Source organism: Canis lupus, chromosome 7 (assembly GCF_011100685.1).
Source record: "Canis lupus familiaris isolate Mischka breed German Shepherd chromosome 7, alternate assembly UU_Cfam_GSD_1.0, whole genome shotgun sequence".
Classification (NCBI taxonomy): Eukaryota; Metazoa; Chordata; class Mammalia; order Carnivora; family Canidae; genus Canis; species Canis lupus.
In genome coordinates this window covers 56,052,673-56,341,030 of record NC_049228.1, presented here as the reverse complement: position 1 = coordinate 56,341,030, position 288,358 = coordinate 56,052,673, and the positions used below count along the sequence as shown (strand labels likewise).

Below are 288,358 nucleotides of genomic sequence, written 5' to 3'. Positions count from 1 at the left end.
ACACCCTGCTTGGGAAGGCACCAATGAGCCTAGTTTGTGGAAACTTCTACTTTCTCAAATAGCATTAATCAATAAATCAAGCATATAAAAATAGCACTGCAAAGGCTCTGATATTAAACTTCCTTTGGGACCACACCCAAGAAATTAGGCCAAGACATGCATATAAACAGGATGACTCTCTGCCATTATACAAAAAACTTAACAAAATCACAACTTGAATGAGGAAATACAACAAACTAATGCCAATATTCAGATAAATCAGATGTTGGGATTTATGAGAAGGATTTTAGAGTGGCCATCATGAAAAGGTTTCAATAAGCAATTACAAACTATCTTGAAACAAATAAAAAATTGGAAACATCAACAAAGAAATAGAAATTATGTTAAAAATTATAGAACTGAAAAATACAACAAAAATCAACTAGCTAGATGGGCCAATAGTAGAGTGACAATGACAGGATAAGATCAGTGAACTTGGAGGAAGATCAATAGAATTTACTCTTTCTGAACAACAGAGAGAAAATCACCAGAACCTGAAGGACAATAGCAAAAAATACAGCATTAACATCATTGCAGTTCCAAAACGGAGGAGAAAGTGAGTGGAGATAAAAAAGATTTTAAAAGTACAAATGGCTGAAAACTTCCCAGATTGGCCAATAGATCTTTACATTAAAAAAGCTGAGTAAAACCAAATAAGAGAACCAAAAGAAATCCATATGAAGACACCATGTAAATAAACTTTGAAACATTAAATCAGAGGAAAAAAAATATTGCAAGTATGCAGATCAAATTGACACATTAACTTCAGAACACCCATTGGAATCCAAACAGTGGATTTCCCGCCTGAAACTGTGAAGGCCAGAAGATAGGAGCATAACTATTAACTGTGAATTCCATATGCAGCTAAATTACCCTTCAGGGGAAGGGAAATTAAAGACATTCTCAACAAAGAAAGACTAAAGAATTTGTCACAAGCAAACCTATCCTTAAGGAATAGCAAAAGGAAAGTCTTTAAAATGAAAAGAAATGATCAAAGGAATCTTGGGGCAATAGGAAGATAACAAATGAAGAAAGAACAATGGAAAGTGCAGCAATATAGGCACAGACTATCTTCCTCATGAGTTTTATAAACCATATCTGATGACTGAAACAAAGATTACGCTAGCTGATAGTCAAGATAATGATATTTAAGAGTGGAGAACGTACATACTGATGGTTGCAGAAGGGAGTGGGGGGATGGGGATATGGGCAGAATGGGTGAAGGGGAGTTAGAGGTACAGGCTTCCAGTTATGAAATGGATAAGTTACAGGGAGAAAAGATCCAGCATAGGGAATACAGTCGATGATATTAATACAGTAATAGTGTTGTATGGTGACAGATGGTGGCTACACTTGTGGTGAGCAAGCATAACAAATACTTGTGGAATTACTATGGTGTACACCTGAAACTACTGTAACACTGTGTGTCAACTATACTTCAATAAAAAATAAAATAATTTTTAAAAAGTGGGGAAGGTAAAGGGACCCAGATGGAATTAAGGTTTTCACATTTTACTCAAAGTGTGGTAAGGTGGTGTGGTAAGGTGGTGTGGTGGTAAGGAGGCATTAGGTGGTGATAAAAAGGAAACAGGAAGGATCCTTGTGGTATTGTAGCTGTTCTATACTTGATTGTGATGGTGGATACATGAACCTACACATATGATAAAACTGCACACACAAACACACAAAGGAGTACAAGTGAAACTGCAGATATCTGCAGAATAAGATTTGTGAATTGCATCAATGCCACCATTCTGATTATGATTTTATACTATAGTTTTGTAAGATATTACCATTGGGGTAAGGGATACATGAGATCTTTGTAGTATTTCTTACAAGTATATGTTTATCTATGATTATCTGAAAATAAAAAGTTAAAAATAAAAACATTACCCTGTCATGGCCCCGAAAATCTTATAAATACCATTCCATAGTTTCCTCCTTTTTAAACACCACTAAAACTGACAAGACAGTGTTCTTGCTGTATTAAATTTAATAAACTCAGTTTTGCTTAATTAAAAAGAAAAGAGGGAATCACTGATGTGTATACATGCCCAAGTTTCCAGAATTGCTCAAATTTTTATTAAATTATTTCATATTTTCTACTAGTCACCAGCCACAAAGTTTACATGTTTAACTAAGTGAACAGTCCTGTAGAATAGTTGTGTCACAAACATCTTGGAACCTCAGCTGAGTCTTAGGGCTTTTAAGTAAATAGTTTTAACTGCTCTTCTTAAAAGTGGGAGTTTTCTTGATCATCAAAGCAATGCTTTCTTGAACCTCCTCACATAATAAAGTGTTTGGCTCTGTATCTCCACACTCAATCACAAGAACTATTCTTCATAATGCAAAGGATATGGTAGTTAATAAAAAATATATATAGCTTTCATGGTTAGGCCAACAGTCCACAATATCTACAAAACATTCTTTTTTATCCAATTTTGCTTTATTTTCCAAACTAAATGCAATCTGTGAGGTGGGAAAAGGATGCAGAGAACTTGAAATTTCCCTTTTGATCTTTCAAACTGATAATCCAGTTTCTTAACAGGTTCTTTAGTATAAGTTTATGTACCAAGAGGCCATCTCTGTCATTGGAGTTACTGGAGAGAGTCATTGGAACCCTATTCCCTTTTCATCCAGTGGTCTCTACATTCCTTTACCACCTTTGTTCCTCTGTGTTTGGAAACCCAATTTTTATAGTCGGCCACCATCTTGAGGGAGATTTTGACTTCTATGAGTAATCAATCTATTATACAGATATTTTATACCTGCGAAAGGCGGTGGGCTTCTCCTTCTCTTTCATGCTGAATACATCTAATGCCTCATTTATCTTCACAAGGATAAGAAGTTACCGTTGTCTTGGGATGTGCCTTCCTTAAGAAGGGAGTAGGAAACAGAAAAAAAAAATATCATTCCCTAATTACACATATTGGTTTATCCTTTAAATAGTCAACATTTGTCTGAAGAATGTTTCATGATCAACTAAAACATCAGTTAGTTACGTCTCACACACTTAACTAGAAATTTAAATGACTATGACTTTTTAAGCAAAACATAAAATGTGGGTTTTACAACCACAACAGCAAAATAATTAAGCAATGATAAGTTTACAAGGCTATTTATAACTTTGAGTTTTGGCACCAAATAGAAATATAACTCCATAGGCAGCTTGGGTGGCCCAGCCGTTTAGTGCCACCTTCAGCCCAGGGCACGATCCTGGAGTCTCCGGATCGAGTCCCATGTTGAGCTCCCTACGTGGAGCCTGCTTCTCCCTCTGTCTGTGTCTCTGCCTCTCTCTCTCTCTCTCTCTCTCTCTCTGCCTCTCATGAATAAGTAAATAAAATCTTTAAAAAATATATAACTCCATGAATTTCATGTTACAAATATAGTAGAGAAGAGGCAGGATCAAATATGTTTGTATTGATTTTACATACTTAAAGCAATTTATGTAATCCAAGTTAAGAGTAAAACCTTGTGAATCTACAGGAACTAGAATTGAGTGTTGCTCTGAAACGAGATGTGAAATTAATTAAATAAGGAGGCTTTAGGTTGAAGTGGCTTCAATGTCTTGGTAGCCTACATAAACAAACCAAAACCTGAGATTCTAATGCATCAAGGTTAAGAAATCAAACGCTAAGGACAACCCATCACAAAAAGCCAAATAGGCTTTCCCAAATAACATTTGGGGATCTCCCAAATGATTTCTTTGCTTTACTTCTACTACTTCTGTAAAACTTTTTCCCCTAGCTCCTCCCAGTGGAGTGCTCCTAAACATTTCTGATTTGGAATTTGATTCCAATAGATTTTTGCAAAGATAAACTCTTAAAAATTTTAATATGCCTCAGTTTATCTTTTAACAGAATTGTTTGTAATTCTTAAAGTCCCCAGAAGTGTTACTTTGGGCTTATCTAATGGCAGCAATGGTAACTGCCACATAGTAAATAGTAAAATAAAATAATAAAGATAGAATGAGCTCCAGTTATACTCAAAGTCAAAGCAAGTTCTGTTCAACAGGAGACAAGGGAAGAGCTTGGTTTAAGAGTTAGGCAGGCCTGAGTTTGAATCTAATTTGGCCAAAGCTTCCATGACCTTTGCCAAATTATGTAATTTCTCCAGGTTCCTAATCTATAAAATGTGGCAATTACAGTATCCCTCTTGTATGGTTATGAGTAATAAGTTATTTAACACATGCAGAGCACCTAAGACATTCCTAGCAGATAGTGTTTCATAAGTGTTAGCTCATATTTTGTTATAATTCTTATTTCTATTTCCCTCCTCCTATTTCTCCCCTTCCCTTCTAATAGAGTTACTAAGACTTAATGTATGGCTCTCCTCTTCCTTACTATTGCCTTTCTAAACCCTAACCTTCTACCACAAGGTAGCTGGAGGCTGTCATCCCCAAATGGGTTTACTGCCCATCAGCTCAGTGTTTACACAGCTGGCAAACCTAGTTCTGCAGCCAATCCGTATCACTCAGAGGTCTCCCTTTCTTAATATGGGGCAGATACGGTTCATGGCATTTTGCCTTTAAGATCCTATTCCATTCTCCCACGCTGAACTTCACGCCAACAGCCTACCAAGACTCTGCTGGATTGAATTCCTTGGTTAGCAGGAAAATTTTTCACTCAATGCTCAATGTTTAGTCTCTAATCATTTTCATTTTTTTCTGTAACAGTTTGTGTAGTAAATCATATTCTTAGTGTATTTCATTTATTTTTCTCCTTGGAAGCTGTATTAGATTGGTATTGCTACTATAACAAATTTTCACAAATTTGGTAGTTTAAAATGACACAAATTTATATGCTCACAGTTCTGGAGGTCATAAGTCTGAAATTAATTTCACTGGTCAAGGTGTTGGCAACACTAGTTCTTTTGGGAAGCTCTGAGGGAAGAATAAATTTCCTTGCCTCTTTCAGCTTCTAGTAACTGCCTGTATTTCTTGTCTTGTGGTCCTTTCTTCCATGGTCAAAGTGTGTTTCTCTGTTTCCATCATCACAGTCTTCTCCCCTAGTTTGAACTACTGCATGCCTCTTACATGGACCGTTATAATCATAAGGAACCAGGCTGGATAATCCAGGATTATCTCTGTATTTCAAGAATCTTAATTCAGTCACATCTGTAATGTCCCTTTTGCCATATAAGGTAATATTAACAGGTTCTAGGGATTATGAAATAGACATATTTAGGTGGCTATTATTCAGCCTACCATAAAAGTGGTTCACCTAATAGAATAAAAGGAAAAAAAATGGGAGGAAGCAAGGTGGAAGGGAAGGTGGAGGGAGGGAAAATTGAGAAAGAGAAGGAGAAGAAGGGAACAATAAGGGAGATTTTTCATTAAAGAATAAAGTCAAGTTGTACACAGCTCTTCTTTGGTGAAGCATATCCTCATAGCCAGATGTATATCCTGTTTAAAAAAGAGATGTGATTTGCAGATAAACTTTTGGGACTACATCAAAATACAAAGTTTCTACACAGCAAAGGAAACCATCAACAAAACTGAAAGGCAACTTACAGAATGAGGGAAAGTTTGCAAATTACATATCTGATAAAGAGTTAGTATCCAAAATAAATAAAGAATTTATAAAACTCAACACCTCAAAAACAAATAATCCAGTTTAAAAAATAGGCAGAAGACATAAACATCCATTTCTCCAAGGTACACAGATAGCCAACAATACATAAAGAGATGCTCATCATCACTTAACCATCAGGAAAATGCAAATCAATCTATAATAAGCTATCACCCTCATTTCCATTAGAATGGCTAAAATCAATAACACAGGAAACAAGAGTTATAGGCAAGGATGTGAAGAAAAAGGAATATTCATGCTCTGTTGATGGGAATGCAAACTGGTGCAGCCACTCTAGAAAACAGTATGGAGGTTCAAAAAGTTAAAAATAGAGAGGCGCCTGGGTAGCTCAGTCAGTTAAGCATCCTACTCCTGATTTCAACTCCGGTCATGATCTATGGGTTGTGAGATCAAGCCCCACATCAGGCTTCATGCTGGGCATAGAGCCTGCTTGAGATTCTCTCTTTCACTCTCTCTGCTCCTACCCACCCCTTCTCTCTCCCTCTAAAAAAAAAAAAAAAAAAAAGAAAAGAAAAAAGAAAAAACAAAACTACCTAATGATCCAGCAATCACACTACTGAGTACTTATGCAAAGAATACAAAAAAACACTAATTTGAATGGATACATGCACTTTTATGTTTATAGCAGCACTATCTACAATAGCCAAGATATGGAAGCAGACGAAGTATCCATTGATTGATAAATGGATAAAGATATGGTGTATATATATATATATATATATATATATATATAATATTCAAACATAAAAAAGAATGAATCTTGCCATTTGCAATCACATGGATCAAGCTGGAGAGTATAATACTAAATGAAATAAGTCAGAGAAAGACAAATACATGATTTTATTTGTATGTGGAATTTTAGAATGAAAACAAATGAGCAGAGGGGAAAAAAGAAAAATAGACAAGTCAAGAAACAGACTTTCAGTTGTAGAGAACAAACTGATGGTTACCAGAGGGGAGGTAGCTGGGGGATGGGTAAAATAGACGATGAGGATTAAGGAGTGCACTTGTGATGAGCACAAGGTGATGTATGGAAATGTTAAATAACTATACTGTATACGTGAAACTATTGTAATATATAACTGTATGTTAACTAACTGGAATTAAAATAAAAATGTGGGACACCTGGGTGGCTCAGCGGTTGAGCACTTCTCTTTGGCCCAGGGAATGATCTGGAGTCCTGGGATTGAGTCCCACATCAGGCTGCTGGCATGCAGCCTGCTTCTCCCTCTGCCTGTGTCTCTGCCTCAATCTGTGTCTTTCATGAATAAATAAATAATAAAATCTTCTTTAAAAATGTAAAAAGCCAGGGAGAGAGAGAGAGAGAGAGAGAGAGAGAGAGAATGTAATTTGCTGACATAAAGGAAGAAACGGGAGAATGGTAACACAACACAAAATCTTTAAGTTTAAGAACCACAATCAAGAAGAGTGTGAGTTACTTAGGAAAGAATTTTGCAATGACCCCACTTCAGAATGAAGGGGAAAATAACAAGTCCATTTTGTTATGGCTGAAGTGAAAACCTGAATGCAATAGCCCATCATGTAATTCTTTTCCTATCTGTTCCTGCAGCTCACAAACAGCCATCTGGAATAAGCCTGATTGATCATATTGAGAGAGTTTAGTGGAGGAGAGTGCCACCCTCTGCTTGGTTTCAGCAATAACAAATCCAACGGGATGCTACAGGGAAGTATTGTTATATTGTGTTCCAGCTATGTCAACACTGGGTTGTTTGATAACAACCAATATTAAGAGATATAAAGGGGTATAAAAGCAGTGGGTAGATTCACATTCTGGGTATAATTTTCTTATAAAATATTAATTCCTTTTTAAATGGTCAGGCAGAGAAAAACTTAAAGTTCAACAAAAGTAATTACAGTATATTAATTTACTTACTGTAAATCGTGGCTAGAAATTATTTTTAAGCTGGTATTTTTAATAGAGTAACTGTTAATTATTCATAATACATAGGTATCTGATTTGGACTATCTTGTCATGTCATTAAATTAATCATGAATATGTATTTGTGAAGCATTTTCATATCAAATGATTTACAGATGCTTCTGCAAATGCCTGTAATGGAGTCTTTCACTAACATTGCTGAGCTAAATGCATTTTCAAGAAAGAAATCTTTAAAATAACATAGGATGTAAGCAAAATAAACCAAATTTTAACATGGAAACTTATTTAATAAGGATTATGAGAAAAATATTCATGAAGCACAAAATGAAAAGACTATTATTCAAATAAAACAGAAACAGCTTCTATTTCTGTATACAGACAAATGCCATGAAAGGAAAAACAAAACATTTGAAAGGGAAATAAAACAGCTTCAGGTTTTCCCTCTTATATTTCCCTCAATATAAACAATAGTATAACTTCTAGAAAGTTAGGAGAGTTATTACTATTTAATGCAACCAATAGTCACATCTATTAATAGAATGGAAATAGGAATTGGGTAGTTGGAAATCACACACACAGTGTTACAAATTTCAGTTAATTTAATACTATTTGAGAAATGGACAGAATAAATAATTAGAATCTGTACTAAACTAACTCTCTCTAATTTAAAGCATTTAAATTATATTCATTGTAAATCAATTTATTTCCAGGAGCCAAAAATAAAGGAGAGGATAAAATAGAGATAACATCTTTCAGAAAATGTAACAAAATCCCCAAAATGTGTAAGCTCTATACCTTTATTTCCTTCATTCCTCAGTCAAGTATTTATCGAGAACCTATTCTATGAATAATTACAAGATGAGATATCTTGTTAAATCCTGCTCAGTGCAATCATACAGTGCACCACGAGGTAGCTATCTCCCCTGGATTACCTTTAGTCAAAATCATAAAATATATTGAACTGAAATATTGCGAGTACTATCTCTCACTATCCAGAGACCAAAATCCTGAGGTTTCTTGGTACCTTCCTCCACTCAGGTCAGGACACAGGCTCAGGAAGTTTCCTGAAGGCCCTTCCCAAATCCAGCATTTGTAAATTTGTCCCCCTTTTATTCAAGGTCTTTCTATGTCACTGACTAGTTAACTGGGAAGATTAATTCCAGCTGTGAGGTGGTAAAGACAGATAATACTATGCTTGTTAAATTGCAGTCTGGACTGGGAGGGCAGCCAAAGCCACAGGACAAATATGGAGCATTAGCATTGATTTTAAGCACTCTCCAAATACTTCCATATACATAATCTTGATTTTGCCCTAGAAAAATCTTGTTAAAGACAATGATTTATTTTTTTTGAATACCTGATTTCAAATTGTATTACCTTAAATATAATGCATTGATATTTCTCTTTGTAATATTCATGTATTGCAAGCTGAGAACCAAAATTGTTTCAAGAAATTGTAGGATTATTATTTAGCATAAAGTTTCTATTATTTTAAAAAATCGGAGGTTGTGTAATGGTGGTAACTATGAATTATGAGAAGAAGGTTTTGTTCCAAGAATATCAGGAATGACTGCTGAATTGTATCCTATATTAAGCCAACAGTCAGGAGGTTAATAAAGTCTTAATGAGAAAAAAAATACTAAAAGACAATGTTCAATGAAGAGTGATAATGTAAAGTAGAATAATTTATATTTCTTTTTTTTTTAATTTATTTTTTATTGGTGTTCAATTTACTAACATACAGAATAACCCCCAGTGCCCGTCACCCATTCACTCCCACCCCCCGCCCTCCTCCCCTTCTACCACCCCTAGTTCGTTTCCCAGAGTTAGCAGTCTTTACGTTCTGTCTCCCTTTCTAATATTGCCCACACATTTCTTCTCCCTTCCCTTATATTCCCTTTCACTATTATTTATATTCCCCAAATGAATGAGAACATATAATGTTTGTCCTTCTCCGACTGACTTCACTCAGCATAATACCCTCCAGTTCCATCCACGTTGAAGCAAATGGTGGGTATTTGTCATTTCTAATAGCTGAGTAATATTCCATTGTATACATAAACCACATCTTCTTTATCCATTCATCTTTCATTGGACACCGAGGCTCCTTCCACAGTGTGGCTATCGTGGCCATTGCTGCTATAAACACCGGGGTGCAGGTGTCCCGGCGTTTCACTGCATCTGTATCTTTGGGGTAAATCCCCAACAGGGCAATTGCTGGGTCGTAGGGCAGGTCTATTTTTAACTCTTTGAGGAACCTCCACACAGTTTTCCAGAGTGGCTGCAACAGTTCACATTCCCACCAACAGTGCAAGAGGGTTCCCTTTTCTCCACATCCCCTCCAACATTTGTTTCCTGCCTTGTTAAGTTGCCCCATTCTCACCGGTGTGAGGTGGTATCTCATTGTGGTTTTGATTTGTATTTCCCTGATGGCAAGTGATGAAGAGCATTTTCTCATATGCATGTTGGCCATGTCTATGTCTTCCTCTGTGAGATTTCTGTTCATGTCTTTTGCCCATTTCATGATTGGATTGTTTGTTTCTTTGGTGTTGAGTTTAAGAAGTTCTTTATAGATCCTGGAAACTAGCCCTTTATCTGATATGACATTTGCAAATATCTTCTCCCATTCTGTAGGTTGTCTTTGAGTTTTGTTGACTGTATCCTTTGCTGTGCAAAAGCTTCTTATCTTGATGAAGTCCCAATAGTTCATTTTTGCTTTTGTTTCTTTTGCCTTCGTGGATGTATCTTGCAAGAAGTTACTGTGGCTGAGTTCAAAAAGGGTGTTGCCTGTGTTCTCCTCTAGGATTTTGTTGGAATCTTGTCTCGCATTTAGATCTTTCATCCATTTTGAGTTTATCTTTGTGTATGGTGAAAGAGAGTGGTCTAGTTTCATTCTTCTGCATGTGGATGTCCAATTTTCCCAGCACCATTTATTGAAGAGGCTGTCTTTCTTCCAATGGATAGTCTTTCCTCCTTTATCGAATATTAGTTGACCATAAAGTTCAGGGTCCACTTCTGGGTTCTCTATTCTGTTCCACTGATCTATGTGTCTGTTTTTGTGCCAGTACCACACTGTCTTGATGACCACAGCTTTGTAGTACAACCTGAAATCTGGCATTGTGATGCCCCCAGATATGGTTTTCTTTTTTAAAATTCCCCTGGCTATTCGGGGTCTTTTCTGATTCCAGACAAATCTTAAAATAATTTGTTCTAACTCTCTGAAGAAAGTCCATGGTATTTTGATAGGGATTGCATTAAACGTGTATATTGCCCTGGGTAACATTGACATTTTCACAATATTAATTCTGCCAATCCATGAGCATGGAATATTTTTCCATCTCTTTGTGTCTTCCTCAATTTCTTTCAGCAGTGTTCTATAGTTTTTAGGGTATAGATCCTTTACCTCTTTGGTGAGGTTTATTCCTAGGTATCTTATGCTTTTGGGTGCAATTGTAAATGGGATTGACTCCTTAATTTCTCTTTCTTCAGTCTCATTGTTAGTGTATAGAAATGCCACTGATTTCTGGGCATTGATTTTGTATCCTGCCACGCTACCGAATTGCTGTATGAGTTCTAGCAATCTTGGGGTGGAGACTTTTGGGTTTTCTATGTAGAGTATCATGTCATCGGCGAAGAGAGAGAGTTTGACTTCTTCTTTGCCAATTTGAATGCCTTTAATGTCTTTTTGTTGTCTGATTGCTGAGGCTAGGACTTCCAGTACTATGTTGAATAGCAGTGGTGAGAGTGGACATCCCTGTCTTGTTCCTGATCTTAGGGGAAAGGCTCCCAGTGCTTCCCCATTGAGAATGATATTTGCTGTGGGCTTTTCATAGATGGCTTTTAAGATGTCGAGGAATGTTCCCTCTATCCCTACACTCTGAAGAGTTTTGATCAGGAATGGATGCTGTATTTTGTCAAATGCTTTCTCTGCATCTAATGAGAGGATCATATGGTTCTTGGTTTTTCTCTTGCTGATATGATGAATCACATTGATTGTTTTACGGGTGTTGAACCAGCCTTGTGTCCCAGGGATAAATCCTACTTGGTCATGGTGAATAATTTTCTTAATGTACTGTTGGATCCTATTGGCCAGTATCTTGTTGAGAATTTTTGCATCCATGTTCATCAGGGATATTGGTCTGTAATTCTCCTTTTTGGTGGGGTCTTTGTCTGGTTTTGGAATTAAGGTGATGCTGGCCTCATAGAACAAATTTGGAAGTACTCCATCTCTTTCTATCTTTCCAAACAGCTTTAGGAGAATAGGTATGGTTTCTTCTTTAAACGTTTGATAGAATTCCCCTGGGAAGCCATCTGGCCCTGGACTCTTGTGTCTTGGGAGGTTTTGGATGACTGCTTCAATTTCCTCCCTGGTTATTGGCCTGTTCAGGTTTTCTATTTCTTCCTGTTCCAGTTTTGGTAGTTTGTGGCTTTCCAGGAATGCGTCCATTTCTTCTAGATTGCCTAATTTATTGGCGTATAGCTGTTCATAATATGTTTTTAAAATCGTTTGTATTTCCTTGGTGTTGGTAGTGATCTCTCCTTTCTCATTCATGATTTTCTTAATTTGAGTCTTCTCTCTCTTCTTTTTAATAAGGCTGGCTAATGGTTTATCTATCTTATTAATTCTTTCAAAGAACCAACTCCTGGTTCTGTTGATCTGTTCCACAGTTCTTCTGGTCTCGATTTCGTTGAGTTCTGCTCGAATCTTTATTAACTCCCTTCTTCTCTTGGGTGTAGGATCTATTTGCTGTTTTTTCTCTAGCTCCTTTATGTGTAAGGTTAGCTTTTGTATTTGAGTTCTTTCCAGTTTTTGAATGGATGCTTGTATTGCAATGTATTTCCCCCTTAGGACTGCTTTTGCTGCATCCCAAAGATTTTGAACGGTTGTATCTTCATTCTCATTAGTTTCCATGAATCTTTTTAATTCTTCCTTAATTTCCTGGTTGACCCTTTCATCTTTTAGCAGGATGGTCCTTAACCTCCACGTGTTTGAGGTCCTTCCAAACTTCTTGTTGTGATTTAGCTCTAATTTCAAGGCATTATGGTCTGAGAATATGCAGGGGACAATCCCAATCTTTTGGTATCGGTTCAGACCCGATTTGTGACCCAATATGTGGTCTATTCTGGAGAAAGTTCCATGTGCACTTGAGAAGAATGTGTATTCAGTTGAGTTTGGATGTAAAGTTCTGTAGATATCTGTGAAATCCATCTGGTCCAGTGTATCATTTAAAGCTCTCGTTTCTTTGGAGATGTTGTGCTTAGAAGACCTATCGAGTATAGAAAGAGCTAGATTGAAGTCATCAAGTATAAGTGTATTATTATCCAAGTATTTCTTCACTTTGGTTAATAACTGATTTATATATTTGGCAGCTCCCACATTCGGGGCATATATATTGAGGATTGTTAAGTCCTCTTGTTGAATAGATCCTTTAAGTATGATATAGTGTCCCTCTTCATCTCTCACTACAGTCTTTGGGGTAAATTTTAGTTTATCTGATATAAGGATGGCTACCCCTGCTTTCTTTTGAGGACCATTCGAATGGTAAATGGTTCTCCAACCTTTTATTTTCAGGCTGTAGGTGTCCTTCTGTCTAAAATGAGTCTCTTGTAGACAGCAAATAGATGGGTCCTGCTTTTTTATCGAGTCTGAAACCCTGCGCCTTTTGATGGGGTCATTAAGCCCGTTCACATTCAGAGTTACTATTGAGAGATATGAGTTTAGTGTCATCATGATATCTATTCAGTCCTTGTTTTTGTGGAATGTTCCACTGAACTTCTTAAAGGGGAATTTTAAGAGTCCCCCTTAAAATTTCTTGCAGAGCTGGTTTGGAGGTCACATATTCTTTTAGTTGCTGCCTGTCTTGGAAGCTCTTTATCTCTCCTTCCATTTTGAATGAGAGCCTTGCTGGATAAAGTATTCTTGGTTGCATGTTCTTCTCATTTAGGACCCTGAATATATCCTGCCAGACCTTTCTGGCCAGCCAGGTCTCTGTGGAGAGGTCTGCTGTTACCCTAATACTCCTCCCCATAAAAGTCAAGGATTTCTTGTCTCTTGCTGCTTTAAGGATCTTCTCTTTATCTTTGGAATTTGCAAGCTTCACTATTAAATGTCGAGGTGTTGAACGGTTTTTATTGATTTTAGGGGGGGATCTCTCTATTTCCTGGATCTGAATGCCTGTTTCCCTTCCCAGATTAGGAAAGTTTTCAGCTAGAATTTGTTCAAATACATATTCTGGCCCTCTGTCCCTTTCGGCGCCCTCGGGAACACCAATTAAACGTAGGTTTTTCTTCCTCAGGCTGTCGTTTATTTCCCTTAATCTATCTTCATGGTCTTTTAATTGTTTGTCTCTTTTTTCCTCAGTTTCCCTCTTTGCTATCAACTTGTCTTCTATGTCACTCACTCGTTCTTCCACCTCGTTAACCCTCGTCGTTAGGACTTCTCGTTTGGATTGCATCTCATTCAATTGATTTTTAATTTCTGCCTGATTAGCTCTAAATTCTGCAGTCATGAAGTCTCTTGAGTCCTTTATGCTTTTTTCTAGAGCCACCAGTAGCTGTATAATAGTGCTTCTGAATTGGCTTTCTGACATTGAATTGTAATCCAGATTTTGTAACTCTGTGGGAGAGAGGACTGTTTCTGATTTCTTTCTTTTGAGGTGAGGTTTTCCTTCTAGTCATTTTGCTCAGTGCAGAGTGGCCAAAAGCAAGTTGTATTGGGAAAAGGAGAAAAAGAGAGGAGAGAAAGAAGGAAAGAAAAGAGAAAGAGAAAAAAAAGGAAGAAAAAAAAACGAAAAAAAAAAAAAAGAAGAAGAAGAAAAAGAGAAAGAAAAAGAAAGGAGAAAAAAAAAGGGGGTGGGGGAAGGAAACAAATCAAAAAGCAAAACAAAAAAAAAAAAGAACCACGAGGGAGTATCTTCTGATTCTGTGTACTTTAAGTCCCTTGGCTTCTCCTGGAAGTTGTCTGTCTAGCTGGTCTTCTGGGGGAGGGGCCTGTTGTGCTGATTTTCAGGTGTGAGCACTTGGGGGAGCTGCTGTGCCCCTGCCTGGTGCAGGGCTCAGTGGGGGTTGTTTACCCCGTGAGGCCCCAGGAGGAACAGCCCCAGTGGCGGGGCCAGCTCTGGAAACCTGGATTCAGCTCCGGCAGGAACTCCGCCTGCAGGGCCTGGAGGCTCCGGGGCGGGGCCGCTGATCTGCTCAGCTCGGGGCAGGAGCGTCCTTGCTGTCCTGGGCCCTCCCGGCCTCTGCCTGTCCTGGGGGAGGCCGGATCCTGGGCTGTGTCCCGGCGCCCTGTGCTCCGGAGCCTGCGCTGTTGGATTCGCGCTCCCGGGCCGCGCAACCCCCTCCGCGGAGCCGCCGCCCGAGCCCTCCGAGCTCCTCCTGGAACCGCGCAGCCCCCTCCGCGGAGCCGCCGCCTCCGCCTCCGCTCCACGGAGCCTCTTCCTCTGCCCGAGCCCCTCCGAGCTGCTCCCGGGGCCGCGCAGCCCCCTCCGCGGAGCCGCCGCCCGAGCCCCTCCGAGCTGCTCCGAGTCCCGCCGTGCGCGCTGCAGCCCTTAGGGAGCTCGGCGCACTCTCCTGGGCGCGCAGTTGCTCTGTTACTGTCCCGGGGAGCCCGAGGGCATCCCCGCCCTCCTGGGTCCTGCTCCACCTCCCTGCGGGTCCCTTTCCGCCCGGGAAGGTTGGTGCAGCTCCTGCTCCTCCGGGACGGGGCTCTCCTGTCCTGGGGACACTCGCCTCGGCCTCAGCCCGGCTCCTCGCGGGGCCCCTCCCCCTCGGAGGCCTTTGTTTCTTTATTTCTTTTTCCCCGTCTTCCTACCTTGATAGAAGCGCGAACTCTTCTCACTGTAGCATTCCAGCTGGTCTCTCTTTAAATCTCAGGCCGAATTTATAGATTTTCAGGATAATTTGAAGGTTTTCTAGGTAATTTGGTGGAGACAGGTGATTTGGGGACCCTACTCTTCCACCATCTTGCCCCTCCCCCCAATAATTTATATTTCATTATGATATTTGATAGAATTGTTGCGCTCCAAAAGTATCTATACTTTAAAGTTCTGTAGGAAAAATATAGACAACTAACTTTTCCTCACATTCCAATGAGAAAGACCTAAGATCCAAATTCGGAGAGTTTGGGGCTGTCTTAACGGTCCATTCAATCACAGTAAGGGTCATTAAGTACATTATGCCATGTTAAGATGGACTTAGAAGCTAAATCAACTGAAAAACAGCTGATTTGTTTGGTATAACCAGGCATTTAGAAGGTTTAGTAATTTCCCCAGATTTTTATGGCATTATTTCACTAAATAGAACTGCGCTAGTCCAAATATATAAAAGTTTTACTAAAACTCAGATTGTGTATTATTCACGAGGAAAGGACAGGCTAAGCAAATTCACAGGTAAAGAAGATCATAGGAATGTTTAATCACTGTTTTCAAGTACTGTAGTGCTCACTATTTGTACTAAAGCAATTAAGGTGCTGATTACAGATAGATGTGCCCTTATTCTATTTCTTAGGGTCAGCAAGGCTTCTCTTTGGCAGGGCTTTTCACTTAGTTTGAAGAACTGAACGTTCTTAGAAATAAGATTGCATTTTTTAAACAAATAACAAAAGCTCCAATTTCATATGGCTGATTATTCCCCAGATTTGGGTATCTCACTCATCAAATTCACCCTGTGAAACATAACAGCTGCCCCGCATAAAGCCCTGTTGCAATATAATTAATTTTTATTGCAGGTGTAACTCCTATTTCTTCCATTCCTCAGTCTCACTGTCAAAAAAAGAGTATCTAGTACATGGTCTATAATTCAAACATTCTGCCAATTCTCTAAGTGGTTAAAATTAACCAAGCTTTACTAGATGAGGGGGAAATTGGCCTAAGGAATATTTGGAAGTGATAAATTATTGATTTTTAATGTTAAACACATCCCAAAGCAGCATAGAAGAAAGAAGAATCCAGGAGGGACCTTTTTTTTTTTTTTTTTTTTAATACTGCCTGTAATTTCTCTGTTTACTGTTTTTGTCAGTCTACAATGGTTTTCTTCCAGTATATGATATTTTATTCTAAAATTCATATATGCAATGCCAAGTTCCATAGAACCAGATACTTCGTAGTAATGGATTTAGAAGAGCAACCAGCATTACCGTAATAGTGGTAAAACTTTGCAGTACTTTTCCTCTACTGTAATAGTTCTTTACTTCATACCTATTCTTCGTTATATTTGTCCAAATATATTAAAGCTAATGAAATAAAGCATATGATGAATTCATACTAGCCAAGAATAAAGGAAGTAAGACAGGGAGAGGAGGGAAGGAGAAAAAAGGAGGTGAGAGGGAAGGAGGGGGGAAAAAGAGAGAGATGAAAAAAAGAAAATAGAATTTGATATTGTTGGGTTCCGGAGAGGCATCTGCAGGTAATCTAAATGTGAAAACCTATATTAGATTGGGGGAGAGTGGGGAAGGGAATACAAGAGGGCTTCTGGGACACTGGTAATGTGCTGTTTCTTGATCTTCTTACTGGTTACATTTATAATACATGAAACTGTACACAGATATGTGCTTTTGAGCTTGTATATTTCACTAAAATATATTTTTATAATTCACTAAAATATTTTAAAATAAAACGTGTGCTATAGGGAAACATGTGTTCTTTTTCTTCTGTTTTAAGTTTACCTGGATGAAGTGATCTCAAAAGTGACTTAAGGCCATCTATCAACTTCATAGTTAAATATGACCTTTTCTTATCAAAGATAACATTGAACTGCTAAACTTAGCTTTCAATTATGGCTACAGGTCTTTAATCACTTAGTGGTCGTAGACAAGTAGCCTTACTGCTCTCATTTAAGTTTTCTATTTGAGAAATGTTATAGGATCACTTGAGAGATATTAATTCCCTTCTTGTTTTTCCTGAGGTAGGATGGACAGCCAATCTGCTGTTTTCTGGGCTGCTTACTCCAGAAGTAACTACCTTCTTTTGGTTTCAAGATCCATCTTTAAGAAAATCTCAAACTAGTCTTTGTAGGAACCAAACTGGTATTTGTTTGGAAGGAACCTGCAATTTCAGCAGAGTTGGGAGGAGGAAGGGAAGCTAATGCATTTTGAAGAAGAAGAAAGAGATAGTTGGAACCCTATCTGAAGCAGGTGGAAGCTCAGGAGATTCTGGGATAAGTTGAGTTCTGGTCACACTTCTTGGTTCTCAACAAACAGAAGCATTCCCATGAGTCTGTCTACAGAATCAGTGGTACTTGAGCACAGTTTCTCAACTTTGGCTCTATTGATATATGGGGCAGCATTATTCTTTGTTGTTAGGAACTGTCCTGGGCATTGTAATACGTTTAGCAACATCCTGATTTCTATGCACTAGATGCCATTAACACCTCCCCTCCGAGTTGTGACAACCTAAAATCTCTTTCAGCATTGCCAAATGTGTCCTGGAAGGCCACATTCCCCTCACCAGCATTGAGAACTACAGGCTTATAGCAAAGGGCTAGATGCTTATTTGGTATGGAAATAATAGAGGGAATAAATACCAAGAACTGCAAAGCCACCTGCCTTTATTTATTTATTTATTTATTTATTTATTTATTTATTTATTTATTTATTGAATTTTGTTAGTTACCATACTGTGCAACATTGGTTTCAGGAGTAAAATTCAGTGATTTATCACTTACATACAATACCCAGTGCTCATCACAAGTGCCCTCTGTAATACCCATCACTCATCCAGCACATCCCCCATCTACCTCCCTCTATCAACCCTCAGTTTATTCTCTATTTTAAGAGTCACTTAGGCTTGTTTACTTCTCTCCTTTTTTTCTTTCCCTCCTTCCCATATGTTCATCTGTTTTCTTTCCTAAATTCCACATATGAATGTGGACCGAAGTCATTCGGTACTTGCCTTTCTCTGACTGATTTGTTTAATTTAGCATAATCCACATCAAGCTCCATCCACATCATTCTTTTTGATGGCTGAATAATATTCCACTATATATACATATATGTCCCCTGCATCTTCTTTATCCATTCATTAGTTGAATGAGCTCTCTCCATAGTTTGACTATTGTTGATAATGCTGCTATAAACATTGGAGTGCATGTACCCTTTTGAATCTGTATTTTTGTATCCTTCTTAAATACCTAGTAGTGCAATTGCTGTATGATAGGATAAGTCTATTTTTAACTTTTTGAGGAACCTCCAAACTGCTCTTCACAGTGGCTGCACCAGTTTGCATTCCCAGAAACAGTACAGAAGTGTTCCTCTTATCTATATCCTCACCAACACCTGTTGTTTCCTGTGTTGTTAATTTTAGCCATTCTGACAGGTGTGAGGTGGTATCTCATCATGGTTTGATTTGTATTCCCCTGATGATGAGTAATGTTGAGCATCTTTTCATGTGTCTGTTAGCCATCTAAATGGATGAAAGACATACATGTGAAATGGGAAACCATCAAAATACTAGAGAAGAATGCCACTTGGCTTTAAATGGATCTCTAAAATTGATTAATAAGTACATAAAATGATGCACATGTAGAATAAGTAAAGTCCAACTTCTCTGTATTGTGTAAACCTAAAGTTCATATCAATCGCACAACTGGGGGGTAGAGAACTATTCAGAATGTTTTTTCATAAACCCTGGTAGGTGGGAATTAAGTTAGATTTGATTTGATTTTTTTAAAAAACTAAAGAAATGTAACAATTATTTTATGCATCATGATGCCAATTTGTACCTGCTATGTGTTTAAAAAAATTTTAGCAATGTTCCTAGCATACAGCAAACAGCCAACAAAATTAAGTGTGTTATCACCCCTACATTATAGATGATAAAAATGAGTCACTAGAAGGTAAACAACCTTCCCAAGAACAGAGCTAAGTAATAAACAGAATGGATGTTAAAGTACTTGTACCCTTACTCCTTATAAGACTGTTGCCAGTAATAATTGGTTAATTTTGTTGGAGCACCTAGAAAGTACCACTTCATCTCAATTTAACTTAGAAAACACAGGAATCCATTATGTTCCAACACCCATTTTAGTCATTTCAGGGTGCAAGAAAATTATATAACCCAATTTAATTTCTCTTTCCTTTTTTTGGAGGGAGGGATAGTCAAGACACCTGAAACAATATAAGAGCCTGCCAGAATGAAGGTGCTTAAATATCAAAATGATGGATAGACTATAAGCACTAAAATATTTTGGAAAATAAAATTCAAAATGGGTTGAGGTAGATGAGGAAGGCATCATGGGATCTGAACTAGAAATTTGAGAATGGTTAGAAAAAGTAAAAAATGTTGGGAAAAGCTTCAATATCAGGAAAACAGCATAGGTCTTTCCGCTGCAGGAAGGCCCCACAGTCTGGCACCAATTTTTAATCTCTAGCTTCTGTTCTCTTTACAGCCCCTACGGCCTTTTCCTCTACGTATAAGCTTAAGCCTTCAATCATACTATTCTTTAAATACGTCAGACCCTCTTGGGATTCACATCCTCAGTACAGACTATTTCCCTTGCCTGCAATCACTCTGCTCACTCTGGCCCATTTCACTTAAAATTCTTATTTTCCCTTCAAAATCAGAACTCATATTTCCTAAGAGAAAACCAGCAACTTACTCTTTTCTATTCCCAATACTTTCAAAACACTTACTACGTTATTTGGTAACTTACTCCAATAGGTAACCCCCATCATGTGTCAAATGCAAATCTCTAAGTCTACCAGTATTAATTCAGCATGGTATGAAGTTTTGTTCTACCCTTTAATTGAGCAGCATCAAAATCCACTTATACAAATATCTCCAGACTCTTTGATTTCAATCACACAACTAATGCAGCATTCTGATTTCTGTTTACATTTTCAAAAAAATTAGACTAAATTTAAAATCCCCTTGACCTATATCCTCAATTCCAGTATGCTTTCTCATTTCCCTGAAGTAATCAATATTATATCTTTGGTACACATTTCCAATTTGTTTTTTTTCCTTTAGTTAGTGTATATAATTGTTTACTGTATGTTTTTATTTAGGTTGTATGATATTCTATGTATTATATAATATGTAACTTTAAGAGTAACTCTGTGTTGATACCTGTAGACTGTGTATTTCAATTCACAGGCAGTATTCCAATAAAATATATGTTCCATGTTTGATTTAAACTTCCTTAGCAAAGACACTAAATTTGTTTGCAATGTCTTGATAATTCAAATAATGCTGCAGTGAACATTCTTTTGCCCTCAGGCACAGATACCTAGAAATAGAATTGCAAGGTCACAAGCTCAGAAAATTTAGTTTTAATTGTACTTTCAAATTTCTGCCTAAGTGAGTAAATCAGTCTATTCAAACCCTAAAAAATATCTTTGGTAGGGAACTATTTTCTACATTTTTACAAGACTTTTTTTTAATTTGGCAGAAAATAATCTCATTTTGTTTTTATATACATTTCTCTGATTAGACTAATGGAGGGGCTAATATTTTCCTAATATTGAATATTACCATTTATGAACATAACATAGTTCTGTTCATTTAGATCTATCTTTTATTGAATAAACTTTTATTATTTTCTCTATAAAAATCTTCCATTTTTTAGTCCTTTTAAAACCAGCTATTTTATATTTTTGATATTGTTACAGATAGTTCCTTATTCTCTATTTTTAATTCTTATTCATGGAAACTAGGTAAAGTTTATTTTTGCATAGGGAATTTTATCCAACCAAATTGCTAAGTTATTTAATTAGTTCTACTGTTTTATAGTTGATTCTCCTAATTGTTCCGGGAGGAATACCATCTTTCCAATATTTGAACTGTTTTTTTCTCTATTTGAGCTTCAGTGTCTAACAATTATCAATAATACTAATGATAATATTCTGTTCTGACATTACTGAGCATGTATCTAATATTTCACTGTTAAGTATGTTTGCTTAGGTTTTTATTAGATAGCTCTTAATGAATTAAGAAAGTATATTCCTACTTGTCATTTTTGAAGAATTGTTATCATGAGTGTATATTAGATTTTATAAAATTCTTAATCAGCATCCATTAAAATATATGATTTTCTCCTTTAGTCTCTAAGCAAAAAAGAAAAGAATTTCTCATGTTGTCCTGTCTTTGTAATACATGGATAAACCTTGATTATTGTATCAGTTGGGGATTGCATTCAACTGCTAGTAAGAGAGACTTGACTATAGTGGATTAAACACACAAGGACTTCCATTTCTGAAAATATCAAGGCTGAAGGAAAGCAGCTCCTGGCATTGGTTGAGCAACCTAAGGATATAAAAGAGCATGTCTGTCTTCTTTTTTTTTCTTTCTTATAGACCCAAGATTACCACTAGAGATGTAGGCATCATGTCCTCAGTAGATGCAAGAAAGATGAGAAAAAAAAAAGAGAGAGAGAGAGAGAGAGAGAGAGAGAGAGAAGTAAGGTAACAATTTCTCAGGAGTTATCTAAGTTGTCTAAGTCCTAACCCACAGTTTCTTCTTGCATTTCATTAGCATTCCAAGCTCCAGAAGATTGAGAGGAATATACTTTTTAAGCTGGTCATATTAGTGACTAGAGAAGAAAGAGTCTGACTATTCAATAGATAACTAATTATCCTCCTATCGTCATAATACATTTTTTCTTTTAATATATTGCTTGATACAAATGGCTAATATTTAATTTGTAGTTCTGCTTCATCACTGGCATAAACCATGGAGCTTTCTCATATTTCACCAGTTATATATGCACTCATTTGTGTGTGGGGTAGTGGTGGTGAGAGGGTATAGCTCTATGCAGTTCTACCACATGCATAGCTTTAAGTAACCACTACCACAGTGAAGATGCTTAATTGTACCATCACCGCAAGACTTCTCCATGCTACTTCTTTATAGGCACACTAACTCTTGCTCCCCACCCTAACCCTCAGCAATTGATAACTTGCTTTCCATCTCTGTAATGGTGTTATTTCACAAATGTTATATGAATGGAACCATGCAGTATATGTCCTTTGGATATTAGCTTTTTTTCCTCTTCACCAACTGAAGGATGTTTGTATAGTTTGGAGTTTGGGGCTACTATAATAAAGCTGGGAAGAATATTCATGTACAAGGTTCTGCATGAAAATACATTTTCACTAATTTGGTAAGTATACCAATTGTACAAAAGTACAATTTCTGGGTCATATGGTAAGTTCATTTTTAATTTTAAAAAGAACTACCAAACTATTTTCCAGAGTCCCTGTAACATTATATTACCATATGTGATGGAGAGATCTGGTTCTCTACATCCTTACCAACTTTTGTTATTATCACTATTTTTAATTTGGCTATTCTAATAGTTGTGTAGTGATATCCCACTATGGTTTTCATTTGATTTTATCTAGTGGCTAATGATGTTGAACATATTTTTATGTACTTATTTTCGACTGTATGTTCTCTAAAATTTCAGTTCAAGTCTTTTGCCCGCTTTCTAATTGTAATGTTTTTGATATTGAAGTTTGAAAGTTCTTTATATATTCTAGATACAAGTCCTTTGTCACATATGTGATTTGCAGAAACTTCTCTCACTGTGTGAGTGGTATTGTTATTCTCTTAAACAGAGTCTTTTAAAGAGAAAGTATTTAATGTCAACAAAGTCCAGTGTATTAACTTTTTTTCACTATATGGATCATGCTTTTTGATGTCAAATGTAAGAATTTTTTGCTTGATGTCCATTAGAAATGGTACAATAGGATATCCAACAATCCTCTCCTTCATAAAGGCAGTGATAAAACACAAAATTGTCAAAGTCAACATTTCCAGAACTATAAAAATTAACCAAAGGTATTCAACAATGTGTAGAGTATTTACTCAAGAAAGTTGATTGAATCTCCAGCTGTAGAATTTGCCACAGCTCTAAGCTCACCTGCAAGTGGCTATTGCTGTTGGTGATACTATGGAAGCAAAATTGTATTACAACCATCCTGCATGCTAATCAGAAGCAAAATCTCAATTTACCTTATTGTTTATCTTTTTGTTTTCTAATAAATACAATTAAGTTCTACATTCTTTCTGAGGTAAGGTCCCATACACATTTTTATATATAGGTAGCTAGCTGTCATTTATTCTAAATCTAAATATTAGCAATTTCCAATTTGATGTTTTCTTTGACCCATGACTTCTTTTCTTCCAAGTTCACTGGACAACTTTGCCATCAGGTAAGATGTTGGCTTTCATTTTGTTGTCTACTTTTATATTTATTGCATATAGGTCAAGATATATAATACATAGGTTATCCCTCAATATTTTTGTAATTTGTTCAAGATTATTATGACTCTAATATGCAGTTACTTTTGTCTTTTAAAATTCTTGAGTGTTTACAAAACTATAATATCCATTTTGTATGAAAATAATTCTATAAATATCAATTAGATCAAACTCATTTATGATATCTAAAACTTTTAGAGTTTTATTTACTTCATGTATGTTAATAAAAGAATTGTTTTAAAATCTCCAATATGACTGAATTTGTCATATTTTTTACTGAAATGTCTAAGTTTAGTCATTCTGTAAGAATCATGACTATTACATTATTTTGAGGAGGAGAGTTCCTTTTATCAAAAAAAATAAAAATAAACCTCTCTTTGACCCTTTTAATGCTTTGTGCCTTGGATTCTGAATGCTGTTGATAAAGGTAAACTATTTTCTTTTGTTAGTATTTGCTAAACTATTCTTCCCATTTCTTTATGTTCCATCAGCCTGTGGTGCTTTGTTTTAGACATGTCCAGTAAATAAAATATAGTTATATTTTTAATATGAAGAACTGACATACTTTAACCAAATTCTATTTATTGTTATTCCTACCATCTTAAATTTTCTTTTTTATGATACTCTCTTTTTCCTTTGTTTTTTTTTTAACATTTTTATTATTGGCCTGATTACATTTTTGTTCCACTTACTTCTCTATAAGTCTTGAAGTTTTGCAGTCTATTTCTAGAATAGTGGTTTGCTTTAAATTTTTAATACACATGCAGGATCAGATTTTTTAATAACCTCAAGATTTAATCTGTACTCAGTCTCCTTCATTTAGTTAGCCTACCATCTTGAAGCCAGATGTCTTTCCCAGATATGTGAGGTAATACTTAGCTGAACTTTTTGGGGGAGATACATTTTATTCATATGTCAGCAATCATTTTTGCCTTTAAATTTTCTCTTCTCCAAATTTGCATTTCAGTTCCCAATGCTTTGCTGAGTTCATACTTTGGTTCCTGACTTAGTAGAAATAGCAATCAAATAAGAGGGAAATTTCCCACCAACCTTGTGAGATAGATACTCAGAGCCAAAAATCATGGCATTAATAAAAATAAATAAGTAGTTCTGCACACAAGTTTTTGCGCTAAGATAATTACTTGCTACATACTTCAAATTCAGTATGAAAATGTTTCAAGGAAAAATAAATCTTGCCTGTAGGTTGTATATAAGGGTAGCAGTGCAATACCTCTAAAATTCTAAAACATAACCCAAACTTCAGAGATAACAAGATATATTTACTGAGTACCTATAATGGTCTAAGGATTGTTAAATTGCTGGTTGTAGAGGGGAACAGGATGGGTGTGCTCTGAAGACTTTAAGCAAAAAAACACACAAATACATTTGTATCAGGTTGCCTCACCAGAGATGAAATGTTTACATTTTTTACCTTTTTGCACAGACAAGTGTCAAAAACCACAATAGAATCAGGGAAGAATTCCTTCACCTCCTAAGGAATAAGTTTAGGGACTTTGAAAGCAGTGAGCTATTCAATTCATTTTTCTAGGGAAAGTTAAAATAATTAGGCTTTTTGGGACCCTGGGTGGCTCAGCATTGAGCATCTGCCTTCAGCTCAGGGCGGGATCCTGGGGTTCCAGGATAGAGTCCTGCATCGGGCTCCCTGCGGGGAGCCTGCTTCTCCCTCTGCCTATGTCTCTGCCTTCTCTCTGTGTCTCTCATGAATAAATAAATAAAATCTAAAAAAAAAAATAATAATAATTAGGCTTTTTTTTGTTCTAAGGGTTGAAAAAAATAGTTTTTGCTTCTGAGGAGAGGATTCCTTCCTTATTTCCTTATGAATAACATAGCAATATATATAACTTCACATTCTCTGCCTCCTCTCATAACAAATGTGTGTTCATCTGAGTTACTAAATGTGTTCATTTTCACAGTGGAGTCAATGCTTGTGAATACTTAGCCAAACATAGATACGAATCCTTCAAATGTGTTTAGACTGAGAAACTTCCAAATAAAAAGCTGAAAACAGAAATGAATATAGCACTATTCAGATAGTATCAAATTAGCAAATCAGTGCAATAGAAAATGATGACAGGTGGACCATGCCTTTCGTTGATAAAAGATCTGCTTTCCGGATGGGATTATGAAAAGCTGTGAAAACAGGAATCATATATTTGTCGACATGAATAATTAATTAAACTAGTGTCATTAGCAAATAATTAAACCAGGAAAACTAAAGCCATGTTCATTAATCATTTTAAATTAATTATGACAATGATGTTAATAACAATTTGGCATTTGCATTTGTATGAACATTTTAGAAAAGAAATATGTTTATATTGGGAATTTAGGATTAGTGGCTCTTAAGATGTAATATGAATCAGAATCTCCTTGGGAGAGGAGACTTGTTAAAAATGTAAATGTTGGGGTCCCATCCCCCAGAAATTTAAATTCATTAGATGTGAAAAGGGCCCATGAACCTGAATTTAACAACCTACCCCTTCTTGCACACATACACATGTATACACACATAGACATACATACACCCAAAAATGGCCTGATACAGGTGATTGTGTAGATAACCCTTAAAAAACATCCCTTAGATGACTAAAACATTGATGAAAATAAGAATCGTTACATTATCTATTGTGAGTTAGCATTTGTTTGAATATTTCCTTGTATATATTTTATTTTAAAATGGTTATTTCATTTTTAGTGACGTATAATTATTATAGATATGATATAGATATGAGTAAGTCTATAAATTTATAACATTACTACAAAAAATAGACTAAATTAATTAACTTAAGAGGAATTCTAAATCCCTTTTCTAATAAGATGTTAAAATGGTATAGTGGAGTATATCATATCATCCCCTCCTCCAAGACTAACCACAGACAGACTGGATAGGGAAAATACCAAGAAAAGAGAAGCATAAAAGCCCTCTGTGTGGTAGAGGGATTGCTTTGCAATTGTGTATTTAGGGGGAGTTGATTCTGGACTTTAGCCAGGACAGGGTTGGCAGCTTGGGATTACTGTGGAAGAAAAAAGTAAGAACAGTATAGCTAGAGTTCTGCTTTTGCTTCTTTTCCATCATTAACCACCCCCCTCCCCTATTGTCATAGCAGGTGTGATACAGAGTTCTGGTACAGGTGTCTGCAGGAAGCAGTTTGCACTAGGGACATAATAGAACTTTGGTCATTAACTTAGTTGAAATAGTAATGGAGAAAAATGGAGTCTCAGAACATGACACATTTGCTAAGTTTTGAAGTTATGTGAGATGGGAAGCAAACAAGCTGTAATAGAAACCAGAACTGAATCGTATGCAATCTCCGGAAACAAAGAATGTTCAGGGAAGTGGCTCCAGTCTATATGCCAGGAACAGTGAGCTGATGATCTGAAGCCAGTTTTACCGAGGGAGGATTTTACCAACGTGGGGGAGTTAGTGCTATAGGCTGAGACTCCTGGCTTGGCAGGACAGAGAGCCTTTGCAGCAAAAGATGAGATTTCAGCAAGCACACAAGATTGGACAAAGGTAAAAAAAAACTGTGAGATCTTGATGTAGATGTTGTTTCTTTTTAAACACATAATTCTGAAGCCCTTCAGTACAGAACACTAAAAAGTTAAGCCAAAAATCTCTCAAAGGGATTCAGAATTTTATGTCATCTTGCAGTGCTGAGAGGACAAAGACTAACCAGCAAGAGGAGTCCTGACAAATAAGTGTACTCTCATTAAAAAGCTCCAGAAGGCTAGGTAGCCTGAAGCTTATTTATAAAATGGCCACCAAGCAGCCAACTTATTCTGCCAAACATTAAAAAATGGAAAATACTCTGGATAATATCATCAGAAAGATTCAATAAAAATTATTAGCTATGCCAAAAGGTAAGACAATATGACCAAGCCAAAGAGGAATGAATATACAAAAGAATCAAATGTAGTCCAGATATTGTAGTTAGCAGACAAAGACCTTAAGATAATTATAATTAACCTACTCTGGAGAATAGAGGAAAAGGTTATAGAAAATACATGAAAATGTTAAGAGTTTCACCAGACACTTGAACTAAATAAGAAAAAATATATATAACTAAGATTCTAGAACTTAAAGTATGATACCTGAAACTAGAAATTTATCTAATAGATTTAATGGCAGATTAAAATAGAAGACAGGATTAGTAATCTGAAGGACAGATCAATGGAAACCCAAACTAAAGCATAAGAAAAGCCTATCAAATGTGTAATAAGAATCTTGGAAGAAAAGAAGAGGGGATCCCCGGGTGGCTCAGCAGTTTAGCGCCTGCCTTTGGCCCAGGGCGTGATCTTGGAGTCCCGGGATCGAGTCCCAAATCAGGCTCCCTGCATGGAGCCTGCTTCTCCCTCTGCCTGTGTCTCTGCCTCTCTCTCTCTCTCTCTCTAATAAATAAATAAATAAATAAATAAATAAATAAATAAAATCTTAAAAAAAAGGAAGAGACTAGACCAGAAGCAATACTCAAAAAAGTCATAAATAAGCATCCTCAAAAATTTCTAGGAATCCCTAAAAGCATAAATGAAAAGATAACCTATCCTAGATATATCAGAGTAAAACTGATGGACAGCAATAATAAGGAGAAAAATCCTAAAAGTAGTAGTTTCCTAAAAGGAAAGAAAAGCATATTACTTTCAGAAGAGGAATAGTAAGACAGATGAGGGGCACTGAAACACAATGCAGCGGCACAATTAAATAACTGAGAAGAAAAACTGCCAACCTAGAATTTGTTACCCAGTAAGAATATTTTTCTGTATATACTTATGAAGGTGAAAGAAAGAGACAAATAGAAACTGCAATAACACGTTGCCTGAAAACCTTCAAATACAAGTATAAAACAAACTTATAGATCTCAGCTGTGTAAAGAGCTTAGAAGTTATCAATCTTGTCCTTAAAACAAGACAAAAGCTGAGTATTCCTGAAAACCAATTATTTTTCTTAGACTCATCAGAGAAATGGTGACCCTGGGCAAACCACCACACGGAAAACTAAGGAGAAATGAATAGAGAGAGTCACAGTTCAGAACTGCATACTTGGAGCAGAAGCTGCTAGAGCCACGATCTGGTAGGAACACTGAAAGTGCAATTTTAATGAATTGTTGGAGGCTGAGGTTGCACTGGTTTTACGGTGAGAAATTCCTAAGGAGTCCCACAGTCTCATGGGTTTTCCCAATAAGAAGGAACCCTGCCAGATTCAAATAGAAAAGACCTAAGAAAAAATACCACCTGTTTCTGTCAGGGAGAGAGGGAGAGTATGCATTTTGAATTATATCTAAGTCATTCTCCATAAAAAAGACCTACACTCTGAAAGAATATATTGTATCAGGGCCTTATCTGATCCAATGGAATGGCAATTAACTAAACCCAACTCCTTCTAACCTTCCTGTCTCACCTCCAGGGGGCTAGAAGCTGAAAAATATTTTTTAAAGTCATAGCCCAGAGACTCAGACTCACTTAAAGATCAATTTTACAAAAGATGATAGAAGGCTTCCCCTCCTCCTCACCTTACTACTACATCAACAGGCTTACAGTATAAGAACAGTGAATTGCAGTAAAATTGCTGCAAGACCCAGAGTCTGTTCAAGAGTTCTTAGAGAATTCAAAGACAACTGGGAAGAAAACACAAAGACACTAGAGAAAGCTGAAGCCTCTGCATATGCAGCTAACAAGCAGCATTAAACACAGCCCAACTTTGAGCTAGATTAATATGAATCCTCATACTGAAGACTTATTTACCTCAGACCCTATTACCCAATATACCATATTCAACTTTTAACAAAAAGAGTTACAAGATATGCTGAAGAGCAAGAGAAAATAATCTGAAGATATAAAGCAAGTGCCAGAACCATAGATATGACAGAGATTTTGGAAATATTAGGGAACTTAAAATATCTATGATTAATATGTTAAAGCCTTCAATGGGAAAGGAAATAACATGTCTAATAGATGAATAATTTAAGCAGAAAGATGGAAACTCTAAGAGTCAAAAGGATATTCTAGATCAATACTGTAAAGGAATGAAGAATGCCTTTGTCAGGTTCATCAGTAGGCTGCACAAGAAGGAAATCCGCAGTTTGAAGATAAAGCAATGGAAAGTGATTTCCCAAAGTGAAATGCAAAGATAAAATAATAATAATAATTAATAATAATAAAGAATATCTAAGAATTATGAGATTATGGAGCATTTATAAAAGTTATAATATACATGTAATTGGAATACCAGAAGGAAATAGAAAACAAAACAGGATTAGTAAGAAGTATTGTAACAGAAGTATTGTTTTGAAGTAATATTTGAAGTAATAGTATACGTTAAATTTCCAAAATTAATGTCAGACACCAAACTAAAAAAGATCCAGGAATCCCAAAGAACACCAACAGGATAACTATCATAATATATAAAACCTAGGCATATCATCTGCAAACTTCCAGAAATTAAAGGCAAAGAAAATATTGAAAAATGCTGGGAGAGAAGAGGGCATACCAGACCTATTGGAAAAAAGAATAATCACATCAGATTTTTCACCAGGAACAATGCAAAGAGGAAGAGAGTAGCATGGTATATTTAAAATGTTGGGAGAAAAAAAGAAATGCCAACTGAAAATTCTATATCCAGCAAACTTATCCTTCAAAAATGAAAAGAAGAAATGACTTTCTCAGATAAACAAAAATGAGTGAATTCATTGCCAGCAGAGATTCCCTATAAGAAAGAAGTTCTTCCAAGAGAAGGGAAATGATGTAGGTCAGAAACCCAGAGAAACCCAAATCTATAAAGAAAGAAAAAGTGTCACAGAAGGAATAAGTCAAAGTAAAATAAAAGCTTTTTATTTCTCTTATTCTTACCTATTAGATAAGTGTTCAAAGTAGTGATAGTAGCAATGTATTGGGTGATTATAGTTAATGGATAAATGAGATGAATGGCAGAAACGTTATAAAGGGTGAGAAAGAGGGATTGAGACTACTCCATTATAGTAGAGTAGATATGTATAGTATTATAGTATTCAGGTGTTCTAGATCTATTGTAAGACACTTGCACTACCCGTGAAGTAAGACAGTGTTATTTGAAAGTGGACTTAGATTAGTTAAAAATGTATATTGCAGACTCTAGTGCAGCAACAAATTTTTTTGAAGTATAGTCAAAATGCTAAGAGAAGATAGAAAATGGAAACAAAATACTCAGTTAAAGCCAAAGAAGGAAGAAAATGGGATTTTTAAAGGAAAGGAAAAATATTATAGTGACTAGGGAATATAAATTGGTACATATTGGGACACCTGGGTGGCTCAGTGGTTCAGTGTCTGCCTTTGGCTCAGACAGGGATCCTGGGGTCAAGTCCCACATTAGGCTCCCCACAGGGAGTCTGCTTCTCCCTTTGCCTATGTCTCTGCCTCTCTCTCTGTGTCTCCCATGAATAAATAAATAAAATCTTTTAAAAATCGTACATATTAATCCAACTAAATCCATGATAACTTTAAATGTAAGTGGCCTAATTATGCCAATTTTAAAGACAAAGACTATCAGAAGGGAAAGGGAAAAGAAACAAGCTCCAACTACCTGTTATTCACAAAAAGTTCTTTAATATAAAATCACAGACAGGTTAAAAGTAAAGGAATGGGGAAAAATAAAGATACTCCATGCCAACACTAACCAAAAGAAAATGGGAGTGGCTATATGAATTTCACACAAAACCTACTTCAGAACAAGGACAATTAACGAGGGCAATGAGAGGCATTACACAATGATGAAATGGTCAATTTTCGAAGAAGACATGATAATCTTTAACATGTATGCACCTCATAATAGAATGCCAAAATACGCAATACAAAAACTGATAGAAATGCAAGGAGAAATAAACAAATCCACTGTTACAGTTGGAGACTTCAATATCCCTTTATCAGTAATTCCAACAGTGAAAGAAATCAGTAAGTATATGGTTGAATTGAATAGCATCATTAATCAAATTGGTCTATAAATCAACATTTATAGAATGCTATATACAATGATAGCAGAATACACATTCTTCTCAAGCTCATATGAAATAGTCAACAAATAAACCACATTCTAGGCCACAAAACACAGCTTCACAAATTTAATATAATAGTAATCATTCAAATTATATCCTTAGACCACAGTGAAATTAAGCTAGAAATCAAGAACAGAGAAATAACCACAAAGCAGAATAATACATAATGAATATTAAATAATACTGTCCTAATAACATGGGGATTAAAGAAGTCTCAAGAAAAATTTTTAGATATTTTGAATTAATTGAAAGATTGAAGATACAGCTTAAGATTTGTAGGATGCAGCAAACATGATGCTTAGAGGGAAATGTAGCATTGAATGCATATACTGGAGAAAAAAATACCTGAAATAGAAAATCTGAGCTTCTACCTTAAGGAATTACAGAAAGGTAAGCAATTTAATCCAAAAGCAAGCAGAAGAAAAGAAAAAAATAAAGCAGAAATCAGTGAAATTGAAAACAAGGAAATCAATAGAATTAATGAAACCAAAAGCTGGTTCTTCAAAAGTATCAATTAAATGTATAAACTTCTGGCCAGACATACCAAGAAAAAAAATTTTCAGCAGAGGAAAGATGATTCTAAACAGCCACTTGGAAATGGAGGAAGATGAAGAGCAATGACACGGTAAATAAGTGGGTGGATACTTGCAAAAGTATGCTGATTGTACAGAATGATAATAGTAATGTGTTGTAGAATCTAAAATATATGCAGAATTAACATCCATGACAATATTAAGACAAATGATGAGAGGTAGGTAAATAGATTTCAAGAGGCCTAGGATCTAGCATTATCAGGGAAATTATAAAATTAATAATGTTATTACCTTCATTACATCACATTTCTATTCTCTAAGAAAGAGATCGCTAAAAGAATAATAAAAGAATGCATAACCAGTTATGGATAGAAAAATAAAGTAAAAAAAAGAAAAATAAAGTAATTTAAAATATTTTATTAATTCAGAGAAAGATAAGTAAGAATAGAAAAGTGCACACAAAGAGATGGGTCACATGTAAAGCAAGTTGCAAGATGGTAGGTATTGTTCCATGTATACCAATAATTATATTTAAATGAAACAAGTATTTCAATGAAAGAGTAAGAATATTAGATTCCACTTTTAAAAATAACATGGTAATTATAAGGGATACATCATAGATCCTGTGACACAGAATATTTGAAAGTAAAGGAATGAGAATAACCAAAGTTACTTGGGGACATTTAATAATGATAAGAAGACAATCCAACAGACAGACATAAAAATCCTAAGTCCATATGTACACAATTGTGTATTTGAAAGTATATCAAACAAAACCTGACAAAACTAAATGGTGATGCAAACACATTCCAGTGCACGTTCTTTAATAAATAATAGAACAACATAAGGAGTCATTCCTCTCAATTTGACTTCTACCCAAAAGACAAAGCTTGAAAGTCTAATAAGAAAAATTTTCACAAATAAAAAGTGATTATTTGTGATTTTCTGGTGTTTGGAACTCTGTAATCACAGACCATATCCATTTTACTCCCTTGGAGCTTACAAAGTTTTATAACCCGGGATCTGACCTTTTTTACTCATTATCAGACAGGATAACTGATACCTCCCAGAGGAAATGTCCATACAAAATGAAACAAGATATTTGATGAGAACAACTAATGGCAAGACAAAAGAATGCACTGCACGAAAGTCTTTCAGAAATAAAAGCTTAGAACGAACAAAGCAAAAATTTAGAATAAAATAAAGTATATTAAAAGATATTTCAATGAGATACCACTCACACCACTCAGAATGGCTAAAATTAACAAGTCAGGAAATGACAGATGTTGGCAAGGATTCAGAAAAAGGGGAACCCTCTTACATAGTTGGTGGCGGGAATGCAAGCTGGTGTGGCCACTCTGGAAAAACAGTATGGAGGCTCCTCAAGAAGTTGAAAATACAATTGTACTACTGGGCATTTGTCCCAAATAAACAAATGTAGTGATCCAAATGGGGACCTGCACCCCAATGTTTATAGCAATAATGTCCACAATAGCCAAACTATGGGAAGAACCTAGATGTCCATTGACAGATGAAAGGATAAAGATGTGGTGGACTATTACTACTCAACCGAAAAAAAAAAAAAAGAAGAAAGAAAGAAGAAAGAAAGAAAGAGAAAGAAAGAAAGAAAGAAAGAAAGAAAGAAAGAAAGAAAGAAAGAAAGAAAGAAAGAAAGAAAGAAAGAAAAGAAATCTTGCCATTTGCGAACTCCATGAAGGGAACTAGAGGATATTAGTCTAAGTGATATAAGTCAATCAGAGAAAGACAATTATCATATGATCTCACTCGTATGTGGAATTTAAGAAACAGGATCATAGGGGAAGAGGAAAAAATAAAACAAGATGAAATCAGAGAGAGATGAACCATAATCATAGGAACTTGATAAGACAAACTTAATCATAGGAAACAAACTGAGGGTTGCTGGAGGGGAGAAGGGTTGGAGGGATGGGGTAACTGGGAAATGGACATTCAGGAGAGCACATGATGTCACGAGCACTGGATATTATATAAGACTGATGAATCACTGACCTCTACCTCTGAAACCAATAATACAGTATATGTTAATTAATTGAATTTAAATTAAATTTAAAAATAAGATAAAATAAAATAGACCTAGAAAACATGGAATAAGGTAATGAACCAAAATATTAGATAAAATATCTTAAGAATGAAAGTACAGTACATTTCCTAATCTCACTATTAAAGACATTTTCATATTGGATTATGAAGAAAACAAAATCAAATATATGGTGTTTATAAGAGAAAGATCTAAAGAATAAAAACATTTAGAGACAAACTTTTTAAAAAGGGAAAAGCATTCCATTGAATAACAAAACTACATCTGAAACTAATGATGTAACATATGTTGCAAATTGAATTTACATAGAAAAAAATAAATCTGGTTTAGGTAAACCTACTACTAGAAAACTGTACATAAAACCAGTATTGCGGCACCTGGGTGGCTCAGTGGTTGCGCATCTGCCTTTGGCTCAGGTCATGGTCCTGGGGTCTTGGGATTGAGTCCCGCATCAGGCTACCAACAGGGAGCCAGCTTTTCCCTCTGCCTATGTCTCTGCCTCTCTGTGTCTCTCATGAATGAATAAATAAAATCTCAAAAAAAAAATCAGTACTGTTTATACACACAAGGTATAACCTATTTTGGTAGGTAATACTATCTTTATGCCTGGAGGCATTTCCGATCTGTGAATGGACAAGGGGAATCAAAACAGTGGCAGGCAGTATTACTGAATGGAGGAGAGACAGATCAGAGTTCTAGGAGGCAAAGGCCTGTGGAAATTGCCAAGGCATAGTAACGAAGAGGAGGGAACCATGCAGAACATGGGCAACAAATATCCAGTCTGTCCACAGAATGACCCAGGTGTAGGCTGAATATTTCACAGAGCTCACCCAGAGCTAGACACATACATGTTTGAGTCAGTCAGAAAACAGAATCTGTGAACACACAAGGCATTCAGAAAGAGACTCTTGAAGGGGTATGTCTTAGTAGAGGGCTAAATTTTAGTGAAAAGGCACTATAAATGCATCATAAAACTCTTTAAAACAAGCTTCCAGTAAAAAATAAATAAAATAAAAAAGAAAAGAAAAAAAAGAAAAAATCTAAATAGCCCTATGTCTCTTTTAAAAAATTATTTTTTTAAAAGATTTTATTTATTTATTTATGAGAGACACAGAGAGAGAGGCAGAGACACAGGCAGAAGAAGCAGGCTCCATGCAAGGAGCCCAATGTGGGACTCGATCCCAGGACTCAGGGATCACACTCTGAGCCAAAGGCAGATGCTCAACTGCTAAGCCACCCAGGCATCCCGAAAAATTGAATTTATAAGTAAAAAGAAGAAAGTCACAGATGGCTTCAATAGTAAATTCTGTGAAACATTTCATAAGAACCAATACCATTCCTATACAAAAATCCTCAGACCATAGAGGAAAAGAGAAATGTGCCTACTCACTTCATGAGAAAGCCTTGCCCTGATATCAAAACCAGAAAACTATATTACAAAAAAGGAAGGAATGAAAGAAAAGAAGAAAGAAAGAAAGAAAGAAAGAAAGAAAGAAAGAAAGAAGGAAAGAAAGAAAAGAAAGGAAAGAAGAAAGAAAGAAGAAAGAAAGAAAGAAAGAAAGAAAGAAAGAAAGAAAGAAAGAAAGAAAGAAAGAAAGAAAAAGAAAGAAAGTTACAGGCCAATTGCCTTGATTGATATTAAAAGGACACTTTCTAAAACGATATTATATACTGTCCTTCTGCTAAATATTCAAATTTGATGTTCTCAGGGCAATGTACCAAAGTAAGATTCTGGATGGATAAAGAGCAAGTAAGAAGGAAGAATCAATATGATATTTGGAAAGGGTTTATATGGAAGTTCATGATTAGGAAACTGATATATTTAAAATTCTTGTTACCTCTGATGTATTAATTTTGTAATCAAACTGAATTGCTGGCAATATTGTACAAATATCTGCCCTGTTGCCTCAGCATGTTTTAAAGATTTCTTCAGAAAGGAGATCCAGTCTCCTACGACTCTGTCCTACTCTGCCTTTTACTTGGCTTACAATTGTGTTTTATTTACATTTCTTTCAACTATATTTTTGCTCCCCAACATAATAAGCACAGAGATCATTTTATTTAAAAATCTCTATTATAATGTTATCTTGAAATATTTATTATAGTTGTTATTGCTAGTTCATTTAGGCATGAGAATACTGTACCCAACTGACTAGATGATTATCTGCTCGTGGTGTTAGAATATTGTAGCATCTGCCTCCAATAAAAGTTTCATGCAAAGTTCTTATCATAATTCCTTAAGGAGAGAGAGGTGTACAATTTACCAAGTCGAAAAGAAGGGTTGTTGAGTATTTTTATACTTGTCTGCTAATAAATATTTAATTGTGGCAGAATTTGTCTGAGAATTGCTTTTATTATAACATACAACCTAGTAGAAAATTGTTGAGGATGCCTCTAAAGCTCTCACCTATCTAAGATTGTTGAGGAATGTCACAGTTCTAGATGGACAAACTGGTTTGGGTCAGATCAAATGACAACAATACCTCTTTTAAATCAGGAATAAAAAAATCTGATTTCTTCTTATTCCCTTTCTTTCTTCACCCTTATATTCCTTCTCCTCTCTTCCCATAGGACAAGATTCCACCATATGCATATAGATATTTCAATGTATTTAATCCTCATTGAATAGGTTCTTAATGATTTTTCCAATTCTAAACAATCTTCTAAAAAATACACTATTTTGATAATTCATAGCTAGCGCACCTCTTACTAAAATGCTACAATGGCCTAAAAATGTACTGATAATTTTAAATAATGTAATTTAAATGTTAAAATATTTAAGGACTAGTAAAATCAATTTTTAAATGTTGATTAATTGCATTGACTTATCAGTACCTGCTGCATAGGTGATTCTACTTCAAATAGAGATCCAGAACATTTTTCTATGTAAAAACACATACCTCATCTATTTCATCTTTGAAACTGCAACCTTAGCTGCCAGCACAAGTTCCTTGGGGGTTTCAAAAACATCAATCAGTTTCACAGCTAGAGAAAAAGTACTTTTTCTCTGAGAACAACCTTAGCTAAAAAAAGAATAGGCTTCATCATTTTCAAAGACATACAATGGGTTAACTTTAAGAAATTGCAAGACACAGTTTTTTTACTGACAGCTGACTTTATTTGAGAGAAAATAAATAGAGTAGGCAAATTGACTAAATACTTTATATCCTAGTTACATCTTACAACTACAGTGAACTGTGGTGATGATCACTGGGCAGGCTGGGCATGGACCCATTGTCACTTCAATCCTACAGAAAAGCCTTGATGTAACAGTGCAAAAGACAACACCACTTCTTTGTATTTATAATTCTGTTTCTGCTTTTGTTTGTTTATTCATTTGTTTTGCTCTATAGATTCCACAGTTATAGAATGAATAAGTCATGAGAATAAAAGATACAGTATAGGGAAATATAGTCAGTGTATTATCATAAAGTGACAGATGGTAGCTATACTTGTGGTGAGCACAGCACAGCATAAGAGTTGTTGAATCACTGTGTTGAACACCTGAAACTAATGTAACATTCTGTGCTAACTATACTCAGAAAGAAAGAGAAAGAAAGAAAGAAAGAAAGAAAGAAAGAAAGAAAGAAAGAAAGAAAGAAAGAAAGAAAGAAAGAGGAAAGGCAAGAGTACTTTATGATTCCTACTTCTCCCTGAGATGAGATTTGAATCTTGACAGAAAAAGAAATCTAAAATACCAAATGAAAACATTGCCCTTTACTTAGTTTACAACTTGTGTTTTATTTACCTTTCACTTGAACTACTTTGTTTTTACTCACAAATAAACACATAAAAATAATTTCACAGAAATCTCCATTATAATTTAATCTTCCCATATTTATCATAGTACTATTAGTTCATTTAGGCAGAATGTGGTAGTGAATTCATTGTACCTTCTTGGCATTTTAAAGGAAAATATAGTTTTTTTTTAAAAAAAAAAAGGATAATTATTTGACATATCCAATAAAGCTTGGTTCAGAGTAACTATGTTTTTACCAGTATTTTAAATAGGATAATTTCCTTCTCTGTGTCATTGTCACAATATTTTGATCAATATGCAGAAGAATCAATGGGATACTTTTAGTCAATTAAGATAAATGTAAAAAGGTACTATTGAATAAAGCTTGTTCATTTTTTATTGGTTCATACATATGAAAGACAACTATCATGTTATATAACAATTGAGCTATTACTCTGTTAAAAGTTTATAAATCTGTGTCAAAAATGTATTCATCTATGTGGCTAAAATATGAACTAGTCATTTGGTGATTAACATTTAATTTCACCCAAAGAATTGTTTTAAATAAACTGCAGAGATTTCCCTTAGAAAATCTATCAAACTTAGAAGCAAAGAAGAATGCTTTATTTCTTTTGTAATTTAACTAGCTTTTATGTCTGAAAGTGGAAAAAATAGCTTCAATTGTGAAGATGGATTAATGTTAATAAAATCATTTGAAATTCTCATTTTTATATTTATTATGTAAATATAAATTTATGACTAATAAGAACTCGAGTGTACTTTGAAAGAACAACTTGAGACTTTCAATTCTTTATTACAGATTTTTGCTCATATTATTTGTCTTCTGTTATTTGTTCTGACTGGCTCCGCTCTTTGAAATTATACATTTTATCTGGCACTTATTTATCAGAATTCTCTTTAAAATTCAAATATGCTATTATTGCTATCATTTATTTAAACAGTTAGCTTTTTCCATTAACAAAGAAAATATGGTCGGAGTTGGAAATGAAATAGCCTGAGGAGGAGCGGGGAATCAGTGGGGAACAGCAGGAGGAACAGTGAGCATTGTAAGGAAGGAAAAAACAGTAGTTGAGCATTTATATGGAATGATTCTGGGCACTTCATTTTTAACCCTCACAGATATGTTGTCAGGTAATTATCATTTTCCATTTTTTTACAAAGAAAGGAGGTAGGGATCAAGAAAATGAAGTAATTTGCCCCAGATCAGTTAATAAAAGTGGAGCTATGGCATGCAAAGCCAGGTCTGGCTGACTCCAAGGCCTATTAAGATGTCTAAATACAGTGTTTTGATCCTTCTGCAAAGTTCTGTAGAAGTGAGCATGGACCATGTCCAATAAAAACTATGAAGTGGACAAGACTTTGGTTTATTATTTCAAGGTTCCTTAATGCTTCATTTCCTATAACCTGCCCCAAATAAAAACAATTTTGCATTCACCCCAAGAGCCATCAGTGATGCCTTCCCAGTCCCTCCTGTTTCTTCCTGCCCTGCCTTTCACTAGTCAATCTTCTAAATGTCTGTTCATTCATGCATGGCATTCACTCATTAAATATTGTTTATCATTTGCTAGGCACTTTTTGGCACCAAGGCTACGTACATGAAAGAAATGGACCCTATCCCTGACTTCGTGGAATTACCGTATAATAGTATTTGAGAATAACCTAATGGAGGTATTCTAATTACACAAATAATAAACATTTAAATTACAATCACTTCATTCTACCTATCTCTGCCATCAACCCCAGCCAGTGTTATTCCTCAGGAACCAATCTGAAAACTCAAGTATAATGCAAATCTGTGCATTTTATCCTGCCACATTCTTTTTTTTTTTTAAGATTTTAGTTATTTATCTATGAGAGACACAGAGAGATGCAGAGTGAGAGGCAGAGACACTGTATCCTGCCACATTCTTATAAGAGTCCCAACTACTAACTGAAAAGTGCCAAGGGGAAGGGGACACATACAAAAGGAGCCTCTAGGGTAGGACAATAAAGGCAGTACTAATCAAAAAAGTAAAAAGAGATGGAAAAGGCATAAATGATTGGTCAGGGCTCAATGAAAAAGGCAGAAATAGAGATAGCCTAGAGAAAATGATTAAGGAGAGTCCTGATTGGCAAAATGAGCTGTGTACCATCTCTCTTTCTGCAAGACTCTAAGCACCTTGAGAGAGGGACTGGGCCTTACTGTTTACTTATGCATCCTTGCCATGTCACCTAGCATTCTATCTTGTACATTATATGTCTACTATAATATCCGTTGAATGAAAGAAGAAAGGAGAGGAGAAATTTAATGTATTAGCCTAATCTCACTTGTTAATATTAAATGCTAGTGATAATTGATAGGCAAGTTGTTAAATGCATACGCCATGCCTTCTGACTCCCAGAGCAATGATGACTTGAGGGATCTGCTTTTGGCTTCCAACTCTTTGGTCTGTTTTCTGTGATAATCACAAAATCTATGAATTAGCCAGTACTAAAGATTTTTTTAGCTGTGGATTTAGCAGAGGAACATGAATATCTATAGTGTGTAAATTTCCTAAAGACTGTGACTGACATGATAGTCTCTCAGCTCTTTATCCTGATACTTCAAACCTTTTGAATGTCCAGCTGGATACTGTACATTTAAATTAGGCTCACCCACCCAAACGCTCACTAGCCTTGTTGGAAGTGATGCTATGGGTATGCTGTTCTTTGTAACAGTCTCTACTTCTCTACACCAATCTGATTTCTGACCTTTTGTTTTGGTCTCTTGGATTTAGCCCCATGCTCAAGAGAGAATTCAGTTCTCATCCTTATATCTCAATACTCTCTAGGTCAGAGCTTGAGCTCACACTTTAGCTCATCCTGCTGTTTCTTAGTTACTTTAGATAATTGTAACATGTAACCTAACTCCTGTTACTCGAACGGCATTTCAGCCAGTGTGACCTGATATCTTGCTCAGGCCTTCTCCTCAGAAAGAGGAATTAAACTCTCATATGCCTAGGTCTCTTTTTGAATTTCCTGCTTATGAGGATGAACAATTTGAATCTTGAGTTTAGCTTGATATCACTCTTGGATTCTTTCACCATAGATTACATTCATCCCTGCCTGTGTACTCCTATGCGGACTTTCTTATCTTGCCTCCTTTGTCTTTTCAGGTTTTGGCTTAACTATAGGTCAGCTTGGGCACAGGCGTCCAGCTTTTCTTAGCCAGTTTTTTTATGACTGTGGCGTCCTTCTGTTTCTTAAACTCTAGGTCTTAACTTCCTATGAAAATATCTGGAAAACATGGGGGATGCCTGGGTAGCTCAGTGGTTTAGCGCCTGCCTTCAGCCCAGGGAGTGATCCTGGAGACTCGGGATTGAGTCCCACCTCAGGCTCCCTGCATAGAGCCTGCTTCTCCCTCTGCCTGTGTCTCTGCCTCTCTCTCTCTCTCTCTCTCTCTGTGTCTTTCATGAATAAATCAATAGAATCTTTAAAAAAAATAAAAAAGATAAAATATTTGGAAAACCAATTGGCTCTCAAATCGGGTAGACTATAGTTGGCCAAAAAAGATTTCCTATACCCAAGAATTTCAGATTGCCCTCATGTTTCCAGAACTTTCCAAGAAAACTCCAAACCATCCAGAGCAGTACCATCTTTAGAATATCTCTTACATCTTGACTACTCAACCTAATCCTCCCAAGAAAAATCTAGCAAAAGATATGGAGTAGGTTCTACAGTTTTAGAAGAATATGATGTGAGACTTTAGCCCTAGAAAAGTACCTGACTACTAGAGGGAATAATAGAAGCCCTATGGTGTCTCTTCTCTCAGATGGTATCCTATCATTCTCAAATTTAAAAAAGGATATAGAAGAAATACATGAAAAAATCTCTTTCATGCCTCTCAGTATTAGTGAATCAAATGTTGGCCTGAATGTCTCTATGCATCTTTGTTATCATTTTTTCTCTCTCCAGAGGTACAGGAAATAAGAAAGAATTGACTCAAAAAAAAAAAAAAGAAAAAGAAAGAATTGACTCAGTTCAACTGCTACTTATTTCAATGAGGCTAGTAAAGATTTATCAAGTTACGAAAAGGTTTTCTAGTTCCACCTGGCACCCAAATTAAAATTTCTGAATATTTACCTAAAAGACTTTATCAATTAACACATATTTGCTTAAAAGAAAAAAAAATCATCTAAATTTACCCATGGGAATCTTCCATTTAGAATTCCAGAATATTGTGCCAAGTGCACAAATTACCATTTCTTCGATAAATTTATAAATATATGTTTCTCTTTATTGCCTAAGGGGAATGTTATGTCTCTTTTTCCATTGAATAAATGCATATTTAGTTGTGTTTATAGAAGAAGAGAAGAACATTTGGGTAGAAAAAAGGAAAGCACTCAAGGGCAAATGTGACTTTCTGACCTGAGATTTATGGTCTCTCCTTGATGTGGAGACAGTTATGCACGTAAATCTTTGTGCACTAAGAAGTGAATCTATTCCCTATGCTCTGTGTTAGGTGGGGGAAAAGAGAACTCAGCAAGAACAGATGTGGCCATTCGCTCAGTTACCCAATGAAAACAAGTAATTGCCATGGAAACTAGAGAATAATATCATGTGAGACACAAACTGACCTCTAAGACTCAGAGTGCTTTATGGCATAGAGATTGCATATGCATACTTGATTGTGATGTAGATTTCCTTCCTAAACAAGAGTACTACAATGTTGACAATTATTATTTTTTCTTTCTCTTCCCAATACCCTTCAGTTTTATTTTGATCCAAAACTGAAACAAACTGGAAAGGATGTATAATCCTTGATGTCAGAACTATGAAACATACTATTAAAAGATGTAAATAAATGGTGAACTAGCATAAAAAGATGAAAGGACTCTTACTTACAAACAGCTTGGGAAATAAAAAGCTCAGGTTATGTTTGAAAACATTTCAACTGTCCTTCAAAATGGCTTCACACCAACCCAGAGCTGCATTCTTAGTCATATTTTAATCCCTATACCAACTACAGGTTCTTTCACCTGGAGGGTAACAACAAAACTGAATGGATAAATTGATTCCTGTAATAAATGGGTGTGTGTGCATAATGTGGATACTCTAAAGGTAACGGTAAGTAGTTAAAACAGCACAGTTACATTGTAATTCTCCCTATTATGAACAATATCCCAAACTTAACTTTTGCATGTGGAAACCTGAATTGATTCAGCCTTTACTAGAGAATTTCTCTAAATGTGAAAACGGTTTTCTAGGGGCTGAATTTGGTAAAACTTTTTCAAGTTAAATTCATTTCTGTTCCTTGCCACCTGCTGAGTGGAGTAGCTGGGAAGAGCAGTGTGTATGGTAATTGTGCATACTCGCCCTTCTCTTTAAAGGGCCTAATATTAATCATGCTCTTATCTTCCCTCATTACAAAGAAAATTGGTGTTATCTAAAATCAGAATACCAAAAAATAAAAAATAAAATAAAATAAAATAATAAATTAAATTAAATTAAAATAAAATCAGAGTACCAACTGTCCAATGTCACTCATTTCTCAAAGGAAAGGAAACATACTAGTTAGAAATACCATGTACTTTAATTCTGAAAAGCAAACTATATCTTTTGGCTGTTGGGGCTACTTTGGTTGTGATTTAATGAGACCTGAACTGAACTGGGAATAAATAGACATTGATTCTGCCTATACACCTCCTATGGATACTGGCTCTTTGGCCACAACATTCTCTGGACTTTAGCTCTATTATGTGCAAAGGGAGAAAGATTATCTTTAAGGGTCCTTTCAGTGCCAAAATGCAAGTTTGTGAAACTAATCTTTAAAGTTCCATATCTTTTTTTTTTTTTTTTAGATTTTATTTGTTTATTTGAAAGAGAGAGAGGGCACGAGGAAGGGGGTGACAACAGGAGAGGGAGAGGGAGAAGCAGATTCTCTCTGAGCAGGGACCCCCAACAAGAGGCTCAGTCTGAGGACCCTGAGATCATGACCTAAGTCAAGGGCATATGTTTACCAAACTGAGCCACCTAGGCACCCCTAATTTCCGTATCTTTTAAGAATTCAAAGCTCACTGATGTCATTAATTATAGAAGCATAATAATTATAGTATATTCCCAATAAGGTCATTCTTTCAAATACATTTTTCTGGAAGGAAAATGTATTTGAATATTAAGTTGGAATTATGAGTTAAGAAGAAGTGGAACAAGAGTTATTGATAATTATACTTCCATGATGAATCAGAAGAGACATTATAGTCTACAGTTTTAATAATTATAAACAAGTCATGTATATTACTCAGCCCATAAAAAAGAAAGAAATCTTGCCATTTGCAACAACATGGATGGATCTAGAGAGTATAATGCTAAGTGAAATAAGTCAGAGAAAAACAAATGCCATATGATTTCACTCATATGTGCAATTTAAGAAACAAAACAAAGAAGAGACAAACTGAAAAAAAAAAAACATACTCTTAACTGAAGAGAATAATCTGACAATCACCAGAAAGGGCGGGGGTGGGGGTGGATGGGTGAAATAGTTTAAGGATTAAGAGTACTCTCATTGAGGGATGCCTGGGTGGCTCAGCAGTTAAGCATCTTCCTTTGGCTCTGGGTGTGATCCTGGAGTCCCGGAATCAAGTCCCACATTGGGCTCCCTGCGTGGAGCCTGCTTCTCCCTCTGCCTGTGTCTCTGCCTCTGTGTGTGTGTCTCTCATGAATAAATAAATAAAGTTTTTTTTTAAAGAGTACTCTTATCAAGATGAGCACTGAGTAATGTACAGAATTGTTGTATCACTATATTGTACACTTAAAACTAATATAACACTATATGTTATACTAGAATTAAACTTTTCAAAAGTCCTGTATATACAACACCATAATCAAATTTAAAAAATAAGCAACATACTAGAAGATATCTGCAACATAGTAAACAAAGATACTATATCTAGGATATATAAAGACTTCCAGTAGATAATTAAAAATATTAAAAATACAATGAAACATAAAGTATTTGAATAGAAATTCAGAAAAGAGAAAGTCTAAGTATCAGAAAAAGTGACTAATATCATAATGAAATTTCTTACTCAGTTTTGACATGTGTTAAATTTCTGACACCATTATGTATTGGCCAATAAGTAAGGAAACTGGAACTATTCACACCTGGAACAAGTATACATTGGTACTTCATTCAACACACCTTGTTAAGCTTTGTATTCTGTCTCTATATTACCATGTGGGAAGTATTTTTCCATTAGGATAGGTATCCTGAAAATTGCTCAGTCATAGAGTAATACAGATATAGAATTGTTCACTGCAAAATTGTGTATAACAGCAAAAACTTGTCTGTCAATAAGGAAATAGGTTCAAAAATGTAGATGAGTAGATGATCAGCAAAATGGAATTGTATGTAGGAATAAATTAAATGAGGTAGTTCTTTTTTTAATAGCTTTTTTTTTTTTTTTTTGCAAAATACCTTTATGGAAGGAGAATGTGTATAGCTATCTTCCTATTTCTAAATGAATCTATACATCACTTATAATGATGGGGTTTGATTAGAACTGAAGAAATGAGGGATTTACCTATAGCCAATAGGCTAATCTTTACCAGGTTAGGAAATAAATTTGACCACTTATAACAAATTGCAAGTTTAGTGAACAAACATAGTTTTATACCACAAACCTTTTTTGGAGTAATATTTAGTTATTGTTTGTTTGTTTGTATTTTTTCTACATTAAGCCTGCAGTTCTATTTTTTTTTTTTTCCAAATTTTTACTTAAATTCTAGTTAGCTCATAGGTCAATATGGTTGCAGGAGTAGAATTCAGTGATTCATTACTTACGTACAGCATCCAGTGCTCATCATAACAAGTGCCCTCTTTAATACTCATCTAGCCCATCCCCACCCATCTCTCTCCATTAACCCTCAGTTGGCTCTCTACTGTTAAGAGTCTCTTATGGTTTGTTTCCCTCTCTTTCTCTCTTTTTTTTCTCCTTTCCATATGTTTGCATGTTTTGGTTCTTAAATTCCACATATGAATGAAATCACATGGTATTTGTCTTTCTCTATCTGAATTATTTTGCTTAGCATAAAACATTCTGGCTCCATCTATGTCATTGCAAATGGCAGGATTTCATATCACTTGTTTCTCCATTCATCAGTTGTTGGATATTTGGGTTTTCTCCATAAATTGCTGATAATGCTGCTATAAACACTGGGGTGCATGTATCCCTTTGAATCTATATTTTTGTATCTTTTGGGTAAATACCTAGTAGTGCTATTGCTGGGTAGTAGAGTACTTCTATATTTGACTTTTTGAGGGACTCCATAGTGTTCTCCAGAATGGCTGCACCAGTTTGCATTTCTACCAACAGTGTAAGAAGTGGGAATCTTTTCTCCACATCTTTACCAACACCTGTCGTTTCTTGTATTGTAAATTTTATGCATTCTGGCAGGGGTGAGGGGGGTGACTCATTGTAGTTTTGATTTATATTTCCTTGATTATGAGTGATATGGAGCATCTTTTCATATGTCTATAATCCATCTGGATGTCTTCTTTGGAAAAGTGTCTATTCATGTCTTCTGCCCATTTCTTAATATGAGGATTTTTTTTGGGGGGGGTGTTGAGTTTGATAAGTTCTTTATATATTTTGGATACTAACCCTTTATCAGACATGTCATTGCAAATATCTTCTCCCATTCTGTAGGCTGACTTTTAGTTTTGTTGATTGTTTCCTTCAAGTTTCTTTCAAAGCTGTACAGAAGCTTTCTTTCTTGATGAAGGCCGCATAATTCATTTTTGCTTTTGTTGCCTCTGGTGATGTGTCTAGTAAGAAGTTGCTATTGCCAAGGCCAAAGAGGTTGCTGCCTCTGTTCTCTAGAATTTTGATAGTTCCCTGTTTTACATTTAGGTCTTTCGTCCACTTTGAGCTTATTTTTGTCTGTGGTGGGAGAAAGTGGTCTAGTTTCCTTTTTCTGCATGTTGCTGTCCAGTTTCCCAACACCATTTGATGAAGAAACTATGTCTTTTGCATTGGATATTCTTTCCTGTTTTGTTGAAGATTAGTTGATCATAAAGTTGTGGGTCCATTTCTAGGTTTTCTATTCTGTTACATTGATCTACGTACCTGTTTTCTTGCCAGTACCTTACTGTCATTAATGACATTCAGCTTTTGTAATATAGCTTGAAGTCCGGAACTGTGGTCCCTCCAGTGTGTGTGTGTGTGTGTGTGTGTGTGTGTGTGTGTGCGTGTGTGTGTGTTTCTTTTCAGGATTGCTTTGGCTATTCGGGGTCTTTTGTATTTCCATACAAATTTTAGAATTCTAGCTCTGTGGAAAATTCTGGTTGTATTTTGATAGGGATTGCATTTAATGTGTAGATTACTTTGGGTAGTATAGACATTTTAACAGTATTTTTTCTTCCAATCCATGAGCATAGAATACTTTTCCATTTCTTTTTGTCTTCTTCAATTTCTTTCATAAGTGTTCTATCGGTTTCAGAATATAGATCTTTGAGGTTTATTTCTAGGTATCTTATTGGTTTTGGTTCTGTTGCAAATGGGATCAACTCCTTGATTTCTTTTTCTGCTGCATAATTATTGGTGTATAGAAATGCAACAGATTTCTGTACATTGATTTTATATCCTGCAACTTTGCTGAATTCAAGTATTAGTTTTCCCAATTTTTTGGTGGAGTCTTTCAGGTTTTCTACATAGAGTATCATGTTGTCTGCAAATAATGAAAGTTTTGATGTTTTCCTTGCTGATTTAGATGCCTTTTATTTCTTTTTGTTTGATTGCTGTGGCTAGAATTTCCAGTGCTATATTAAATATTAATGGTCAAAGTGAATATCTTTGTCTTGTTCTTGACCTAGAGGAATGTTTTTCCCAATTGAGGATATTACCTGTGAGTCTTTCATATATGGCATTTATGATGTTAAAGTATTGTTCCATCTATCCCTACTTTGGTGAGGATTTTTATCAAGATGGATGCTGAACTTTGTCAAACACGCTTTTTCTGCATCTGTTGAGAGGATCATATGGTTCTTATTCTTTCTTTTGTTAGTGTGGTGTATCACATTGATTGATTTGCAAATACTGAACAGCTTACTGTTTCCTTGTTGATTTTCTACATAGGTGATCTGTTCATCACTCTAAATGGGGTCTCCTACTATTATTATATTGTTATCAATGAATTTCTTTACGTTTGTTATTAATTGGTTTACATATTTTGATGCTCCCAAGTTGGGGGCATAAATATTTACAATTGTTAGATATTCCTGATGGATAGACTCCTTAATTATGATATAATGCCCATCTTCATCTCTTGTTACATACTTTAAAATCTAGATTGTCTAATAAATGTATGGCTACTCTGGCTTTCTTTTGATGTCCTTTAGCACAATAGATGGTTCTCCATCCCCTCAGTTTCTATCTGCAGGTGTCCTTAGGTCTAAAATGAGTGTCTTATAGGCAGCATATAGATAGATCTTGTGGAGTTTTTTTTTTTTCCTATTTTGATACCCTATATCTTGATTAGAACATTTAGTCCATTTACATTCAGAGTGATTATTGAAAGGCATGAATTTAGTGTCATTATGTTACCTGAAAAGTTGTTTCTGGTGATACTCTCTGTTCCTTTATAGTCTTTGTTGCTTTTGGTCTTCTTCTCCCATTCAAAGAGACCCCCTTAATAGTTATTGCAGGTCTGGTTTAGTGGTTATGAACTCCTTTAGTTTTTGTTTGCCTAGGAAACTCTTTATTTCTTCTTCTATTCTAAATGACAGCCTTACTGGATAAAGTATTCTTGGCTGCATATTTTTTCATTCAACATGTCGGATATATCCTGCCACTTTCTTCTGACCTGTCAAGTTTCTGTGGATAAGTCTATGCAAACCTGATCTGTCTTCCCTTGTAGGGTAAGATTTTTTTCCCTGTTGCTTTCAAGATTCTTTCCTTGTCTGTGTATTTTGTGAACTTGACTATGAAGTACCTTGGCAATGGCTGGCTTGTGTTGAATTTATGGGAATTCTCTGTGCTTCGTTGATTTGGATGTCTTTATCTTTCCCCAGGTTAGGGATGTTTTCAGCTATAGTTTCCTCCTATAAAGCTTCTGCCCCTTTTTCTCTCTCTTCATCTTCTGAGACTCCTATGGTATGAATGTTTTCCTGTTTTATTAAGTCACTGAGTTCCCTAATCCACCTTCATGATCCATTACCTTTGTTTCCCTCTTCTTTTAGCTTCATTATTTTCTATAATTTTATCTTCCATATCATGGATTCATTCCTCTGCTTCATTCATCCACATTGTTATCACATCCATTCAGGATTGAATTTCAGTTATAGCATTTTTAATTTCAGCCTGACCAGATTTTAGTTCATTTATCTCTGCAGCAACGGATTGTCTAGTGTCTTCTGTGCTTTTTCATGCCCAACTAGTATCCCTATTATTGTTTTAACTTCTAGTTCAGACATCTTATTTATATCTGTATTGATTAAATCCCTGGCTGTGAGTTCTACTTCCTGTTCTTTGTTTTTACTGAATTATTTCATCTTGTCATTTTGGAGGAAAAGGGGAAAAAAGGTAAATAAAATAAATATTAATTTTAAAAAGTAAATGAAGGTAGATCCTACATGTATTTTGGTCTGTTTATTAGAAGAAGCTTGATAGAAGAAAAAAGATAATTTTTAAAAGAAATTAATAATAAAATATAAAGTCAATGCTCTTTCTGTATCAAAAAAGAAAGAAAGAAAGAAAGAAAGAAAGAAAGAGGAAAGGAAAAAGGAAAGGAAAAAAAGAAAGGAAAAAGGAAAGGAAAAAGGAAAGGAAAGGAAAGGAAAGGAAAGGAAAGGAAAGGAAAGGAAAAAAAAATAAAATGAAAGGAAGCTAGATCCTGTTTGCCCAAGAGCTGAAGCTTTGCAGCACTCTATGATCAGTAGTCTTAGTGTAGGGGAGAGGTTTGTGCTGGTCTTCTAGGGGAGAGGCCTGCTGCTTTGATTCTCAGGTGGACTTACCCTAGTGGATATGTGCCTTCAGGGCTCAGGGGAGCTGGGCTTGATGTAGCGGTTTCTTCTCCACTTGGTGGTGCTGTTCAACTCACTGGGGTCCATCAATCAATGCTGGTAGGTGAGGAATGAAGATGACTGCACCCTGTTCCTGTCTCTTAGGAGCTGGAGGTTCACTCCCACCATTCTTCAGGTTGTTCTGACATACATGCAATGACCCCTCCTGTGTTACCAGTGTCTATCAGATCCCTGCCTTCACCCTGTGTCGGAAATGTCCACCCACCAAATGGCGCAGCTCTCAAATGCCTTATCTCAGGCACAGCTGTGTTTCAAAGCCGCACACTTCAGAGCACACCCCCCTCATGCCAACTGATCCTCTGGGAGAGGTTCTAGCCTGTACCAGCTTATCCCAGAAAATTATGGGACCCTGCAGCAGTTCAGAGTTTATGGTAAATTGTAACATACAGCAGGTGCCAGGTTCCCTTATCTAGTGTCTTTGTTCCTATACTGATGAGTGGGGTAGCTCAATGGTACCTGAGGGATTTCAGACCTCTGGAATTTCAGACTCTGTGCTCCGCTATTTATAAAAACAAAAATTAAAAACACAAACAAAATCTGATGGTATTCAGACCCTCTCCTTTTTTATTCCCAATCAGTGGGTTTGGGGAACAGTTTTCTTGTGCAGTATCCTGTGTGTGTTTTTACTCTTTTGTTTCCCCACACTTTCTCCATCTTGTTCTCTCTTGCTACTGTCTCACCAATAGGACTACTTCTGGCTCCACCATACCCAGGGCTCTTTTCTCCCACAAGTCAATTCTTCATAGTTCCTATATTCCATGAGTTGTTTTTTTCTGTTTGTAGACATATAGCTTTGTTTTCTTGGATGTTCAGAATGATTTCATATTTATCTGACTGTATTTGAGGGAGGAGGCAAGCTTAGGGTTGCTTCACTCCTCTTCCATCTGAACCTCTCTTCTATGCCACAAATATTCTTAATAAATGTGTTTCCCATAACAAATATTCAGAGACTTACATTTAAAAATGTATCTGCCTTAGATTTTTAAACAGATTATTTCAATATAGAGTATATTTTGGCTTATAGACCTTCACAGAAACTCAACTTCATGATGACCTCATAGAGAATAAATATACATTTTACTTCATACTTGGAGCTTTCGTGTAATTCTTTCCTGTTAGAGACCCATACAGAGTAAGTATCCTGTGAACATTAGGTGAATTTCTTTTTTTACATTTCCTATTGATTCTAAAGTTATGTTACTTTTAAGATGTTGAGGAATGCTCCCTCTATCCCTACATTCTGAAGAGTTTTGATCAGAAATGGATGCTGTATTTTGTCAAATGCTTTCTCTGCATCTATTGAGAGGATCATATGGTTCTTGTTTTTTCTCTTGCTGATATGATGAATCACATTGATTGTTTTACAAGTGTTGAACCAGCCTTGCATCCCAGGGATAAATCCCACTTGGTCATGGTGAATAATCTTCTTAATGTATTGTTGTATCCTATTGGTAGTATCTTGTTGAGAATTTTTGAATCCATGTTCATCAGGGATATTGGTCTATAATTCTCTTTTTTGGTGGAGTCTTTGTCTGGTTTTGGAATTAAGGTGATGCTGGCCTCATAGAACGAGTTTGGAAGTACTCCATCTCTTTCTATCTTTCCAAACAGCTTTAGTAGAATAGGTATGATTTCTTTTTAAACGCTTGATAGAATTCCCCAGGGAAGCCATCTGGCCCTGGACTTTTGTGTCTTGGGAGGTTTTGGATGACTGCTTCAATTTCCTCCCTGGTTATTGGCCTGTTCAGGTTTTCTATTTCTTCCTGTTCCAGTTTTGGTAGTTTGTGGTTTTCCAGAAATACGTCCATTTCTTCTAGATTTCCTAATTTATTGGCGTATAGCTGCTTATAATATGTTTTTAAAATCGTTTTTATTTCCTTGGTGTTGGTAGTGATCTCTCCTTTCTCATTCATGATTTTATTAATTTGAGTCTTTTCTCTCTTCTTTTTAATAAGGCTGGCTAATGGCTTATCTATCTTATTAATTCCATCTACGAAAAGCCCACAGCAAATATCATTCTCAATGGGGAAACACTGGGATCCTTTCCCCTAAGATCAGAAACAAGACAGGGATGTCCACTCTCACCACTGCTATTCAACATAGTACTACAAGTCCTAGCCTCAGCAATCAGACAACAAAAAGAAATAAAAGGCATTCAAATTGGCAAAGAAGAAGTCAAACTCTCCCTCTTTGCCGATGACATGATACTCTACATAGAAAACCCAAAAGCCTCCACCCCAAGATTGCTAGAACTCATACAGCAATTTGGCAGTGTGGCAGGATACAAAATCAATGCCCAGAAGTCAGTGGCATTTCTATACACTAACAATGAGACTGAAGAAAGAGAAATTAAGGAGTCAATCCCATTTACAATTTCACCCAAAAGCATAAGATACCTAGGAATAAACCTAACCAAAGGGGTAAAGGATCTATACCCTAAAAACTACAGAACACTTCTGAAAGAAATTGAGGAAGACACAAAGAGATGGAAAAATATTCCATGCTCATGGATTGGCAGAATTAATACTGTGAAAATGTCAATGTTACCCAGGGCAATTTACACGTTTAATGCAATCCCAATCAAAATACAATGGACTTTCTTCAGAGAGTTGGAACAAATTATTTTAAGATCTGTGTGGAATCAGAAAAGACCCCGAATAGCCAGGGGAATTTTAAAAAAGAAACCATAGCCGGGGGCATCACAATGCCAGATTTTAGGTTGTATTACAAAGCTGTTGTCATCAAGACAGTGTGGTACTGACACAAAAACAGACACGTAGATCAATGGAACAGAATAGAGAATCCAGAAGTGGACCCTCAAATTTATGGTCAACTAATATTCGACAAAGGAGGAAAGACTATCCACTGGAAAAAAGACAGTCTCTTCAATAAATGGTGCTGGGAAAATTGGACATCCACATGCAGAAGAATGAAACCACTCTCTTGCACCATACGCAAAGATAAACTCAAATGGATGAAAGATCTAAATGTGAGACAAGATTCCATCAAAATCCTAGAGAAGAACACAGGCAACACCCTTTTTGAACTCGGCCATAGTAACTTCTTGCAAGATACATCCACGAAGGCAAAAGAAACAAAAGCAAAAATGAACTATTTGGACTTCATCAAGATAAGAAGCTTTTGCACAGCAAAGGATGCAGTCAACAAAACTCAAAGACAACCTACAGAATGGGAGAAGATATTTGCAAATGACATATCAGATAAAGGGCTAGTTTCCAAGATCTATAAAGAACTTCTTAAACTCAACAGCAAAGAAACAAACAATCCAATCATGAAATGGGCAAAAGACATGAAGAGAAATCTCACAGAGGAAGATATAGACATGGCCAACATGCATATGAGAAAATGCTCTGCATCACTTGCCATCAGGGAAATACAAATCAAAACCACAATGAGATACCACCTCACACCAATGAGAATGGGGAAAATTAACAAGGCAGGAAACAACAAATGTTGGAGAAGATGCGGAGAAAAGGAAACCCTCATACACTGTTGGTGGGAATGTGAACTGGTGCAGCCACTCTGGAAAACTGTGTGGAGGTTCCTCAAACAGTTAAAAATATACCTGCCCTACGACCCAGCAATTGCACTGTTGGGGATTTACCCCAAAGATACAAATGCAATGAAACGCCGGGACACCTGCACCCCGATGTTTATAGCAGCAATGGCCACGATAGCCAAACTGTGGAAGGAGCCTCGGTGTCCAACGAAAGATGAATGGATAAAGAAGATGTGGTTTATGTATACAATGGAATATTACTCAGCCATTAGAAATGACAAATACCCACCATTTGCTTCAACGTGGATGGAACTGGAGGGTATTATGCTGAGTGAAGTAAGTCAGTCAGAGAAGGACAAACATTATATGTTCTCATTCATTTGGGGAATATAAATAATAGTGAAAGGGAATATAAGGGAAGGGAGAAGAAATGTGTGGGAAATATCAGAAAGGGAGACAGAACGTAAAGACTGCTAACTCTGGGAAACGAACTAGGGGTGGTAGAAGGGGAGGAGGGCGGGGGGTGGGAGTGAATGGGTGACGGGCACTGGGGGTTATTCTGTATGTTAGTAAATTGAACACCAATAAAAAATAAATTAAGAAAAAAAATCCTAGAGGAGAACACAGGCGACACCCTTTTTGAACTCGGCCACAGTAACTTCTTGCAAGATACATCCATGAAGGCAAGTGAAAAAAAAGCAAAAATGAACTATTTGGACTTCATCAAGATAAGAAGGTTTTGCACAGCAAAAGAAACAGTCAACAAAACTAAAAGACAACCTACAGAATGGGAGAAGATATTTGCAAATGACGTATCAGATAAAGGGCTAGTTTCCAAGATCTATAAAGAACTTCTTAAACTCAACAGCAAAGAAACAAACAATCCAATCATGAAATGGGCAAAAGACATGAAGAGAAATCTCACAGAGGAAGACATAGACATGGCCAACATGCACATGAGAAAATGCTCTGCATCACTGGCCATCAGGGAAATACAAATCAAAACCACAATGAGATACCACCTCACACCAGTGAGAATGGGGCAAATTAACAAGGCAGGAAACAACAAATGTTGGAGAGGATGTGGAGAAAGGGGAACCGTCTTACACTGTTGGTGGGAATGTGAACTGGTGCAGCCACTCTGGAAAACTGTGTGGAGGTTCCTCAAAGAGTTAAAAATAGATCTGCCCTACGACCCAGCAATTACACTGCTGGGGATTTACTCCAAAGATACAGATGCAGTGAAACGCCAGGACACCTGCACCTTGATGTTTATAGCAGCAATGGCCACGATAGCCAAACTGTGGAAGGAGCTTCGGTGTCCAACGAAAGATGAATGGATAAAGAAGATGTGGTTTATGTATACAATGGAATATTACTCAGCCATTAGAAACGACAAATACCCACCATTTGCTTCGACAAGGATGAAACTGGTGGGTATTATGCTGAGTGAAATAAGTCAATCGGAGAAGGACAAACATTATATGGTCTCATTCATTTGGGGAATATAAAAAATAGTGAAAAGGAATAAAGGGGAAAGGAGAAAAAATGAGTGGGAAATATCAGAAAGGGAGACAGAACATGAGACTCCTAACTCTGGGAAACGAACTAGGGGGTAGAAAGGGAGGTGGGTAGGGGGGTGGGGGTGACTGGGTGATGGGCACTGAGGGGGGCACTTGATGGGATGAGCACTGGGTGTTATTCTATATGTTGGCAAATTGAACACCAATAAAAAATAAATTTATAAAAATAAAAACATAAAAACATAAAAAATAAAGTTATGTTACTTATAAGGAAGTTTCAGATTTTATTATCCAGGTCCTGCTTCCTGTGGGGCTGTCTGCCTAATTAGGAAAGGGAAATAAAGTAGTTCTATACATTGGCAAAGATGAAGTTTTTAAAAGCCAATTGCAGAATGACTGAATAATATGGTATATATATTTAAAAAGTTAATACCTACAAATGATACCATATTCATAGATGCACATGAACATGTGAAAATATAAAATAACTGATAGAACTTAGGTCAAATTCATAATAATGAAGAATGGAAGGGATGGGAATGGTGGACAATAGAGACTTTTTTGTTCTTGTTTTGTTTTTTGACAATAGAAATTTTAACTATATGTAAAATTTTGTTTTGTTAAAATTTGTGAAGCAAATAACACTGAATGATGTGTTTACTAATTTCAGTATATGCTCATGGTTTAGATATTTTTGTGTACTTTCCTCTATTTTTAACTTTTTCCAAAATAATTGTAGAAATATGTGATTTATGAGTATACTTTACATATGTTCTTGAAAATGACTTAAATATTTAGAAGGCTGAAACTCTTTAATTGGATCAGTCATAGAATCTATAACTAAATTCATATGTATTTGACACCATTATTTTCTGATCCCTACATATGATATTAACTAAAATTGACACACTGCTTCTTTCCTTAATGTAGGATAAAAATGACTTTATTCAACAAAATTGATAAAAATTAAGCATAATCAGGAGGTACAAAATCTGAAAGTGACAATAAAGTGTCTTAGAATTCTCAACTCCACTGATAAAGGAGGGAAGCTGTAGGAATCTTCCACATATTTGCATATTAGAAGAGCACTTGCAAACTAAAGGACTAAGGAATTAGTGGTCTGATAAATGAGTATTTCATATTTTTATAGTATCTCAAGCTTAAAGAACTAATACCTGAGGATACTGGCTTCCTTAACATAACTGAAAGACTAAATTAAGCACATCTGAAAGCATTATATATGTCACAAATGAATAAGATTGCAGATTTTATTGGTAAAGTGGAATATATATCAGTCCCGTCCTTGATTGTAGTAACTCAGCTAAATGAAGAATAAAGCTAGTTTCTATGAACTTCAGGTATAGTGCAAAAGAATCTTCAGGGATATGTAACATTTACATTGTCTAAGAAAATGCAGAGCAAAATATTATGATCTTATGTAGGATATTCAGATATTAAAACAGCAAGTTAAAATGTTTTAATTCATATATTAAAACACTGCAAATTACAGCATTTCCTGGATGCTGTGCTCCAACTAGAGGATAGTATTAAAGCTTTCCACCTTTGAGAAAACTTACCCTCAAAATGTTATAAACAAGGTTGCTTGGGTGGCTCCGTCCGTTAAGTGTCTGCCTTCAGCTCAGGTCCTGATTCCAGGACCCTGGGATCTGTAGCCCTGCATCAGGCTTCCTACTCAGCAGGAGTCTGCTTCTCCCTCTTCTCTTTACCCTGCTTGTGCTCTCTCTCTCTCTCTCTCTCTCAAATGAATAAATAAAATATTTTTTAAAAAGTTATAAACCATTTAAGCACACAAAGAGGAAAAAAGTTCAGCAAATCTAGTTCCCAGTAGGGCAACATTTTCCTGTCCTGTTTATCTTAAACCAGAACCAATAGTCTCATTACTTTTAAAGTCAGCATTTCTCTGAATAAGATGAGTTTAGTTACAAAAAGTGTACTTATCTGTGAAAGAGCCTGTCTTTATGGATCTCAAAAGAGTAAATATAAGGTTTCCATAATTGGAGCCAGTCAGCACATGCCAAAGAAACCAGAATAAAACCTAGACAGTGAAAAGTAGAGTCAGAACAAGAGAAAAGGAATAAATAAAAATTGAGTTGGGATTAACTAGAGAGAAGTGGTTTGGGAAAGAATCCAAGCAGGGAAGAGAGAAGCAAAAAATATCTGGGAAAAGTGGAGAAAAAGGCTTAGTATCTCTGGATTTTGTTGACTTTTTTTTTTTTAAGATTTTATTTACTTATTCATGAGAGACAGAGAGAGAGAGGCACAGACACAGGCAGAGGGAGAAGCAGGCTCCATGCAGGGAGCCTGATGTGGGACTTGATCCCAGGTCTCCAGGATCAGGCCCTGGGTTGAAGGTGGCGCTAAACCACTGAGCCACCTGGCTGCTCCTAGATTTGGTGACTTTTTAAGTAATTTTGGAAACTGACTTCTCTCAAATACGTGCAGCTAACAATATTAGGAAGGAGCCAGATTTTCAAGTAAACACACATGGAGCAAAGCATGTTCTTCTAAAATAATTTCCAAATACCTGGAGCCAGCAAGTTAAACCACATTCTGAAGATTAGAGAAGAGAAGAATTCACTATACATTTTAGGACTCTTAAACTTAGCCTAAAGAGACCCCTCATATAAAAGTGTTAAACCAGAGACTTACGTAGAAATTTCTGGAAGGATTCCCCTTACCCCTTATTAGCTGCAAAATAAACCCGTCCCTAAAACTTGTATAATTGAAATCCACTTGTGCTTGTTTAAAGTGGTAGTAAATCTAGTTGAAGTGGTTCAGAAGTTTTAGAGGATTCAGGTAAATTTCTCTCCATAATATGAGTTTATCCTGGAAGTACTCATAGAAGTTAATAGCTAATAGGTAGATAGTGTTTGAAGATTTTCATTAATATAGGAGGGAAAAAAAAAAGAAAAAATGCATCCAGATAAGGAAAGACCATCATGAAAAAAATTACCTATATCTTTTTCTAAAATTGGACTCAATAAATCAATGGAGAAGAAAACTTATAGGCAGAAAAAGAAGACCTTCCATGTTAAAGATCATTATTCTAAAACAGTGATTTTTCAAGCCTGAGCCTACATCAGCAACACCTGGAGAATTTTTTTTAACATTTTATTTATTTATTCATGAGAGACACAGAGAAAGAGGCAGAGACATAGGCTAAGGGAGAAGCAGGCTCCCTGAAGGGAGCCCGACGTGGGACTTGATTTCAGATCCTGGGATCACGCCCTGGGCCAAAGGAAGAGCCTCAACCGCTGAGCCACCCAGGCATCCCAGTGGAGAATTTCTTATAACAGATTTCTGGATCCCACCTCTAGAATTTCTAATTCAGTAGATTTAAGATGAGGCTGAGAATCTGTTCCCCTGTGCTGTTGCTTCTGTACTGAGGCCTCCACTTTGAAAATCATATGATGCGCATAGTTAGGAATTTACAATATTATGATGGAAATCCTGAGTTTCACCTATTATAACAGAATTTTGCTTGTCTGTTTTCAGCCTCCCACTTTTTTTTGAGAATCAGGATGCCACCCAGACAAAAGAGAAGGATAATTTCTTCTTGCTGAAGGATTATTTCCCACTATTTTGACAAAGCCCTCAAAGGTCAAGACACATTTTCTTAGAGCAATTTATTCACTGGACCTTCCAAGAAGATCTTGAAAAAACCACTCAGAATTGCCATGGATTATTATCACACAAGACCATCCAGGGAACAGCAAGATTAGTTTTTTAGGAGAATTCATTGGGTTTAAGGAAGATACTTCCAGTTCACACAGATAGAGTTATAATTTAGAAACAATGTGCCAAATTGCTCCAATGTTAGTGTTAGTGTAACTTGTTGAACATATCTATCCATAGGAAAATCTAAATTAATCTGTATTCTAACCACCACAATTTATTGATCTGTATGAAGAGAAAGGACAAGAAACATGAGATCTCAAAAACTGATGTCAAGTGGGTAAGCACTTAGACATTTATTACATCAAAGATTAACTTCGAATGCCTCCTCTTAAGATATGCATTATTGTTACCTTGTGTTTGAGTCCTTCTTTCAGCTATATTGTGGACCCCGGTAGAACAGAGCATACCCAACTTGCCTAATATTTTATGACCATAACTAAGCTATGAATTTTTGAGAGGGAAATCCCATTTGTGTAATGCAAGGAAGATCTCTTTTACTCAAGCTCAGAAAGTATACATTACCTTGGAGTTCTGTGGGCTGTCATATTTTATGTGGCACAGGGCAGACTAAATTCTTAGTGGATTCGTTACTCCAGAGCTCTACCTTTGAAAGTTTTCTGGTGAAATGGGGGTAGGAAGTATTCATCTTTGTATTTTTACCTTTCTCTAGTCTTAAATTGGTTGTGGATCAAGTAAAAATATCAAGTGACCCAGGCAAGATACAAAAGCTAATCTAAATCCAAAAGGATATCCTCTACTACTTCTTCTCTAAATACTACATTCAGACCCTTTGACATTGATGGCAATTTCCAACCAGTAATGTGCCCAGATTGGATTACACTGGCCCACCAAGAGCCAATAGTTCACAACTCTTCTCAACTCTACATCCAGTAACAACCATGCTAGAAACTTGAAATTGGACAACGGTGAGAATAGTTACAGAAGGGAACTGTGAAACCCCACAAATCAGGACTTCTGATTTTCTGGAGAACCAGTGGTTAAACACACTGCTTCCAACTCAACGCAGTAGTATAGCATGTGTTTGTGACAAGTCAGCAAGCTTCTGGACTGATTGTACAGAGTATGTCACTATTTCTTGTTTATTTTAAAAAGAGTTTATAGTACTTGGTGAAAGTATATACGCACTCCAGTTAATGTATTGCTGAGGTCTACCCATGCAGACTACTTTAAGAAATATCAGGAAAATTTTCCTGTGAAGCATTTACCAATTCCAAAAACGGATAGTGGACTATCTATATTAAACAGACATGTCAGCTGTTTGTTTTTTACATGTAGAAACAATTTATCCCCAGGCCATTTAATGAATAAACTTTATTTGACACAGAAGTGCTTTGTTTTATAGGAAAAGTTCACCAATACCAGCAATATGATTTTATGTCCTTTAATCTCTTAGATCCTTTGTTTTCTTATTTTTAAAACAAAACAAAACAAAAAAACCCTCTGTCTCAAGAGTTTGTTGTAAGAATAAAAAAAAAGTCATGTATGTTAAAGTGCTATGTAAACTTCAAATCAGCATGCAAATATTTAGTGTGAAAGGCATTTCTTAGAAGTAAGAAAGATAGCCATGCAATTTCTCTTATCTCTAACTCACATTTTGAAAATAACACATGTATTCCTGCAGGTAAAATAAGTTTAAGATGCAACCTTTTCTACTTTAGAATACTATTTGGAAAAAAAGAAAAAAAAAGAATACTATTTGGATGCATCTATTAAGGTTACATAGCAATATCATATACTACTCATATATGATTTAAATCATACTAGATCAAAATAGCAATAGATAAAATAAATTTGTCAGCTTAATATTTAGGGAGATAAGACATAGAAAGGAGTGATTAATGTCAGCAGTTTACATTTTCACTTGAAGGATTTCAAAATAGTTTGTAGGCAATAAAAATACTCACACCTTACAGTATTTATTGTGTTTATTCTCTTCCAATTTGCTTCATTTAATGAAAAAAGCCACTTACTTAACTTCCTAGTGCACTTCATTAAATTAACTCTAAAATGTCTTGTTAGAGGTAATTTAGCCAAGAAAAAGCTCAATATTGTTTTCATTAACATCCATTTAGTCAAAGAGACTGTGGTGGATTTACCCACAGACTAGTCCAGAATGTGTAGTAGAACTTCAAAGACAGAGCAGTAAATTGATTAGGGGATGAGGCAAAGGAATTTACTTTTAAAACCCGAGTCACCTGGCCAATTAACATAGAATCAGGCTGTGGTTATGGCTTTTGCGATCAAATGATTCTCAGTTCAATTTTCCAAAAGACAATTTTGCCTAAGGCAAGGTATTCAGAATTTACAGCTATGCCCAACTGTAATTCAAATAATGGAAGTGTATATTTTCTTTAAAATTACCACATGGATGATTCTGTATGAAAAACATAATTAATACAAGGAGGCTTCAGAAATGCAGTGATAATTACTCTAACACTTCTTGATTAATACAGTCACTATGAAGCCATTCACAGTTCCTCATATATTAGGAATACTAGCCCTTTGGCAGTGCTGGAAGTTATAAATTTTTCTCCAGTTTGTCACTTGTCTTTAAAGTTGCCTTATTGTGTTTTCATCATGCAAAGATTTTCTTTAAAACAGAAAAATTTACCAATTTTTCAACATTACATCTGGATTTTGAGTCATATTTAGAATGCCTTTTCAACACCAAGGTTAATGAGGAACTTACACACATTTCCTTTAACTACTCAGATGTATGTGTGTTCTGTATTTAGGCTCCCCAATCCATTAGGAGTTTTTTTTTCTTATATATGGTCTGTGACATGTATCTTCATCTTTTTCAAAATGGCTACCCAGTTGTCTCAGAACCATTTATTGAAAATCCTATCTATGCCCAGTGATTTGTGATCCCATCTTTATTATGTGCTTAATTTCCATATGTACTCTGGTCTGTTTCTGAAATTTCTATTATCCACTAGTCTATTTATTGACCAATACTCTACTACTTTCATTATAGAAGCTATCTCGTATGTTTTAATATCTTGTGAGGCGAGTTCCTTATAGTTTCTCTCTTTCATTGTTTTTCTAGCTATTCGGCCATGATTATTTTTCCACATGAAATTTAGTATCAAGTTTTCTAGCCATATAAAACTAGTTTAGTGGTACTTTATTGAACAGTATAAAATTTATAAATTACTTTTGGGAGAACTGACATCTTTATGATGTTGACTGGTTTGGTTGTGTTTCCTTTGTACAAACCTATATTTGTGAATTTGCTCATTTCCTATTAAATTTATTTTTAAGTATTTAATTTTCTTTGATGACTAAAAATGGGGTTTTCACTAATATTTTATCTTCTGGCTGATTATTTATATATATATGAAGATTATTGATCTTTGCATATTATTTATGCATCCTGCTACCTTACTCATTTCTCTTGTTTGACAATATGATAACTGATCTCAGGTTTTCTAGGTATACTATTGTATCTTTTGCTACCAGAGAATTTTTCACTTCTTTTCTAATTTGTAGTTCTTTATTTGATTGCTCCCTTGGGCAATACCTCCAGTGCAGTGATAAATAATAGAAGGGAGAATGGGAGTATTTCCCTTTTCCTGATCATGAATGCAGATTACATGAGATATGTATAACCATCCTTGCATTCTCTTTTTTTAAGATTTTATTCATTTATTCATGAGAGAGAGAGAATGGCAGAGGCACAGGCAGAGGGAGAAGCCGGCTCCATGCAGGGAGCCTGATGTGGGACTCAATCCCGGGTCTCCAGGATCACACCCCGGGCTGAAGGCGGCGCTAAATCGCTGAGCCACCCGGGCTGCCCCCAACCTTGAATTCTTGAAATAAATGCCACTCAATTGTCATTACATAGTGAGTTTATCTTCATGAATTTGTTATTCATTTGTTTATAATTTTCTTTTCTGTGCTAATTTTATTTGGTTTAATTATCAATTTTAAACTAGCTTTAAAAAAATGGAGGGCATTCTTCTTTGTTTATTCTACCTAATATGTTATGTGTAGCATTTCAATGATCTGTTCTTTAGATGCTTGGGACATTTCTCCTGGGATGCTAACTGGACCTGGTGCTTTTGTAGAGTAATTCCTTAAGAATTTTTTTTTAATTTCTATAGAAATTCTTGTTTTTTAACATTCTATCTCTAGCAACGTTGATTGTCATGTTATTTTCCTATATTTAACATTCTATCTCTAGCAACACCAATTGTCATGCTATTTTCCTATATTTATTAATTTAAACTAGGTTTTCAAATTTGTTTGCACAGACGTTTTCCTAAAACCACCTCCAATATTTTTTAAAACAGTTCTTCTGTTTCAATCATTTATCTTTGTGTCATTTCTCACTTTGTATGTCAATACTCTTCACTTACTAAATTAGCTGGAAATTTGAATGTTTTGTCTTTTTTCAAAGAATAACAGTATATTTATTTGTTAGAGCTATCACTTTTACCGCTTTACTTCTTTAATTTCTTCTTTTAAAACTGTTTTATTGAATTATGATTGACATGCTACTTTATGAATTTGGGGATATAAATGAACCATAAAACGATCATAATCTGAGCCATAAGCATATCTGTCTTTTGTGAAAGTTTCTTCCCATCATCTTTATTATTGTTATTATTTTGTGATAAGACATTTAACATAAGATTTATCTTCTTAGCAAATTTTTAAGTATAACAATATAGTATTATTAACTATGGGCACTATGCTGTACATGGATCTCTAGGACTTTTCATCTTGCATAACTGAAACTTTATATACTTTGACTAATCCATCACTGCTCCCCATTCACCTAGTCTCTGGCAAACACTATATTTATATTGCATGATGACAGGGTTATTTATAACATTTCTCTATGAAAATCAATGATACTTTTTTGTGACCTAACATGATTGATTTTTATAAAATTTTATGTTGAAGATGTTTTAACACAGAAAAACTGAGGAGCTATTACAGACTGGAAAAGACTAATGAGATGCAGCAACTAAATGCAATGTGGGATCCTTATTGGATACTGGTACAGAAATTATATGATTTATTTTCAAAGTTAAGGATTTTATGATGCATGCCATTCTGTGTCTCTGATGTATAAAATATATTCTTAGCTTTAGTCTTTGTTTGCAGTGCTACAACTGTATCACATTCTAAATCAACTATATATATATGTATATATATAGTTGTTGAAACTAATTCTATTTTATTTCATTATATTTCTAATTTTCTTTTCTCAAGTCTTTATAGTGTGATACTAGAAACAGTGAGACCTTTAAGGTTCGATCTAAATAAATGGATAGATATCTAGAAATTTTTTAAATTTTTTAAAATCCATTTACGTAATCTCTACACTCAACATGGGCCTCAAACTCACAACTCTTGAGATCAAGAGTTGCATACTCTTCTGGGTGAGCCAGCTACACACCCCTAGATATCTTGAATATTTGAAAAAGACATGTAAACACACTGTAAACATCATTACTCCATATCATGATAATTATTTTTATCTTCTTTTGTTTAATCAAACATCCTCTCAGAACTGATCCAAAAAAAGTTTTCATCTCTATTCTCACGGTGTAAAATTTGATGTTTAGATCTCTGTACACTGAGTTATATTTTGTTCTTCTATCAAAAATAGTGTTAAATATCTTTTATTATTAGCATTTGTATCTATTCCTCTTTCCATCTTCAGCTCTTTAAAGGTGGATACTGTGTTATTTGAAGCATAAATATTCATAAAAGCTATATCTATATTGTAAAATGTGGCTTTCAGACTTATAATGTGTCCTTCCTTATCATGGTGTAATGCTTTTTTACTTGAAGTCTACTCTGTTTTATATCAGAATTACAAACCGTTTTTATTTTTATTGTTTCACTCCTGTTCCTGCCTTTGTATTAGTGTTAGATCTAGAACTGTCTACATTAAATGCTCACCACTAGTGTTTTCCTGTCTTACCAGTCAATTCTTAGAAAACTTCAAAAAAGGGCACCTAAGTGGCTCTGTCAGTTGAGTCTGACTCTTGATCTCAGGTCAGATCTTGATCTCAGGATTGTGAGTTCAAGCCCTGCACTGGGCTCCACACCTAAATATTCTACTTAAAAAAAATCATAAAAGATATGAGTTTTAAGTTGAGGATCATTTATCTGCCTATGAATTTCCAATTGCTCCAGCACCATCTGTTGAAAGGTCTATTCTCCTTTCATTAAGTTATATCTTTTATCAATATTTGGATTATTTTCTGGCCCTCTATTCTATTCCATCTATCTATCTATCTATCTATCTATCTATCTATCCCTTTGCCAATACCACCCAGACTTAATTAGGGTAGCTATATAATTTGCAAGATAGAGTAAACTGATTCCTCATAGCTTATTCTCTTTTTATATAGAATTTATTACATTAATGATTCTAATTCCTTTGCCTTTGCATTATAAATGTTTTCCTTTTTAAAATTAATTAATTAATTAATTAATAATTATTTTCTTCATAACAAACACAAAGAGAGAAACAGAGACATAGGCAGAGGGAGAAGTAGGCTACCTGTGAGGTGCCTGATGAGGGACTCAATCCCAGGACCCCCAGGATCACGACCTGAGCCGAAGGCAGATGCTCAACCAGTGAGCCACCAAGGTGCCCCTCCATTATAAATTTTAGAATAATCTTGTATATGACTACAAAAAGACTTATGTTTTTCCTGCCTTCCTGGGGATATTTGAACATTTTTTAGAGTTCCATTTTCATTTATCCATAGTGTTTTTAGTGTCTCTGTATGGTTTTTTTTCAGTGGCTGCCCTGAGTATCACATTACTGTTTTCATCCATATTTTTGCTTACTGTGTTCTTTCTTCCTTCCTAATATTCCAGGATTCCATCTTTTATACTCCTTTCTCTTTAGAGAGCTCCCTTTAGCCAATCATTTTTCTTAGGTCTGTTGGCAACAAATTATTTTAGTTTTTCTTTATCTGAAAATTTCTCCCTTTCTCTTCTTTCTTTCTTTCTTTCTTTCTTTCTTTCTTTCTTTCTTTCTTTCTTTCTTTCTTTCAAGCAGAAGGACAGTCAGAGAGAGAGGAAGAGAGAGGATCTTAAGCAGGCTCCACACTGAACCCCCCCCCCCCAATGAGGGGCTCAATTTGATGACCTTGAGATCATGACCTGAGCCAAAATCAATAGTCAGATGCTTAACTGACTGAGCCACCCAGGCACTCCTGAGAATGTATTCCTATGTAGTTTTGCAAGATACTGGATTCTGGATTAAGTATTCTTTTCTTTTAGCACTTTGAAAGTATGTCACTTCCCTTTGGCCTCCATGGTTCTTGATGAGAAATGTGTTGTTCGTTCAAAGTGGTGTTCCCTTATAAGTAAAGCATCAGTTCTCTAGCTGCTGTCAAGATTTGTTTTTCTTTTTGTCTTTAATTTTCAGAAGTTTGATTATGATGTACTTTAGCATGCATTTCTTTGGGTGTGGTGTTCATAGAGGTTGAATCTATAGATTTTTTTTTCTTTTGACAAGTTTGAGAAGTTTTCAGCCATTATTTCTTTGACCTTTCCTTTCCTTTCCTTCCCTTTCTCTTTCCTTTTCTTCTTTCTTTCTTTTCTTTCTTTCTTTCTTTCTTTCTTTCTTTCTTTCTTTCTTTCTTTTTCTTTCTTTCTCCTTTTCCCAGCTCTACCCTATTTCTTCCCTCCTGAAATACCAAATACTAAATGTTAGATGTTTTGTTAAAGTTTCATATGGCTAGTCTCTGTTCATCTCATTTTAGTTGATTTTCTCTCTGTTGTTTTGATTGTGTAATTTCTTTTTTTTTTTGATTGTGTAATTTCTATTGTTCTATCTTCACCTTCACTGTTTCTTTCTTCTGTCCTTTCCATTCTGTTGTTGAATCCACCCCCTAATTTTTAAATTACAGTTATTATATATTTTTGATTTAACTTTTTCATTTTATTCTTATTTATATTTCCTATTTCTTGCTGAGACTATTTTTCCATTTGTTCCAAGGGTGTATTGTTCATTGAAGCATTTTTATGATTACTGATTTAAATTCTTTGCAAGATAATCCTGACATCTGTCATCTCAGCATTGGTATATATTAATGTTTTCTTATTCAAGTTGAGATGTCTTATGTCTTGATATGAGTGACTTTTGATGGATATCTGAACATTTTGATTATTATAAGACTGAAAAATTATTTGAATCTTGTGTTTTATCAGTTCTCTTGTGACACTGGTCCCATCATGTAAGGGAAGACTAGCCTCTAACTGCCAAATGTTAGTGGAAGGTCTAGATTATTTACCCAGCCTCCTTTAACACCTGGGTGAAGAGAAGGGGTTCCTTGTTACTCTTGGACACAGTGGAAGTTCAGGCTCTCCATATTGCCTCCCAATGAGGGTGTTGCTATTAACTCTGAGCCCTGGTGAAAGTCCTGTCTGTCCCTTATGCCTCTCAGACAATACCCCAGCAGGGAAAGGAAAGAGTAACTTGTTACCACCAGGTTGAGGTGAAGGTCCAGGCTCACTATATGGTTTTTACTAATACTGCAGAAGTAGAGAAACTCCTTAATACCTGGAATGGATAAAAATCCCAGACCCCACTCAGCTTTCTGTCTTGAGGCAGGGGAGATAGGTGAGGGGTTTGGAGCACTTCATTATAATTAGGTCTAGACTCTCTATGTGGCCTTTGCTAGCATCGGTGGAAATGCAGCCACAGTTTTTACCTTGGGGTAGTTGGTTGGAATAGCACAATGATTCTCTTGAAGATTTCTGTTTTACCAGACTGTCCCTTCCTGACCTAGATTGGCCCTCTCTGGGCCTTGGTGGTTTTGTTTTATTTTTATTTGTTTTATTTTTTGTTTCTCTTTTCCTTGTACCCTTTGGTACTACTGGGTAGTTTACTTCTCCAATACCCTGTTTGGGATACATGAGGCAAAAACAAAACTGAAGGAATTAATTGCTTTGGGATTTGGATACCCAAATTTCTAGCCAGTCTTGCTTCTTTTCTCTACCTTTCAGAGTCTTCTTATGTATGTTTATATGTAATACACAGGATTTTTAGCTATACTTGGCAGGAGGAATGGGGGAAAGTATATATATATCTTACCTATTCAAACTTCCCTGAATCTGCAGGCTCCAGAACTACCCTCTTTATTTTGTAAATCAGTTCAGTGTAAGCCTAGATAATTTTACAAATATGAACATTTGTAATTAGACATACTTCCTCTTTTGTTTATCAAACATTGAGATAATAAAAGTAATAATAATGAGAACTCCCAGTTATTAAGCACTTAGTGTACGTCAAAAACTGTATTAGAACTTCAAAAATAATGTATTTAATCTTTAGAAGAAACCGATGAGGTAGGGATTAAGGTAACTAATACTCACCATTGCTATTTAAATTCCTTAGTTCATACAGGTATATATGGTGGGATTTGATTTCAAACCCAGGTCAGAATCTGAAATACTTTTTATTCAGTAGACCCCATGACTACCTTTAGGAAATCGTAGTCCAATAGATCAAGATAAGCATAAAAAGTAACTTGACAATTACACTGAATATGAAGCTTGGCCGAATTTTACCATACTGCCTGTTGGTGGCTTCAAAAATATTTTAAATAATATCTTTGAAATATTAGTGCATTTATCTTCCATATAGTAATCAATATCTTTCTTGGCTTTCTCTCAAGTGCTACAGGCACATCTTCAAATTTAGAGCCAGTCCTGACTGATGATAAAAGTATATAGCCTTTATTACAACACCCAATCAGTCTTGGAACAGTCAAACCACATGTGGGATCTAATGGCCCACCATGGCTACTACATTCCTTCATTTCTTCCCACTCCTTTCCCATCAGACTTCCATTATGAGCTAAAGCTCAGTTAGGTATGCCATGGCAAGACCCACAGGTACACTTGGCTCTGGTTTCTGTATGCTCTGATTGCTATCATCTTGATTTTTAATCTGTGAGCTGCATGTTGCAATATTGTGTAATAGCATAAATGACAGTTTATTTGAATGATTATCTTGCTCTTTCTTGCCACCTCTCTTTCCAAAGGACTGGATCTACTGGGTTAACCCTGGAAGATCTCCTGGAAAGATGCCTTCCTAAACCCTGATCCAAGGTAAGACTTCATAAAATAGATGTTCCCTAAGCCATATTATACCTCCTGCGACTAAAGATTGCCTGAATCAAACCCAAGTTTGAAATATCATTTATACTTGTGTTCTGTACAAAAGGATGCACAGGCTCCAGGGAACCTGTAGATCATGTATTAAGGAGCTGGAAACAAATATTAGGTTGTCCTTATTTATAACTTTTTTTCTGAAAAAAGAAAGGAAATTGGAAAAAATACATACTTTCCTACTTTTTAATACATAGAATGATGCTGGGGTATGTCATGAAGATAATGAAGGAAAAGAAGAATAATAGTTATATGACAAAAAGGGTCTAAGAGGGGCCTTCTAAATTATTGATTTAGTTTAAAGTTGTTTAGTGTCTTGTGAAGTAATGGACCAATGGAATATATGATCTTAAATAGTAGAACCGTTAGAATGCTTTATAAAGATAACAGGACTGACCTTCAGAACTTTTTGCGTGATTCAGGAGTTTGAAAATTATCCAATAGCAAACTAGTTAAAAGAGTCACTGAGCTTAAAGATGAGTTACGTATTTCTTTCTTCAACAAAAATATATTTGTTCCAGTTTTGCAGATCTTTCATATGATAATACATGGCTGTCAACAACATGTATCTACAGAAATTTAAAAAATAAAAAAAAATATGTATACTTAGTTATTGCTTTAAATAAGGGATACTATTTTTTTGAGATTTTATTTATTTGAGAAAGAAAGCATAAAGGGAGAGGAAGAGGAAGAAGCAGACTCTCTGTTGAGCAGAGAGCCCAATGCAGGGTTCAATCCCAGGACCCTGGGATCATGACCTGAGCTGAAGGCGGACCCATAACCAACTGAGCTCACCAGGTGCCCCAAGGGATACTATTTTAATAATAATTGAGAAAATAGCTGTGTTTTAAGAGAATCTTATAGAATAAAATAGAATGTTGGAAATAGATGTTTGAAAATGTTACTATCATTAAGTGAAATTTGTTGCTAAAATAGTATTAAATATTTCAATTCTAAAGAAAATATGCTCATATCTGGTCAAATTAAAAACAAAACAAAACTTGAAAACAGAATTTTCTAACTTGTTAATCTTCCAAATGAAGAATTTTAGGAATTTATTTTTAACCAATTTGTTAAAATGATTAAAATCCAACATCTTCCAACTAGTTTGCTAAAACAACTAATTGGCATGGAGAAAATGGAAATATATTTGGTGAACTTCAGGAAAGCCCTTTCATTATTGGTAAATGTAGTTGAAAAATGTATATCATAATTTAGTAATTGCAGCCAATGAAATCTTTCTTCCCTTACTTTTATGCATTTTTGTAAAGTACATTTCTCATTCTATAGTCATTATAAACAGGACTTGAAATTAACCCAATTTAGAACTAAACTAGCTTTATTTCTATTTAAATTAGTTAATTAATGTGTTAGTTTAGGATTAAACTATCTTGTTAAAAATAATAAAATGTTTTTAAAAAAATAATAATAATAATAATAAAATGTTTTTAATTATGGTGCTCTTATTAAAAACCAATGTTGATTTATTTGAATTTCAATGACAGCAAAAGTATTTAGTATCATTAATGAATTAAATGAAAAATAAAAGTATTATTTAATCTTTAGAATTTTCTTTTAATTTAATAATTTATGTATGTTTAGTAATATATAAATTTGCTATTGTGTTAACATTGCATATAGTAGTATAATGGATTTTGAGATTTTTTTAACTCTTTAGGGTGTATGCGTAGCAAAATATATTGTAAGACTACTGCATTTGACCCTATTAAGTGCCCAGTGGGTCTTCCCTGAGGCTAATTGTACCCTCGGACTCAAAACGGATGTGAATAAGAGACAAAAAAGGAGCTCCTCATCACAAACTCACAGACTCATAGCTAAAGTTATTTACACATAAAGACACAAATACATATGCACAAAGGAGGTACAAAAGTAACAATATATTTAATATATTACCTTTAATTGTTGACTCTAAGTGGATAGTATACATGTATTCATTCTTTTAGCTTTTAGTTATGTTTACACATTTTTAAGGTAAAAAAATGTGAAGACTAAAGCTCTTTATGCATACATCCAGTATGAAAAATTAATTTTTAATATCAATTAATCTCCTAAATATCACTTTTATTGCATAAATACTTACTGGACTCCTACTATATGAAGACATGTATTTGAAAGGAAATTTCTCTAATATTTTCCTTAATTTCCCACTTTAATCTGTATTTCTCTGTATATAAAGACAATCCTATATTGGAACTACAGCTAGAATGGAATGTCATAAGAAATATTTTTTTCCCTATAAAACAGTTCTAATACATTAGCAATTCTAACACAGGATTTATTCTTGGCAGAATACATTCTACAGCTGCTATTTATATTCATTTCATTTTAATATTTTCTTTATCAATTTGTAAACAGGAGGCCAGATAAAAAAGATGAAAAACTCAAGAGGCTTGACATTGCCTGAAAAAGGTGCTGAATACCCTTCGCCATGGGAACCATCCAGAAGACAGAAATGTACACAGATTTCCAGAACAGCCTTCCAAACCTTCAATTGCATTAAAGTTGAGTTTTATAGGTTTTCTCACTCTGCATATGTATAAACTGAGAATAGAAACTATTCCCTATAAGGAGGCTTCTATACATATATCAAAGGATTTTGATGACATTATAATAACCAATAGAGTGGAGCTGGGGCAATTTGTGATGATTCTGGAATCTCAAGACATTTACTTTCTGTTATAAAATATTAATGAAACAGCTGACAAGCCAACAAAATTCTAAAGGAGCACATCTCACAGGAGAGAAATTTGTTGACATTGACTTGGACTCCGAAGTGGGTTTTATGAACTCACGGTTATAGATGTACCTATTACCTTTGTGTTAATTGTGTATTCAAGGAAGAGATGCAGCACTTTCAGAGATAGACATCATCATAACCTCTTTTATTATTCGATGTATTTCAAAGCTGTGGGGCAGGACAGAATTTGGACTGGTGCTATTTTTATTTGCTTTTAGATAGAAGTGACTTATCTTGCAAAATGAATGTGGATAGGCTTTTTTTGTTGTTCTGTGTAGACATTTGTGGTTTAAATTTTTTTATTGCTGCAAGAATTCCAAGGCATGGTGTTTTTTATTAGGAGGAAAAAAATACCTGATGATGATCAGAAACATTTTCATCCACTGGTGGAGTGCAGAGGTATAAGTTGCTATAGCCATAAAGTTTAGGGCAAGACACTGACTCCTAACTGCTGGGAGCTGAAAACCACTGGGATAATAATACATATATATACTATACTTTCCTTCCGTTCTTCATGGCACCCTTCTCCCGTAGCTCCAGGAGCCAGGATGATGAGCTTTAGTATCACAGTAGCCTGCAATTCTACCGCATACTGGGAAAGAACGACAGACTTCCAGAGTATTCAACACTTATTTGGCTACTAATCCAACATATGCTTGCCTATCCCCTGGGTATTTTTGTTTTGTTTTGTTTTGATTCATCCCAGCAAGGCAATAAAAATCTACCACTTTCACTATATATATATATAGTGGTGCTGGGTTTTACCTGAGTAAACTATTTATATTTTCTCTCTTTATAAACAAGAATGTGCATCAGCAAGCAGAGTTAGAAGACTAGAAAACACCCAGCATACAGAGGCACATGTATTCAAAACAGTTTGTTTATTTGAATCCAAATTGCTAATCTAAGACTTAACTTCAACATTGACCTCGCTAGTGCCATCTTTTAAACAACCAAGTTAACTACAAACACATATTAAATAATTGTGTTTCATATGATCTTCCACAAAGTTTCAAGATATTTTAATGGAAAATAGTCTTCAACAAATGATGCTAGAACAACTGGACATCCATGTGCAAAAAAAAAAAAAAAATTTGAACCTAGCCATAAACTACATCTTTTGAACTGGATCATACCTCTAAATGTAAAATGTAACTGTAAAACTTTAGAATAGAAGAAAGAGAAAATGTATGTAACCTTAGGTTTGGTGGTGAATTTTTAGCTACAACACACGCAAAAGAAACCAATGTTTGAAAGAAAAAAATTGATAAATTAGACTTAGTTGAAAATGTAAAACTTCTTCCCTGAGAAAGACTCTATTAAGAGAATGGAGAAACAAGCCACAGACTAGGAGAACCTATCTGTATAATCATATCTGATAAAGGATTTGTGTTCAAAATATGCAATGAACCCTTAAAACTCAACAGTAAAAAAATTGACAAAAATTGGGCAAAAGATATGTATAGACAGTTCACCAAAGAAGGTACATAAAAGGCAAATAAACATATGAAAAGAAGTTCAATATTATTTGTCATTAGATGAATGCAAATTTAAAACAACTGTGAGATACCACTACACACCTATTAGAATGCCTAAAACCCATAAACAAAACTGCTGAGGATTCAGAACAAGGAACTTTTACTCATTGCTGAAGAGAATGTAAAATCTTACAGCCACTTTGGAAGACAAGTTTGGCAGTTTCTTGCAAAGTGAAATATAGCCTCGCTTATGATTTATCAATAGCATTCCTGGTATTTTACCCAAATGTGTTGAAAACTTACATCTACACAAAAATCAAGTATTTATAGCGGCAGTATTCATAATTGCCCAAAACTAGAAGGAAACAAGTTGCCCTTTGCTGGATGACTGGACAAACAAACGGTAGTACATCCATATAATGGAATATTATTCAGCAATAAAAAGGAATCGCTAATAAGCCAATTAAAGATATGGATGAAGGGTAGCCCCAGTGGCTCAGGGTTTAGCGCTGCCTTCAGTCCAGGGTGTGATCCTGGAGACCCGTGATCAAGTCCCATGTCTGGCTCCCTGCATGGAGCCTGCTTCTCCCTCTGCCTGTGTCTCTGCCTCTCTCTCTCTCTCTCTCTCTTTCTCTCTGTGTCTCTCATAAATAAATAAATAAAATCTTAAAAAATATGGATGAACCATAAATCATATTGTTATATAAAATAAACCAGTCTAAATAGGCCATATGCTATATGATTCCCATTGTATGACATTCTAGAAAGGGCAAAACTATAGAGAAAGTAAACTGATTAGTTTTTGCCAGGGATTTGGGGAATGGGTGGGTGGTTTGAATACCTGAAGCGCAGAGAATTCTTTTAAGGATTTTACAATATGATGCTGTAATGGTGGACACATGACATAATAGAATGACAAAGTGGAATACAGAATATGACAAAGGAATCTAGCTTTATTACAAATATATTAAACAATGTCATTGAAGAGGTGGAGGAAAACATAATTAAGTTTTGTTGAAGTTTCTTTTCCCCCATGACAGTGCTGGGTAATTGTTCTAATATAGTTATGCATGTATACTGGAATTGAACAATTAAATAGATGGTAGATGGTGGGAGCCATGTTTCTCACTGTTGTAGTGGAAGGTTATAACTAGCCAAGGCTATAATGATCCATGTGGTAATTAATTTGTTGAAGAGTAATCATATGAACTCATGTTTAACTTAATATACATACAGATGGTTACATTTAGAAATATAGATACATGTATGTACATAGGTTAGTTTTCACACATATTTCCTTGCTCTATCAGCTGAGAAGTGCTAGAAAAAACACCTCAGGAGCAACAAGCACACTTAGCATTCAGATCTTGGTTTCTAATACCATTCTCCAATAAAAGAATAAGGGCTTCTTGGAGAAATGGCTGATTCTGTAACTGGAGTAGGAGATACACAAGAGGAGCCAGAAGCATCTTGTAGTGCCAGAAGGTAGGGATATGATTTAAAACAGCAACAACAATAAAAAAGCAAAAAATACAGTAATGGAGGTGTATCAAAAGGACATAAGGGCCATCTCAGAGAACTCCCAGTGTCCAAACTAGAACAATTTGAGTACAAAAATAAATAATGTTGTATTCGCTTATAACCCATAGTGATATTAATAATGATCAAATAAATAAAATGTGGAAAATATAAAAATTTGTCATGCAGAAAAATCCAATAATGTACCCCACCTGTCCCTAGGGTTGCATATACTAACAACCTTCCAAAAAAGTATAGTAAGGAAAGAAGGGAAAAGGAAACTTCATGGTGCAGAAATTTGACAAACACTATCTAAGCCAGATGATCAAAGCCAACATCAACTGTGATATATCATGTTGATAGTACGTACTCTTGTTAAGGATTTGATGAAAATGGCAGTTTACCACTGCAATCTTCCTCACAAAAACCTGTAACTCCAGTCTAATCATAAGAAAAATATCAAACAAATTCCAATAAGGGGGCATCCTGCAAAGTACCTGAAAATATATCTGACTATAAGTCCACAAAACTATCCAGCTTATCAAAAACAAGTCTGAGAAACTCACAGCCAAAGGGGCCAAAAGAATCTTGATGGCTATATGTAAGATGACATCGTTGTTGAAATCCCAGAACAGAAAAAAGGATGTTAGGTAAAAACTATGGAAATATGAAAAGTATGGACTTTAGTTAGTAACAATATATAGATATTAATTCATCAATTGTGACACAAATGCACATAATAATAATACTATGGGAAACTGGATATGGTTTGTGGGGAAACTCTTTTTCTGTATATCTATTTTTCTATAAATCTAAAACTAAACTAAAATACAATGTTATTTAAAAAGTAATTGTCTCAAAGTTCCTAAGTTAAATACATGTTGGGTATTTTTTTATGTAGTTTTACTTATTTAATTTTTTTCCTTGAATACATTTTTATCGTGTGTGATTATTATTCATAATAATTATTACACATCTAAGGAAAATATTGTTCTTTCAAGTTTTCAAAGCTCTTTCACATATCACCTAATCGGATCCTTTATTACAAGTAACAAATTATTAGTCTCATTTTATATCCAGGGAAATTGGGACTCAGAAAGGGGAAGAGAATTGCCTGAGATCACACAGCTAGTAGTGGCAAAGCTGTCAATTATCTATGCCAATGCAGCAAAGCCCACATATATTAAAGGATTTTTATGTGTGCAAACACTTATATAATACAATCTTATTAAGAATTGTATTTAAAAAAAAAAGAATTGTATTTTTTCAGCAATTAACCTAATTTTACTTATTAGTATCTATTTATATCTTGCTGCGATGCTGAAAAGTAATACTACTATAATTTCCTTGCATTATGGAATGCATGCTTTTCATTAAGTTACACATATGTTTTTTTAAATAAACGTACATACACACAGGCATGAAGAAAACAGGAAAGCGCATGCTTCTTTTACAAATATATGTGGATAAATTATGTAAATAATTTAACTGACTCAATATCTTTCTTTGTGGTGTATATATAGCAGCAGAATCCTTAGTATAATAAAAATGTGTAGCCTTATTTTCACTTGTTAACAAAAGAGTAAAACATTTTTTTAAAGATTTTATTTTTATTTATTCATAAGCAACAGAGGAAGGGGAGAAATAGAGAGGCAGAGGGAGAAGCAAACTCTGTGGGACAGGGAGCCCAATGTAGGAATTGATCCTAGGACCCTGGGATCATGACTTGAGCCGAAGGTAGATGCTTAACTGACTGACCCACCCAGGTGACCAAGAGCAAAATATTTTATAGCAGGAAAATGCACACTGTTGTGTTGTGGTGTGCTTAATTGGAGTAGGTGAAAGTAAATTTTGACTTATTCCATAAAGTTTCATCTCTACTCTGTCACTTGCAAGTAGTATGAACTTTTGCAGGACTTACTTAATCTCCCTACAACCTAACTCCCTCATTTTTAAAAGAGATATAATAATTGTAAATAGCTCATAATGTTATTGCAAATAACAAGGCCTTATAATAAGCTGTCACAACATAAGTGCTCTAAAAATGATGGCTATAGTTACAATTGGCATAACCCTAAGAACCAGACATTTCCACATTTATAATGTCTTTAACATAGACGTTGTTTGACTATACTGATCCCTAAAAATAAGTCAATTAAAGTCCTCTAACTGTAGCTTTGTAGATGTGAAGATCAGAAAATTCCTTATTGATCATTAAGATATTGAAAAGGGGAGTCCAAGTTCATTTCCTTTCTTCTCTTCCGTCTCCACTCCTTTCTCTTTCACTTTTCCTTTTTCTTTTTCTTGCTCCTTTCAAGTTGAGAATGACAGCTTTTACCAAAGGAAAAAAAAAATTACCAGAGAAAATGGAGAGATCATATTAGAGTGTCTTGGTCTGATGGTTGGACTTAACCCTAGATCCAACTGATATTATATAATCCATCCACCACTAATGTGGTGATGTTCAAAAACATACTACTTCATCAAAATAAATGAGTAGAATGAATGCTATCTTTGTTGCTTAGCAGTTCATGCATTAGTTCATTCAGATATTGCTTAACAAGTGATACATACTAAACCCTGGGATAATCACAGTGCTACAATGCTGGCAATAAAGACATAATTTCTTTCTTTAGAAAGCATCCAGTTAGTGGGAAGGGGGTGTGGGTTTAACACTAAATAGAAAAACCATTTGAAGATATAATGGCTGAAACATTTCCAAATTTAGTGAAAACAATGAATTCAAATGCAAGAAGCTCAATGAATTTCATGCCAAGAAATATGAAGAGAACTGCACCAAAAACTCTGTAATAAAATTGTTCAAAAGCACTAATAGTTTTTTTAAAATTCTTGAAGCAGCCGGGGGTAGGAGGAAGATTTAGTAAGAGCAGAGGAACAAAGATGAGGAGTATTAAAGATTTATCATAAAAAATAACACAAGGGAGGGTGCCAGAGTGGCTCAGTTGGTTAAGCGTCTGCTCCGGCTCAGGTCATGATCCCAGGCTCCTGGGATTGAGTCCTGTGTCAGGCTCCCTGCTTATTGAGGAGTCTGCTTCTCCCTCTCCCGTCCCTTTTCCTTGCTCATGTTCTCTCTCTCCCTCTCAAATACGCAAATAAATAAAAATCTATTTTAAAAAATAATGCAAGGGAGAAAACAGTGGAAGGTTTTGATAGGGACTACATATCAGCAGCCTCCTTCCATCCCTATTTTGTCAGAAATTGATGAGCTGATTCTAACATTTAGGTGGAATTTGAGGAATTTTGAATAGGTTAAGCAACTTCAAAAAAAAAAGGAACCAAAGTTGAAGATTTTACACAGCCTGATTTTAAAATTTTTAACACGACAATAACCAAAACAGTATGATATTGGTATAAGAATACATAGATCGAACACATATAGAATATCTAGATCTAGATCTATCTATATATAAAGAATATATGTATAGATAAATATATATGTATACATAGATAAAGTACATATATGTATACACATGTGTGTACATACATTATACATACAGATAAGTGCGACCTAATATCCCAGAAAATTGTATATAATTATGGTCAATTGATTTCCAACAAATATGCCAAGACACTTCAATGGAGGAAAGGTAATTCTTTCCAACAAATGGTACTGAAATAATTGGATATCTATATGCCACAACCAATAAACTGATACCACAAAATCCATGCCCTTACTCATAATCAATCATATACAAATATTTACAAACTGAAATAGAAAATTTCTAGATAAAAACATAAGAAAAATATTTATGATCTTAGGTTAGGCAAAGATTTCTTAGATATGATATCATAAGGCTATCATATATAAGAAAAACTTGATTATTTGGGTTTCAACCAGAATCAAAATCTTTTGCTCTTCAAAAGATACCATGAAGAAAAAAAGAAAAGTCATAGACTGGGAGAAAATATCTGTAAATCACATAATTGATAAAGAACTCATGAAGAATATATGAAGAACTCTTAAAACTCAATAATAATGTGACAATAAAAAATGGGGAAATATTTGAATATGCATTTCATCAAAGAAAATAGTCCCACTTTGGAAACCAGTTTGTCAGTTTCTTAAAAAGGTAAACATATTTAAAATAAGATGCCCCAATTTAAAAGCTTATATACTCATGATAAGGTACAGTAATTCCAATTGTTGGTGTTTATAAAGAAAAATGAAAAAAATATATCCACATAAAGATGTGTACACAAATATAGGAGTATTATTTATAATAGTCAAAAATGGAAACATCCCAGATGTCCTTTAACTGGTGAATTCATAAACAAAATGTTGTATATTCATACAGTGAAATACCATGTAGGTATAAAAAGAAACAAAGTATTGATACATGCAACAAAGTGGACACTTGTAAAATAGATCATGCTAGGTGAAAGGAGCCAGACATAAAAGACTACACATTGTGTGATTATATGCCCTGGAGGTAGGAGCAGGGTTTGAGTTCATTAGGGCATGAGGGCACATTCTGGTGTGACCAGAAGTTTCTAAAATTAGATTAAGGTTATGGATGCACAGCCATATAAATTCAAAAATAAAAACATCAATCTATGAATTACATTGAGTAAATTTGTGGTATATAAATTATACCTCAATAAAATTGATAAAACTCTAGCAAAATAAAATTCAGAAAAACTGAATTAAAAGTGTTGCATAATTACAGAAAGCAAGAAAAAGAAAATGCATTAAATCAGAAAAACACTGTAACTTCTGTTACGTGTAAGCAACATAATTATAAACATAGAAACTGTCCTTGAATCTGTAACACCGATAAGTGAATTTAGCAAAGTGACAGTATATGAGATCAATATTCAAAAGCCAATTTTATTTCTATGTATCATCAGCAAAAAACTCTAAAATAAAATTGAAATACTATTTCTAAAAGTATGGAAAATATAAAAACTTGGAAATAAAAATATAAGAATATCTTCTTGAAGCCAGGGTAAACGAAGATTTCTTGGGCAATATTCAAAGTACGAATCATAAAAAAAAAAAATCAGGAATTGGATCTCATTAAATGCCTGACACTATTACAAAAATGAATAGACAAACTGCAGGCAGGGGAAAATATTAAAAGTCCATTAACAGGCCAAACTCATCTATGGTGATTGAAATCTGAGAGTGATTATTTCTCTGAGGTGTGGGGAATGATTGGGAATAGCATAAGGAAACATTCTGGAGGTGATGGAAATGTTCTGCATTTGCTGTGAATGATAGTTACTGAGGTGTATACAATTATCAAAAGTCATTGAACAAAACACTTGAGAGCCATGCATTTTATTACATGTTTATTATACTTCAAGTAAAAAAAAAAAAAGAAATAAAAAGACTTTTAAAAAATTTTTACCAGAGCCCAAACATTCCTTGCCCGGTTAAAGAATTCAGCAATAAGCCCACAAACAGAAGGGAAGAAGGAATTAGTTTTATGAAATGGAAATTAAATGATTATGCGTTAGGCAGAAGAGTTGTGATCTAGACATTTTGGATCTTTACTACAGAGTTAATCGCCTCTTGGTCTAAAAAGAAAGAGAGTCTCCAGAGTAAAGAATTTTCTGCTAAAAAATGCGCATTGATCAAAGTTCTTACCAGCAACTCAATCCAGATATTGTTCAAATGCATGATTCATTATTTTGACATCTACATGTCATAACTATCTTTGATCCTTTTCCTCGGGGACACCTTGCCTAAATGTGATAGAGTGGTAGAAAGTCAGGGGGAGAGGGTGAACAAGAATCTCTTTTTCTGGATTTCTCTATTCTCACACAAAAGGCAAATATGTTTAGCTCCACCCCCACCCCAAGCCTCACTGGGGCAATGAAAATCCTGGACTGATTTCAGACACGGCAGGGTTATTGTTCTTTCTTCTGAAATAACGTCCTGCTGCCTTTCCTCACTGCTAGGTGAGACTCTGAGTGAGACTCTGAGTGAAGGTGGCAATTTCAGCGTTCATGTCCCCCCACCCAACTTCTTTTCTCTACCACATAAACCAGTAGACAATTGGATGGCATTTCTTTGGCTACAATGGGTTCCTAAGAGATCTTCTAGTTATTCCCGCTATTTAACTAATCAATCATGTCACCCCATGGTTACTGGAAGTGTGCTGGCTAAGATGATCAGCCATGTCCTCTGCAATAAAACTCAACGGGAAAGCAATAAGAATTCTTCAGTTACAAAAGGAGCCCTATCTCCCCACCACTTCAATTCATCCTTGTAAAAGTTGTAGAATGGCCTTATATCTTCCTTTGGGTTTGGTGCTAGCACGAAATGAAGAGGAAGTTCCACTCCTAGATTAATATCTACAGTGCATACTTTTTATATCTTACTGTATAACCTACAATAGCAGGTAGGTGAAAATTACTGCAATCAATTGCTTGTTAGTGATTCCCCCAAAGTTTTGGGGGGTCTCAATCATAAACATTACCCTTTGGTAAACATAGAAACCAGGGCAAGCCAGACTATCAGTAACATGGCCAAGATTCCTTTGAATTACAGAGCCTGAGACAGTAGTTGTAATCAAAATTCTAGTCTTTTCCTTTGTGAACTAAGAACATTCTTTCCACACAAAGATGAATTTAGCAGCATGTAATTTTCCTTCTTATCCACTAAATGTGGGATTGAATTAGAGTTTACCTAGAGAGATCTAATTTGTAGTTTTGAAAATAAGCAAAAAGCTGTTAGACCGTAATGTTGATATTCTGATCACGTTACATATGCATAAGAAGATAGTATCAAGCAAAGCTTTATTTACATTTCCTAAGTGTTTTTTCATTTTGTATAAACTAATGAGTGGTGCTGTTAGGGAATATGTGTATCCCTCTTTGTGTAATGGATTAAGCATGAGTCCTGTTAAACACCAGGCCATAAATCAGACTGTGTTCTCTATGCCTAATTAAGGGTTTAAAGGGGGAAAAGGTAAATTCTTGAATGAAGGGCTCTACTCAGAAGCAGTGTGTTATTTCACAAAGGAAGTAGATAAAACAGAAAAAAAAAAAAGAATAATTTAAGAAAATGTAAAAGAGGAAAACTGTGAAAATATTTTTGCCACTTTATTTTTCTTTAGATTTAAGAATGCCTAAGTGTCCAGATATATGTGAAAATAAAGCACTGAAATGTAGTAATAATACAGATTGGAGAATTTAAAATGAGTGTCAAGGTAGCTCTACTCAACTAAAAAAGAAAATTATATGAATTGACAGTGCAAATAAAATCAGCTACAAAAAAGTTTTGAAGAAAATTCAAAAGCATTTTTTTTAGCTGAATGTATCTCTATAATTAGAGCACACTAAAATCTCACCATATTAAACTGTTGTAGATTTTGAGTCAAAACCAAAATAATCACAGTTAATCCCCTCATTTCCTAGTAGAAGAATTGTCATGAGTTTTAATAAAATTAGTCTCAGATAATAATATTAAAACATTTCTGTATGTTTCTGGAGTGAGGCTAATGTTTATATTCATAGTATAAACTGACTTTAAATGAATATATTGAAAGACTTGAAAAGTGCATTACATAGCATATATAGGATTAGAGCAAGAGAGACAAGGTCATAATTCATTAGCCCTTAGGAGCTCTACTCAGTAATATTTGACTATACATAATTAATAATGCTGATATTTGGCTTTATTTCACCTCGCTTTGTATTACTCCTGAACTGTACAGTGAAATATAGGAGAGGAATAGGAAAAAAGAAAACATTTTGCTCTTATGAGAAAAAGAAACAGACCCTGGACTTGTATTTACAGTAAAAGGGATCAATTTACTAAATTTCCAATTATTTATTTTTTATTCAGTAAATATTTATTGGGGCCTAGTTATGACAAGTAATTTGCTTCATGCCGGACATTCAGTGAATTGGGTAGGGGATAAGCAGACAAGGTGACCACATTCGTGAAATTCCCAGAGAAGTGAGATCCTAATTGGTCACAGACAAAAGATATTTAGGAAAAATAAGATTATTAAACGTTCCTATCTGTAGAATTCAGAGATTCTCAGCTTATAAAGAATAAATATTTTTCAGAAATAAAACTCATGTTATATGGTCATCAAGACCCCCCCCCCGAAGACCTCTTCCATCCCCCTGGCAACTTTTGCCTATTTTTCTCCTCCCAACTTTTATTATTCCTTCCCCACCCCACCTTCTGCTCTGTGTTTTGCCTGCTGGCAGGCATGTGTGGGGGAAGGGGGGAAGGGATTTCCATTAATTCTAGACTTCCACATGCCATGGGTATGTGGGATGGCAATGAAAGCATTCCCTGTCCCTTATTCCTGACGGCAGGCAACACTCAAACTTGCCCATACTGGGTCAACACTTTGATGAGGCTTCATGGTGAAACCTTGTATTTCCTGAGACACCAGTCATGACACTTCTGTCCTCACATTCTTAAGTCTCTCTTCTCTTAGTATCTTCTCTTAGCGTTCATATGAACGCTAATCCTTGGCCAACACACCATCACCTCTATTTTGTCTTATAAAATTGATATTTATTACTGTTTGGATTTGTTTTGTATTGAGTGTTTATCAATTGTTAAACACCTTGTAAAATAAAATAACATTGCTGGAAATGAAAAGTTCTGCTGGAATTGATGAAGGTAGACACATACAACAGGAGTTTGAATTGTCGAATTTTGAACTTAAAAGCAGGAATGGAAAGAAAGAAGGCAGGGTAATGCAGAAAAGGTGCTGTCACGTGCCAAATGAGCTTTGGAGTCATCCCTATTCTGTCTAATTGAATGGGGATCTCAGAAAAGGAAGAATTTATAGGGCACTTCTAACTGGAACCTCTGCTCTTTGAGTTGTTCTCATTTAAAGGAAAGATTCTTGAAATACATGTGGTCATATATGAAATTTAAATGAATGCCAGCAGCACTTGGTAGATGTCATCTATCCATTTGAGTATTTTTCCAGTTCTAAATTGTCCTTTTACGGCACTTTGTTCTCCATTCTCACAAATTTGAATGTTCAGATCCTTCCCATCCTTCAACTCCCATTGAAAGGACATCTCAAAAAAAAAAAAAAAAAAAAAAGAAAGGACATCTCTTTCTTAAAGCCTTCTTTAACCTCCACAGGAGAAAGTTATTTTTCTTACTAATTTTCACATAATTTTACTTGTACATTTATGCCATTCATTACTATCTGCCTCTGCTTAAAAGATGCTCGTATAGTTTACCAAACTATGAAAGAACTACAATTGATTCATACATATACTCCTTCCTTCCACCACATTTATTGGGAGACTGAGTCGTAAGGGAAAGTATGGCTGAATGTACATAGGCAAATGCGGAGGAAACGAATATAATGGCAGCCACAGCTTCTCTGCAGGGGTGGCCCACCTCTCTTCTGGTGCCTGTGAAATCTGTTATGTTGGCATAAAGCACCTTTAACTAGACTCACCTATTACAGAATATTTATCCTCAAATATCCAAAAGTAGAGATAGAATCTAAGAGTCTTCATACTATTGATTATTTATACTTGGCTCACTCTCAAAGAACGAGTGCACAAATAACTGCATTTAGTTTTAGGTGTTCTTTTGTTTTTAATGTACAATCAATTTACATCTGCTTAAGAGGGATGATATATTTTCTCTTCTGTAATAACCAGAATTGTTTATTAGAGAATAATAAGTTACTGCAAAGCAACCACATAAGTATGTTTTCCTTTAGCTGACTCCAAAACTTCTTATTAAGCACTATTTCACAGAAAATAACAAATTATATGTTGTGGTCTGATTACTTGCAATAGGTACTTCTGAATAGAAGAGAACACATTAGAATGAGAATGCTTTGAAATATATCAATTGCTTTAGTTATAAAGAGAATTGCTGAAAATAAAAGCAGATGTGAATGTGATTCAAATTTAATATATTTGAAATGTAAAGTAAAAATATAATACACCTGGATAGAGTTATGCAAATTGCATGGATAAATTTTCCCCCTAGGGATAACTTCAGCATGTTCTCTAAATCCATTTAAAAAAAGAAAAGTAGGAAGCTGGAGATAATTTTTAGATATTTCCTTAAACCGATGCATAGCTCTTTTCTTATTTTATTGAATTAATAAAGTAAATATTTTTAAAGAATTAATGTAATCAGCTCTTTATGATTGTGAACTGCCTCTACTTAATTTTAGGTAATCAAGCATTTTTATTACTTCAGTCATTTGACACTATTCTCAAAGGAATCCCCTTACTAGTATTGTTCTCATTCTTAGGCGTATATGTATTTTCATTAGATGTAGATGTTCATTTCTATGTAGGAGTGTTTTTATTATTTGTTTGTTTTTAGTATTGCAGTTTAGAATAATAGAAACAACATGGGGGTAGGGCCAAAAGACTCGGGTTCGGTTCCCGAAACTGATTTAGCAAGAGATCTTGAATGCAGTGTAATGTTTTTAAGTTTCATTTCCTCATTTGTGCAGCAGACATAAAAATCTATGTTTGAGTGCCTTGTTTTGAAAGGGTCAAATGAGATAATGTATATGAAAAAACTCCAAGTACTATTTACATACCATTATTATTACATTTAGGAAATAACCTTACATAAATAATCCAGTATGAGTGCCCCTTTTTGTTTTTTTAGATAGTCAAATACACACATAATTAATGTGTGGGTCACAAAGCCACTTCTTTCTTTGCTTAACCGTAACTTTCTTGACCTAAACAATTTACCAGCGATCTAAGAAGTTGGAAGGGCTACAATAAACTTTCAAGCCTTCACATATCACTTTGTAGCTCGCTAACAAGGTTAACAATCCAACTTTTCATGTATCCCCAACCCGGCAATTATAAATAATTTTTTAAGACACCCAAGTGTTCGCTGGGCAGTCGTTCGCAGACGCATCACGTTTCTACGCTATGGAAATGATGACCCTACGATGTTTAAAAATAATGAGTCACTGCTCCACGGCCACAGCTCTCTGGACTTGCATTGTTTAAGATGATGTAGGTGGCTCAGTGTTGTTGTCACGTTGCACGTTCAGTAGTAGTTGTGTTGAGGGGCTGGGTTTGTACCCTTCCAGCAGGGCTCTGGGAATCCACCCAGCCGAGCAGAAAAGGGTTAAAGGAGTCCAGCAGAGGGAAGTAGTGCGGAGTGAGTGTGTGTGTGTGTGTGTGTGTGTGAGAGAGAGCGAGAGAGCGAGCGAGCGAGCGCACAGGACAGAGCCTCGAGTTGCGGAGCGGACCCGTGCACAAGTTGCAAAGGCCACCGCGTCCGCGGCTCACGGCCCTCGCGGGCCCCGGGGGCACGGCCTGCGCCCGCGAGCAGCGCCCGGCGGGGGAGGGGGCTGGGCTGCGGAGAGGGGTCTCGCGAGGGTTTCAGGGCGTGGCCGGAGTGGGGGGCGCGCGGCGAGTGTGCGCGGGTGTGCGCGCGCGAGAGGGCGAGTGTGAGCGCGGCGAGTGTGAGCGCGGCGAGTGTGCGGCCGCGTCGCCATTCCCCGTGACGTCAGAGTGTATTGTTGTGAGCGGGGCCGAGCGGAGCATCCCCGGAGCTGTCACCGCGGCGGCCGCGGCGGCGGCGGCGCAGCGCGAGCCCCGCACGAGCGAGCGAGCCCGGCCCGCGCCGCCCCGTCCCCGCCCCCGCCCCGGCCCGGCCCCGCCGCCGCCGCCGCCGCCGCCGCCGCCCCAGCCCCAGCCCCAGCCCCAGCCCCAGCCCCCGCCCCCGGCCCGCCCGCCGCGCGCCGCCGCCGCCGCCGCCCGCGCGCCCCCACCCACCCCACCCCACCCCCTCGCTCCATCCCTCCCACCCGCCGCCGCCGCCGCCGCCGCCGCCGCCCGCGCGCCTCCCCCCGCGGAGCGAGTGCGGGTCACCGGGTCACTGGGTCATTGTCTCCGCGCCCGAACCCCGAGCACCCCGTGGAATCCCCCACGTCATCATCAGAACCATCAATGAGATGCAAACATGAAAGACAAGAGGAAGAAGAAGGACCGCACCTGGGCCGAGGCTGCCCGCCTGGTACGTACCGCCCCCCGCCCGCCGCCCGCCGCCCGCCGCCCGCCCGCGCGTCCCGCCGGCCCCGCCGCTCGCCCCGCCGCTCGCCCCGCCGCTCGCCCCGCCGCTCGCCCCGCGCCGGCGGAGACGGCCACTTCCAGCCGAGCCGCCGCCCGCTCGCCGGGCTCCTGCTCTTTGTTATTCTGCGGGAGTGGGCTCGCCCGGGGGCCCCTGTGTGTGTGCGTGCGCGCGCGGAGGGGCGCAGCCAGCGTCCCGGGGAGCCCCGCGCCCGCCGCGCCCGGGACCGCCCGGGACCGCCCGGGACACTCCTCCCGGTACTTCGCGCTCGGGGCTCGGCTGTGCCTTCGCCACCGGCGAATTTCCGAGCGCTCGGCCCCGCTCGACTTCCCTCTCTGCCGCTCCGGAGACCTTTGTGTGGCAATTACCACTCCCTCCCGGGCCCTCCACCTCCCGGAATTTCATCAATAACTCTGTGCACGGTCTGTGTGTGTACGTTCGGCGTTCGTGAGTTCATACATTTCACACGTGCATGCACGGCGTGTGTCCGACACGGACTTGCGGGGCGTGTGCATGTGGGCTAGGGCGTGCGTGTCTGTGTGCCGTGTCGTGTGCATTATGTATGCACACTGGTACGTGCATGTTTTGTGCGGATCAAGTTCGTTCGTGTTTTGTAGGTATTGTGTTCTGCTCGATGTTTGTGTGTACATTCTGTGCACGTGTGTGCAATTTTTTTGAGTGTGTGTCGGGGCGTGTGTCTGTTTGGTGAAGTTGGGTCAGTGTCATTTGTAGTGGGAGGTTATTAAGAGTGTACAGCTAGGTGTGTTTTAACGCTGGCTTCCTGGGCGGTGTTACTTGGCTGCTTTTCTTTAACCTTTCGGAGCTTACGTTTTAATCATCGAAAGAATGTCTCTATAGAAATGCTGGTTGGCAGAGGGGCGTCGGCGTCTTTGGTTTGATGCATGTGTATGTGTGGGTTTTTTTTTTTTCTTCTTCTTCTTCTTTTTCTTCTTTTAAAGGACAGCTGTAAACGGATTTTTTTAAAAAAGGATATTTCTGTACAGTGTGCCTCACGGGAATGCAAGGCATTACATTTGAAGCTCAGCCTTTCAGGATTTCGGCTGCATAAATTAAATATTTATTTAGCAACTTACTGTCTTTTATAATTGGCCAAAAGAAAGCAGACTGCATGCCATAGAGGGTGGGGTGGGGGGTGGGGGTGGAGGAAGACCACAGAACATGTTATTGGGTTGACTTTGTAAAGATTGTTCTACCATAACTGTGGGATTCCTTTTTTTTTTTTTTTTTTTTTTTTTTAAGCTTTTGAGTAACTACATCATGCTCAAGGAGAACATTTGTCAAAAGTAATTATCTGAGTTTGGTTGAAGGGCCTTGCTGGTATGTTTCTGGATTGGAGCAAAGGGTTTTAAATAATTGACCCTATTGCCCTGTCGAAGAAGTGACAAAAGTCCCTTTTAATTGTGATCTAGTTATTGGATGTTGAAGTGGCTAGGCCCCTTTACTTCATCTCTTATTTTGTAGTAGTGTATATTATGATTTCTCCTCTTATCTGTGATTGTGTTAATTGCTAAATCACTCACTGTCTGGATGAATGGGCAGGTGATAGTCATTCTCTAATGAACTGCATCTGGGGGAGGAAACTTATCTGTGAGGAATATGCGAAAAGTAAGCAGTAAGTGTTAAGTAGATGCCAGATTGATGTTATCACTGAATTTTTCTAGAGCATAGTACATTACTTATTGTTTGCTCAGCCATTAATTCAGAATTGTGTGGGGGTGTGCAAGGCTTCTGAAAATGCATTATTCAGGTTCCTTGGAGTGGCAATCAAGTATTGTAGAGCTTCAGTGTGTTTTCTAAACAAGCGAATGAGTTGACTTATAAATATTTTAAAATAATGATTCATGAATTACCTCTATCTGCCTGCAGAGAATTACTTAATAAACAACCTTTTTTTTTTTCTGATGGAATTTAAAGCTTGCCATTTGTCTTCAACCAGTATTTGTTACTGTTCTTAAAATACTGTGCTCTATTTGATCTAAGCATGATAGATTTGTATTGATAAATCCTGAAATAGATTTCTGAGTCATAGCTTTTTGTTAAAAGTTGCCTTTTCCTCTTACAAAGTTCATTGATGGGAAAAGACACACTAGGAGTCATCAACACAAAAGAATTAATGATAGACCAGATGTCTCTATTTTAACCAGACATATTGAACTAGTAGTTATGGTAATTTTTCAATTTGGTTCAAGTTATTTTTCCCCTGGTAGTTGTACAAATGTGTATGTATTCAAAATGTGACAGTTGAAATAAAATACTGAACAAAATAGCAAGTAATTGCACTGGAAATATCTTTCTTAGAAATTTGTGTTTGTAATTGTGACTTATGATCCTTCTTAACTTTGTGAATAAAAGAAAAGGATCCATTTGGGTAAGAGGGTTTTTTTTTTTCCATGTTTCTTTATGATTACATGAATACATATAGACAAACTGTCTTACAAACTTGCATGAAAAGTTTTTATTCTTATAATTGTATTTACACGCCATTAAAAAGCAATGCTGTTTTAGGGGCATTTCTGTGCTAGAAATACTATCATTACATATTTTATTTTACACTACCCCTGCTGATTTTGCTATGGTTGTTGTTGTTAAGGACTTTTAGCCTTTTCTCCATCAAATGTTAAGCTAGGTGTCTGATTTTAAAAGTAAAGACTATGGGTAGACAGAAAATATGCACGTAGTTCTTGCAACATATGAACTAAAGAGAGTATCCAAATCAACATTAAGAATAACTTTCCAATTATACAGCATATAATATATATCTTCTACTGGAGAGAGTGGGTAAGTGAGATTATCTTGGAGGAGGGGATCAGGGGAGAGGAAATGCAAAATACGTTTTTTGAACTGTGACCAAAAGCTTAGGTTTAAATGTAGCCTTTCCATTCATTTTTAAGAAAAATATATATGGAAGAAGAACAGTTCTTTGTAGAGTAAGAACTTCCAGTCAACAACATAATTTTTGCTTTCTTTCTTTGTGAGAAAAGTATATGGTCTGTAAATCTGCAAACTCTGAGTGGGAACTCCAGGGATTTTGCTTTAGATAGAGATGCAGCTATCAAGCCCTACCAATTTTCTCTTAGAAGTATATCATGTTTGTATATGGTGAGCTTGCTTATTAGCTTAGGAAACAGGGAATGGTAGTATAATTTTTTTTTTGTATTTTCAAGAATATCATGATTATTAACAGGCTGCCATTTTAAAACAGCAATACCATATATTTTTCTTTTCTCTTCTCTCTCTCTCTCTCTTTCTCCTTTCTGCCCTGCATCAGTTGGAGAAATTTCAGCCTTCAGCCTCCTTTACTCCCCCTCAGCCTTCTGCAGTTGTGGTTGTTACTTTGCGCATTGCCATTTAATATGGAGGCTGCTCCTAAACCAGATGCATTTTCATCTGTTTTATCTGCTCTTCTAAGGTTATAGAGTCTCAGAGGATCCCACAATCACATGGAAGTATCTTCTGTCTTAATATTTGTAGACCACAATAAGAATAAAAATCAAAACCATAACTCATGTCGAGCTAGGGCTTTGACTTTAATCCTTTTGACTTTTATCTCAAGTCTTCACTCTGTTACTATAAATACAGTTTAAACCATTGTGAAAGGATCTTCATGCTTCTTTGTAGAAAAAAAAATGGGGATTTGACAGGACTTTGTTTTACTGCACTAAGGGGTTTCTTTGTTACTGGCTTAACACAGAACATACTGTTATTTATAAAATTATTCTAGGTTAATTCTTTTTTTTTTCACATGCAAAAATGTTGTTGCTTTGAGAAGTGCCTTTTGATAGTTTCATCATTTTGTTCTATAGGGAATGCTGCTGGTAAGATAATGATTCAGTGTATTAATTTGTTTCCCGAGTTTGTTCTGTTTGTTTCATTCCCTACAATCTTTGTTTAGTCTCACTGGCACCTGAAAATAAATCTTAACAATCTTCAATAGCTTTGTGCTTGGTAACATGGCTGATTTATTTGCTTGTAGTTTAGGTACATTCACATAGATGACTATTAGTAGGGGTTTTTGTATTTTTTTTATTTGTTTTGTTTTTTGGTAGTTCAAGGTGACCTTTGGGGGAAAAATTAATGGTAAATTTGCCTCGTTGGGAGAAAACAGACATCAATCTCTTCATGCCATAGCAGAGAATTACTGAAGGTTTTAAGTAAATTGAAATTTTGTAAATCACATTCTATTAAAAATTAAGTGGGGGTATAGGAATTAAAGGAAATCTCTGCAAATCTTTTGCACTGAGAAGATTCTTTTGCATAATGCATTATATGCTAAATAAACTCTTAGAGTTCTCATGAAATAAAGCCAAATGGTGTTGGTGGCTGTTAAAATAGAAAGCAATTCATAATTGTCAGTTTACTGGTTGCCTTGTCTTTTGTCTTTGTATTTTAGAAATACATCTAGTTTTTCTAGAATGATGATATGTAGATGGAGAGGAGAGCATTGGTACTGCTTTTGTCATTCTTTCACTGTGCTAGTGGTGCTTAGATTTCAGGTTATGACCAGGCCTTGACAGTTTGACAACATTTCGACTTGTGATTTGGGGTGAGCCCCCGAGGTGCGTATGGGCATAATTGTGACCGTGCTTATTGGCTTACGAGCCTGGTTAACGTATATGGCAAATGGAGTTTTATTTTCAATCACTTACATTTCAGTTGGTTTGATTCAGCTGTTTTCTGTGATCTACACGTAACATAATCTCTTTATGTTTGTATCTCATCATCTCTTCTTTCAGATGGGGAACCTAAATTTTCATTGCAATTTGAAAGATGGAAAAGAGTTTAGCAATTTCTCTGCCTCTTTGAATTTAAAGTTGGGAAAAACGTGTTTGAAATAAATGAGAAGTGTGAACTTAGGCCTAGTGTTTAGGTTGTTAATTTTTTATTTCCTGCTGACATGAAAGGGAATTTTAAGAGTTGATTCTTCCTTAAGGTTTTCTCTTCTTGGAGCAAGCCTTTGGTAGCAGATGATTCCTTGGATGTCAGGGACTCTTGGTGTGCTTTGGCTTTTAGACTTGTAGAGTTGTACCTGTAAAGGAATTTCACCACAGAGAAGTGAACTAATAGAGTAAAGAAATTTAATATTTAATAATGTAATAGTTTCAGCCTTTGCTGAAGTGCACTGAAAATGTGAAGTATGGTCCCTAACCATTTTAAGGGTTCCTACTTATACAGCTCAAACCCTGGGGAGGATACAAAGATACATCCTCAAGGAGTGTTGAGTTCAGTAGAGGAGAAAAAAGAAAACTGGGGGAAGACCGAGCAGACACCATCTGCAGGTGTCACATGAATGATCAAGCGGGTGCTATTTTATAGGTTTACAGAAGGGAGAAGCTGCATGGTATGTGGAGATTGCAGAAGGCTTAATGGATTAGGTGGAACTTGGTTTGTCCTTGAAATATGAGTAAGATTGAACAGGTGATGAGAGGAGAACATTCTAAGAAGAGATCCCTGCATGAGCAAAGGTGTCGTGTCAGGCAAGAAGATGGGGCCATGAGCAGACAAGTCTAGAAATATCCAAAGACTTGAGGGGATTGGCACCGCAATAAAGTTGAAAATTACATTGTGACCAGATTGAAGAGGGATTTGCAAGTTATTTCAAGACAGTTGGACCTTGTAAATTGTGGCGTGGGGCTAGTGGGGTAACTGGTAACAGAAATAGGATTTTTAAAACACACACACAAAACAAAATGACTCTCTCTCATAAAGAGAGGGAACACCAGTGGTCTGGGGATGTCTCTGAATGCTTCCGTTATTTGGTAATAGAGCCTGAAAACAAAATTGATTTTAGAAATATTTTAAATAACACAGCTTTCTTCTGACCTATAGCCTTTGCCAAATGAGGCAAAGTAAACATCAGTGAGTAATATACATTACATTTGTAGAAAATGTACACAGGGCACTTTGTTGCCTGAAATAGTCTCTTGAGATCAGTAGGTAGCTAGTGTTATTTCAGTACCTCAGTCTTCAAATGTGTGGTTTAATGATATGCCCAGTATCATCACCCTGTCTGTAAAGAGCAAAGCTGGCACAGGAATTTTTTTTTTTTTTTCCTAAATCTGCGTCATGTCTTTCTGATTTTTAAAAACCAACACAGGCATTTTAACTGATGTGAAATTAACTCATTTGTTGCACGGAGGCATAGGCAGGATCCAAGCCTACAGCAGACTTATTTCCAGCTTTTCAGATTCCCTGCTTGCTTTTCATTCCTCTTTCCCTTTTTCATCAAAAGTGTGCATAAAATTATTATTATCATTAATTTATCATTTAAAAGCTTCCCCACACCCCTGCTGCAAAGGTTGTCACTAGCAGATCCCAGCTCCTTCCTGACCCGGCTGGGAGGAGGGGCGTCTGTATAGAACCACTTTCAGCTATTTGCCAGCACTGAGTGCCTTGATTGTTCTGCTTTTGTCCGTGCACAGTTGGTAGCTGTGGAAATCTAGCCGGGATTGAAACTTTCCCTGAAGAGCCCTTGGGGAACAAATGGAAACATTATATGATTAGCCACATTGTTTTCATTATTAAACAAATCTACATAAAAGGGTAGCAATTAACAGCTTTATCAGCCTGAACTTAGACATCTACCTCTCCTCACCCCTCAAAATTCCCACTTGAAGTGAGAACAATTAACTGTTGCTGGTTTTAATGTCAGCAACTGACAACATTAAATTGGGAAAAGGCACTTCTGGTTGATTGACATGTAGCCCTCTGACACATTCTTATGTGTTTTAAGGCAAATTCATGCCCTGGGGTTAGAGCCAAAGGGCTTGTCAGAACATTGGCTTTAATAGCCGAAATGTATAACTTAAATGACATCCAAGACCTTAAAGGCCTTTGGTGGAACTTTGAGAACCTGAGGAATCCTCTATGGCAGTGCAAAACTATACTTAGTGGCCACACTTAGAAATTGTGTGAGTTTCCCCCCTGAATATATAGGTGTATAATTTATTTTACAATAGTTATTTACCATGGATTTATTTTGCATATATTTAGCATAAATTAGCCCATGAAAAACCTCATAGTGGTGTTTAAAATTCCAAAATTGCTATTTTTTTTTTTTTTTGGTGAGCTGTTCTTCAGTTACGCAGTTGTTGATTTCTGAATATATTATTTATGACTTAGAGGAGGAATAGTATGGACCCTCTTCACCTTATCAGAAGACAGATGGCATTTCTGAGATTTTGTTAACTATAAGGTATTAGAACCTATTTGAATAATTTCAAGGAGTTAGAAATTGAGATAGTATATCTGGACTTATTTTCTAGATCAGTAGATAGAGAACACATGATACAATGAAGCTGTTGGTTATTCTTGGTTTTATTTTTTACTGTCAAAAATAAATGACTGTATATATAATTTGTGTATATCAAAACCTTGTTGACAAGACAAAAGAACTGAGTTGCTGTCTGGACCATCAGGATTCTGTATAATGGTCTTTTAGTGTTCTGAGACTCCATTTCCATGTGGGGGAAGGGGTTCTCGCATACACAACAAGCAATTCTCTGACAACAGCAGGGTATCCAAGTATTCAACTCTGTTCTGGCACTATCTACCCAGAGACAGCATCAGATTCAACAGATTAAAGCTTTAGTCCTACAAGAGTTGTCCCCCATTCCCTTCAGAAGCCAATAGCAAGTCCAAGTGGTTGTTACTCGTGCTTGTGACTGACCTACCAGCTCTAGATTGGAAGTTCCAATGGCCTTTCATGAACTTCAGAAGCTAGTTGCAAGTCTAAGAAGTTACCTGTATTTCTGACTGGCTATAAATCAGAGCATCCCAAGATCTCTTCCTCAGATTCAATTAATTTGCTACACAGTGCATGAGACTCTGAGAAATATATCACTTACTAGATTATTACTAGTATGCATTACTTACTAGATCACTAGCTTATTATAAAGGATATAACTTAAGAACAGCCCCATGAAAGAAATGCATAGGGAAAGATGGGGGGATAGGGCATGGAGCTTCCATGTTTCTCCAGGTGAGCCACTCTCCCAAAGCCTCCATGTGTTCACCAACCCAGATGTGATCTGAATTCTGTCCCTTTGGGTTTTCATGGAGACTTCATTATATAGTCATGATTAATCAAATCATTGACCATTAGCACTTGATTCACCTCCAGCTCCTCTTCCTCCCCCAAGGTGAGGGAATGGGACTAAAAGGTCAAACCTAATCACATGGTTGGCTCTATTGTCAAGAAGCCCCCATCCCTAGGTGCTTTCCAGAAGTCATCTTATTAACATAATGAAAGACAGTTTTATCATTCTCAACACCTAGGAAATTCCCAGGTTTGGGGAGGTTTATGCAAGAAAAAGGACAAAGATGGAATATATATCATTATAAATCACCGTATCACCCCCTCTAACTGCCCTTCCCCCCACCATGCACGCACAACCTATACTCTCTTATTTTAAAAAGTATTTATAAGAAAATCCTTGAAAATATGTCATAATGTCTTCAGATTCTTGCAAGCAGAAGTTGTCTTTCCTAAATCCTTTAAAGCAATCCAAGAAATTAAGTATGATATTCTCCTTGATCCCTTTCCATCACTATTTTTGCTCTTTCTTGCTTGTTGGAGGGTACTCTTCTCTGTTTCCTCTTTAGTATCAGTGTATCTCAGAATGCTGCATACTCCCTCCATTTTATTCTCCTTTTCCTCCTGTCCTTTGACCATGTCTCATGCCTCAGTGGCCATTCTAACATAATTAGGACTCCAGCCTTGATCCTTTCCCTAAATTTCAGACTGCTATCAGTAATTCCTTTGTGTATCTCTACATACTCTGGTATTTCAAATGAAATTTATCCAGTTCAGTTAAATATTTATTGGGTACCTTCCACAAAAGTATATTGTACATTGAGTACAAAAAGAGAAATGTGATAGCATTCTTGTCTGGGTAGGGTACTAATCAATGTGTACCTAAACACCTAATATCTGTGAACTGTAGTAAATTCCATCTTAAATATAGTTCACATCTAGCTCCTCCTCTTTTCATTCACTATATTTTACGAAGTTCTGACCTTCCAACTAATTTTGACTCTAATCTCTCTTTTAAAATCTTACAAAAGCTGTATATCTCTTTCTAGAGTAGATCTGATCTTACTGAATCTTTTCTCTGCTTAAAAACTCTTGTGATTATCTTCAAGTTAAAACCCAAGAGGTCATGGGAAGCCCTTTTCAATATTGACAACACTTTTTAAAGCGGTATGTGATGATTGTTTTACCTATAATGTGCAGAATTTTACATTTTCATATCAGTGATATGTCATATCAGTGTTCCAATTTCTACAGCTCCTGCAGGTTTATTTTATATTCTTTTAAAACACAATGAAGATAGTTAATTAAATTTACCAGTAAGTAGTTAAACTTATCAACATTTTTATCACCTGTGTTCAACTCTGTTTCTTGTATCATACTCCACCTTCTTTGTAAATTACCTCCTTTAATAGTTTTTTTGTTTTTTCTTTTTCGTTTTTAATGAGAGGCTCTGGGTCCATTAATAGTCTTCATATATCTAAAATGTATTTGTTTTGCCTACCCTTAAAAAAAATCTTTTTCTTTAAACTTTAATAGTTTGAAATACTTTTAGACTCATGAAGTTCTAAGAATCAAAAAAGAGACTGTGAGCAAACAGCCACATCCTCAAACTATTATCCATACTCTCTCCCTAAATCCTTCCTATCTTCATAAATTTCATCTGAACATAATCCAGGTTGTATGTACAAAAGTGTCCAAGAGAAGCCTTTATGAAGATTATCTCCCAAATATGTAGATTATAATTCAAAAAGCGATATCTTCACAAAGCTTAGCACATCTTTCAGTGGAAAAAAAAAAAAAAAGGTGGAGAAACTTGATGGGGAAAAACTAAAAGATACAATGTTGTTCTCACCTGTGAGTGATAATTTAGCTAGTAATAAAAGTTTAATTGACATTTTTTTACTCTTAATATTTTGGAAACGTTTCTTCATTATATTCTTGTATCAGTGGTTGTGACACTGTGTCTGAGTTGAGTTTATTACTTTTTAAGAAGTATCTGAGAGTTGTTACTTCTTCTTTTTACCCTTGAAATTCTGCAGTTTTAATACTCTTTTATATGTTTATAGGTCGATTTGTCTTTATTCTGCTTGGTATTTGGAGTGTATGTGTGTGTGTGTTTGTATGTATGTGTATGTATTTTAGAGTATACAAAATTCTTGCCTTTGTTATGCTTTTAATCATGTTTTAATATAGAACTTACTTTTGGTATTGTATCCCCACCAGATGATGAATTCTTTGAAATCTTCTAAGAGTTCCCTCAATATCTAGTAGTTTAGCATAATCAGTTTAGGGTTTGGAAATGATTTAAGAATAATGCAGAAAGGGCCCCCCCCCCCCCAATACTGAACAAAATACAGCAATGAATGTGTTAGCTTCATTGGTCAGGATTCTGGATTGCAAGCAACAGAAAGCAAGTCTTGATAACTTAAATAGAAAAGGATTTTTTGGAGTCCATGAGGTAGTTCATATAATCCTCAGGAAGGATCCAAAAAACCAGGCTGGAAAAATAGACAAGGATCAATAGAAGCTGAGCAGCACACACACACTGGAAGTCATGCTGCAAAAATAATTGGGATATTGCTGTGGGCACCACTAATGGTCACCACTGTGACTTAGTGTTGGCATAGGTCACTGCCATTGCTGCCAATGTATCACATGAATGTATCACGATCTGCTCGATCTTTGCATCCCAGGTTCAAATTTCAAATTCACAGGCAGATGCATTTAATTGTCAGACTCCAATGCTTGTATCTATACCTTAATTGTTAGGCACTAATGAAAAGGTGTGTGTGGTCTCTTCAGTACCATAGTGGAAACCTCTCCATCTGCATTTTCATAGCACTGATAAAGTCAGCAGATTAAAACTGAAGGTCTCATTTCTTCCCCACCTCCTGCTCCTAGCAAGTCCGCTCTCCCTCTCTTTCATCTCTCAGTGAAAGCCACCACTGCTTTCACAGTTGTTCAAGCCAGTAACCTTCTTGTCATCATTAATGTCTTTTTGTATTTTTCCCTTTTATCCAGTAATCACTGAGTTCCACTAGTTTTATATCCTTTTTTCAAATCATTATCCTTACATCCTACACTTATTTCCATTTCCACTGTAATTTACTTTGACACAGGCAGTATATAGGTTAGGAAAAGAATATAGAGTAAAGACAAGCAGTCTTTAAAAGTCAGGCAGATAATGTTTGAGTCTCAATTCTTCCACTTACTATGTATTTGACCTTGGGCAAATTATATAACATTCCTCAATTATAGTTCCATTGTGTATTAACAGGGAATAACATAAAAGAGTGGCTGGAATATTTAAATAAGGTAATGTGTATAATGTACTTAGTACAACATCTGACATGAGAAGATGCTGGTTAATGTTCATGTCTGCTACTTTTCCTTTTCTCCTTAAGTTGCTGCAGCAACCTTGTAACTGATTTCACTGACTATAGACTTAACTCCACTCAGAATGATTCTTCTTATTACATCCATAACTGCATCTTTAAAGGTGAAACTGGTTTATGGTACCCCTAGAGGCTGACTTAGTTTCTGTAGGAAGCAGATGGCAATATCTTAAAGGACACCACAAAAGAAAAGAACAAGTGTTAGTGAGGCAAATCAGGGGTGTAACCATCATGAAACTGTCACTCCCCTTAGACTGGAGAGGGGGCCAAGAGGAGTAGGGAGTTGTTACCACAATCATGTGGGCTGTGCCTACAGGAGAAGGGTGACTGACATAGACTGTGACCATATGCAGTGGAATATAGCCACTGCCAGTCCTCAGCCCTGCTGGGGGGGGGGGGGGGCTCATCACATCAATACATGACCCCCTCCTCCACTTCAATTTACTCATCTTCCCTTTGCTTCCTGTTGGCTGATCCATCCAGAAGCTAGAGGACAGGAGGTCTCTGTTGAGAAAATTCATAGATGTCAGCCTACCGGGTCACAGAGCTGTGTGGGAGAGGGCAGAGAGTGAATCTCAAGTTGCTAACAGAGAATATACAAAATGCTACTTTTTCAAAAACCCTTTATTAAAGCTTTGCATTTTTCTAAAAGTACAGTTTATTTGTTTCAAAATCTTTTAGGTTTATCTTATTCATACTTCTCCAGTTTCATCACTTGATTCTCTTCTCCAGTTATATAAAATTTGTGTTAGATCTCTGAATTTATCATACTTTCCCATAGTTTGCTTTAATTTTATACATGTTATTTCTTCTCCTTGTAACATCCTCCTTGTCCCCTTTCTTTTTATCTGGCAATTTCCTATGCTTTCTTCAGATTTTAGTCTCCCTTGAGCAGCTTTTATATGTTCTCAAAGCACTATGTCATTGTGACAATATATTATAATTAGTTGTTTAATTTCTTATTTATAATTGTTTCCTAAGTACCTAATGCACTACCTCATCTTTGGTTGTTGCTGATTGCAGTTAAATAAAATGAAGGAGTCAAAGAGGATTTTTCAGGGGAGCTATTAGCTAAGTCTAAAAGTTTTCAACATTTTTATAGAACTATAAAAGTTAGGTCTCCTTGATTCATTTCTGTGCCATGCTGAATTGTCACTGTACAATCTAGAGAAAGGATCAGATTTCTCAAGAATCAACTGGACAACTGATGGATTTTGAAAGCCTGTGTCTACTTTCTGCTCACTAGCACCTTTTATTACTTTGGGATAATAATTTGATAGTCATCATGCTTAATGGCACTGGAAAATATTCAGTTCCTGCCATTAATATGTTAGCTGCCTTGGGAATGTAATAAGATATGGACCTTGACCTTTAGGAAATTAACTTAAAAAAAAAAAAAAAAACTTCTTAGGGCATAAGAGATATTTTGCTGTAAATTTAAGCTTGTGTAGCATACTAGGAATTCAATAGCCTAAAACTAATCTTCTTCTGTATTTGATTTTAATAAGGCACAGTGATGATCTATAAAGGCTTGCTAGAACTTCCAAACCAAGTGAATTACCTAGTACATTGACTACAATGCAGACTGGAAATGTTTGCAGAGTAAATAATCTCCTTTCTACATATAAGTAAAAATATTTATAAGCTTGGTGTCCTAGCCATAGAATATAAGAATCTTATATAACAATGGAATAGTCTTCACATGTATATTATCATAAAATACTACTTTTACTACGGAACACTAATTAATAATAATGGCTAATAAGAGCTAACACTTATTGGGTACTTTTATGCCTGATACTGCATTAACTTGCTATGTGTATTATATTGTTTAATCCTGAGAGCAAACCCAGAAGACACATTGTAATATTATCCACATTTTTTAAGTGAAGAAATTTAGATTTAGAATATCTCCCAGTTGAATTTCTCCCAGTTCAAAGTGAAATAAATTTAACTTAAACTAGTTGAAGCAAAAGGGGTAACTGAGAACACCAAGGGTAGACTTTAGTTCTAAGTAGATGTTGAGATTCAGAGAACGCTTTCAAGGTATTTGCTTTCTCTACACTTTTGTCTTTGTTTTTGCTTGCCTTCACACTGTAGGGAGGGTTCAAATGGAGTTTTGGGCAAGAAGAAGTAGTCACTGGCATCCCAGACCTGTGTCTTTTAAACTTAACACACCAGTATAAAAAGAATCAATCTTTCTCTATTTATTATTATTTATTATTATTATATTATTATTATACTATTATTATTATTTTATTATTTTAAAGCTAATTCCAAGGAAGTCTTCACTCTCCTCTACTTGGCTGATACACTTATTCCTCACAGCAATGGCCAGGATCAGATAACATGATTGATTGCCACACAAGGATTGCATAGAGCAGAGGGAAATTACACAAAAGCACCAATAAAGAGCAGATGGAAAGTATGTTGGAAAAACAAATTATGAATGCCCTTGCCTTTACTACAGAGAGGGTGATTTAACTTGCTGTGCTAGTAAGTAGTAAAATGATGATTGAAATCCATGTCTGTCCAACTTTTGGGCTCTAGTCTTTGAGCATGTTAATATAGATATTTCCTCATTCATTTTTTTCTGGTATTATTCTTATGATCTTCATTTTATATTTAAAAAATGTTAAAGCCAAGGCAGCTACTGCAAAGGTTCTAAAGATTTCTTTGGTCTGTTTCCTCTGAAATTAACTTCCCTGATTTAGAGGCTATAAGTTACAATGGATGGCTTCTGTTCTCTATCTTCCCTCACAGAGCAGTTTTAGAGTTCTAGGTGAATAGTCTACATATCACATTTACAACATAGTTTAACACAATTTAGGGTATAAATTCACAAAATACATAATCCTAGATAAAATTTCCAGCTACTTTCAGGATACAGGTAAATATTTTTATTCACCAACTAGATGCCAAGTTTTCTTTACAGTGTTGACCGTGACCCTTAGAGAATCTGAGCTTAGCAAAAAAGATCAAACTTTCCTGTAGTGTAAATCTTCATTTATTCCTCTGAATATTGAGATAAGATCCACATAATTTCTCCTTCCTTCATTATAGAATTGTATGGGCAATCTTATTGCTGTCAGTTCTTGTTTATTCATCTAACAAGATTTCTCTTCTCTTAGTGCTTAAATGAAATAATGCTTTGGGGGGCATTTCTTCTCCTTTGCCTCCATCCCGCCCTGCACCCCAGTTTTAGGAAAATTTGACCACACTTTCTCAGTTTGGATGAAGGTACATGGTACTGAGAGTTCATGTTCATGTGTGGTCTGCTCTAGGCAGAGATGCTACTGTGTATAAAGAGAAGAATGCTTTTAATCCACTGGGATCTTTGATGAGGGAATGAGAAAAAGAAAGACACTCAAACATACACAAAAATGTTCTCTTATTCTTATCCTTTTTCCAATTTTTATATGTCCGTCTTGTCACTCTTTGACTAATGCTATCTTTGCAAGCCAACTTCCAGTAACTAAATAAGAAAGACTGTCAGTAGGGGGAAAAACAGTCAACAAATACAGATAATTGCATTTTTAAAAATTTTCTGATGACTTGTCTCCCCTCCTTTTTATCTCAGAATTCACTATGTACTGAGCTCAGCTTCATATTAGGAAATGCAAGATGCATTAAAGTTAACCATTTTCCCCCATTGTTAAAAGCTATAGTATAGAATGAGTTTTTTTCTTAATTAGTCCAGTTTTCCCCCTCCATCTTTTCATGATATTTTGTCTCATTCTCTTGACACTAGATGATAGTGGGAGGTAGCTTTAGGGAGAAAAAGCAATTCTAAGCACGTGAAAGGTGTCATCCAGAAAAATGGATGATGAAGAAACAAACAGTAGGACTTTAATAAACTTTAGTGTTTTGTTACAATTTTTTCCATGTGTTTGTTCATATATCTTTAATTGTCTTAGATAGAGTCTACAGGGAGAAAAATATTGTCTTCTGAGTTATTTAAGAAAATTCTTTCTCTGTCTTTAACGAATGGTTGACTGGATATTTTGTTAGTCAGTAGGCTGGTGCACAGTTCTTTCATTTTCCCTCCTTAGGGACAAATGGTGGGGCTGGACTTCTTTGCTCCCTTGAAGTTAGGCATTAACCATGTGAGTTGTTTTGTTCCCTGTAGCCAGTGTTTGATGCCCCTTATTTCTTTCTCAGTTGTGTTGATCACAGAAGCTGGTGACAAGATGGAATTTCAGTCATCCTGCTTCTAGAGATGTGGACATAGCGATGTGAGTGAGAAAAAGCATTTGTTTTAATCCACTGAGATTTCAAGTGGTGGGTTTATTTTTTTGTTCTGTTTTGGTTTTTTGTTTTACTATTTTGTATCTCCACCTTTATAGCAAAACAGGTGTTTTTGTTCTATGGCGCCTTCTATCTTTGTTTATGAGACACTAAATGCATAATTACATGCTTGAGAGGTAAGGGAGGCAGACAAGGTTAGGTCCCTTTTTTCTTCTCCATTACATTAAACTGCTTTGTAAAATCAGCCTCTCATATTTATTCTTTGTTTTTTTTTTTTAAGATTTTATTTATTCATCACACACACACACACACACACACACACACGGAGGGGGGTGTGTGCAGAGACACAGTCAGAGGGAGAAGCAGGCTCCATGCAGGGAGCCCGACATGGGACTCGATCCTGGGTCCTCAGGATCAGGCCCTGGGCTGAAGGCGGTGCTAAACCACTGAGCCACCTGGGCTGACCAGTAAACAGGGAATTTTCATCACAAGGAATATTCTTTTATATTCCATCTTACGATAATTCTGTTTGTATTTTTGCTTTGTAAAATGCTTGTTTTTCATTCTGTCAACTGGGGAGGAAAGCTCTCTCACCAGGAGTAGAACAATTATGGTTAATAGGGAATTGAATTCCAAGATAGTTGAAGAGATAGAAAGGGGCACCTGGACATTTTAAATGAGTTCAAGTTCCCAAGTCCAGACAAATTGTGCTTCATTGAAAAGGTATGGCCAGATTTCCACACCATTGAGAAGAGGAAAGCAGACACTGTAATAACACCTCTTTCTTTCTCTTTTTCTCTCTCTTTTGGCCTAGGGGAATGTGGGTAGAGGGAGCACTCCCACTAAGGGATTAGATTTCCCAGTCTGTCTCAGAGATTCCTGTCTACATTTCCCTTTCATTGAGGGCTCAGTCACCCTCCGGCTGTTTCCCACCAGTGTCCACTCTCCTCTAGATATAGCATAGAGAAACTCTTGACAGCCGACAGACTCCCCATTGAGTCTTACCCCTTCATGTAGTAAAAGGGGGGGGGGTGGGAAGGAAGAAAACTTGTCTTGAAAGCTTGCAGACTTTCACACCACAAGGAATGTGTTGACCATATGCATCTTAAAACCAGATGAACAATGTTTGTCCAGCCCTTCACCTCACCAGTGTGTAGCCATATCTGTTCTATGCTCTAAAGCAAAACCTCTAAACCAGATTTCCCATCAACTTTCTACCAATCTTTTGCTCAAATAAAGATGGAGTTGTAATACACAGTCTGATACATGTTAAATTATATTGTTCATTATGACATAATTTATCAGTAGGGGACATTGATTTTCACAGAGAATCCCTTCAAAATTTTTGGCCTTTATATGGGGACATATTAATTATAATTACCATAGGCAAGGCCACCTCTGAATTGCTAGGGTCACAAAGCAGACTTTCATTTTCCTGTTTTAATTTCCAGTAATATGGAGATAATGTGTTTTATATTTATTTCCCCTTGCGCTAGGATACCTACAGAATATTCCGATGTTTGTTCTCCTATATGTCCTTTATACCTGATGGCAGATGCAATTATCTCTTAAACCCTGAATGTCAGGGTAGTTAGCAGAACTCTCAGAGCTTTTCCTAGAGATAGCCTCTATAGGGAGGATTTGATTCCTTGTCGGCCCGCTGCCTACTGCCTGTAGTTGAGTGGATCTAAGAGAAAAACATCTGGCCTAATTTATCTTCAGGCATAATTTAATAATGCTGAATAGCAACCTCTGGGAAAAATCTAAGTAAGACTTTATGTAACCACTAATTTAGAGTTGGTTAATAGGTAATTCTTATTTGTATTTCTTTTGAAGGAATAGATATTTTGATCACATCAGAGCTAATCATTTTTCTTCATCCTGACATCTAAATGTGGTATTATAGTATAATGAGCTCCCAGCCTGGTTGTATGCAGAACTCAACTGGCAAAATCAGAACTGAGGAAGGCTACAAAGCAATAGGGACTATCTGATTTCATAAAGAATCTTTTGTTGGCAAAGGTAAGTTTTAATGCTCCATTGCCTCCTTAAAGAGACTCAGTCCATATTTCATATCAACAAATATTGGCTGATTGAAACCAGTTCTGTTTGCTTTGTGCCCTGGTAAATATGGCCTTTATTCTTCTATTACGTAGTTTAAGAAACAAGACAGAAAGGGGTGTAGGATGGAGAGGGTTGGAAAACTTGGCTAATATTAAGGTCAGTGGTACATTAAGTAGAATATAAAAGTAATTGCCCCAAGAATGTATGTAGCATAAATCTAGATGCAGAAACTTAAATTAGATCTTAGTTACTTGAGTATAGTAAATCTGGGGAGAGATCTTTGACTTGGTTTTTAGTATAAACAGTTATGCTAGATTTTTACTTTATGGGTCCAATTAGAAACAGGGATGGACATATCACATAAGCCTTTTGGCCCTCAGAAGGATATATCACAAAAATATTAGGATACCTGCTTCATATTTTAAAAATTTTGGCCCTTTTCTGAAGCCTGGGATTCAGAAATTCTTTTAGCTATTGCTCATCAAAGTTGTGTTCTAGGTAAAGACCTCTTACTGCTAGAATTATTTATAGCTTTACCTGCTGAGTTCTCAATTTTATACAGTTGTTTAATTTTTTAACTATGTGTCTGGATGAATCAAAGTGCATATTTGACAAAGGGCTAATATTCTGCATTCCCAAGTTTTATCTTATTAAGAATTTGGGTTGCCAGTGATGAAGAAGTGTTAGCAATAGCTACTCTTTTATTTATCTTCTGAAGGAATAAAACATTAACATCAGGCTTAGAAACATGTCTTTTGTACTTTTAAAAAATATCCTGTGAAAAGAACCAACTAAGAGCTTAGTAATTAGTATAATGCACACATTGGTCATGAACATATGGTCATGGACAGTGACTAAAATCCAACTCTAATCGAGTTAGTAAGAAGTTGAATTTATTGGATGACTTGTATAAACCTGAACCAGCATAGGAGAAAAAAGGTCCTTAGCAACACCTGGGAAGAAGGAGTGAATATGTCCAGGACTCCCTCATCTATGTTTCTCTCAATACAGAAGCCTTTTTTTCTGAGCCTGGCTTCTTCCACATGGCTAGAAACTTGGCTTCCAGCAAACCTCAGGCTCTCTTCACATGGGGTTATTATCAGAAAGCACCTGAGATTTACTTTCTTCAGATTTAGGCTAATGTGTCCTGAGGAAGATTGATAATTGGCCCTCCTTGTGTACCCAACCCCTACCATCCCACCACCCACCCCATCATTAGTAGATAAGTCTTAAGTATCTACAGGAATATGATAGCTCCTATTTAAATCAAAGTAAGAAAGGGCATTTTTCAGAAGAGAATAAGGAGTGTGTACACAGCACAATAAATTCAGTACATCAGTTCTTCCTTGTCATTTGTTCATCTTGTTTTCATTCATTAGGCAAGTTTTTATTAAGTGCCCACCATGTGCCAGGTACTAGAAATGAACCAGTGACCAAAAAGAAAAAAAAATACCGTGATGATTTTATCACTGTGTCCATAGAATCTGAATTATAATACCACCCTTGGAAATGGGGTATGCAAGGATCATTTCTGTGTAGACTAAATTAGCATTTTAAATAAATATGAAAGAAAGCATAGGGTCTGGTCTCCTTCCTTTTAATTTAAATCCATTTCTAAGTAAAGTAGCGGTTTGCCACCCTCCCCTCCCTAACTATAGTAAACCAGAGGATAAGTGTCTCCAGAGATGGTGATGACATGTTTTATTGTATTTCATTTTGGTGTATGTGTGTGCTTGGTAAATATTTGTTAAATCAATGAATTATTGAGGAAGTGATGTTGTTGTCTAACTATAGTCAGGAGAAAAGGATGACTATTAACTGTGACAAAGTAAGCATCATTGTCTTTGTCATTCTTCAACATTTAAGTGGTCAGAATCAAATAATTCTATATAACAAAGTCATTTTCTACAATTATCTCAAGATATATTTTGCAACTAATTCCTTCTGGCAGCTACATCTGGATGCTGTGTCATTTCAGACGAGTCTGTGAGAATAACACTGAAGAATTTTCCTGACTCAGATTGAATGATGAGTAATATTTGCTTTGGAAAAAATTCAATATACTTGTATTTTATTTTCTCCACTGTGCTTTACAGTATAAGGTATATAACTGCTTTTGTTGCTGTTTGAGTATTCAGTTTTATTTTGTTCAAAACTGATTTTAAAATTATTTAAGTATTATATAATTTATATAAGCATAAATTATATAAATGACATAATATAGAGATTAATAAACAATTTAAAGATTATGAAAGTCATTTGTGCTTATAAATATACAGATATAAAATAAGTATGACATTTCATCCTTTAACTTTTGGCTTTTTATCACTCTCCAGGGTAACAATTGTTAACTGCTAGAATAGTTTTATATGGTGTGAATGTGTGTTGGTTTGTGTGTATGGACAACACATACACTTGAATACATGCTTTCTTTACATACTGTTCTTCAGCCTGATTATTTTTACTCATCACCTTCTCATGGATATCTTTCTATGTCAGTGCATACTTTCTTTGCAATGATAGTGTATTATTTTATGGTATGTATGTGCCTTTCTTTATCCTTTATTTAACTATCGCCCTCTTAGATTATGTCTTTAAAAAAATTTTTTTTTGAATAATCCTTCATTGAACCTACAGAATGGGCTGTAGATTTCTGTAAGGAAAATTCCTAAAGGTGAACAAATAAGTTGGCACTATTTACTACAAGATAGTATATTGTGATGGTGAATCACCTGAGTCTGAGGGCATGGATTTGAATCCCCATTGGCTTCTTACTTGGGAATAGCCTGACATAAGTGAATTAATATATCTGTGTCTCAGTTCTCCTATCTACAGCATTAATACCTACCTTGATGAGTGGTTGTAAAAATTAAATATGTTAACATAATTAAAGTTCTTGCAAAATTACCCGGTGCATTTCTATTACAGAATGCTTTCTAGCATTCTTTTGTACTACCTTCTATTATTAACACAAGCACCTTGTAACAATTCCCAAGATATGGAAATTTAGGGTCTCAACTGATTGCTGCTTCAGAATGTTATTTTGAGGAGAATGCTGGCTTTGTCCATAGGTTTCCATGTAGACAGCTATTTAGTTTCCCATGTGTGGACAAAAAATGCACATTAAGATCCTTAATTTTCATAATAATGTATTTTGCCACCTGCAAGCCTGGTTTTTAGAGTTATTATATCCATAGTAATAAAATATAAATAAACTCCAGGTTATTGGTAGAGTATATAATCCTAATTTAATTATATTGGACCTTGGGAAGACTATCTACTTGGATTATTTTATTATTCTCAATTTTTATGAGAAGTTCTGTGACAAAATTTATAACTCTCATGCTTGCTTTGGTGAAACTCTCATTGAAGATCTTGTTCATAACCACCCAGTGCCACTTATATGAATTTCTATTGAAGACAATTCTCTTAGTTTAGAAATAAGAAAACCTTTATCATTTCTGACAAGCTAATATTTCCTTTGTTCAGCTAATAGGAGTTAACTGTTTCCTTCAGCATTTTAGCTGCCATGAAATTAGTATGATATTCCAGATCAGAGTGGTAGCATGATTTCTCAGTTTTGAAATATTTGATTACATATTTTTTCCTTTAAAATAGTGCAGAAAAAAATAAGTACTGCATATTTTTTAAAAAGATGTCATAAAGTAACATAGAAGTTATATTCACTGTATTTTAGATGGGACATGAAATGATGAAATGTGAGCTCAATGACAAGACATTGAAAGAATCTGCAGATATGATGAAAAGTGCTGCTGATAATCATGGAGAAAATCACAGAGACAGGAGAATAATTGTCTAAGAATTGAACCACTGGGGTTCAAATTTTGGCTTTACTACCTTGTAGCTGTGGGACTTTGGGAAAGTTAAATAAGCTCTTTGCACTTTAGTTACCTCATCCTGTCAAAATGAGGATGATAAGTGTCCCTACATGATAAGGGGGTTGCTATGAGGATTAAGCAAGTTTATATATATGTTAGAATAATACCTGATGCAGAGTCACTGCTGAGTGTTTGCTATTATTATTATAAAAAGAGATATAAGAAGTGTTTGAAATCAGATTATTGAGCTTTATTTCAACTCTCAGTGAAATTCTAGAGTGTATTATTAAACAGATGACTGTAAGGATTTAGAAATGGAAGTAGTGATCCCTGGAAGGCATTATGGATTCTCTAAGTTAATTCATGTCAAACTAAATTAATTTATTTTGATAGGATTATTAGACTTACATATCAGGAGGATGTTCCTGTTGGAGCTAAATTTCAGCCAGTCATTTGAAGTATAATTAAATGAATTTTTAGAAGATTGAACATTTATAACCAAGTATATTGATTGACTAATTAGGATCAGTCTAAAAGAAGATTCCAGCAGCAGCCACATGGTTGTGGCTTTGTTTTCCATTGCTTTGTTCAGCCCTATCACAAGTAACTTGAAGAATTCATCACAGTCATACTCGTCAGATGTGAGGGTATCACAAAATAGAAAGGGAAACTGGACAGTTGAACAAGAGAATGATGATTCCAAAAGAACCTTATAAGGTAGGAAAAACAACCTTCACCTAAAAAGATGAAGTTTGGGTGCCTGAGTCAGGCACCCAAAGGTAGTCAGTTAAGAGCCTGCCTTTAGCTCAGATCATGATCCTGGAGTACTTGGGATCCAGTCCTGCATTGGATTCCCTACTTGGCAGGGAGTCTGCTTCTCCTTTTCCCCCTCCCCTCTGCTTATGCACTCGCTCTCTCTCAAATAAATAAAATCTTAAAAAAAAAATAAATAAAAAGATGAAATTTGACTGAAATAACTATTTTTTCAAATTTGTAGATACCACAAGTTTAGTTGATACCTGGAGTAAAAGGATATTTGGGAATGATAAGATTTCAGAGCCCATAAAAATGGTTTGAAGCAAATACTAGTGCATCAAACAAACATGCATTAACATCCAGTAGGTTGGGAAATATACCACAGAATTATGCATGTGATTTCAGAAACAAATGTTGAAAGATCTGGAAATTTTTGTTGGTTGATGGTATGAGGACTACGAGAAAGAGCAAGTATCATACTAGGTTGTATTAATATATTTATATGTTAGAGAAATGGAACTAATAGTTTCACTATATTGTATTATGTTTATATATTTTTGTATTATGTTTATATGTTATATAAGCTACATTTAGAGTATTAATGGTATTTAGCTAATTTATTTCAATTAGTATAATTTTTAAAGCATTATTTTACAAGTGACATTGGCAAACTCAATGTTCAAAGGGTGTTTTTCAAGACAATGTCTGCAAACTATTTTATGTGAGAAAAAACAGAATTCATTAGCCTAGAGATAAAAGAAGACTGGGCCCTTAATAGTGTATTCAAACAGGTGGCAGTATATCATATGAATAAATGAGTGGGATCTATTTTGTAAATTTATATAACATAGTCACTTTAAGCTTTCATGTCAGCAAAGTGCTTGTAATTTAATATTAAATAATTGTCACATTGAAAGGCGAAAACTAGGACTACATAGAAGTTATAGGAAAGCAGAATTTTTACTTGATGCACAGAAAAAGCTTTTCAGTAATTAGTGGGTTTGGAATAAAGCGCACTGCCTGCAGATTTCTGTGGGAGAAGCATTTCTTTCATTAAAGAGATGTTTTACTACTTAAAACAGGTCTCATATGTATCATAATTTAAGTAGTTATTAATATTTCTCTTTTACCTTTTTTAGAACATTGTAGAAATTCTAGGTGTCTCTTACTCTGTTTTCTTTTTGTGTTATAAGTAATGGCAACTGTTACAAAAGATTAGAAACTTAATGAGGGAACAGAGTTGCCGAAATCCCACAGGAAATTAGAATTCACCTCTCAGTTGTATAGAACTTTATCTACAGACTCAGGTAATGATCACTCTTTGAACTGTTCTAGGCCTCACAAAGCCATTTTTCTACTCTCAGCTGTGATTAGTTTTATGAGGCTGAGCAACTGAAGTAATCTTACAGATAGAATTTTTTTTTCTGATGGATATTCAATGATACTCTATTATAGTTGCTTGAAAGTTTGTCTTTAAGTGTATATAGTTGGAAATAAGTTTTTATTGTAGTTCTGTATTTTTACTTGAATTGTAATACAAGTATAACAGGATAATTTGTCCCTGTAGTGTGCTTTTCTTTCTGGGTGACACAGCAGGGTCTAAAAGAGTGCCATATTGTATAGCCCATCTTGTTAAACACGGATAAGACTGTTGGATGATGAAACTAGGCACAGCGTGTGCACATTTACCTGCGAACCTGTATTAGAATAAGTATGGCAGTCGTAAGGCATGAGGGATGGCAGTACATGGCTAGCCTTATTTGTAGAAGCTCGAGTGCAGTTTACACAGGAAATCTCAAAAAGAGACAACATCTAATGTCCTTTTAAAAAAATATTGTTGTCCTCATGTTTCTAGGATGTGCTCAGAGGGGTTCCCCCCGCCCCAAGTCAGCAGTATTAACTAATGTTTATTAGCACATGTTGCTGTAGGCAGTCATTTGGCGTATTGGAATAGTAAGTGCTTTACATTCATTATTTTGTCCTCACAGCATTTTTACAAATGAGGGAATGAAGAAACTTAGATTCAGGGAAGTTAAATGTCTAAGACAGCTAGTGAATAGGGGCTCTTGCTCCAACTGACTCCAGATGCCATAGCCTTCTTGATTATGCCATAAACATCTCTAAGATAGAGTGACCGAAAGCATCTCCCCATATTAACTTGGTCTCTTTATAAGTGGACTTGGTCCTCCTGCCATCTGGGGATGTGGACAATAATGGAGACGAAAACTTGCAGTGTAGCAAGAATAGCGTTAAACAGTTACTATGAATTAATGACTGTTTGACAAGTGCTACCAATGGAAGGTACAGTTTAAACCATTATCTGCGAGTTCAAAGAAATATTCGATTGTTCTTAAGTGATAGACTGCTGAGGTGGGGATTATGAGGTAGGTACTGTGTATAATATCTGAATTATAAAGCATCAGTTTCTTCACAACCCCCATGCCCTTAAGGAGAAGCAATTTAACTCAGTAGGAGAAGCAGACTTCAGTGTCAGGAGCCCTGGACTCATCACCTAGTAGCTGCCCGATGTTGGGGCACTTGATCTTCCGGGAGGTTGCTTTATTCTGGGTGAAGTAGGCCTGATTCTTAAGGATATTACAACAAAATTTCCACATCTTTTAAGTCACATTCATAAATACTACTCCCACATATAACTTCCCCCATAAAAGTCATGCAAGTAGAAAAATTGCATCGTCTTTAAACCCTTAACTAGCAGCTGCATGTGTTAGGATTAGAGCACAATCTAACTGAGCTGCAGATATTGGGCAGTTGGCAAGTGCTGTCACTTCTTGCGTGATTGATTTCCTCATCTGAATACTGTCAGTGATCCAAATTCATGTTTCATCAGAATGACATGGACTTTTGGGGCTTCTTAAGAATAGCAGAAGTAGGGAATATTAAAAATAGGAATCCCGGAGTCTATTATAATATAAGGAAAGCTCCTACACACTTAGGACAGAATTGTCTAAAAAATATTAATTATTATTCTTATTACATTTAAACATGGTTGCCAGCAGTATTATCACATATACAAGTCCTGTCTTCCACTTTTACCAGCTTATGATCTTGAACCAATTACTTCAACTTTGTGCATCTCTGAGAAAGCTAATCCTGCCTCCTCTATGCATCTCACCAAGTTGTTATAAGGGTCAAATAAAATAATATATGTTGTATGAAAGCAAATAAACTGTATTATGTGAAAGCACTCTTTAACCATAGAGAGCTATATAATGGTTTATTGTTATGACCTTAAATCGTTTACCTATGACATGAGACTTTAAACAGTGAAACATTTGAATGAACTGCCAGCCTGAATTAAGGGGAGGACATATTGTGTTAGAAAAGGGAAGCGAGCTAGATGCTGGATGCTCACTGAGGATTCCACAAATCTAATCGTGTATCATTGACATGCTTTCAAATTATGGAAATCATCTTATTTTGCCATCTAATAAGTAGGCTCAGAAAATTTTATATAGGGCCTGAAGGACCAAGATTTTAACCACTAGATGAACATTGGTCTGGAGTGTTTATCTTAGGAATGCTTGAGAGGAATTTTGTGTTCGAGAGACACCAAGGAAATCTTGAGCAAACTTTAAGATGTTTAAAACCTTTTACTTATTAGAGTAAAATGTTTAAACCTAAAATATAGAAAAATACATTCTTAGGTTGGCCTGTAGCCTTAATCATATGGCAAACTCTCTCTCTCCTTCTCTTAACTAGATTACTATCCTTTCTTTGCAGGTTTTTTTTTTTTTTTTTTTTTTTCTCCTACTGGGACATGTAGAAGTCTGGAGGAGGAGTTTTCTGGGATGAGTCTGTCTGGTCTCAAAGTAGTAGGAGTCTAGACATTTTTTGAGATAGGCTCTGAGATGGTTACATCAATAGAGAAGGTGAAATCCAGTGGTGTATTTGGCAATTCTATATGTCTATTCAGGGCCTTGAAAAATACTAGGGGATTCATTGGTAGTAAGGTAGCAGATTGTATACAAACTTTGTATCCTTCACCATGGAAATCCCCCTTTATAGAGAGTGATGCTAAATTTGAAACCTACTGTGGAGTATTGCTGCAGAAGAAAGGAGGACTGAAAGGACTTTAGTGCATCAGGCGGAAGCATGAGACGTATAAGACACAGCTCCTAGAGAGTAAGAGTAAAGTGGACTCACAAATATGGCTTGAACACAGGAGGGCAATTTGTTTTTACAAAGAAAGGAAAGGCATTTTATGTAAAGATTAAGCACTGTGACAGACCAATTTGTATAGAAGAGACTTGATATCTGGCCAGTAGTTTCTAATTACAGTCTTCCCTTGGCAGGGCAGCTGATAGTTGTAGCTATGGATATTCTTTGGGAAACTCAGCAGTTTGGGGGGGCCTGTATTTGAGGAAATAAATGACAAAGCAGCTCAATTTTCAGCAGAATTTTTTGAAAGGGACTAGAAAAGATCAGTTTTTATCCAAAGTAAATAATGTAGGAAAGAGAAAACATGAAAGTGTTGGAAAGGAGACCCAATTCACATTATTTGTAGAAAATATGATTCTGTACTTCTATACAGTTAGGACTATTAAGAATTCAATTAGATGTTCGTATAGATAGTAATTATCACAATTCAATGGCTTTTGTGTGTCTTCCCAATAAAACGTGAGAATATTATATGAAAAAGTGTATTCATAGTTGCAACTGAAAATATAAACAATAAAATGCTTATTGCAGTTTATAAAACAAAACTTAAACACATGGAACACTGTGTAAATTGCTTAAAAATTTAATTAGATGTCTCATTTAATTCCAATCTAAATTTCATCTGGAAATATAAAGAAGTGAACAATTAAAAATTTAAGAAGGAATAATGAGAGCAGTGGCTGAACCAGATAGTGAAATGTATTATAATATTAGAGCAATTCAGAATGGTGTAGTGCTGGCACTGCAGTTGACTGAAAGTTCAGGGGATCTCTGGATCCTGGATGAGCCCCAGGGACAATGAATGGTTTGCAGTCTATTTTTTAGACACCCTGAAGATTACCAGAAGTGCCTTTGGCCATTAGAGGGAATAATATGGGGGCTCTGAGCACTTTCATCTCCACCTTAACAAGAATAGCTTGCTTTTGTGCATTTTATATATCGGGTTCCCACATTTATTTGGTTTCCCATCCAAAAGAGTTTTCACTGCTGTAGTATATGGTATATGTAGTATATGGTAGAGGATGACTCAGGAACCATGACTAGCTTAGGAAACAAATTGTAGTGGGGGGATCTTGACTTACTTATAGGTGGTGGGCTTACGTTGGTGTTTCACCTTGCTACAAAATGATAAATTCCAGATGAATTAAAAAGTAAAACTATAAATATACCTTAAAAATATTTGTAGATATTTGCATGTTCTCTGGTTATAAGGAATTTCTAGACATAAGACAGAAGTCACAATGGAATAAACTGATGGAGTTGTTGATGTGAAAATAGAAAACTTTGCAAATCTCCCTAAAATATCCAAAAAAGAAGTAACAAAAAGAATAAATATTATTAATATGCAAAGTAATAAATACTATTTTACTATATGAAGAGCTTTTTATACATCAATAAGGAAAACAAATATCCTGTCGTATTGCATTTGATATTAATTTGGGGGAAAAAAAAACTTTGTCCTCATTAGTATTTGCAGAAGTATGATTAGAATAACAATGAGCCATTGCATTTTGACCTAGTAAGTTGACAAATACTACTAAAAGATTATACTGAATATTGGCAAAGTTGTGGTAAGAGAGGCAGTTTTAGTTCTGCTTGGTGGTAGTATAAATTGTTAAAATCTTTTTGGAAGCAGTTGGCTGTGTATTGAGACATGACCAAGCTCACATCATTTGATTCAATAATACTCTAAGAAAGTTATATTCAATATATTATGTATTAATTTAATTTTTAAAACGATACAAATGCCTGTCTTCAGTGAAGTGTTAATTATGATGCCATTTTGAAGAATTCATATTACATGGAGAAAATTAAATAGCTAACAATATGTGCACATGCTGTATATAAGTATATTAGATTGATATATGTGGATGGGGAAAAACTAAAAGGAAGACACAAATATTAGCAGTGGTTAATATTCTTGCCTGTAGGCTTATGGGTACATTTTGTTTTCTATAATACAGGTATGAGTTTGCTTTTTTTTTTTTTTTTTTTTCCAATTTTGACTACCCCAAAATAAGGTCATTTTAAAGGATTATCACTGGTGGAAAATGGGAATTGTATTTTCTATTTTGCTGTGTTTGAGTATGGCTGCCTGTGAGTCTGATTCATGTCTCCACCATGTGTCTCATTATTTTGACAGTCTCAATGTTCTTTTCTGTGAAGGTGATTTCTCTTTCTCTCTCTCTCTCTCTCTCATCCTGTTCATGTCCACATGGCTAGTTCAGTGACACTTGTTCACGACCAGGAACCTCTCCTTCTCTGTCTCCTTTCTCTGTCTTGCAGGAACTCAGGGTGGCTTCTGGTGTTCTGTGTGGCTTCATCATTTCCTTCCCGCCTCTCATCCACTCCACAATGTAATTCTTGGCACTTTTACTTCCTTTGTAGAGTAGGATGTGATGTCATAGAGAAGGGGACAGGGCTATCCAAATTCTCTCAATTGCGGGGAGGAGCTGCCCAGGTGTGCTGAGGGGCCTGTACTCAGGAAGAGAAACAGGGAGTCCTCCACAGTGAGTAACCCCACTTTTGAGTGCACCCAAATTTCCCTCAAAATGTTGCCCGGTACACTGGAGTTTCCTCTTTGGCCCTTTCTGGATTTAATCAGTTTGCTTTTTGGCCATTCCCAGTTCAGCTCAATTTTCCTCCTTTCTCTACCTAGTTCCCTCTTCTCCTCTTTCTGCAACCTGCGCCTCTTCCTGATGGTTTCCCTCTTCCTTGCTTGCCAACGTGTGTGTGTCTGTTAACCTTCTGCCCATCTCTCTCAGGAGAGACCATGTGTGTCCCCAGCATTGCTTGTCATTTGGGGTGATACCCGCCGTATATATAGTCCATGTGCCCATAGCATCCCCTTTCAACTATTCATAAGTATGCACCGTTCTGTGTATGGTTCTCGTTTTACAAATTCTGTCAGCCTTTTTGTTTCCATGTCTCTTTCTTTCCCACCTTTCCCCATGATCTAATCTTCACCCCTTTGCAGCTCTATGATGCAGTTTCCTTCTTGCCTTTTTTTTAAACCAGTATTTTTACACATTAGTCCTCTTCCCTATACAGCTATGCCTATGTTTCTTTGTCCCCCTTCCCAGGCTTCAGTTTGGCTCTCCAGTGGCCTCCTGTGAAGACAGGTTTCCTTCTTTCCTGTTGATGTACTTGTTGTCATACCCTCTTTCTAGCGTAGATCATGTTGCTGTGTTCTTTAAAGGACTTACCCACCACTATGGCTAAGGGATGGATCTGGGCTGGGAAAAATGGGGACGTTTCCTGGGAACCAGAGAAGGGAGTACAGGAGAGAGGCACTACTGGTGAGGCAGGGCAGGCTGGATGTGAGGCCTTGATGAATAGAACCTTTGCTAGTGCTAGTTGAAATTTGGCCATGATAGTAGGAGAGATCACAGAACTATTTGGAGCAGATTCAGAGCCTTTTCAATTGTTAGTTTTCAAAGTAACCCTGTTGATAATTATGATCGTCCTAGTAAATAATCATAAATTAGAATTCTGGAATGTGCAGACCCTTCTGTACAGCATCTTTAAGTAGGTGTTGTCTACCCTTGGAGGAAGTCATTGTGAGGATATGTGTAGACTTGTTTCTTATTCCCAGAGGTGGCCCCTGAGTCCGTGCTGGTGAACAGTGTTTATTGCTTTCTTTACAGGTAGTTAAATCCCTGGATAAATACAGGAATTTGATTTCCAGGTCTGATGGTCTAATGCCTATGGAAACAGTGAGCTATGTCCCATGTATTCCCCACACTTTAAAAGAACTCCCTTCCACTAAAAAATAAGGAGGCCAGAAGGGGAGAGAAAGAAAAATGGGACTCAGTTCATAAAACTGAGATGGGCTGAATGGGAAGAGGAAGGGGTTTACTTGAAATTAATCGAAAAAGGCAGAAGAAAGGAAACTGAGCTGAACTGGAACACACAGTGTAATGACTTACTTGGGTTTCTGTATGTATGCTTTTTTTCCATTTTGGCCATGAAGGATTTTTTTTTCCTCATTTTTTTTTTTAATACAAAAGAAGTTGATCAAACTAATCCAGTGAGGTTATTTCTAACCAGCACTTTGTTTTCTGCTATTGGTAGTGTCCAGGCTCCATGTTTCCAAAGTCCTGGAAATTTAGAAAACATTTTAGTAGCCTGAAAGTCTGTCTTTAACCATAAAATATTAGCAATTTCAAATAAAATTATATACATTTATTAACTTGTTTTTTTCAGGTTTCATATTTCTTTCTTTCTTTCTTTTTTTTTTTTTTTTTTTTTTTTTTTGGTGTGTATGCCTTTGTGACATTTTTTTTTAAATAATGACCCCCAACCCCTATTGAAGAAATTTCCATTAATTACCAGAAAAGAATTACATTCTCACTTTGGATACCTGAACTGTGTGATGGGATCTTATTTTGACATATCAGCCCCTCCCCCTTTAAAATGTTAAGGAACGATTGCATGATTCACACATATTTTTTTTGTATGCTTCCATACAATAATCTAGGAATTTTATGTTTATTTTTATTTTTTAGGCATTAGAAAAACACCCCAACTCACCAATGACAGCGAAGCAGATATTGGAAGTTATTCAGAAGGAAGGGTTAAAAGAAACAAGGTCAGTATTCATATTTACATTTTCTGTTTTCATTGCCACTACTTGCAAAGCAATAGATGTATCTAGATTTGATACTGTAGTTGATTGTGAAGTAATTACCTGAAAATTCTTTTGTGATTGCCAAATATTTGGATGACCCAATATTTCCTTAGGGCTGCCTGTTGGCTTAATAAATTACATTAGACAGGTTAATATAGAAGGTACTTTGTTAACAAAGAGCTCTGCTATATGAATAAGTCCTTCACTGAAGTTACTACTCTTTCTCTGTGTCTTGTAAAAGGAGATTTTGTTTCTGAAAGTAAAGAGGAACACTTTTATAGGCTTAATAGATAGATCCCAGGATATAAAGATTAGGTCACTGTGATAAAACTCGACAGTGCTGTCGTTGAAAATTTAGTCCTCTTATATTTAGAATTCCTCTACTTGGAGGGGCATTAATCAGTCTTTAAAAAAAAATAACAATTTTATTGAGATATTCACATACCATAAAATTCACCCTTTTAAAATGTTTAATTCAGCAGTTTTTAATATATTCACAAAGTTGTGCAGTCAACACCACTATCTCATTTTAGGACATTTTCATCATCCTACATGAAACTCCATCCCCATTCCCTACTCCCTTCTGCCCCTGGTAACCACGATTCGACTTTTTCTGTCTATGGATTTGAGTATTCTGGACATTTCAAATAAATGGAATTATACAGTATGTAGCCTTTTGTATCTGGCTTCTTTCACTTAGCAAAATGTTTTCAAGGTCCATCCATATTGTAGCATGAATCAGTATTTCATTCCTTTTTGTTGCCAAATAATATTCCATTGTACACACACGCACTGCGTTTTGTTTATCTATGATGATCCTTTATTTAGTAATTAATTTTAGTTTTGGCTTTTGCAGTCAGTTTAGGGCCAAATTGATGGTACTACTCAAGGAGAAAAAATAAGTTTGTTACAAAAGAATCATAGAGTTGTCAAATGACCGTGTAATCATCCATGTTACATAGAGTCAATTATTTTTGCATGAAGTTGTCTACCTACAAGCCATTGAGCATACAATAGTTGCAACTTAGTGAAAATTAAAGCTGATATCCTCCTGGGGTCAACTTTACAAAAAAAAAAAATCAGTATTACCTGTAAAGTCTTTTACTATAAAGGGTGGGTAACATCAGCTTCTAGTTCTTTAAAATACATACTTTGCAAGTTTGATCCGTGAACATCACAATTTAGAGGAGTGTAGGACATCTGGCCTCAAATTTTCATCTCTCTGTTGAGGCTTTTTCTGTCCATTCTGAAGACACAGCCTAAGATAACATTAACTCCACCATTTGGAAGAGTTGCATCTTTAACAAACTGAAGGCTACAGTGGGGAGAGAAGTTGCTGACAGAGCCTAGCAGCTCTGGTAGGGGTGATCCTGTTCTTTGAAGCCAGATGTCAGTGGATGGCGTTAGGGAACAAAATGGAGACACTTGGAAATTAATTTTCTCTTTGCTGCCTGTCAAAAACCCTGAAAATATTTATGCCATTTAGAAAGCACTGAAAATGTTTGTGCAGCAGCCAAAAAAAAGGAGGTAAAAATCTAAGGATATGAACTCCTGTTGAATGTGGGCCATGTGCCAGTGGAATCTGCCAACGCAGACATAAAAAGCATCTCCTAGAAGCAGACATTGGAAATTTGTTCATTACAATACTCTCCTCAACAGGAGTGACTATGCTGCCATCAGTTGCTATGTACCTTGAGATATAGAAGTCCTGTACCATGCCTCTGAACAGCATTTTAATTACACTTATTGCCAGAGCATTATTTCATATTTTTCAAAATGCTGGTCTTCCCAGAATGGTATATTATAAAGGGCTTTATGCACATGAAGTTAACAAAACAAAACAAAACACAAAACAGCTTCTTTAGACTAAAGAATTCTGAAATGGGGGAAAAAAAAAAGTAACCTGCTATTTCCCTGAATATAACCCTCCTTCTCTACCCCCTCCACCCAATTGTGTCCTTCCATAAAGAAAAAAAAAATGTTGTTACAAATACTGATGAACCAGTATGGTAATGTTGAATGTGCCTGCAAGAATTTACAAGTTGAATAGGAAAGGGAACGGGCAAAGAAAGAGACCATAGTTATATTTAAGTTCTATTCTGTAAAATCTGCTCTGCACTGAAGGTCTTCAAGCTACACATTTTACGTTATTTCTTTCTGCTTTCTTTGAATCTTCTCTCTCTTGCCAGCTGAGACCTGTTATTTTATGGCCAGTGTGTCTGTGACCACTCTTAAGACCCTTGTTTCCTGGTTTGCTTATTAGAATCGTCTCTAAAATAAAAGTACATGTTTTGAGTGAGTTTTGGGCTTTGGTTCCTGTTATGTAATGTCGTTTTAGGGAGCAGATTCTGACATTTATTTTGCCTACTTAATGTACTCTTTTGCTACCTTCCAAGTTCTTAAATGTTCTCCAAATATTTATGGTAGCTCAGTAAACGAAGTGTAACTGCATCTATTTTTCTCAAGTTACATTTAGAAATTCCGTCATCATAAGGCCATACATAGCTGTTTAATTTCTAGGTATGTATTTATGATGTGTTTTCCAAGAAATGCGAGTTTAGTATACGCCTGATTAAATGGAAGGGAGTGTTTGTGACAGTTACTTAAGGTGACTGTGACCTACTAGTGGTTTCTGAGGATGAGAGGTCATGATAGTGGACCTCCCCCAGACAGTCCATCACTGTATCTTTTCTAGAAAACAGAACATTGGTCTTTATCCATCGTCATTCTGAACCTGGATTTAAAGTAATGCCATTTGTTTCAAGTTCCATGGGGCTCCTTCATTCCATGTGCCAGACAGCTCTCCTGTAGTGTTGACCTCATTTTCCTGTAATTTTATCCTTATTTGTCTACCTGTGCCCACCTGTGGGCTCCTTAAGGGCATCTAACACTCCTGACACTCAGCAGATAGTCAATCAATATTTGTTGAGTAAATAATCTTCTTTTTCAAGATGTTAATTTTCCCATGCTTAGTGATGACTTTAGCTTCCATTTAGGGTTAGAAGCTTCTTTTTAATGTTATATGTTATATTTTTCATCCTATTTAATACTTTGTGTGTTTTAATAAAAAAGAACCTAACAGTTTTGTGGGAGCCCTGTTAAATTCATGCATGCTGATAATCTCTGGCAGATTATACGTGAGCAAGTAAGGTTATTGTGCTGTTGCCTGTTTTAAGACACTGTAAGTGCCTCTGGTTTGAGCTTATAATTTGTAATAAAAAACACACCAATAATTTTGGCAAAGCTGATATGAGTATTTGAATGAGTTCAGTATATGTGATATTGTTAATTTATTTGTGATGAAATTCTTGACATATTATGTTATCTTTTCTTCTTTTCAAGTGACATTTTAAATTGCATACTTTTCATGTAGACATGATAAAAAGAGGACAGCTTTTCTATATCATGTTCTATGTATCTTTTTCATGTTATTGATGAAATGTGTAGTGTGTGATTAAATTCTGTTTGGAAAAGACAGACTGAAATAAATACTTTCCATGTGGTTTACAAAAAGGTCAGAAGGACATATGATTTTTGTTGAAAAAAATAGCATGGCATGGTTTTCTAGAATTCTTAATGAAAATATATTTCGGAGGTCTTAGTTCCTTCTGTATAACATAGAACATTTTTATCAGTATAATTTTATTCTGGTCCACCTATATATTTGCTTTACTGAGTATTTCCAAGCTTTTGTTACTTTGTGTTTATGAGTTGTGAACAATTAATAACACATAGATGTTTGGAATGCTTTTCAGATGATCAGAACCTTACTATCAATGAAATAGCCATATTGCTTGTATAGAGGGGGAAAATGTGCATATTCCTGTCTGCTGCTTTTGTGGATGGATATTTGATATGCCTGATTGGACTGCTTGACTAAACATTCCCACTTCCTCAGGGAGTTAGGGTGCTACTGTAGAATATGATCTTGTCTGCAGTAATTTTAGTATATGTACTGCCAAAGAGAGCACTTGTCTCCAGTAATTGGAAATATGTTCATAGAAAAAGAGGAGTAACTCAGGTTACCATGTTGGTTTGGATGGCATTTGGGGTTGTCCTAATTCTGCATTTCTGTTTTTGGTTTGCTTATTCAGAGGTTCTAATTCCTTTACAAAGAGGACTGAGGGATTTTTGATGCCTTAGGATATGTTTTTCTCTGCTCACGTAATTTTTAAAGTGATGCTTCCAAAGAAGTATGTGCTCCCATATAGCGACGCGTCCAGGGGCAGCAAGGTTAAGGAGTGAGGCTCGCAGCACTTACCTAGTGAGAACAGAACAGCTATTCGTCAGAGAGGGATAATTTCTTATGTGCTGGGCATTATCATTACAAGATACCTGTCATTAATGTAGCATGAACCTTGATTTAGTTTTCATATTATTTACGCATAGGCAAATAGTTTGCGAATGGAGGTAAAGCAGTCATAAAATAAAGGCAAAATAAAAATCCAACACACCACACACGAAACAATAAAAAAAAAAAACCTCTGTTTTGGGGGTAGGGCAATATTTATGAGGTACATTTTACAAGATTATAGATGCCTTACTTAAAAAAAATCTGTTAGATTTCATCAACCATTTGCAGAGCAACAGCCTATAATTACATACCACAGTAGGGATATTTGAAAAACTTTATAAACAGTCTCTGTTGTGTTTAGTGTTACTTGAAATATGGACATATTTTTGATTTTGCAATGTGGAACATGCAATTGACAACCCAAGATTTTGCAATTATTCTGGTATCAATGAGAAGTTTTTATTCACACTCATAATTCTTGGAATAAATTTGTTTTTAGCTACTTGCCTTAGGTTTTGCATGTCTTCTGTTTTGCAGTCTGTGTTGTAATGTGCTGAAATTAGGATCTCTACTTCGTACTGTGGTTTATTAAAGATGTTGCATTTTTCTAGGGGGATAAATGTCAGAAAATTCTATTACCATGTATAGTGACAAACAATAAAATTTCTTGGCATTTCTCTTGGTGAGATTTACGTTTCTAATTAGTACTATAGGAGATGATTCTTTCTAGCTGCTGAAATGTTTTGTCTAGAGATAAGAAAGAAACACAAATAATTTCTACTGCAAAATCAATTCTTATCTCTAGACTCCATGTTGGCATCCGTCCTTTCACACTGAAATGGTGGTCTGGTTTGTGCTGAGGCATTTTAGAATTACAGTGTTAACTCACAGTGTCACCCCTGCCATTTGCTAACATCTAATCCTCTCATTGTGTAAATGGTGTGCACAGTCAGCTACTTAGAAGGGGCAAATCGGACAATGGTGTTATTAAACAGAAACATAGGACAATCTACATTTATTTTTGCATGCGTATAGTTGTGTGAATGTAAGTGTGTCAGTGAGCCTTGAGAATAACTTACCTCTTCTCTGATATGAAATTTTACTTGTCATCATTACTCAGATTAGAGTTCCCAAACATTCATTCTCAGCTCCTTTCTTCGATGCTCCCTTGGCCAGTCTGTTCTTGGGTAGTGTTAGTTCTACTTCCTAAATACGTCTTTCTTTCTTTGTATCCCTACTCCTTGCCATTCAGTCTTTGCACTTATAATATTTTAATGAGATTAATACAGTATCTTCTTATCTTGTCTCTTTAAACCCAGTCTCCCCCATTTTAAATAATTTTTTTCTCAAACACTACCATTTACAGTAGAATTTCTTAACTGATCATCCACAATATTCCAGAGAATATACTGCACCTAGCAAACTGTGAATCAAAAGATGCTGTCCGTTGTATGATTGGTGATAATTAGATGAAATTGGGTACGGTACGATTTTCCTAGTCACATGATACCTAAATAAATATGCATGATATTCTGATAATGTAGGGTTTATGATATAAATAATGAAAACAGACATTATATCTTATAAGGTATTTTGAATTGGCAATCTGATCATTTATATATATTTAGTCCTTCTGAAGAAAACATCACTTAAAATGTCATTCATTGGGACACAGAGGTGGCTCAGCGGTTCAGTGTCTGCCTTTGGCTCAGGGCATGATCCCAGGGTCCAGGATCCAGTCCCACATCGGGGTCCTTGCATGGAGCCTGCTTCTCCCTCTGCCTAGGTCTCTGCCTCTCTCTCTTTCTCTCTCTTTCTGTGTTTCTCATGAATAAATAAATAAAATCTTTAAAATAAAATGTCATTCATTGGCATTGTGTGTAATTAACTTGCTTTAGATTAAATGGTATAAAACTGGTTAAATAAGAATTCAAAATGTATACATGGATATCACTAATTGTTTAAAAATTACTTCACAGTCTGTCACAAATTAAATTTATTTATTTATTTAGTTAGTTAGTTTCAGGTGTACAACATAGCGGTTTGACAGTCTTCTACATTACTCAATGCTCACCATAAATGCAATCACCATCTGTCACCAAACGTTATTACAATATTATTGACTGTATTCCCTATGCTATACTTGTAATTGATCTCCATGACTTCATTATTTTAAAATAAGAAACTTGTACCTCTTAATCCCATTCTCCTAGTTCATCTAAAAAAATTTTTTTTTTAACTTTAAGTTACTTTTCTTATTGTGAAAAAGTGTTCAGGGGAATAAGATTATATATTCCCTTGGAAGCATTTCCTGAGTTAAAAAGTAATTATGTGAAACATTACCTTACAAGGTAGAGTTCCAACTCCTAGCTCTACCTAAATCAGATGGGACATCTGCAGCTTTAAAGCTTAAGTAGCCAAGCATCTGTTATTGTAGCCACAGGTAATTACTTGTCTTCCAATGCCACATTTCCCATATTATCTCTTTGTGATTTGGGAAGGTAGAAGTAGAGCCCCATGAGGAGTTCCTGAACCATGTCACCCTGTCATGTGCTTGCATGTGCATAGTCACATGCGCTTCCAGCAGTCATCACACTGTTCCATAAAAGACTGTAAGATTGGGCTTCCGAAAGGAGAGGTAGCACTTTTCAGAGAGAAAACGCCTCACGCCAAGATAGTACATTTGGAACAGACCTCTTCTTTGTTCCCTGACTGAAGTCATATTAATAGTGATTGGCTTAGTCTGCTCAGGCTGCCACAACAAAACGCTACAGACTGGGTGGCTTAAACAAGAGAAATGTATTTTTCACAGTTCTATAGGCTTAAAGTCCCAAGTCAAGGTCCAGCAGGGTAGGTTTCTGGTGTTTCTTGGTTTGCAGATGGTCCCCTTTCCACTATGTGCTCACTTGTCCTCTCTGGGTGTGTGTGTGTGTGTGTGTGTGTGTGTGTGCAGGGAGAGGGAGGGAGCTCTTCTCCATTTTTTCTTATAAGGACACTACTACTATCGCATCAAGGCCCCATCCTTACTAGACTTCATTCAACATTCATCATTTCCTCAGAGGCCTCATCTCCAACTATAGCCACATTGGGGGCTAGGGCTACACCATATGAATTTTGGGAGCGCAAAAATTCAGTTCATCATAGTGATTGAATATGAAACTTTAGAGTGCCAGAACTCACACACAACATAAGATTTCTAGAATTTTGAATATCTGATTAATCTTGGAGTGTATTCATAACATTATGCTTAACACTGTATTGTGCTTCTGTTTTTATATACTCCTAATATGTGTTTTCATATGTTATTTTTCACATAAACCAGTAGAATACTTGGCTTAAGTTTTGTGTTCAAATATAATGTGTATATTCATACAATATAAATTGATTTGGCTTTTATTTGAAGCCTTTGGTAAAAGTAGCTGTGCTGACTGCATATAGCCCTCAAGGCATCAATATTCACTAAGGAATGCAATTATAGCTATGAAATGGCCATTTCTTAATACATCTTTTTATTCTGTCAAGCTTTCTTTCTCCATTCTTCCAAATAATTGAACAAAAAAAGGTAATTTAGGTGATTTCAGCTTTATCAAGATCTAGGTATAATTTACTCCAGAAATACTGAGCACTCTATAAATATTTCAGTGCAGAAATAGAAGCAGAAATGGATATAAAATTACATTGTATGTGATTCTAAGTATCCTATGCAGATGAAAACCTTTGGGAAGGAATAGGCATTAAACTGGGATGATTTTATTTAATTTTTTTCTAACTGGTATTTTTCTCTTTATCTTTTAATTTCGTTGCTTGTGCTCTTAATTGCCATATGCCTATGATTTTAGTTTTGCCTCGTTGTTTTGAACTTGACAACATAATTCAAATGCAAAACAGTTAATATGCTGACATGGGGACTTCTTTTTATAGTTGATTTGTTTTCAGGAGAATAAAAATTACGATGCTTTGTTAAGCCAGGTTTTCCAAAAGCTACCTTGTGTAATTCCTAAGAACAAGTCTTAGTTCTTTCAGGACAATTAAGGATTATTTATCCTGCAACTCCTGAGATGCCTAAATGCAGAATCAAATTGATAATCATGGACTGGGATTCTGCCTCAAGTTCAGGTGATGTCTATCAATATTAAAAAAAAAATTAAAATCTGTTCTAGTTGCTGTGCAAGGCTTGTACTCAGGCTCTGCCCAGTTCTCAGTCTGACCACGTGAGTAGGTGCAGAGCTTTGTCTCGTGATTGGTGGTCAAATTAGAGGACATCAGAGAAAAGAAAAAGTTGTGGAGATGAAGGTTTCAGAACATAATGGTAATCAATTAAATACCTACTAAGTTCCTACTCACTATGCTCACAGTGTTAGATCCTGAGGTTCTGTGAAAGCTTTAAGGCATGTATTCATTCCATTATTAAGCACATGCTATGTTATTGAGAGGATAGAGGTTGCTAGATTAATGAATGAATAAAATGTAGTCCCGGTTTCTGAGGATTTAACAACACAGTTCTGGACCATTTTTCTGTGTCATTTAATTAGGTCTTTTCATCTCTTCTCTGTGAAGCATGTCTTCAGCCTAGAGCATAATTTTATTTATTTATATACATATAAATATATATATTATATATATTATATATTATATATATATTAGTTTTTAAATTTAGGAATTTCTAATTCTCCCTTGAATTCTTGATAAGATATTTGATATTCCAACATATCAAGAAATATTGTCTTTCCATCACAAATATAAGGCCATTACTGTAAAGAATTTACATATCTATTCATTAATTTGTTTGGCAGAGAGCTGAGATACTATGCTTTATGGACTATGTCAAGCAAGTTAATGAGTAAGGGCTTGATGGTTAAAAGGATTCCTAATTTTTAAGTCATTTGCTTATATTATATTGCTAAGGACTGTACATGAATTATATTTTTAGAAACATTAAGGTGGGTCGATGATATTTTATTTTCCATTTTACTGATAGGGAAATTGAAGCAGGTGGGGTTAAGTAAGTTGAGACAGCTAACAAGTGGCAAATCATGGATTTGATGTCTGATACGGAACCACTTGCACTGAACCTTTTTAAATATTTGTAGCCTAATAAAATTTTGATTAAGGAAGGTATGGGTTATGTGATTCTATTAAGTAAATCACCCCCACCCTCCACCTCAAACATATCCCCTTTAGCAGCTTTTTAGGCTATGTCCAAAGTGAGTATGACTTTGAAGATTTGGGCTTACAGACAACAGCAAGGCATATTTGAATGTACCTTCTTACTGTTTGCTTTAGAAGGTCTCCTACCTGAGGTTAGGAAACATGCCTCAGGTAATGGGAGGACCAAAGACTCCATAGGATTCTCCCCATTTTATTGTTGATATTGGACCTACAGATTGAAGCTTGTTTCTGGGGAGCTTGCAAATTGTGACTAGCCAAAACATAGTTGCTGACAAGTTGTAGATAATCTGAAAGGGAATTTTAGAGGGTGGCATTGACTCCATTGGTGCAACAACCGAATGAAAATAGATTGGGTTGACTAAACCATCCTTAGATGGGGGTAGGCTAAGTTATTAACATTGTTCTCCTTTTAAGAAGTACATCTAGGGGATGGAAAAGAGGCCCAAGTGAATAAGTGAGTCTGGTTTCAGAAGCAGCATTAGGCCTTTTTTGGAGAAATTATCTTACGCAAAGAGTGACAGATGAATTTTACTATCCTTAGTAATCTATATCATGACCATTTATCCATCCTTCCTCATCTCATCCATCCATTGTGTTTCTAGTGGAAGATATAAAAATAATATTCTTTCCTTTTTACTTTTATTTTTCATTTTTCAGAATAAAATGAATGTACAGGAATGTAAAATTTCAAAGCAGAGAACATTCTCCTTCAGGCCACTACAGCTAACCTGAATTCATTATTTAGTTCTTTTCTAGCATGTCTGCATGAAATACAGCAATTTGTACAATGATTATTTTTCAATTTCTTGCTTAATTTGTGTTTATTGAAGGTGACCTGCTGGTACTAGATACAGAAAGCTGTCATTCATGAAGATGTGTTGGAAGAAGCTATTGCTAGTGGGAAAGTCTAAATGGCTCCAATCTTAAATTCTGAAGTGTTAACGATAAACAGGGATCACTTTGGAATCCCCTTACACCTCCACACCAAGAAGGAAAGTACTGAATCAGGAATACAGAAAGTACTATTTGGAATTACTTAGAACAGTTTTCACTGCTCAATTATTTTATCCAGCCTTAATATTAGAAATGTTAACTTGATTTTTTAAATTAGGATTTATGTAATATACTATTTTTAGATACTACCTTTTGAGCAGCCACCCATAACTTAGTTTTCAAAGTTTTATAAATTAGTTTGGATATTAGATACAATGGTATATTCTTACTTGTTTTCTCATAAAAAAGAGTGATGAGGAATTGTGAACTAGTATCTGTAGAAACTTGAATAGGAGTAGATAATTATTTTAAATCTAGTCCTTTCCTTACCCAATTTTCGACCACCTGGTCACCCAAGTAATTTCCAGTCTGTCTTAGAAGATTTTTTTGGGATAGAAGAATAATGGGCTGAACAATTCCTAACAGCTGAAGAATTAGACCCTTTGTTAACATCAGGACTGTTTTACAGAAGAGGCTGTTTGCTGTTGTCATTACTACCCCAACTTTAAGCAATGCTTTTGAGAATTTATTTGAAAGCACGTTTCCTTAAAAACAGTGCATTTAGAGCAGCCTCTATTATATCAGGTTGCACTCTGAGGTGAAGTTTAACTCAGTGCTATAATATTCTGTTTCTGGGGTAAGGACTTTGCAGATCATATAGTCTTAAACCTTTATTTTACAGATCAATAAACTAAGGTGTAGAGGTGAGTGGTCCACTATAATAGAACTGGTAAATATTTGACTTATCTTAAAACTTAGATGAGGCTGATCAGTTTTGAATTTAAGAATGTTCAAAAGCCTAGTAGTAAGTGAAGGCAAGACTGTATAAAGAAAAGAAGATAAATCTTCTATTCTAAGGTACTATTAGAAGGAACATGTCTTTCATTCGATTTTCCTGAAGTGATGGGTTTTCATTGATCCAGTCACCCCTCTGTTACCTGATTTTATTTGCTTCCAGTAGTACATATTTGTAACACTGTTGGCAGAAGTTAGGGGTGTGAGAGAGATTGTACTGTAATTTATACTTCAACCAGAAATTTAATACTCTCAGATTTGGCCTCAGCAGCTCCTTGTTGCCATCAAGACCTTGCCCAAAGAACTTTGGGAAGAACAGGGGGAGCAGTTGACATCACCTTATGTCCCTTCCTTCGTGGGCTGATGTAGATAGCCAGTAAGCTCAGTAAAGTATGATGCCTTAGATCATTTTATTAAATATTCTTATTCCAGTTATTCTTTGAAATGCCTGTAATATGAAGTAATATGTGAAGAAAGGGTGAATAGATTTGCCCAGAGACAGGTTGATGCAAACAGGTCATCTGGCAGCCATTCTCCTCTGTTCATCTCTCCCCTCTGGGCTCTTACAGCTTGCTCTGTTTCTTCATTCACACTGTGATGATGTATTTTTGTTTAGTTATTAAATTTTCCTCTGTTCTCTGTAAAAAATGGATAGCAATTAAATATTTAGATGTAATCACAATAACATTGAATGGACCAAGAAGTCCAATGGGTAAATTGTCAACTAATGTGCACTTAGAGCAAAAATCTACTTTTCACCTATTGATTATTTTTTCTGGCATTGATAATTTGTTTGACTTATAAATGAATCTCTAGTATATCAGTGTAGTATGGAATATATATAATAATTATTTTATGGATTAAGTGAGGTTAAGCTCAGTATAACTTGGAGGTATCAAATTCTTATGAATTCATGATATGTTGTTTTATTCCTCACTTACAATATGATAATATTGATTTCTGACTATAATTTTGCTACATCAGGATATTCAGGGAATTGGGTCCTTCTGTTTTATTGCTTCATTATCCTTAGGATTTTGTCCTCCTCCTGATGGTCTAACATGGCTTGCCACTGAAACAATGTTCTAAGAAGCAGCGGAAGGGACACATGCAGTCCCTTTATTGAAACCTTCTGAAAGTTAAGTGTATCAGTTTTCCTCTTGTCATTGGCCAGATACCGAGCTGCACTTAGCTGATTGAGAAGCTGGAGAACATATTCTGCTGCAGGAAATGTATTCCCAGCTAAAATAAAAGAGTCTTAAGTGTAGGGAAAGGTAGTTATTGAGAGAAAACTACCAGCCTCTGCTATGTTTGTTTTTAAATTAAATCTCATTCTTGGACTTGAATAGGTTAAATATGTATTATCATTTTTGACATTTGAAAACATAATTACCTATATACTTGACTTTGTGTAAACATTCTGTGTATGTTCAAGTCTTTCTGACTCTGCTCAGCCTGTAATGACCTTCACCGTTTCTTGTCCTCCAGAGTTCAATTCCAATGTCTAATACCACTTCCTCAGTAAAGAATTCTTTAATTCTAGCTCTAATTAATTATTTTATCCTTCCTATTCCATTATAACATAATATGTGTGTTCCTTTGTTGTAGCATCTCATAAACTCTCTCAGATTTTCTCTTGTTATAATAGGACTGCAATTTCCTTAATGGTAGAGTTCATGTCTCATTGATTCGTCTCTTCCCCATGGTGCCCTTCATGTAATAGGCTCATGATATTTTCTGATTGAGTGGATGGGAATTTTAATTCTCTCTTTCTGCTTCTAAAATAATGTGTTATCCTGGATAAGTCACTCAGTCTTTTTTTTATCTTTCCAGTAAAATGGGGGGAAATTGCATCTCTTTATCTGCATCATAAGACTGCTATGGAAATAATATAATTTGGGAAATGTGCTGTCAATTGGAAGATACTTGACTAATGAGATTTCACTGCTTTCTGCCTTATTAGGAATTTGGGGAAATTAATCAAGATTAAATGGGTTTCAAGTCAAATTTGTATTCTAAGGTATTTTTCAGTGGTGTTTGGAACACTGGTGCCAAAAGATGATTTCAATAAGTATGTAATGTTATTTAATACCTAAACTTTTATCTAAAATTTCATAAGGGATTTGAATTTGTTTTTTTTTTTTTTTTAAGATTTTATTTATTTGAGAAAGAGAGCATGAGCGGGGGGAGGGGGAGCAGTGGGAGAAGCAGACTCCCCACTGAGCAGGGAACCTGACATGGGCTTGATCCCAGGATGCTGGGATCATGATCTGAAGGCAGACACTTAACTGACTGAGCCACCCAGGAGCCCTAGTTTATGTTATTAATTCAGATGCAGTGATAAGATTGAAAGCCATTGTAACCTAATTAAGCAGATTCTGAGTTTTAGGGATTTTTAAAAGATTTTATTTGTTTATTTGACAGAGAAAGAGCACAAACAGGGGGAGTGTCACGTAGAGGGAGAGTGAGAAGCAGGCTCCTCACTGAGCAGGGAGCCCAGTGAGGGGCTCATGACCTGATACCCTGGGATTGTGACCTGAGCTGAAGGCAGACACTTAACTGACTGAGCCACCCAGGTGCCCCTGAGTTGTTTTTGTTTAAGGTTTATTTATTTAGTTTTAGAGAGTGTGTAGGCATGCAAGTGGGGGGGAGGGGCAGAAGGAGAGAATCTCAAGCAGATTCCCTGCTGAGTGCAGAGCCAGACTGATCTAAAGACTCTGAGATCATGATCTGAGCAAAAATCAAGAGTTGGATGTTTAACTGACCCGTCCTGGAGCTCTGATCCTGAGTTGTTTTTTATGTCTGCCAATGACCAGTGTTGGAACTCTGGTATCAGGGATTTTCCTAATTTACAATATACCAACAAGTTAATAATTTTTCATTAAATGAGATGCCTTTTTGGGGGTCCTATTTGTAACTGAGAAACTATTTCCCTAGCTAGCTTTCACATTTGGGCCACTTCAGCCTTTTAAAAAAAAGATTGTTAAGATTTATTAGAGAGAGCACATGTGAGTGTGTGCCGGGGGGGAAGGGCAGAGGTGAGGAGAGAGAGAGACTCAAGCTAACTTCTGGGCTGAGCTTGACAGGAGACTCAATCTCAAGACCCCGAGATCACTACCTGAGCTGAAATCAATAGTTGATGCTTAACTGACTGAGCCACCCAGGCACCCCTGGTTCACTTTAGCCTTTTGAATGAATGATATCAATATGATATTTCCTGCTTTCGCACCCTCCAGACTTCTATGTGTTAACATGTAGTGCCCTAACAGTACCTCCTGCTAATTATATAATTAGTATTTTAGGGGGGGCGGGGAAATGTGTCTCAGAGTCCTGTGTATTTGTATTATCATCCAAATTCTGTTTGATACTTGATTATGAAGCTTCAAGGACAAAATGAAATTTTGAAGAATAGACTTTAATGAAAAAAACACTTTACTATTTCTGAGGAGGTCTTCATTTAGACATGTAGGAAATGATTAATTATTTGGAAAATCTATGTCATTATTTGTGTGCTTCTGTCATTAAGGTTCTCACAGTTTTGGCTTGTTTAATATGTATTAAATGTTCGTAGTATACTGAGAGTTTTCCATTATACTAAAATGGAAATGCTGTCTATTACACTAAATATAGGACAGAATGTATTTTACTTTTGAGTAGTGATCTGATTTCCAAGATTCTACTAAATTACATGTATGCTAATGCTTAGCTTCTGTTGATTATTACCATTACTGCTATCCTGCTACCTGTTTATCATTTAAGATGCAAATTGTCATCTCCCCTGGGCAACTTTCCCTGTGATTCCCAGGCAGAAATATGGTTCCTTTTTTTGTATTTCAAGGGAGGTTTTAAATGAATCTTTATCACAGTTCTTTTTGTTTATATGTCTTTTTTCCATCTAAACTATGAATTGCAAGATAGCTAGCGGCCCATCTGACTCATGTTTGTATATCCTGTATAGTCCCTAGATCATAGTAGGTATCTCAGCAAATGTTTATTTCATTGAACATATATCACTTACAGACATCTTTAGCCGACATCTATATAAGGGATGGTTTGAGAAGACTCTTACACTTACTGTAATTGACCCTCAGGTTGTGCAACAGAGGGTCAATATGTCAAACAAGAGGACTTAACATTTTAGGAGAAAAAGCATTATATATTGCTAAGCACCAAATGGACAGTAAGTTTTAGCTATCAACCATGTGGTCTGTCTCTTTTGGTATAGTGTTTTTTAAGTCCTTTGCCTAGGTGACCCATTTAGTTTTTGCATTTTCCTTATGAGAGCAATGTCACTTTTTAGGAGATGCAGTGAAGTTAGTGGAAAGTGTCCAGAAAAAAACCGTAATGAGTATTACGTTTGATACAAATCTCAGGTCCTAACCTGATAGATTTCTGCGTATTTAATATCAGAATAGTTGACTTGGGAACCAAAGTATATATTCAGTAGGTAGAGGAGGCAGTATACTGGATGGACATTGCTGAGATTTTTCATTTTAATACCGACTGTAGCTAACAAGGATGAGATGAATCTGGCCAGTAGAGCAACTGAAATGGAGATTAAAAGACAGAATTTTATTAATTTTAAATGGAAGTATATATGACAAGCAGTCAGACAGCCATTTGCTTAATGCAAATAATAATTTAGGGTAAGTACATAGAAAATAATGCTCCAATGCTTTAACCCATTTACTTTTATTTTAGGCATTCTGGAAATAGAGAAACAGTTAAATTTTGTGCGGGGATTGGAAGTTTTAGTTTTCAATATTAGTTTCCGAGAAGGGGCAGCAAAAAAGGAAATATGTAGTCTTTAACATTATAATAAAGGTTTCAAGAAGATAAAAATAGTACATTTGCTGGTTTAGCTTTGAAAACTACATAATGTCTGTCTCTTTGTTTCTTAAAAGCCTATCCATTAAGCAGTGAGAGGGAAAAATTAACATTTTAAATAAGTTGGTTTGTTCTTGTTCTTTAACATATAATAGCTCTTGGGGCTCCATTGATCTCCGCCCCCCCCCCCCATTTGAAGTTGATATCCATTCAAAGGTTTCTGGTCCTGTCTGTATGATGAGCAAGTAGAGGGTTCCTTGATCTGTAGAGATTCTGATAATGCAGTCAAGGCAATGGTAGCCAGGATTATCAAAGTGGCATCCACATAGTGGGATTCAGGAGGAAGAAGGCACATGTTTGGTAATATGAAACAGAGCTTCAAGAGTTAATCTGGCATTGCTTCCTCATCTCCTGAAAAAGCCAAGGTGTTGTGTTGTGTTTTGTTGTTTTTTAAACACCAGAATAGTTTGATCCTGTGTATCAAGTTTAGAAGATTAGCCTTGGAAACCAATATTGTGTTTTCTCTCTTCCCTTCAGGACAGAGTATATTCCATTTGGGACCACCTCAACTACCTTACCAGGCAGCACCAGGTCTTCATATGCTTTCAGTTTACCTTCTACTATGAAAAGCATCTTTCCTTGAATGTTCATATTTCACCTTGAGAAGGCAATATATCTATATCTATATCTATATATCTATATCTATAGGATGGATTAAGCAGCTGTAAATAAATATAACATAGTAGAAGAGTGGTTTGTGGGAGTTTTACTATATATACACATATATAATATTTTCCAGTCTGGTTTCAGACCCCGGCATGGCTTGGAGACAGCGTTGGTGTGTATGAAGGATCTTCCTCGAATGAAGGATTTGGGACAACTTTCCATGATGATTATATTAGAGCCTCAGCTGCTTTCGTGTTGGTCATGAGGTGATGCTGAACCGAATGCTTGAACTAGCAGGAGTGGCTGGGATTGCATTGGAGTGGTTCCGTTCATTCCTTCCGGGTAGGTACCAGCTAGGGACGGGTGAAAATGGACATTGAGGGTCTTCCTGTGTGGAACCGTGTAGTTGTCACTCATTCCCCTGTTCACGTTTGGTGGGTTTGAGAAGACAACTGGACACCTGGAGGCCAGGCAGTGTGATTTGAATGACTGTGTAGAAGGATATGAGGGTGATTCCCAGATGGATGTCGCTCACATACGTTATTTCTGTTTTGTCAGTGTGACAGTGCAGACTAGAATCGAAACTGAGAAGTGTGACTTGTTGGAAAGGGAAAATTCGGGAGGCCCTGGTGTGCTTTCTAATTCCTCTGAGTTACAGTTTGTGTAAACTGTGGCCATATTTTGACTACCAATTTATCTATACATGCAAATCCTACTGCAATGTTAGAAATGTTTTATTTTCCTTTTTGTTATATATCTGAGCCTTCTTCCCTGTGAACATTGACTGCATCTCAATGATCTTTCTTGTTAAAGCTGTAGTCTGCTTGTTCACCCTTTTGCTTGGGGCTCTTTTAAGTGAAGTACCCTGACCACGTTAATAAATATTCTTGAGGATGATGGCTGATTTTTCCCAGTAAATGTTTTGCTTTATCTTCACTGAGAGCACTTCATTTTTCTAACCCTGTTTTACTAAGAATCAAATTGGGTTGTACTTTGAAGGAGTTTTGCAGCATAAATACTGTCTCTCTCTCTCTCTCCTTAAACTCCTTAGGCATTTTAAGTTTTTACAGAGAATATGCTAGTTTCTTTAATTTTGAACATGTTCTTTAGAAAGTTGGTGCCTTTTCTTGCCTATTATTTATTTATGAAATGTTATTTCAGTTATTTTCCTTCAGAGTAATGAAAAGCTTGCTGAGTGTTAAACATGGAGGAAGTTTATTAGGCCTAATATTAGAATACAGGTAAAGAACTGCAAAGAAGAAACACAGATGTATGTATCTGTAAATATCATTAGAACTGTCTGTTGAATGTCATTTTGGCAAAAGGGCAGGAAACTAACATTTATGCAGTAACTGATCAGTGTCAGGCACTGAGCCAAGCAGTTTCTATTTTTTAGTTCATTTAATCCACACAGTAACATTGAGAAATAGGTGCTGTTTCTTCATTTTACAGATGAGGAATTGATTCTGAGAGAAGTTCGGTATTTTGCCTTACTTCAGTTATAGGTGGAAGATCTGGCATTTGAGTGTGAGTTTGCTGATTCCAAAGCTCAGTCTTTCCATCACAGTCAAATGTTAAGCCACAGGCAAATGTTAGACTTGAAGTGGGGGTCGCAAAGAGGAGAAAAAAAAAAAAGAAGAAAAAGAATGCCTATCAGAAGGCATGAGCAAACCAAGGAGGAAATGAAAGACAGGAATGTACTAGCATAGTGATTGTTTTGAAAATTTCTAGAATTTTCTTAAAACTCAGTTTAATAAGCCAGGTGACAAGATGAGCAATATTATGATTATCAAATGTTTGTCACTTATGGGATAAATAGGTTTAGAGTTTTGCATTTTATCTTTTCAGACATTTGTCCAGAATTCTCTCTTGTGAAAATGAAGTAGCAATACCCACATTGGATCCTAGAAAACCATAAGAATCAAGTGCATGGAGGTCAATCAGATAGTGATTATCTGAGAAAAGACAGCATTTGAAGACCAATTCTAGGTGTTTTCTGTTTATAAATGCTTTTTGTTTGTTTTTTTTTAATGTATCTACAAAACTTTATACGAAACCTCAGCTTACCATTGCCTTTCATGTATAATATGGTGCTTATGACTGAAGATGTGAATTTTTGTTTCCTGCTTAAATAGTAATATATCTGGATTTCAGTAAATACTTGTTTTCATCTTTAAATGAAGTTTGAATCAATATTATCAGTGTTTCTTTTCATATTGATGGGCAGCTTACTCCTATCACACAATAGATTTATTTTAGGCATAGCCAGAGAGAACATTGTTTTTGTGTTTATAAACTGACATTTGGCAATAGAAAAATACAGTCATATATTAAAGTTGTTATTCTTACTCTAACATGATAAACTGTTATTAATTATGTTAATGGTACCTTATGAAACACCCCCCCCAAAGGAGATAAAGCTCTTTAAATGTGATGATTTTCAATTTCAGTGATATGTTTTATCTACTAACAGCTCATGAAGTAACAGTCATAATTGAATTCACCACCTTAAGATTTCCTGACTTAGCTTAAGTGAAATATTGATTTCATGGAATTAGGTGGCAGGTGCATCGAGGAACTATTTCCTGAAAGCTTTACGTGGCTATATAAAACCTCAAGAATATTAATTCAGGTTAAATGAGTGGGTTGGAGTCGTGCTTACTTCATATGTTTGCCAAATGGCCAGAAGCCATATCTCGAGTTTTGTTTTTTGAAACATAGAAAAATGAAGGAAGGCACAAGGATATTTCCCTTATTGTTACATAAACATAGATAGTTCTCTATAATTCTAGCAATTGCTTAATCAGTTACCCTTTAGTTAGTTGATTAAGTAGAGGTCCAGGTTGAAAATAATTGTTCTTGAATTATTATCGTGGCTCATCAATTCTCTTCCTTTCCACTCCGATTACATTTACATATTTTTCTCCCTTTTTGTTACTGGAGTTGTTGTCTGGAGGGTCTCTGTGTGCCTGGCTGGAACATTGATATTGCTGTAAAATAATGTACAGGAAATCTTTTGTCTAAAGATACATTTCTCCCCATGGGTCATCAAAATGCGCATTTTTTTCCTAAGGAAGATGTTTATTTCTATAAAACAGAAGTAACACATATATAACATATTAGTAACATTACTTTTGGAATTTATTAATATGTATGTGTGTATAATTTTGTAGTTTTCCAAAACCATTAGCCTAAAACAGTATTGTTTTTTCTCTTTTTACATTTGCATTGATCCTGGGCATTCTTATCTTTATCTTACTGGATTTTTTTCTGTATGGAAGAGTATTAATATGGCTTACTGTAGGAGACATAGCATTTCTGTAATCCCTTCTCCTAACTTATGCCTCTCATGAATTATATTTTCCTGAGGGTGAAATTAAAACAAGAACTAGATGTATTAAATTTCTTTTAGGCCTACTGCCAGATTCTTAGATGTATTTTTAAGTGTCAAATACTAAGTTTGGGGAAGAGAAGGATTCTTTAATTCACTAGTCTTTGTATTTACTCTTCCTTTCTCAAAGCATATTGTTTCCATAATAGATCTTGCTTAGAAGTTAGGCCCTTTGTAAAGTTTGTTTTTACTCTGTAATTCAATCTGAATTTTGTAGATGTATTTCATGCCGTCCCAAAAAACAATGACGTTTGTGTTTCATAAAACTTCTGATTTAAAGCAGAAAGCTATGTTTACTAAATATATTTCTACTGTAATACTTCTAATTAAGTAGATGACTACCACTGAACAAATTACCTTAAAAATATAAGTGGATAAAGAAAGAGGAAGAGGAGGAGGAAGGAGGAGAAAACACAACTAAGTTAAATTGACATTTGTTCTTTTTGTGTGAATGCCAATCTTAACAGGAGTGGTTGGTGCAGTTAAATTTAGACATTTCCTTTATCAAACATTTAAAGGTAAAAATTTCCCTGTCGCCAGCAAAACTCTGAATTCTTTTGACATTCTGCTGATCAAGGAATTTCTGATGAGCAGTACCAGATTCTTCTGCAGAGAAGTAGGGGCATGAATCAGAAATGGACAAGGAAACTATTCTTTCTGAACCATAGAAAACCATTGAAAAGGATAAATGTTTATTGAACATGTAATGTGTTAGTTGTGTTTTATATTGAGAAAGATATGTACATGATTGAAAATTTATATTTGAAAAGTCATACCATTGGGAAAAAATGAGAAAAATTCAAACCCAACATTTGAATCTACTCTTGATAGGGAAGTAACTTTTAACTGTTAAAAGCTATAAAACAAAGTTCAGAGGAAATAATTGACATAATTAACTACTGAAATTTTTATGTGTCTCCATATCAAAATATATTAAGTAAGTAAACATTTTTAGTTAATATGCTGGAGGTATTATATAAAAAGATTATAAAAACAAATAATAAGGGGATCCCTGGGTGGCGCAGCGGTTTGGCGCCTGCCTTTGGCCCAGGGCGCAATCCTGAAGACCCGGGATCGAATCCCACATCGGGCTCCCGGTGCATGGAGCCTGCTTCTCCCTCTGCCTGTATCTCTGCCTCTCTCTCTCTCTCTCTCTCTCTCTCTCTCATAAATAAAATAAAATAAAATAAAAATAAAATAAAACAATTAATAAAATAAGTAATGACCTTAGAGCATCATGGTCAAAGGACATGAACAGAAGAGCTCCAATGTATAAAACTAAGGAATAAGTAAGTACGTGGGTAAGCATTTGATCTTATTAATAATCATAGAAATGCAAGGTAAAGTAACCATTGGAGATAGTTTCTTAGTTTTCCTAACAAATTAAATCAATCCATGCACTTCACTCTGACTCCAAATGACACTTCCTGCTATATAATTATCAGTGAGAATATAAACCAAAATAACTTATTTGAAAAGCCAATTGGCATTATTTGTGAAAAGTCATTACATAATTTATATATCCTGAGTTAATAATGCCACTTTTCAAGTTTATCTTAAAATATTCCTAAATATAAGAAAAATACTGTATGTGCTAAGGTATTCATATTAATGCTATTTCAATTATAAAGGACATAATTTAAATGCTTACCAGTGAGTGGTATGGTGCTTCTCAAAGTTGGCTGCAAATTAGAATTATTTGGAAAGATGCAAGAAAATGCATGCTCTTCAGGCCCCATCTGGAGATTTGGAGTTGCCTAAAGATTTACATTTTAAAAATTCTCCTGAAAATTCTAATATATAGACAGATTGAAAACCATGGACTTGAAATAAGTTGATAGAATATTTTTAACCATTTGATATCTTTCTCATGGCTTTATAATATGGAGAGGGTATAACATAAAATGAAATATTGTAATTCAACATTTAGGTAAATTATAACTTTAGAAACACACCAAAAAAATAGGCTAGAAGAAAATTTATAAAATACTTAGAGTTGTTTTAAGGGGTTCAGATTTTGAGTGATTTTTCTCATCTTTTCATCCATTGACAGATACTTAGTAATGGTTCTTATATTACTTCTTAAAAGAAAACTATATTTAAAAGAAAGATTCCTGCTGGCAAGATACTCTAGGTAATTTCCCATTTATAGGTTATTTCTTCCTATAAATACAGAGATTTATTCTGACTTCTAAAATAATCGTATCCTGAGGTTAGAGTTACACTTCATTATTGTAATGAAATCCTTTGCAGGATTCTTTTTTCCTTTTTTTGTGATCTCAGAAATATTTTCTAGTGTAGTTTTCTGACTATTGGAATATAATAAGCCCAAGTCAGTCATTTTTCTCTTCTTTTATTACTCTACATCTGTGCCTTATCAGTTTTCACCTTTCTAAATACCATCTATATGCCGATGGTTCCCCAGTGTTTTTCTCTAACTCCAGCATTAATTTTGTGATGCATGTATGCATCAGAATTCTGGATGTATACCTTTAAATTAGTAAGTCCAGAACTAAATTTATATTTTGTTTTTCCAGATTGACCTCTTCTCTATTAACTGTCTTACCTAATTATACCACCATTTACCCCCAGACCCTAAAGTAATCCTAAATTCTTTCTCCTCCCATCTGACACATCTAGTTGGTTTTTATGTCTTACTGATCCTCCCCCCACACTATTTCTTCTCATGCATTTCTTTTTAAGATTTTATTTATTTATTCATGAGGGACACGCAGAGGAGAGAGAGAGAGAAAGGCAGAGACACAGGCAGAGGGAGAAGCAGGCTCCACGCAGGGAGCCTGACGTGGGACTCGATCCCGGGTCTCCAGGATCATGCCCTGGGCTGATGAAGGCAGGCACTAAACCACTGAACCACCCAGGCGTCCCTTCACATGTGTTTTTTGACTCTTCCTCCATATCTCTGACCTACCATCATTGCTCTGTTGAGGTTCTTGTCATCTTCCCTACAGTCCAGTACTGCAGGCTCCTAATCTGTCTTCTAGGAATGTCTTGTTCTAGATCTATCCTCATGCTAACAGAGGGACAAGGGCATTTTCTTCTTTAAAATCCTCTGGTGCTCTTTATTATCTCTTTCATGAAGTCTAAGCTCCTGGCCATGGGATTTAGACATTTGCATGGCAGGGTACATATCTTCCCTCTGGAAACTGATCCCAACCACCCTTCCCTCCCCTGGAAATGCCAAATAAATAATCATGTTTCTGTCTACCACATTCAGTTTTGTCCATTTGTGCCTTGTTCTTTCTGTTCCCTCTACTTGTAATGACCTCTTTCCATTTTGGACAGATTAACAAAAATTTAAAGATTAATACTATCTATGTTGACTAGGGTAGGGAAAATAGTTACTCTCAAGAAAGCGTAATTTGGAAGTAACTATCAAAATTTTAAAATAACCCTTTTATTTTTTATTTTTTTAAAGAATTTTATTTATTCATGAGGAACACAGAGAGGCAGAGATCTAGGCAAAGGGAGAAGTAGGATCTCTGAGAGAAGCTGGAAGTGGGACTCGATCCCAGGACCCCAGGATCATGACCTTAGCTGAAAGCAAATATTCAACCACTGAACCACCCAGGCATCCCTTAAAATAACTCTTTTAAGCTAATAATTTCTTTCAGAAATCTATTCTCAAGAAGTAGCCATACATATTTTCCTAGGCTGTTTGAGCTGCTATAACAGAATACCACAGATTATGTGGTTTATAAACAAGAGAATTTAATTCTCACAGTTCAGGAGGCTGCAAAGTCTAAGATCATGGTGCCTGCAGGTTTAGAGTCAGGTGAGGGCCGACTTTCTGGGTTATAAATGTTCCACCTTGCATTGAGTCCTTATGTAGGAAGGGGACAAAGCTCTCCAGGGTCTCTTTTATAAGAATGCAAATCCCATTCATGAAGGCTCCATCCACGGGACCTAATCACCTCCAAGAGGCCCTCACCTCTATATACCATCACACTGAAGACTAGGTTTCAACATGAATTTGGGGATTAGGGACACAAGCATTAAATCTATAGCTCCTATATAGAGAGAAGTACATACCAGATTATTTATTACAGCACTATTTTAGTGGATAAAATTAGATACAAACTAAATGTTAAATAAGGAAATGCTTTAAAAATTATATTTCTACTCTATAGGATGTGGAAAATATTATGAATATTAATATCCAGTCTGTACAATATTAAGAACAAACACTAATTCTGTGGGAAAATCTGGTCGTGTAATTAAGCAAAGAAGCATGTACCTACCAGTGTGCGCTAACTGCTGTCTTCTATTTGAAAATAAATTTAAAATACCAAACTGTAGAGTTGAATACAGGCATCTATGCATACAAACAGAGGAAAAGCTCTGGAAAAAAACATGGTAGATCCTTAGTAGTCATTACTTCTAAAGTAATAGGTAGAGTTAGGGGAAATTGAGAAGGACTCATTACTTTTAATTTTGTGTAATGATATAACTTTATACTTTCCATATAAGTTCCATGTATTGATTTGCTTGCACAAGAATCTTTAAACAACGACACCATGGACACAAGGGAAGCATCTGATAGAATTGGAGAGAAGCCAAATTGTGGGTAAAAGAACAAAAATGAGTGATTTTCTGTTTTGAAAAATTTGGAAAATACAGTAAAATACCGTAGACCACAACCAGTGGCTGAAATTCACAGTTGTGGACATGTCATAGTTGCTATGGATTTTTTAAAAATTAAGTCTAGCAGGTAAAACGAACTTCTTTGATTTCCTCTTTTTCTCAGAGGCAATCTGGGTCATAAATTTGCTGTGTTTTATACAACAGAATTTATATATGCAGAATTTCAGTCTTGTTATGAATATATAGGTAAAAGTATGTTTTTGTCTATAGCTATCATCTACTGGTGAATATTTAGTTTATTGACAGTTCTTTTTTCTTAAAACAAATAATGTCTCTTTGTGAATGTGCATGAGGTTTTCTGGGGTCTATACCAAAAAGTGGAATGCTGATCTGCAGAGCATGCATACTTCTGTTTTGTTTTGTTTTGTTTTTCCCTAGATATTGCCAGATGTCTTTCCAAATTGGTTGTGTCAATTTATATTCTCACTAGAGTATTTCTTAGTTTCTATTTCTGGACATTCTCAGCCAGTACTTGGTATTGCCAACCTTCAAATTTCGTTCTACTCTGTAAATTGTAAAATGTTACTTTATCAACAGCCCTTGAATGTTTCATGAGTGTCCAAGTCTGTCAGGCCCCTGAGGGGACCACCAGGAACTCTAAGGAAGCTGCAGTCCTAATTTGCTAGATGCCATCAAGCAATGTGGTGTTAGATGCACAGAATTAAATGCTACACTTGTGGTAATGACTATAAAGCTTCTGGAATTTCAGAGATGATCATGGACTGGAGAGGTCATTGGAAGTTTTTAGGAAGTGAAGGTAAGGGGATCTTGACACATGAATAGGAAGAGAGGAAAACAGAAGACATTGAAGGTGAAGGGAGTAGGAAGACAGGTAGCATGGCTGGAGTGAAGAGTAAGCCAATAGTCAAACCATTATTAATTGTATTTAAAATCTTAGCCAGAAAGGGATTAGCAGAGCTTTAAAGCACACCTATTTTAAACTCATCATTTTACAGATGAGAAGAATGAGGCCTGGAAAAAGGAGGCCAGCCTTTATAAATCATTTAGCCTATTTGATAAGTGTCAAAAAAAAAAAAGTGCAGAGGATTTATTGGCTTATTTAATTGGGACATCCGATGGATTGACCTTCAACATGACTAGATAATGCAGGAGTTCAAGTGATATCATCTTCCCCACACCCCCTCTTTTCTTTCCATGTTGTGCTCTCCTTTACTCTGGTTAACTTTATTCTTGGCAGGCTCTCTTTGTGGAGGCAGCGGTAGGCACCAGCTAATTGTTTTTGTACCTTTACAGCTTATGTTTCCACTGAAAATAATGTGTGCTCTTTCTCTTTATTTTTATATCAGTTCCCCAAACTCCCACCATTTGACCATTTTGTTTAATCTAGCTAGCCTTCCTGGTGGGGAAATAGGGACCATTTCACTGGTAACTAACCTGGAATCACATTACTGAGGACGGAAAAGTCTATAAGAGACAGGAATGCACAGCATGCATATATAAGATGGCCAGTGTGGCCTGAGTGGTATGTATGGTGTTTGACACACAGGATTATAATCATAAATTGCAACAGAATATAGATAGTAGTCATTGCAGGTGCTTTATGTATAGAAATGCATGATTGTAACAGCTTTCATGGCAGTGATCAAGTTCATCTCAACAGACATGTTTTGAGTGGATTGAGATTGCTTGTCAGATAATACAAAAATGAATATGTGACAATCCTCTATGGAGTCCCCAAACTTGTACTTGGTAGGGACAGGAAAGTTAGAAGTATAAAAATTTTGATGAAACCATGAGGGATGTGCAAAGTGTCAAGATTGTAATCCAGGAATGCCCTGCGATCACAAAAGGTGTCACCATACAGGCCGTAGTTAAAAGTTTTATTTTTAGTGGTAAATGGAGCAAGGAGTGGGATGCATTTTCAGGCAGAGGGTTTAATATGAACCAAAACAGAGAGATTGGAAACCATGGAAGCATATGATTTACTGAGTTGGATCAGATTATAGGAGAGTAGTCTGAGGGTGAAGAGTAATCTGAGCATTGGAGATGAGGTAGGCGCCAACTATCCTGTAGGAGACTGTCATTTCCACTTAAAAATTTGTGCTTCTGAAACCACTGATTTTAATAAATGAATGAATGAATGAAATCAAGTGTATGGCATGGCCTGAGGAGTCTAAGCAGTGTTTTTGTTAGTTTTTTTTAAATAGGAACATTGCTTTGGCACCAGTGGGTAGGCTGCATTGGAGCAGGGAGATACTGAAGGTAGGGTTGGGGGCTATCGAACTATCCTCCTGTGATGCAAATACTGTTTGAATTAGGAAGTGAAGAAGCCAAAAGGCAAACCGAAAAATGAACTTTGTTGAGGTACAATGGCTTGAAGAGTGTGAGAAATGCTTCAGTCGTGGGTGATGAGGAGGAGGAGAGTACCCAACACTGAGAGAGATTTAGAGGAACTAGAGGGAGGTCTCCATTGGGAGGATGAGTAAGATGACTTTTATGTTGGGTAATATTGCAAATATATAGTGTTTTCAACTACATGTGAATGTTACATATACATTTGTCAATGCTATTCAGAGTTCCTGGATCTATTTTTCAGTTTTACAGATTTGCACAGAGAAAAATACTCATCACAGTGCATTATTTTTTTCCACAGAGGAACAGATGTTTTGTATACCTTTAAAATAATATTTTAAGCATTTGGCTAATAAAATTAAATATTCCTGGAAGTATAACTGCTAGGTACTTTTTCCTAATGTTCTGAGTCATAAATATAGTACAGCATTTTCTCAAGTATATTTCTTGGCATACTATAATAGGGGATGTTGCTAAATATTGCAGGGGGGAGGATTTGGGTTTTTTTGTTTGCTGTTTTTTGTTTGTTTTTGCTTATTCTTAGGAAATAGTGAGTTAAAGAGGTTTCTTCAGTTAAGCAGGATTTTTTTTTCAGAGACTTTAGTATATATCCTTAATGTGTTTAGTGAGTTTGCAAAGAATGCAGCATGCTCTTTTCTAACTCATTTGATAGTTCTTTTGGAGTATCACTTGGGACTAATATTTCATAGAACACATTCAGAAATGCTATAGTATTAGCCATTGGTAACACATTGGGATAGGAGGAGTACAAGTAGAATATAGAAATTCACATTTTTATATGAAACTAATTTATCATACCAAATATAATTAGTCTTTTTCTTAATATATGAAATTCACTATTTTATTTTGGAAGATACATTTTTTTTGGCCTAATTGAAAATATTCTCTTTGTGATTGCAGTAACAGGGAAATAGTATAAAGTCCTGAAGTGCCATCAGTGGCCATGGGTTGGTTGCCTTTGCATTAGAGTTGGTGACATAAGAAATTGGCACTTGATTCCATGTCAGTCATCTCCTTGGAATAAACTAAGGATAACATTTAAATTTGAAATGATTTTACTCCTGTTGTGCCACATGCCTCAAGGCTCCCTTCTCCTAGATCCCTTGTCATTTTGTATATATTCAGATAATTCACTTGAGTTCAGCCTGCATTTCTATTATGTGCAAAGCACTGTCAGAGTGTAAATTTATTTCAAGATTAACTTGACATATATAATGTGCTCAATAAATGTTTATTCAGTTAATGGATTATGTTATTCTTTAATGATCCACTTCTACAAAGAGGCATCTTGATTGTGGACCTGGATTCTCTACCACATTCTCTCAAAGTTCTTTCTTCTCTAGTTTTAATAGGTAGCATCACTTGAAGAAGATGAACAATGTCATCTTCTGCAGCCTAGTTCTTAGAATAATGAAATCTACCTAGAGGGCATCATTGCTATAGGTGGCATTGAGTGAAGACGGAGCCAAACACATTTACTGTTTGCCAGCATCTGGCTTTTCCTTGTGTGTTTCCTTCAAGTGCTAAATATTCTTTTTTAGTATCCAAGGTTAATTAAGTGGAGGAGGCAATTGGGGGGAGAAGAATGTGGGAGATTGGAAAAAGCATAGGCTTTGGAATCAGAATAGAATTTGGATTTCAGCTCCATCGCTTAGTTGTTATTTGACTGCAGTAAGATTCTTAATCTCTCAGCCTCAGTTGCATCTGCTAAACTGGACAGCATGCTTACATTTCATGGTCGCTACGAGGAGTATAGATAATAGGCGTGAAAACGCAATCATGTTAGAAATGCTCAGTAAATGTAACCATAATAATAGATCTTATTATCATTCTTTTCCTTCTACCTTTACTGAATAAGTTATTTTCAATGTTATTCACATGTTGAAGGCTATGGGGTTGGAATATAAGCTCACTCATGTCTTCTCTTATTTTTGCTCATGAAGTGAAAGTGAAATTAGAAAAAAAAAACCTGAGCCATTTTTTAGACAAGTTATGAAATATTTAAATTCTTTCCATTTGCCATCCTTTGTACCTCTTCGAGGAGGAGTAGTATTCATAATAATGAGAGTTTACAATATTTGAACACTTCAGGTATGCCAGATGTATTTCTAAATGTTTTACATGTTTGAACTCATTAATTCTTCAGAATAATCCTTTAAGAAATAGTGACTTTTATTATCCACATTCTGTAGTCAAGGAACCTGAGACCTAGAGAGGTTAAGTCTCAAGTAACACAGCTAGTAAATGGTCTAGCCACTATTGAACCAAGCTGACGGGCTCCAGAAGCCACAGCCTTATTCGTTGTGCTCTATTGCCTTTCCTGGTATAGCAGTGATCACATGACATGTAGAGAAACAGTTGCCAATATCCAGCTAAACCTGTGGTGTGTTGTTCATGTGATGTCTATAAACCAAGGATTTTTAGACATCTCACTTCAGACTTTAGATGGGGTCTTTAAAAACTATAATTTGGATTATAGGCTTTAGTTTATACTTTTATAGGCTCACTTCTTAGTTTCCTTATAGATATTATTTAGAAATAATACTGATCAACTCTTGTCCCTATTTTAATGTTTTGAGAATCTTGTCTCCTAAAACAAAAAGTCAATTTAATGAATATGATTGTATGAACCACTGTCTGGTGGCAGCTTGGTAATGTCTCCAAAGTGAATAAAAGGTCTAAGTTCAAATCTCTGTTTATATTCTAAGAAGAATATCTTTTTATATTTTTCAAGCCAATCAGAGACAAATGTTTAGGTTTGGAGTCTGAAACTGTTTCTCTACATTTAAGAATTAACTTGCATAGCATATGTCACTTGGTAATTATTTCATGCCTCATATATCCACTTCATAAGTGTACTGGGGCTACATTTCTATATTACCTGAGAGATGTGTTGAAAATTGAAAATCATGTGGATTTTCTTCACATGGAAATATGCAGAATATCTTTCTGTCATGACCCATCTCTTGAGCTAATTGGTTCTCCCTATTTATTCTTACATTTTTAAAACTCTAATATTAGTTATTTCTCATATGTCTGTGCTCACTAAAAATGTTAATTAGTGATCTTCTTTGAGGCACTACAAAGTTTGGGACACCATTTGTGTCTTCAAAAATCAAAATTCAGGGCTGCTATAGATAATTTTTTGGTTAACATTGTATGTGCTGGGATTAGGTAGGTAACATGTATAGTTTTAGATTGTTATTTTCTATCATTTTCAAAAATTCCAGACTAGTGGTAATTTTTCTCAAAGAGTAAGAAGTTAATTTGGCCTTGCCTTTCTATAATATTTTTTAAGCATCTAAGTTACAGATTTTCAGCGAATGTACACTGTGCCTATGTATGCTAAGGAGTCATCCACACACACTGATAGAAATAGTTTATTCTTTTCCACTAGTAATGACCTACCCATTAAAGATGTAAATAAATAGACAAATCCAAGAATGCATTGTTCATTTTTTAACATTTTAAAAACATTTTGGTGAAGTGTAACATATACAAGACTTAGATGCGCAAGTCCTAAGTAATCAATTTAATTTTCACATAGTGAACACAAAGATCTTCCATCAAGAACTAAAATATTACCTGTCACACCAGAGGCCCACGTAATTTCCTCTTAAAAATATAGTCTTTATAGTTAAGATATTTTCTTAGGCCATCAACACTGGAGATACTTGAAAGGAGCTATTATGAATTGTTTTGAAAGACAGTGAACATGTAATTGTTTCTATTAATTTATATTAATAATAGCACAATAACATTAATAACAAATATTGCTTAACAATTGCTTCTTGAATTTATTGAGTTTTTTGACTGACATTGTTTGGGATTAATTTTTTGATATTCCCAGATTTGAAAAATGAGATTAAAAATATTTTTAGGAAACGGCTTTCATCTGACAATTTTAAGAGATGCTTAGTGAAATAATGTGGTTTAAAATTTGGGTTACTTAAATATTGAACAGCCTTGCTATTTTATACATAAGGGAATGGAGGACCACAATTATGATATTTTCTTTGTCATGTCTATAAATATTCTTCCATTTGCATTCCCTGGGTACTTTTTGTGGTTTTTAAAATTATTAAAATAGATAAGCCATCCAGCTCATTCACTAAGTGTGCACTATTAGTAAAATTTTATGTGTTCTGTCAGCAATTTGATGTGATAAAGCAATGGTTTTTCTGTAGTTCGCACAGCACCAGGGCTCTGCAAAGCATCTCTGGGGGTTCTTTGATGTCTAGACAGTTTAAATTATGCCTGCTCCCCTGCCTCCAAATTCCACCCCTGTTCTGCTTCAGGGGTTGTGGGAAATGAAAACAAACCAGAAGGGTTCCACAACCCTACAGTCTAGGGAGAAAAACAAACAAGTAGAATAAGCTGTATATCTACCCTGGCAGGTGTATAGGAAGGCCCAATTACAGGGAATAGAAAGAAAAGAATTAGGGACAAATATTGTCCTTTGTATTTATTTCTAATTATATTCCTGATGTAGAAATACATGTGCATTACGGATAAAATGTTGTAGAGGCATTAAGGGAAGAAAGTACGAGGTACCTATTACCTCAGCTCCCCACTTTTTCCTCCCCATTGGCAGCCAAATCTACAAGTTTGGTGTGTTTTTTTTTGTATATTGTCCTGTTTATTGAAATGGTAAGATGCAGAATTGCATTTTAAGTTGGAAAGCTAACTTTATTTTCTTTCTTTTTTCTTCGTTTTCCTTTTATAATTTGGGACATCATGATTCTTCCAATTCGTCTTTTTAGAAAGTAAGTAACTTTTGAAAGTTCAGAGGTTTTTTTTTGTTCTTGTTAAAATGTTAACACTTTATTGTTTCATACATACATATACACATATACATATTTTTATTACAGAATTTTTAACTTTTAAATGCCAACTGAAGTAATTAACCCTTGCCTTAACTGTGAATGAAGTGTGTTTAATTCATTAAAAATATGAATTGCCTTATAGAAGGTGTTTATGCTAAGAATACACTTTTAACATTTATTTGCCTCATCTTTTATACACACAGTAAATCATTATACTATATATTCATACATAAATGTATTTAAATATGTATGCATATAAATATATTTTCCTTAATTTAAATATGTATGCATATATTTTCCTTAATATTTTCCATACTTTCTAGGTTTTTTGAATATGAAAATAATAAAAATAAATAAGACTTTTATTACTGTTCAATAGAAGTACATTAAGACATTCATTTCTTCAGGAAAAGCAATCCAAATTTTCTAGACTGTATGAGGCTGTTAAGAATAATAGCAATAAGTAAATGGTATGAAAGATTAAAAAAAATAATTTTCCTATGTGTATTCTGCATTGATGAAACAGTTACCTTTTATTAAGCATTTACTTCTTTTGATTCTAATGTTTTATTGTTTTTAGATAAAATGGGCCATATAATTAGTTTTTTTTCTGTAAAGAAATGCAGGTGATATGCTTACAACTAAGTAATCAGCCAATGATTTGAATTGTAGAATTTGCATTTCATTGCAAAATATTTTCCAATTCTTCTAAAATGCAAATGTTGTTTAGTTTTGAAATAAAACAAATTTCATATGTTTGTTTTGGGAAAGATTTTGGAGAATTATAGTGATCATTGAGACTTGGAGATACACTGTCATGTGATTCTGAAGTACATATTTTTAAATATTTCCATAGTAAGTCTTGAGTTTATGGAATTAATAAACAGTATAATTTAATAATATATTCATGCTCAACAGAGCTTATTATTTATATGAAACTGGGTGCTTATCACTTATACTTGCAGCATGCATAGCATTAAACTGCTACTTAATAGGCAATTTATCTTCTACAATTATCTTTCACTTACTGTACCTTAGAAAGAAAATGTAAATTATAGCAATGTTAAATTATATTTGTTCAACATTTTTTAGTGGCCTTTAAATCTGTATTATTCTTTCATATTCTAAATCTGTGTCAGGACTTCAGGAAAGAAGCAGGAAGTATGTGAGGTTCGATGTTAGGTGGACAATTGTTATATTTTTAAAAGTCTACATTCTTTCATTTTTATGTATTGGATTCTATTTTACTTGTGGTGTTCACATTTTCTTGCCAAGTCTCTACAGAAAGTCTGTGTTTCTGACAGTTTCACTAAATTAAAACTCCACAAATCTGGCATAATAATTTCCTAGCTTCAAATTGTCTGTGCTTTTATCTAGAGAGAAAATGACAAAAATAGGTATTTTGGAGTGCTCAGCATAACATGTACAGCATGATTTATCTGGAATTTGTTCATGGACAGAGATATTTCTAGGAGAGATGAATATATTTTACAGTATCAGGTATGCCTGGCCCACTTGAAATATGAGCAAAAAATCTTTTGTGAGGAAAAATAATGAAATGAGGTCTGTAAACTTGGAAAAGCTTCATGAGGAAAGATATTAAAGTAAACGCACACAATGCAATTAACATGTATACGTTAGTGTCATTACTACATTGTTTATATTAGGGCTCTTACTTCCTGTCAGATCCACTGGGATCATACTGACATGTTGGCACAGAGGAGCTGCTTCCTAAAATAACAGTGTTATTATTATAATACTCATAAACCTTTATGACCATAATGGGTATATATGCTATGTATATATACACACACATACACACATATGTGTGTATGTCTGTGTAAGTATATGCTGTGGCAACTCAGCAAATTTGGCTTTTTCATTTTATTGGTGAGTTTTCATAGTAGGTAAGAAATTTCCTAATTTTTGTTTTTAGAAACTTCTAATTAAATAACATGAAATTATGTTTCTATCATAGAAATTCAAAGCTTAATATCCTAGAGGTACTCTTATCTGAGAATATTTTGGATTAAATACCTAGAACCCCTAAGGCACAATGTGGTGGAGTAAAGCCTCTAATCCATATTGGTTCAACCAAATACTGATGTTTTAGCATATTAGGAAGTAAAATATACATGGAAACATAAGTAATGAAAGTAATAATTATAGCTCCAAATTCCAGCTTGCAAAAATATTAGTTTGCAAACAAAACCCAAAAAAGGTTCTAAAGTCTACCCCAGAAAATACATACATATACATTTCAAAAACATCTTTCTAGGTATAATGAATACATTTCAATACTATTTGTTCATATGTGCTTTGATATTCTTAATCGTTAGTTTAATGCTGTTTGATTCCTTTTAAAAATCTATTTTCATAATTCAATCACTTGCATCTTTATTATAGAACATAAAGCTGGGAAGAATTCCCAAACACTTATTTTTTTATTGACAAATCTGAGAAAAGGATGTCATTGTAGAAGCTGTATCAGGTATAAACACAGATATAGATTTTTATTTGGCTGTGTGAGAAATGCAGTCCTGTGAGTAACTTAAACACTTGTAATTTCAAATCAGTTCTTCCCTGGTTTCTTATTATTCTTTTGTTGCTTTTCAACCTATAGGATGGAGCTGTCCTTGAACTTGGTTTATTTGATCATTCAAGTGCAACCATCAAGTTGTCTGTAATATTTAAAAACTGAGGCTTCATGGTATTATTTGTAAAGTAACAGCACATAAACATTTGGGCTTTGGTTTCTTTGAAATAGAGTGTTGGTTGCTTTATGAATAAAAGCATAATTTCAATTCAGGAGACTTTTTGCCTGGAGCCTATAAGACAGATGCATCTGATTAACTTTGGCAAAACTGGACTGGCCTGTTATTGTAATGTAGATGTTTTCGGGGTTGGGAGGATATTTTAAAAAGGCATGTGAGAAGGTCCTTTTTTTTTTTTTTCTTTTTTCTTTTCTTTTTTTTTTTTTGAGAGAGAGAGAGACTGAGGGAACAGTTTTGCCACAGAAACTACATCTCAGATTGCTTCATTTTTGTACACTTTTATTTTCTAGTGGAACTTCTCCATTAGCCTGTCTGAATGCAATGCTTCACACTAACACTCGAATAGGGGATGGAACATTCTTCAAAATCCCTGGAAAGTCAGGCCTCTATGCTCTCAAAGTAAGTTGGATTGTTCTGCATATTATGTCTGTTATTACTGTGTATCATGCATTTTTTCAGACATTTGAAGGTAAACAAAATTAGATTTGGGTGAAGGGTAGAAAAATGACCCCTATGCCTTTTAAATGTTTTCAGATGTCTTAAAAATGATTTCATATTAAGAATAAACAATGACATTTTTCTTCAAGGAAAGCATATCTGTGGTTTCACTCTAACATATGGTAATGGAAAATAGTTGTGGCTTCCTTAAAATTCTTGATTCTTAAAAATTTACATGGAGGAGTGCCATGAATCATCAGCCAAGAGCTTTAGATGATCATGGTTGCAGTAAACTATTTGGCCTCAACTTTATGGCCTCAGTTGATATACAGGCTTCACACCTGTACACATTGTTGTCTTTTATAAAATAAATTTATCCAGTATTCCTGAAAAGTTGCTGATTTAAATTATTCAATTTTGAAACAGCAGTGTATCAAGGGAATTTTAAATAATGCATAATTGTTGTGTGAGAAGAATAGAGAAATGAAATAAAAAGCTTCAGATAATGGAGTCTTAATTATTTTAGTGTAATCCCGTTCCCTACTAGAATGGGAAATGCTATCTAAGATGCAAAATTCCAGAAGACAAAAGCTGATGATCTACAAATGGTTGCGTAACTTGGAACAAATAAATCAATGTATTATTTCTTATAAAGTTAAAAATAAGTCACTGCTCTAATAAATGATGGATTACATTTAAAGTTCATTCATTTCTTTTGAGAAGATGGTTTTTAATGTTAAAAGTTATACCTGGCGAAGAACCAGGGGTTCCTTCTCTGCTACTAAAAGTATGGGACCCTTCTTACTGTGTGTTTCAGAAAATAACAGGTTAATCAAAAAGACTTGTACTATTTCAGTTGCTTTTTGTAGCTACTTGGGTATTTAATTTACTGGTAAAATTCTGAGTTGTGAAGCCATTTTCTAATATAAAAGTGTAGAATTGGGGAAAAAAGGAAACAATGAATATCAAAAGGAAACTTTGTTTTGTACAGATTTTAAGAGGTTTAAGAAAGTCATCTGTGGCAATGTGCTTTTCCCAGTTTTTTTTTTAATTCATATTTTTTAGAGATTTTACATTAAGAAAAAAATCTGTTGAAATTCCAAATCACAAGTAACAGTGGTAATACTTTAGGACTCTGAAAGTATTTTAAATATTTTCAGTTGTCAGTATATCTCCATAAATATCATTTTTTAAAAATAATACAGAAAGAGGAGTCATCATGCCCAGCTGACGGAACATTGGATTTAGGCTGTGAATCTGAACTGGATGGCGCAGAAATGGCAGAGGCCAATGCTAGTGGAGAAGGAGATGGAGGTACGTATGACAAAGGTCAAGATATAAACATTATTCTCTTCGAGTTATATAGAATTCCAGTAATTCCACTAATTGATCCCAACCATTAGAGATACAATTCCTTCTCTAAGTTTTTACCATCTGCATTGATTCATCATCAAATATTTGGATTCAAAAGGTTGGCACCAAAGAAAAGTATGCATTTCTTTGCTTTTTGTTTTATTTTATTTTAATTTTTGACACTGTGGACTTTTCTGGATAATATTCTCAAATGTTATCAGTATATTTTTCCTGTAAGGTGACAGTGTTACTGGAGGTATCTGGTGGTTGTATTCTATTGTGAGGCATTTTCTGCATTGTGTTTCTTTTTCCTGTGATCACAAGTAGTTTTATGTTTAGCTTTGTTCCTGGGTTTGTCCTTAGTAAATTAAACCTAGGACTAATACTCCTCACAATTGAACAAGAGCCAAATAAGTTATATTCTTGTGAAACACATTTGAAAAGTGACTGACTCTTCCAGAATTCTAAGGGGGTGTTTTCTGCCTCTGAATTCTGTCCATGTTAATTCATTTTTTATCTTTGTCAAGACATTTGCATTATGATCCCATTGGTGTATGTAATTTCCATACAGCAGTTTTAACAAATTTTCAGTCCACAGACACTGTTGTACTTTTTCCTACCCTACCCACTGGTCCCACAAAGTGGACCCAGATCATGATTTGGGAGGAAGACTGTGTCATTAAAGCCTCTGTTGGTGGACTCATAGAAATCAGTAAATTATCTTTAAACAAACAAACTTTAAAGGATCCTTGAGAAATATCATATTTCAGTAATAGCCCAAAGCCATTCGTTTTATTAACAGCTACAGGAGTCTCTTTGTATTCAGACTGGACACTCCTGCCCTTTAAGCTGGTATGCTCTCTGATAGCCCCCATGAGACTGATTTTACTTCGGTGCCTATCTAATCTGCAATAGACATTGTGAATTAAGGTAAGAAACACAGATTCTTTGTAAAAGGGCTGAAGTTGGCTCTGTAGGCTTTTTTTTTTTTTTAGACCAATTTTCACTGTATTTGATGTTCCTATTCTTTTTTTTAATAATAAATTTATTTTTTATTGGCGTTCAATTTACCAACATACAGAATAACACCCAGTGCTCATCCCGTCAAGTGCCTCCCTCAGTGCCCGTCACCCAGTCACCCCCACCCCCTGCCCTCCTCCCCTTCCACCACCCCTAGTTCGTTTCCCAGAGTTAGGAGTCTTTATGTTCTGTCTCCCTTTCTGATATTTCTTACCCATTTATATTCCTACCCATATATATTTCCTCCCTTTCCTTCTATTCCCTTTCACTATTATTTATATTCCCCAAATGAATGAGAACATTTAATGATGTCCCTATTCTTATACCTTTTAAAAACTCAGCTCAACCCCACACTTGTGGTAGTACTGTGAACTTCGACAGGTCCTTGCGGTTACAGAGGGAACAAGGCAGAGGTGCATAGCAATTTCTGCCTTTCTGGAAGTGCTGGTAAAATGGGGGCAAACTATTCCTCTTCAGGAGGATGAAGGGGAATCGCATTGGGTCATTCTCCTTGTTGTACTGCCTGCTTTAGCATACAAATATGCTCTCTCTCAACCTATATATTGAGTTTCTACAATGTGCTATGTACCATTTTCAACACTGCAGTTACAGCAGTAAAAAATAAGACCAAAAAGAGACTTCTCATGGATCTTAGGTTGGTAGAGAGAGAATAAGCAAAATAAATGTGTAAAATGTGTAGCTTATTCATTGCCAGAAAGTGAGTGAGATTAGGGTGAGAGAGAAGAGTACATTTGAGAAAAGATCTGAAGACAGGGAGAAGGTATTTAAGGGGAAAGAGTTCTAGATGAAGAAGCAGCAATTACAAGGGCCTTAAAACAGAAGAGTGCCTGGAATGTGTCAGAAACATCAAGATGCCAGTGTGGTTGGAGGCCAGAGTGAGCAAAGGAGAGGATGATAAGATATGAAGTTAGGAAGTTATGGGGCTGGATGCTATCATGCCTTAATTAATTTTGTCTTTTGCTTTTAGTGAGATGTTCAACTCTTGTAGGGTTTTGAGCTAGAGAGACAGTAATCTCACTTAGATTTAGCAAGAGCTAAAGTATAGCAGGAGCACTAATTACAAAAATACATACATACATACACACACATATATATGAAGGAGGATATATATATATATACATATGTGTATATATGTGTATATATATATATACACACATATAGACAAAAAGGACAAAAACAGAGACCATTCAGAAAGCTATTGCCACAGATAAGAGGTGATGGTGGTTTGAATAAAAGTAGCAGTGGATATACTGAAAAGTGATTGGATTCTGGATATATATGAATAGGAGCTGCTAAAATTACTATGGTTATGAAATTAAAAAAGGAATTGGAGATAACCCCAAAATATCAGTGTTAGCATATAGAAAAGTTAGCACTGTCTTTAATTTAGATGGAAAATCCACAAGGAATTAGTTTGAGGGGCAGGGAGTTGTTGATCAGGAGCTCAGTTTTGGACATATTAAGTATGACATTCATTTTCAACACCCTGGTGGATGTGTTAAATAATTGGACTTATGTGTCTTGAATTCATGGGAAAGACCTTGCTGGAAATACACATTTGGAAGTGGTCAGTCTATAAACAATATTTAAACACAAGAAACTGGATGAGATCACCAAAGAACTGAAGGGAAATTGAAAAGAGAAGATGCCCAAAGGCTGAGATCAGGGGTATTTGACTTTTTTTTTTTTAAGGTTTATTTATTCATGAGAAACAGAGAGAGAGAGAAAGAGAGAGAGAGAGAGAGAGAGGCAGAGACACAGGCAGAGGGAGAGGCAGGCTCCATGCAGGGAGCCTGATGTGGGACTCGATCCCAGGACTCCAGGATCACGCCCTGGGCTCAAGGCAGGCGCTAAATCACTGAGGCACCCAGGGATCCCCTGGTGTTTAACTTTTAAGAGCTTGGGGGAAGTGATGGGAAATAATTACAGAAAAATGAAACTGAGGATAAATGGTTAGGAGAACATGTTCTCTGTCCTGGTAAACAAGTGAAGAAAGTATTTCTGGGAAGGAAGCACCTCAGATGTGTTAAATGCTTTGGATATTTCAACTTATAGTGAAGACTGAGAATAACCATTGGATTTAGCTTTGTGATATTGTTGATGAACTGGGCAATGACAATTTCTATCCAGTGGCGGGACCACAAGCCTGAATGAAGTAGATTCATGAGAATGGGAGAACAAAATGGAGACCCCAAAAGTAGCTGATACTTTCAAGGATTTTTGAGGTAAAGGGAAGAAAAATGGGAAAATGGCTAGAAGGGAAAGTGTAACCAAAAGAAAGTTATTTTTTAATATGAGAGATAAATATTAGAATAATTCTATACTGATGAGGAAAATCCAGTTGAGAAGGAGAATTTGATAATGATGAAGTTCTTCTGTGGCCATGTGCTTGATTAGATGAGAGGAAAGGGATCTATTAAATGGATGCAGAGACTGGCCTTATTAGGAGTATAGACAGGTGCTCTAAGAAAGTAGAGAGGATAAGTCAGGGTATTTGGATAGAAATGAAGGGAGGTGAGAACACCTGGGAGAGGCTTATGGAAATATGCTTATTGCTTTATTTTTCTCCGAGAAATAGGAAATAATTTCATCAGTGCAGCATGAGGACCAGGGAGGTAGTTTTTCAGATTTAGAGAGAATATATAAAATGTTTGTCTAGAGTCAGGCAGGATCAAGGATCCTTTTAAGGTTGTTAATTCTGAATTTAGTATGAGACCAATCAACAAGGTGGTACTTTTTCTCCAGTCATGTTCATGACCTCTGTTACAAGTGCAGAGTAGGTACAGAGTTGGATTTGGCCAGTGTTGGGATTTTGCCAGGTGTGAATGAAGAAGTAAGAGAGGGACAGAGGAGTTAAGGGTGCATGAAATGGAATAGTCAAGATCAGGTTCCATGGTATTTAAGGTGGTTGCAGATATGAGTAAGGGACACAATCCTGTGAGGGATGGTGCAGAGGGGGAGGTCTTACTGGGGTGGAAGGATTGCTTGATTTGGTGTTCTAGAGAAAATGAGTTGAAGGATGAAGGATATGTGATGTGAGAGTGGAATACACAAAATTGAGGTCAGGGTGATATTATGGAATATATGTCAGAGATGAGAGGAAAGAAAGGAGGAGCCTAGGTTTAAGGCTGTCAGGAATGGTTATGCGTTGTGCATCCTCTTCAGAGTGGCCCGAATGAAGAGACCATCCAAGGCAGCTGAAACACAGTAACCCTCTGTTTGCCCAGCCTAGTGTTTTGGGATGAAATTGGGTCTCCTTGATGGAAACATTGCTTTTTTAAATTTGCACAAAGATGCAAAGGCTGGTCGTGGCTCAAGTATAAAATACCAGAGAATTATCTGTGTGGATATTGAAACCGACAATTGTGTTAGAACTAGCATCAAAAGAGCATGACCTTTAGGAGCTAAAGCCTTCAAAACATGAAGGGGAGTAATGCAGGAGTTAGTAGGTAAGTGCAGGAAGGAGCATAGTTGCTGCTATGGTTTGATGGAATGAGATAGGCTGGAGGCAACTAAGGAGCAGCAGGGGAAAATAGAGGTCATCTCTCCCATTTCCAGGCTCAGTAGCACAAAGGGTGTGGAAAAGAAAGGGTCTTCTATCTGAAGGGTCCTAGGGGAAGTAGTGTTCATTGGAGAGAGCCAGGTTTTTGTAGATCAAGATGTGAAGGGAGTTTGCAGAGAAAAGATGGAGGCTAATAGGAGATCTTGCTAATTGGCTAACCCCGAATTTCAGAGAAACAGTGGGAGGGTTTTAGTGGCTAGAAAGGGGTGGAGGACCAGGTGGTGGGAGCACTTTGCCAACAGCTAAAACAAAGTAGGGAAAGCAACCTCCCCTAATTTGAAATGTGAAGAGGAACTTCACAAAGTAATGTATTACCAGCACCCCTCCAAGCTAATGTGACCAAGTCACATTTCCTGGTTTCTCCTTTGAAGTTGCATTAGAGAAATTGCTTTGGGGAATCACTGAACAGATAGTAAATAGCTTGTTTCCTTGAGTATTTCTTGACTCACCCACTTTTGCATCTTCTGGCAAACCACAATTGCTTCTTTTAGGACAAGTGTATTTCCTATCCACGTTCCACATAAGTACCATATACTTCTTGTATAGCCCATCAACCTTGCCAAACTTATATATTGAAAAGGACTGCTTCCACTGCCCAGTCTTTGTAAGCTGTTTGCTTGTATATGGTTTAATCCTCATAATATTCCTGTGAGATACAGACTCTTTCTAGGCTCTGTTTTTTTTTTTTTTTTTTTTTTAAGGTTCATTTATTTATTTATGATAGAGAGGCAGAGACACAGGCAGAGAGAGAAGCAGGGCCTATGCCGGGAGCCCGATGCGGGACTCGATCCCAGGACTCCAGGATTGCGCCCTGGGCCAAAGGCAGGCACCAAACAGCCGAGCCACCCAGGGATCCCTCAGGGTTTTTTTTAAAAATCTATTTTAATTAAATTTTTTTTTTTTGCCTTTGAGAAAATAAAATTAGATAAATATCTCATCTAAGTGGCAAGCCCAGGTAGGTGTACATGACATCAAAAGCCACGCTCTAACCACTGGGATACTTCCTTGGAATCACAGGGCACTCTTTTAGCCAGGAGTCATTGATACAATTTGCTTTCCCAACATTTGTGCAAATCTATTCTGATTATAGACTTGAGAATTTGACAAAGAGGAACCCCTGGCTTATCCAGATTAAGGAGTGGAATACCACATGATTTCTTGCAAATTGATAATAAAGTCCATGAAACTGAACCAGTTCAGGTGATTTCCTTGCCATTCTGTTTCTAATACATACTTGAACCAGAAGTTAGAATGGATAGAATTTCTGCACTTCTAACAGCTGTACAAATATACTTTGAAAATATAATCAGAGAGAGAGAAGGTGGGGGATGTGTGGGGATGTGTGGACCTGGGAGCCAGGGTGGGGGAGGGGGGAAAGGAAAGAAAAGAGGAGGGTCCCACCATCTGTTTTTTTCCTTCTCCTCTCCCATTCCTCCTTTGGGATGAAAGAGTGGGAAGTGCGGAGGTGAATAATAACTGCCACTTGGTAACATAACCTTGTGGCAATCCAGAAAATAAGCCTCTGCTACCATAGAGTTATTTCAAATTAATAAGGATCAACTGAGATTCGCTGTACCATTAAAGAGGGTAAGCAAAGAAATATTTTTTAAAGCACTTTATAGAACTGGTAATACAAAATCTTAGCAGCTTGATTCCAGTCAGTAATATTTGAATCTTCAGGTTTGAGGTAATAACAATAATGCTTCAGTCCGCTTCTTGCAATCAATTGGCCAGAGAAACATTCTTATTAAATGGGTGATCTTTGGCCAAGAAATTTTGTTTTAAAGTTTTGTTGAAAATTTTTACAATGCGGGAAAGTGGTATATTTATTGATTATAGGATTTACAAGACACAGAACTACAGTTATGTGTATGTTCCTTTGACTCCTACCAGTCTCTCAAGTTAATAAGAATTAGGCATATAGACTCAAGAAAATAAACTCTTCAGATTTTACAGGCTTTAGCTCTAGAGATTGAAGAGTGATTTAGGTGAATCACTTGATATATCTTTGTTGACATCCCATGACCATTTATGCCAATATAAGTGTAGATCTATGTCACCCAAAGAAAATATTTTGGATTTTATGGGGTATTTTAGTCAGAGATATATGGGTATATTTGTGTCTGAGTTGTTTTCTGAGCATAATACATTGGTATATCATGAGTTTTCTCACACATATTAAGTTGACTTACAGTGCATTCCTGGCTGCAGAACCCATACATATTTTATATGAAATGAGAGCATCACTACATAGTCTTCACCCTCTTCACCTTCTATTTATAAATTGTTATTAACAAGAAAAAATGAGTTTCTCTTTTCATGGCCCTGATTTATATTACATGTTTAAAATCAAAAGCAACCATCCTATTTTTTAAAATGAAGAAACTGGAGAATGTACAATTTTCATCCACAGAGATCAAAAAAGGTTCTGCTTGTTATTAACCCTAATGGCTTTCAGGGAGGAAGCAGTATTCTAGCGGGGGAATTAGTATTTTAAAAGTCTCTATTTAGGGGGAAAAATTATAGAGAACATATATCCTATGTTTTAGTCCTTAGATCCCAGGGTAAATAATGATTCCAACATTTGAAGAATTTTATATGGTCCTTTTTCATTATTCTTTACGGCCAGCTTTATAAGTGGGTTTCTGATTGTATGATTCTTGGCAGAGTTGTGTTAACTTAATGAAACATTATTCAGCTCACTCTTTGTTTTCATTGGCTCAGAGGCCACAGTTTAAGGGGTCTTTTTTCAGAAGTGAAAAGTGCTTTAAGATGGCCTGAAGTGTGTGGCTAGGATCTCTGTTGAGACATCAATTACATACAGATGAGGAGCGTCCTGGAGGCCCTGAGAAGTGTACTAGTGAAGGTTTAGATGCCCTCAGGGAGTAGTCACACAGACAGTTTATCAGTGACAATTTTATATAGGGGAGCAGGGAAAAGAAAATGGGGCTGTGGAGCTGTGAAGACAGTGTTTTGAGTAATTTTGAAGGATATTGCTAACCTACTTCGTGTCTCTTTCCTCATGGTGAGATTGGTCTTGTTTGGCTGGAGGTTTTTCAGTAGCTAGTCCGGGGTTGCTCCAGCATGATTTCACATAGGATGGCACCCTCAATTTTTACCTGACAACCATTCCTCAGAATCCTGCAGATGACGGTTGGGAATTCTTTCATTGACTGGGTCCCCTGATTTTCTTAGGTTAATCGACTTAGTCTTTTCTTTAACGTTTCATTTTCCCTAACAGCTTGGTTAGCTCACGGAGACACCTGTTCTACATTGGTGGCCCCGAGGAACTTAAGTATGTGAAAATTATATTGTTTTAGTTACAAATGGAAGAAAATACGGAGGAAAGAGAATACTCTTCACAGTCAGAAAAGACCATTGGCAGGATATCAGACCTCCTCTGCCCACTCCTTTCTTATTCTCCCTTCTTTGATCCCAGCCCACAGCATTCATGAGAAATATGAGGGACTTCAAGTTGATGCAGGCTGGACCTCAAGCCAGCATTTAACTTAAGCCAGTCGATTCAGTTAGATATTATTCTAATAGTAAATGTCCAGAGGGATAGGAATCTCAGGCTCCTTTATATTTGCCTCTGTGTTTTGATAACCTTTATAGTCAAGAATTTTTTCCTTATGCTGAAATCTTTTTGTGCTTTTAATTAAACTAATTTTCTCCCCCCTCTTGTCTGATGATGAAGAACAGCTGGGCATCATCTCGATACCACCCCCTTCATCTTAACTTCTCCAAGTGACTTACCCCAGCTTTTTGAAACATTTTTGGTTTACTCTTTTCTTCTACCCATTAGGGACCTCTTTTTCTTGCATACTTGCCCTTGAACTATGAACTTTGATCTTGTAAAATGGGTTGGTCAGTTTTAATAGCTTAGAGTCATGGAGGAGAAGAAAGTTTTCTAAGCGCAGATAAAGTGACCCATTTAAATGTACTTTTCCCTTCTCTTGTGCTATGAGAGAAATATTTTATAATATAGAGATAGAGATTGTATAGAGAGTATGATCTCATAATAAAAGCAAACTCCCTCTCAAATAAAACCAGAATTAAAGGTATTCCCTCAGTTACTCATCTTAACTAGCCAGATTTCTGTTTGATTTATTAGTTTACAATTAGTATATAAGAACAAAGCACCTATTCTTTAAAAAGTAAAATACTTTCTTTCATTAATGTCAGATAATCCATTCTCTCTTTACTCGACAGTGTAGAGCCATTTCTCAAACAGTTAACCACCTCAGTACTTTATTTAGTTCCCTTTTATTGTATACTAGAGTTCTCTTTTATGTGTCAAAGTATAAAGCACTCAGTAGTGATGCCCATTGGTGAAGAAAACACTTACCCTTGACCTGTACCAACCTTTTAATGATATTCTTTCTACCTGCTTTTTGCTAGTTTTCATTTTCCAAGTGGATTGCTGTATTTCTGGGTAGATGTTTCGGGAACCTAATGCAGTGTAGAAGATCACAGGTGTTGTGCAGTATAAAAGAAATAGCTTCTACTGTTTTGCCCCCACACAGTTTATTGTGTTACTACTCTACATAATTTTGAGAGAGGAATCTGCAGGAAGGGGTTAGGTGGTGAAAAGCTAGTACTTATAGGATATGCTTTTTCTATTAACTATTCTTATTTCTGGTTTGAGTTTCTCTTTTCTGAGTTGAGAGGGATATTTTGTTGGATATCCAGAGATATTAGTATAACTGAATGGCTCTGGTGATAAATTGAGTACCTGTAGGAGAGATTCCTATAGAGGTACCTTTAGTGTGCACATGTTCTTCCTCGTTGCCTGGGGAGTTTCAGTGTCCTGTCCGCAGCAAACCGAGGTGTCTGTGAATCATCTGTGGACATTGCAATGAAATTGCAGTCTGTCCAGTTCCATGATACCTGATGAGCATCACTGGTAGCCTATGATATCAGCCTGATTACATCTTGTTAGGAGGATGTTCTTATTGATAGATGTTGCTGGTATAATTATCATCTGATTAACCATTCCTCTTGTTTTATTTTGTTCCCTTTTCTGCAAACCTCTTCTGACTAGGAAGAGGGCCTTCTTGGGCAAATGAAGCAGGATATAAAATACATTAAAAACTTCAGTTATATTAGCTGTATTTTATTCATAGATGATACTCTAAATAATATCGAGTATCAGTACTTAACAATATTTAGACAATTTGTCCCTTGAAAGTTTCTTAGAGGAAAAGAGCTTTTTTCATAATTTTATTGCCCCTATTTCTCTATGTAATTTTTGGCCTTTCTTGGCATATTATATGCTTTGGATGTTGTCTTTTATTGCAGTGAGGGAAGTTTTTAAAATCCAGATATCTATGCCTATCTTGGAATAAGGAATGCTTTTAAAGAAGGTAGTTCTCTCCTTAGTCTGGATCCAAAAAGGATTAAGGAATTACTTTTTCTCTGAAAGAAATGGATTCCAGGAAAGATTTTGGGGTCAAATCGGTTTGCCTGGTCCTCATTAAGTCATTTTTAACAGTTTCTGGCATGTATTTTGTTACTATATATATGTATCTAGAACATCTGATATGTATGAATAATTTCAACATAAGTATGATACATAAAGCGTACTCAATCCCAACAAGCTTTTTTAATTATTTGCCATCTGGGGATACTTTTGAATTGTTTGCTTACCTATTTTTCAGAACAAATTTTAGTTATTACTGGTAGGTTTTGTATGCTTGGCTTTCCTCAGGTAGAATTAATAGTTCTATACCATTGTTCTTAGAAAAAATACATTTAAAAAAAAGCTTTATCGTCTCAGTCAGGTCCTAGGTTTTATTTTATGTTGTCCCCGTGTATACAGTGCTTAGCACAAAAGTGCTCAGCAAAAGTTTATGAATAAATGATTCATAAATAAATAAGCTTCCTCTAAGATTCCATTTTCTTTTAACATGTGATTGAATTATAACTGGGCACAGTGTTATCCCTAAGATACCTTGTGCTCTTCAATTTATATCTTCTATTTATAAAAACTAAATTAAATCTATGGTGTATATCAGGATTATTTCTGCAGAGAATTACTTGGATAGCATCTAGTTCGATCAGAAAAATGAAAGGGAGTCATTGGAGGGAGAACTGATAGCAATGAAGTGGATCAAAAGCTGTTCTTCTTCCTGCCTGGATTAGACCTGCAAATACTAGTTACCTCTGATAGCCTGTTACTTATTGTGTTGTTTGGTGGGACATACAGCAATTACTATCTTTGTTGCAGTGACTATATTGTGTCCAGATCCTGGTCCCTGTTGTGGTTCTGCCTTCACGTATCTCCTGCCATTTCAAATAAGCATTGTGATTTCTGATTTTGACTTTTACATTATTTTTATTTTTATTTCATTATGCAAAGCCTCCAAACTGTCACTTTCTTCCTAAAATAAGGCAACAAGTCAGGATGGCAGAAGGAAGTTTATTGACATTGAGTGGCAGGTCATGTGACTTTCCACAGACATACATAGGATGTTTTGTGGTTGGTTTTCATATTTTTCCTACTTGATTTTAGGATGATTTTAAATTTTTTTGTAAGATAAAAAAATTCACTAATAATAAACTGCTTTGCTAGGGTCCCTTTCCATGAATTCCTATTTAAAGCAACAATTGAAAATTCACATTAAAAAATAGACACTTTAGATAAATTTAGTGAAAATCAAATTTAGCAATTTAGTAAACATTTATAGATTAACTACTCTGTGCCCATCTTTGCACTTAAGTCCCGAGTTGCCGAACCTGTGGATGATTGAGGCAGAGAGAAGCACCAGTTGCAGAGAGTGCCATGAATTCATATACTAAGTTCCAAGAAAACATGGGAAGAAGAGGAATAAGTTGACCTCATAGACTGGCATAGTCAGGAAGGCTTTGGGGAAGCTGTTTCAGTTTGGTCTGCCAAGATGAATTCGCCAGGCAAAGAAATGGAGAAGGGTATTTGGATGAAGGATAATCGGAGCAAATTATGGTAAATACAGCAAGTCACTGTGTTCAGGAAATACAGCAGGGTCTCGGCTGGTTGGGTCAGAGAGGATAGGAGTTGGGGAGGCAGACAAAATGTAAGACTAGAGAGAGAGACAAAGTCAAGGTTGCGTTCTAATCTCTCCCTTCTTTGTGGCTTGGTTTAAAGGTCAAAGCCTTCTTGTACACTTGTCAGTGGATTAGTAATTACAATGAGGGGAGCATTGTCCATAGCCTCTGTTACTTGGCTTTAAAAATATGAGTTCTAACCCATGTTTTCTAGTTTGATCTCATTTTCAAGTTGAATGGTAAATGAAAGAGAGGAGAGCAACATGGAGACTCCGAGTCAGAAATCCAGTCTTGCTGGACAGTCACCAGTGTCTCCAGCCTTCAAGACTGTTTCACGATGATGTGTAAGCCTCCATCTCTCTTATCTCCTAAGCCTCCTAAATAGACTATTTTGGATGGAGGACTTGGGTGAGAATGTGAGAGTGGGAGTAGTTAAGCAACAAATACTGAGAATCTCATTACCTGTTTGAATTTAAAACAAGCAGATTAGCTTTTAACTATATTGTTGGCTCTGCCTAGTTTTGGCAGCCATGCAAAATGTAGACAGAAATAGCATTTCTGTACATTTAAAAAAATATTTCCTTGTCTTCATTTTGTCCACCTACGGAAAGGGCAGGCAGTCTTGTGGGGTTTTGAGGTATAAATCCTGGCATTCGTTTTGTGATCACGCCAGTGAAGTTAGAAAAAAAAAAAAAAAAAAAAAAGCCCCATTCTTGTTTGAATGCCAAAAAGATATCACTTTCTAAGCTGCCTGTCAGTGTTTGATATTTATTGGATAAAACATCTGTCCTAATTCTTCAGTTTCCTGGTTTCTGTTGTAATTTCACATACAGGGAATTTCCCTTGGCCCTTTCTTTAACATTAATTTTTCTTTGGCTTGTATTTCAGAGGCCAGACTCAGTCCCTTATATAAATATTCAGGCAACTGTTTAAAATGAGCTGTGTATTATTTATTTATCACATCTGTTATTAACAAAGCTGCAAGAATTAAGTAAAAGTGAAAACCATGTATTTTGTCAGAATATGAATCTGCATGAACCTCTACAGTCCAACTATTTGGTGTTTTTCGATTCAGCCACCCTCATCATATACATGGCAAAAGAGTGAATAAAATCACTCATGCGCCCATGTTAAGGGTCAATTTTTGTCAGTACACAGACACACACACACCCCACATGCACATACACGCCACATATGCAGGTGCATTGTCTGGAGTTTCTGGATAACACTGTGCATTTTATTATTTCTGGACTTTTTTCCATAAAAATAAGGTATTTTTTTTAACTCAAAGGAACACTCACTTATAGATTTAATTTTCTATTACATTTACTTTCTAAAGATTCCATAATTATTTGATCAGAAATAAATGATTAGAGAAAAATTATTTGATTCAGGGAAATAGGACCATGTTTCAAAAGAGGGAATCAAGGAGGAAATTGACTATGTAGGAAGGAGTTTTCATGATGCTTCATTTGAGTATAGGATAGAATGTAAGATAAAGCAAAATAGAGTTGAGTTAAAAAAAATGAATCATCTTGAGAAAAAAAACTTCATAGGATTGCTTGATGCTGTTTCATTTTATTGTCCTGCCCTCCATCTGAAGTTCTGGGCTCCAGATTGAACCAAATCTTCCCTTTGGAAACACTAAATATATGTGAGTCATTATTAACCTGGTGTAATAGTGAATTTAAATCAAACTATGCATTATATTCTCTGATACTGAAATTGGTATTATGATACTCTATGGCTTCCTTGGGCAGAGAGAAATAGAGCAAGTTAAAAGATATCTGTTAGCCTCAGGAAGGAGGGCTGATTGTAGCAGTCAGATTAATGCAAGCAGTACCTCTTACTGTAGCAGTCAGATGAATGCAAGGGGGACAAGGCTTTAATTACACTCACTAATTCAGCATTTGTTGTTGTTTGTCCCTGCTTCATTGGCATTTACCTTTGAAAGACTTACAAATAAAAGCACTTCCTAAGCAAGTTGGTAAATTTGTCCAGTATGCAGAAGTGTCTCATTTTTTCACAAATTTCCTAAAATCCAACAGCATTTGGTTCTCCTTTTTAACTCATCAGTAAGTTTCCATTTGTCCAGTTGGAAATACTACTCTGAGAATGTGAAGTAATAAAACATATTTGCTAATGCACACTTTGTTCCTGGCTGGGCTTCTATTGCAACATTTAGGTCCATTCAATTGGAATCATTTGTCCCATCTGCCACCTTCCTCTCAATTCCTCAGTTCTTCACACTTTGTAGAGACTTCAAACATTGACGAGCCCATGTGTGTAATCACTGTAAAAGCAAATTTATCTTTGGAATGTAAACTGATGATTAATTTCTAATATTTCTTGAGTTAAGATTTGGCAGAGTGATACAATTTACTCTAGTGATCATTTCAAGGAGAAAAGCCTTGGAGTCCTATAGTTCAGGGTAGCAGTGTTATAAAATGTTTCTACATTTTAATGTTAACTACAACCTTAGACTGTTTTAAGGAAAAGTATCATATGATACCAAATAGAAACAAGTCAGCTGATCTTTAATTCAGAGACTTCTCTTAACTCTATGGATGGGCAAATCCTTTTGGCTTCTTCAACCCTATTATTTCCTGGGCCAATCACTCTCACCCACAGTCCTACATTTTTTCATGTTGTGGTTAAATGACTTGATCTCCCTGCCTTTATTAACTTCCTGTTTCAGTACCTTCAGGATGCAGCTAAATTAAACTTCTATAGACATTGAATTTTCTACATCAGTTCTGGGCTTTTAGGCCAAATATGTAAGTGGGAAATTATGGCTCTGGCCCTGGCTCCCAGCTCTGCTATTTTGTTGACTTTGTTACTGTGGGCAAGTTGTTGAGCATTTCTGGGCTCTAGTTTTCTCTCTCCAAAACAGGGACAGTACCTTTCCATCTTGCAAGGAAGTAGCAATGAATTGTCAAGGATGAAATGAGATCACATATGTAAAGTGCTTGGCATTAAAAACTAACAATTATTGTCCAAAACTTGTTCATTTTGTTTAGTAATCAGCAATTTGATTACTTTCTGTATTAAAATAAAACCTGACTACCTCTTTTTTCCCCAGCATTCTTTCATGAGCATTTTTATTTCTAGGCAGCATGTGCTTGAGTCTATCTAAAGCAGCTTGAGTGTTCGCAACACTCTGCACGTGCATTTGCTTCCATTTTTGACTAGAATAATTTTTATTCCTCCACCTGCCTCTAAAGCTCAGGTCAGAATTCTCTACGTTTCTGTTCCTTGGAAAATTTTCTTGGATTAGTGTTAACCCTGGTGCCCTTAAGAAGTCATATTTTGAGCTTTTCCAATATGTTCTCAAGCTATTTTTTTCCATCCAACTTCTTGCCTCCTGCCTTTGACATATGCCTCCATTCTGCCACTAATCCTAGTGCTTCCTTACTTTGATTTTTTCCAAAAACCTCCTTCCCCTCTGGCGTACATAGAAAAGGTTGTGCATAGAAAAGGGTCCGCATCTGTGCTGCTGCCAGAGTCAGGCACAAAAAAAGGTACTGTCTCTGTTTTGTCTCTTAGGTGGTAGGTTTGGGGACTGAAGAAGAGTGGCCGTTCTAACCCAGGTTTCACAGAACAGAGAGTGAGTGTGGGCCCTTGTCACCCATGTTAGTGAGACATTGGTTCTTCTAAAAGCAGCCTTTATGAAGAAAATGTCCTCTGTTGAATAGACAACAGGTACGCTTGACTTGGGCAAAAATGGACAGATTATATGATTATCTGCAGAGGACTTGATTTCCTTGAAAATAATTTCCTTAAATTGACATCCAACATTTTGGATTTTATTTTCCTTCTCCATGATAGATGACTTGGTCCATAGGAGAAAATAAACATGTCCCAGAAGGCCACAGAATCTATTGAAAGAGGGCTGCTAAGTGGAAGAAGACAATGGTGGTTGGTAGATTTAAAACAATTTCATTAATTTACATGCTTTCTTCAAAATACCCATTGCCCAATCTGCATATTCGGACTTGGAAAGTATCTACTGATTCCCAAGTCTTGAGTTAGAAATTACACTCTTTTTTTATGTCTGCACAATAGCCCTATGGCATAGAAATTATCATCAATTAGTGGGTAAGGAAACGGAGGTGTAGAGAGGTTACATGTAACTGTGACCACACAGTTATTAAGTGATCCTTCTCTCAAATCTAGATACTCGTCTTTTTACTGTGCTATTTGGCTTTATTTTAGGTATCCATTTTCAATTGGAGAGAAGCTCCAAGCGAGTTAATTACAGTGGATATAAAAAAAGGAATTCAAATTAGTAATATCATTATCTCTCTCTGTTTCTAGTTTGTGCAAAGCAGGTAACTGATGAAGCATCTTCCACTCGAGATTCAAGCCTTACTAACACAGCAGTGCAAAGCAAGTTAGCGTCTTCCTTTCAGCAACACACCAAAAAGGCTCTTAAACAGGTAAGAGAACTGGCATTTGTTCTTTGTTCGGCCTACTTAAAGTAATGGGCATTATGTGGAAAAAGTGAAAATCAATAAGAACCTAGCAGTCAGAGAGCAACAGGGATGTCCTGAATTCAACCACTTTCATAATAGTCATACACTAATTTTACTCTATGCTAAAAACTAGGAGAGGCTTGGCAGAGAACTTTGATGTAAAACAGAGGAAAAATGTGCTCAGAACCATAAAAACTTATATTAAGATTTTCTCATGTAAGGGTTGTAGTAAACATATTGGCTTCATAAACGCATATCTTGAAAATAATGTCTCTCTGGTCTCATGTTTGATAGTTGATGTAAGAAATAAACAGATAATTTCTTTCTTGTGACTGAGATATGGCACATTACAAATGAGGAAAATAGCAATTGTGGCTCCTTTTTATCAAGCATGTCCATCAGGGAGTGAGTGGTATTGAACGGAGGTTAGTTGTACAATATCATCTTGATATTACCTAAGCAGTCTTGATCTCTGTGCCTTGCACTGTGATGGTGATAGGAGGGAATGGTTGGAAGGTTGGGGTCTAGGCTCTGAAATAACCCAGTTTGAATTCCTGTGACTCTGGGCAAGACACTTTTTTTTCCCTCTGAATCTCAAATTTCTTCTCTAGAGAATGTGGAAAATAATGATACATTTCACATGGGAATGATCTGAGAAGTATGTGAGATGAGACATTGAAAGCAAGTGGCAGAATGAGTGAACCCTAATCACCACTCAGTATATGTTAGCTATTGCTGCCATGCTGGCAAATTCCAAATTGTGTGTGGAAGAGGAAGAGGAGATGCTATGGTTAAATGGGGACAGTGCATGATGGTAATGCTGTCAGGAAAGCTTTTACATGTGACCTTTCATGTGAAAACTCATGGCTTTCCCTTGTTTAACTGCTTTCCTCTTCCATATTTTATTTTGCTCTTTCTGTGACAGCCCCCTCCATCACACCTCCTGCAGACCTTACCAAGCGTAGAAATAGAAGTATTATTCTAGTGATATATTTGTAACAAGGAAAAAGAAACCATTTTTGTAAGTTAATTTTTTAAGTCTCATTAATCTATAACACTTCTTAATAGTCCTATCCAGTCTTCCAGAAGGTCTACCCCTACCTTCTCATCTACTTCAAACAAGGAGACTTAAGAAAGAAACTCAACATTTTTGTACTGAATTACATTACTTTTCTATTTTGTGTTAATTATTGAAATTGCAGTATTTCCTTTCATTGGTATTATATTTAAGATAATTAGTGTTGCATCAAATAGTCTTTGGTGAGCTTACCATTTATATCTTGTAAAATGTTTTAGGCCAAAGAACAAAATTGAATTCAATGTTGAGATCCCTTTTTAACTGATGAAATAAAAGATGGATAACAGTGAGAAGGTCCAGGAAAAGGCTTACTTAGGCAGCAAATAGGATGCAGACAATAAAACACTAGCCAGGAGAGAACAGAGGATACAGAGCTGGGTACTGGTATTTGTGGCATTTAGGAAACATAGATGCCGTCATAAATGAAAGTCATACTTCTGAAGGGCAGCGATTTATAAAATGTGTATACCATGAAGTATTCCTGTATGTGAATGTAAAGATAAAGATTCAGATCTGTGTATTGTCATATCTCGCTCTTTTTTACTTTCCTCATTTTGGTTTCATATCATTTGAACATTTTTTATATTACTAAATAATTTCACAACTTTGAGTTAGTGCTTTTGTGTTGCGGTAGAGCATGTGTTTGTGGGAAGTTCCACTTGCTTGCTTCAGGCCTAAGCCTTGTTTTAAGAAACCAGTCCTGTAAGCTTCTTAATGCCCTGAAAGAGCTACATGTTAATTTCTTAAAATTCTATTGTATAACCAAATACAAAATTAGCTACTATGAGAATGTGCCACAATATGTAGCAGATATGCTAATGTTTGATTAATAATCAAATTCATATTTGAAATACATTTAGAAAAAAGCTGTTCTTGCAGAATTTTGCCCAGATTCCCTGTAATTGCTGAATTTCTTAAGACAGCATTTCAAGAATTGACTGAACATGAGGCATTTTAAATTGTAGCAGCCTCAGCAAATCTGCAGCTTTCTTTTCTTTTAGATAGTTGAATGGCTATGACCATGTAGAATTCTTTGTAAGTGTATATATACATATGTGTACATATATATGGGTTCTGCATTCATGAACATATATTTTATGTGTATACATGCATATATAAATCCTCTTATGAATGTAGGGCCAACTGAATGACCCTAATAACAATTACATTCGCTGGTATTTACTTTTCTGAATTTTTGGCATTATGCTCTGTATTTTATATATACTATGTCACTTAATCCTCAGAGAAATCCTTTATTGTATGTACTAGCATTCCCATTTTTCAAATGAGGAAAATAAGGCTCAGAGAATATAGGTAACTTGCCCACAATTGTCCAATGAGTACATTTTGGAGATGACACTTGAACCCAAAATCATAGTTTTAGATTCTTCCCTCTTAACTGAGACTGCCTTTTAGCATATGATATGTAATATGATAGATAAATTTTTGACATCCAAGGAAATTTACATTCTTCAGTATTTGTATAGCATAAGGAATGCAATACAGCATGATTATTAAGAATATTATTTTTGAACACAGACTGTTTATGTTCAGTATCAGCACATATTACTGTTAGACACTCAAATATATCAAATATATAGCTCATAACATTTTACTAGAAGTATATTTTGGGTCAGTAGGGCTTTAGTAGTTTGTAAACTGGCCAGTGTAGATTCTTAGAAAGAAGTAGATGGAAAATAAGAAATAAACAAAACAAAACAAAATAAAACCTTATAAAAGCCAGTGGCTTTATAAGCATAAGTGTAGTAAAATAATAATCATAGTAATAATAATATTATTATTCAAAATAATCATTAATGCAAAATAAGCCAGACATAATTACTCAGGTCTGAGGCCCCATCCCCCCGAAGCATGTTGTATAGGGAGTGGGTCCTTTTACTTTGCAATACTACTCATTGTATTATAATTATAGTCTGGACAATATGGAGGCTATAACGTCCCTTGACTATTGACATAGAATATTTTCATTATGCTTCTAAATATTTGCATCCCTTTTACTTTCTGATCATCAAAATGTTAGTTAACATCACATGTTAGAGTATGAATAATAATATATCGTTATGTTGGTAGATTTTTTTTCTGAATAAGCATATTCCAAATAAATACATTCGGAAGCCTCTGGAGAGTAGCAGATTGCTGATTCTTACCTTGTTCCCTGTCTTCTTTCTGCCTTGTTATTTTAGTTGTAATGATCCTAAAAAATATGAAATGATTAGATTTTGAATTTTAAAGAAGGATAATTAAGAAAGATTAAATTTTGGAAGTTTTTAAACAGCAGAATCAAATGAAAGATTAAGGAAGGGTGAGTTCTGTTATGATGGGATGTAACATGGTGTAGAACAGAACCTTTCTATGTTGTTGCTGTTGTTTTATTTGACTTCCTTTATTATTTATTTAGGGTGGTAGAATTTATCCATAAAGTTGCAGATCTTTTGCCCTCTTTTCTTATCACAAAGCAGATACAGTGTTGGTATTTTGCTTTAGCTTTATATGTTTGACCAATACTGTGAAATTCCAAAGGTTATGTTGCATGATAGCAGTTTCTGAACATGGGCGTTGACATTTAGCATATGAGCAACAATGCAAGTTGGTGGTGCCTGACTCAGCCAGCTGTTTCATATGTGTGTATTTCTAATTATTTTAGCATTCACAGCATGTGATATTTTCAGATTTTTCAGTGAAGGGCTTTTTGCATTCAGTCAGTGCATTCTTAAGTTACATTGTTAGTGTTGTTTTTCTATTATAATAAAACAGGCATTACTTGTTTATGCAAATTCTAAGTTAACACAAAAGCCTGTGATTTTAGGTTTTATTTCATTTTTCATTAGAGTAGAAATGAGGACCATTTTATTTAGAGTTATCTGACAAGCTTTCTGTTTAAAAAATAAGATGCTTATTTAAAGGGTTTTTTTTTTTTTTTTTTGGTTTCTTTTATAAAAGAACATCACAATACATCTCCAGAGAAAATCATGCTCAACCCATTTCTTTTGATTTCTTTCCTTTTGCTTTTGCTTAAAGCCAGAATTGTAATTGATGAATGATAGGATCTTTACTTTTCCCTGACTGGTTTAGATCTGTTATGTGTTTCCTTTAAAAAATAAGTTTATTTCCAAGTTTAAGCCTGTAAATTTCTTTCATACTGTATAATACCTGGAAGTATTAAACTTGGTTAGTACCATGTACTCTGTGGAGCTTGGTCGTGTTGGACATTATATATGTGGGCAGCTCAAAGGTATATTCCTTCACAGCTGACTGCATTTACACTTACCATCTTCTTATTTAATTTTTTTAAGGTTTTATTTGTTTATCTGAGTGGGGGCGGAGGGCAGAGGGACCAGCAGACGCCCTGCTGAGCAAGAAGCCCAATGGGACACTCAGTCCCAGGACCCTGAGATCATGACCTGAGCCAAAACCAGGGCTTTTAACCCACTGAGCCACCTGGACACCCTTATTGAAATTTTGATAGTGTTTCTGGATTTGAAATTACAGAATTTAAAGTTGTTCAGTAAGATATTCCATTAGCATTTTGAAGAGCTAAGGCCTGAGTAGTCAGAAAGTACCTCATTGAAATCATACCCCTCAGTGAAATCATACCCCTCTAGGCTAACATAGTAAGACTTACTATATAATGTCAATGTCAAAATAAAACAATGCTATTCAGATTGAGCAACAAGGCCACCTCTAGCTAGTTGAGACCTCTGGTGTGGAGTAGAAAAAGCTGCTTCTCATAATTTCACAACAGAATAAAATCTCCCCTTTCAGGGTACCCTTATGCAGAGCAAACCTCCCACGACCATCTAAAGTGACCCTCCTATTCTTATTTTCTTAATCTGTTACATGGCTTTTTATTTTCCAGGCTGTGGAATATCCAAATTTAAATAATGATTAGTTGCATTTAACTTCTGTTATATTTGTAATATATGATGTAAAACAGAAATTTTCTTTTTCTTCTGGAATTTTAGCTAAAGCTTAAAACTGAGGACAGTGGGATAGAAGTATACCTGCTGTAAAGGGAGGTGCTAGACACAGTCTCAGAGGACTTAGTGAGAGAGGCCAGATGGCCCTGGACCATCCCCCAGCAACCAGTATAAAAAAATAGCTTAAGATTCATTTCAAGGAGCATTAATTAAAGGGATTTTATAAAACTGGATAGAACTCTGCTACATCCTTCCTCTCTCTCTCTCTCTCTCTCTCTCTCTCTCTTTCTCGGTGAAAGGCACAGTCTACATGAGAGGAAGACTCAGAAACACTCATGAAAAGGGAGTTCCCAGGAAGGGAACGTGGTATCTCACACACTGTTAGGAAGCTTTATAAGATTATATATATATATACTTTATATGATATATATATATATATATACTTTATATATATAAACTCATATATATATATGAGTTTTATACACACACATATATATACACAGATATATATACTATATGTAGTTATAGTTATAACTAGGTAATAGATATGTAGGTAATATAATCTGTATAACTAGATAATGTACAATATACAAATCTAGCAGTTGGCCTCTGCCTCCCCAAAGATTGTGGTGCTGTGACTATTATAACACAAGGTAAAACGGCGTTGACCTATTTTTCTCCTCATTTTCAACTCCAGTCCTGGGGAACCCAGAAAAAGAGGAAGGAAATAGAGGAAGAGTAAAATCGAGAATCTATTCACTAATGAAGCTTTTTTGATCTGAGTCATAGGCGTGGCCTGGGGAGAGCAGAAAGAAGGCTTTATATTTGACCTCATGTATTTAAACCTGAAAATGAGACTATATAAAAACTTGAAGACAATCCAAGAAGCTGTGGGTTCTATGTAAAATATTGTTCAGAAATGAGCAAGGGAAATGGGTCAGAAATGTGTGAAGGCAATTTTAAGAGAATAAAATTATTTCTTGTTTCATGCTGATTTCTGCCTTATGAATAAACCAGTTATATATTTTAAAGAGAGACAGAAGAGGGATTTTTTTATTTTTATTAAAATTATTTTTAATTTTATTTATACTTAGTATAAATATTATATATTAAATTTATTTCATAATTTTATTTATACTTAGTAAATATTTATGAGCACCTAGTATAGCTCAGGTAATCTTCTAGGCACTTGGGGATATGTCAGTGAACAAAAAAGATGAAAATCCTTGTCTTCCGTAGAGTCTGTATTCTAGGTTGGGAAAGGCAAGAAAATGACATTGCACAGTTTATTTTTCCATGTGGGGAAAAATAAAGTAGAGTGGATGTTGGGGATCGAGAATATGGTGGGAAAAGCAGTATAAGAGTGTGTGATTTGAATGTTTGTGTCCCCCCACATTTGTATTTTGGGATTCTAAGGTTCAGTATGATGGTATTCGGGGATGAGGTCTTTAGGAGGTGGCTTAGGTTATGAGCATGGGGCTGTCATAAATGGGATTAATATTCTTACAAAAGAGACCCCACCAGAGTTCCCTAGCCACTGTCTGCCATATGAGGGTACAATGAGAAGCCCACAATCCAGAGGAGGGGCCCTATGATCTTGGGCCTTTGACCTCCAGACTCTGAAGAATGAATTTCTATGGTTTGCAGGTTACCCAGCCTGTGGTATTTTGTTATAGCAGCCCAAAATGGGCTTAGGCAGTAAGAAAGGTCTCAAGTATATGAGGAAATGAGCCATGCAGATGTTGAGGGAAGAGCGTACTGTGTACAGAAAAGAATTCATGCAGAGGCTCTGAGGCAGAAGAGTTCCTGGTGTGTTTAAGTATCCTTCCCTAAGTTGCTCAAAATGCTCAGAATTGTTAAGAACTTTGCCCAAGGTGTGAGATGTAATGTACTTCATGCCGTGGAGCCTTAAAATGTATGCTGAAAAAGTGCATAAAGGCAAACGGCATTTATTTGTTGAAAGACACACTTTGCTTTCTTTTTGCTGGGCCTCTTTCACGTCTTTGGTGCAGAGGTGCTGGAGTGGTCACTTTGGGCTGTGGGACAAGACTGAGGTTGTAGAGGTGCCTTTGCTTTGAACATACATCTCTTGTTCCTAATAAACACTGGGCAGTCATTTCAGGGAATTCTTTTCCATTTCCATAATCTTCCTGGTCCTCCTTTTGAGCTCCCCAAGTTATTTGTTCCTTGAACCACCAAAGACTTCCTGTGAGGTCTAATACTAATACTAGACTGGAGATCCTGACATCTTCATGTGGCTGGTTCTCCTTTCACTTGGGTTTTGTCTCAACTGTCACCTCTCAAGAGATTTTTCTTCCCACCCCAGTTACTCTACTTCCTCATCCTGGCATAATTATATTAGTGCTTGTATGTATATAAAATTATTATGTTTATTTTATGTAATTCCTTAGTAGTCTTTTGCTAAAATGTAAAATAAAACAAAGCTTTTGTCTTGTTCATTGCTAAGGATCAGCAGTGTGTACGCTGTACTACAACAGAATAAGTCCTCAAAAAATGCATTCATTGCAGAATGGGTAAATTATATAAGAAGTAACATTTATTGAATATTTACTATGTGCTACAAATAGCATTAAATACTGTTATGTGGATTTCCTATTTAAAACATCTTAAACATCTATTGTCTTCATTTTATGGGGACATATTACCCACGTAATTTAGCCAGCATTTTCCAGCTGGTTAGTTTATTTTTTCTCTGACTCTGCAACCCTGCTCTTACCCATCACACCACACAGACACAGTCATTAGAATGGCTCTGCACTGTTCCCTAGTCCTCTGTAGGTCAGCATGTTCGAATAGGGGGAATTTAATACCTCTATTGGGCAGTGGTCAGACTCATTTATTTGAGGAAGTGAGGAGCATTGGAAATGTGTGTAGTAGATCTGAAAGATTGGTGCCCTCAGGCTGAATTTAACTCAGAGTCATCTTTGTTTTGTCTGGCAGTTTGTTTAAAACAGGAAAGCTCACCTAAAAATCCAGTTGTGTTGCATTTCTTGAGTACTTACTGCCTCCTCCAATGGGGCATGTGCTTTTCTCACTCACTTCAGCCCCCCCACCCCCATCACTATTTTACCCTAGCCCATATACTCCAAAAAAGCATTTCACATTTGTGAGGAGACATGCAGCATATGTTTGAGTAGTTGATGTACACCTAGTTGCAGAAATAGTTACATAATCCAAAAAAACCCATGAACAGCCAGCTACTCTACTTGTAGGATTAACACCATACAGCAAGAGAACAGAAATCACCATAATGCAGGAACCACTGTACAACCTGCCTCATGGACATGGCAGGTGCCAGAGTTCTCTTACGTGGAGCCCACACTATCCCAGACAACTCAATTACTGAGCATTGTTTTCTGTACCTCCATCCACATTCTGATCTACTTGGAAGTTGTCCCTAGTGTCTAGAGTCAAATAAATCCTGCTTTCTGGGAAGTGAACTGGAATCTGCAAGTTAGCCTAATGTGACTATAGATCTAGTAAATGTGATTAAGATGCCCCTTCTGATAACTGAACCATGATGCTCCTCAAGTTTGCCTGGTAGCCTACTTCACTGCCATGACTGGCCTCATAAGGAACAAAAACTTCCCAATTTTTGTTCTCTGCCCCCTAGAGATTGTTATTCAGGGTCAAATATAATACATGCTTTTCAGAAGTAAAACAGAAAAGTATACATATTTTAAATACACTTAAAACAATTTTCTTTATATTGTGGGCATTTAGTTTTGGTCACCTGTTGACACATTGTTTCATTTTAGCATTAAAAAATACTGTATTCAGAAATATTTCTTTAAATTTCTGAATAGTAAATGCATGTTTAGACAAAAATCATTGAAATGGTCTCAATATTGATTATTCCTTTATCCCTACTTGGCTCCACCTTGAAGCTGCAGGTTTTTCTTATTATATTATCTCTGTCATGGTTTCTTTCTGTCCAGCTACTAATTTGTCTGTAATAGAGTCCTCTCAGCTCTAAAAGTTGATGACAAAATTATTACTTTAATAATTATTTACCACAAATCCTATAAAAAGACATACCGTTTTTATGATTCCACTTCCTAGGTGGGCCCTTTGTTATTTCACATTCTTACTTAACCAGTGTTTTCAAATATATACCTACCCTCCCTAATGTAAAATGAATGCTTTTAAAATACCCACTTGGATTGCCAAGGGAAGTAGTTGAAGTCTATGATGTATAGACCTCTAAAAATTAATCATTCTTTGTACACGTTTTATTGTTCTGTGAAGTCTTATGGAGTGGGCAAAAATGGACTTAATTGTAATTAAGGCACTGTGTTGCTTCCTTCTGTTTTATTATTGGTTTGATAGGTTAATGTCTATAAAGTGCTCTGAGCTCTTACACCAGGCTGTAAGAGATTTATGCAGTTGTATACACCTTGATGAAAGTAAGGGTAAATGTCTTAAATATTTTATAGCACACATGGTCTCATTAAATATATTATTGACAGCAAGCTGAAGATGAGGAGCAAGGCATTTTGTTCATTTTTCTTATCTCTTGCCCCCTACACAGGGCCTGGTACTTTGTAAAAGCTCAGTAGATATAAGAATTGGAGGGAAGTTGCTTGCTTTATCATTAGCCAACAGTATCATTTGTAATAGATTTCCCAAGCCATTCACTTTCCCATCTGCTTCTAAATCTCCTATGAAGAGGCCTTCTCTCATTTAAATGGTATTTAATTTTTTACTTCTGTAATTATTTGATTACTAAATCTTACTGTCTACAGGTTGGACATTCAACTAATACCCTTTGCAAATAAAATGACATTGTTTCTGACAGCAGGGGATATACAGCCAATGCAGTATTTTAGGAGGTTGTGACAACTCCTAGTCGAAGAATATAAATCAAGTAACTGAGTTGTTATAAAATGGGTAGAAATGACACAGAAACCAGGAATAAAAATGTTTGAGACTGTCTGTGGTCAGCCTTTTAACCTTTTGAGGAGTTTTAGCATCCCTGTAACTGTGAATTTAATGTCTCTTCAGTCTAGTGTGCTGAAGACCCTTTTTATTACAGGTAATTTTCTGTGTAAAGTGATCCGCTGGATAAGCTGTATTTCAAAACTTTTAAATGTCTTTTATTACATTATCATCACCGTGGTTGATTCATTTATGAAACACAAAGCACTCCCATTTGGAGAGATTTATTCTCGTATCATTTTTTTTTTTCCCCTGGATTTGCCAGAACGCCGTCATGTTCGTGTTCTGAAGGTTAATGCCCAAAGTCAAGCAGACAGAAGCCAAGTGCTGCAAGGTTTCCAAGATTAGGACTGATTCCCTTCACAGAAATAAATGATTCCTGCCATGTTCAGTGATTTTGTGCAGCGCTCCCCACGGCTGAGTGAGTGCATCAATACTGTAGTCCTTACCTGCTGTACATACTGATGACACTCGGTGTTAACTTGATTGACCGAGCAGGCCACTGAAGAAGACGCACCTGCAAGAGAAGTGCAGACACATCTATTTTTATCCTGGTCTCGAAACATTTATTTTACATTTATTTTACTTGGGAGTCATGGTTGCAAGTTCCATGGGCTCCCAAGCCACACAGCTAAGGTAGAACTGTGCTATAAGTGCTGCTTTGTCTTCAGAATTAGACTCCAAATGGTCTCAGGTTGCTACCCTTTGCCAAAGCCTAATTTTAGGCTTTTGAGGGAAAATGACATGAAGAGGACTATTAAGAATCAGGACCAATTAGTGACTCTGTGGAATTTAAGTCTCTTAAGAGGTTGTATCTAACGATGGGCAAAATGGATCATTTATTTCAATTATGAGGCATCATTTTGGCTATATTTGTATGTTATATTTTGTTATGTTTTGTAGGCTTTGAGGCAGCAGCAGAAAAGAAGAAATGGAGTCTCAATGATGGTAAACAAGACTGTTCCTCGTGTTGTTTTGACACCATTAAAGGTGTCTGATGAGCAGTCGGATTCGCCTTCAGGTAAAGCGCTAAAATATTGTATGCTTGGCCAGTTTCTTCCCGGAGGAGACTTCTTCACTGAGAGAGATGTCAGGAATTTTCTCTGCAACCGAATAATATTTCTACTAGAGGTTTCGTTTTAATTTTTTATTTTTTTTAGACTTTGGACTCTTTCAGTGATACAAAAATAATAAGACATTTCGCTCTTAAAAAAAGAAAAGGCAGCAGCTCGCTCATCATCAAAGGACTTCATTTTCTAATGTCAATAGGTGTAAGAAAATGTGTGGTACTGCTAGGTGGATTTTTTTGTTGTTGCTCTGGCTTTTGTTTGAATGTTGAACTTTAATGGTGGACCACATGCTGATGTGTAATGCCATCAAAAGCAGTTCTTCCGTGAGTGTGAATTTGTTTTTCAGTCTTCTGCTGCAAAATCAGGCATCCTTTATTAGTTTCTGTGTTCTGGGAACATTCTTCTCACCTCAGTACAGCCCTGACCTTTTCTTCTAATTTACCTTCTGTCACTTTATCAGTTATGTACCATTCTATTTATTATAGATTGATGCTTGCATTTTCTGTTCCTATTTCAACATAAAGTTGTTTATAAAGGTATGATCTCTCCTTCTCCTCAAGCTTCTCTTCTTTCATGTTTCTATCTCTGTCTTGCATCTTCTCTAAATGGTATAGAATTGTCGACGCTTATCCGTGTGTTTTTACAAAAGATCTGAGTGTTTCTTTTTAAAGCTATCAGATCAGTGAACGTGTTTTTGACTCCACTATTAGGCCATCTGTTCTTGCTTTTTGTTCTGTTTGATTGATTTATTGGGCTTTTCTCTTTATATCCAGCAGAGGAATCAGATTGTGGCCAAAGGTAGTGAATTAACTTATAGAAAAGGAGATTATATCTATGGTTTTTGAAATAATTTTAGATTTTTCTTTTCAAGGACAGCAAGAGGAAGATAATGACATAATAACTATTTCCTTTTTTAGGATCCGAATCTAAAAATGGTGAAGCAGACAGTTCAGATAAAGAAATGAAACATGGGCAAAAATCTCCCACTGGAAAACAAACAAGTCAGCACTTAAAACGATTAAAAAAGTCTGGTTTGGGTGAGTGTTCAATAGACTATGACATTTCACATTTTAGAGATTTATATCTTTTTTCAATGAAATTATGGAAAATTCTTAGAACATTTTTTGTAATGGTTAAACAAGGAAACTTAAAAATCTTTCCAGTTTATCTAAACCAGAAAGGGTACTAAATAAGAAAGTACAGTTCCAATAGATTGGTCTTAGCATATTGCTGAATTCATAAATGATATTATTGGGTAAAGATAGGAGATTTAATGTGATCTGTATATTTAAGAAATTATCTGCCAAGTCATGATTTTATCTATTGTGCCATGTTTTGTTTCTGCAACTGGGTTTCAGTTTATTGGAATATACTGTATTGGGGGAAAAAAGTGCAACTTTTTGTAAAGAGTTCATTCAACTATAGAGGACATTGTCATTGGGGTCTGCTGCAGTAAAACTGCTCTGCTTTGCTTGTCATGGATGCTGCTTGAAATATTCAGTAGTGCTTGTCAGAAAAACAGTGTAAAATTGCTGAGAAGTGTAGTGTAGGAGACACAGTCCCAGGGTCTTGCAAGTCAGCACCAGGTTTTCTTCGGCAGATTTCCTTCCTGATAACTTGCATCAGATACTCAGAAGCAGCATTCAGAGAAAACGTAACGTGAGAATTAAAAAAGATGAAAATAAACATAACCAGGGCTGAACATTGTAATTCTCCACTGAATCTCCTTTGTTGGAAATCTGGACCTAATGGCTTCATTTCTCTCTCTCCGTTATTTCACTTCTGAGTCAGGGTAATGATAATGACCTGGATCATTGTAATACTTTGTCAGATGGTTGGTAGAAATTACAGTTACTGATCTGAACTTTATTATCAGTTCTGCCACTTACTTTCTTGGCAACTTAGGTAATTCTTATTTGCAATTCATCTGTTTATAAAATTCAACCAAGAGTTTCTCTCTTTCTCTCTGTCTCTCTATATATGTATATATATATACACACACACACACACATACACACACATATACATATATAATATATATGAAACATTTTATATATATATAAAATAAGGGTTTACTATATGTGTGTGTGTGTATATATATATATATGTATACACACACACACACACACACACACACACACATATATATAAAGGTTTACTGATTGCTTATTTTATACCAGGAATTTTGCCAAATCCTGGGAGCATGCTTTCAATAAAAAGTCTTTGAATAAGATTTATATAATCCTTAGATAAGATCTCTTTAGTTAAACAGAGTTTATTTTTGGTTTACATTCTTGGCATATAGATAATTACCTCTTTTGCATTATTTCCAAAGCTAAATAATTTTATAATTTTTGTGTAGCCCAAAATGTGTGAATGTGTGTTTATATCCTCACTTAATATGTATTATTGTGTTTTTTTCCTAGTCTTTTGAGGGTTGTAAAGTATGTACTTTAATAGGAGTAGCTTCTAAAATAGAAAACTACCACGGGAGAGTGATATGTAAAGAATGTATTAAAAAATGTACTAAAAAAATGCCATGTTGTGATATCATAAATAATGTATTTATTGTTTAAAGATTTTATTTATCCACTTGAGAGAGAGAGAGAGCAAGCAGGAGAAGGGAGAGGAGAAGCAGACTCCCCACTGAGCGGGGAGCTCCATGCTGGGCTCTATCCCAGGACCTTGGGATCATGATCTGAGCTGAAGGCCGATGCTTAACCCACTGAGCCACCCAGGTCCTCTGATATCCTAAGTTATTTAAAAATTAGTGACATTCGGTTAAAAATGGCCTGCTACCAACTTCCGTAAAGTCAATGGCATATCATGCATCTAAAAAAATTCAAGGCATAGGGCCCTCCCTATTTAATTACTGAGCTAACTTCAGGATTGGAAGTCAAAAAAGGTGTGTAGTATGTTATCAGGATCTTGTCAGGTATTCAGGTTTTACTCAGGAGCTCTTGCTTTCTAACTATTGTTACCTAGAAGCCCTGCATGGCAATGAATGTCTTACATTTTAAAAATTGTATTGTCAGAGTATTTCAGCTGACTTGTTAGCAATTTAAAAAGTTGATAAAGGAGACCACTGTGTTCATTTTAAGCTGCTTTTTTTTTAAAGACTGCAAAGTAATAGAATAGTGAAGCTACCTTAATGAAGAGATGTAGAAGTGAAATCATATTCAGTGCTTGTATTTAACGTAATAGTCTAGGTATCTCTTAATAAGTTATCTTGTTTAGTACTGCCTTCAATTATGTACAGTAGAATTATTTCCATTTTTCAGCTGAAGAAACTGAGGCCCATTTAAAGAGGTTCCCCCATAAATGACATGGCTAAGATACAAGCTGAGGAGTAGCTAGCTCCAAAGTCTACACCATTATCCTGGGCATTTGGATATTGAACCATCTAGCCCATACTATGGACCTGCAGGCACCATGGAAGAGCAACAGGGCCCTCTGACATGATGAATCTGCCAGTGTTAAAATCCAGGTTTACTAGTTACACATGGAAGGGGGGGCTAGCAACTCTAAGATTTCCTGGCTGATCCTATAAAATCAGGCAGATGGAGGAAGAAGGTGGGACTTAAAATAAGTCAGTTAATGTAAAAAACTGCCAAAGATAAGCTGAAGGTGATTACTGGGAAGGAAATGGGACTGATGACTAACCAGCAAGCAACTGCATTCTGTGCAAATGAAGTGAGCAGTGTTTAGGAAGCCTCCCATATACGCCCAGCACTGTAAAATAAAAAGTGAAAAAAAGATAAGGATGAAATGAAAGGAAGAGCCTTAAACATAACTATTTCTAGACAATACCCCATGTTTCTTCTAGAAAGTAATGTTTTTATGTTCTATGACCTTAGGGATCTTACAGAGTAAAAGAATCTCAATGCTGTGAAGCATTTTAGCTTTGGGATAGTATTTAATATTCCTTAAGGCATATTTATTTATATTTTGCTTTTCCTCTCTTTGCCATTAAGTTGTTATTCCCTTGGACATAGTGACCTTCCTGTCTATCTTTGAGGTCCTCACCACACCAATTATATCCTTCTCACTTAGTAGGTGCTGGATAATTTTGGTATGAATTATTTATAAGTAGCTGAAGGGGTAGTAAGTTTGGATGGTATCCTATAGGTTTCAGCAGGCTTACATACCCTTGCATAAAAATGATCCTATGCCCCTGGGGAAGGTCATTCTTTTATAGCTACAAATACAGTGCAAAGAAAGATGAACCAACCAACATCCAGTAGCCAGCCAGACAGGGAGAGCTGTTTCTTCCTTGTGCCTTCCCCATCAGGGTTAGACAGCTAATTCATACAGTTTCAGAAATGTGGTTTGAGCCATCTTTACTTTCTTCTAGGTAGAGGTAATTGTATATAACTCCTAACCTGTTGAAACCATTCTGAATTAAAACAAATGGTGTCAGTCTTTTCTAACTTAAATTGGTAACTCTCAAACTAAATCTAGTCAAAGTCAGAGGTTAGGGTGTAAGTCTAAATTGTCATCCTTGGGATCCCTGGGTGGCGCAGCGGTTTAGCGCCTGCCTTTGGCCCAGGGCGCGATCCTGGAGACCCGGGATCAAGTCCCACGTCGGGCTCCCGGTGCATGGAGCCTGCTTCTCCCTCTTTTTTTTTTTTTTTTTTTGCTTCTCCCTCTGCCTGTGTCTTTGCCCCCCCCCCGACTATCATAAATAAATAAATAAAAATAAATAAATAAACAAATAAATAAATAAATAAAAATAAATTGTCATCCTTATTGTGAGATTCCCCTAACCAGATATAAAAATCCTCCTAATCCCTCGAGTGCTTCCTTTTGGTCTCTGGCAAATACTTAATCAAATTGCAGGATAATGACCCTATTCAGGTATAGATTTCACTTGGGTCTTGGAATCTCATGTTTATAGCCCAGGGCACAACGGAGCCTGGTGTGCTTCCCTGAGGACACTTGAGTAAGAAAGTGCCATAGACCTCCCTCAGGTCCCTTTATACGCCAGCTTCCCTGGAGAGGGTGAGGAACACACAATAAAAAAATTACTGAGGGGTGCCTGGGTGGCTCACTTGGTTGAGCATCTGTCCCTTGGTCTCAGTTCAGGTCACTATCTCAGGGTTGTGAGATCGAGCCCTGCATCAGGCTCCACACTCAGTGAGAAGTCTGCTTAAAGATTCTCTCCCTCTGCTCCTCTCCCCACTTTCTCTCTCTCTCAAATAAATAAATCTTTTATAAAAAATTATTGAACTTTAATATCCTCAGTCATTCCAGTTTTTCTGATGGTAATCTTAAACCTTTTTTGAGAAATGTGTCATTTAGCATGGGAGCCCATTACTTCTGACATAGGTTTCTTTTTTTGTTTTATTTTGTTCTGTTTGGTTGTTCTCGACCAAGGTTATGTATGAAAATTCTGAAAATATTTCTCGGAGTAGCCCTGTGATTGAATAGACATAGTAACATAGTGACTGAGTGTAATTAAATAAAATAATGAGTCTAAAGACCACTTCTCTAATGATGTTAAAATAAAAAACCAACAAAATCTTGGTCTCTCACCCATTTTTGCATCACACATAGTGGAAAACACTATTCTGATATACATACAAACAAATGCTAACAATATCTACTGGGTTCTTTTATTGTCAAAGGTCTTGCAAAATAGTATCACAGTAAATATTAATCAGACAGTTGAAACTGCAGCTGGTGGAGATGAAAGGTTGGTGATGGCTGAAAATAGGCTTTGAGCTACATGTTTTCTAGCCTCATCAGTTGTTTCATAGCCTTTCTCCTGGCCTTAGCAAAAGATGGAACTCATTTAAAACCTCCCCTATGGAGCTTTCTGAGCTAACCCTGGTATATTATCATCTCCTGGTCTTCAGGGAGCTTAGAGAAGGGGTTGTAAACATTTTTAAAAATGTTTAATGATACTCTCTTACCATTTGTTTTGTATTAATTTCTCACATTTTTCCCTAACATTCATTCCAGTGTATTTCATTTGATTTCATCTTTTTGTAGTGAAGAATTACAACTTTGCTGGTTTCATAAAATGTTGCATACTTTTAAAATAAATTAATGCAGGAAAATTAAAATAAAATTTGAATAGTATCCCTGAATCCTGTCACCTAAAATGATTTTCCCAGTGTTGTATAGACATGATTTGACATCTTTGTTTTTTATTTATTTATTATTTTTATTTTTTATTTTTTTAAATAAATTTATTTTTTATTGGTGTTCAATTTACCAACATATACAATAACATCCAGTGCTCATCGCATCAAGTTCCCCCCTCAGTGCCCGTCACCCAGTCACCCCCACCCCCCGCCCTCCTCCCCTTCCACCACCCCTGGTTCGTTTCCCAGAGTTAGGAGTCTTTATGTTCTGTCTCCCTTTCTGATATTTCCCACACATTTCTTCTCTTGTCCCTTCTATTCCCTTTCACTATTATTTATATTCCCCAAATGAATGAGACCATATAATGTCTGTCCTTCTCCGATTGACTTACTTCACTCAGCATAATACCCTCCAGTTCCATCCACGTTGAAGCAAATGGTGGGTATTTGTCGTTTCTAATGGCTGAGTAATATTCCATTGTATACGTAAACCACATCTTCTTTATCCACTCATCTTTCGATGGACACCGAGGCTCCTTCCACAGTTTGGCTATTGTGGACATTGCTGCTATAAACATCGGGGTGCAGGTGTCCCAGCGTTTCATTGCATCTGTATCTTTGGGGTAAATCCCCAGTAGTGCAATTGCTGGGTCGTAGGGCAGGTTTATTTTTAACTCTTTGAGGAACCTCCACACAATTTTCCAGAGTGGCTGCACCAGTTCACATTCCCACCAACAGTGTAAGAGGGTTCCCTTTTCTCCGCATCCTCTCCAACATTTGTGGTTTCCTGCCTTGTTAATGTTCCCCATTCTCACTGGTGTGAGGTGGTATCTCATTGTGGTTTTGATTTGTATTTCCCTGATGGCCAGTGATGCAGAGCATTTTCTCATATGCATGTTGGCCATGTCTATGTCTTCCTCTGTGAGATTTCTGTTCATGTCTTTTGCCCATTTCATGATTGGATTGTTTGTTTCTTTGGTGTTGAGTTTAAGAAGTTCTTTATAGATCTTGGAAACTAGCCCTTTATCTGATACGTCATTTGCAAATATCTTCTCCCATTCTGTAGGTTGTCTTTGAGTTTTGTTGACTGTATCCTTTGCTGTGCAAAAGCTTCTTATTTTGATGAAGTCCAAATAGTTCATTTTTGCTTTTGTTTCTTTTGCCTTCGTGGATGTATCTTGCAAGAAGTAGTTACTGTGGCTGAGTTCAAAAAGGGTGTTCCCTGTGTTCTCCTCTAGGACTTTGATGGAATCTTGTCTCACATTTAGATCTTTCATCCATTTTGAGTTTATCTTTGTGTATGGTGAAAGAGAGTGGTCTAGTTTCATTCTTCTGCATGTGGATGTCCAATTTTCCCAGCACCATTTATTGAAGAGACTGTCTTTCTTTCAGTGGATAGTCTTTCCTCCTTTATCGAATATTAGTTGACCATAAAGTTCAGGGTCCACTTCTGGGTTCTCTATTCTGTTCCATTGATCTATGTGTCTGTTTTTGTGCCAGTACCACACTGTCTTGATGACCACAGCTTTGTAGTACAACCTGAAATCTGGCATTGTGATGCCCCCAGATATGGTTTTCTTTTTTAAAATTCCCCTGGCTATTCGGGGTCTTTTCTGATTCCACACAAATCTTAAAATAATTTGTTCTAACTCTCTGAAGAAAGTCCATGGTATTTTGTTAGGGGACATCTTTGTTTTTTAAAATCACATATATGTAACACCCAGTGCTCACCACAAGTGCCTTTCTTAATGCATATCTCCCATTCTAGCCCATCACCCCATCCACCTCCCCTCCAGCAACCCTCAGTTTGTTCTCTATAAGTAAGAGTTTCTTTGGTGGTTTGCCTCCCCCTTTGTCTCTCTTTGTTTTTCTCTTCCCATGTTCATCTTTTTTGTTTAATAAATTTGACATATGAGTGAAATCATATGATATTTGTCTTCCACTGACTAAATTATTTTGCTTAACATAATACACTCTGCTTCATTCACATCATTGAAATGGCAAGATTTTTATTATTTTTGATGGCTGCGTTATAATCTGTTGTGTATATGTGTGTATACATATATATATGCAGACACACCACCTCTATATCCATTCATCAGTCAGTGGACATTTGGGCTCTCTCCATATTTTGGCTCTTGTTGATAATGCTGCTGTAAACATTGGGTGCATGTACCCCTTTGAATCAGTATTTTTTTATCCTTTGGGTAAATACTTACTAGTGCAATTGCTGGGTTATAGGGTAGTTCCATTTTTAACTTTTTGAGGAACCGCTATACTGTTTTCCAGAGTGCCTGCACCAATTTGCATCTCCACCAACAGTATAAGAGGGTTCCCCATCAGCTACAGCCAATGTCAAAAGGGTTGCTGCCCTGTGTTCTCCTCTAGGATGTGAGATGGTATACTGTATCACATTTAGATCATCCATTTCAAAGTTATTTTCGTGTGTGGTATAGAAAGTGGTCCAGTTTCATTCTTCTGCATGTTGCTGTCCAGCTTTCCCAAGCCCATTTGTTGAAGAAACTGTCTTTTTTTCCTTTGGATATTCTCTCCTGCTTTGAGAACATTAGTTGACCATATAGTTATGGGTCTGTTTCTGGGTTTTCTATTCTGTTCCATTGATCTGCATGTCAGTTTTTGTGCTGGTATCTTACTGATTTGATCAACTATAGCTATGTAATATAGCTTGAAGTCTGGAATTTTGATGCCCTCCAGCTTCACTTTTCTTTTTCAAAATTGCTTTGGCTATATTCAGGGTCTTTTGTGGCTTCATACAAATTTTAGGATTGTTTATTCTAACTCTGAAAAATGCTGGTGGTATTTTGATGGGAATTGCACTAAATTTGTAGATTGCTTTGTATAGTATAGACATTTTAACAATATTTTTTCTTCTAATCCATCAGCAATGGAATGTTTTTCCTTGTATTTGTGTTGTGCTCAATTTCTTTCATACGTGTTATAGAATACTTAGTTTCTATGGAACACTTAACAGATCTTTTACCTTTTTGTTTAGGTTTATTCCCAGATATCTTATTGTTTTGGGTGCAGTTGTAAATGGGATTGATTCCTTAATTTCTTTTTTTGCTTCATTATTGGTGTATAGAAATTCCACAGATCTCTATATGTTGATTTTGTATCCTGTGACTTTACTGAATTCATGTATCAGTTCTAGCAATTTTGGTAGAGTCTTTTTTTTTTTTAAGATTTTATTTAAATCTTAAATTTATTTATTTATTTGAGAGAGAGCATGAACAGAGGGAAGGGCAGTGGGACAGGCAGACTTCCTGCTGAGCAGGGGTCCTAACTCATGTCTCAATCCCAGGACCCTGAGATCATGATGTGAGCTAAAGGCAGATGCTTAACCAACCAGCTGAGCCACCCAGGGACTCCACGGTGGAGTCTTTAAGGTTTTCTACATAGATCATGTGTTGTGTGTGAGTAGTGAAAGTGTGGCTTTTTCCTTGACAATTTGGATGCCTTTTATTTCTTTGTGTTGTCTGATTGCTGAGGCTAGGACTTCCAGTACTATGTTGTGGGTTTTTTTTTTTTTTTAAGACTTTATTTATTCATGAGCGACACAGAGAGAAAGGCAGAGACACAGGCAGAGGGAGAAGCAGGCTCCATGCAGGGAGCCTGATGTGAGACTCCATCCTGGGACTCAGCCCGAGACCATGGGATCACACCCTGAGCCAAAGGCAGATATTCAACCGCCAAGCCACCCAGGCATCCCCTTCCAGTACTACGTTAAATAACAATGGTGAGAGCAGACATCCATATCTTTTTCCTGACCAAGGAGGAAAAACTGTTTTTCCCCATTGAAGATGATATTAGCTGTGGGTCTTTCATATATGGCCTTTATGATGATGAGGTTTATCGTTCCTACTTTGGTGAGGGTTTATATCAAGAATGGGTGCTGCACTTTGTCAAATGCTTCATCTGCATCTACTGAGAGGATCATATGGTTCATATCCTTTGTTTTATTAATGTGGTGTATCGTGTGGATTGATTTGCAAATATTGAACCACCCCAGCAGCCCAGGAATAAATCCCACTTGATCTTGGTGAATAATTGTTTTAATATACTGTTGAATTCAATTTGCTAGTATATTGTTGAGAATTTTTGCATCCATGTTCATCAGGGAATTGGGCTGTAATTCTCCTTTTTAATGGGATCTTTGTTTGGGAATCAAGGTAATGGTAGCTCATGTATTAAGTTTGGAAGTTTTCTTTCAGTTTCTTTTTTATTTTTTTAGAATAGTTTGAGAAGAATAGGTATTAACTCTTCTGGCTCTGGACTTTTATTTGTTGGGAGATTTTTGATTATTGATTCAATTCCTTTGCTGGTATGGATCTGATCAAATTTTCTATTTCTTTTTGTTTCATTTTTGGTAGTTATGTTTCTAGGAATTTATTTCTTCCAGATTGCCCAATATCTTAGCATATAAATTTTCATAATACCCTATTATAACTGTTTTTGTGGTATTGGTTGTGATCTCTCTCTTCAGTTTGTGATTTTATTTATTTGGGTCCTTTCTCTTTTCTTTTTGATAAGTCTGGCTAGGAGTTTATTTTATTAATTCTTCCAAAAACCAGCTACTAGTTTCATTGATCTGTTCTACTTTTGTTGTTGTTGTTGTTGTTGATGTTTCTATATCATTTATTTCTGCTCTAATCTTTATTCTTCTTCTGCTGGCTTTCAGCTTCATTGGCTGTTCTTTTTCTAACTCCCTTAGGTGTAAGGTTAGTTTGTGTATTTGAGACTTTTCTTCCTTCTTGAGGTAGTCCTGCATTTCTTATAGTTCCCTCTTAGGACCACTTTTCCTGCATCCCAAAGGTTTTAGATCATTGTGCTTTCATTTTCAGTTGTTTCCGTGTATTTTTTTCATTTCTTCTTTAATATCCTGAAAACCCATTCATTCTTTAGTAGGATGTTCTTTAGCTTCCATGTATTTGTGGTATTTCCAATTTTTTTCTTGTATTTGACTTCAAGTTTCCTAGCATTTGGTCAGGAAACATGCATGGTATGATCTCAGTCTTTTTTGTATGTGATTTGTGACTCAGTGTGTGATCTGTTCTGAAGAATGTCCCATGTGAACTCGAAAAGAATGTATAGTTTGCTTTTTTAGGATGAAATGTTCTAAATATATATGTGAAGTCCATCTGGTCTGGTATGTCATTCAAAACCATTGTTTTCTTCTTGATTTTCTACTTAGATTATCTGTCCAGTACTATTAAGTAGGCTGTTAAAGTCCCTTGCTATTATTGTATTAATATCAATGAGTTTCTTTATGTTTGTTATTAATTGATTTATATATTTAGGTGCTCTCAAGTTGGGGCATAAATATTCATAATTTTTAGATATTCTTGTTAGATTGATCCCTTTATTATGATTTAGTGCCCTTCTCACCTCTTATTTCAGTCTTTGATTTAAAATCTAGTTTGTCTGATATAAGTATGGCTACTCTGATTTTCTTTGATGGCCCTTAGCATGATAAATGGTTCTCTGTCCTTTCACTCTCCATCTGCAGGTATCTGTAAGTCTAAAATGAGTCTCTTGTAGGCAGCATATGGAAGGTTCTTTTTTTTTTTTTAATCTGTTCTGATACCCTATGTCTCTGATTGAAGCATTCAGTCCACTGACATTCTGAATGATTATTGATAGATATGAGCTTAGTCCCATTGTATTACCTGTTAAGTCATTGTTTCTGGAGATTCTTAGGGTACTTTAGTGACTCCATAAAGCATAAGCTTCATATCATAGGAGCCCCAGAAGAGAGAGAGAGGAAAAGGGGCAGAAAGTTTATTTGAGCAAATTATAGCTGAAAACTTCCCTATATTGGGGAAGGAAACAGAGATCCAATTCCAAGCGGCAAGACAAAGAGGGCATGATTGGAGAGAAGGAGAAACAGACTCCTTGCTACACAGGGAGCCCGTTGTGGGGCTCGATCCCAAGTCCCTGAGATCATAATCTGAGCTGAAGGCAGGTGTTTAACTGACTGAGCCAGCCCCCCTTCCTAGTCTTTGTTACTTTTGATCTTTCTTTCCCTCTCAGAGTTCCCTTTAATAGTTCTTGCAGAACTGGTTTAGTGGTCATGAACTCCTTGAGGTTTTTTTTTTTTTCTTTAATGTCTGGGAAATTCTTTATCTTTCATTCTATTCTAATGACAGCCCTGCCAGATAAAGTATTCTTGGCTGCATATTTTTCCTCATTCAACTTATTGATTAAATTATGCCATTCTCTTCTGGCCTGCGATATTTCTGAGGAGTGGTCTGCTGGAAACCTTATCTGTCCTCCTTTTTAAGTTAGGGATTTATTTCCCTTGTTGCTTTTAGGATGTTTTCTTTATATATTTTGCAAATTTTACTATGATATATCTTGGGTGTTACCCTCTTTTTGTTAATTTTGATGGGAGTTCTCTGTGCCTCTTGGAATTGGATGTCTGTTTCCTTCCCCAGTATAGGGAAGTTTTCAGTTATAATTTGCTCAAAAAACTTTCTGCCCCTTCTCCCCTCTCTTCTTCTTCTCAAACTCCTATGATGCTAATGTTATGCTTTATGGAGTCACTAAGTGCCTAGCCTACATTCATGATCTAGTATTTTTCTTTCCCTCTTCTTTTCAGCTTATTTTCCATAATTTTTTCTTCTGTGTCACTTATTTGTTCCTCTGTTTCTTCTATTGTTGTAGTCATTATGTCCAGTCAATTTCACATCTCAGTTATAGTTTGTTGTTGTTGTTTTTTTTTTTTTCTTTTGCCTGACTAGTTTTTTGGTGTTTTAGCTCTGTGGTAAGGGACTCCCTGGTGTCTTCTGTGTTTTTCTCAAACCCAACTAGCATCTTTAGGATTTTTGTTTTAAACTCTGGTTCAGGCATATTACTTATATCTGTTTCAATTAGATCTCTGGCTGTGACCTTTTCTTGTTCTTTTGTTTGAGATGAATTCCTCCATCTTAACATTTTGTCCAGGTCTCTGTCTTTTTCTCTGTGTAAGGAAAACTGTTGTTTCCTGCTCCTGAGAGCAATGGCTTTATTAAGAAGAGGTCATATAATGTCCAGGGTCTAGCACCTGAGCAAGTATTTCTGGTGGATATTGTATACATTCTGCTGCTGTGTTTTGGCTGCTCTTTCTCTCAGGTCAGTCCTCTGCAGAATTTCTATTTGCTTGCAGTGAGAAGTGTTTGGACCTTGGCCAGAGTGTGGCAAATTTTATACCTAGGTATGCTCTGGGTCTGCTTGTTAAAAGAGGCCTGATCCTATTTCCACTAGAGCTGCAGCTCTCCTGTGGTTGGTATACTTGGTGCTTTGGGAGGGATAGGGATTGTGTTGGTCTTCTGGGGGAGAAGCCTTCCTAAGCCTTCCTAAGAAGCCAGACAGCCTGCTGTCTGGCTCTTAGACTTGCCCTAGTAAAGAAGGACCTGCAGAGTGCAATGTGAGGGGGCTTGCTGTAGGTGGCTAAGCCTCAACTATCAGTGCTGTGTGCTCACTAAAGTCCATCTATGCTGACAGGCATGAGTAGAATGGCATCAGCCCTCTCCCTTGTTCTGAGAGAGGGACACTTGCTGCTGTCCAGGAAGCCTTCACAGAAGAGCACATAGTCTCCACTCATGCCCCAGGCATCCCTCAGATTTCTGCCTTTGCCCCATCTATGTCTGGGCTGTCTGCTCCCCTGGCAGCACAGTGCATGCATGTTTATCTCAGGCACACCGGCTATTACAAAACTCCAAACTTTGGGGACCCAATGCAGCATGGACCCTGACTGGTCCTCTGGGGGAAGGTCTAGGTGTACTGGGACTGGGGCCATTTTGTCCCAGAAGTGCAGTTGCACTAATACACAGAAGCTTGAAATTCAGAGTAAAGTGCAGCAGAAAGAGTAAGTTCAGATTAAGTGCTCCCAGGAGATGTCTCTGGGCCTTTGCTAATGAATAGGACAGTGCAGTGGCACCTGCTGACTCTTGTTCCCTGAGAAACAGAGCCACCTCTTCCAGATGCACCACATCTGGGAAAAGTCTCTCCCAGTGTATCCCAGAGGATTTCTCGGATTGCGCCATCTACTCCCTGGCCTCTGCCCTCCTTCTCCACAGGAGCACCGGGCTGCATCCACCCAGACTCCACATCAGCTATACTGTGGAACTCTAAAACTCCAGTCTTTGAGCTCCACTGGTTGTCACCACTCAATATAATCAGTCCCCCTTTTTTTTCCCAGTCAGTGGCTTTGGGGACAAGTTTTCCTTGTGCGACCCCCTGTGCACTGCTCACTGACTCGGACTCTCTCCCTCTCCTCTCTCTGCAGTGAGGACTTTCTCCCATGATCCCTTTCTCTCCCAAATCCCATCTCCACAGTATGGCCTCTTCTCTCCCTCCAACTGTGCAACTTGTTCTGTAGGTCCTCAGATGGATTTCTTAGGTGTTCAAAATGATCCAGCATTTATCTAGCCATGTTGGAGGTATGAGGCAAGCATAGAGTCCTCCTGAGATCAGGGTGCCAGCAGGGTCAGGGGAAGAAGGCCTTCTTCTGAATCAGACTTCTCTTATCCTCACCTGGTGGAAGAAAGTGATTTGGTATCTCTTATTGTATGTCTACAGCCAGAGATCATTTTAGGAAAAAAACTGTATTAACCATTTTAATTAAGAGTACTAAGTTTAATTTTAACTGAATAATAAAAAAGAACAGAAGTAAAACAAAAAAAAAAAAAAACAGAATTGCTGAACACTGCCATGAGATATATTCATATCTAAAAGTTCTGTCCAAAGGTATTAAAATGTGAAAAACTGAAATAGTGATTTTTTTTGATTACTCATTACAACTTTAGACAGAATATTGTAAAGGATGGATGAATAATTAGACTTACAGTCCCTCCGAACTCCATGTTTTTGTTAATTTTATTATTTTTAAACATCAAGGTTGCTAACATTTATGTTGTTTTGTAACCATAATCTCATAGTTCTTTAACCTCAGTACTATATTTTAAAGGATTCGGTGCTACCCAATAGATTCATTATACAGTTACTTCATTTGTGAAGGCTATGTTGAATCACGTTGTGAATGATTTGCTTTTGTCCTATGATAAATTTTTTCCCCTTAGATGGAATCTTTGAAAGCCTGTTTTTCTCTGAGCTCTTTTAGAATCATTCCTCTCTAATTGAGACAATGAAGAATTTTTTCATTTTGAAGTCTTTCTGTATTTCTTTGGATAGTTCCTCTTGTAACAAAAGACCGTAGTCTTGCCTCTTGCTTGGGCTCCTTCCCTTTGGGTGAGTGTTATGTCTGTGTCTCTGTGTTTGTGCATTTTATGCATAAATCCTCCGTGTTCCTTTCTGGGAAATAGGAGTGTTTAAGCCTACAGACTACCCATTGACCAAGAGGCTGCAGCCTTTACTCAGATTGGTGGTCTCTGAACTCCCTTTGGTCAAAGTAATAGAGAATTTCCCTGACCCTGATTGGATATATTCCCCATGGTTTTTATCATGGGGTCAGCTTAGTGTCTTCTTGTATGGCATAGACCCTTATTGTGGCAATTTGACAACTGATGCTTCCCTTCCTTCCTTCTCTGGAATTCAGCTACTTTATTCTCCTGCTGTCCAGGAATTAGACACTAAAATGACATATTTTTCTTCCTCTGAATGCTGTAGGGAGATGAGGTACCAGTTCTAATGAGATAAGACAATCAGATATAATTGGATTGTTCTTAAGCCAATTAAGAATAAGTGTGTAAAGATAATTAAAATGGGATTAAACATCCTGTGTGGCTACACATTAGCAATAAGTTCATCTGCTCTTTGTTCCAAAATTATGGAACATGTTCTTGCTTATTTAGACATGTTTGAAATAGATCTTCCTTTAGATATGTCATTAAAGCTTATGTACCTCTCTGAATCTTCTTTTATCAATGTTATTCTTAAAGATTTTGAACCATTCTAAATAGTAACCAATAGCATAAGTCCTGCTTTTTGCTTTGCTTATAACATGTTTCAAAGTCTTAGAATTTTCTCATTTCCCCAACACTCCTCCCCAGTCAGAATCACTCTCAGTAAATGACCTCAACTTCTTCATATGAGATTATTTAGGTCATAAATGACAATTAAGCGGACTCCTTTCCTATGTGCCTAAACATTTCTGTCTCTAGGTTTCGCCTATGCCTCCACTGCTAAGAAAAAAAGCTTCTCCCTAATTCTTCTCTCCTTGTGGTCTTTTGTTTTTAGTTGTGAAATACTTTAAAAATATTGAAAAATACAGATGCTAATAAAGCAGACACCTATATACCTAGCTCCTTGACTAAACAAATGTTAGAATTTGTTAAATTTGCTTTAGATTTTTTTCTAAATGATACAACTTTTGTACTTTTTTTTTTTTGTCATATTGGTTGATCTTTTTTTCCTCTTATACTGTTCTTATTTTGGAATAAAGATTATATTAACTTCATAAAGTGAATTGAAAATCTTTCTTTATAAACCTTTTCTCTGGAATATTTACAAAATGAAATGGTGGGAGAGTTCCTTAATGGATTGGTGAAACTCATCTTTATATTATATTTATAATATGTATATTTATAATATATATTTCTGTATGTGGGGTAGAGGAGGTTGCCTATTTTCAAAAGTTTTGCAAATCTATTCAGGTTTTCTATTTTAAATTAATTTTAAATTAAATTTAATAATATTTATAACTTAAAAATTGTTGGTCTTCAGAGATATTCAATAGTCATAGGATCATATTACACAGCTCAAAATCAATTTTCAATTGATTCAATCAATTATATGTGTCTTGTATACTATATCTAGAATTATGTTCCTACCTTTCATTCCTCTTTTTACCGTGTCTTACCAGAGGTATATCTATTTTATTAGTCTAATATAAAAACAAAACCCCTTTTCCTGGTGTTGATGGTCTTCATTGTCCTTCTTTTCTGTTTTAGGACTATATACTTTTATTTTTGTAATCCTTCCTTCTCAAATTTTTCTAGTTCATTTATTAACTTCTTGATTCATACACTTAACCTTGAATTTTCAATATTTTTTCTAATCTGTAATAGATACAATTTGCCTTTTAAACTGAGTTACATTTCACAAATTTTGGCATTGTCATTTAGAATCCAAGTATTTTCTAATTTTCATTAATTTTTTTTAATGTATGAAATACTTAGAAGAATGCTTCTGAGTGTCCAAATATATAATGAGTATGGGAGAATTGGAGAGTTGCTGTGTTTGTGTTATAACTACCTAATTAAATGCATTTGTAGTGACTCACTGGTCAGGTTTTTGTTTTACTGTTCCCTGAGTAATGATGAAACACTGGTTTCTCTAATGGCTTAGTGCAGTGCCCTATGTTAAATTCATTGGTCAACATTGATTATTGACTTGTTAAACTTCTCTTATTAAGACAGATGTTTTTTTTTTTGGTCTGATGTCTCAGTTTCTGGCATAAGATGTTAAGACTTCCCACTAGCATTGTATAATGTCACATTCTCTTTTTAGTTAAGAGAGTGCTTAAGTGCTTGCAGATTTAAGGTCATTATATCTTCTCAGTGAATTATTCCTTTTACACTTAATGATCCTTCTAACCCCCAATAAGATTTTCTACCTTTACTTATGTTGTCTGATGTTAATATTGTTGTACTATTTTGTTGCTTGAGTCTCAACCTGGTATGTCTTTCATTTTCATGTATTCGTTATGATTTTTAAGTTTTTTTTTTCTTATAAGCAGCATATAGCTGGATTGTATTGCTTTTTAAATCTAGAATGATGGGATGAGCCCTGGGTGTTATACTATAATATATGTTGGCAAATCAAACTTCAATAAAAAATTTAAAAATCTAGAATGAAAATCTGTATTTTGATTTTCTTGAACTTAATTTTGAGTTTTTTCCTCCTGCTTTTATTTTTTTTATTTTTATTTTTATTTTTTTATTTATGATAGTCACACAGAGAGAGAGAGAGAGAGAGGCAGAGACACAGGCAGAGGGAGAAGCAGGCTCCATGCACTGGGAGCCCGATGTGGGATTCGATCCCGGGTCTCCAGGATCACGCCCTAGGCCAAAGGCAGGCGCCAAACCGCTGCGCCACCCAGGGATCCCTCCTCCTGCTTTTATACTTTCCATTTGATTCATTGAGATTTTTTCCCCAGGTATTCTTTTAGGAGTTATTACTCTTTCTCATTGCCTCTAGTGGTCACCTCTAGAGCTTTCACCAAGTAAAGAACTAGTCCACATCTCTTTCCTTCCCAAATCAGGCCAGGGTTTGTTAGTGCTGGCATTTCGGTCATGCTGTCTTATCATACATGCAGTTATTTTCCATTTTATTTTCTTTTTATTTAACTTTTTTATTTCCTTTATATAACTCTCACTAGTTCTTAGTATTATTTTTCACATTTAATATATACTTGGAGCTCCTCTGATCTATTAGTCTTTCAGTTGACCATAGCTTCTGCAACCCATTCATTTCTTCTTTCATTTAATTTCTCCATTTGATGAGAATATCTACTAGTGATTATTTTAGGAGCATTCTTTAAAGGATAGAGCTCCCATTTTAGATCCTGAAAATATTTGTTTTGGTTTTTTAAAAAGATTTTATTTATTTATTTATTTGACAGAGAAAGAAAGTGAGCAGGAGTAGGGGAGAGGCAAAGAAGGGCGGAGAGAGAGAATCTCAAATATATTCCCTTTTGATTTCGTAGCCAGACTAGGGGTTCAATCCTAGGACCCTGAGATCATGATCTGAGGTGAAATTGAGTCAGATGTGTACTTGACTGAGCCATCCTAGTGGCCTGATCCTAAAAATGTTCTTATATCTTGCCATCATCTAGATTGATGCTTATATTCTCTTGATCCTTTGAAGATATTTTAGTGCAACTTGTTATTCATTGATAAAATATCTGTGTCTTATTATCACCCCTTTGGATATAATCTATTTTTCTTAAAGATTGTTATAAGATACTCTTCTTATTTTTGATGTTTTTAATTTCAGCACATCAGACAAAAACTTGTCCTTCTTGAGATTTGGTGTATTGCTTTATCTGAGAACTCATAATTTTTTTTTCAGAAAAGTTCTAAAAATGTGAGCCCTTAGCTCCGCAAATATTGCCTGTCCTCCATCTACTGTTTTTGAGTCTTCTATAGATGTTCATTCTGATTGCTTATACCCTTCTCTGTATTTCTTCACTATCCTGTTTTTTGTCTCATTTTTTATGCTGCATTGTAGATATTTTTATCAGCTCTGTATTTTGTTTGGAATTCTTTCCTCTGCTGTGTCCATTACTTTTTTAGTTTAAAAACTAAATTTTCATTTCTAAGTGTTCTGTCTAGTTCTGTTTCAAAGTTGCCTATTCTTTCATCACGGTTCCCTGTTTGTTAATAAATGGCTTTCATTCTGTATTTTGACTCTATTTATTTAAAACAAGAGTTGGCAATTTTTTCTGCCAAGGGCTGGGGAGTGAATATAGGTCATTTGATTTCTGGCACAACTATTCAACTCTGCATTGTGGTGCAAAGGCAGACCTAGGCAGTAGCTAAAAATCGGACATTTACTGTGTTCCAGTAAAACTTTATTTACCAGAACAAAAATTGGACTGAATATAGTTCATGGGCCACAATTTGCTGACCCTTGATTTAAAACATACTCTATTAAAACAACTCACATTCAGGATGTTCTCTTAACTCAGGTAACTGAAAGTGGCAATTCTTCTGTATGATGCTCAGTTGTCTGTTTGTTAGAGTGGATTATTTTCTTATGTCATAATTTTGAGTTGTACACTCTACACATAACCTTCTGTTGGAGGTCAGTGTACCTTGACTCGTAGAATTATCCTTCAAAGTGTATTGGTATTTTAGACCTTGAAACTAATGTTTTTTTATAAAGGATTGCTTTTTAAATTATATTCTCAAAATACTCCGAATAGGAATCTTTTGAAATAATCCAGTGCTCAGTGCTCTGCCTAAAATATAGAGAATCACACAGCTCTCAGCTAGCTGTCAATATCGCTTTTAAAATTAACAGCACTGTTATTATTGTTATTATTGATCTAAGGTCTTATAGAATCTATAATTATAGTTGCTGTCATTATGCTCCCAAAGCTTTTTACAATTCTGATTAATTGGAAAACCGAAATTAAAATACTTCTTCATCTAGACCTGGTCTACTTTGACTAAAATACACAGACAATATTGAGTAAAGTATACATTATGAAAATAAAAGACGAGTAAGACAAGACAAAAACATAAACTTTGGAGAGTTCCTTCTGAAATGTCACTTTCAAAAGCAACAGAATTAAACACATTATTGAATATGTTTGATGTGTACATATATGTGTATGTATATTTGTGTGTTTTCCCAAGCCTACAGTGAATTAATCTCTTGCTTGTTTATCACAGGACACTTGAAATGGACCAAAGCTGAGGACATTGACATAGAAACCCCAGGATCTATTCTTGTCAACACTAACTTGAGGGCATTAATAAATAAACATACATTTGCTTCCTTACCTCAGCATTTTCAACAATACCTCCTGCTTTTGCTCCCAGAAGTGGATAGGCAGGTAAGTGGGAGTTTTAGACATTTGATATTAGTCACTAGTTACATTATTTGTGAAGTAGCAGTTCTGTTATCAAAGATCACTGAAACATGTATGGACCATTTTTGTAACAATATAGTATATTTATAATATATATACTCATTGCTAGCATTGGTGTGTTTAATTTGCCAAAAGAGAACCATTTTTATTATCAGTAGAGAGCCAATTCAAATGTTAAAATATAGCATGTTGCTATAGAGTGAAAACAATAGACCTTTCCACATTGGAAAGGAAAACAAAGAAATCAAACATTCCATTATCAAATAAATCTTTGAAGTAGCTGCTCCTTTGCCTGAAGGGAATATTGAAGTGCAGCAATAAAAAGCCAGGGTTTCTAAGAAATTATGTAAATGTTTTTATTCTCAACTCCTTCCAAAAAGCATTTAAAATTTATGTTTGCAGTTGCCTTCTGAGACTCTATCATCATGAATATTATTGCCTATAAATAATCTACCTTTTATCTTTTTTTTCTTAGTATAACTGGAAATGCTTTAAGTTTATTTTTGTATTTCAAAAAGCCTCTAAAATAAGGAAATACAAATATAGACCCATAATAGCAGGCATCAATCATCTTCTAAAGCTGTTTCCTTACAAAAGAAAAGGAAAAAAATATTTCATCACATAAACTTTTATTAAATTTCACAAAAGTTATTAAATGGCAACTAGGAAAAATTTCCTTGTGATTCTTATTTCAATAAATTTTGACACTGAATATAGTTTCCAGTTGATGGACATAATGTGTATGTGTTTATCTATTTGCATCTCAAAATGAGAGGTACATCCATATACTGAAATGAGTGAGATTGATTCAACATTTCCATATTACTTTGAATAAATTTTCTTAGCTTTTTATTTGATTCTGTTTTCTATGAACTTAGCTGCCTCCTTTCATATATATTTAAAATGTGATAAGCTACAGTTTTCTACCACTTGTATGTATCTCTTTGGTGGAGATTATTGTCCATATTTAGAAAAAGATTATTTTGATTTTGCTTACACTTCTGTTTTGAGGTTTGCCTTCATTCCTTGAAAATTTGTTTGATGTTTACTATGAATATGGTATGTTTTAGATACTTTGGAGCAATGGAAAGACAGTAAGTGCCCATTAAGTATTTATTGATGATTAAGTATGCTTTAGTTGGATACATAAGCTATATTTATGAATAATCAAAATGTGAGGTAGAAACAGGTAAGCCTAGAGGGGAAAGAACAAAGTATATTGAGCTTTCATATGCAGAAGGGGAAAATCAGAGACAAACTTAAGGTCCTTGAATTGGACCTTGAGATGTAGGCAAGAGTTAAATAAAATAGAAGGAAATCTACCAAGTGAAAAGTTCAAAGATATAAAATAAAAAGCTAATTTTGTGGGAGTCTAGATTGTAGGAAGAACAGTGCTAAAGAATCTGGACAGACAAATTGGAAGTCAATTTTGGAAGATTCCTTGAGTATGACGTTCAGGAGTCTGAATAGTATTCTCCCTGTGTTTGCAAAGCCATTGAAGGCTTTTGAGCACAGCTGTAATATAGTAAGATTGTTGCTTTTTAAGAAAATTATTCTCACAGTATTGAAAGGGAATGCAGAGATGGGAAGCATAAAAATGGGAAGAGTTGTTAGGAAGCAATTTTAGTTGTTCCAAAAAGGCAAAATGAGGGCTTGAATTTGGAGAATAGTGTTGAAATTAAAGAGGAAGAAGATAATGTGATATCACCATCATCACCATCATCATCCAGTGGTAGCAATTTTACATTTTGTCAAATAACACTTGAACAAGGTATGGGGGAAGCCATAATGACTCTCAGGTTTCAGATTTGTGTGGGTAAGAACTGAAATTTGGGAGTTAAAGAAAAACTTTTTTGGGGAGGTTGGTGAGACTGATATATTAGCTGTAGAACTGTTTCCTCCACCTCAGCATATGTGTGGTTTATCTTGTTTATAATTCTATCTCCAGCTCCTGGAATAAGATTTGGCACTACAAGATCTTTTGGAATGAACAAATGACAGATTGCCCTAGGTTTAGCCAAATATTTTGGTTACCCAGAAGACCAGTTTAAGCCTAGTATTTTATTCAATCTGTAGCAGCTTCTGTTCCTCAATTTTCCAGTCACTGTGAGAAGTGTAAATGAATAAGGCATAATACCTGTCCTCATAGAACATTTAGTCCACTGGTAAATTACTCAAGCTGTATTTACCAGGTATGTACTGTGTACTATATATACTTTGTTAAATACAGAGGATGTAAGAATGAATCTTGTGGAGAAATCACAGATAGGAGAAAGACAGCCTCATGCTGATATATAATATACTTCGCTCATTGCTAGGTAAGAAGTCTAATAACTGGGTAAACCTATGCCAAATTTAGTATAACCAGGAAGTGCAATATAAATATCAAAATATACGTTTAAAGAAAATCTTCTGCAGGCACAGAGGATGAAGAACTTTAATTAGAAACTAATATTGTAGAAGATTTTTTGGTGGAAAGGGTACTTCATTTGAGCCTTGAAGAACTTATAGGTGTTTTGTAAGTAGAGCCAAGGGAAAGTGAAATCGACAGAGGGAGAGCATGTCATTTATAACGATTTACTGCTTGTGTGTTCCACAAGATTTACTAGTTCAGTATGACTGGATCATCCTATGGGGGGAAAGTGGTGAGCTACTCTGATGATGGGGAGTATGGTTTACAACCTTAATGACCTGGTTGCAGATTAAGCCCTTCAAACTTTTTCTGAAACCAGTGGATACCATCAGAGAGTTTTTCAAATGAGAAATGGCATGGATAGAATAATTTAAACAGATATTTTCATGCCTAGACATAGGGGAGGGACAAAGGATAAATAAAATGCATTCCTTATTTTCTCCTAGGAGCTAGTAGCCCTCTGAATGATGGATTGGACAGGCAGAAAGATAAGACACAGAGACACTGGGTAAGAGACAATTGGAATAGTTGAGATATGAGATAAGGCTGTGACCTTGGGCATTGGCCTTGGAAATGAGAAGAAAGGACTGAATTCCAGGCATAGTTTCAACCACTTGAGTAGGAATAAATGACAGATTGCCTGTGGGATGGGGTTGTAAAAGGTCTAGAAGGCAACTGGAGATTTTATCTAGGGTGACTTGGGAGGACAGAAAGGCTCTGTGGGCCTATCAACATTTGATACCAAGAAATTTAGAGCTCTGTTTCTGTGTGCCTTGCTTGAGATGAGCTGAAACCTCTCTCGTGTCAGAAAGTAGTAGCCGACTTACAACAAGCTCCCCAAACTGCTGCTGTTTTAGTACAGCTTAGAAATATCCAGATGGGATTGAACACCACCACTACTTTCTCAGCCAGAATGAGTAGAAAAGGTATGCAAATGTGAAGCTGATTACATAGATTTATTTGAGCCAGTGGAAAGCACTATAATTATTTGAAATACCTCAGAATTTCACTTATGTATGAAAGCTTGTCTTTATATATTTGTATAGAATTTGGAAGTTCCAAGTTTCCTGTTTCCTTCCTTTGGCTCTCCAGGTTTCTACCAGATTTCTCCCCTGGTGTAGCTCCTACCCGCCTCTGACTCTGGACCATAAAGTTGGGGATCTTTCAGTTATCACATCTTGAAAATATGGAAGCTAGGTTTCCCATTTATCTTGACAGTGCCAACTGTCATTATGCCAACCTGTCTGGTATTTTGTTTTTCTGTATTTTTACTTTTCTTTTATAGAGGCCTGCTTATCTTAGATTTCATGTATGTTAACTTCTTGTTGTTTTATAACATTTTCACATCTAGTTTTATATTTAACTTTACTCTCCTTTACATGTTCTACCACAAGTAACAGAAAATCAAACTCAAACTTAGATATAAAGGAATTGATTGGCTTAGGTAATTAGAAGACAAGTTAAAGAGGGCTTCCAGTTTTTTGGTCCTAGGATCCACTTATTGTCAAGAACCCATTTCATTATTATTTAATGAATTAATTTTAAAAATCATCTTTCTTGTTGTTGGCACTATTGTAATTTGGATTTTTGTTTTTTGTTTTTTTCTAATTCCCCTTTGTGATAGGATGCCTACCTGAATCAAAGAATGAGTATTTGCCCCTGGTTTACATTCATGGGAAAAATAATTCTGTCCCAGTATTTCAAAGAAAAGATCTAAGATTCACACTAATGGTACTACTTAGATCACATGACCTTCTTAAACAACACCTCTGGCCATGAAATGGAATATCCAAATTGTTTAGAGCAGCTAGACCTAGTCTTGAGCTTCAGTGTGCTCACCATCTCAAGTAAAATAGTGCACTGTGATAGAGGTTAGGGGTGCCTTAGAAATCTGGTTTTTAGGAAGTTATTTTAGAGGATATGCAATTGGGGGTGGGGGAGAATCTTGGTCGTCCACTAACAGTGCCCACTGTAGTGGGGTAGGTATTGAATTTGGTTTTAACATGTTGGATTGAGATGCTTCTACTACATGAAATGTTCTATGTTCAGGTTTTAAAGCGGAAGGAGATGAAGTTAGTTTACATCTGTTTATAAAATCTACGTAGATAATGACATCAACTGTGCGATTTGATGAGGCTACAAGATAAGAGTCATCCCAGAGAAATACATGTATTTGTGAGAGGGCGTGAATAAGAAAGTATGGGAAGAAGCCAGGGAATAGACAGAAAATAGCAAATATATCAGAGATCATCATGTGCAGGTTTTGTCCAGGTCCCATGGATTTTAATTTGGTTCAGGCAACAGGATCAAATGGATGTTAGGAGGTCACTGGGGAGTAAGTGGGATATCTTTCCTTTGTCCCTGTAGATCCACCCATCAGTCTTCTTCACTCTGCTTTGCTGCAGGAGGCTAAACCATGTATGGACTAAGGCACCAGGAGGACCTATGCCTTCTGTATTTTTTTTTTTAATTTTAAATAATCATAAACTTTTAGAAAATTTGAAGATATGTTAGAGAATTAGTTTCTAGCCTGTTTATCCGTCCAAGACCCCACCCCTCCCCCAGTAAATTATGTCTTTAAATATTTGTACCTTGCACCTATTAGTTGGCACATAATATTTATTTGTCCCAATACCACTGATGTTCACTTGATCATTTGATTAAAATGTATCTGCCAGTCTTCTGCAGTACAATTACTTCTTCTCTCTTTGTAATTAAATAGTATTTTGTGAGGAGGTTCTTTTAAACTGTGTAAATGTCCTTTCTCTTCAGACCTTCAGTTTATTCATTTATTTGTATCTGTATGGGTTCATTGTTTTCTATTTTTTCAATAGATGACTATGCTCAAATTGTCCCACATTTGGTTACTGACAGCCGTTCAAGCTGGCTCCTGTAACTTCTGATGTCTCCATTGCCCTCTGATCACTTCATTACTTTGAAGCACATCACATTGTTCCAGTCTCCTCTTAGACTTTTTTTTGCCCAGGCCCTGGAATGAACCTTTTCTTCAAGGAGCCATAGTTCCTTGTAGTGGAGGATAGTACTTTGGAATCTGGATGTCACAGCAAGTGTAGTCTTTGTGCATGTGTGTATGAATGAATACCTCTTTACCTCTGTCTCTTGGAGACAAGGAACACCTTACAGAAGAAAGACCATGAATCTTTCAGAATCTATAAACATAACACAATTTATATCGACATTTACTTCTATATGTATCTTGTGTCTATATCTATATAATCTATATCTTGTAAACCAAGAATTTACATTTATACTTCCAGGCCTTACCTAATACCCCATGGTTTATTCTAATTTTCTTCCTTTCCATAGTTTACACTGACACTAAGAGACCCAGTTTTTATTACCTTAATTTACCTAAATATTTAATCAATCCCCTTATAGGCAGCCACTCTTCCATACTGTCCCATGTGGATGGTCTCCTTTACTACACCCAGGCTCACACTCTATGACAGGCTACTTATCCACCCATCCTGCTTGGGTACCTTCCCCTCCTGCATATCAGTGTAGGAGTAATTCCTCACTGTGCAATACCTCTGTAGCTCCTCTCAGGGCTTCCGTCCATGCAGATACTTTACCTCACCCCATAAGGCTCTATGATCACACTTTGGGCCATCATGGGTCCCTCTGCTCCTTTTTCAGGACAGGGGCCTATATTGTTTTAAGCTTCAGGCCTGAATCTTTTGGAAGCAGGAAGAGAAGGCCCCGTGGATTTAATTGGGTTCAGCTATTGGGGAGCCCCAAAAAGAGTTTGGTCAAAAGAAGAATGAGATTGAGCCCCTCACCTGCCCTGTGTGGTCAGCACATGATGCGTCCATCGACCAGCTCCTATCAAAAGGTCCTCTCCATATAGCCCTCTGTCTGTCCAAGTTCTGATAAACCCTTTCTCTTGGTACCCTTCAGGTCAAATACTACTTTTTACTATTAGCTTTAGTTTACTGAACTCTCCTTGGTGGTTTGCTGCACCCTAAGATACCTTTCTTTGTGAGTAGTTGCTTTAATTTACTCTCTTCAAATGATGCTAACTTGAATAAGCCATCTGTGCCTGCTGGGACTCCTGACTGACAGACTTTTTGAAAATTTAAGTAGAATAATATGAAGGTTAAGCAAATTCTAGTGGTTCAAGGAAGGAATGGAATATATAATTCATTCATTCATCCAACCAATGTTTATTTAACACCTATTATGTGCTTGATAAGCACTGATAATACAAATATCAATAAAGTCAGTTCCAACTCTGAGAGAAGTGATGGTTCTAGAGGGGAGAGAGAGATGTAAAAGCATATAGTTACAGAAGCATGCTATGGTGGTAGCATACACATTGTTCCAGAGGAAAAGTGAGGAGATAATTATACTTTGTATGTGGGAATTAGAGAACACCTCAAAGAGAATGTGTTGTCTAAACTGCATCTGGCAAGATGGAGGAAATTTACCTGGAAAAGAAGTGTGGTAAGCATTCCGAGTAGAGGAGACAGTGTGTGACAGTAGTAATATTGATGACATACGGTGCTAAGCCTTCTACATCAATTATCACTAATCCTTGCTATAACTCTCTAAAGAGTTTGTACTATTAACCCCTCTGTATCTATGTGAAAGTAAGGATCAGGAAAGGACTTACCCAACTTCTTCCAAGACAAGAGAACCAAAATTTGAACACCCCTTTGTCTGACTCCTAAGTTTATGCTCGCTCTTCTACATGGTGTTTCTTGCTCCCCAAACACAGGCAAAGAAGGATCTGCTGTCCATCAACATGTAATTTGAGATAGAGGGGGTACAGAATGAGTAAACTGAGTTTAGAAGGGGAGGTGAAGCAAATCTTTAAAAAAGGCCTTCTGTGTAAACAATGTAGTACATACCAAGATTTTATGTTTGGAGCATGACATTATTTCATTTCTATTTTAGAAAAGGACTCTGTTGAAGGAATAAAGCATGAAGTAGAGGAAAGAGATTCTCCTACTTTCCACCTGGCTAAGCTCTAGCCATTCTGTCTTTAAACCTATATCTAAACCTTCTGCTCCTAGCGCCTGTGCTTGCTAAGAGCACTGCTAGAGGCACTTTATGGCATCTTTTGGCAAGGCCAGCTTATTCTCATCCACCCTGTCAGTGTCATCTCCTCACAAAGGCTTTTCTTGTCCTTCCACCCATGTAGAGTAGCCTCTTCAGTTGTCCTCGGACTTATTTTTCTGTTTATTTTCCTCCCAGTACTTAATCATAGTTAATAGTTACTTGCTTACATATTTGTCTTCACTCATGAAAAAAGAAGCCCCAGGACAGTGGCTTTGTGGCTGTCTTCTAGTCACTGTGCCTAGCATGGAGTAAGTGTTCAGTAAACAGTTTTTGAATGAATGAATGAATGAATGAATATAGGCTGGGCATCCACTTAGAAGCTAGTATAATGTGTTTGATAAGCATAAGAACTTAGCCAAAAGCATTATAGAATGAAAAAGAAAGGCCTAATTCATGAGACATCAGTTTGCTGTTGTTGCTATAACAAAATACCACAGACTGAGTGACTTAAATTTATTCTCACAGTTCTGAAGGCTGTAAGTCCAAGATCAGGGTACTGGCCTGGTTGGATTTTCCTGAGATCTCTCTCCTTGGCTTGCAGAAAGACTCCTTTTTGCTGTGTCCTCACATGGCCCCTTTTCTCTATGTGCCCACATCCCTGCTGTCCCTTCCTCTTTTTATAAAGACATTCACCATATTGGGTTAGGGCCTTGCCCTATGGCCTCATTTATGCTTAATTTCCTCTTTAAAGGTATTGTTTCCAAGTATAGTCACACTGGAGGTGAGGACTTCAACACAGGAATTGAGGAGACATTTTAGGGATAAAACTAACAAGACTTGGTAATTGGATTTGGGTCAGAAGGAGGAATTAAATATATATCTTAGGCAGTAAATGTTTATTGCACAGTTGAAAGTAGCAGAAGATGGCTATGTCTTAAAAGCCAGGGTAGGCTTAAACATGTGTTTGTCCTAAAAATTGAGGTCGTTGATGGGAGAAATTGAAGATAGAAGAAAGAGGGTTTGATTTATTGACCAAGCTTTAGAATAATGAGACAGGATGGGCTATATTAGACAAGAAGCTGATTTAAAAATCAGAAAAAAAAAATCAGGTTCTGATTTCTGACAACAGAAAGTACTGATTTCTGAGATCAGAGAGAAGAGAAGCAAGAGAGGAGGAGCAAAGAAATGAATGAGAAGAGTAGACTGGAAAAGGAGGGTTTTTTAACTGCGGGGTGTGTGATTGTTCACACACTAAAAGATTATGACTGTCGGGAGGCTGACAAGGCTTTGGAAAGAAGCCTGAAGGGTGATACTGTGGGTCCATCCTGGTGAAAAGCTGGTTGCTGAACAGCATTGAGGCCCCATTTAACATTTGATGGCAGTGGGTCCAGTTGGTCTGCTCACGTTTCACTTCAGTAATCCTAAATGTTTGTGCATTTAGCTTGGTAACAGAAGTGCCAGGAGTTGGATTTTGCCAAGATTAGAGATTTTCAAAGGCTCACATTGAAAAAACTGAGAGATTTTAGAGAACTTGTGAGATGCTTGTCGGAGTGATTGATTATGGGGTCCAGGCTTTAGGGAGAGAAGTTAGGGTCAAGGGGGCTTGACTGAGTGGAGGTCTCAGGGAGGGGAAAATATGGCTTTAAAGGAAGAAAGATATGTTGTTGAAAGAAGTAGTATAGGGCCTCAAGATAACACACTTCAAATATGATCAGGTTTTGGTAAACATATAGGTCAAAAGCTATCTTTTTGGTCATAGCATTTCAGTTCAGAGATTAAGTGCAAAGAAACCAAAGGGTGAAAGCAGCATTAGTCAGTGCTAATGAACAGGGTGGAATTGCAGCTAGTTCTTCATTCAGTTCCCAGGTAGGAATATTACCTGAATAAATTCAGTGCGTTTGTCTATAGCCAGACATGGCTTGTGCATAACTCTCTGCAAAATATGCTTGGGGAGTTTTTAGAACCTCCTTTATTTTACAAAGCAGATCTCTTCTTTCTATAAGAATTTGTACTTTATAAACAATATCTACATGGAACAATGCTATGACCTTTTAAAAATATATAGCAGCTGGTGGAATAAATGTCAGCTAAAGTGGGGTCATATTTAGGTTTTTATTACACTTTCCAATTGAACATCACTGATGAATAGGTTGTTGTCATTTCTGTCATCTGTATCATTTTTAAGTGATGTTCATCTCTGCCTCCATTTGGTGGTATTGGGACTATTAGGGCTGTCTCTCCAAATACTTAAAAGACCATCCCCCAACTGCTTCTAAATAAATTATGACTGTTATTTTTGTCCAAATGGTAATTGCAGCATTTCAATCCATTCTTACTAATCTTCCAATTTTGTTCTGCATTCATATCTGTGTCGCTATGGTCTGTTAAATGACTAGCCACTGAAGGATATGTACTGTGTAGGCTCTTTAAAATCCTATCTAGCTTTGTGCTCTTCAGGTTTTTGCACTCACTGGCAATAATGCACATAATTTTAACTGTGGAGAATGTCATTAAACTAAAATGGAACATTTACACAGTTCCTTTTGCAGAGGATTTTGGACTAGGAAAATGAATGTGTGTGTCAGACATTTTACAGCACATGAGAATGTGATTTATTGATTTCTGATGGCTCTGTTGGCATCAGTGTATATATTTAAAGAAGTCACGCAGCCTTTATAAATGCAAATGGGAAAGGGCTTTCCATCTTTTTCCTCATGGAAATAGCTCATACATTTGCAATAACTCAGGCTCCTCTTAGAGATTGCTCTATGTACTGTATATATTGATTTAAAAATTATACCGTTATTTTATTCTACAAATAGCGTTTATAATGAAATGTCAATTTACCTAACAGATTATAGAAATTCAAAAGTATTAAAGATATGAAAAAATACTAGTATCTTAAGCCTTTAGGTAAAAGTGTGTACTTGAGATGTAATTATTTTAATGGAACTGACACTGGCTTTTTCCTTGCTTCTGAAAGCATATCTTAAAGTACTTAAGAAATCCAATATTCCTTCTAGCCTAAGTCACTTACTGGTGATAGTAAATCATACATGGCCAAAGATATCCTTACAGACCACACCTGATATTTCCATGCTTGCCATTTGAGCTCTATGCTTATGGAGGGAAGTAATTCTCTCTGGATATTATCCATTTCTTAGCTAACTAGAGAATTAACATCAAATCCTGTTTATTGGTATCTGCTTTGAAGTATATCAAATAATGTATAGACTGGATTGAAGTACATCTGTGCAAGCAATTGCATGTCATAGACAATCTGACAAATGGAGTTTCAGTCCTGTGCATAAGAAAGTTAATTGGGGATCACACACTCATTTAACCTGGAGAACATCCCATTCTGTGCATTAAACCACTTTCTTCCTCCTTTACATGAGATACTAAGTGGGAACCTTATGGCTTGAGAGGCTGTCTTTGGCCATGTACAATCAATTACACATGATCAAGCATACTGGATGATTAAATATTTGGTACTATCATCTAATATTTACATAATTACCTTTATGGTATCTTACATAAATTTTAATATGTATATGTGTAATACTTAGTTTATATGAGAATAGAGAGAAGGAACTTTAACTTCATTTTATCATGCAAATGAGTAGAACTTAAGAAAGGGAGTCACGCAGATGGCAGATAACACATTTGTGCCTATGCCTGTCATTTTAATAAGGGACATTCTAATGTCTAGGTCACCATGGATCATTATGAACAGGTGTCATACAGTGACTCTCACCCCTAAATTAGGCTGAAGGGTAGAAGGAAGAAAATGAATTTTACTCATTAAATCACCTTTAGAACTACTAATAGTTATTAAACGCTATTCAAAAAATATAGTTGCCTAAGAAAACATTTGGTTCCATTTGTAAAATTTATTAAAGATCATTGTAAAGAAATAAAGAACCAATTATAAGCAGGGAGTGAACAGTGTAGTAATGTTCGAACCTCTAGATTACAGTGACAGCATTATTTAATAACCTTCCCTGCTTCTAAATTCCATTAAAATGACACTGGCTTTTTCCGTTATATTTCTTTATCAATCCTAAAACCTAGGGGAAGAATACCATCCAGATGCCAAAAACTGTGTGGAATTTCAGCAGGAGATAATGAAGGTGAGACTAGATTGAGCTAAGAGATTTGTAAAATGAAAGGGGCTGCCTGGAAAGGAACACTCTTTGTGGGATCTAACTGAAGTGGACTATAAATTTCTCTTCGACACAATCAGCAATGAGTGATCCAGCCAAAGGAAAGGGGGGAGCATTCCAGAGAAGATCTCTCTACTAACTCTTACTTTCTGGGAATGTTTGCTAGCTTTTAGTCTCTGAACAGCAGGGTATCACTGCAGAAAATGTTTCCAGTCTGTGCTTGCTGAGGGTTTGCCTTGTGTTCTCTGTCCAAAAGCTAGCTGTTTTGCTAGATAAGGGGAGGCCTAGCCTCATTGATGTATCCTTAAATGTGTTCTTTATTAAGGAATCAATCCCTATTCTTCACAAGTGCCAAACCTCTACTTGGGCAAGTATCACTGGAGTAAACATATACTTTTTCCTGATCCCTTATCTGAGCCTGAAAGATTTATACCAAGTCCAGCAAAGTTTCTGACAGAAACTATCTCAGTAGCTAATACTGATCCAACACCTACTGACCTCTTGCTCAGGAGGAAAAGACAGAGTTCAGTAACGCGACATAGGAAAGATTTAGCAGTTCAAAATACAGCCCAAAATACAATTCTGTGACAATTCAGAAAACAAGAATATGTGTTACTAAAACAGGATAAAAATTATTTTGAGAACGTCTGTTAATAAACTGAAGGAGATTTATGAGAATCCAGTCATTTTTACAAGTATTAATTAAAATTTTACAGTGGGCTCTGCGTGTACTGGCCAGTAGGGATAGTACGTCACGCGAGACTACTGTGCATCTGCCTTCATGGAGCTTCCAGTCCAGCACTGGAAGTGGTGCATGTTCACGGAGGCCCCTGGGAATATAATTTTAAAGAAGTGAGAAAAAGCTTCTGAGGAGGCTTCTGAGAGAGCCCGATGCAGTTAGGTTACATGGATGCAGTTTGATGCTTTGAAATCTTAAGATGTCTTTGGCAGAACCAGAGCAGTGCTCAGTCTCTGGCACATTCCTCTCACTACCGAGGCATGTGTTTTTCTAGTCTGACAGGTGAGAACAGACACTGTGAGCCCTAGGCCCTGTTACCTCTGCTTGTTACAGGCAGTTCTTGCCTGGCCTCTGGTAGTTTTTCTCACATTTATGCACTGATAAGCACTAAGCAGAAGGACTCCAGAATTTCCTCTCCATGGTGCTGTGCTCTCCTTTGAGTGATAACTGTCTTGATTTCTTCTGCTCTCAGCTTCAGTGCCTTGTTAGACCAGTAGTTGGAGGGTGGTGCCATTTACTGAGGTAGGTGAGATTTGAGAAGCATGATTTTCATTTTGGACAGTTTGTGTCTGAGGTGCATTTGAGTAATCTATGTGGAAATTTTGAATAAGAATTTTACTTTATAAATATGAAGTTTATTTTATTTTTTTTTAAAAGCAATAATATTCATTAATTAACATTTATTAAGCACCTACTTTGCCTTACTTTTCTTTTTTTTTTTTTTTTTTTTATTGGTGTTCAATTTACTAACATACAGAATAACACCCAGTGCCCGTCACCCATTCACTCCCACCCCCCGCCCTCCTCCCCTTCTACCACCCCTAGTTCGTTTCCCAGAGTTAGCAGTCTTTACGTTCTGTCTCCCTTTCTGATATTTCCCACACATTTCTTCTCCCTTCCCTTATTTTCCCTTTCACTATTATTTATATTCCCCAAATGAATGAGAACATATAATATTTGTCCTTCTCCGACTGACTTACTTCACTCAGCATAATACCCTCCAGTTCCATCCACGTTGAAGCAAATGGTGGGTATTTGTCATTTCTAATAGCCGAGTAATATTCCATTGTATACATAAACCACATCTTCTTTATCCATTCATCTTTCGTTGGACACCGAGGCTCCTTCCACAGTTTGGCTATCGTGGCCATTGCTGCTATAAACATCGGGGTGCAGGTGTCCCGGCGTTTCATTGCATTTGTATCTTTGGGGTAAATCCCCAACAGTGCAATTGCTGGGTCGTAGGGCAGGTATATTTTTAACTGTTTGAGGAACCTCCACACAGTTTTCCAGAGTGGCTGCACCAGTTCACATTCCCACCAACAGTGTAAGAGGGTTCCCTTTTCTCCGCATCCTCTCCAACATTTGTTGTTTCCTGCCTTGTTAATTTTCCCCATTCTCACTGGTGTGAGGTGGTATCTCATTGTAGTTTTGATTTGTATTTCCCTGATGGCAAGTGATGCAGAGCATTTTCTCATATGCATGTTGGCCATGTCTATGTCTTCCTCTGTGAGATTTCTGTTCATGTCTTTTGCCCATTTCATGATTGGATTGTTTGTTTCTTTGGTGTTGAGTTTAATAAGTTCTTTATAGATCTTGGAAACTAGCCCTTTATCTGATATGTCATTTGCAAATATCTTCTCCCATTCTGTAGGTTGTCTTTGAGTTTTGTTGACTGTAAACTTTGCTGTGCAAAAGCTTCTTATCTTGATGAAGTCCCAATAGTTCATTTTTGCTTTTGTTTCTTTTGCCTTCGTGGATGTATCTTGCAAGAAGTTACTATGGCCGAGTTCAAAAAGGGTGTTGCCTGTGTTCTTCTCTAGGATTTTGATGGAATCTTGTCTCACATTTAGATCTTTCATCCATTTTGAGTTTATCTTTGTGTATGGTGAAAGAGAGTGGTCTAGTTTCATTCTTCTGCATGTGGATGTCCAATTTTCCCAGCACCATTTATTGAAGAGACTGTCTTTCTTCCAATGGATAGTCTTTCCTCCTTTATCGAATATTAGTTGCCCATAAAGTTCAGGGTCCACTTCTGGATTCTCTATTCTGTTCCACTGATCTATGTGTCTGTTTTTGTGCCAGTACCACGCTGTCTTGATGACCACAGCTTTGTAGTACAACCTGAAATCTGGCATTGTGATGCCCCCAGATATGGTTTTCTTTTTTAAAATTCCCCTGGCTATTCGGGGTCTTTTCTGATTCCACACAAATCTTAAAATAATTTGTTCTAACTCTCTGAAGAAAGTCCATGGTATTTTGATAGGGATTGCATTAAACGTGTATATTGCCCTGGGTAACATTGACATTTTCACAATATTAATTCTGCCAATCCATGAGCATGGAATATTTTTCCATCTCTTTGTGTCTTCCTCAATTTCTTTCAGAAGTGTTCCATAGTTTTGAGGGTATAGATCCTTTACATCTTTGGTGAGGTTTATTCCTAGGTATCTTATGCTTTTGGGTGCAATTGTAAATGGGATTGACTCCTTAATTTCTCTTTCTTCAGTCTCATTGTTTGTGTATAGAAATGCCACTGACTTCTGGGCATTGATGTTGTATCCTGCCACGCTACCGAATTGCTGTATGAGTTCTAGCAATCTTGGGGTGGAGACTTTTGGGTTTTCTATGTAGAGTATCATGTCATCGGCGAAGAGGGAGAGTTTGACTTCTTCTTTGCCAATTTGAATGCCTTTAATGTCTTTTTGTTGTCTGATTGCTGAGGCTAGGACTTCCAGTACTATGTTGAATAGCAGTGGTGAGAGTGGACATCCCTGTCTTGTTCCTGATCTTAGGGGAAAGGCTCCCAGTGCTTCCCCATTGAGAATGATATTTGCTGTGGGCTTTTCATAGATGGCTTTTAAGATGTCGAGGAATGTTCCCTCTATCCCTACACTCTGAAGAGTTTTGATCAGGAATGGATGCTGTATTTTGTGAAATGCTTTCTCTGCATCCAATGAGAGGATCATATGGTTCTTGGTTTTTCTCTTGCTGATATGATGAATCACATTGATTGTTTTACGGGTGTTGAACCAGCCTTGTGTCCCAGGGATAAATCCTACTTGGTCATGGTGAATAATTTTCTTAATGTACTGTTGGATCCTATTGGCCAGTATCTTGTTGAGAATTTTTGCATCCATGTTCATCAGGGATATTGGTCTGTAATTCTCCTTTTTGGCGGGGTCTTTGTCTGGCTTTGGAATTAAGGTGATGCTGGCTTCATAGAACGAATTTGGAAGTACTCCATCTCTTTCTATCTTTCCAAACAGCTTTAGGAGAATAGGTATGATTTCTTCTTTAAACGTTTGATAAAATTCTCCTGGGAAGCCATCTGGCCCTGGACTCTTGTGTCTTGGGAGGTTTTGGATGACTGCTTCAATTTCCTCCCTGGTTATTGGCCTGTTCAGGTTTTCTATTTCTTCCTGTTCCAGTTTTGGTAGTTTGTGGCTTTCCAGGAATGCGTCCATTTCTTCTAGATTGCCTAATTTATTGGCGTATAGCTGTTCATAATATGTTTTTAAAATCGTTTGTATTTCCTTGGTGTTGGTAGTGATCTCTCCTTTCTCATTCATGATTTTATTAATTTGAGTCTTCTCTCTCTTCTTTTTAATAAGGCTGGCTAATGGTTTATCTATCTTATTAATTCTTTCAAAGAACCAACTCCTGGTTCTGTTGATCTGTTCCACAGTTCTTCTGGTCTCGATTTCGTTGAGTTCTGCTCGAATCTTTATTAGCTCCCTTCTTCTCTTGGGTGTAGGATCTATTTGCTGTTTTTTCTCTAGCTCCTTTATGTGTAAGGTTAGCTTTTGTATTTGAGTTCTTTCCAGTTTTTGAATGGATGCTTGTATTGCGATGTATTTCCCCCTTAGGACTGCTTTTGCTGCATCCCAAAGATTTTGAACGGTTGTATCTTCATTCTCATTAGTTTCCATGAATCTTTTTAATTCTTCCTTAATTTCCTGGTTGACCCTTTTATCTTTTAGCAGGATGGTCCTTAACCTCCATGTGTTTGAGGTCCTTCCAAACTTCTTGTTGTGATTTAGTTCTAATTTCAAGGCATTATGGTCCGAGAATATGCAGGGGACGATCCCAATCTTTTGGTATCGGTTCAGACCCGATTTGTGACCCAATATGTGGTCTATTCTGGAGAAAGTTCCATGTGCGCTTGAGAAGAATGTGTATTCAGTTGAGTTTGGATGTAAAGTTCTGTAGATATCTGTGAAATCCATCTGGTCCAGTGTATCATTTAAAGCTCTCGTTTCTTTGGAGATGTTTTGCTTAGAAGACCTATCGAGTATAGAAAGAGCTAGATTGAAGTCACCAAGTATAAGTGTATTATTATCTAAGTATTTCTTCACTTTGGTTAATAATTGATTTATATATTTGGCAGCTCCCACATTCGGAGCATATATATTGAGGATTGTTAAGTCCTCTTGTTGAATAGATCCTTTAAGTATGATATAGTGTCCCTCTTCATCTCTCACTACAGTCTTTGGGGTAAATTTTAGTTTATCTGATATAAGGATGGCTACCCCTGCTTTCTTTTGAGGACCATTCGAATGGTAAATGGTTCTCCAACCTTTTATTTTCAGGCTGTAGGTGTCCTTCTGTCTAAAATGAGTCTCTTGTAGACAGCAAATAGATGGGTCCTGCTTTTTTATCGAGTCTGAAACCCTGCGCCTTTTGATGGGGTCATTAAGCCCGTTCACATTCAGAGTTACTATTGAGAGATATGAGTTTAGTGTCATCATGATATCTATTCAGTCTTTGTTTTTGTGGACTGTTCCACTGAACTTCTTCTTAAAGGGGAATTTTAAGAGGCCCCCTTAAAATTTCTTGCAGAGCTGGTTTGGAGGTCACATATTCTTTTAGTTGCTGCCTGTCTTGGAAGCTCTTTATCTCTCCTTCCATTTTGAATGAGAGCCTTGCTGGATAAAGTATTCTTGGTTGCATGTTCTTCTCATTTAGGGCCCTGAATATATCCTGCCAGCCCTTTCTGGCCTGCCAGGTCTCTGTGGAGAGGTCTGCTGTTACCCTAATACTCCTCCCCATAAAAGTCAGGGATTTCTTGTCTCTTGCTGCTTTAAGGATCTTCTCTTTATCTTTGGAATTTGCAAGCTTCACAATTAAATGTCGAGGTGTTGAACGGTTTTTATTGATTTTAGGGGGGGATCTCTCTATTTCCTGGATCTGAATGCCTGTTTCCCTTCCCAGATTAGGAAAGTTTTCAGCTAGAATTTGTTCAAATACATATTCTGGCCCTCTGTCCCTTTCGGCGCCCTCGGGAACACCAATTAAACGTAGGTTTTTCTTCCTCAGGCTGTCGTTTATTTCCCTTAATCTATCTTCATGGTCTTTTAATTGTTTGTCTCTTTTTTCCTCAGTTTCCCTCTTTGCTATCAACTTGTCTTCTATGTCACTCACTCGTTCTTCCACCTCGTTAACCCTCGTCGTTAGGACTTCTAGTTTGGATTGCATCTCATTCAATTGATTTTTAATTTCTGCCTGATTAGCTCTAAATTCTGCAGTCATGAAGTCTCTTGAGTCCTTTATACTTTTTTCTAGAGCCACCAGTAGCTGTATAATAGTGCTTCTGAATTGGCTTTCTGACATTGAATTGTAATCCAGATTTTGTAACTCTGTGGGAGAGAGGACTGTTTCTGATTCTTTCTTTTGAGGTGAGGTTTTCCTTCTAGTCATTTTGCTCAGTGCAGAGTGGCCAAAAGCAAGTTGTATTGGGAAAAAGAGAAAAAGAGGAGAGAAAGAAGGAAAGAAAAGAGAAAGAGAAAAAAAAAGGGAAGAAAAAGAAAAAAAAAACGAAAAAAAAAAAAGAAGAAGAAAAAGAGAAAGAAAAAGAAAGGAGAAAAAAAGGGGGTGGGGGAAGGAAACAAATCAAAAAGCAAAACAAAACAAAAACAAAAACAAAAACAAAAACAAAAACAAACAAACAAAAAAGAACCAATCTTCTGATTCTGTGTACTTTAAGTCCCTTGGCTTCTCCTGGAAGTTGTCAGTCTAGCTGGTGTTCTGGGGGAGGGGCCTGTTGTGCTGATTTTCAGGTGTTAGCAGTTGGGGGAGCTGCTGTGCCCCTGCCTGGTGCAGGGCTCAGTGGGGGTTGTTTACCCCGTGAGGCCGCAGGAGGAACAGCCCCAGTGGCGGGGCAGCTCTGGAAACCTGGATTCAGCTCCGGCAGGAACTCCGTCTACAGGGCCTGGAGGCTCCGGGGCGGGGCCGCTGATCTGCTCAGCTGGGGCAGGAGCGTCCTCGCTGTCCTGGGCCCTCCCGGCCTCTGCCTGTCCCGGGGGGAGGCCGGATCCTGGGCTGTGTCCCGGCGCCTGCGCTGCTGGATTCGCGCTCCCGGGCCGCGCAGCCCCCTCCGCGGAGCCGCCGCCCGAGCCCCTCCGAGCTGCTCCTGGAACCGCGCAGGCCCCTCCGCACGGAGCCTCTTCCTCTGCCCGAGCCCCTCCGAGCTGCTCCCGGGGCCGCGCAGCCCCCTCCGCGGAGCCGCCGCCCGAGCCCCTCCAGCTGCTCCGGGTCCCGCCGGGTCCCGCCGTGCGCGCTGCAGCCCTTAGGGAGCTCGGCGCACTCTCCTGGGCGGGCAGTTGCTGTTACTGTCCCCGGGAGCCCGAGGGCATCCTCGCTCTCCTGGTTCCTGCTCCAACTCCCCGCGAGCCCCTTTCCGCCCGGGAAGGTCGGTGCAGCTCCTGCTCCTCCGGGACGGGGCTCTCCTGTCCTGGGGACACTCGCCCCGGCCTCAGCCCGGCTCCTCGCGGGGCCCCTCCCCCTTGGAGGCCTTTGTTCCTTTATTTCTTTTTCCCCGTCTTCCTACCTTGATAGATGCGCGAAGTCTTCTCACTGTAGCGTTCCAGCTGGTCTCTCTTTAAATCTCAGGCCGAATTCATAGATTTTCAGGATAATTTGAAGGTTTTCTAGGTAGTTTGGTGGAGACAGGTGATTTGGGGACCCTACTCTTCCGCCATCTTGCTCCTCCCCTTCTAAATATGAAGTTTAGAGTTTGAAGCTGAAGTTTAAAAAAAAATGGGAGCCACCAACATCTAGATGTTAATTAAAATCATGGCTATAAATGATATGTAGTATATGCCAGAATGAGAAGGGGGCCAAGACTAAGGCTTGAGATTTCCAAATCTTGATGGCTGAATAAAAGAGATTAAGCTGACAAAGAGTGAAAGTAATGGTCAGTGAAATGAGGGACAGGTAAACCAATGTGTATCACCAAGTCAAGGGAGTGAATATTTAAGAAGGAAGCTGTGATTTATTTAATACTTAAGTATCCCCCAAGGTGAGGATTGAGAGTTAACTATCATATTTCATATGTCATAGATGATCTTGACAGGAGCAATTTTGGAGACATGGTAGGGAGAAAATGCCAGTTTGGAGCAAGGACTTCAAAAGAGAATCAAAGGAGAAAAGTTGGGTGGAACACCATCTTCCTTCACCTTACATGTAAAGTGTATAGGGAAATGAAGCAGTAGATTTTAGAATTAGTTGTTGACTATATTGTGGCCAATGTGTTTCTAAAAGATTGCTGTCATAAATGAGGTCTTTTCTTCCATAATAGAGCTGTTGGATTTGGTGTATAAGAAAGCTATTTTTTTTCTTAGCCACCTTACTCAGTGTTTGATAATTTTGAATTGCTTATCATTTTATGCTCCTGAGTTTCCCAGATAACTAAGAATGAGTAATTTTATCTCCTTTCTGATTAGTATACTTTTTGGAACCACTTCATTTATTTGGTAGGTAAGAAGGCCAGATTAGGGTTTGATGAGTTAAAGAAGCAAAGAGAGAATATAGACAGATGTATCTTTTAAAAAATTTGGCTATGAAGTGGAATAGTCATACGGATAATGGAAATAGCATGATTTAAAAATAAAGGTGAATTTTGTGTATTTGATTTATTTGTTCAGTTGGGAGAGGAGTTAACATGTTTAGTGATCAAAGATATAGAGATTCCTTTGAGAGGGAGCAGTTAAATAAGATAAAAATGGAAATCGGTTGCTTATTTAAAAGGCAGGGGTGGGGAAATACAGATCAAAGTACTAATGGAGAAATTTTCCTTAGAAAGGAGGCAGTATCCATTTCTGGAATACTGGAAGAGAGGAAGAAAGTAGGTGAAGAAGATGGGTGTGAAGTTTGGTCGTGTAAAATCTAGGGATTTCCTATATGATTAGTACAGATTCTTTTTTTTCCCCTACAAAAGTAAGAGTCAAAAGCATGGACAGGAAGCAATGGGTAGGATGAGAAGAGGGAAGAAGGCAAAAAGCTTGAGGAGAATGGAGTTTGGAAAAATCATTGAAGAGTGAGACAGTGAATTCGCTGAAAAAGCACAATTAACTAGTTGGAGAAGTAAGTGATAAGTAACCCAGAGTTAAAGACTTAATTATCAAACCTGTTTGCTAAGAAGAGAAGATTTTTACCGAAAGTGCTGGGTGGAGAGTGGTGGGTCCACCACGGATTGGACCTTTGTTATATGTGTGTATTCAAATGATGAGAAGAGCAAGACCTTAAGAACATCATAGATCAGAATGGATAGGATAGAAGTGAAGGGATGAGTGGACAGCAGGTCTTGATGAGTCAAGAATGGTCAGAGTAGGGCTGTGTGAAGGAGCAAGCCAGAAGGAGTGAGGTGGGTCAGCATAATATGCATGTGACTAAATGTTATAAGGACAGAGCAGTTGGGAAAATTTTCCTCTATCCCCCCAAACATCTATAGTCTTTTGTCTTTTTTTAAGTTATTAGTAGCTCAAAAAATTAGCTTTCATTTATGATATGGTGTTTGGTGTCTAGCTTCAGAATATGTTCTCTACATCAATATACTACAAATACTCTCCAAAGTATTTTAATCTTTTTTTTTTTTTAACTTTTCCCTTTGGATTTTTAGAATTGTGAGTCCTGCAATTGTGTTTTTCTTTCAAGATTTTTTTTTCTATTCTGGGATCCTGAATTTCCATATGAGTTTTAGGATCAACTTGCCAATTTCTGTAAAGAAAGCAGCTAGAAATTTGATTGGAATTGTTTTAAATATGTAGATCACTTTGGAGAGTATTAGCATCTTAATATGAAGTCCTCTGATCCATCAACAAAGGATGTCTTTCCATTTATTTAGATCATTAATTTCTTTCAACTTTTTTGTTTTTATTTAAGAGTGTAACTTCTGGGGATCCCTGGGTGGCACAGCAGTTTGGCGCCTGCCTTTGGCCCAGGGCGCGATCCTGGAGACCCGGGATCGAATCCCACATCGGGGTCCCTCTGCCTGTGTCTCTGCCTCTGCCTCTCTCTCTCTCTCTGTGACTATCATAAATAAATAAAAATTTAAAAAAAAAGAGTGTAACTTCTGCATTTCTTTTGTTACATCTATCTCTTCCTATTTTGTTGTTTTTAATGTCATTGTAAATGAGGTTTTCTCCTCCTCATTTTTTGATTAATGAGAAGTCCGCTGATAATATTACTCTAGTCCTTTTGGACATGTCCTTTTTCTCTTGCTATTTTCAAAATTTTCGCTTTGGCTTTCAGCATTTTTACTATATGTGTCTGGGCATGAATGTCTCTGCATTTATCCTACTTAAAGTATGTCAGGTGTCTTCAATTTGTAGATTAATGTTTTTCATTAAATTTGGAAAGTTTTAACAATAATTCCTTTGAATATTTTTTCTGCTCCCTTCTCTCCCTTGCTTCTCTTTGTTACTTCTATTACTTGTTAGTACATTTAATTGTGTCCCACATTTCTTTGAGGCTGTGGGTGTGGGATTTTTTTTAAATTATTTTTTCAGTCTGTTCCTTAGAATACATAATCTTTATTGCTCTGTCTTCAAGTTTGCGGATTCTTCTGCCACCAAGTTTACTGTCAAGTCCCCCTAGTGAAATTGTCATTTTAGTTATTTTACTTCTCAATCCAGAATTTCTAATTGGTTCTGTTTGATAGTCATTATCTCTTATTGATATTTTCTATCTGTAAAAACACTTTTATCATACCTTTCTCAATTTATTTAAGCAAGGCTTCATTTAGTTGTTTAAAGATATTTATGATGGCTGCTTTGAGACCTTTTTTCTTAAATCCGAAGTCGGGGCCTCTCACCAGGAATTTTGTTTTCTGATTGGGCCACAACCTGTTTTTTTGTGCCCCTCTCTCCCAGCTTCTTTCTCTATGGATATTTTAAGTTATGTTTGTACAATCTGTATAGTGATCACTCCACTCCCATTTCCCCCATTTCTGTTGTTCTATTATTACTTCGATTAGAGACTGAGCTGGATTATTTTATTTAAGTTGATTTTCCCTGTTACGTGAAGCCTCTACTATTGCTTCTCAACGAACACAGTGTTGGCCAAAATTAGTCATGCTGGAGTTCTCTTTTGTCCCTTTCCCTGATCTTTCTGTTAAACTGTTATAAATACCTATTTGAGATTCTTTTTTCCCATAAGGAAGGAGAGTATTTCTTTTGTTTATACCTTTATTTTATCATTACCATAATTTTGAAGAGTGAATTTGTATTTGCTTTGGGGAATGAGATAATTATTTTATATTAGGTTTACAGTGGTCAAAATGAAATTACATTTGCCATTCATAAACATTGTGAGCCTGTTTCTAGGTGTTCTGTTTCCTTGGTAAGCAAGGGGGATAAAATTAATGAGTAAATACAGACTGTGCTAAAAAATTTTACAATCCCATTTGGTATCACACCCAACCCTTGGGCTCCATTAATCGCTGCCTAATTGCTTTATTGTTTTCAACAATGCCCTGGGGCATAAATTTCTCCAGAAATTTCTGATCCAATTAAATTAGAGCCCCTTTGCAGGGATTGTTTTGAGGCCAGTGTTTGAGGTTTGTTTGCCCCCCACCCCCACCCCAGCAGGGCTCTTTATATCTATCTCTTTCCCTGGTTCTTTCTGGTAAGTTGGTTTAGTTTATTTAGCTTATTGCCCTTAGAGAGCTGTTAGTCTCCATTAATTGCTCACAAGCAAAATCTCCCTTGGTTTCAAGAGCACCCTTTGGCTTAAACTTCCCTACATTCTTTTTTTAAATAAAACTGGTTCCTTTTGAGACAACCTGGAAACTCTGTTCTTATGAAGTTCCTCTCTGCCTGGGCAAAATCTAGAGCCACTATTCCAGAAGTGGGAACAGATGTGACTCTTCTGCTTTCATAGCAGAGCATTGACGAGAGGTGATAGCTCTAGTCTTTCTCATCTTGCCTCTGCTGGGATAAAACCTCCACCCTATAAGTAACCTGAAATAAGGGCATTAAGGGCCCCACTAATACTGACCTGCCATACCAAGAGTAGAGCCACCACCCTAGAGTGGTCACTGGGTGGTGAAAAGACCCCATGACTTCTTGGCTATACTTGCTGGGAATTTAGCCTCTGCAACTCAGGGCTAGAGGGGATAAAAAAATAAAATCGGCCTGCCCCTTCCACTGAGTAACTATACTCCTTGACTGAGCTGAGAAATGAGGCAGTCTCTTTCTGGCCACAAACACCTGCAAAGGAGTTACCTAACAGAAACCTGTTGAGTAGAGGGAGTGGGCTAGGGCTTAAGTGGCATAGACTTTTGCTGTGGTTACAAAGATTTACTAGATTTTTTGAATAACTGTTTCTTCATTTGCTTTGTGCTCTTAGGACAAATTCCAGAAATTTCAATATTTTTAAAAATAGTTTTCACTATTATGATTGTTTCACTGGGAAGCAGGTTCACACAGCTAATCACAATACCATCATGGAAATGGAACCCCACTACCTATAGATTTTTAATGTAACACTTATAAACCATAATAAATACTGATTCAAATTGTTTTTCTCTGCTGGATTACCATGTATGCCAAAGTCATTTGTTAAATAAGCCACCCTTTTTCCAAAAGTGACATATTAATAATGGATTGATATTTTAATATATGCTGTAATGTAGTAGGTACTCAATAAATATTTTTCAATGAAATTCATATTAACATCTTATTTCTATGAGTAAAAATGCATCAAAAAACCTACTTTATATTCTTTCTATCATCTTGAATTACATTTCACATTTATACTTCACTGAGAAGTTGCAGTTTTGCTAAGCTTTTTTTATATTAGAGAAGATTATAAAAAGAGTTGTATTGAAGCATAGATTATCTCCAAACAATGCAGAGAGGTTGACAATTACCATTATTAATACCTAGGTTAATTACCTGTAGTAATTATTTAAAGTACTTTTTCTCCAAAGAAGGAGAATATTTCTTTTGATTGTACCTTTATCATTATTTTTCATGATTTTGAGGAATTTGTATTTGCTTTGGAGAATGGTATAACTAATTTATGTTAGATTTTCAGTGGTTACAATAAAATGGCATTTTGCAGTTCATAAACTTTGAGCCTATTTCTAAGTATCTTGTTTCTTTGGTAGACGGGATAGTTATTGAATAGAAGTTTGTACGGGATTTACAGTCTTTCAAAGTAATGTGATAAGTTGCAGAAGTATGCCATTGAAATGTGGGAACTTGGAGGTGATAAGGATACTTAGAATATATATTTCACTTATTTTTCTTCTTACAGTAATTTTGCATCAAGCCTTTATAGATCTGTTTTTATTAATTGGTGTTTTACTGCCAAAATTTTAGTTACTTAAATCTGGTGTTTTGTACATAGAGATATCATTAAATAAATGGTGAGTGAAAGGGAAGAAAGAATGCATTAATGGATGAGGAAATGCTTCAAGTGGTTCAATTTCCCCATTTTCTTTAATCTTCTCTTGGGATAGTTTCCAGAATGTTACTTTTTGTACTCTGTGTTCTCATTTAAATTATTCATCTAATGTTTTATCTATTCAGAGATTCCATTGAAAGGAAAGGAAGGAAGCTAGGGGAAAAAAAAAAACACTTTGTAAAACAAGTTAATTAATTTATTTCAATGTATTATGTATTTCCATATATTAATATACATTTGATTCTTAATAAATAAGGAATATTTTTGCTTTTTGGATGTCTTAAAATACATATGCATAATTAAAAAAAGCAAAATAACTTTGTCACGATATGAAGCTACTATTTATTGTGTTTTTAAATATCCCTTAAGAGTATATTTCATTGGGGAAGAAAAGTATTGGGATACCATCCAACTACAGAGATTCACTTCCAAAACTTGAAGATAACACTGCAATTTTTTTTATATATAACTGAAAATGTTTTTCTTATTCCTTGTGTGACTGACAACTTTATTTAAATTAAAAAAATGTGGTCTGTTAATGACTACAAGCTTTTACTATTATATAAAAGGAACCATATTCAGCAGCAAAATTGTTTGAACTCTAGATTTTTTTTTAAACATAAGCCAAACTACAGATAATTGTAGAAAATTTTAAGCCTACATTATTCTAAGCAAACCTCCAATGTGCTTTGATCCTTTCTCATTTTATCAATCCCGGATCTTCATCATTTTCCTCTTTGTCTAATCCTGGCAGTTCTATGGGTCAACTATTTATAAAATTGAGGGAATAGTGAAAGGAAAACATTTATTCCTTTACTTTTATGTAAGCATTTTATTGAAGTGTAACATACAGACAGATAACTGCCCATCTGATAATTGTGTCATTTTATGAATTTTTTAAAAAATGAGCACAACCTTGAGTTGGCAATACATACAGTTTTTTTTAAAAAGAGCAAGCATATCCTACCATTTCAGAATTCTTTTTTTCCCCTCTTCAGTTAACACTCAGAGAATTCCACTACCTTGACTTTATCACCATCAGTTTTGTCTGTTTTTGTACTATGTATGTATGAAGTCATTCAATATGTACTCTGTTTTATTTAGCTAAGTACTGTGTTGGTAAGGTTCATGCCTTTTGTTATTTGTAACAGTAATTAATTTATTCTTGTTGCTGTGTAGTATGCTATTGGCTGATTATACCATAATTTCCTTGTTGATTCTGTTGACGGACATTTGGGTTGTTTTCAGTTTGAGACTTTGAGCAATACTGCTCTGAACACTTTTTTATCTATGTTTCTTGGTTTGCCTAAGTACAAAAGTCTTTGGGGGTATATGACTGTGGCCTAACTGCTGGATTACAGAGTTTGCATGTATTCAGCTTTTAAAAATAATAATAAATAACTTTGCAGAGTGGTTATCCTAATTCCAACATGAGTATGTGAACATTCAGGCTATTTGACATCTTTGCCATGATGGGATATTGTCAATCTTTATAATTTTATTTGTAGTTTTAATTTGCATTTCTCTGATGATTAATGAGATTGAGCAACATTTTGCGGAGTTTCGGATATTTACATATCCCCTTTCATGAATTACCGGTTCAGGTCTTTAGTCCCATCTTTTTTGTTAGGTCATTATTTTCTTACTGATTTGTGGCAGTTCTTGGTGGTATCTCACATTTTGGCTTATCTTTTGATTCTCTAAATGATGTCCTTTGATGGAGAGAAGTTCTTCATTTTAATGTATCCCAATTTGTTGATTTTTTTAAATAAGCTTTTTTGTGTCATGATGACAAATGTCCTTATGATACCTTTAGATTTAAATCTACAGACCACTTGCAGTTGAATATGAGTATGATGAGGCACAGATTGTTTGATTTGTTTTAGATGATATTCAGTTTGCCAAACATGTTTCATTAAAAAGGCTATCCTTTCTTCCACTGCAATGTGATGTCACCTTTGTTTAAAAAAACAAGTGACAAGATACATGTGCATCTATTGTGGACACTTTTCCTTTCTTTTACATTGGTCTTTTGTCTCTTCTTGAACCGAATCATTTTATTTTGATTATTGGCAGCTTAATATCTGGTAGAGACAGTCCACCAACTCTGGTTTTTTTTTTCCATTGGTTTTCAGTGGCCCTTTGTATTTTCATAGAAATTTTGAAAAATAGTATGAATTTCCATAAAACTACATAGCTTTTGATGAGGGAATGCATCTGATATATAGAATAGTTTGGAGAAGAATTGAAACTTTTACCACATTCTGTCTTATCACCCATGAATATAGTTTGTCCTTTTATTTATTTAGGTTTTCTTTAACTTCTTGGGCAAGGTCTTTTACGCTTTTCAAGAGGTTTGTTCCTACATGTCTGCTGTTTTTTGCTGGTATTATAAGTTGTTTCTATTTCTTGTTGATAATATAGAAATAAACTTTTGTGTATTGATTTTTCCCAGTGAATGTGCTAACTCATTAATTTTAAAGTGTATAGTTTCTTTTGGACTCTCTGAGTATACAATTATGTTGTCTATAATAATTACAGTTTTATTTATTCTTTTAAAATACTTAACGTCTTTATTACATTGTTGCACGGAATAATATCTTCAGTACAAGTGTTGAATAGAAGTGGTGATATCTGCCATCTGTTTCTTGCTTTCAATTTCAGGGAAAAATATTTTACTATTTCAACTTTATGCAGGAAGCTTAATGCGGATTTTTAAAATAAACTTTTTATCATATTAAGGAGGGTTCGTTCTAGTTTTCTATGTTTTAATCACAAAGGGTAAATTTTCTGCATCTATAGAGATGATTATTTTCTCCTTTATTATATTATTGTGGTAAATGACCAGTTGCTTTTCAGATATCAAACTTTGTATTCCTAGAATAAACAAAACACACACATATAAATCCAATTTGCTAATATTTTGTTTAGGATATTTACATTTATGATCAAGTCCTTGCAATATGTTTTCTGGTGATGTCTTTGTCAGGTTTTGCTAGTAAAGGTAATGCTGGCCTCTTAAAATCACTTAGTAAATGTTCTATTTGATTAACAGTTTGTGTAAGATTATCATTTCTTTTTAAAATGTTTCGAAAAATTCACTCAAAGTTATGTAGGTCTGGATATCTCTGTGGAGGACTTTAAATTACAGATTCAAATCCTTTAGCAGATGTTGTACAACTTCTCTCAAATTCACTTTTTGTAAATTATGACTTTTTGAGAATAAAAAAGAATTAAGTTCTATTGAAGTATAATTAACAAAACCTGCACATATTGACAGTTTCCAAGTTAATAATTTGACATATCCAAGATGGATAAGTAATATTCATTACTCCAGAGAATTTCCTCATACCCTTCTGACATTTGTAGAGTGGTAAGTCTTCCAATCCATAAACATTGTATACTCCATTCCTGCCGTTTACTTAAATCTTTATTTTTTTTTTAACATTTTATAGTTTTCAGTATACAACAGGGTTCTAAACCCTCAGCATTAAAGATATTTTGCACTGGATCACCTTTGGTTAGGTGGAGGGACTAGGGAATAGGCTTAGAGGGGCTGGTTTGTGCACTGTAAGATATTTGTCAGCATACCTGGGTTCGACCCTACTAGATGTCAGTAGGGTCCCCTACATCCAGTTCTAATAATTAAAAATTTTCTCTAGCTATTACCCAGTGTTCCCTAAGGGGCAAATTTCCCAAGGCTAAGAGGTTGAGAACCACTGGTATAGAGGTCTCACACATCTTCATTTGGGCTTATTTATTCCAAAGTATTTTTCATGCTATTGTATATACTAGTATCTTTCCAAATTTTTACTTTATCTTTGGACCTGTCATTTAATGGTGACATTGATTTCTATGATCGTGATCCAAAAGTCTCACTAAATTTACTTGTTAATACTAATAATTTTTATCGATTTAGGCAAAACACTTGAGCTGGCACTTCAAAAAAGTATGTTATTTCAAAAGGCCAATAAATATATAAAAGGTGCTCAGCTTCATTAGTCATCAAGAAAGCACAAATGAAGCCATGATTCAGTACAACCACACACCCAGGAAGATGGCTAGTATGACAAACAAAAATGAAAATCACACATAGACAATTAAAATATTGATGAAGAAGTGAAGCTCATGGAGCTATCACTTTAATGGGAGTATATAAGCATTTTGAAGAAATTGACAATATTTATTAAAGCTGATTGAGCATTTAAATTCCCACATTTATATCCAATGGAATCATCTATAGATTTACCAAAAAAATGAGCAAAATTTGTTATAGTCATACTGTTCACAAGATTAAAAAACTGGAAATTATTGAAATACCCATGAACAGCAGAATGGATGAATTTCTATATATTTCAGTGCTTGAATTTACAACAATGAGAATGAATGATCTACAGCTGAATGTAGTAGAATGGATGAACCTCAGCAACATGTGGAGCAAGAGTCTTTGACACAGAAGTAAATGTGTGTCTAATTCCATCACTATTAAGATCAAAGACAAGTGAAACTAATCTATGTTGTTATATTATCCTTGAGGATTAGTACTTGGGAAGTGGCACTTCTGAGTGTTGTTACTGTTCTGTTTCTTAATATGGACACTGGTAACAGGAGAGTGATGAGTTTGTGAAAATGAATCAAGCTATGTAGTTGTGATTTGTTCACTTTCTATATATGTTACACTTCAACAAAGAGTTGAAAAAATTAAAACAAAACAAAACAAAACAGAATGCTGTTCTTCTTCCCATAATATGACTCTGCAGTAAGCCCATCTGGTCTATCGCACAGAACTAGAGTTACCTTGCTTTTCCTTCTCACCACTACTTCCCAGGTATCTCCACTCCCACCACTACCCCTTACCAGTGTTGTCCTGAGATTGGTAGGTCTGACTTAAAAGCCAAGTCTGGCTTTCAATCTGGATAAAATGTATTATTTTTCTTCTTGCTGCTCCATGTTTCATTTGTGCCTCATTAAGGCCAGCTAGAAAACTGTAATTAGCAATAGTTTCAGTTTAAAAAAATTATGTCCACAATTGGAATGTCTTGACTAGAAAGAGTTTTCAAAATTAGTGTTTTATTTTTTTCATTTGTGTTTTCTCTTTCATCTGATCATAGTTCATTTCAAAAAGTATGTCTGTGAGCTTCTGAATATATGTTCAAAGATACAAAGTAGATCCTCCCTTTGTCTTACTAACGGTGTATATTTTTGAAGTTGTCTTTTGAAATAGTTTTGATTCCAACCAGTGTAAATTTTCTTGAATTTTTGTCCTTAATTTGATTACCTAATTTTAGAATTCTGTACTTATTTAAATATGGATCTAATGGTGAAAAAACTTAAATTTGACTTTTTTTTTCTTTTGACAATAAGATATTTGGGACCAAGTTATTGCCTTTAACCATATAATGAAATAAATGAATTTTCAGTTTATCATGACCATATTTAATTTTTTATTCTATTTCTTTTACTCAATAATTTTGAAATAGAAATTTTGATTTTTTTTGAAAAAATATTTTACCAACCCTTTATTCTGTAAAATTATTTTTAAATTTTATGATAAAGTAGTTATATATAAAACACTGCTCATTTTTTGTATCACTGTATTCTTTTCTCCAGTGTTGTTTTAAAATGTTACTTTTTTTCATTTGTTCAGATTTATTATTTCATTTAGATGTTCTATTTAGTTTCCTGTATTTTAGCCCAACACAGCAATTTTGTCATTTGAGAATGAATATGTAGATACCATGGTTTTCTTGAATTGATTTCTAAATTAACTAAATTACATCTTATTTTGTAAACAGATGTTTGAATTTACTTTATTGCCATAATTTCTCTATTCCTTTTGGCAAAATACATCATTTTTTTTTATTTCTAATCTCAGTGGCATTCACATTTGCTCTTTCTTTTTGTCTTTATATACAAATTGGATAAATATTCTTCCCATCTACTTTTTAATTTGATTTTGTACCATATGCCTTAAACAGGCTTTCAAAATATACACAATTTTCTTCTAAAATTTAGTTTGGCTCCCTTTCCCTAATTATATACAATATTTATATAACTACATTTTATTCCTGTTTCCGAGGTAGGAACTACATCATGGACTGTCTGAATTCCCAAATGACTAATTGTTAACTTGTCAGTGTATGGTTATTATTTAATTAGATGGAAACACTTCTCAGTTATTATGATAATGAATTGTGTCACTGGTAACTGATTTTTAAGCAGCTTGGAATTTTAAAAGCCATTCCTCCCCTTGATCATTTGAATAAAATTTGGTGGTTGACTTGATTGTTTGCATGTAGGTCATATGTGTCCTGTGGGTGAGAGCATATGGTGTGATCGGATCACTCTGTGTCGGGGGCGGGGGGCTGGGAATTCCTTGCAGAGACTGTGCTGCATTTTTACAGTACTGCTTCCTTAAGAATTCTTCTTCAGGCTCCCCCATTCTCACATTTGTGGTCTAGTCACTTGTATATCATTCAGCAATGCAAAACTTCTGTCAAAAAGATTAAGACTCTGTCCATTCCTGTAGTTACTAGAAAAACTGATGATACAGTCATAGAATGTGCAATCCTTATTTTCTTCTGTTTTCATATTATATGAAATTAATTCATTAGTTCCATATACTCTTGCAATTTCTAGTCTACGGACAATAGATTATTCTGTAGGTATTATTACTTGCTTTCTAAGATGAGATAGAGAAAAAGTTATAGAATAGGAAAACCATTGTTTTGGCAGATTTTTGAGAACTAATGTCAATCTTACAGTTGCTATTATTTTACTAAAATTCTTCTCATCTTTTTTTTTTTTAAAAGATTTATTCATGAGAGACACACAGAGAGAGAGAGAGAGAGAGGCAGAGACACAGGAAGAGGGAGAACTAGGCTCCATGCAGGGAGCCCCATGTGGGACTCGATCCTGGATCCTGGGATCACGCCCTGAGCCGAACGCAGACTTTCAACCACTAAGCCACCCAGGCATCCCTCATATTCTTTTTATTTTTTAATTTTATTTTATGTATTTTTAAAATTTTTTTATTGGAATTCGATTTGCCAACATATAGTATAACACCCAGTGCTCATCCTGTCAAGTATTCTTTTAAAGCCTATTTGTTCATAGTGGTTAATCGTGAAGTTTGTTTTTGGCTCTTTGTTTTTTAGTTCATATATTTTTTGCACAATGTTTACGTTAGATATTCACCCTTTATAAATGAGCAAAAAAGAAATTTTAGTAATTTCTCTCATTCAAAGAATTGTATTATAGTTGTCAAGTCAAAATGGTTATTACTAAGTATGTACATTAACACAGCTAAATATGTTTTGGAGTTAAGATTTCTTGCCTGCAAACCTGAAAATAGAGATAAAGGAATTTGAAAGAATTTAGTATTGAGGAAGGAGTCAATCATTTAATCATACTTTTATATTTCAGAATGCTCTCTTGTTTCTCACTTGTAGATTGCAATACTGGCTGACAAGATGAGTTTCCTTGTGACTGCTCCAAAATGAAAGCTCCTCTGATATTGTTTAAGCTAGTTTTCCCAAGAGACTGTTAGCTATCCCCAACCGCTGTAAAATTTTTAGCTTAGAGCACCAAGAAAGGCTATAAGTTCTGACATTCTGAAGTTTTGTGTAGCATTTTGCCATGTGAGTGAGCATGTGTGTATGTGCATGCACAAGCATATGCATTTATCTGTGGTTTATTTCCAAGATGTATCCAGGTAGAAGCTGTGTTGCTGTAACAAAGAGTTCCAGAAAGGGGTGGCTTAGCCATGGTAGCAGTTTTTCTCTTACATAAGAGAAAATTTTTATTTTCTAAAAATAAAAAGAAATTTTTATTTTTAATTTATTTTTATTTTTTCAAAGATTTTATTTATTCATGAGAGTCACAGAGAGAGAGGCAGATACACAGGCAGAGGGAGAAGCAGGCTCCTTGCAGGGAGCCTGATGTGGGACTCGATCCCAGGATTCCAGGATCGCACCCTGGGCCAAAGGCAGACAGACATTCAACTGCTGAGCCACCCAGGGATCCCTGCATAACAGTTTATAAGTAGACAGTTGGCCCATGGTGATTAAGCAGTTCTGCCCCCGATGTGGCTCATTCCCAAGCCTGAACCTGACACATCCATGTTCTAGCTCAAGTATTGTGGAAGGCAAGCATACAGAAGTGACACACAAGGGACATATATGACGTGTGCGCACATTCCCATGTGGAGAACTTCATCCTTTGGTCACAACCAACTGCAAGAGAGTCTCAGAAATATTATCTCTAATGCTGCTGACACTCAAGGGAGGTGTCTGTCACCATATGAGAATGAAGGACAGAATAGGTCCTGGGAGATGGTTAGCAGTCTGCCACACAGTGTTTTCATTGGCAGTTTTCATCAAATAGAGAAAAGTCACTGTAGACCCAAAACATGTAAAACCACTGATATAGATCGAAAGTTCTGGAAGTAGTAACCCTATTCTAAAATAACATATTTTGGAAAGCCCTTTTACATTCTTTAAAGTCACAGAAAATATAGTTTTCCTACACTCACATTTTAAAAATATATAAATAATACACGGTAACAAACATAGTATATAAGAGAAATAAAAAAGGCATTATGATTACTAAAACCTTGCAAGTTCCAGGATGTCACTGGTCAGGCAGGAGCATCTGTAAAGGCAGGATGGAGAGTGGAATCACTGTGTACACACATGGGATGGCTGTGGTCACTATAGCTGCAGTTGGGAGACTGATAGGTTGTCTAGAAATTTGGAGTTAACATCAGTAATGCAATTTTCCACGAACAACTTTTATAAAAGTTTTAAATATAGCAATTTTAGTATTCTCTCAAAACACATGTTAAGTACATTCCTAGAAAGAAAATACAGTACATACTAAAACCCATGCAAAAAGATGCAGTGATATTGTAGTCTTGGATCATCCTGGCAATTTTGGGGGTTTTTTTGTTTGTTGGTTTGTTTTTAAGATTGATTTATTTTAGAGCATGTGAGTGAGAAAAGGGACCTAGAGAAAAGGGAGAGAATCTCAAGCAGACTCCCTGTTGACCTCGAAGTCTGATGCAAGGCTCAACTTCAAGACCCTGAGATCATGACCTGAGCCAAAAAAAAAAAGCCAGACACTCAACTGACAGAGGTACCTAGGGACCCCCATCCTAACAGTTTTCATAGCAAGTTTTCCTTGCATACATGGCTTCTAAGTCATTTGTAAGGCCTATGGGGTACATGGAAATTCTCTGTTGTGTGTATGACAGTGTGTACACTCCAGAGCCTCTGGGTCTTTCCTCTTTGATCATTAAAGACCAGAAATGGCCCCCCATAATTGTTAAAAATACCCCTTCCCCCACCAACACACACACTTCAAGTGGCAGGTCTTATTTTTATATAATTTCCCCCCTAGAACTCGTCCCTGTGTTTTGCTCTTTCAATTTTTCATACACATGCACACCCTAGAGCTTTTGTATCTCAGCAGGATCAGTTCAGTATTTTAGTACAGCCACCTTCAAGGAATCAGATTGCTTTCAGCACAGGTGGCCACCAGCTCAGGAAATTGCACCCTTGTTGTTCTTGTCTGCACCTGCTTTCTCCAACCCCTGTTTTACCCTGTTGTCATTGACTGACCTTTATTTGGACTTGATCTTTGGGATCACTGTCATTTTGCTTTCCCTTTGCTCTACCTGTGTCATCGAACACTAGGTCTGGAAAAAACATTAGTGATCTTTTATTTTAATCACTTCATTTTACAGACCTTCTATATAAGTTCCAAATGGTTATAGTAACTTGCCCAAGGACATATGGTTAGTTCTAACTCTCAAGTGGGCCAAGGGTATTTCTTATTGCTTGCATTGCATATTTCCCTTGAGAACCAAGCATCCTTTTTATTCTGTCCAGGTTTCTCCCAACTTGGCCCTAGACCACAGCTTGTTTCCCGAGTTAGTAGGTAGATACCAGAAGGACCTATGTCAGCTCTACTGTATTTCTTTTTGCTTCAATTTGCTCATTAATGTTGAATCCATTTCTTGGCAGGGACTTTTTCAAAACCCTTGTCTGTTTTTTGATGACTAGTTAAGATTTGTAATTGGCAAAGTTACTTAACTGGGAAGGAATAGAGTGCATCTTTTATTTTATTCCTGCTTCTCAGTGAAGCACTTCATGGTGTCCCTTCATTGATGCTGAGTACCATATTGCAGACTTGCAGGAGTCCACTGAACTACCTGGCTTGTGCACATGCACACATTCTGAAATTTAAATTTGCATAACTTCACCAAGACTCCTTAAGTTCCCCATTCTGTCCAGACTTTTGTCCTATTTCCTGTTTTTCTCTTCTTTAAATATTTTATTTATTTATTTGAGAGAGATATATATAGTAAGAGAGAGCATGAGCAGGGCGAAGAGGGAGAAGCAGGCTCCCCACTGAGCAGGGAGCCCAGTGTGAGCCTCAGTTCCAGACCCTGGGATCATGACCTGAGCTGAAGGCAAATGTTTAACCGACTGAGCCACCCCAGCACCCCTGTTTCCTGCTTTTGAACCAGAAAATTCTCTAGACGCTCAGCCATTTCATTCCTAACACTCTTAAGACCAGCCTGGCATATGTAGGTCTGCCATGTACATTCGTGTATTTAAAAAACTCACAGTAGGCTTATGCCTTCAGCTGGAATATTAGCTCCTTGCTTGTCACATTAGCCTTTTACATATCATTTAGACATTTTATCACATTCAGTTTAGCTTTCTGTTATCCCTCAAGCCATAGTAATTAGAGGAAGGGTTTTTTTTCTATAGAGAGCAGACCCAGTGTGGACTTGCAGTTATCAAAAATACATGTGATTAATGCCTGAAACTTTGTCTTTGTGTGAGTGATATCTTGATCATTAGCAGCGATGTTTCTATTTTTATGTGTAGTCTTAGGAAGAATATTTTTTCATACTTATGAAATACAGAAAAATCAAGAATGTTAAAACTGGCTTCCTCCCCCCCTTTTTTAAAGATTTTATTTATTTATTCATGAGAGACAGAGAATGAGAGGCAGAGACACAGGCAGAAGAAGAAGCAGGCTTCGTGCAGGGAGCCCGACGTGGGACTCGATCCTGGGTCTCCAGATTCAGGCCCTGGCCCGAAGGCAGGTGCCAAACCACTGAGCACTCAGGGATCCCCAACTGGCCTCATTTTTAATGATTGCTTTACATGTAAAAACTATTGGTATGCATGGGATTAAAACATGAAATATTTGAGATATAGGTAAAGAGATATACAGCAGCTAATGAAGAAGGGATACAGAGTGGCCATTATAGAGCACCTCTTGAGTGAAGTCCCTGCATTTGACCACACAACTTATTTCCAAAATTCCTAAGATCAAAGGCAAAAGACAAACACAAAAAGTCAATAGACCTCACTTTTTGAATGCATCATTGGTTTGCATGTCGAAAGTACCAGACTGCATTTGAATAATGTTTCACTGGTAATTGTGTGAGGATGGCAAGGACATAGTTCACAACGGCCATTTCCTATTCTGGCTGTTGACAACAGATTGAGAGTTAATTAAATTGGAATTTATAAAGATGTGTCAATTCCGAGATAGAGTGGTAAAGTAGTAGATTCTAGCTCTCTAATTCTCTAGTGGTCTAACTTGCTGTACTTGCTGCAATTGTTGCTTTGCTACTGAAGGCAACATTTCCCATAGTGAACATAATCAGTAGAACACTAGTTCCTCAGAATTATCCAATTGAGAGCTGTGCTCTGAATTTTCAGGAGCCTGAGAAATGCTTTACTCATTTGCACAGTAAAGGCTCCAAAGCTCTGGAATAGATAAAACTGTTGAACTTTGTGTCAAGCAGAGTCTCTTGAACTTAATTGGTGATGCAATCTTCTATTTCCCTAGGAACATCTCATGGATTGCTATCATAGAAAGTCTTTTGAGAAATGAAGAAGTAAAGAATGAAGGTTTGGCATGTATGTCACTGATCTGTGACATAAGTATTTCAGACATTAGGTGATGGACAGGCATTCTCTGTCAGTAACAAGAGGAGAGTTGTGTGTCAGGATTTTCATCTAGGTGCTTGGTGTGATTTAGATGGCATGTTTGGATTTTGATAGGAAAATCTAAAAAAAAAATTAAGATTTTATTGATTTATTTATGAGACACACACACACACACACAGAAAGAGAGAGAGGCAGAGATACAGGCAGAGGGAGAAGCAGGCTCCATGCAGGGAGCCCTATATGGGACTCGATCCCAGAACTCCAGGATCAAGCCCTGGGCCAAAGGCAGTCGCTAAACAACTGAGCCACCCAGGGATCCCCTTGATAGGAAAATCTAAGGTTGATTTCAAACCTTATCTTTATGAAACTCTACTCTTATAGTGTGCTATAAGTTGAACTGCTGGCTCATTATTAATTTACATTGTCATCCAACTTTGTTCATGGTCTTTGGCTTTTTTTTTTTTTTTTTTTTTTGCAAATGGAATTTCCTTCTCCAATGAACTGTACAATCTCCTCAAAGAGGAAAATGTTTAATAGATTACTCAGTGTAATACTTTCTAGTCCTCTTAGTTGGCCTTGCTCAGATTGCAAGAAATAGAGATGTGTTGGGGGCAAGGGAACTTTAAGTAATTGCAGGGGAGGAGGAGGGAATTAAACATGCATTTGACCTCTTTTCTTTTGCTATATGATTTTGGGGGACTCTTTGTTCTTCTCAGGGATCTCCTCTGGTATCCAAGAAGGCGATTGTCTTAAGTAATAGTATGTTGTCTCTCTGTGACAGCTTTGTCCCTCGCACTTGTCTCATGGCCAATAGCTGATTGGGTAATACAACTGATTTTGCTCCCAGCTAAGGAGCTGATGTCTCAGGGGAATAGTAGAGGTAAGATGACCATCCAAAAGCAGCAAAGCCTACCCTGGACACTGCACTTTCCAGCTGTGATGCCTCATTTCGAAGCAGATAGCCCACCCCAAATGTTACTTCTTAGATATGGTATCTGTATTCAGGTGATATAAACTTAAGAGGACATACTTGAGAATTCCACGATTTGAAAGATCACAAACTAAGCACTCAGTAAACAATGGTTGGTGTTACTATAATTTCAGAATCTTTCAGAATCTTTCTAAATCTCACTCTTCATATGTGGTATCTTAAAATTTCACTCCTTGCTAAGTAGTATATTGGGTTCTTTATACTTATTACTTGCAATTCATATAACAGCTTTGGAAGTAAGTTTGATTTTGCCATTTGAATAATGAGACAAAAACTCAAAGCTGTTACAAAGCTGGAGCATCTTCAGACAACTATGAAAAAAAGCAGAGCTGGGCTCAGCAACTTGATTTTCTAACTTTAAACCCAGTCTGCCTTCTTTCCACTGTGGCATGCTGGGTTACTTCAGATGGAGAATTCAAGGGAAATGTCTTGCATATATCAGAAGGGTTTGTGGGGTTTTTTTAAATTAGAAATTAAAGAAGATATCAGAGAAACCAGTATGTACATACAATTTAAAGTCTACTAGAGTATTTCTTCCACTTTCTGGTTTATGCACAACTGATTGATTTAATTTGAAGAGATAAATTGTTGACACTTTGGAATGTTATGTTACATTAACATAACTGTGGTGTTGATAACCTCTAGACAAAAACTGAAGTCCATTGTCTGCTTTATCCCCCTCTTTATTACTTTACATCAAAGACAGTAACTAAATGTATCTCCTGCTACCTGTGTGTTCCTAACAAAATCAGTTGTTTATACACTACCAAACTGTCTTTTGGGCACTGCCTCATCAGAAGACTGGATAAGGTTACATAGAAGCATCGTTATACAACTAAACTGCAACAAAATTAGTTCATTCCTTGATATTTATTAAGCACCTACTCTGTCATGGCATGCAAATTGCTGCCCTCATAGAGATGACAGTCTGATCTTTCTTCATAATCCATTGCCTGATAATCCTACTTGTATTCCTGTGTTCTCTCCTCCTATCCCCTAGACACACATGCACACACACACATGCGTATGCCTACTGATAGTTTTCTCAACTGATAAAGGAGAAGCAATCAAATAATCTTTTTCTCCTCCTCTGAATTAGTTCTCTGTGCTGTAAAACAAAATACCACAAATTTAGCAGCTTAAAACAGCACATATTTATTATCACAGTTTCCCTGGGTCAGGAGTCTGTGCACAACTTAGCTGATTTCTCTGTTCAGGCTGAAACCAGGTCTTGGCCAGCTGCATTCTCATTTACAGCTTGGAATCCTCTTCCCCACTCATTTAGGTTGCTGGAAGAATTCACTTCCTTACAGCTGTAGGGTTGAAGCCCTCAGCTCTTAGAGGTCACCTCTCTCCATAGGCAATTCACAACTTGGTTGTTTGCTTCTTCAAGGCCAGCCGGAGAGTGTTTCTGCCTCCGTTGGTTAACGTGGAGTTCTTTGTAACATAATCAAAAGGGTGACAGCCCATTTTCTTTCCCATTTTTGATTGGCTAAAAGCAAATTACAGTTTCTTCCTATACCCAAGGGGAGGAAATTATACAAAGGTGACTCACTGGGGTACCCTAGGGTGTGTCTGTCACACCATCTACCAAATAATAATAATAAAAATTATAGAGCATTTTTTGAGCTCTTTCCCTGAACCGGCACTATTCAAAGCATTATATATTTATTGATTTAATAATCACAAAAACTATATGAAGTGAAGAGTTTGTTATTCTAAGTTTACATATGATGAAACTAAAATGTAGAGAGGTGGACCTTCTCAGCTAGCCTTTATCCATCAAAAAAAAAAAATAGGCAAAAACGATAACAGCAAATCTTGGTGCTACATATTTCTTCAGCTACCACCACTCACTGCATTTTGCTTTATAACAAGGTTCTTTACCTCCCTCGTCAGAGTTTTGGTAGCTGTCTCTGTCTCTGTCTTTGTCTCTGTCTCTCTCTCTCTTTACTGAGGTAAAACTGGTGTTTAATATTATATAAACTCCAGGTACAACATTATAATTTGACATCTGTGTGTACTACAAAGTGATCACCACAAAACCTGGTTGCCATACTTCACCCACCCTCACTCCCTTCCCTATGGCACTGACCAATTCTCTTTGAGTTTGTTTTTGTTTTATTTGTTTTGTTAGATTCCACACATGAGGGAAATCATTTGGTATTTCTCTTTCGCCATATTATTTCTCTTAGTGTAATACCTTTAAGGTCCATCTAGTCTCTTGCAATTGACAAGATTTTTTTAATCACTGAGTAATATTTATACACATATTTTTATATATTATATATACCATATCTTTATCATGCACTGATGAACATTTATGTTGTTGCCATTTCTTGGCTATTGTAAAAATACCTTCAATATACATAGGTGTCTATATATCTTTTCAAATAGTGTTTTTGTGTTCCTCTGATAGATATATAGAAGTGGAACATCTGGATCCTGGTGTAGTTCTATTCTTAATTTTTTTAAATAAATTTATTTTTTATTGGTGTTCAATTTACCAACATACAGAATAACACCTTAATTTTTAAAAAAATGTATTTACTTGAGAGAGAGTGTGCAGTAGCAGGGTAAGGGGAAGAGAAAGAGGGAGAGAATCACTACTGAGCATGGAGCCCAACTTGGGGCTTGATCCCAGGACCCTGAAATCATGACCTGAGCTGAAACCAAGAGTCAGACACTTAACCGACTGCACTATCCAGGTACCCCCTATTCTTAATTATTTGAGGAACCTCCATCTTGTTTGACTTGGTAGGCTGTAACAATTTACATTTCTACCAACAGTGTGGATAATTGTTATTTCTTCTCTTTTTAATAATAGCCATTCTAAGAGGTGTGAGATGATATCTCATTGTGGTTTTGATTTGTATTTCCTTTATAATTAGTGATGTTTTACACCTTTTCATGTGCTTGTTGGCCATTTGTATGTCTTTCTTAGAAAAATATCTATTCAAGTCTTCTGCCTGTTTTTATCACTGCATTCCCAGTACCTAGCATATGAAGATTTTGAGTGTTAATTAAAGGAAGCCATATGGTATAAAGAGGTATCATTTTGGGGGATTATATTGTTTCACCACTTACCTATCTACAGGGTCGTTATAGGTACAAAATTAACTATAGTCATTATAGTTATTGATTTTAGTTATTATTGAACAGTAAGTGGATTGGAGCCATTGTTAAACTATATAGAGGAGAAAAAAGGTAAATTCAGGCATGGATATTTACAGATTCCAAAGGGAGAATTAGAAGCATTCCAGATAACCAGGCCTGGCAGTTCTCACAGTTACCTTTTACCTCTCTGGGCACTTATCATACTATCTGTCTTATTCTAGGTGCTAGGCTTTTGTGGTAGCAGAAGCTGTCCATTTCATAGTTCCTGGCACGTAGTAGATGCTTATGAAATGTTTGTTAAAGAAATGAATGACTAATAGATAGTCACTTAAACACAGCTGTTCAGTGTATTACAAGTAGAAACAGTGATTCACTGCTTCCCACTACATTATGACATAATCTTATTTTATCTACACAAGAGCATGAGCTTGATTTTCACTAAATAAAGCATTAGTATTCTGTCTCATGGTTGGATACATTGAAAGTTTTCTTTATTTCCCTCCCACAGTGGGAACATTGATAAAAATGCAATTATAAGAGAGATTTTTTAAGACATTTACATATTCTCCAATTTGCTAAAACTTGTTCAAACTTTATTTATCTGCATTTGTATTAAAAAATCACTTCATACCAAGATCCATCAAAATTCCCAAATGACCAGGGGTTGTCCACAAAATTGAATAAAAGAGATAGGCATAAAAACACACGTCTCTAGTTTTGAGAAGTTGATAAAAACTTGATATATCAATGACTTTACTTTTGCCTTTAGGCATCTTTATCTTATGCTTACCTGTTTCATTACAGGCTATATTTCTTCTGAGCAAACTGCTAAAACATCAAAGAGAATATAGCACTTTGAATAGAGACTCCTCCCTTTGAAATCTGCAAATGGGATGGTTCTTAGAAAAGGTGGCAGAGTGTAAAAACATAGAATAATGTCATTAGAAAATGATTATTGTTGCTCATAAGATTGTATAGAAGATTGAGAGAAATCTCATGTGTATAGTAATTGAAACTCAACAATTGAAAACTTTTAAGAATCAATATATGAAAATTCCTTTTTCATATATTTCTAATATGCACACCCTGCAAATGTGGTTTTCCTTATTGTATATGCTGAAATTCATGGCAGTAATTACGAGAAAACTTTTATTTTTCTCTTATTGCTAGGGAATTCTTTTTTCCCATTGCTTGGAGCCTGAGAAATTGCTTGCCAACATGTCTTGCTTTAGGGAATGGCCTCCCCAACCTTTGATTGAACATTTCCTCTGTGGACTTGGGGGCTTGGGGCTTGGTCAGGTCATGCGGTGGGAGAGAGAACAGTTATCTTAGAATGTGCAAGAGATCCCATTTTAAAGAAGACCATTATCTTAGCCAAGTGGTTGGTTTGCCTTACAAATTGCGTGTGTTTGGTGTATATGTGTGTGTACATGCATGGATATATATATATATACATACATATATATATATATACACGTATATGTATATATGTGTATATATGTGTGTAGGTATGAATGAATGTATAGAGAGATACAAGTAGATTCATACAGATATATGTTTCTATGCATTTTTTTTAATGAGAAGACAATAAGCAGTTCCCACAGGACTAGTTTTCATTATGCCGTTTTATAATATTTAGTTTCAAAGCCCTTTGCAATTCACATCCACAAAAGTCTCATCAAATAATGAACTGTTGTTGTATACTTCTTTTGTCCATCCCTCTGCTTGAAGAACTTCATTCCAATTAAGCATTATATCCAGCATCATCCAGAGTGTGGGAGAGCTTCCATCTCCCAAACCCTTCCATGCTGAACTTTATACCTTGTGATTTTCACCCTAGTGCTCAGCAGTGATTCCCCAAGGAGTAAGAAGTGATAGAGAGAACTAAGGCACCAGCTCAGTTCAGAAGAGGGACTTTTATGATAAAAGCCCTATTGTAACAGTGATAACACAAAAGCCTGCTACTTTTCCATCTAAATGTTGATTTGGGGGGGGGTAGTATATCTATATCCTCTCTGAGATTTCCCTTTTGTTTACTTTAGCTTACTCTACATGCATATTTTAAAAAAAGGTGGAAGGAGGATGAACATGGTGTAACACTTCATTTTTTTTCTCGGACACTTAACTGACAGAGCCACCCAGGTGCCCTTGAAATTACAGTCTCTACTTTTTAAAAGAAAAGATGTTATGTTTGCTTATATTTTGATGTATTTTTTAGAAAGGAATGCCAGATAGTTGTTTCCTTTTTTTTAATAAAGATTTTTATTTACTTATTAGAGAGAGAAAGCATGAGCCAGGGGTGAGGGGTAGGAGAGGTTAGAAGGAGACTCCATGCTGACCAGGGAGCCCGATGCAGGACTCTGTCCCAGGACCCTGGGATCATGACCTGGGCTGGCAGCAAACACTTAACCGAGTCACCCCTGTACCCCAAAATAGTTGTTTCTTGAAGTGGGCTTTGAACTTGAAGTTGTTTAGGCTTGTAGACTAAAGCCTATTATGTCATTCTTTACAAGTTTTTACTACTTTTAAAAATCATTAACTTTATCTTTATTATTGAAGTATAGTTGACATACAATGCTATATTTGTTTCAGGTCTATAACATAGTGGTCTGACAATTCTATACATTACTCAATGCTCACCACAATAAGTGTAGTCACCATACAACGTTATTGCATTATTATTGACTATATTCCCTATGCTATACATTTCATCTCTGTGTTTTATTATTTTATAACTGGAAGTTTGTACCTCCTACTCCCCTTTACCTATTTCATCTATCTCCTACCCAACTGTCCTCTGGCAACCACCAGTTTATATTTAAGTATTTAAGAGTGTGGGAGGTTTTTTTGTTTTGTTTTGTTTTGTTTTTTTGTTCTGGTTCATTTTGTTTTTTAGATTCCACATATAAGTAAAATCATATGGTATTTGTCTTTGACTTATTTCACTTAGCATAATCTCTAGTTTTATTTTCACCATTTTACTTATTTTGAATATTTGATTTTTGTGTTGTAGTGAAAGTTATCCCATGTCCAGATCTGAGAGCATTTTTTGATCACTTGTTCAACAGGGATTTAGTATCTAACATGTGCATATTCATTGTGCTTAGGTTTATTTCATTTGACTGCTTCTGACTGATTTACAGCTCTTAACACATCATTTCCCAAAATATTCTGAAGAATACTTGTTCCATGAAATATTGATAATTGTTCTGTAAGGGGATTACAGGGTTAAAAAATTGGAGAAATATCACGTTATAGGTATATTCTTAGGTATTAAAAATAAACTATAGTACATTAGAAAGTACTTAGAAAGTAAAGAAAACTGTTTTAACCATATTTAATAAATACAAACTGATTCTATCAGCAGAATCAGTTTACTGGGGAGCTTGTATGGCTCAGTAGGTTAAGTGTCTGCCTTTGGCTCAAGTCATGATCTCAGGGTCCTGGTATCCAGCCCCATGTAGGGTTCCCTCTCCTTCTGTCCCTACCCCCTGCTTGTGCGTTCTCTCTCTCTCTCTCTCATAAATAAATACATAAACTCTGTTTAAAAAAGATTTAATTTCCTTTTAGATGTATTACCCATTAAAATTAAAATTACCTATTTAAATTACTGTTTTGCAAAGTACTGTTTGGGTAATGGCGTCTTTTTTTTTTTTTTAATGATTTGCTTTATTTATTCATGGGAAAGAAAGAGAGGCAGAGACATAGGCAGAGGGAGAAGCAGACTCCCTTGCCTGATGCAAGACTTGATCCCAGGACCCTGGGATCGCAACCTGAGTCAAAGGCAGATGCTCAACCATTGAGCCATCCAAGCACCCCAGTAAATATTGTCTTAATGCAGCTTTAGAAATAGCATTCAAAAGTTAGTGGCCAGATTATCCTTAGTCTATTGTCAGTCCTGTCTCCCTTACTGATCCTTTCTTTATCAGCAGCCCTCTTTCATTTTTATGCCTAACTTTATGCTTAAAGAATTACATTTTTGCTTATGGATAAACCTTGAGCATACCTATGGAGTCTTATGAGCCACCTGAATTCTACTAAGTGATAAGGTAAAAAAATGAAAAATTTCCTATTAGAATGAATAATATCCTACCTTTGATTCTTACTGGGGTCCATAGTTCAAGAGTACTGGGTGCTTGATCGGAGTATGAATGTCAGTGATGGGATGCCTGGGTGGCTCAGTGGTTGAGCAGTTGCCTTCTGCTGAGGACATGATCCCGGGGTCCTAGGATCAAGTCCTACATCGGGCTCCCATAGGGAGCCTGCTTCTCCCTCTGCCTTTGTCTCTGCCTCTCTCTGTGTGTGTCTTTCGTGAATAAATAAATACTTTTAAAAAATTAAAAAAGAAGGTCAGTGATGACAGCTTATTGTTCATCTGCTTGTTACTCTTTTGCTGTTGCATTTGCCTTCTGGTTAGTCTCCACCGCCTGGCTTGTGTCTGCCATAAAGACTCTATGGATTTTTTTTTTTTTTAAATTGGGCACCACAACTTACATAGTATACTGCACATACTGTTGACCTAAAAAATTCTACATGGTTTGATAGATACTAGCACACACATACAATATAGCTCACTTCCCTTGCATCTTTCCTTGCATTTCTTCCTACCTCTGTCAGACAGCTTTTGTTTGGTCTTTCTAGCAGAATCTACATTTCCTGCCCATTCCTTCTAGATCAGTATTTCTCAGGGCTCTGCTTTAGAGCTGTCTTCTATTCCAGTAAATTCTTCTTCCATGTTCTCATCATATCCTTGTTTTCTTCTTTGCTGATAATTGCTAGTTTTCATTGATCCCTCCCATACTGTTGAGCTTCCTGCCCTGAGTCTTAGTTATTGATTAGACTTCTTTATTTGGATGCCTTTAAGATACCTTATATCAACACATCCAAAACAAATCCCATCACTTCTTTGTCCACATTCCTGCTCCTCCTTGTATTTTTCCCATCCTGATTTCTGCTACCAGTATTCACCAACTTACCCAAACTTTATGCCTGAGACTCATCATTTACACCTTTGTCTCATTCACCACTCATTACATGTGCACTCAGCCCTATCCAGTCTGCGGTTCCTGTACCTCTCTTGAATAGCTCTCTTCTCTTTACTTGCATTGCCTGAATTATCTTAAGACTTCATCATTTATACCTTGACCTTCTCTTGATGATTCTCGAACAGGAACCTCTGTCCCTAGTCTTGGCTATGTCCAGGGCATCCCCTACACTATATGTAGAATGATATATCTGAGACATCTGCTTAAAATTGTTATTAGCACCTCAACTGGTTTAAAACCAAACCTCCTCTTCTCACTGTTGTCTTCATTTTGGTAAATAGAAATTTTATAATTGTAGTTGCCAAAGCCAAAGCCAAAAAAAAAAAAAAAAAAAAGTCTTTGATGTCATCCTTGCCTGATCTCTTTCTCTCTTACCACACATCCAATCCATCATTAAGTTCTGTTGGTTCAACCCTCAGAAGGAAATCAGAACCCAAGCATTTCCACTGCTGTCACCATAGTCCAAGCTACTCTCATCCTTTTCCTGGATCACCACAGTAACTACATACTTGTGTCCTTGTAAGTCTTTATCATCTAAAACTATGCTGTCCTGTAGAGTAACTACGAGTCACCAGTGGCTGCTGAGCAATAGAAATATGATTGATCTGAATTGAGATGCTTAAAAATATACACTAAATATTGAAGAATTAATACATAAAACAATGAAAATATCTTAATATTCTATGTTATATATCAAAACAATAACATTTTGCATAGATGGTATTAAAAAATATGTTATTAGAATTTCACCTTCTTTTTTATTGTTTCAATGTGACTACTAAGAAAACAAATCACGTATGTGGCTGACATTTATGTTGCCATTGGATGGCACCACTCTAAAGTCTTTTTTACACACAGCAGTCAGAGCTATCCTTTTGAAATGTCAGAATTTCCCATTCCTCAGACCAGAATCCCCTCAAAGGCTTTGTAGCTCACTTGAGGGGAAAAGCCAGTCTGTACAGTGGGTCTGCAGCCCAGCACAATTCTGTAGCCTTCAGTCCAATGTGCCTCCGGGTTTTCAGATCTCCTGGTGGGCCCCCCACAAGGATCAGTATCTGGATTGGCATCCCTTTACTTTACATACTCTTCCCCAGGCGATTTCAGGAATGCTTCCTTGCTTTTTTCAGGTTTCTACAGGAATATCCCTTATTAAGAGTGAGCATTCCAGAGGCCAATCCTGAACACCCCATCTAAACCAGCAGCCTGCCTACCTGCGTACAGGCAGTGTGAGGTGGCTTCACTTTGAATGGCTCCCCATTGTCTGAAGAATGAAATCCACATTGCTTAGTATATCTAGGTGTCCCGTTATTGTCTGGCTATTTTCAAACTCTCCAACACATCTCTCACTGTTCCATTTTGCAGCCCACATGCCATGCATTCTGAATCACTTACAGGAAATCTAAAATAAGAAAAAAGTGATAATATATTAGAGGTCTGAAGGATTATTATTAAGCATAGATATATTCGTGTATGGAATTAAAATTCATCGACCTTCAAAAACTGGCTACGGTGCAAGGAGAATTGGGATTTCCACCCTTTGAATTCCACAGACATCCATCCCACAAAATGGATGTTACTGTAATCAATACCAAAGGCAAGTTATAGACTCACGAACAAGGAGTTTGAACCTTTGTGAAAGGATCTCAACACAAATGAATTTCCCTTTACTCGTATTTATTTTCCTCTATAACAACTAAAACGTTCAGAGTTTTTTCCTCCTAATTAAAAAGGAAGCATAATTTATCAATAGCTTAGACACTTCATTAGAAGAGAGTTAAGGGAGTTTTTAGAATGAACATTTCTAGCGTGGGTAATCTGAAAAACAAGAATTTATAGCTCAGCAATAAATAAATAAATAAATCTTTCAGAAATGTTTATTGTTCCAGCTCATTAAAATGTTATGTCTTTTGGACAGTATTTCTTAAAGGCCATAAAATTAATAGTGTATTTTAAAAGTTTTATTGGCACGTATTTCCTAAGTCCAATTTAGCCCTAATGTTTAATTGTGCTGTCTCATACAGCCTGGAAGTCTGGCAGCTAATATTATTTTTCTGTTTTAAAAGAAAAACATTTTCCTTCAGGGCTAGCTTCCATATTTTTGAATATGTTTATTTCACACTGCCTTGCATTTTCATGTGCTGAAATCTTGAGACTCTGTCAGAGCTAATCTGGATCTGGTATTTCTTTGTGTCTTAAAATTATGCTGAAATTTCAATTAATAACTAATCATGCTCTTGGCCTGGGAGAATGCATGAGACAAAAATCCTGCCTATCAGCTACCGGAGTTTAATTTTAAATCTTTCATTACATAAAGCGAGGGCAGCAATAATTTATTGAGTACCTGCAATACACTAGGCATTGCATGGACTATAGAAGATTATAAGGTACCGTGCATGTCCTCAAATATAGAAGAATTCTAACCTATTCATCATGCCTGCTATAAATGCACTTCACAGCAAACAAATTTCTTTACCTCTTCAGGGAACTTGCCTTCCACCTACTAGTCCTATTTAAAATTTACACAATAAGAATACCTCTTCCCTTTTAGTCTTCCTAAGTGAAGTCGCTTTTTCTCAGGGTTCCGAAACCACAGACAGACGTTCAGAGTTAACATTCACAGAAAAATTTCAGACTTCTTAGAGGCATAACACTTAGATGGCCTGTCTTCTCTTCATCCTTTTGTCTTTGCTAGATCTCTTTCATAACACTGCTTGAAGACTTGTGCTCAAGCTCAGCTGCCTTTTTCATCCACCCCATTTCCTGGAGTCATCCTGAGCGTGTTTGGTGTCTGCTGAAATGTTCTTCCATTACCTTTACATCCTCAGTCCTAAAGCCCTCTACCCAGTCCTGAAGATTTTGCCTTTCTTTTCCTTTTTTGGAAGTATTCTGTTACCTGCTGGTGATGTCTTTCTGTTATGCATTCCTCTCCATTCCATCTTTTTCACAGGTAATAAAGTTATCTTGTTAAACATAAATCTTTTTGGACTCTTCCCAACTTTGACCTTTTTAATGGTAGTTTCCTTTTACCTAGAGCAGGGTTTCTCACCTTTACCCTATTGTGGCACATGTTGAAAAGGTGATTAATATGCAGAGGTAAATCAGGGGGCTAACTTGGACTTGGAGGTGACCAGCCAGAGGCGCCATGCTGATATATGCTCTGCCTCAAGCCTCCGGTTCACCTTAGGTACATTCACTGGGTCATCTCCATGTGGAGACTAAAGCCCAAACTCCTTAGATTCAGAGTCTTACTTAGTAGGATCCTCCCCTGCCCCTTCCCTCCAGAAATGGAGCCTGGAACAAGAACTTGAGTATAGTTAGTTTGGAAGCAGAAGCCAGAGATTAGATGATGTGAAGACAAGAGGAAATACCCTTGGAATGACTCAGTCACAGTTCTGCTGAGGGCCCTCTGAGAGTTGTCCCAGAGGACAACAGGGAAGCAAGACGTTTTACCACAGACCCTTGTCTCCCATGGATGGGGGCATTGCCCTCAGGGCCAGACTCTGCACTTCCAGGCTGCATCTGTAGCAAAGAAAACCCTAGAGTGTTATAGGTGTGGGTGGGACAAGTGCGCTGAAAAGCATTGCCCCATCTTCTCTATACTTATGCAGGCTAGATACAGATTCACCAATGTCCAGTCCAGTCTACCTCTCTACCACTCAGACCTTGTGCTTCATGTTAAGTTCCCTCTGTGACTAGTTCTGTAAAGAGTGGCTGGTCATGGTATTTTGGAAAGGAAAACAAACAAACAAACAAACAAACAAAAAAAAACAAAGAACCAGACTTCTGACCAGGGACTTAGTGGACTAGCTACACATACTGCTAGTCTCAAGCTGGTCTTAAGGCTATGATTGAAGTTCATTCCCCTTCCCTGTCACCCATTTCTGAATTTCCTCACACCCAGTGGAATTCTGCTAGTTTGCCTGGTGAAGTCATCCAGACTGTCATCCCTGAAGAGTCTGAGCCTTTGGCTCCCTTACCATTTCTGGCTGTCATTGTTGTAATCCATGTTCACTTGTTACCACCAGATACAGAAACACCAAGAGAGGTCCTAGTGAATCTCCAGTGTTCCCTACATCCTTCACTCTGCCTCTGTCCTATGGCAACAATCCTCTTTCCTCATGACACGTTGGTGCTGATTATCCCACCTGTCTGGTAACTCCTCTCTTTGCCTACTGACCCACCAGCATGAGAGACTCAGAGGAACCAGGCAGAGCTTTAGCTGCAGTGGTGCCCTCACCATGTCCAATAGTGCAGTGATTGTCACTTGGGGATGATTTTGCCTCAAAGGCACATCTGGTAATGTTTGAGGACATTTACAATTGTCACATTTGGGAAGGGGGGGTTGCTACTGCATCTAGTGCATAGAGGCCAGGGATGCTGGTCAACAACCTACAACATTCAGACAGCTGCCACAATAAAGAAGTATTTGGACTCAAATGACAATAGTGCCAAGTCTGTGAGACCTTGCCCTAGAAAAAATGATGCTCCCCTGGGGACATGTACTTTTTTAAAAAAAATTTTTCAATTTTTTTGGGGGAAGGGGGACATGGACTTTTAATATCACATGGTCTGGAACCGTGGGCACCAAAAGTACACAGTCTGCCAGTGGTTTCCTGTGAGAGATAGTATGAAGATTCACTCATCCCATCCGTTGGTTTCCAGGGCCATGTGTTCTACTGGGGACACAGGACCAAATGTCATCCATTTGTCATCCATTGGTTCAGTGTGTATACTGCATTCCAGATAGTCCTAGAATTGTCTAATCAGAAGATAAGAAGGGTGGGGCACTTAATCCATTCAGATCAAAGGGCTGTGGTAGACACTGCGGTGGGATACTGGCATGGTGATATAACTGCATTATAGTTGTGCTGAACCCAGGCAGGCGGAAGAGATATACAGGGACCACAAGCATCTGCTATATGTAGAATATATTCACTATAAGGGCAGGGGCTTTTTCTTCAGTGCAATTGTATACACGTGCCAGGTACATGGGTTCATATGAGTGGCTTAATAAGTGTCTTGAATAAAGATGAAATAGCTCTGAGTGAGTCAACAGTGATTCAATGAATGAACAAAGTCTTGCCTGACATTTTCCAAGTGTATTGAATATTTTAGCATGGTTATCCATATCTTCTTAGATGCAGGAAACCTAGAATGTCCACTCTGCGGCTTCCCTGTCCATGTCATGGCAGCATTCAGCATACCTTATGTTTTTTCACAGCATCTCTCTTCTGAATTTGATCTACCATTATCCAGTTTAGAGTGGTTGGTATAATACTGACTTTCAGTTTCAGTGTTCTCCTTTGCTCCTGAATGGTGGTTCAGCTGACATGTTCATGAAGGCGTTGAGTGACATTTTAAGAGAGGAGTAGTATTTCTGTGGTGAAGATGGAGTGTGGAAAAGACCATAGACAGAAACATGGGGATGAGAAATCTCAGGTAGCAGTGACAATTAAAGATTAGGACACATGAAGCGTATATATGGGAATAAGAGAAAGTCTTTGAAAATGTAATTGGAGCCAGGCCATTGACCAGCAGGTTAAAGCACCTCACACCTTGATACCTGGTCCAGTTCCTGGTTGTCTGTGATGTCCTGCCTCTGCAGTAAAGCTCCTAATCTCTGCAGTACACTACATGCTTTATCTCTAAAGCCATTCTGTCCAAATCCTATCTTGCAGGACCTGGCTTCGCCTCTGGTATCAAGTTCTTCCTCACCACTCATGTCCATCTAGATATCATCCTCCAGCTTTTATTTTTTGCACTTCTTAATTCCCATTCACCCAATGTTTGACACTGTGTTATCTTCATTCCTCAATGATATAAGCAACCAGTCAAGGACAAGGCCAATTCTTTTATCTCCAATGTCAGCAAGCAGACTACATGCACATAGAAGGTGCAATAAATAATTGGAAAGTTAAAAGCATCCAATTTGATGATGCTTATCTGAATCTCTTCTACATGTGAATTTTTAAAAAATTAGTATGTTTAAAGAAAGAAGTTAATAGCATGCGGTTTCACATATTTACACTTTACCATTTACCTGTTTGTGTGTGTGTGTGTGTGTATGTGTGCACCCAAATTGGAAAGAAGTATGAGGGGGTTTGTATGACAGTGTGGGTATATTTGCCTTAATATTTTAGAACTTTTTCTTGTCTAAACTTCAGCCAGAGAAAAAAATCCAAGTGATCAGACTGGATTTCTTTAGCTTTCACAAATTTTAGAAAATTTAATTTATAAAAGATAATAGAAAAAAAATAAAAATAATAAAAGATAATAGAAAGGTATAAACATGGTGATTAAGGTGGTACCACTTAGGACGTAGTAAAATGCTAAAGATATAAAACTGTTTTGATGAAATCCCATGCATTTGTTTTCCTCACTACCAATAATGGGAATGCCTAGTAAAGATTTCCTTTAAATTGTTATATTTGTGTCATTATAGTAGTCACTGTAAAGTGCATTTTTTCTACTAGGAAATTCACCTTCTGCTAGGCTCCTTTTCTTCCTTTCTCCTACCCCGCACTTTCTCTCTCATGCACACACCCTGTTTTCACTTCTTTCCTGCATACTTTTGCTTTGAATTATCCTTGATGGATCTTGTTTTTTTCCGTTTATTTCCTAGATGGGAAGCGATGGAATTTTACGCCTGAGTTCTTCAGCACTAAATAATGAATTCTTTGCATATGCAGCTCAAGGATGGAAACAGCGACTGGCAGAAGGTAAATTTCTCTTTTCCATTATTCTTTGGCATATCTGAATACACACATTGTACTGAGCCTTGCACCTTTCTCTGATTTCTGAGTCTTTTTCTCTCCCTGACGTATACTTTAATGTAGTAAAAACTCTCATTCTATTCCAAATGACTTCACTAAGTCTTTGTTATACTTGGCATTTTTGAAGGAAGCATAATATTATCTGGAATATAATAAAAAAAATTTTGATGTAGCTAGATTTTCTTTGGAATGGTAATTTTAATCACTTACTTGAGGCATTATGTATTCTCTTAATGTCCTAGAGCTTGAATAGTCTTCTTTTAATACTCTCTCCCCCTAAAGCCACCACTTTACCTTATTCTTCCTTTAGTCACCATGATTCCCGAAAGAACAAAAATAACCAATGGTACTATCATTTTACTGCCTTACTTGCTCAAATTGTAATGATCAGGTGTGACCCTACTTACTATACACAACTGAAATAATGCCTCCTTGAGAATATTAATGACTTTCTAATGGCAAAGCCCAGTTTCCTCTTCTTAGTCCTTAAATTTCAGGCTCCTTCTGCAATATCCTTTTTTTTTTTTTTTTTTTTTTTTTTTTTTACCTCGTCCAATTTGAAACGAAACGATCTACCTAAGACATTCACAGTATATTTTAAATTGTTTCCTGTGGCTGCATTGCTGATAGCCGTTCCTCAGTTTTCTTCTAGAGCTTCTGTTCTTCCATCTAATGATACATGATGATGTCTCCACCATTCTCTTGGGTACCTTCTCCTGTAGCTGTGCACATTCGCAAAGCAGACTCTTTCACCTTCTTGGTAGTCCATATGCCAAAAACTTCCATATTGGCTCTAACTCCTTTTTCCTAACTCCATGTTCTGTTCCAAATGCCTGTTGGATCTCCCTAGCTGATTTCAAGCACCTGAAAACTGTAATGTCAGTATTAACCTCACTTTCTTTTACTGTCTGCTGTCCCTTCTGCCCCCTATTTGTTAATATCACCGCTGTCCACAGAGCTCCTCACTTTGAAACTTGATGATCCCTCTGGTCCTCTTCCTTCTCCTGATCTGGTCATGAATTGTCAATTGTGCTGTGAATCTGATTCCCCTTGAACATTCCCACAGCTGCTGGCCTGACTTTACTCTTCCTTTCTCATCTGTGCCATTCAGTGGCCTCCTGGCTGGAGTCCCTCCACTTCGTTTTGTTTCTAAGCCAGTTGTTTGGCCACATTCCTCCCTGAGTGAATGCTGTCAGGACCTCCCTGAGTGAATGCTGTCAGGACCTTCCTCAGTCTCTTGTAGGAAAAATTTAAAACTCTCTTTAAACCATGTATTTGTTAATTGGCCTCAGCCTACCTTTCCCATTTCATTTCATCCTACTCCTGTGTTCCCACAATTGGCCACTCAAAAGAACATAAATATACATATTCATATCTCTGTGCCTTGTGAGTTAATTACTTTATAAAAGCTTAGTCATCCTTCAAAAGCTAACTCAAGAACCATTTCCTGTATGTGGCCTTCCTAATCGATTCAGGCAGAATTAAGTGCCTTTGCTTCTGTACTTTCACTGCTTTTATTCCTACAGCCCATACAGGGCTTTCAGCATTATATTATAGTCAATTGTGTGCCTTTTCTCCCACCAGACTGATTTCATTAAGGACACTGAATATATGCCATTTCATTCACAGCCCCTAGCACACAGTATATTTGCTGAGGGTTTTAAAGTTCACCTATGACTAAATGACTGTTTGAGCCATGTTCATAAAAAGAGAGGCTGTAGAAATGTTGTCAGTACTCTATGTTTTACTTTTCAACATCCATAAAAGCTTACTCAAATTAATTACATGTTTTCTTTATTATTCGGCAAAAGAGATGACCACTTTGACTCAATATATAAGCATTTGCTTTCTAGGAGAATTTACTCCAGAAATGCAGTTGCGGATAAGGCAAGAAATTGAGAAGGAAAAGAAAACAGAACCTTGGAAAGAAAAATTCTTTGAAAGGTTTTATGGAGAAAAGTAAGTACTAGAGCATTTTTTTCTCATTTCTCTCAGAAGGAAATGAAAATGTAATTCTCTGCTTCACATAGCACACTCATATGCTGTAAAACTTAATAAACCTGCGATAAAAGGCAATAGTCCCACGGTGTAAGAAATTGCAGGTAAAATTATAGTGGCATATCAGCACTTAAATTTTTAAAAAATGCGCTTTCAAGGGTTTATAACTTGTCCATGAAAATTCATTTTGGCCTGAAAATAGCACCTGAAATCCTATAGAAGTCAATTATGGCTTTCTTAACTAGATTCTAGTAAAAAATCTCCTGTTTTTAATCCAAGTATGTTCATTAACGAATACTTTAGAACTAAGTAGTTTTAGACACACTTAATTTTCACATTTTTCTGAAAATGTTGACTGTGCATATACATGTGTTTGGAGAAGATCCTGAAGTATTACTCTTTATCTATCTTCCTCTCCGAGTGTAACCGGTTTTTATTATTTCTCTTTTTATGTGTTTCTCTTTAAAATAATACTGGCCACACTTAAGCTTGGTAGCAACTGAATTAAATTGAAAGTAGTTTAGCTTTTGCCTCACATTTAGAAGGGACATATCATACTTGAGCAGAATTAGAGTCTCAGAGACTAGCAGATCCCTAAGGAAGAAGGAAGTCACTGACAATTGACAGTGACTTTAGATCCTCCTTAGAAAGGAATTTGTGCTTGAACTCCCAGGTACATAATTCATGCCTGAAAGTCGTTTTGTGTAGATGTCACTGACGTGGTTGCAGGTAACAAAATCTGTACCAATTGATCTCATTTCATAAAATTTCCCCCTGTAAACAGAGAAAACAATATCAGGAGTCTCATATGAGTGCTCTTGAAAAGGAACTACGTGATTAACAGCCTGCTTAGAGTAGGCTAGCATTTGGTGGAGTGTCCTAAATAGCAGTACTCTCAAGTAGGAAGGCTTGTTTTCATTGCTATCCTAGGACCGTGGATGCATATACATATTTAAGAAAACTTACAGGAGATAATTAATGTGTTTTCTCAAAAATTAAAATGCAGCAGGCTCCTTATATACCTTCAGATATTGTCACCAGCAGTATTACTCAAGCCTGTCTACATCAAAATCCTCACTGGAGCTTTTAAAAATAGATACAGATTTCCAGGACCCATGCCAGACATACTGATTGGGAATGTCCAGTAGTTGAGCCCAGAAATATGTATTTTTAGATGGTCTCTAGGTCATGCTGATGCCCAGCAGGATTAAGAACCTGGAAGATGATATTTCTGACAAAGGGAATGTTGGGAGCACTGTTTTCAGTGCTGGCAAAGGTACAACTGAGCTAGTTACCTCCAGTGCACTGGTCCTTAGTTGTGGTTGACTGTGGGCACTTTTTTTTTTTTTAATTCAGCAAAATTGATTCAGTATCTCATCTAGATGCCAGAGGTGCAGATGTTCACAGGGCTTCTTAGGCTCTGCCCTCAGAGAGCCTGTACCCTAGAGACTACGCATGACAGAGGTCTTCCCCCCCATTCAGCATGTTGTGATTGAGCATATCTGGCTCTGATATGTGTCTAAGAGCTTTGCAAGTATTATTTCACTTACCTACCCAACTGTCCTGTAAGATGGACACCGTTATTACTTTTACATTAAAAAAGGGTTTAGGAAAAAAAAAAAGTGTTTAGGAAACTGAGATACAGTGAAACTGAGTAATTTTTCCAGGTTTTCACAGTGTGGTTAAATGATTTGCTCAGTCACCTAATGCCACAAATCCTTCTCAGAAAAATTCACACATACAATTTTTTTTACATAAAATTTGAGGGCTTCTAGACTTCCATGCCTCTCAGGTTAAGGGCCCCTGCCCTGGAAGTAACAGCTACAATCCTGTGAATAAGCATGATTCCCCATTACGTAACCTCCCTGAGGGCTGAATACAAACAGTTCTCTTTTTTTGACCCTTTTCTTGCTGTAGTTTATCTATAGAGTTTCTGTCCCCTTATGTCACTGGTCTTTGTCTCTTTCTGTCTTCGATTACATACTGGATGACAGAGATATTTTGGACATTTCATTGAGTGCTCTTCTAATGTTGTTACTTCTAGATTACTTGGCTCCAGTGTATGAAGGATTATGTTTCATAGCGTCAGATAATTTTCAGTTGACAAGTGTCTTTTTACTGCTCTAAGTTTTCCCAAGAATGTTGCCATCCAAACTCCCCTGTTTTTAAGAGTTGTCTACTTTAGTTTTTAGCTATTTGTTTGAGGTCTTTATTATGGTTCTTATTGACTTACTCTGCTTATAACATAGTACTGTTCTATACTTGCTTTGGTTACTTAAGAGATCACCCATAGGGATGCTAACTCAGTTATAGGGGTTGGTCTGTTGGTTTACAGTCTAGATTTCTGAACTTAACTGTTTTCCTTTGTGGTGTTATGTGGTGTGCTGTGAAAATCAACCTATGCCTTATGCCATCTTAAATCTATTTTTTTAATGAAAATAATAAAATGTCAACATAAGCATATTTTATGCAGTGCTATTGTCCATATATACATATCTATTATATACATATACACACATGTATAATATATATTACATACATTTGTTATATTTAATGATATTAATATGAATTAGTAATAATAATAATAAATTTATTAGATCCTTATTAACCAACCAGCAGAAATTTGGCTGCCAGTGGATAGGTACTGTATATTCTACACTTAACCTAGTATCAGTGGCATCTCTGCTTGGCCGAGCCCCATATTTCTAGTTGATTATTTTGCTTTAAGTTTATCTGTAATGTAGTTATTCTGTTCCTCTCAGTGTAGATAGTTATAAATTGTAGCTTCGTTTGAACCCATCTTAGGGAAAGTTGAAAGAAAAGAGACTAAGAATGAGGGGGAGTATCTTCTATCTTCTTTTTAGAATCTTCTGAATGTTAGTAAAGAAGTCAATGAATACAATCCAAAAAATGTATCCAGTTTTATTTCCCTTTCATTTTGAGAATTTAAGCAAAAGGTTGAAGGTTTCACTGAGATATTTTCCTGCATCAATACTATTTTAGCTATATTTCTTCAGTCAAATACGTTTTCTCCTTAAGAAAGACATATCTCTTCTGCTTATCTTTGTAATTGTCTGAAGAATTTAACTTCTTTTAGAACAGCTTATTTATCTACCATGTGATGCTGACATTGTAACTTAGTATGATGGGAAAAATTGGTTTACAATATCTTTGTAATTCTGATGAACTTTTCCTTATGACATGAATATTAGTTTGGATTATTTATTTATATTCTTTGCTATCTTTTATGAAATATCTGTATAGTAAGATCACATCAAAGAATTTTAAGGTCTTGCCTCATATAAATGTAAACTAGTAGAATCAACTTTGTTGACACCAAATACATCCATTACTCTTTTGCAAAATTTCCATATTGTCTTAGATTAGACACTTAGAGATTAAAGTAAGGTGAGTAATGCCTTGTACATTGGTGTAAGAGAACTTAATCTTTGGAAGTCTTTTCAGTTTTAAGATTTTACAACCTACCCACCTTGTATCAATCTTATTTGCTTATATTGCATCCTTTGAAAACGGTACAGTTTTTTTTTTAAGATTTTATTTATTCATGTGAGAGAGAGAGAGAGAGAGAGAGAGAGGCAGAGACACAGGCAGAGGGAGAAGCAGGCTCCATGCAGGGAGCCCGATGTGGGACTCAATCCCAGGTCTCCAGGATCACGCCCTGGGCCGAAGGCAGCACTAAACCACTGAGCCACCCGGGCTGCCCTACAGTTTTTTTATGATAAAGACATAGTGCTGCTTTCTGACTTTAAAAGTTTTAGATCTTATACATTTGGCTTTTCTGACCATATTTTTCTAATCTTTTATAGTATGTAAATTTTAAATTCCTTTTACTAACATTTGGCAGAATTTATGTCTCCTTGCTTCCAGAATAAAAATCTATATCAAATAAATAAGTAAAAATGAAAATATATACCTTTTTAAACCAAATGTAGAGTTTAGTTTATTTATGATTATAAAGGCAGTAGAACTAAGTCATCATAAACATGTTTACATAAATTAAGCATGTTAGTGATTATAAAATTAATTTGATGCTCTTATTTCTGTTGAATAAATATATATATACTATATATTGAATATAGTATATATATACACTATATATATACTTTTATTTCTGTTGAATACTAATGCTTTTATTTCTGTTGAATACTATATATAGTATGCTATATATTGAATACTATATATTGAATATAGTGTATATATATACACTATATATAGTATACTATATATTGCATACTATATATAGTATTCAACAGAATGTGTATGTGTATATATGTATATATGTGTATGTACATATATACACATATGTATGCATATATGTATATACATGTATACATATACATATATATGTGTACGTGTGTATGTGTGTGTGTGTGTATATATATATCCATACCTCCAAGTTGTACCTTATTTGTGGTTGAATAATATTTAATACTTATAATTTCTCTTCAGGTTGGGCATGTCAAGGGAGGAATCGATAAAGCTCACTTCTGGACCAAACAATGACGGAGCTGAAAGTTCGTGTGGAACCTCTGGCCTTCCAGGTCTTTCTACACAGACTCCCTTGGAAGAGCAACAGTCAAAAAGCATGAAAAGTCCAACTTCTCCAGAGCCTGATTTCTGTGATACGCTTTGTCCTATGGTAGATGTAGGTAAGGATGTAATGGCGGAATCAGAATCAGAAGATATCTTGATCCCTGAAGAATCCGTGATTCAGGAGGAAATTGCAGAAGAGGTAGAGACTAGTATCTGTGAATGTCAGGATGAAAATCATAAGACAATACCTGAATTTTCTGAAGAGTCTGAAAGTCCAGCCAACTCTCATGAAGAGCCCCAAGTTGCACCTCCTGAAGAGAACTTGGAATCCTGTGTTATGATGAATGATGTTTTAGAAATATTGCCTCATATTGAAGTTAAGGTGGAAGAAAAATCAGAATCTCCCCAGGAAGAAATGTCAGTTGTTATCGATCAGCTAGAAGTCTGTGACTCTCTCATTCCTTGCACTTCATCTGTGACTCATGTCAGTGACACAGAACATAAGGAGTCAGAAGCTGCATTAGAGACCAATACTCCAAAAATAAAAACAACGTCATCTTCTTTAGAAGGTCAGTTTCCCAGTGAAGGAATTGCTGTAGATATGGAGCTACAGAGTGACCCTGATGAACAGCTTTCTGAGAATGCTTGCATCTCTGAAACTTCGTTCTCTTCTGAGAGCCCAGAGGGAGCCTGTACCAGCCTGACATCCCCAGGAGGGGAAACCCAGTCCACCTCAGAGGAATCATGTACTCCAGCCTCCCTTGAGACAACGTTTTGTTCTGAGGTGTCCAGCACTGAAAATGCAGACAAATATAATCAGAGAAATCCCCCCGAAGAAAACCTTCATGCATCTTTGATGTCAGAAATATCTCCAATATCCACTTCACCTGAAATATCAGAAGCATCTCTGATGTCCAATTTACCTTTAACATCTGAAGCATCCCCAGTATCAAATTTACCTTTAACATCAGAAACATCACCCATGTCTGATTTACCTTTGACATCAGAAACATCTTCAGTGTCTTCCATGCTTCTCACATCTGAGACTACTTTTATATCCAGTTTGCCACTTCCTTCAGAAACATCTCCACTTTCTAATTCTTCGATGAATGAGAGAATGATGCATCAGCAAAGAAAGTCCCCTTCCCTATCTGAAGAACCGCTCTCCCCACAGAAAGAGGAAGGCTCTGCTCCTGCCAAGCCCCTGGGAGAGAGCCTTCTCTCTCAACCGAAGACTCTATCAAATACTCCTGAACCCCTCAAAATGGGGTCCTCCATTGTTCCTGAAGCATTTCCATCTGAAGACTTGCACAATAAGACTCTGAATCAGCAGCCTTGTAAATCACATGTTGAAACTGAAAAGCCCTACCCTGCTTCGATTCCAGAACTTCCTTCTATAGAAATAATAAAGGTAAAAAATCATAATATCCTGCAAAGAACAGAAAAGAAAGGGGCATCTTCACCATTGGAGCTATCTGTCTTTTCTGAAGAAACAGAGACTAAGGGAAATGAGCTTCCATCAGCTAAGTTACAGGACAAGCAATATGTCTCCTCAGTGGATAAGGCTTCATTTTCAGAAGGCTCTAGAAATAAAACACATAAGCAAGGGAGTTCACAGAATCGGTTGGAGACCTCACATTCTTCCAAGTTATCAGAGCCCTCCAAATCACCCGATGGGATAAGAAATGAAAGTAGAGAATCCGAGATATCAAAAAGGAAAACTGCAGAGCAGCACAGTTTTGGAATCTGTAAGGAAAAGAGGGCTAGGATAGAAGATGATCAGTCTACCCGGAACCTGTTATCCAGCAGCCCACCTGAGAAAGAACAGCCTCCAAGAGAAGAGCCCAGAGTGCCACCTCTGAAGGTATGGAGTAATAATAATAACAATAAAGACAATTCCAGAGAAATAGGCTTTTCTGTGTAGATGCTTAATTCTCAGAACTAAGTAAGGTTTTTGTCCCTCTAGGTTTTATGTAGTTTATGATCTAATACTCCCAGCACTAGTCTAATATTAAACAATCCTTTTTAAGGATCACTGAGCTCATATGATAATTTTAGATACATGTATATATTTAGACCTCAGCATTTAAGGAAAAAGAAATAGTGAGGGAGAACAGGGCCTGGAGGAACCTATAGGCCACAAGATAGTCTTTTGGGGACTCCAAGGTAGGACCAAGAGGTACATGTACTTGGGGGAAGTTGATAATTTAGCCTCCTATAAAAGTTTAGTAGGATGAGGGAAAGTAGTCAAAAGTCAAAGGCATTCACTAAGGAGGCAAAGGTACAGAATACCAGTTCATTTATTTTCCGGCAAATAATCACCACTACCATTGTCTAGCAGAAGGACCTGACTTATGGAAGAGCCTCATTAAATATTTCTTGAGTAAATCGATGAAATTACTTTGCATACCTTGAGGGAAAATGCAATAGGTATTTAGATATACAAATCCTATTTTTTGAGATAGTAAAGAGATATTTAACTTCACAAATAATAAAGCCTGTAGTCAAACATTCCCATTTATATATTCTCTTTTGATCCCAGGTAGGTTTTAACTCTCAGGAAACAAGCCTTTTATATAAATTGGCTGTGCCTAAGTAAACTGAAAATTAGGATTAATTCAAAAGAAACACTGTTTAACAACAACAACAAAAAATCCTACCCAATATAAGCTATATTTATTTGGTGCTTTCATCTCAGTCCATTTATATTGTTCTACAATAAAGTGGATTATTCCACCATAGGTTTGGTTTAGAATTAAAAACATATTCAAGCTTTGTTTATCTTAGTCTCTTTCTCTTTATTTTACTCTGCCCTGACATCTATTTTTTGTATGTGTCTCATGATATCCATAAGGCTGACTTTTAAAAGTGTAGCTGTAGTTATTTTACTTAATGAAGTAACCCCTATTAAATAAAATTCTAGAGATATGGAAGATGAACATTAAACTCCAATTAAAATCCCACTATGCATTTTAATTTCTGAAGCAGTAGAAAGAAAAATGTAAGTGCTTTTCATAGGAAATATTTTTGAACATGGCAGTCTGATTTTTCTTGTCAAAAGCTTGTTTTCAATGTAATACACACTTTACAATAGATGGATACCATAAGTACATTTGGTGTTTGGCCTTGCATTCTTGTTTAAGTATATCTAGGTATAATTTTTAAAATGTTTTTAGTTTTTTTTTTTAACTAAAGAAAATATTTAACAGGAAAAATTGATTCTCCTCTCTAAATTCATTTTTCCATTGGAACCTTTGGATTAGAAGAGAGACATTACAGGTTGGAAAATGAGAAATGCGATAGCAAAGACAGATAATTTCATCCACTATAGTTCCAAAGCATAATTTCAGATTGATATGATCCTACATCATGTGTTAAATGTCGTTTATAGTGTAAATATATGTATGTTAAGAAGAGAGATGTTTTCTAGGAAAAGCTTTTTTTAGAAGGAGAAAAACGAAGGAATCATAGTACCAGTCAACAGCCCTGAACAGGGAACCCAAAGATTCTCTCTGTCAATCCCTATTTCTGTGACCCCAGGGCAGCCTATTTTCCCTCCAAGAGTTTTTTCAGCTGTAAAATGAGGGGCTTTGATTAGTTCCCTTCCAGCTCTCCAAATCTATGACTCTAAGAACGTTTTAGTGACCAGCACATCACAGGCATTGCTATGGGATGTTGGTGTTGGGTCTTGTGCCTCATGAGTTTGGTGATGACTGTGAGTCTCCTAATTAGCATGAGTAGGTGAACAGTGTGACTTTATGAAAATCAGCAAATTGTAGATTACCAGTATCCGAAGGAACTGCCTAAGCTCCATAGTTGCTTTTAGAGGCAGAAAACCAGAGTTACCCTTGCTTTCATGAAAAGATAACGATATGGGATCCCTTTGGAAAGCAGAACACTCTTACAAATATAGTCTCATTCCATCTTTATAGCAGCCCTATGAAGGAAATAGACCAGAAATAACTAGTCTCATTTTACAGGTGAGTTTACAAACTCTTATTGTGCACTTATTGTGCATGTAGGAGCCAGCGTACTGGGTGGTATGAGAGTACACAAAAACTATAGAGTCTTTGGCTCGAGGAGGTCATTGGAGAAATCGAACTGCATGGTGATCCCTGAAATCACAGTTTCTTTGAGTGAAGGCAGGACGAGAATTCTAATTCCCTAACCTCTTGGCTAAGGTTTTTCTCTTTGTGTCAAATTAAGAGATAAACTCATGTAGAGTTAAGGTCCCAGTTTTCCCTGCCAGGAAGGAAGATAATTTAAAAGCTAAATATCTCTAAGCCTTTTTTAGCTAACCTCATTTTAAGAAGCATGGATTTTGTTTCCATTTATATGAGGCATTAAGAAGATGTTTCATTTCCATACCAAATGAAGTCACCGGTTGATGTTTCTGTAGATGAAAAACAGAGATTGAAAATTTTAATTTCACATTCATGCCACATTTATTGTCACTTTATCCCCTAAAGGCCCATTCGGGGATTTAGGTGTCATTCCTGCCACATTATGAGAGAATGCAGCACATCTTCTCTCTCACATTATCGCGTTCCACCTGCCTCCTCTGTGATCATGTACCATGAGCTTTCTCTTTCCATTCTCCCCTTCTTCCTGTAGATCCAGCTTTCCAAAATTGGGCCACCTTTCATTATCAAGAGCCAGCCAGTCTCCAAACCAGAGTCTCGCACATCCCCCAGCACGTCGGTCAGCAGTGGGAGGAATACAGGAGCCAGGACCCTTGCAGATATCAAGGCCCGGGCCCAGCAAGCGAGGGCCCAGCGAGAGGCGGCCGCAGCAGCTGCAGTAGCCGCCGCGGCGAGCATCGTCTCAGGAGCCATGGGGAGCCCAGGAGAGGGTGGAAAGGCAAGAACCCTGGCACACATCAAAGAGCAGACAAAGGCAAAGCTCTTTGCAAAGCATCAAGCCCGGGCCCACCTCTTCCAGAACACTAAAGAGTCCCGGTTGCCTCCGCTCAGCTCAAAGGAAGGGCCCCCAAGCTTAGAAGTCTCTTCTGCTCCTGAAACAAAAATTGAAGGGTCAACTGGTGTGATTATTGTCAATCCAAACTGCAGATCTCCTAGCAACAAGTCTGCACACCTCCGGGAGACCACCACTGTATTACAGCAGTCTCTTAACCCAGCTAAACTTCCAGAAACTGCCACTGACTTATCTGTGCATAGTTCTGATGAAAACATACCCGTGTCACACTTACCTGAGAAAATTGTTTCATCTACCTCTTCTGAAAATAGCAGTGTGCCCATGCTTTTTAATAAAAATTCTGTCCCTGTGTCTGTTTGCAGCACTGCTATGTCGGGAGCAATTAAAGAACATCCCTTTGTGAGTTCTGTTGATAAATCCTCTGTTCTAATGTCTGTTGACAGTGCAAACACTACAATTTCTGCCTGTAACATAAGCATGTTAAAAACCATCCAGGGAACTGACACTCCGTGCATAGCCATTATACCAAAATGTATCGAAAGCGCTCCTGTCCCCGTCACAGCAGAGGGCTGCAGTGTCTCGAGCCCCATGGATGACAAGCCCTTGCTCCTGCCCAGCAGCAGTGCTGGTCACTTAATCCCCAGTCAGTACAACTCTGCGCCAACTCCCTCCATTGGAAAGAACTTGCCAAACCATCTCTCCACGAGCTCTGTCTTGATCCCCCCAACGGGAATTAACAGCCGATTTCCCTCTGAGAAGATAGCCATGCCTGGGAGTGAAGAACAGGCCACCGGGCCCGTGGGCACCACTGTGAGAGCCGCCCTCGGCTGTAGGGAGTCCGGGGCAGTCACAGAGCCTCTGGCTGCACGACCACCTGTCGCAATGTTTACTGGAAGCATGCTGACGATAAACTCTTACGAGAGTCCTCCCAAATTAAGTGCTGAAAGCTCGGACAAAAATTCAGGGCCTCGAAACAGGGCAGACAATTCTGGGAAACCTCAGCCACCTGCGGGGGGCTTTGCACCAGCAGCCATAAACAGATCGATTCCGTGTAAAGTCATCGTTGACCACAGCACCACGCTGACCTCCACGTTGTCTCTAACCGTCTCCATCGAGAGCGCAGAAGCCAGCTTGGACCTCCCGAGCAGGTCAGTGAGGACAGAAGCCTCCATACAGCCCATGGTGTGTCCCCAGGTATCTGTTATTAGCAGGCCGGAGCCCGTGGCCAGCGACGCCGTCGATCACAGTTCTAGTTTCATCGCTGCTTCTGCAGCAAAGCAAGAGTGTAATAATAAAGCGATGCAGGCAGCCGGTTCCAGTCTCCGAGAGGGACCCCTCGTCGTTCCAGATAAACTAAACGAGGTGACCACTCCCAGTAACTGCTTTGCCGAGCAGGCTCGTGGCCCGACTGCTTTCAAGAGTGAAGCGGACACAACCTGCAGCAATCCGTATAACCCGGGCAGCCGGATTTGCTGGAATGACGAGGGGATGAGGAGCACAGGGCAGCCTCTGGTCAGTCACTCCGCTCCCAGTAAGCAGAAAGAATTTCTGGAGCAGAGTGGCCCGAAGGCCATCAAAACCGAGCACGCCGGCTACTCCCACATGCCAGAACTTCACCCCAGGAACCTCCTAACGAACGTCACTCTCCCGGTGAAGTCCGAACCTCACGAGGTGGACAAGGGCTTTAGAATGGACACGGAAGACTTCCCTGGCCCCGAGCTGCCGCCTCCGGCCGCGGAGGTCGCCCCCGGCGTGCAGCAGGCCCAGAGCGTGAAGGCTCCCACCCCTGGCGCCGGGGACGAGCCCATTTCCTTGGCCCCAGACCCCCTGAAGCGAGTCCCCGGTGCGGGGAGCTCCGGCTGCCGGCTGTCGTCCGTGGAGGCTAACAACCCACTCGTGACGCAGCTACTCCAGGGCAACCTGCCTTTGGAAAAAGTGTTGCCTCAGCCCAGGTTGGGAGCCAAGCTCGAAATTAACAGGCTTCCTCTGCCTCTTCAAACTACCTCAGCGGGGAAGACGGCACCAGAGAGGAACGTTGTGGAGCTGCCGTCCAGCTCTCCCAATCCGGACGGGAAGGGCTACCTGGCCGGGACCCTCGCACCACTACAGATGAGGAAGCGAGAAAACCACCCCAAAAAGAGAGTAGCCAGGACTGTGGGGGAACACACTCAAGTTAAATGCGAGCCAGGGAAGTTGTTGGTGGAGCCAGATGTCAAAGGGGTGCCTTGTGTCATCAACTCGGGCATGAGTCAGCTAGGACACAGCCAGCCGTTTAAGCAGGAGTGGCTGAGCAAGCACTCCATGCAGAACCGAATTGTTCACAGCCCCGAGGTCAAACAGCAAAAGCGGCTGCTCCCCTCGTGTAGCTTCCAGCAGAACCTGTTTCACGTCGACAAGAATGGCAGCTTCCACCCCGATGCTGGTACCTCACACAGACAGCAGTTTTACCAAATGCCCGTGGCTGCCAGGGGCCCCGTCCCAAGTGCAGCTCTGTTACAGGCCTCTGCCAAGCCTCCGGTGGGCTGTGGTGCGTTTGCCTTCAATAGGCATCTGGAACAGAAGGGGCTGGGAGAGGTGGGCCTTTCCTCCGCACCTCACCAGCTAAGGTTAGCCAACATGTTATCTCCCAACATGGCCATGAAAGAAGGTGATGACGTGGGAGGGGCTGCACACGCCGTGCCAAACAAAGCACTGGTGCATCCCCCGCCCCCGCCCCCTCCGCCCCCTCCGCCCTTGGCCTTGCCCCCGCCTCCCCCACCGCCACCTCCGCTACCTCCACCTATTCCTAATGCAGAAGTCCCATCCGATCAAAAGCAACCACCGGTTACCATGGAAACCACTAAGAGACTTAGTTGGCCACAGTCCACGGGCATATGTAGCAATATAAAATCGGAACCTCTTTCTTTTGAGGAAGGTTTAAGCAGCAGCTGTGAACTGGGCATGAAACAAGTTTCCTATGACCAGAATGAAATGAAAGAACAGTTAAAAGCATTTGCGTTAAAAAATGCAGATTTCTCTTCCTATTTGCTTTCTGAGCCACAAAAGCCTTTTACCCAATTAGCTGCTCAGAAAATGCAGGTGCAGCAACAACAGCAGCTCTGTGGAAATTATCCAACAATACACTTTGGTAGCACGAGCTTCAAAAGGGCAGCATCTGCAATTGAAAAGTCCATTGGGATTTTGGGAAGCGGCTCCAGCCCTGCCACGGGCCTGCCCGGTCAGAACGCTCAGATGCCCGTTCAGAACTTTGCCGACAGCAGCAATGCGGACCAGTTGGAACTGAAATGCTCTTGCCGGCTGAAAGCCATGATTGTGTGCAAAGGCTGCGGGGCCTTCTGCCATGACGACTGCATAGGTCCCTCCAAACTCTGTGTAGCTTGCCTGGTTGTGCGGTAAGAGCCGAGGAAAGATGCAGTATCCCTTTTCAACACGGAAAAGCCAAACGGCGTCAGCAGCAACAAATTGAATAACTCAGTGGTTTATATCGTGCTAATTTATTTTACTTTGGAACAGATTCTCTTCTCTCTCTGGGATTCTTTACTTGCATTTCCCAGAAAGGGGAGATGGCGTCCCAACCAAGTGGCTCAGCAGCATGTCTTTTACATATTAAGTTGCCATTCCCAGCTCTGGAAAATTTCTGTCCAAGTGTATACAGGTCACTGCCCCATTTGTTTTTTTTTTTTTTTCTTTTTTAAATCCAGATGTAGATAGGAAAAGGACATTTTTAATTACTTAATGCTAACCAGAAATGCAGATGTAGAAGGAGGATGGTACAAGTGACTTAAAGTGGTTGGTTATTCATTCTTCTGTAGATTAACCATTACAACAAGGGTTTTCACAGTTGACTCTTCTGGACCTACCTTGACCACAGTGATTAAATCATATTTGGAAAGGGGAATCTGATTTAAGTGTATGATTCCTTGTATTTGCTCATATCACAAAAGATACATTAAAGGAGGTATGCCATTAATGAACTCCACTGTCCTTCTTCTCTTCCCTCCCTTTTTACTCTTTTCAGAGACTGGCAGCATTTCTGGATCTGCCTTGGACATTGTGCACACATTGTAGTGAAATGTGTCTTATACCTGAAATTGCAGCGTGGGCCCTATGCCCAGTAATCTGGTTTGAGCCCTTTGACACCTGATACTGTAGGATCAGTTGACCAACAGAGGCCCAGAGGCCCAGAGGATTTCAGAGCATCGTGTGTAGCTTTTAAGAGCAAGTATGAAAAAATGCCCTTAAGTTTAAAGAGTAAGCAAGTAAAATGCTGTGTATGCAAACACATAGAAGTGGGTTGATAATGTAAATATCAGTCCATTCTGTTCACTCCAGTACAACTACTAGATACTAAAACTGGGGGGAAAATAATCGTACCCTTTATTGATGACACCAGTACATTCTGGCTTCTGACTCTGCAGAGGTTGGCCACCTCTCAAAGTGTCAATGTTGATGAAAGGAACTACAGAAGGCTGAAGTGATGATACGTTTCTGAACAATTTTTCTCTTATGATTCACAATCTACATAATTATACTTGACTCTGAAATAGCCTTTGTTTTAAAAGTTCTAGGTACTGCATGTTTTGTTTTCTTTCGCCCCCCCCCCCCCCCCCCTCAGGTGAATTCAGTACATTCTTCGTATTTGGGGGAGTGGAACTGCTTTTGAAAACGGGATACTGCATCTTACAAATACCGTCAGTGTTTATCCAGTAAAGTCTGAGTGTTGAGTATTTGAGCTACGTTCCTCATACTTTGACCACCCTCATGCCAGAGAACAGCTGTAGTTCAGGAGGCTCTGTTCCCTAAAGCAAGTTCAAAAGCACATGCACACTGTGGGAAAGATGAAAGACAACAAAGCCACGCCCATTTAACTTCAGATTGCAGAGCACAATATATGGAGTGCCAGTAATTCATTGCTTGACCATGGCTGTAGAATTTAAAAAATGAAACAAATCATGGGGTGGGGGGTATCCTCTGTATCCAGGGTAAGAGTGACAGACATTTTCACATCAATGTAAACTTTTGACATTCCCTTAAAACATGTCTTAAAACTTAACTGGAATAAGCAGAGATTACATTCCTGGAGGGAGAAAAAAACACACTTGTGATTTTTTAATAGGAATCAACCATGGTACATGTTTGTTTGTTTTCTTTCTCCTCCATATTTATTATTGTGATGTTGCCAAATTTTGTTAGGTGATACAGATGTCACTTTCATTAAGAAGTTGCTGATAGCGAAAGATATTTAGAAAAGCAAAGAACGGTCTGCCTCTGTGGCTGAGCTGCCATGCTTCCTTCCGGACCGACCGTCACTTCTGTTTTTCACATTGAAATTAACAAAGCGAACGACTGAGAAAGTGAGCAGTGCACTAACCAGCCCCTCCCGAGGAAGGCGGCGCAAGTTGCAGTGGACCCGTAGTTCCCCTGCGCCAGGCTGTGCTCGGGCGGCATCCTCTCGTGGTCGGCTTGGCTGCAATACCATCCTAGTTCAGAAGAGCACGCTCTAGTCCCACAGAAGGGAGCCCGTAAAATGTAGACCCTTGCATGCCAACTCCTTCCGAATGCAGTTGCCGCTCTACCAGTGTCAGGTACTGGCCACACCAGCAGATTCAAAGATCACTACATCAGTAACTGGCACCGTGTTGAAGAAACCCTGGTCTACGAAGCTTTGCACTCTGTATATGAGGTCCGGCTGAGGCGGAAGTGATACTGAGCTCACTGTCGGTTCCATCATTGTGGGACACTGCCTGCAAGGTACTGGGAATAAAGAAAAAAGTGTCCTTCTGTATGTTTTGATTTTTCACAAAATAGGTGATATTTCACATGATTTTGGTGAATCGATTGTTGATCGTGCATGGATTCTATCACCCAGGTCCAAAGAGGATAATTCTTCTGTGCCCTTTCTCTCTTTTGCCCCAGCTCAAATGCCTAATATTCGCATATGGTTTATATTAGTGAAAAAATTAGTATCTTTGGGCTAAAAAATAATGGAAAGAAAAATTCAGAAGTAAAATGTGGGTCAGATATTTTACAAGTGTCCACTTAATATACATATATGAAAACCAGTATATTCGGATTAGGTAAGTAGGTTCTTAGCTTCCTGATTTCCACAGGTGTCTGCCTATGTGCAAATGTAGTATGTTATTTACTACATGGTTATTGTGGTGTAATGTGCAAATGTTAGTGTGTGCATTATCCTGATCATTGGACACTCTGATATCCCTATCAGGAATAGAACTTGCACATGTAACATGTAATTTTTTTTTTTTTATCACAAAGGATGTATTTCCCTAAGTAGCACTTTTGGAGCAGGGGAAAGCAGAGAACTGCTATTCCCTCATCCCCCTCCTCTATGATATGCATATGCCTGAAGTGTGTAAAGACATTTAGGTAGTTAATGGGCATGTTAATAAGAACGTTCTGATGCAAATTCATTTTCAAAATGAAAATAGTTTTCCTTCCCCAAAGTGAGAGTAGCAGAAATGTTGGTGAACTGAGCACCATAGTTATATATAATATTTCTCTACTAAGGTCTAGTTTGAAGAAAAAAACTTGAAAACAAACCTATGAGGTTGAGCCTGGTTGCTATAAAGACTTTATGGTGGTATGTGTTTCTGGGATGAGCTGTAGAGCAGGTTTAGGTGACTTCTAGACCTTGGATGTTCTAAGTCGTTCAGATTAAACCTACAAAACCCAACAAGCTGGTGCACATGGTGCTTCATAACGCAGCCAAGATTAAGAATACGTGATGTTGCAGCCCCATTTTAAACACTCGCACAGTTTCGCGAGAGGAAGTTACTGTGGCCTTGGTTTCCCGGTTCCTGCTTGGTCTGGTGAGGTTCCAGGTCACAGAAGCTGAAGCCAAGCTTAGGGTTGCATCGTCTCTCTGGTGTGGAGGCCAGCACCGCACTAGCTGCCTGGTGGGAATGAGCCCGTGGAGCATGCAGAGCCCAGAGTCACTGTCTGTCTGTGTTTCTAGAGAACAATGTGAAGAGTCCTAGAAAAGGAACTCGTCAGACTGTCAGGGGCCTATGTAGCCAAAATGTCACTGAATATAAAAATCTTGTCTTCAGTCCTCATGCTTTGTCACTGTAAAGCGAACAAAAAGCATTTTTACTATAATTTAAAGGAGCTGCTTTTTTATAGCACATACTATTTCGCTTTGTACTATATTTGATAGTTGCAGAATAATTTAGACTGTAGAAAAACTTTGTTGTATTTGTACTGTTCATGAATGTTTCCAAAAAAGTGCTTTACTTGGTTGCCATAATTTTCTTGTACTGCTGTATTTTCCCCCCTGCTTCCTAGAAACCTAATCTGATTCATATTTTCAGTACAGTTTTGTTTTGTTTTTTTTAATGTGTGTGTGTGTACTATTTTTTGGGGTCAGTATTCTGAATGTTTACATCTGTTTGACATTAGCCATTTAATGCCTTTAAAAAAAAAAAAAAAAAGGCGGTATTACTCCTACAGTGTAACAGCAAAATGTGAAATCAACCCAAACATAACATGCATGACAAACACAGATTGGGGGCGAAGGCCCTGAACATACAGACATTTTATATCAGCATACAGAAAAGTAAAACCCTCCTTCAGTCCTCTACCAAAGAATATATTATTCCCACAGGAAAAACTCACAAAAGGTGTGTAAAATCCTCAGAAGGGGGAGCAGTTGATTCAGTAAGACTGCTACAATTTAATACTGTTATGCTTGCTTTGATACCTGACTAAATGTGACTCAGTGCAACAAGCATTTAAACAATTTTTAGACAGTGTTTTGTTTAGAATTCAGGGATCATGCATTCTTTAATGGTGCTGTTTGTTTTTTATTTCTTTTCTACAAAGAAGAAAAGTGTTGCCTACAAAAGTGACTGCTCACAATACCATAAGTTAAATGAAATGAAATGTTTGTCTCTTCATGTTTCTCTGTTTTTTCCCTTTCTCAAAGTAACAATTTGGGTTTCAATATTAAAATATTCTGGAGAAAATAAAGAAATTAAACATTAAATAATTGTCATTTTTAATTTTTTATGAAATGAGGTAGTTACATAAAATGTGTTAAATACATCGAAAATTTTACTTAAAAAATTTTAGGGAGGAAAAAACCACATACTGTTGAATTATCGACCCCTTCCAGTTTGGTGAATTGTCAACACACAATTTAACTGTTAAAACTGAAACCTATTGGAAATTAACAATATCTACTGTGCTTATTATCATTTAAAAAGTATATTTGGAACTTGCTTTCATAAAGATCTTGTTTAATTTTTAAGTCAAAGACATTCGGGTCAAATTGTTAACTACCATAATTAATTTTAACTCTCCAAATGAATTCCAAAATTCTTTTTTAAAAGAATCGATTAGGTTAATTTTTTTTATCTTGCATTAAACATTACAGCTAGAGTTATTTGAAGAAAGCGCTGTGTGCCATTGGAACAAAATTGCCTCAGTTATGTTTACATTGGTTAAAAACGCATATTTTTACATTAAGATGAATCAGAAAGCATTAAACAATTGGTTAAATCGTAGCTCAGCTGTTTTCCTCTATAATGCTGACTTTGACCACCAGATGGCGAAAGAGGATGTTTACATTTGGAGGGGCGAAAGAAAAGAACAAAATAAAAGGGCTTCCTCCAAAAACTGAATTAAATGCTTATAATAAAGTCCAACGTACCCAAATGAGTCCATGGAAAACTGATACTTATGTCATCAAGCTATTTTCACTACAATGATAGCATTCCTTTTTTGTCCTATTTTTTCTATTAAAGTATTATGAAATGCTTTCTTAATTTTATTTAACATGGAATTTTTTTGTTTTCATTGCATTATTTCACAGGCATCCTTTATTCTAAAATTCACTAGAGAGGGGCAGCCCAGCGGTTTAGCGCCGCCTTCAGCCCAGGACCTGATCCTGGAGACCCGGGATCGAGTCCCGCGTCAGGCTCCCTGCGTGGATCCTGCTTCTCCCTCTGCCTGTGTCTCTGCCTCTCTCTCTCTCTCTGTGTCTCTCGTGAATAAATAATAAAATCTTTTAAAAAATAAAAAAAATAACTTTCACTAGAGAAAGTTGAACAGTCCAGCATTTTTTAAGCCGATGTTTTTTGAAACCAATCTGAATGCTTTATGTTTTAATTCCTATATTCTCATGAAATAGGAACAATTATACAGTTTTTATACAAATATCCAATTGTTCTTAGTACATTATTGTGTACATTATTGTATGCAGTATTGTGTACATTATTCTGGCCTGATTTTTTTTTTAATTTTTTTTATTTATTTATGATAGTCACAGAGAGAGAGAGAGAGAGAGAGGCAGAGACACAGGCAGAGGGAGAAGCAGGCTCCATGCACCAGGAGCCCGATGTGGGATTCGATCCCGGATCTCCAAGATCGCGCCCTGGGCCAAAGGCAGGCGCCAAACCGCTGCGCCACCCAGGGATCCCATTCTGGCCTGATTTGAGTAAAAATTGCACTCAGCATCGGAGGTATTTATTTGTATCCATCATAGGCTTTATCTGAGAAAAAGTAGTTTACCCAGTGATTCATTAAGTTTCACATAGACACTTCATTGTCATCAAAGATAAATATTTTATTTTGGAAGAACCTACCGAGGAAAGCAGTTGACACAACTGTTTGGGCTCCCCCCCCACCCCCCTGCAAAAGGCAACTGAACAGAAATCCTAGGAAGTGTCCCTTCATGAATTTATTTGAAGACTTTAATTGCAGGTTGCCTAGACTTCATGTTTCAATAAATTATTTCCAAGTCTTTAGCCTTCATGATCTGAATATAAAGGAGATTTTATAAACTCTCTTCATAGAAATAAACTTAGAGTTTTAGCTGTATACTAAGCAAATCAGCAATTTTCCAGAATTCCCAAAAGACAGACTACATTTTTAAAAATAGTAGAAAATATTTGCAAAAAGCTAGTGCGGAGTGAGGCAAAGCATTTCACAGCTATTAATGATCACATTTGTCCTTAGAAAAATCCCGTGAGGCAGGCACTATTATTGTAGCCATGTAATAAATGAGGAGCCCAAGGCTTAAACAAAAGAATACATGGGAAAAATCTGAGTATCAAAAAATGTTTTTCAGAGACCAGTGTCTATCCTTTTATTTACTACAAGATGCAGTCAATGGCTGCTTCGCTGACGTCTATGTATTCTGAGAAAAATAGGAGGGTCCCAAACCTTGAAAAAAAATTACAGGCTAGTGAGAGAGATGATAAAATAATTTTAATATAACAGGAGTATAATCAAGACGTGTACAAGGTGCACTGGCGAAGAAAGAGACATCAAGGGGGTGAAACTATTTAGAACTGCTACCAGATGAGAACAAAACCTCCAGAGGAACATCCATTGCCCATACCTGACCCAGTGACCGAGAGGGCATGCTCCTCCCCGTGAGCATCACAATCATTTCCCTTGAACAGGGCTCATCACTAAAGACACGGTCCTTCCTGATCATGATTTCTACAAAGTGTATGATCCTTTACACATTTTAGAGCTCTGTCCCCAGGCCCTTCTTACATTAATCTAGGAATTTGTTTATATGTTGATAATGTTGATAATTGATTTTGTGAAAGTTAACAGCATATTAAAACAATGTTTGTGGTACCAGATGTCCTTGGTGGTTATTGACTTCCTAATACTTTTTTAGATTAATGTGATACATATTTCTGGACGTTGAAATGTTACAGAGTCATATTACAGAGACTACAGAAAAAAAAAAGCAGAGTCCTGATATAAATTGCAATGTGAGCTCTTCCTTTTTAAAGGGAGAAGACATTGCTTCTGACTTCTGTTATTCAGTAGAGCTCAGATAACACAAAGGTCTAGTCTTGCATGTGTAAGCTGAGGATTTGGACTGAAGTCAGGGAATTCACAGTGTCTCATGCAGTTCTTCTAAGAAATAAAAGCCTCCCACTTTGCTGGTAATCACAAGAGGGAAATGTTTTGGTCACTGAGGAAAATGAGAATGCATAGATGGACAGCCAATAGATAACACCAGAGATCAGCTTCACCTACATCAATATTTTTCCAAGCAAACCTTAACTGGATAAGTAAATCCTACTGCTTCATTTATTCCAGCCTGGTAACTGGGAACATAAGTGGTAGAAATACAGAAAAGCTTATTCAGTAGTGCCCAGTGGCCTCTGCCCTCCTGTCTCTTTTCATGCCACAAGGGTAAGAGCACGACTTTGGGCTATTCACATTCCTATTCACCGTCTGACACAATCTTCCTCAGAGGAGAAAATCATCTTTTATCAACTCATAACTATTTTTCTTAAAGCCATCTGGCAAGCTAATATTTTAAGTATTTTAATAAGTAATTATTTGATGATATATCAAAGTAATAATAAATTTATAAGGTTAGATCATGTCGGAAATTTGTTATTTCCCAAGAGATGCTTTAACTTTCTTTTCTACTTAAGGAGAATATTTCATTTCACTGAATACAAGCAGAGCATACTCCTTGACCCTCAATACTTGGAAGGTGATTCCAACAACGGGAGCATTTTGATGCCAAGATTCATCCAACCTTCAATGAGCAAACTTGTTTAGTTTGATCACCACATCTGTGCTAGGGACTGCATTACAGGGGACAAAAGATTTTACCAATGGCTTGATTCTTCAGGAAAAAATAGTTACCAAACATTTCTTTAGTGTGTTGTGTTTTAGAATTGTACCACAAAATATGTCATAAAATGAAAGGAATTTTCTCAGAAAATGACCTTTAAAGAATTAATTTCAGTGGAAAATGCCATTTAAATGTACCTTTCCAGGAAACATCCTATTTTCCAGAACAGCTTGAGTGTGGATGGAGAGAATAATTGAGAAAATGAACATTCTGGAGAGAAAAATCTCTTTTGAAGTCATAATTTAACTACTTTGTCTAAGTTCAGAGTGAAGATATTTAGGTAATATAATATGAGAAGCAAAATACTTTTCTGCATCTTTTACTGGAGAAATTATACTTTCTCAGTTAAAATAGAATAATTTAAAAAGAACAGCTCCTTTGTATGGAAAATGGTTTGTCACCAAATTTGGCTCATCTGGAGAAAACAGCACAGATGGTCTGGTTTGCTTCAGGATTGTGGTTTCGTGCCCTGCATGACTCACCAGACAAGGTAAATCAGCATCTCCTCATTTCAATATTGCAGTAGGACCAATATGCACTAACATTGTTTTTTCACTAGACCTTAGCAAGAAAATTAATGTTCTCTTGTAGCTAAACTAGAGATTATTTTTTCCTATAATTTTACATCCAAATTAATGAGGGGGTGCTTAAAAAATACCTTTGCAAGCTTAATAAAATTTTGGATGATGTAGAAAACTCTCTGGCCAGGACCTAGTTAATCATTTCTTTCCTTTTTTTTTTTTTTTTTTTTTTTTAAGTGAATTCAAACTAATTTATCAGAAAGGAAGATCTGGGCTTTACAATTGGCTATTCTTATACGTGGTCATTTATTAAACTATTGTCCTGGAATATTTCTGCGTGTGTAATTTGCCTGTGAGGATGGATACTTAAAATGTACTTCAGTACATAGATTTAACCTGTTCTTATGGTTTGAAGTTGGCTCATATAAATACTACCAAGAAAGAATGATAACTTTAATAATGGGAAATCTGATTTCCTGACCCATGGTTCAGCAAATAGATTTATGCAAATCTGAAGAGGTTAGCTACTGCAGAAGCAAATATCTCCCTTGACTGTGCACAATACAGATTTCTACATTCCTTTTGGATCATTTCCTGAGTTATAGTTTATAGTTATAGAGAGCTACCATTCACTTATAGCAAGCCTTGTCTATATAGCAGAACCAAGACCTACTGAAGAGCAGGTGTAGGATCTCATCTATTTTGGTGTCTCTAGCAGGTTCCATGATACATAACAGAGGATAGTCCCTTTATGTGCATAGCAGTATTTATTTTGTTGGCTTCCTCTGTGCCGGGCTCCATCATGCGTGCTATAATTGCTGAAACGAACAGTCAAAATTCCTAAGTTTTTCTTCTTGTGTCGGGAGACAGGTAGCTAAGAGATAAATACATGACATATGTAGTATAGTTTGAAAATGGAAAGTGCTATAAAGGAAAAGAAATCATGGTAAGGCATAGACTGTATCGTGGTGTGGAGGTTGTAAACATATATAGATAGGCTTCCTAGGGAAAGCCTTACTGAGGAAATGCTATGCGTATCCCCCCAGATTCATCTGTTGAAGCCTCAAATGTGACTGTCATAGAGATAGGACCTATAAAGAGGCAATTATAGTTAAATGAGGTCATAAAAATGGGACCTGATACTTTAGGATTAATGTTCTCTTAAGAAAAATACCAAGGTGTTTTTTTCTCCACCTCCCCACCCCCCCACCATGTAAAGACTCAGCAAGAAGGTGACATCTGCAAGCCAGGAGAAGAGCTCTCACCAGAAACCAAACCAGCCAGCACCTTGATCTTGGACTTCCCAGCCTCCAGAACCATAAGAAAATTTAATTTCTGGGGGATCCCTGGGTGGCTCAGTGGTTAAGTGCTTGCCTTCAGCCCAGGGCGTGATCCTGGAGACCCAGGATCGAGTCCCACATCAGGCTCCCTGCATGGAATCTGCTTCTCCCTCTGCCTGTGTCTCTGCTTCTCTATCTCTCTCTGTGTTTCTCATGAATAAATAAATAAAATCTTAAGAAAAAAAGAAAATTAATTTCTGTGTTGAAGCCACTCAGTTCATGGTCTTTTGTTGTGGTTGCACAAGGTGACTGACAAGATTACTTTTAAGTCGAGAATAGAAGATGTGAGAGGGTACAGGTGCATGCCAAGTGAATATCGGACAGAGAGGTCTTTGGGTTATTGGTAAAAGCAAATTTAGGGCACTGAATTTCAGTGCGCTGTAGCCGATAATTTACAGAACATTATCTCTCATTCTTAAAACAACCCTCTATGTCTAGAAGGCAAAACTATCAACTTCCTAGGCTTTCCACTTACCAAGATTCTTACATAACTGATGGGATCAGCTGTTTCCAAAGGCACAACCTGAGAAGTGTAACTTTCCTAGTAAATGACTAAAATCAGTTGTTTTTCTTTGCCCATGTTATTAGGCTTCTAATAAAAAATTGGATTATTTATTCACCAAGCAAGGCATTAAAAGGGCCTCACATATTATATCATCTGGTGCGTTGCTAGGACAAAAGCCACCTTGGAGAGCTAAGAAAGTAATATGATCCCTATTTTCAGTTTTTTTTTTTAAGATTTTATTTATTTATTCATGAGAGACAGAGAGAGAGAGAAGAAGAGACACAGACAGAGGGAGAAGCAGGCTTCATGCAGGGAGCCCGACATGGGACTCGATCCTGGGTCTCCAGAATCACACCCTGAGCCGAAGGCGGCGCTAAACCGCTGAGCCACCGGGGCTGCCCTGATCCCTATTTTCAGATAAGGAAAGAGTCAAACCTATTAAGTCACCCAGAAAAGACCTATCTCCAAAAACCATGCCCTTTCTAAACCATGTGGTTCTAGTTACGTGTCAATTTGCATGAACTACTTCAGAATTAGCTTATCCGCCACATTTCCCTTGTAGTTGTGAGTAGTTATACATTTTAAAGAAACTGTCAGCAGGGATATGTTTTTGTCTTCTATTTTATTACATTTTTCCCCAAACCTCTGAGCAACGTATAACACTTTCTGACCTGTAATTAATAATTGCACCATCTAAAATGACAGAGTTAAAAAAATAAAAAGAACAAATAAATCCAATTGCCTTTCAATTAACTCCATAATATGCAACAACAGCAGCTCTGAAGTATTCCCTTGCCACTTCCAAATAGCAGAGGAAAGCGACAAACCAGTAACCATACAATAACTCCTTGTCAACTTACTGAGCCAAGAAGGAACTTCATTGGCCTATCTACCTTTGTACCTTTCTGCACGTAGCCTGACAGGGTCCTGGAGTTGAATAAACATAGGTCATAGCACCAGAAAGACTGGTTTGAATTCCAATTTTGACTTTGAAAAATAGTCACCTGGGTTGATTTACTTAACCCATCTGAACCTCTGAGCTTATCCATAAAGATGAAATTATAGCAACCTGGCAAGATTGCTCTGGGGAATAGCAGTACATGTAAACTGCTTAGCATAAAGTTTGTTGCATATGACAGTCACAATAAATGATCTCTGGTTTCAAAGAAGCATATTCTTGCCTGCAGTGTCTCCAAAGCCTGCATTTTAAGGTTGGAAATGAGCTCTTGATACACACCAGTATTCCCTTGACATCACCTTAAACTGGACACATCATCTTTTCCACTGATAAAGAAATGGAGACAAGTGAAATAGAAGTGTTTCTCCAAGTTTGCACATTATTGTTGAGATTTTCTGACTGTATAGTTTGATCAGAGTGCCAATGGTTCAAAACTTTGAACTAGCTCAGGTAAGTTGTTAAAATGCAGAAGTCTGTGCCTCAAACTTGTTCTGATGTAGGATCAGTCCAGGCAATTCTGATCAGAAGGTTTTGACTCTCTCTCAGAGAAAAGTTCAGGACCTCTCATTATAAAAGGTAATAATTTACCACTTAACATTGGAAGGCTGAAAACTATCAGCTAGCTTGACTTCAGAATTAGCAACAGTTGTCTATAAGAGTAATATTAAAAATCGGTAAATAATTGGTAAATGCTTTACCACAAGGAATTGCTTATAAACTAGTCTAGCCATGTGAGGTAATATTTTTCTATTTCTAAATATAACTCTGTAAAAGGACATTTAATGAAATGAGCAAGTAATTCACACTATATTAAATTAAACAATCCAGCATTTTATTTTATTTTGTTTTGTTTTGTTTTAAATATTCATTTATTCATTAGAGACACAGGGAGAGAGGCAAAGACAGGCAGAGGGAGAAGCAGGCTCCTCACAGGGAGCTCAATGCAGGACTCAATCCCAGGACCCTGGGATCATGACCTGAGCCAAAGGCTCAACCACCCAGATGCCCCGACAACTCAGCATTTTTAAAACATGATGTTAAAAAAAAGTCTTTACTATTGAAAAAGAAGTAGACATCAAAAAACTATACATATATGACAGTGACTATGGTTAATTTAGTTTTGGGGATTCTGAGTAATTTTATTCTTTGTCTTCTCTAAACTCCTCAGCATTTCTTTGAACATGTAAGACTTCTCTTAGATTTTTAAAACTATTAAAAGTAATGACAGCTTTTAATTTTTAGGAAAATACCATATCTATCTAAAATCATCCTGAATAGTATTAAAAATGTATATTATATTCATAGAATATTGGGTCATAAGGTTTAATGTTTTATCTATTTTTCTCATAGTTGAGTATGCTAGTTTACATGAGAGAGGTAAGTTAATGAATATAATCTGTCAAAAGACAGTTTGTTGAAAATAATGTTGTTTTTTAGTATGCTAAGTGGTAAGAGATAGGATAAAACAGTAAGTGTATCCATGCTGTATATTTTTCAAATTTCTGCTGCCACCCAGTGGCTGCCCAGTCTGTTTTACAAATATCATTTACCCAGCTAATTGAGCAGCAAAGTTGCTCTTGAACACGTTATTTGTGAAAAAGAAAATCAGCCTGTCTTGAAGAAGCAGTGATTTTTCTACCTCAAAGAAATGACCAGTAAAACCATATGAAGTAACAGATAAAGGTTTCAATAGATCAGCCTAAGATGTTTTGGGTCCACTTGAGTAATTTTCCAATTCTCCCTGCTTGTTCCACAAATTCTAGAATCCCTGTCTTGCTATAACAGAGTCCCTGTTAAGCCACTGTTCCAGGAGTCCTATACAAGGAAAAGTTGTCATACAGTAACAATCTTAAAAAAAAAAAAAAAGATTTTATTTATCTATTCATGAGAGACACTGAGAGAGAGAGAGGCAGAGACATAGACAGAGAGAGAAGCAGGCTCCATGCAAGGAGCCCAATGTGGAACTCGATCCCAGAACTGCAGGATCATGCCCTGGGCCAAAGGTAGGCCCTCGACTGCTAAGGCGTCCCGCAGTATCAATCATTAACACTCACTCATTAAATTGGATCCAGTCGCTTTTAAGTCTCAAAGAAAAGAAAAGCTGAGGATGAGGCCAGATGACACTTGGACATCCCAGAGGGCAGACAGCTGCGGTTCAACAGGAGCATAGCTTGACAGGAAGCAACTGGCAGGTCAGCTAATGCTGAAGCAAAGTCCCCAGGGTACGATTTCAATGAAAATATGCAAAAGCCTGAAGAAAAATAAGAAAAAAAACAATACCTGAACAAGTTCTAATTCCAGTGCAAATAAATTTTTAAAAATAACCACACCTAGAAAACCACATAAGAGTAAAGGTTAAATATATAAATCAGTATTTGCATATGTTTGCAAAAGCTTGAGATAAAAATGGAGATATACACACCAAAATATTATCATCAGTTATATGATGTGGTTGAAAGAAGAAGAAAATTATCTTTTCTATTTTTTATTGTTACAGTGAATATGCATAACAATAAATATGAGTTTTGTAAAAGCCTAGAAAATAGTTATTGTGAAATGAAGGAAAATATAATAAGCATTGGTCTAGAGGCTCCTTCTCGTATTTCTCTGGGCAGAAGGGAAAAGCAAACAGGAATTGTTTTTAGGACTATAATAGGGTTGTTTTTCCCAAAGAAGACATGAATGTAGGAAAGGATAGAGGTTGAGATGCCTCAACACAAAGCAAGGCAATGGGGGGCCCCCAATAGAAGCAGGTCAAACAATATAAAATGGAAATGTCTTTTGATTGAAAGGTAACTCACACAGTGGAAGCCAATATCAAATCAAGTTTTTGAAAGGGCAATGTCAAAAAGTAATTTAGGAGCCAAAGTGAAATTAATAAAAAAGCACTCATATCGAATAATGGCACACTTCAAATTCTGATTGAGCCACAGTGACCTACAATGGTTGCTCTGAACAGGACAGAGTGGAAAACCCTTCAGTAATTGTGAAAATCATACTTATGACTGGTGCCTAGGGGTTATTAATTCTAAAGTAGGGAAGTGAACTTTGGAGAATGTGGAGGGTAGGGCAAGGATTGGATGTGTCAATTGTAAAGATTTGGGTCTTTGCAAATCTTGGGTCAGAGTCTTTCACTCCTGCATAGATCTTTTTTGGACCAGGCTGTCACTTATGTGTAGAGGGATAGGCATGATTTTTCACTTAATTTGTGTGTGTATTGCCCCAGGATTCTTGTCTCTCTGGCATCCTTTCTGTTTGTCTTGTTCCTGTCTGACGGTTGATTTTGAAAGGCTCTGACCTCAAAGGTATATGGAGATCTGTCTTTTATTTCTTTCTTCTTGAATAATTAGCTCCTTACTAACTGAACAGAGGTAAACTTTTGATTCCCTTCTATTGACCGCTTTAGAAACGTGTGATTTATATTTTAAAATAAGAATATATAAAATGTCAGCACATAGTTGTTTAAATTATGTTTCTGAGCTGTTTGAAAATCAATATGTCAAAGTTTATTAGTTTCAGAACAGTAACAGTTGATATACATTTATAATAATGATGAAATTTCCCATGTTGAGTTAACAACACAGGAAATGCATTAAGACCAATTAAAGTATTTATTTATATGCATTTATGGATTTCTGATCTCAACATTAGTTCAAATATGAAACTGTTTTGATTTTTCTTAAGAAAGAGAAAAAAAAGAAGGAAAAAAGGATATTTTCAAATGAAGACTATCCTCAAACAGCCTGAAAACATTCGGGGTTTGATTCATATAACTATTACTTAATTTGTATTGTGATGTTCTTCGACATATTCTCATTTAACTCTGTGAACAAACAAATTTAGGTGTCAGCTCATTAAACCTTTATATTTTATTTGTTACCACTTTTGGCTCCTATTCAGCAGTTTTATGTCTTTTTTTAAAGTTTTTATTTAAATTTAAGTTAACATGCAGTATAAAATTAGTTTCAGGTGTACAATATAATGATTCAACTATTTTACACTATAATCAATTATATTAGCTTGAAGCAAAATTCTTAAGTATTGGTGTGCCAAGAATCAAGTTGAATGCTCATTGATAAGGTGGATTCTGGATCTCTGCTATCAGAACTCATATATCAGGAATGGAATTCAAGAATCCATATATGCAATAGACAGCTCAAGTGATTCTGATATATAGTCTAGAGATTTAAAGTAGGTGATTGTCATCTGCTTTTACTATATCCTGACATGTGTTGTAAGTCTAATAATCCCTTTTAGAAGTTAATAATTCCTGGAGAAAAATGGACAGTGAAAGCCATAATATGGGTACATCTGACAGGTAAGCTTACATTGAGGAGGATAATTTGTTGAATTTGTGGGAAAAGTATATGGGCTGGGACTTTCCAAATATGTGAAATGAGTTCATTTCACAGTGGCACACATTAGCAAATGACATTTTTTCCTTTTCCCTGCTTTTTAAATTTAGTTTCAGCTCCTGGGTTTCTGTGACTCCATTTTTTATAATTTACTTGATTGTTCACTGTCCCATAGGCTATCTGAGTAGGGGTATAAAAGTAAGTTTTTGACAAATTAAATCCACTGAATGAGTTTTCATGAACTTAATAATATTTTCTATTAGTCTTTTTAATTCAAGAGCATCTTTCTTGAGAAGCAAATGTGTTCTGTTGGTTAAAAGTGAAGTCTCTTAGCTTTAACTTAATTTCCAACTTGTAATCAGCCCCTATGCTAAATCAACTAGAGTTATGTAATTATTTTTGTAAAAAAACATAAATGTATATTTATTGAAAGGAAATTTTCATCATTGAATAAGTATGTATTATTTTAAGTATCTTGTACCATTTTTGTTTACATGTATGTGAAACCATACACTACGAGTTTAATATGGAGTTGATTTTATTGAACTTCATTCATAGGGTTAATATTGTATTCATAATATCTTCCACTTAACTTCCACTTAACTTTTGAATTTGCACAGCTAATCACTAAACATGATTTTGTCTATACTTTGTAAATACTAACAAGCAATTTAACAATTTTAAGTTTTATCTTCTCTACTTTTTCTGTTCATGCTTTGAAATAAGTACAGACAGTCAGAATTTGAAAGCAAGAGGATATTTCAGATATTGGATAATTAACTGCTGCAATATTAAAAATTTACTATTGTAAAGTGAACTAATTACACTTTTCTTTGCCTTTAGTTTGTAAAATAGTAACAAACCATAACAATTTAAATTACAGGTGAGACCTTTGAGCTTTTGATTGCAGTGACCAGAAGACCCTAGACAAATCTCATAAAAGACACAGCAATAAAGATTCTCTTGATGTGAATAATTGAGTTCACATTGTTCTCATTTCATTTCTGAGTATGGTTCTTTGAACCATTACAGAAATGAAATTGACTCATTGTCTTCACTATATATCTTGCATGTTCTATATCCACACTATGGCTCTCTGTACCTTCCTTCTGAAATATACAGTCTGGTTTTCTCAGACTATCTAAGATTTACTATTTCACATATTCAAGAGGATTTGCCATAAGCATAATGTAGCTTGCTTAGAAGAAGAGGGTATTTTATTTTTGGTTAAAATCATCTTTATGTTCTAGCTGAGGACATGAGGAAAATTCAGAAATTAAATTTAGTAAAATATGATATCTTAGTCTGATCTAATTACTTGAAGTTATTTTTAAGTATTTTATTTTAAAGATTTTATTATCTATTCATGAGAGACACATAGAGAGAGGCAGAGACATAGGCAGGGGGAGAAGCAGGCTCCCTGCAGGGAGCCCAATACAGGACTTGATTCTAGGACCCAGGGATCACAAACTGAGCCAAAGGCAGATGCTCAACCACTGAGCCACCCAGGTGCCCCTGATTTTATTTTTAAAAATCTTTATTTATTTATTTTTAAGTGATATCTCTACCTAGTGTGGGGCTCTAACTCATGACTCCAAGATCAAGACTTGCATGCTCTATTGATTAAGCCAGCCAGGTGCCCTATTTATTTATTTATTTATTTATTTATTTATTTATTTATTTATAAGATTTATTTATTTATAAGATTTAATTTATTTTTTCATGAGAGACAGAGAGAGAGAGAGAGAGAGAGGCAGAGACACAGGCAGAGGGAGAAGCAGGCTCCACACAGGGAGCCCGATGTGGAACTTGATCCCGGGTCTCCAGGATCAGGCCCTGGGCCGAAGGCAGTGCTAAACTAATGAGCCCTGAAATCAGGCTGCCCTGATTTTAATTTTTAGAACAGTTTTGTATTTACATAAAAATTGAATAGACAATAGAAAAGAGTTTGCATATGTTTGTGTTCAGTTTTCCCTACTATTAACATCTTATTTACTATGGTATATTCATTATAATTAATCAATATACATTATTATTAACTAACGTTCCTAGTTTACTCATATTTCTTTAGTTTTACCTAATGTCTTTTTCCGTTCCAGGATCCTATCAAGGATATCACATTATATTTCGTCATCACATCTTCTTAGGCTCCTGTTGGCTGTGACAGTTTCCTGGACTTTACTAGTTTTTGATTACTATAACAGCGTTGAGGAGAATTGGTAAGGTATTTTATAGGATTCCCCACTGCAGGAATTTGTCTTATG

The 288,358-nt window shown here is 36.5% G+C and overlaps 1 protein-coding gene and 2 long non-coding RNA genes across 3 annotated transcripts in view; all 3 read left to right on the top strand.

Annotated features, from left to right (window-relative positions):
* LOC111096779 overlaps positions 1–9,134 on the top strand; it is a 77,392-nt gene extending 68,258 nt beyond the window's left edge. The window contains exon 4 of the long non-coding RNA XR_005362525.1: positions 7,201–9,134. This is a non-coding gene — a long non-coding RNA (uncharacterized LOC111096779). The remainder of the gene's footprint in view (positions 1–7,200) is intronic.
* Positions 9,135–68,281: 59,147 nt separating this feature from the next.
* On the top strand, positions 68,282–72,982 carry LOC119872695. The gene is made up of 2 exons (XR_005361706.1): positions 68,282–69,039; positions 71,476–72,982. It is a non-coding gene; the product is annotated as an uncharacterized LOC119872695 (long non-coding RNA).
* A 13,666-nt stretch (positions 72,983–86,648) lies between these two features.
* ASXL3 (ASXL transcriptional regulator 3) lies at positions 86,649–274,287 on the top strand. The gene is made up of 12 exons (XM_038543569.1): positions 86,649–86,824; positions 117,921–118,003; positions 153,064–153,172; positions 154,417–154,525; positions 170,511–170,632; positions 181,547–181,664; positions 182,631–182,750; positions 202,163–202,326; positions 255,143–255,239; positions 257,147–257,252; positions 261,762–263,709; positions 266,460–274,287. The coding sequence occupies exons 1-12, from the start codon at positions 86,771–86,773 to the stop codon at positions 270,174–270,176; spliced, it is 6,747 nt and encodes a 2,248-aa protein (XP_038399497.1). The 5' UTR covers positions 86,649–86,770; the 3' UTR covers positions 270,177–274,287.
* The last annotated feature ends 14,071 nt before the right edge of the window (positions 274,288–288,358 follow it).

What these genes read in the sequence shown, in the direction of transcription:
- ASXL3 (XM_038543569.1), top strand. Translation starts at nt 86,771, where the DNA reads ATGAAAGACAAGAGGAAGAAGAAGGACCGCACCTGGGCCGAGGCTGCC. An exon ending in GCAGTCGGATTCGCCTTCAG is followed by an intron (nt 181,665 to 182,630) that starts GTAAAGCGCTAA and finishes TTCCTTTTTTAG; the next exon opens with GATCCGAATCTAAAAATGGT. An exon ending in GAAACAGCGACTGGCAGAAG is followed by an intron (nt 255,240 to 257,146) that starts GTAAATTTCTCT and finishes TTTGCTTTCTAG; the next exon opens with GAGAATTTACTCCAGAAATG.